This window comes from Jaculus jaculus, chromosome 9 (assembly GCF_020740685.1).
Source record: "Jaculus jaculus isolate mJacJac1 chromosome 9, mJacJac1.mat.Y.cur, whole genome shotgun sequence".
NCBI lineage: Eukaryota > Metazoa > Chordata > Mammalia > Rodentia > Dipodidae > Jaculus > Jaculus jaculus.
This window is the reverse complement of record NC_059110.1, coordinates 75,716,910-75,978,890: the sequence shown is the minus strand read 5'-3', so window position 1 is coordinate 75,978,890 and position 261,981 is coordinate 75,716,910. Positions and strand designations below refer to the sequence as shown.

The window sequence follows — 261,981 nt, the reverse complement described above, 5'->3', positions numbered from 1 at the left end:
GGGGACAGATCTGGAATTTCCAGCTAAAAATGTACAGAGTGCTTGAGCTCTGCCTGGGGTGCCTGGAGCATGCTTGCTTTTGCTGGTGGTGGTTGCTTTTCTCTCTGCGTGTGGATCTGGTAAAGGGGTCCAGATTCTTTTGCCATTATGGAATTAAACTTTCTAAGGGAAAGACTACAGAAAACTTTATTGGAATGGGACTACTGGCATAAGGGCTGGCTGCATTCTGCTGCCTATGCCCAGAGAGTTTGATCAAGGTTAAATTTGTAATAGACTGATGTCATTGGCTGAAGATATGAAACTGAGAAATTTAAGATTTAAAATTGGAAAAACTCAAACAAGTTAAGGTTACAGGCACTGAGATTGGTTGCTGAAGTTGCTATTGGCAAACACATTATTTGGAAGGAAGATGGCCCAACTACTTTATATTGAAACAATGCAAAGAATGCCTGAGGTGATTCCACCCAGGAAAGACTGAAAGGTGGAAATATAACCTTTTTAGTAAGGAAGGGCTCCTTCCTTACAAAAGAGTTTGTATTTTATTTCACTCCTGAATTAAGAATATGGCTCTGGGGCTGGAGAGATGGCTTAGCAGTTAAGCGCTTGCCTATGAAGCTTAAGGACCCCGGTTCGAGGCGTGGTTCCCCAGGACCCACGTTAGCCAGATGCACAAGGGGGTGCACGTGTCTGGAGTTCGTTTGCAGTGGCTGGAGGCCCTGGCATGCCCATTCTCTCTCTATATATATCTGCCTCTTTCTCTCTCTGTCTGTCGCTCTCAAATAAATAAGTAAAAATAAACAAAAAAATTTTAAAAAAAGAATATGGCTCTGTCCTGCATACCTAGTATTGATTTTGAAAGCATGAAAAATGCAGAGTGGGTCATAAAGTGAACACAGTTCCAGGACCACCCGTGATGACCCTGATGAAAAGACTGGCAAAACCAATGGAAGATGGACAGTGGTTTGCATGGAGACCTAAAGATGTATTGGATCCATCAGGACTATGCAAGGGCTACCATGGAATGCTGTTGGCCTGAGATGGAAGTTTTCCATGGATATTCAGCCCAACTGGATGGGTGGAATTGGAAAATCCAGAAACTGTCAGTCACTGGTTATGATATCAAATTTGAACTATGAAAGTTTGATTGATGGTTATTGAGTTTGCAATGCTCTAGTCTCTCCCTGTTCCACCTTATAGCAGTTGAAAATGTTTACTCTTCCTCCAGACACAAAATGGCCTGGATACCCATGACCTTGCAGTGCCTGACACTACCTACATAAGACCCTTATAATAGAAGTAAAAGTTAATGACATCAAAATAAAAGACAGACTGATGGAGAGGAGGAAGGGGCATGATGGAGAGTGGAGTTGCAAAAGGGAAAGTGGGGAGAGGAGGGAATTACCATGGTTTGTCATCTATATTATGGAAATTGTCAATAAAAGCAAACTTAAAAAAAAGAAAATGTTTACTCCCTGTCTTGAAAGTATATAACTTGTCTTGATTTTATAGGACTCACAGCAAAGAGACTATCTTAAACTTCAAAGGAGACCTTGGATTTTAAAACTATCTTAAGTTGGTAAAGACTATAAAAGCTTTTAAATTTGGACTGAACACAATATACAATGTGAGATGGTTATGAATCTATTAGGGGCCAGGAGCAGAATGTGGTAGTTTGAATGGATGTCCCCCAATAGATTCAGGGGTTTTATTCAAGCTTGTAACTTGGTGTCACTGTAGGTGGATCCTAGGTCCAGCCCTAAGGTGTTTGGGAGCAGATTTGAAATTTCCAGCTAAAGATGTACAGAACACTTGAGTTCTGCCTGGGGCGCCTGGAGAGTGCTTGCTTGTGCTGCTGGTGGCTGCTTTTCTCTCTCTATCTGCATGGATCTGGTAAAGAGGCCCAGCTTCTTTTGCCATTATGGAGCTTTCTCTGGATCTGTAAACTTCAAATACATTCCCTTCCTCCCATAACCTATGCCTGGTTTGGAAGTACATCCCAGCAACTGAAGCTAACTACAACAGGTAGCTTGGTCACATCCATGATGGGAATGGTGCTATCATGGACAGATGCATAGTGTCAACGCACATCTGTTCCCAAAGATAAGAAGCACTGGGAACAGAGGTCTTCTGCTGGTGTCCACCAGGGATCCCAAGTGAAGCATTTGAAGGCAGCCTCTCCCGGCTGTGCCCACTAAGCAAAGTGCCTATGCTGCCATCTGAGGATCTTGGAATATGGCAGCATGGCACTGTGGAGTGGTGTCCATCTCAGTGTTGTCAGTGTCCAGAGCTGGAAGCCCGGCCAGGCCTTGAGATGCAACTGTCATCACAGAAACTGTGGAAGGGTTGCTAGGGGGAAGAGGCTAGAGGAGCAGTGGGAAAGATGTGAGGAGGACGGGAATCTGTTTTCACTGGGATGGGAGATTCCTGACTGTAGACGGGGTGGGGGAGATTGAAGAGCAAAAGGTCAGGTTGAGGGAGGGTGGGGAGGTGGGAAAGGGAAGGAGGTACAAACATGGACCAATGGATAGAGATTCCATTGCCAGATGAAGTCACTCCCAAATGTGGACTGGCCATCAGGGAGGGAGAGGAACAGAGGGGAAAATGAAAGAAGAGGAAAGGAGGAATGTGGGTGTGTTTGGGGTGAGGGAAAGTAGAGAGCCAGACAACATGGGAGATCCAGGAGGGGGAGCTGAGATGGACAATGTGGAAGTGGAGAAGGACAGAAAGGGAGCAGCAGAGAGGACAGGCTGGGCAGACCAATGGGCTGCCACCAACAATCCTTTCTTCTTCAAGGACTTTTGTTTAGTCCTTCTCATCTTAGTACTGCTGCTTTGATATTGGTTGTTGACCAAGATGACCAGATATTCCTTGAGGTCAAAGCAGGGAAGCTTGGGAGGTACTGGCAGCTCCTCTCGACCCCACAACAGGGGCAGCGGAGGTGGGGATGGCAGCCATGTTGCTTGAAGGCTAGTGTTTTTGCTGGCTCTTTGAGGAGCATCTCTGGGTCCAGCACACCTTGTTTGTGCTCTCCCTGACACTTTCCACCTTTGAACACCTTCCAGGAGTGAGGAACTGCATATCCTGGCTGTTGAATTGGCTGAGGCACTGCCCTGCTCTCCGCCTCATGGACTGCAGGACAGGGTGGAGCTAGGTCAGGGGAGGAGCACCAGAATGCCAAGGAGTCTGAACAATACCAACAGGGCTGTGCCCAGCACACCCTCTAGTAGAAACAAGTTTGGCCTTGGCCATCAGGGGCCTACATAGCTAAGGTCCCAAGGCCAGATGAGTCCCTTTTCTTCCCATCTGGAACCCTTGCCTCCTGTACCTGGCACAACAACTCCTCCTCCTTCTCTTCCTCCTTCATCTCCATACTCTTTCTTATCTACCTTCTTCTTTTCTTCTACCCCTACTTCCTCCTTCTCCATTTCTTTCTCCCTTTTTAATATCCTCTGTGGTCCTTGTCTCTGTGTCCTTTTTTATTTCTTTTTTTTAAAGCAAGCCCAACAGACTGACCTTTTTATGTGTGTGTGTGAGAGAGAGATTGAGAGAGAATTGGTACACCAGGGCCTCCAGGCACTGCAATCGAACTCACGTGCGCCCCCTTGTGCACATGTGCAACCTTGTGCACAAGTGTCACTGTGCATCTGGCTCATGTGAGACCGGGAGAGTTGAATCTGAGTCCTGAGGCTTCACAGGCAGAGAATGGGCAGTGTCCCACTGTCATGGTCTCCTCAGCCTGTTGTCCCAGGCACACTGGCAGGGTAGGTGGGAAAGCATGATTTCTCCAGGAAGGAGGGGTGCTCACTGTTGTTGAGGGCCAGGACATGCCAGAGTTGTCAGTGGTTATGACAGACTTTGTGAGAATAGGTTCTCCTTCCTGGGGGCACTGTAGAGGCCAGTCTGTGGAAGTGCAGGAAATTCAGGTTGGCAGGAGCTGCTGGATGATATGGGCCAGGTAGGGCAGGCTGGCAAGCCAGGGGACTTGGAGAGGAATGATCCAGAAAGGGTTGGTGGTAAGGTGGATGACCACACTGCCTCAGAAAGCCGTCCACATTGAATAATTTGTACAGTAAGGATCCACGCCAGAAAGTGTCTAACTAGAGAGAGCACAGAGAAACAGTGGGGTTTATGACATGCTACTGGAACTTAAGACTGGTCCTTGTGAGGTGCTGCTGGGACTTCTAACAGGGTGAGCCAGGAGGGGGAGGGGTGAGGCAGGAAGTGAGTGATGAGCACACAGACAGTGGGGGTGGGGTAAAGAGGTGAGTCCCCTTGAACAAGGGAGAAGTGTGTTGGATTTCAAAGCTCCTGGACTTTATGATGCTCTTGTGGTGTTGCCACAAGATGGACCATTTTTTAACGGGTGGAGATCAAGGTCATATCAATAGAGCTCCTGATCTCTGTCAGGGCACAGCATGCTAAAAGCCCAGGGTACTAGCAACTCAGATCCAAGACCACCAGGGGTCTCTCCAGAGTCTCTGTGTAGTCAGGAATGGAGCCACCTTTCAGAACCCTAAGGGCACTGGCTACCCTGTAGTTTCTGGTGTCCAAGAGAAGGCATGAGACCCTGAGATGCTGGATGCTGCAACATCTCCTCCAGGCAGGCTGGTTCTCTTCACTTCCTTTTTTTTTTTATTCGAGGTAGGGTCTCACTCTAGCTCAGGCTGACCTGGAATTCACTATGTAGTCTCACAGTGGCCTTGAACTCATGGCGATCCTCCTACCTCTGCCTCTCGAGTGTTTGGATTAAAGTCGTGCACCACCATGCCCAGGTCACTCTTCCTTTATTTAATTTTTTTTTTTTTTTGAGAGAGAGAGAAAGAATGGGCATGCTAGGGCCTTCAGCCACTGTGAGTGAACATGTGCCCCACATGTGCAATGTTGCACATTTGCAGCACTGTGCATCTGGCTTATGTAGGTCCTGGAGATCTGGACATGAGTTCTTGGGCTTCATGGGCAAGTGCCTTAACTGCTAAGCCATCTCCCCAGCCCCTCTGTTCACTTCTGTTTAGACATTTGTTAAAAGCATATTGTAGCTCAGTTGGTAGAATGCTGAGACTACATAGTGAATTCCACATCAGCTTGGGCTACAGTGAAGCCCTACCTTGAAAAAACAAAAAAGGAAAGATATTAAGAAGCTATAAAATTCATCCAAGAAGATTGTCTCAGTCTTTTGGCTAAGATCAAATATTAGAAAAAATTAATCTGAGTAGAAGTAATAGAAAATTAATCTGAGTAATTTACCTGAAATAAAGCACAAGACAAAAGGAAGCAAGACCCAAAGATTTCTACATTAAACATACATTGACAGTTATTATAAATTGCCATGGGAAAAATATTAGCAGTGGATATTGAAAACATAATGGTGATAAATATCACAGAAATTAAGAAAGATGAACATGGTCCAGAGTCGTGGGCAGCAAAGGTCAGGCGTAGACACCCCACAGCAGAGTGCAGGGCTGCCAGGAAGAGGGAGGCCAAAGCCTCTGCACAGTGCAGAACTCTGCAAAAAAAAGAACTGGCAAGAAGCCCCTTCTTCACAGCCACGCTGTTTGTGGGAAGGCTGCAGGTGGTGTTTGTAAAATGTCACAGAAGGGCTGGAGAGATGGCTTAGCGGTTAAGCGCTTGCCTGTGAAGCCTAAGGACCCTGGTTCGAGGCTCAACTCCCCAGGACCCACGTTAGCCAGATGCATAAGGGGGCGCACGCATCTGGAGTTCGTCTGCAGTGGCTGGAGGCCCTGGCGTGCCCATTCTCTCTCTCTCTCTACCTGCCTCTTTCTCTGTCTGTCACTCTCAAATAAATAAATAAAAATAACAAACAAAAAAATTAAATAGGTAAATCAATAAAATGTTACATAATACGGCTGGGAGCTTAGATGGTTTATCTCTTACACTGACATCACAGTGTCAGGGCACAATGTCAAAATACCCCTATGTCTGAGCTTCTGGAGTTGGACTATGGAGAAGGTTGTGTGGAAGGAAGTAGTCTTGGAGGAAGTACTAAAATATAATAATAATAAGTGAGATGTGAGAAGTATAAAAAGCATTATCTTAATAATAGTGTCATTGAACAAAATTACATTACGTACATTATGAAATCATTGATAAAAAGTGAACAAAGGGACTGGAGAGATGGCTGAGTGGTTAAGGCACTTGCCTGCAAAGCCAAAGGACCCAGGTTCAGTTCCCCAGTACCCACGTGAGCCAGATGCACAATGTTAATCTGATTAATCTGAGTAATTTACCTGAAATAAAGCACAAGACAAAAGCCAGATGTACATGCATCTGGAGTTCGTTTTCAGTGGCTAGAGGCCTTGGAACACCCATTCTCTTTTTTTCTGCTTGAAAATTTTTTTAAAAAGTGAACAAAGGGCTGGAGAGATGGCTTTATGGTTAAGGCACTTGCCATGTTCAATTCTCCAGGTCCCATGTGAGCCAGACACACAATATGACAAAAGTATGCAAGGTCACACATGCACACAAAATGGTACACACATCTGGAGTTTGATTACATTGGCTGGAGGCCCTGGAGCACCAATTCTCTCTCTCTCTCTTTTCAATATAAAAAAAAATTTGTAAGCCGGGCATGGTGGTGCTTGCCTTTAATCCTAGCACTCAGGATGCAGAGGTAGGAGGATCGCCGTGAGTTCGAGACTACCCTGAGACTCATAGTGAATTCCAGGTCAGCCTGGGCAAGAGTGAGACCCTACCTCGAAAAACCAAAAAAAAAAAAAAATTGTGAAAGTGAACAAAGATCTCTTGCACTTTCTCTGCATGCAGTTCAATGGGAGAAAGAGAAATCACCAGTGAAGATACTCAACAGTGCACACTGCAAGCCTTATATTTGAACAGCCTGACCAAATGAGCCAATGGGTGCAATATGGGCATGTCTGTCATGGTGGAAACCAGCTGCCCTATAGTTGGACAGGAGGCCCGCTCCATGAGAAGGAATACATCCCTGATACTGAAAACAGGGGTAGTCATGAGCCCTAAGAGTGTAATGTCCACTGCTTTCTGGCTAAATGTATATACTGTGCTTATCAAACTGCCCAGTAAGCACTTAATGTTTATACCCTTATATTAATGCTATTCTCACTTTTGGTAGAGAATCTTCTCTTTTCAGATGGCAGTTGCCTTGGGATGACTCAGAAGGCATCATGGTGCTAGAAAGAAGTGACAGGAGTGCTCAGTACTGCAATATCTCTATCACACCTTCCAAGGCTCAGGGTTTATTGCAGATGAGGTGGCAGAAAGAATGTAAGAGCCAAAGGAAGGGTAGGACTCCTTACAATGTGCTCCACCCAGCCACAATATGGCCTAGATATCCATGACCTCACACTACCTATACAAGACCATCATAATAGGAGGAAAAGATCATGATATCAAAATACAAGAGAGGCTGATTAAGATAGGGAGGGAATATGATGGAGAATGGAGTTTCAAAGGGGAAAATGGCAGGAGGGAGGGTATTACCATGGGATAATTTTTATAATCATGGAAGTTGTTAATAAAAATATGAAAAAAAAAAAGGATGTAGAGATAACTCAGCTGTTAAGGAGTTTGCCTGAAAAGCCTAAAAAGTAAAAAAAGAAAAGGAAAAAAAAAAGAGCCAGGCATGGTGGCACATGCCTTTAATCCCAATATTAGGGAGGCAGAGGTAGGATCACCATGAGTTCAAGGCACCCTGAGACTGTATAGGGAATTCCAGGTCTTCCTGGGAAAAAGTGAGATCCTACCTTGAAAAATAAAATGCATTTGTATTTTTTGAAATATTTTATTTATTTGCAAGCAGAAAGAGATAGAGAAAAGAGACACAGATAGAAAAAAAAAAAAAAAAAAAAAAGGTGCACCAGGGTCTCCAGCCACTACAAATGAACTCCAGATACATGCACCATTTTGTGCATGTGGCTTTACATGGGTACTGGGGAATTGAACCAGGGTTGTTAGGCTTCATAGGCAAGTGCCTTAACCGGTGAGGTATCTTTCCAGACTTGTTTGTTTGTTTGTTTGAGGTAGAGTCTTGCTCTAGCCCAGGCTGACCTGGAATTCACTCTGTAGTCTCAGGCAAACCTCCTACCTCTGTCTCCCAAGTGCTGGGATTAAAGGCATGTGCCACTATGCCCGGCTCTTTTTTCTCTTCTTTTCTTTTTTTTTCAAGGTAGGATCTCATTCTAGCTCAGGCTGACCTAGAATTCATTATGTAGCCTCAGAGTGGCCTCGAACTCACAGCAATCCTCCTACCTGTGCCTCCTGAGTGAGTGCTGGGATTAAAGGCATGCACCACCACACCTGGCTTTTTTTTTTTTTTTTAATAAATTAGGTGTTTGTAGAACATGGGAACATGGTCTGAACAAAAACTAATATTTAAGAAGGTGAAATTCCCCTGTTAGCTTTTTAAAACACTTATTTGCATAACTTGTACATTTCTACTTCTCATGAGCCACCAAAAAAAAATAAATTTTCCTATACACTTGATCTTGATACTCTACAAAGCTATTTTCAGTGAACAAGAAAAACTTCCCCTCTGAGTACATGAAAAATAACTATTAGAGTGGTAGCATGTAGCTCTGAGTAGATCATGTGCTTAGCATGAACAAAGTCCTGGGTTCAATCCTCAGCACAAAAAAAGGACAAATAAATAAATAAAATTAATCCTGCATCTCTCATTATTGTTTAGAAGAATATTCAAACAACATTTCCATAAACTGAATCACTATTATATTATTTGTCTAACCTAATAATAATTACACTGTTCTTTACAATGTGAGATATGCAAAAAAAACTAAAAGAAAATATAGATTTTAAAATATATATTTGATATTTATTTATTTGAGAGAAAGAAAGAGGGAGAGAGAGAATGGGCATACTAGGTCATCCAGCCACTGCAAACCAGCTCCAGATGTATGCACCCCCTTGTGCATCTGGCTTACGTGGGTCCTGGAGAATAGAACTGGGATCCTTTGGCTTTGCAGGGAAATGCCTTAACCACTAAGCCATCTCTCCACCCAAAAATATAGATTTTTAAGAGCTTAACTTTGGCCACATTAGAGAGCAACTTGGTAACATCTTAGCAAAACTGAACTTGCAAATGCCTTATGACCCCAAAACTCCACTTCAAAACACATACCTTTCAAGAGAAGTCATCAAACATCTGGTGCCAGGTCTCTATTACACTTAAAAAATTATTGAGGAAAGGGGAAATTGTGGGGAGGGAGGGTATTATTATAGGATTTTTTTTAAATCGTGGAAGTTGTTAATAAAACAAAATTTGAAAAGAAGCTGGGTGTGGTGGTGCACACCTTTAATCCCAGCACTTGGGAGGCACAGTTAGGAGGATCACCGTGAGTTCAAGGCCACCCTGAGACTACATAGTGAATTCCAGGTCAGCCTGGGCTAGAATGAAACCCTACCTCATTCTAAAAAAAAAAAAAAAAAAAACTAGCCTGGGCATGGTGGCACACACCTTTAATCCCAGCACTGGGGAGGCAAGGCCGCTCTAAGACTACACAGTGAATTTCCAGGTCAGCCTGGGAAAAAGCGAGACCCTACCTCAAAAAAACAAAAAAACTAAAAACAAACAAACAGTATTCTTTTAAACTTCAGCAAAGGGCTGGACAGATGGCTTAAGTGGTTAAGGTGCTTGCCTGTGAAACCTAAGAACTCAGGTTTGATTCCCCAGTACCCACATAAACCAGATGCACAAGGTGGCACATGCATCTGGATTTCGTTTGCAGTGGATGGAGGCCCTGGTGCATGTATTCTCTCTCTCTCTCAGCCTCTTTCTCTCTCTAAAATAAATAAAGAAAGAAAATATTTTAAAAGTTCAGCAAAATGGTAGATTAGGGCTGGAGAGATGGCTTAGTGGTTAAGGCACTTGACTGCAAAGCAGAAAGATCCACGCTGGACTCTCCAGGCCCCACGTAAGCCAGATACACAAGATGATGCAAGCACTAAGGTTGCACATACCCCACTAGGTGGTGCAAGCATCTGGAGTTTGATTGCAGTGGCTGGAGGCCTTGGCGCACCAATTCTCTCTCCCTCTCTCTCTTTCATACAAAAATAAATGAATTTTAAAAAGGTAAAAAATATATATATATTGAGGAGGTCCTTTTGTGGTTTCTAAGCATGATGACTGACTGGGTTTCCATATCATTCTGTGAGTTGTGTCTCCCTCAAATTTTGTTATGTTGTCAATTCATCACTCATTTGACATGAAGAGAAAAAAATCTATTAATAGTTTCCTCATTAGGAATCAAAGCTGAGAAAGTTCCAAAAATTTACTTTATTTAAAATAAAATAAGTTAATTCATTACATGTTGACATAAGTAATGTGTTGTTTTTTAAAAAGAAGAAAACTATTTTCCCAAACAAAAGAGAGGGGGGGGCCGGGCGTGGTGGCGCACGCCTTTAATCCTAGCACTCGGGAGGCAGAGGTAGGAGGATCACCGAGAGTTCGAGGCCACCCTGAGACTACATAGTGAATTCCAGGTCAGCCTGAGCCAGAGTGAGACCCTAACTCGAAAAACCAAAAAAAAAAAAAAAGAGGGGGGGGGAAATAATGTTACTGTATATTTTCCAAACCTCTTTCATTGTGGCCTAGTAGGAACACCAGATTCCACATCTTCTACAGTGAGTCTGTTACAATAGCGTGTCGTGGTGGCACACGCCTTTAATCCTAGCACTCCGGAGGCAGAGGTAGAAGGATAGCTGGGAGCTTGAGGCCACCCTGAGACTCCATAATGAACTCCAGGTCAGCCTGGGCCAGAGTGAGACCCTACCTTGTAAAACCAAAACAAGAAACGGAAGACTGCACCTGTATTAAGATGTCCTTTGTGGCTGGAGAGCTGGTTCAGCGGTTAAGAGCACTTCCTGCGCAAGCATAGCGCCTGAAGAGGCCTGACAGACCATTTGAGTTCTATCTCCAGCACCCACACAAACAGCTGTGGTGATCATGTGAGCCTGTAGTCATAGTCCCATGGGGGATCCGAAACCTGGGAGCCCCACACTGAGGGGTCGGGGTGCTACAGCAAGCTCCACGAAGAAGAAGAAGGGCAGAAGAGCAATGGGGCGGGAGGGACACCCAAGACTGCATTCAGGCCACTGCACCCTGCTGCAGGTAAATGAGTGGGGCCCTCCAAGGGCACACCTATGTGCATACACCACCCTGTACATTCAGGCACACACTCACACACACACTGGGGAAAGAAGATGTCCTTTGAAGACTGTCATGAGAAAGTAAACCCATGCATCTCTGCATCAGCAGGGCACTCTCAGATTCACAGGCGCCTCATTCCCCACTTAGTTGATGTTGGTACATGGTAGGTGCTCTATACATTCTTGTGGGAGAAGGGAGGGGAGAAAGGCAGTAAAAAGGTATAAATATTGCTCTGTAGTTTGCTATTTTAATTTAACTATGTAGGCCTTAAGTTCAGAAAACGGAGAATGACAAACTCCATACAATGCTTGCATAATTAATTACAGAGTTTATGTTGCTTTTGTTTGGGGGTATTTTGTTGCTGTTACTGTTGCAATGGGTTATAAACACTGCCACCTAGAGGTGTAGTGAGATGTCAGCACGTAGGCAAAATGGCCTCTACTAAAAGAAAATAACATTTATGTTTGGGCTCGAGAGATAGCTTAGCTGTTAAGGCGCTTGCTTGCGAAGCCTAAGAACCCATGTTTGACTCTCCACGTCCCATCCATGTAAGCCAGATGCAGGGTCGCACGTGCACACAAGATGGTGCACACATCTGGAGTTTAATTGGAGTGGTTGGAGGCCCTGGCATGCCAGTTGTCTCATAAAAAAAAAAAAAAAATTAAATTTGTGTTTGAGTATTTTACTAATTGGGACTAAAAATTGAGCCATTTGCTAAAAAGTGACCAATAAAGACCTCTTAACACTGTGATAAGCATATATATTGGAGAATTTTAAGATAACTTGTTAACATGTCTCAGATTAAAAAGCAAAACCAATGACTAAGACAAGTTAATACATTATTTTCTTCATTTAAAGATATTTGTTTCTTCTTAGTTTTGTTTGTTTTTTATCTGCATTGTTGAGGTTTTTCCTATTTATTTAAATATTTTATTTATTTATTGGAGAGAGAGAGCTAGAATGGGCACCCAGGACCTCCAGCCACTGCAAATGAACTCCAGACTCATGCACCACCATATTCATCTGGCTTACATGGGATCTGGAGAATCTAACCTCGACCCTTAGGCTTCACAGGCAAGCACCTTAATCACTAAACCACCTCTCCAGCCCCTTATTTGTTTAAATTCCAGGTAGAAAAATAGCAGAGCACAGTAAATATTTAGCATTTACTGATGATGACAGAAAAACATTCATTGTCCTTTTTGCTTCAACATTATTGTTGGTTCATTTTTGTATCCTCAATGCCTAGGATGGGAGCCCAAGAAATATTATAGAAAGAGAGGAGGGGAAAAGGCGAGATTACTCATAACCCCTTTGAGAAAGGCGTTCAGCGGAATGAGGGCAGAGGAGACGGGATATAAGAGTATAGCACTTAACTGCGAAGCCTAAGGATCCAGTTCGATCCCCCAGTACCCACATGAGCCAGATGCACAAGGTGGCACATGTGTCTGGGGTTTGTTTGCAGTGGCTAGAAGCCCTGGTATTCCCAGCTTCAATGCTCTTTTTTTGTTTGTTTGTTTGTTTTTGTTTTTGGAAGTAGGGTCTCACTCTAGCCCAGGTTGACCTGAAACTCATTATGTAGTCTCAGGGTGGCCTTGAACTCATGGCAATCCTCCTACCTCTGCCTCCTGAGTACTGGGATTAAAAGTGTGTGCCACCATGCATGGCTTCAATGCTCTTTTTAAAAAAATATTTTAGGGGGCTGGAGAGATAGCTTAGCAGCTCAGGCAGTTGCCTGAGAAGCCAAAGGACCTAGGTTCGGTTCCCCAGGACCCAGTAAGCCAAATGCACAAAGTGGTGCATGCCTATGGACTCTGTTTACATTGGCTGAAGGCCCTGATGTGCCCATTCTCTCTCTCTCTCTCTCCCTCTCTCTCTCTCTCTCTCTCTCTCTGCCTGTTTCTCTCTCGCTTCCTCTGTCAAATAAATACAATTAAAGTTTTAAAACTGTTTTTTAAAAAAAGAGTATAGGGCTGGAGAGATGGCTTAGCAGTTAAGCGCTTGCCTGTGAAGCCTAAGGACCCTGGTTCGAGGCTCGGTTACCCAGGTCCCACCTTAGCCAGATGCACAAGGGGGCGCACGCGTCTGGAGTTCGTTTGCAGAGGCTGGAAGCCCTGGCACGCCCATTCTCTCTCTCTCCCTCTATCTGTCTTTCTCTCTGTGTCTGTTGCTCTCAAATAAATAAATAAATAAAAATTTTAAAAAAAGAGTATAAATTACCATGGGATTTTTTTTATAATCATGGAAAATGTTAATAAAAATTTAAAAATTAAAAAAAATAAAAAAAATTTTAAAAATTAAAAAAAGAGTATAACCCAATGGGAATATGACCAATTTACAATATAGTCCTATGTTAAAGTTCTCAAATAAAAATTTTAGTCAGGCACGGTGGCACACACCTTTAATCCCAGCACTTGGGAGGCAGAGGTAGGAGAACTGCAGTGAGTTCAAGGCCACCCTGAGACTACATAATGAATTCCAGAGCCAAACCCTACCTCAAAGAAAACCAAAAGACAATTTTAAAAGAGGGATGGAAACTGGGTGTGGTGGTGCACACCACACACCTTTAATTTCAACACTCAGGAGACAGAGGTAGGAGGATTACTGTGAGTTTGAGGCCACCCTGAGACTACATAGTGAATTACAATTCCAGGTCAGCCTGGGCTACAGTGAGACCCTACCTCAAAAAATAAATAAATAAATAAATAAATAAATAGAGGTCTGGAGAGATGGCTCAGCAGTTAAGGCACTTGCCTGAAAAGCCTAAGGACCCAGATTCCATTCCCCAGTACCCAGGTAAAGCTAGATACCCAAGGTGGCGCATATGTCTGCAGTGGCTGGAGGCCCTGGCATACCTACTCCCTCTTTCTCTATCTGCTTTTTTCTCTCTAATACATAAATAAATAATTTTTTTTCAATATTTTTAAATTTTTTTGTTGTTTATTTATTTGAGAGTGACAGAGAGAGAAAGAGGCAGAGAGAGAGAATGGGCGCACCAGGGCCTCCAGCCACTGCAAATGAACTCCAGATGCCTGCGCCCCCTTGTGCATCTGGCTAACGTGGGTCCTGGGGAATAGAGCCTCGAACCGGGGTCCTTAGGCTTCACAGGCAAGCGCCTAACCGCTAAGCCATCTCTCCAGCCCAAAATAAAATTTTAACATGATACTATATATAAAGTCACAGATGAACCTCAACCCAGATGTAAATAACCACATTATGTACCTTGAGCTGGGGTCTTAGAAAAACAAGAACAAACCAAACTGAAAAGTGGTAAACAGGGCTGGAGAGATGGCTTAGCAGTTAAGGTGCTTGCCTGCTAAGCCCAAGGACCCAGGTTTTATTCCCCAATACCCAAGTAAAGCCAGATACATAAGGTGGTGTTTGTGGTGGCTACAGGCCCTGGTGCAGCTATTCTCTTTCTTTCTATCTGTCTATTTCTTTCTTTCTTTCTCTCTCTCTCAAATAAATAAATAAAATATAAATATATGTTATAAAAATATTAAAAAATAGGGGCTGGAAAGATGGCTTAGCAGTTAAGGTATTTGCCTGCAAAGCCTAAGGATCCCAGTTTGATTCTCCAGGACCCACATAAGCCAGATGCACAAGAGGATGCATGCATCTGGAATTCATTTGCAGTGGCTGGAGGCTCTGACAAGCCCACTCTCTCTCTCTCTCCTCTCTCTCTCTCTCACTCTCTCTGCCTCTTTCTCTCTCTCAAGTAAATAACTAAATAAAATTTATATATATATTAAACATTCAAAAAGTGGCAAACAATGCTGAGAGGTGGCTCAGCAGTTAAGGTACTAAGCCTGACAAGCCTGGGTTCAAATTCCCAGTACCCATGTAAAGCCAAATGCACAAAGTGGCACTCATGAGGCGGAAGTAGGAAAATCACCATGAGTACCAGGACAGCCTGAGACTACAGAATGAGTTGTAAGTCAGCCTTGGCTAGAGTGGAACCCTACCTCGAAAATAAAAAAGAAAGATAGAAGAAAAGAAAGAAAATAAAAGATGCCAAAAATACACACTGGAGAAAGGACAGACTCTGCACTAAATGATGCAGGGGAAACTGGAATGTCTGCATGTTCTTACCTTGCACAAAAACCAACCCCAAACAGATCAAAGACCTTAACATAATACCAGAAACTGAAACTGCTAGAGGAAAAAGTAGGGAGAGTATTTCAAGATATAAGCCACCTGGCTGGAGGCAGTGTCACTGGGTGGATCTTAAGGTGTGGTGGTGGGTTTCAGATTTCAATCTAAAGATATGCAAAGTGTGCCTAGCTAGAGTTCTTTAAGTGTGCTGTGCTGTGTGGCTTTTGGCTTGTACTTCTCTCTCTGCTTGGTCCTGTGAAGGCAGGCCAGTTTCTTCTGCCATTTATGGAATTTCCCCTGGATCTGTAGGCTTCAATAAATATAACTTCCTCCATAATGTGCCTGGTCTGGAAGTTCATCTCAGTGAACTTGAATCTGTCTGCTACATGTGGGTTCTGAGGAAATCAGACCTAGAACCTTAATCTTAAAAGGCAAGTGCCTTATACACTAAACCATCTCTTTAGCCCATAATATTTATTTTTAAAACCCTCTGGATTACAAGTTTTTGTAATAAATATTTATGTCATACTATGTATTATTTCTTCACCTCAGACAGGGTTACTTAGCAACTAGGTTGACGTGACTGCCAGCCTGGTTTCTTTTTTAACACGTACACCCTGACACTGGGATATGGCCATCTAAATCTCTGTGGGGATAATCCTTTTTTTTCCTCTGTGACCACCCCCACCTAATGCCTGGAGATCTCATTAGTCAAAAGATCACTGAGTGTGCCCTGTAATAATATGATATTTGGGGAGATATATGTATATGGCCCTTCTATTGATGATGGAGTTCACCTCCATCATTTTTTAATGGATTTTGAGAAATGATTTCATTCTACTATTTTTTTTTTAATGATTTTTCGAGGTAGGGTCTCACTGTAGCTCAGGCTGACCTGGAATTCACTCTGTAGTCTCAGGGTGGCCTACAACTCATGGAGATCCTCCTACCTCTGCCTTCTGAGTGCTTGGATTAAAGGCATGCACCACCACACCCAGCTCATTCTACCATCTTTTAAATAATAATCTAGTTCTGAATTTTGAACAATATAATACACCAAACAAACAAAAAATACACTGTTAGAGAAAATTATGACAAAACCACATATGTGGACTGACTGATTTGACAATTACTTAAATGGGTCTGTATTTGGAGTTTTATGTTGGGGACACATTGATTTATAATAATTCCTTTGCTTTTGGGTCAGGTTAATAATAATACTAGTAATGATAATAGAAGCTGGCACTTACATAATTTTCTACATGCCAAACATTGCTCTCTTCTCTCTCTATAAAACCTTCTCTCTCTCTCTTGTGGCTCTCTTACTCTAGGTATACCCACCCTCTCTCTCTCCCCTCTTCCCTCTTTATTCTCTCTCTCTTGTTATAATTAAGCCTCAAACTCAAAAACCCATGTTTGTCTTGGTGCCTCTATCCTGACCCCAAAATCTAAAGTTTCATAATAAAATAAGACTGTTACTACCAACATCAGGGTAGAGATCATGTGAGAAGAGCAAAAGAAATGACCATTATTCAAGAATCTTCCAACAAATGAAAAATAATGAAGCACCATCTGATTTGTTCTAAAGAAAGGTCATGTAATCTGCCCTGTAAAGGGGTTGAAGGAATGGATGGATGATGGTGGCCTTGCTTTAAGGGCTTATCAAAAGTTGAGTAAAGTAGTTTACATACAAAATATGTCCATATCTAATAATATAAAAAAAAAGAAGAAGAAATTGAGTAAAGTGGGTTGGGGAAATGGTTTAGCAGTTAAGACACTTGCCTACAAAGCCTAGGGACCCAGGTTAGATTCCTCAGTACCCATGTAAAGCCAGATGCACAAGATGGAGTATGTGTCTGGAGTTCATTTGCACTGGCTAGATACCCCCATGGGGCCAGGAGGATGAACCATGGGTTGCACTGGAGACGCAGTGGAGATGCTGGGACCACAAGATGGCTGCTAAGTAGAGCTGCCGGCCCCACACGAAGTTTTCCAGGACTGAGAGTAGCCTAGCTGGAGGGGTGTAATTGGAACTCCAGAGTTTTGTTGCTGGTAAGAATTATCAGACTTGACACTGGCTAGAGTTGTTGGACTTGGAGATAAGATGTTTGATGTTTGTCCCGGTTGTTTAAAATGCTGTATAGGTTGGATATTTCTTTGCTATACCCAATGACATCTTTGCAATGTGAAAGTTTATTCTGTGCCATTATGGGTTTTTTTGGGGTATTTGTTTTGTTTTGTTTTGTCTGATTTTTTTGTATTATGGCTCAGTTAAAAGACCTTGGACTATGAGGATGTTTGAACATCACTGAGATTGATAAAACCTATAGGGATAGGGACTTTTAAAGTGAAGTTAATGAATTGTATTTTATATCATGTATGGTTATCAGTTTATGGGGGTCAGGGGTGGAATATGGTGGTTTGATTCAGGTGACCCCATAAACTTAGGTGTTCTGAATGCTGAGTTCCCAGCTAATGGAGATTTAGGAATTAAAGCCTCCTGGAGGCAGTGTATTATTGGGGGCAGACTTTTGAGTGTTATAGCAAGTTTCTCTTTGCCAGTGTTTGGCACACTCTCCTGTTTCTGTTGTCCATTTGATGTTGCTCTGGAGGTGATGTTCACACTCTGTTCATGCCATTGTTTTCCCCTGCCATCATGGAGCTTCCCCTTGAGTCTGTGAGCCGAAGTAAACCTTTTTTTCCCCCACAAATAAAAATGTATGATGAGGGCTAGAGAGATGGCTTAGCAGTTAAGGCACTTGTCAGTGAAACCTAAGAACTCTTGTTTGAATCTTCTGGTCCCATGTAGCTAGACACAGTGACACAAGCGTGCAATGTCGCACATGTGCCACAAGGAGGTGCACACATCTGGAGTTTGCAGCAGGTGAAGGCCCTTGCACACTCATTCTCTCTCTCTCTGCCTCTCTCTCTCTCAAAAATAAAAAAATTAAAAATTAAAAAATATATGATGAGCAGGGCTGGGGACATGGCTTAATGGTAAACTTTGCCTGTAAAGCCTAAGGACCAAGGTTCAAAAACCCAATACCCACATAAGACAGATGCACAAGTGGTGCAAACATTTGGAGTTCATTTGTAGTGACTACAGGCCCTTGTGCACCCAAGCTATTGGTCTCTGTCTCTCAAATCAATAAATATCATATATATTATATATTTTATATATATATATATATATATATATATATATATATATATATATATATATATATATATATACCGAACTGGGCATGGTGGCACATGCCTTTAATCCCAGAAATCGGAGGCAGAGGTAGGAGGATCACTGAGAGTTCAAGGCCACCCTGAAAGTACATAGTGAATTCCAGGTTAGCCTGTACCAGAGTAAAACCCTACCTCGAAAAAAAAAAGTATATATATATGATGGAACCATAGTCACAGCACAGTCCAAATTGCCACCAGCTGGGGACCAAGCATTCAGAACACATGAGTTTATGAGGGACACCTGATTCAAACCACCACAAAAATCTTTTACATTCAGGTGAGTACTATTTTATACCTATTTCTATGTCTTCCCTGCCCCAGGGAAAAAAATCTCTGAATTATGGAGTGTAAGAAGCACTACAGCCCTGTGTGGAATGAAAATGCTAACTTCTGAAGGAAACCACTGGAGAGGGGCTTACAGACTCAGCCAAGCACTGGCCACTTGATACAGCAGCATCTTCTCCCAACCTCATCTTCCTGTACCAGGTCTCCCTTGCACTGTGGTTTCCTGGGGCTGGCCATTCATTAGGGCAGTGCCCCCTCCTTAAGAAATTGTCCTGTGAATATATATTGCGGGGGGGAGAGAAAACTCAGCAGTTCTGTTAGGGGCATAATGATAGGGGCATTTTATATTCTATATTATAAAAGCACATTTGTATTCCATTTTTATTTATTTATTTATTTTTGGTTTTTCAAGGTAGGGTCTCACTCTGGTCCAGGCTGACCTGGAATTAACTCTGTAGTCTCAGGGTGGCCTTGAACTCATGGCGATCCTCCTACCTCTGCCTCCCGAGTGCTGGGATTAAAGGTGTGCGCCACCACGCCCGGCTTGTATTCCATTTTTAAAACTTTTTATTGACAACTTCCATAAATATAGACAATATAACATTATCATAAACCCTTCCTGCCATGCCCCCCATGTAGCCTCACTGGGTAGCTGTAAAGCTTGCAGGGTTCACTGCAAATTAAGACCATTGATGACTTCTCTTCCCCACCAGGCTACCTAGCTCTTTCCAGCATCTTGACAGCTAGTCAACAGGGAGGATGCTTCTAGCTCAGTTGCAGCTTGATTTCTCAGTAGCCCACAGCCCAAGCATGTACTGTCTTCAGCAACAGGGTCTTACCATCTAGTTCTGGTGAGCAATCAAAAGCCTTGGCAATAACCTGTAATATTTGGGGGGCATTAGGGACCTCCCTGGTAAATAACTCACTGGCACTATATTCCATTCCACCCCTGGCATTGAAATTCTTCTAATAACATTCAGTGGCTTCTGGGCACAACATTATTTACCTTGACAGGACACTTCTGCCCAAACTCTTAAAAAAAAAAAGCATATATATTATTAGCTAGCAAAGAAGCAGTTTTCCATATGGTTTATTCATAATGCCTTAAATTTTGATGAGCCCTCCTCCCACACTCTCCTTTCCTACATCCCCTCCCCTGGTCTCACTTACACCATGTCACCCCAGTATTCTGTCCTCTGCTCACATATCTACCATACACTTCCCCTAAGTTCTCCCCTTTCCTCCCTCCACTGTGGCCTCTTTCTAGCTTCCTAGACTCTACAGAGTTTTATTCCAACTCACATACAAATCTAAATCTAGAATCCACATATGAAAGAGAACATGCAGCATTGGACTCTTTGAGCCTGGGTTAACTCACTTATTATGATACTTTCATTATTTAATTTTTCTTTTCAGCTGAATAAATCTCCATTGTGTAAATATACCACATCTACATTATACTGTACTCTCTCTCTCTCTCTCCTCTCTCTGTCATTGCAAATAAATAAATAAATAAATAATATTTTTAAAAGATTCAATTCCTGGGCTGGGTGTAGTGGCTCTCCTTTAGAATCCCAGCACTCAGGAGATTGAGGCAGGTGGATGGCCATGAGTTCAAGGATATCCTGGGCTGCATAGTGAGTTCAGAACAGCCTGGGCTGCAGAGTGAGACCCTGTCTTCCTTGGCTCCTCAAAAAAAAAAAAGGTGCAATTCCTGTTCTTTCACCTACATGCCAGGTAATATGGGCCACATACATTATTTTTTTCTCAGAACATCCTTTTATTTTTCTTTTTGGTCTTTTGAGGTAGGGTCTCACTCTAGCTCAGGCTGACCTGGAATTCACTAGGTAGTCTCAGGGTGGCCTCGAACTCACAATGATCCTCCTGCCTCTGCCTCCCAAGTGCTGGGATTAAAGGTGGGCACCACCGTGCCCAGCTCAGCACATCTTTTTTTAAAAATTTATTTTATTTGAGAGTGAGAGACAGAGAGAGAGAGAGAATGGACATGTCAAGGCCTTCAGCTGCTGCAAAGGAACTCCAGATGCATGTGCCACCTTGTGGATCTGGTTTACATGGGTCCTAGGGAATTGAACACAGGTCCTTTGTCTTTGTAGGCAAGCACCTTAACCACTAAGCAATCTCTCCAGCCCTTCTTAGAACATCTTAATAGGGCCAGAGAGTTTTCCCTTGAGCAGGTGTCTGTGGCAGTGGTGCTTCCGTGCTGGGGACTCCACATCATGAGCACACTGTGTCAGCAGAAACATGTCATTAGCAGTACTTGATTTAGCAATAGTATGTGATTCCTGAGACAAATGACCAGTAAAAATCCTGGAAGTCATACAATTAGAACAATATCCATTGACAGGATCTTATGCATTCTAATGAGTACTTTACATGATAAGGGGGCGGGCAGGGAATCTCAGAATGAAGGAAGGTAAGAAGCAAAACTGCCCAGCTGAATAGAATATGTGACCATGTTTAAGACTCAGCATATAAGAGGTGCTTCTTTCGGGGAGGGAAGCATTTGATAAGCACCTTCAGTGGGCATTTAAATCCAGAGCCTTGCACAAGCTAGGCAAGTGCTCTACTATTGCACCATAATACCCCAGCCCTGCCTGGACTTTTCAGGCACTAGTTTGTTAAAACACACACACACAAAAACCCCTACATATCCCTGCCTGCTCTCTCTTGTGTGCCCTGCATCAATGTACACTATGTATTCATTCAGCAAATTCTAAGTGCCTGGTATATGCCAGTCACCAGGGATATCATATGTAAAAGACAAAGTCCTGGGACGAGGCATGGTGGCAATACAGCACTGTGGAGGTAGAAGATCAGGAGTTCAAGGTCAGTTGGTTTGAGGCCAACCTGGCCTATTAAGAGTCTGCCTCAAAAAAGAAAGAAAGAAAGAAAGAAAGAAAGAAAGAAAGAAAGAAAGAAAGAAAGAAAGAAAGAAAGAAAGAAAAAGAAAAAATACATGGTCCTTTTTCTGAGTACTTCTCATTAGCAGGTGAAGGGTAGGAAGTAGAAAAAGTAACAGGGACTTGCTCTATAGTGGGGTCTTTGCCCTGAAAGAGGACTGCAAGGAGAGCACAGTCCAAGCTCATTGCTCAAGGACAGGCAGGGTAACAAAGGAGAGAGGTCAGAAGGGTAGGGTAGACAGAGGGACCCCAGACTAGGAAGGATTAAGGAGCCTATTGGTATACATGTATAAAGTACAAGGAACAAGAGAATTAGATGAGGCTAGAGACATTAATTAAGCAGAAGGCATGGCTTTGGGGACCATACAAAGGATTTTGGTCCTGTATGAGAAATATTTAAGCTACAGTGTGGAAAAATGAAAACATTTTTTAAGAAATTGTATTAGCTCCCAAATAATAGCATGGTTGCTAAGCAGACTGGTTATGTAGATGAAGAGACAGTATATGGGTTTTGAGAGTGACAGAGCCTTTCTCTGGCCTATTTTGGGGGCACACTCCGGAATTTATAGAAGAGTGACTCCTGGAATTCTCCTATCCAAGAGTGAGAAAACTGTTTCTAGGAGTGGAGGCTGAGAAAAGGGACAACTTACTCCTGGTATGCTCAGGAGTAGGATGGCTGCCCCCAGCAGCAGCCTGAGAAAAAAAAGAAGCTGAAGGTTATAATTTAGTTTAAGCCATTAGTAAAGCCAGTGTATCTGCTGTCCTCACTGCTCTGATATTATTGAGGCTATAGTTTCCTCTGCATATAGGTACTCAGTGGCATTTTTTCTTTTTTTTTCTTTTTTTTTTGGTTTTTCAAGGTAGGGTCTCACTCTGGTCCAGGCTGACCTGGAATTAACTCTGTCATCTCAGGGTGACCTTGAACTCATGGCAATCCTCCTACCTCTGCCTCCCAAGTGCTGGGATTAAAGGCGTGCACCACCACGCCCGGCTCTCAGTGGCATTTTTTATTGAACGGCCAAAACCTAATAATATGTGGGCCAGTAGTGTTGAGCCTTGAGAGGCCAGGGCGTGAGGCCTAGTGGAACTTCCTGAGTCTAGCTAAAGTTTGGTGATCTGCCTCTGGCCAGCTAGGACTCAGCAAGACACCTAATGGCTTCTGGCCTGCTACTTCTGCATAGGAGTTGGAATTCCCGCACACGCGCTTGGGACCAATCATCTCAAAGGTTGCGGTTTACTATTGGCCCTTACCTCTCCTCTCATCCTAGAATCCCCACCTTCATTCTCAACATTATATAGGCAACTGCCTGTAACAATAAAGCGAGTTCCTACTTCGACAAGACTCTCGACTCAGTGTGATTTTTCTCCGGTGACTAGGAGAGGTTCTGAGTCATCTGACGTTCACCCTTCTTCCTCAACCCCTTGGAAGGAACAAGTGGGCCTGGTCCTTCCTCAGCACTACCTGCCAGGGGAGCCCTGCATCTAGCACCTAACGTGGGGCTCTGGGAACCCGGCAGACTAGTGCCCCATGTGAGGCATTCTTGTTGAGGAGGTCACTTGGTGTACTTGTGTGGGTGAGTGTACCCTCATAAGTTATGAGGCAGTCTTCATATTTAATGTGCTAAACTTTGTTTCTATAACCTGTACTTGCTTGTCACCATCTCTTCATTCTCTTTCTCTTCTCTTTCACTTCTGGTTCGCAGGCAAGCTGCATCTGCGGCTTTTGTATTTCTGAATGGGTAATATGTACCTAGTGGATACGCTGTGTGGTTTTTGACCTTTAGGCTTGTGTGCTTCTCTCTCGGCAGGCCAGCTTTTTCTGCCATTATGGAACTTCCCCTGGATCTGTAAGCTTCAATAAATATCCCTTCCTCCATAAATGTACCTGGTCTGGAAGTTTATCTCAGTGAGCTTGAAGCTGTCTGATACAGAACTTGGTACTGAGAAGTGGATTGAGATAAACCTGACCATGTGGATGTTGATCTTTTGGAACCTTTGTTTTGGAAGAATAGGCATGGACTTGGTGCTTACAACTGAAGGTGTCTTCTGGAGTGGTAAGCCAAATTTTATGGACTATTCTAATGAGAGACTAAAAATTCTTAGTACAAACATCCTTGAACTTTGAGGCTTGGCTTATGAGCTTTCTAAGAGAAAGGAAAGACTGAAGAGGACTGTTGGAACTGGGCTACTGGCATAAGGGCTGGCTGTGTTCTGCTGCCCAGGCCCAGAGAGTTTAACCAAGGTTAAATTTATAATGGACTAATGTGTGTATGTAGGAAAGAATTTTCAGGCTAAACCTAAATGCTATGACTAAAGTTAGAGATTTTTCAACTGTTTACAGACTCTTAAGGATACTCTAAAAGTTTTATATAGGGACAGTCATAATCTAAATTCATCTTACATTAGACACAGGTGATGCCTATGCTAGGTGGGTCACAAAGTTATAAGTACAGATATAATTGGAGGTGTAACCAGGTTAAACATAGACAAGAGTCTATCACCTTGTGTTTTACAAATGGGTAAATTTGCCATGTAAAAACAAACAACTTCAGAATAGGATAAAAAATGTCAGGATGCTTATCTCTCTGCTCTGTAATTTCATTTTTCTCTTGCTTTCCAACATATACTACTTAAATTCATGGAAATCTGGACTCTGAAAAAATGGATAAAACCCCCTTCATCTAAGACCCCATACAAATTTAAGCCATGTGTCCCCCAGACTCTGACTAGAGACAAAATGGCCAATTGTCTCTGGCAAAGAAAAAAAAGTACAACATATAACTGTGGTTCTCTTTAGTTCTTCTCTTTTAAACACCTACAGTCACATCTGTTAGATAAAATTTCTCACTAGACAAAATGTTAAATACTTCAACTGAGTCAAGGTATTTGACCAGGTTACAAACTCCTTACATAAGATAAGCATCAGATTTACCTAATGTGTATATCAGGGGAAGGGCCACTTCATTAAAACATTTAATTGGATTAAATCTAATGTTTACCTGATGCAAAGGTTTTAATCAATGGAGAAACTGAGTCTTATACTAAGACCTCACTCATTAACAGGTCACTAATGCTAACTTGTTATGATTTAAGGGTTATAAAACTGGCTTTAAGACTCTCTCAGTAAAGTAAATTAGGTTCCTCTTTTCATCAAAGTTTTAACTATTCTTAAGATAAAGGCTCACATAGAAGTGGTTATTTTCCAAAGGTGAAGTACTCATACCTAAAAACATTGTAACTTTCCTCATCTGTTACCTACAGTTCTATCTGGGTAAGATGGAGGGACCCATTCACTGGGGCCTGGAGAGGACCAGACTCGCTCCTCACAGCAGGGAGAGGGTTTGGATGTGTCTTTCCTCAAGATAAAAAAAAAAGGGTGGCTCACGCCTTTAATCCCAGCACTTGGGAGGCAGAGGTAGGAGGATCACCATGAGTTTGAGGCCACCCTGAGACTACATAGTGAATTCCAGGTCAGCCTGAGCTAGAGTGAGACTCTACCTTGAAAAACCAAAAAAAAAAAAAAACATTAAAAAAAGACCCATTTGGGTACCAGTGAGAGACCTAAAATATTTGTCCCAACAAGAGGACACTGACTTCTCCAGGGAGTGTCCCACCCGTGAGGACTGTTCCTAAAATGGTCTTCACCCTGCTCTGGCTTTGCCTCCGATCTGGGCCTCCCTGACTGCTTGCAGCACAGTTGCCCATATGACCTTAAAAAATTGTTCAGCCACCTTCCCCATCCCCGTCCAGCTTTTCCCAATGTTTCCTCTGGAACTCACATTTGGGCCCCACAGTCCCCTAATAATTCCAGTATAGATGTGGGGTACATTCATCACTTCTTATGTACTTTTAACATAACTGAGCCCAGTGCTCAATGCTGCTCGCCTTCTGGAATCGTTTATGTTTGTGGAGGCAGGATGGCCTATGACTTTCTGCCCACCAATTAGATGGGCCTTTGTGCCCCACCCACCTTAATCCCAGATGTAGATATCATTCCTAGAAATGAGGCCCTCCCTATGCCCTCTTTTGATTATATCAGAGGGAGACCTATCTCCAACAACAGCTAGATTTCCCAGCTGAGGTAGTCCTACAAAACAGGAGGGGACTAGACCTACTAGTGGCCGAAAAGGGAGGCATATGCTTGTTTTTACAGGAAAAATGCTGCTTTTACACCAATAAATTGGGAATCGTCCAGGACAAGATTAAGAGGCTCCAGGAAGACTTGAAGAGGAGGTGGCAGGACCTCCAGGACAACCTGCTGTGGATGGGCTTACATAACTTATTACCCTACCTTCTCCCTCTACTTGGGCCTTTCCTTCTCCTCACTGTTGGGCCTTATGTAATTAACAAAATTACACAATTCATTCACCAGTGGCTAGAGGCAATAAAACTCCATCAGGTTGAGATACATTACCACAGGCTGGCAACTCAGGAATTAAGTTCCTCAGATGACCCACTGCCACCTCCTCTGCCCTCCATGTGACCAATGACAGGCAAGTTCTCAGACTGACTGAGACAACCTTAGACAGTCCATGGAGTGGGTTCTCAGCGAGCTAAACACATGGTACCCAGTGATGGGTAATATCCCCAGAGGGGGACAACCTAAGACAGCAGCCATGGAGACTAATGCTCTAACAAAAACAAAAGGGGGAGATGTTGGGCCTTGAGAGGCCCAGGTGTGAGGCCTAGTGGAACTTCCTGAGCCTAGCTAAAGCTTGGTGATCTGCCTCTGGCCAGCTATGACTCAGCAAGACGCCTAATGGCTTCTGGCCTACTACTTCCGTGTAGGAGTTGGAATTCCTGCGCGCATGCACTTGGGACCAATCATCTCAAAGGTTGAAGTTTACTATTGGCCCTTACCTCTCCCCCTCATCCTAGAATCCCCACGTTCATTCTCAACATTATATAGGCAACTGCCTGTAACAATAAAGCAAGTTCCTGCTTCGACAAGACTCCCGACTCAGTGTGGTTTTTCTCTGGTGACTAGGAGAGGTTCTGAGTTGTCTGGTGTTCACCCTCTTCCTCAACCCCTTGGGAGGAACCAGCAGGCCTGGTCCTTACTCAGCACTTACCCACTGGGGGAGCTGGCAAAGTAGTACATTGTATAAACAAAGTGTAAAAAACTTTGACTTTGGATAATCCTTAAACATTTGTTAAAGGAAGGGATTTAGGGCTGTGACCTGCAGGACTCTCTTGATCCTGAACACATATACACTCTGATCACAAGACCATCACACTAAGCCTACCTGTTGCCTTCAATAGATCTATGAGCATTTAGTTACTGACCTTGTTGTCTTCAGTGCTATGGTCAGCACTTCTTATGCATGCGTGTTTGCTCTGAGTAAAAAGTCCAACTAAGCCAGGTGTGGTAGTGCACACCTTTAATTCTGGTACTTTGGAGGCAGACAAGGGAGGATCGCTGTGAGTTTGAGGCCACCCTGAGTCTACATAATAAATTTCAGGTCAGCCTGGACTAGAGTGAAACCATATCTTGAAAAACCAAAAAAAAAAGAAAGAAAGAAAGAAAGCAAAGAAAAGAATAAAAAGAAAGAAAGAAAATAAAAGAAAAAGACCAACTATGCCATTGAGGAAACTGGGCAGAAAACATAGCTTAAGTTCAGTCAGCATCTCTAAACATTGCTTGTCAATATTGGTCATCTGCACTGTTCTGGCCAAACATACACCAAAGCAGAGGAAACCTGGTCACATTGCTTTAGGCAGGTGGATTACATAGCTGTAAGATTAATTTTATTTTACCTTGAAAGAGGGAGGGAGGGGGAGAGAGAGAGAATGGGCAAGCCAGGGCCTTCACCTGCTGTGAAGGAACTCCAGACATGTGCGCCCCTTGTGGTGAATGTGCGACATAGCATGCTTTTGTCACTGCATCTGACTATGTGGCACCTGCAGATTGGAACATGAGTTCTTAAGCTTCCTAGGCAAGTGCCTCAACCACTAAGCCATCTCTGCAGCCCAAGATAAACTTTAGGGCAAGTTACAAGTAAGGATTTTAGCATCTTACAGCAATAATCTAAGAAAAGATATTTATCATCAGGCATGGTGGTGGCCCATGCGCTCAGGCGGCCAAGGTAGGAGGATTGCTGTGAGTTTGATGCCACCCTGAGACTACATAGTGAATTCCATGTCAGCTTGGGCTACAGTGAGACCTTACCACAAAACACGGAAAAACTGGGATGACTCAAAAGGCACCATAGTGCTGAGAAGAAGTGAGAGAGGAGTGCTCAGCACTGAAACATCTCTATCACACCTTCCAAGGCTGAGGATCCATTGCAGAAGAGATAGTGGAAAGAATGTAAGAGCCAAAGGAAGGATAGGACTCCATAATGCACTCTTCCAGACACAAAATGGCCTGGATATTCATGACCTTGCAGTGCCTGGCACTACCTACACAAGATCATCATAATAGGAGGAAAAGATTATGACATCAAAATATAAGAGAAACTGATTGAGAGGGGGAAGGGATATGATGGCGAGGAGAGTTGTGAAGGGAAAAATGGGAAGGGAGAGAATGGTCATGGTTTGTTATCTATAATTATGGAAGTTGTCAATAATAAAATAAAATTTTAATTAAAGTCCTCCCACCTCTGCCTCCCAATTGCTTGGATTAAAGGTGTGTGCCACCATGCCCAGTTTCAAGGACTTTAATTTGATTCCAGTGATAATCACTTCTGTAATACCTTAAAGGAATAATACAATAAGTGGTTATATCATAATGACAGTGAAATTCTAATTGAGTATGTATATTGTCCAATTTTTCCCATCAGAATACTATATCTTTTAAGCTACTTATCCTGAAAAGCATGTTGAACGTGCCATAGTTGGTAGGAATTTTGAACAAGTTGATTAACAAAAGTATGAGTCTGGGGCTGGAGAGATGGCTTAGCGGTTAAGCGCTTGCCTGTGAAGCTAAGGACCCCGGTTCAAGGCTCGGTTCCCCAGGTCCCACATTAGCCAGATGCACAAGGGGGCACACGTGTCTGGAGTTCGTTTGCAGAGGCTGGAAGCCCTGGCGTGCCCATTCTCTCTCTCTCCCTCTCTCTGTCTTTCTCTCTGTGTCTGTCGCTCTCAAATAAATAAATAAAAATTTAAAAAAAAAAAGTATGAGTCTGGATTTTTTGGAAATATATATTCTTAAATAAAGAAAACAAATAAATTTTGTGCTTTTTAAATTTTTTATTTGCCAGTTTAAAATTAAAATATTATTTTCTTTTTAAAATTTTTTTTATTCATTTAAAAGAGAGAGAAAGGGCAGATGGAGAGAGAATGGGCACACCAGGGCCTCCAGCCATTACAAATGAACTCCAGACTCATGAGCTACCTTGTAAATCTGGCATTATGTGGGTACTGGGAAACTAAACTTAGGTCCTTAGGCTTTATAAGCAAGTACTTCAACCACTGAGCATCTCTCCAGCCCATTATTGTTTTCTTAATAACACTTAAGTAATCTTAAAAGCAGAGCAGGATAACATACATTTTGGCATTCTTGTTATACAACATTTTTCATGCTGGGCATGGTGGTGCATGTCTTTAATCCCAGCACTCAGAAGGCAGAGGTAGGAGGATCACTATGAGTTCAAGGCCACCATGAGACTACATAGTGAATTTCAGGTTAGCCTGGGCTAAAGCAAGACACTACTTTGAAAAACCAAAACCAAACCAAAACAAACAAACAAAAACAAGCAAGTGAAAAATTTTAAAAAAAAATTTCAATGGTTAATTTGTATACCTCTATAGGCAAATATACTACTTACCCAAGGAAAGCAGAAAGCAGAAATTTAATATCTCTTTTGACTGAGAAACATATCTTTTAAAAAATATGTTAACACACTTTATCACCTTTATCTTTAGCCTTTAGAAGGAATCTGGACTAACAATAGTATTTATCTACATGACCTGTAAATCAATTTGATATTATATAAAAATTATAAGCACATGTAGCTTATATATACAAATATCTTTATTATACCCAAATTGGCCCACTCAGATTCTGAATGTCATGTATCTTCTAAAATCTCCACCATGAAAAAGATATTTAAAGGCTGGAGAGATGGCTCAACAGGAAAGGTGCTTGCCTGCAAAGCCTAAGGACCCAGGTTCAATTCCCCAGTACTTACATAATGCCAGATGCACAAGGTGGTGCATGTGTCTGGAATTTATTTGCAGTGTCTAGAGGCCCTGGCATGCCTTCTGTCTCTCTCTCCCTCTTTCTCTTTTGCTCTCATAAATAAATAAAAATATCTTTAAAAGATATTTAACATAAAAATCCCCAACAATGGGCTGGTGAAATGGCTTAGCAGTTAAGGCATTTGCCTGCAAAGCCTAAGGACCTCAGCTAAATTTCCCAGGACTCATGAAAGCCAGATGCACAAGGGGCGCAGGTGTCTGGAGTTCATTTACAGTGGCTGGAGTCCCTTATATGTCCATTCTCTCTTTCTATCTACCTCTTTCTCTCTCTTGATCTTAAATAAATAAATAAATAATGTGAAAAAAAATCCCCAACAAGCTTGTAAAATAAAACCTTTACATTGATTACCTATACATCATTCCTGAAAAAGAAAGCCGTCGTAATCAATCTAATTAAAAACCTTGCTGGTGCTGGGCGTGGTGGTGGACCCCTTTAATCCCAGCACTTGGGAGGCAAAGGTAGGATCGCCAAGAGTTCAAGGCCACCCTGAGAATGCATAGTGAATTCCAGGTCAGCCTGGGCCAGAGTGAGACCCTATCTTGAAAAACCAAAAAAAAAAAAAAGAAAGAAAGAAAAGAGCTGGAGAGATGGCTTAGCAGTTAAGGTGCTTGCCTGCAAAGCCAAAGGACCCAGGTTCGATTCCCCAGGACCCACGTAAGCCAGATGCACAAGGTTGTGCACACATCTGGAGTTTGTTGGCAATGGCTGGAGACCCTGGCGCACTCATTCTCTCCCTCTCTCTCCCTCTTTCTCTCTCAAATAAATAAATTAATTAATTTAAATATTTAAAAAAGCAAAGCAAAAAAAAAAAAAAAACCCAGCAAAACAAAGCCCCAAGCTAATGAGCTCATTATAAATTTTCCTTTCTAACAAAATTTTGAATTTATACTTCCTTCATCTACAAGCCAGATATTATGCTTAATCATTGCTGCTAACAATTTCTCCAGTGTGGTCTCTGTCATTTGAGTCCCTGTTTTTTGTCTTTATTTTTTATTTCTTTAAATTTATTTTTATTTATTTATTTGAGAGCAACAGACAGAGAAAGAGGCAGAGAAAGAGAGATTGAAAATGGGCACATCAGGGCCTACAGCCACTGCAAACGAACTTCAGATGCATGCACCACCTTATGCATCTGGTTTACGTGGGTACTGGGGAATTGAGCTTCAAACTGGGGTCCTTAGGCTTCACAGTGCTTAACTGCTTAGCCATCTCTCCAGCCCCCATTTTTATTTTTAATATATATTTTATTTATGTATTTATTTGAGAGAGAGAGAAAGAGGTAGAGCAAGAGCAAGAGAAAAAAGAGACAGAGGGAGAGAATAGGTGCGCCAGGGCCTCCAGCCACTGCAAAGGAACTCCAGATGCATGTGCTACCTTGTGCATCTGGCTTATGTGGGTCCTGGAAAGTCGAACCAGAATGCTTTGGCTTTGCTGGAGAGTTGAACCAAGAGCCTTTGGCTTTGCAGGCAACTGCCTTAAGTGCTAAGGTCTCTCTCCAGCCCCTTTATTTTTAGCTTTTTGAGATAGGATCTCGCTCTAGCCCAGGCTGACTGGGAATTCACTATGTATCCTCAGGATGGCCTCACATTCACAGTGATACTCCTACCTCAGCTGCCCAAGCTCTGGGATTAAAGGCATGAACCGCCATGCCTGGCTCCCAGAATGTTTTAAAATACTTTTACATAATTGAATATATAGTGTCTAGTTTCTTGTGCTTGATTCTGTCTCATCATTACCCTGGTTTTCTTCAAGGCTACTTACCACCCAAGGTTGCAATTCCTTCCAGGTATAAGGCTATCATGCTTGCCATCTATTTCTACAGTGTAACTTCACTGTTTCCCTTTCTCCATTGTATTTTTTTCTTTGTATTTTGCCACATTGTGGCTTTTTACATTATTTATTTATTTATTTATTTATTTTTATTAACAACTTCCATGATTGTAAACAATATCCTATGGTAATGCTCTCCCTCCCCCCCCCCCCACTTTCCCCTTTGAAACTCCTCTCCCCATCATATCCTCTCCCCCTCTCAATCAGTCTCCTTTTTAAAAATTATTTATTTATCTATTGATTTGAGAGTAACAGACAGAGAGAAAAAGAGGCAGATAGAGAGATTGGGAGAATGGGCGTGCCAGGGCCTCCAGACACTGCAAATGAACTCCAGACACATGTGCCCCCTTGTACATCAGGCTAACATGGGTCCTGGGGAATTGAGCCTCAAACCTTGGTCCTTAGGTTTCCTAGGCAAGGGCTTAACCACTAACCCATCTCTCCAAGTCTCTTTCATTTTGTTGTCATGATCTTTGCCTCCTATTATGATGGTCTTGTATAGGTAGAGTCATGCACTGTGAGGTCATGGATATCCAGCCATTTTCTGTCAGGAGGAGCACATTGTAAGGAGTCCTACTCTTCCTTTGGCTCTAACATTCTTTCCGCCACCTCTTTTGCAATGGACCCTGAGCCTTGGAAGGTGTGATAGAGATATTGCAGTGCTGGGCACTCCTGTCACTTCTTCTCAGCACCATGATGCCTTCTGAGTCATCCCAAGGTCACTGCCATCTGAAAAGAGAAGGTTCTCTACCAAAAGTGAGAGTAACATTAATATATGGATATGAGCATTAAGAGAAGTGCCTACTGGGAAGTTTGATGAGCATAATATATACATTTAGCAAGACAGCAGTAGGCGTTACACCCCTAGGGCTCATGACTACCCCTGTTTTAGGTTTTCAGTATCAGGAATGTATTCCCTCCCATGGAGTAGGTCTTCAGTCCAATTAGAGGGGAGTTGGTTTCCACCATGACAAATGTGTCAATATTGCACCTGTTGGCTCATTTGGCCTGGATGACAAAATATAAGGCTTACAGGGTCCACTGTTGAGTATCTTCACTGGTGATTTCTCTCTCTCCCATTGAATTGCATGCAGAATAGCTTCTTCCAGCTTTCTGTCATCTGGTCTACATGAAGGAGTTATCAGCTCAGATCCAGATGGCTCTGTGGTATAGGTTAAAATCAGGTATGGTGATACCACCAGCCTTATTCTTGTTGCTCAGTATTGTTTTAGATATTTGAGATGTTTTTATGCTTCCAAATGAATTTTTGGATTGTTTTTTCTATTTTCATAAATAATACCATTAGAATTTTGATGGAGATTGCATTAAATGTATAGATTGCCTTGGTATGATTGCCATTTTCACAATATTGATTCTTCCAATCCAAGAAGAAGGGATGTTTTTCCATTTCCTAGTGTCTTCTGCAATTTCTCACTTGAAGGTTTTTAACTTTGCATTGTAGAGATCCTTCACTTCCTTGGTTAGGTTTATTCAAAGCTACTTTTTTAATGCAATTGAATGGGAGTGATTCTCTGATTTTATCCTCTATATGTTTGTTGTTAGCATATAGGAAGGCTACTGATTTCTGTGTCTTTATTTGTATCCTGCTACATGGCTCTAGGTTTTGATTAGCTCTAACAGTTTGATGGTAGAGTCTTTAGGGTCCTTTATGTATAGAATCATGTCATCTGCAAATAATGATAGCTTGATCTCTTCCTTTCCAATTTGTATCCCTTTTATGTGTGTCTCTTGCCTTATTGCTATGGCTAAGACTTCCAAAACTATATTAAATAAAAGTGGGGACAGGGCTGGAGAGATGGCTTAGCGGTTAAGCGCCTGCCTGTGAAGCCTAAGGACCCCGGTTCGAGGCTCGGTTCCCCAGGTCCCATGTTAGCCAGATGCACAAGGGGGTACACGCATCTGGAGTTCGTTTGCAGAGGCTGGAAGCCCTGGCGCGCCCATTCTCTCTCTCTCCCTCTATCTGTCTTTCTCTCTGTGTCTGTCGCTCTCAAATAAATAAATAAATAATTTAAAAAAAAAAGGTGTGGGCAACCACACCCGGATTAAAAAAGTGGGGACAGTGGACACCCTTGTCTTGTTCCTGATTTTAGTGGAAAAGCTTCCAGTTTTTCCACATTTAGTAATATGTTGGCTGTAGGCTTGTCATAAATAGCCTTTATTATATTGAGATATGTTCCTTCTATTCCCAGTCCTTGTAGGACTTTAATCATGAAGGGATGCTGGATTTTGTCAAATGCTTTCTCTGCGTCTAATAAGATGATCATGTAATTTTTGTCCTTCAGTCCATTTATATAATGTATTGCATTATCGATTTGCATATGTTGAACCGCCCCTCCATCTCTGGGATAAAGCCTACTTGGTCAGGATGAGTGATCTTTCTGATATATTCTTGTATTCTGTTTGCCAATATTTTGTTGAGAATTTTTGCATCTGTGCTCATGAGGGAGATTTTTATGTAATTTTCTTTTTTTGTTTTATCTTTGCCTGGTTTTGGTATCAAGGTGATGCCAGCTTTGTAGAAGGAGTTTGGTAATATTTCTTCTTTTTCTATTTTATGGAAAAGTTTAAGAATCAAAGGTGTTAGTTCTTCCCTGAAGGTCTGAAAAAACTCACCTGTGAATCTTTCTGGGTCTGGACTTATTTTAGTTGGGAGATTTTTGATAACTGCTTGGACCTCCATACTTGTTATAGGTCTATTTAAGTGATTGATCTCATCTTGATTTAATTTAGGTAGGTCATATAAATCAAGGAAATCATTCATCTATTTCTGATTTTCAAACTTAGTGGAACATATGTTTTTATAGTATGTCCCTGTGATTTTTGAATTTATCTGGTATCTGTTGTGATGTTGCCTTTTTCATCTCTAATTTTATTAATTTGTGTCTCTTCTTTCTTTTGGTCAGATTTGCTAAGGGTTAATCAATCTCATATTTCCTTTCAAAGAACCAACTCTTTGTTTCATTAATTCTTTGGATTGTTTTTTGGTTTCTATTTAATTAATTTCTGCCCTAATCTTTATTATTTCTTCCCATCTACTGATTTTTTGTTCGCCTTGTTCTTCTTTTTCCAAGGCTTTAAGGTGAAGCATTAGATCATTTACTTGTGACCTTTCTAATTTCTTAATATAGGCACTTGAGGCTATAAATTTCCCTCTTAGGACTGCCTTCATTGTGTACCAAATGCTTTGGTCTGTTGTGTTCTCATTATCATTTGACTCTATAATTTTTTTGATTTCCTTCTTGATTTCCTCACTGACCCATTCATCATTTAGTAGTGTATTATTTAGTTCCTATGATTTTGTGTATGCTCTATAGCTTTTTCACTATTGATTTGTACTTTGATTTCATTATGGCCAGACAGAATGCAAGGAATTATTTCAATTTTCCTCTATTTGTTAAGATTTGCTGTGTCCTAATATATGCTCTATTTTAGAAAATGTTCCATGTGCTGCTGAAAAGATTGTCCTGTATATATCTGTTAGGTCCATTTCTTCTATGACCTCATTTAATCCAGATGCCTGTTTATTTTTTCCCGGGATGACCTGTCAATTGATGAGAGTGGGGTGTTGAAGTCACTCACTACCACTGTGTTTGGTGTTATCTGTGACCTTAGTTCTAATAGCATTTGTTTGATGAATTTGGGGGCTCCTGTGTTAGGTGCATATATGTTTAGGATTGTAATTGCCTTGTGTTGGAGTGTGCCTTTAATCAATATAAAGTGACTTTCTTTATCTTTCCTAACTAATGTTGGACTGAAATCTACCTTGTCAGATATTAGGATACCAACCCCTGCTTGTTTTCTAGGTCCATTTGCTTAAAACACCATTTTCCAACCTTTCACACTAAGATAGTGTGGTGGTTTGAATAGAATAGATGGCCCCCAATATATTCAGTTGTTTGTTTGTAGTTTGCATCTGCAGCCATCTGGCTAGAGGAAATGTCACTGGGTGGATCTTAAGTTGAGGTGGTGGGTTTCAGATTTCAATATAAAGATATGCAAAGTGTGCCTAGCTGGAGTTCCTGAAGTGTGCTGTGTGGCTTTTGACCTTTAGGTTTGTACTTCTCTCTCTCTGCTTGGATCTGTGAAGGCAGGCCAGCTTCTTCTGCCCTTATGGAACTTCCCCTGTATCTGTAGGCTTCAATAAATGTTCCTTCCTCCATAACTGTGTCTCATATGGAAGTTCGTCTCAGTGAACTTGAATCTGACTGCTACAGATAGTGTTCATACTTTGTAGAAAGGTGAGTTTTTTGGAGGCACCAAATTGAAGGATCCTGCTTTTTAACACAGTCTGCAAATTTATGTCTTTTGGTTGGGGCATTGAGGCCATTGATATTTAGAGATATTATTGAAGGGTGTGAATTTATTTTTCCCATTTTACTTGTGACCTTCTGGTTTACCTTTGCTCCCTTGTATTAACTAGTATTTGAGTATGGTTTGTTTTGTCCAGGTTCCTTATTATGAGCTTTTCTTTCTCTTCAGCATAGAGGATCCTTTCAAATATTTTCTGTAGAGCTGGTTTTGTCTTCAAATATTCTTTTAGCATGCTTTTGTCATGGAATGTCCTTATTTCTCCATCTATTTGAATGGATAGCTTTGCAGGATAAAGTAACCTTGGTTGACAGTTGTTATCTTTCAGAATTTGGATTACATCACTCCAAGCCCTACTGGCTTTTCAAGTTTGTGTTGAGTAATCTGCTGTGATCCTGATGGGCTTGCCTTTGTAGGTAACTTGATTTTTCTCTCTAACTGCTTTCAATATATTTTCTTTGGTTTGTATATTTGGTACTTTATAAAATGGCAAGGACAGGTTCTGTCCAGGTTTTGTCTGTTTCTTCTTCTAAAGGATTCCTGTATCTGCATTAGCATCTCTTTCCCAATTTGTGGGAAATTTTTTCTATGATTTTGTTGAAAATGCCTACCCTGCCTTTGAAATGAAATTCTTCTCCTTCTACTATACCCTGAATTCTTATGTTTGACCTTTTCTTTTGAGGCTAAAATTTTTCTTTTTTTTTAATTTTTATTAACATTTTCCATGATTATAAAAAAATATCCCATGGTAATTCCCTCCCTCCCCCCTCCACATTCCCCTTTGAAATTCCATTCTCCATCATATTACCTCCCCATCTCAATCATTCTACTTACATATATACAATACCAACCTATTAAGTACCCTCCTCCCTTCCTCTCTCTTCCCTTTATATCTCCTTTTTAACTTACTGGCCTCTGCTACTAAGTATTTTCATTCTCACGCAGAAGCCCAATCATCTGTAGCTAGGATCCACATATGAGAGAGAACATGTGGCGCTTGGCTTTCTGGGCCTGGGTTACTTCACTTAGTATAATCCTTTCCAGATCCATCCATTTCCCTGCAAATTTCATAACTTCATTTTTCTTGACTACTGAGTAGAACTCCATTGTATAAATGTGCCACATCTTCATTATCCACCCATCAGTTGAGGGACATCTAGGCTGGTTCCATTTCCCAGTTATTATAAATTGAGCAGCAATAAACATGGTTGAGCACGTACTTCTAAGGAAATGAGATGATTCCTTCAGATATATGGCTAGGAGTGCTATAGCTGGGTCATACAGTAGATCAATCTTTAGCTGTTTTAGGAACCTCCACACTGATTTCCACAATGGCTGGACCAGATTGCATTCCCACCAGCAGTGTAGAAGGGTTCCTCTTTTTCCACATTCCCGCCAACATTTATGATCATTTGTTTTCATGATGGTAGCCAATCTGACAGGAGTGAGATAGAATCTCAATGTAGTTTTAATCTGCATCTCCCTGATGACTAGTGACGTAGAACATTTTTTTAGATGCTTATATGCCATTCGTATTTCTTCCTTTGAGAACTCTCTATTTAGCTCCATAGCCCATTTTTTGATTGGCTTGTTTGATTCCTTATTAGTTAACTTTTTGAGTTCTTTGTATATCCTAGATATTAATCCTCTATCAGATATATAGCTGGCAAAGATTTTTTCCCATTCTGTAGGTTGCCTCTTTGCTTTTTTCACTGTGTCCTTTGCAGTGCAAAATCTTTGTAATTCCATGAGGTCCCAGTGATTAATCTGTGGTTTTATTGCCTAAGCAATTGGGTTTGTATTCAGAAAGTCTTTGCCAAGACCAATATGTTGAAGGGTTTCCCCAACTTTTTCCACAAGCAGTTTCAGAGTTTCAGGTCTGATGTTAAGGTCTTTAATCCATTTGGACTTAATTCTTGTGCATGGACAGAGAGAAGAATCTATTTTCATCCTTCTACAGATATATATCCAGTTTTCCATTCACCATTTGCTGAAAAGGCTGTCTTTTCTCCAATGAGTATTTTTGGTATTTTTTTTTTATATCAGGTGGCTATAGCTACCTGGACTTACATCTGGGTCCTCTATTCTGTTCCAGTGATCTACATGCCTGTTTTTGTGCCAGTACCACGCTGTTTTTGTTACTATGGCTCTGTAGTACAGGTTAAAATCAGGTATGGTGATACCACAAGCCTTATTTTTGTTGCTCAGTATTCTGCAATTTCTCACTTGAGAGTTTAAAGTTCTCATTGTAGAGATTCTTTACTTCCTTGGTTAGGTTTATTCCAAGGTACTTTATTTATTTATTTTTGATGCAATTGTGAATGGGAGTGATTCTCTGATTTCATCCTCTGTGTGTTTGTTGTTAGCATATATGAAGGCTAATGATTTTTTGTGTATATATTTTGTATCCTGCTACATGGCTGTAGGTTTTGATCAGCTCTAACAGTTTGCTAGTAGAGTCTTTAGGATCCTTTATGTATAGAATCATGTCATCTGCAAATAATGATAACTTGATCTCTTCCTTTCCAATTTGTATCCCTTTGATGTGTGTCTCTTGCCTTATTGCTATGGCTAAGACTTCCAGAAATATATTAAATAAAAGTGGGGACAGTGGACACCCTTGTCGTGTTCCTGATTTTAGTGGAAAAGCTTCCAGTTTTTCCACATTTAGTAATATGTTGGCTGTAAGCTTGTCATAAATAGCTTTTATTATATTGAGATATGTTCCTTCTATTCCCAGTCTCTGTAGGACTTTTATCATGAAGGGATGTTGGATTTTGTCAAATGCTTTCTCTGCGTCTAATGAGATGATCATGTGATTTTTGTCCTTCAACCCATTTATATAATGTATTACATTTATAGATTTGCATATATTGAACCATCCCTGCTCCTCTGGGATAAAGCCTACTTGGTCAGGGTGAATGATCTTTTTGATATACTGTTGTATTCTGTTCGCCAATATTTTGTTGAGAATTTTTGCATCTACGTTCATGAGGGAGATTGGTCTGTAATTTTCTTTTTTTATTCTATCTTTTCCTCGTTTTTGTATCAGGGTGATGCTGGCCTCATAGAAGGAGTTTGGTAGAATTCCTTTTTTTTATATTTCCTGGAAAAGCTTAAGAAGCAATGGTGTTAGCACTTCCTTAAAGTTCTGGTAAAATTCAGCAGTGAATGCATCTGGGCCTGGGCTTTTTTTAGTTGGGAGTTTATTGATAACTGTTCAGGTCTCCATGCTTGTTATAGGTCTATTTAAGTGATTAATCTCATTTTGATTTAATTTAGGTAGGTCGTATAAATCAAGGAAATCATCCATTTCTTTCAGATTTTCATACTTTGTGGAGTATATGCTTTTATAGTAAGTCCCTAAGATTTTTTGAATTTCTCTGGAATCTGTTGTGATGTTACCTTGTTCATCTCTGATTTTATTAATTTGTGTCTCTTCTCTCTTTCTTTTGGTCAGATTTGCTAAGGGTTTATCAATCTCATATTTCCTTTCAAAGAACCAACTCTTTGTTTCATTAATTCTTTGGATTTTTTTGTTGTTGTTTCTAGTTCATTAATTTCTGCCCTAATTTTTATTATTTATTCCCATCTACTGATTTTTGGTTTGCCTTGTTCTTCTTTTTCCAAGGCTTTAAGGTGAAGCATTAGGTCATTTTCTTGCAAACTTTCTAATTTCTTAATATAGGCACTTAAGGCTATAAATTTACCTCTTAGAACTGCCTTCATTGTGTCCCAGAGATTTTGATATGTTGTGTTCTCATTATCGTTTGACTCTATAATTTTTTTGATTTCCTTCTTGATTTCTTCATTGACCCATTCATCATTTAGTAGTGTATTTAGTTTCCATGATTTTGTGTATGCTCTATAGCCTTTCTTGCTACTGATTTGTAGTTTAATTCCATTGTCGTCAGATAGTTGCAAGGAATTATTTCAAATTTCCTGAATTTGTTAAGATTTTCTTTGTGTCCTAATATATGGTCTATTTTAGAGAATGTTCCATGTGCTGCTGAAAAGAATGTGCATTCTGCAGCCTTGTCACGCCCGCCTCGCCAGCAAGGAGGACGCCACAATCAGGATTCTTCTGAACACACTTTATTGGGGACTGCCAAACTGCTAGATGCGAAGACGCGAAGACCCAGAACCACGAAAGGCAACTGTTTATATAGGGTTTTAGGCCGCTTACCCACAAATGATTGGTCAACTGCGGATATGTGGCCACCAGTGATTGGTTACTTTCTGGATGCCTCATTAGCATCGGCCCACGACGGGTTGGAGCATGCGCACTGTGCTTGATTTACACCAGCTGTGACCAATAAGAGGCCAGAAACCGGCGCCAGCTTGTAATAGCGTCTGCACGGCTCCTAACATCTCCCCCTTTTTTATTATTTAGACACCAAGGGACCAAATCACCGATCTAGCCTTTCCCACTTCTGGCAACAGGCGATCAAGGTTATAAGGCCTTGGAAAACTCACAACTCACCTTATCCTGTGCAATGAGTTATTCCTCAGGGATGTGCAAAGGCTGAGTGTGAAATAAAACTAGAAGTCTTATGCCTAACCTGGTGCAATGAGAACAAGCTCTCAGGGTGCAAAGGCCACAAGACAGCTTAACAGGGGAGAGAAATGTACAGGTCAAGCAATTGTAAAATTATGCACAGGCACATCATGCAAGTACCAACGAGGCCCAGAGTAAGCACCAATCACTGGTTTCAGCTCCCTATTGTTTCAGAGTTATCAATCAAGCGTTAGGTGAATGTCCTATTTCCAGTGCAGCAAATGCTTGCACTAGCATAGCAATGTCTCTGAGTCTTTGACTTCGCATTTTACAGAAACACCAAAAACACCCGATTGCAGCAGCAATCATAAACAGCATCATTGAACCCATTCCAGCCCATTCCTTCAAATAAAGGGTAGCTTTCTATATCCAGTCCAATAATCCTGTAACCAAAAACAAGTCCACTCATGTTGAATTCACATGGGTCAGCAGTCCAGTTAGTAAGCAAATAATGTGATAACTGGCGTGACAGATTATACACAATCCATTTTCCATTCACATTCCAATTGTGCCAATTACCATAAAGTATCAACTTGTTCTTACACTAAATTAATTCTTTGATTAACAATCATTAACCCTCCTCTTAATTGTGCATTAATAGAAGTTTGAACATCCAAAGTATTAGCTACATTAGCTGATAAATTATTCAAAGTCGCAGCAGTTTGTATAGTAATAGCAGCCACAATGGCTGTAGTAATCCCAAAATTTCTTTTGGTTCTAAACAAAGTCATAGAACTAGGAGAACAGCATATAGTAATAGCAGCCACAATGGCTGTAGTAATTAGGTGAATGTCCTATTTCCAGCAGGTTGAACAGGGGTAATATCATCAGCACAGCAATCACGATCTTCATCCTTTTTTGGACTCTCTTTGACCACTCGCGTCAGTCTGGCAGGAACCCAAATGGGATTGTCTTGATCCTGTGGAAAAACACAAACAGCTCCCCTGGATCTTATTAAAACAAGATCCGGGCCCTTCCATTGATTAGATATAACATCTTTCCATTTTATTTTTTCTGAAACTGGTGATGGTGGCAGACAATGCCTGTCTGCTGCTGACCTACCCATCACGTCCAAATTTAAAAAATTAAATGTGTCTAGCCTGAGTGGTGCAGGCATCTTGATAGATAGATTTCCAATCAAGATATTGTCCCATTGTTAAGCAGGCTTTCACTGTATTATACCAATCTGCAGGAGTCATTGCATGAGCAGTGAGCCTCTCTACCTGAGCCTGAGTAAAGGAGGCATTAGTCCCATACGTCCTAACTGACTCTGCAAGATCTTTTAACTGTTTATGTCCTATGGGCTCATGATATCGGCCCTGAGCTGGATCGTCAAACACTGGAAATATTTGTTGAATTTTTCTTATTTCTTTTGGCTTGCAGAAAGAAGTTCCCTCCATGTATCTCAGTACTTCCCTATTTGTTAAAGGTGGGGCAGAAGGCACAACAGGCGGGTCAGGGCGATATCTCTCGGCCTGATGCCTGTCAGCTTCCTCCTCTAACAGAGCCTCATTATACAAGTCCAACTCCCCTTCGCTATCTGAAGATTCAAAAGATCTTACAGAAGCAGTCTCAGAACTTGATGAGCTTGCCACATGTAAATGTTTGAATTCACTTAATAAAGGATACAAATCATTACCTTCCAAATCTTTAACCTTAGTTTCCCTTTTATCATTACCCTTCATTACATTTTGTTCCTTCCTTTTATTACCTTCTAAATCTTTAACCTTAGTTTTCTTTTTATCATTACCCTTCATTACATTTTGTTCCTTCCTTTTATTACCTTCTAAATCTTTAACCTTAGTTTTCTTTTTACCATTAACCTTAGTTTTCTTTTTACCATTAACCTTCATTACATTTTGTTCCTTCCTTTTATTACCTTCTAAATCTTTAACCTTAGTTTCCTTCATTACATTTTGTTCCTTCCTTTTATTACCTTCTAAATCTTTAACCTTAGTTTCCTTTTTATCATTAACCTTCATTACATTTTGTTCCTTCCTTTTATTCTGTTTTCCTTTTTGTTCCCTTTTTTCTGTTTCTGACATACTGTCCTGATGTTCCGCTAAAGTCCTCTGGCCCTCTTTCACTTTAATGAGCACACAGGGCAAGAAGAAAATCATAACAATAGCATCAACCTCCCAGGGCAGCATACCTCTCAGAAAAAAGTCCGGATCCATCCGTCCCGTGTGTCAGTTCTGAATCCTCCTTAAAACAGGGGTCTTCGCTGGTGCAAGATGTTCTTCAATTCCCGGGGTTTCGGCACCACTTGTCACGCCCGCCTCGCCAGCAAGGAGGACGCCACAATCAGGATTCTTCTGAACACACTTTATTGGGGACTGCCAAACTGCTAGATGCGAAGACGCGAAGACCCAGAACCACAAAAGGCAACTGTTTATATAGGGTTTTAGGCCGCTTACCCACAAATGATTGGTCAACTGCGGATATGTGGCCACCAGTGATTGGTTACTTTCTGGATGCCTCATTAGCATCGGCCCACGACGGGTTGGAGCATGCGCACTGTGCTTGATTTACACCAGCTGTGACCAATAAGAGGCCAGAAACCGGCGCCAGCTTGTAATAGCGTCTGCACGGCTCCTAACACAGCCTTTAGATGAAATGTCCTGTAGATATATGTTAGGTCCATTCCTTCTATGACCTCATTTAGTCCAGATGCCTGTCTGTTTATTTTTTCCCGGGATGACCTGTCAATTGATGAGAGTGGGGTGTTAAAGTCACCCACCACCACTGTGTTTGGTATTATCTGTGACCTTAGTTCTAATAGTGTTTGTTTGATGAATTTGGGAGCCCCCATGTTAGGTGCATATATGTTTAGGATTGTAATGGCCTCCTGTTGGAGTGTGCCCTTAGTCAATATAAAGTGACCTTCCTTATCTTTCTTGACAAACATTGAACTGAAGTCTACCTTGTCAGATATTAGGATAGCAACCTCTGCTTGTTTTCTAGGCCCATTTGCTTGAAACAGTGTCTTCCAACCTTTCACCCTAAGATAATGTCTATCCTTTGTAGAAAGGTGAGTTTCTTGGAGACAACAAATTGTAGGATCCTGCTTTTTAACCCAATCTGCAAACCTATGTCTTTTGGTTGGGGCATTGAGGCCATTGACATTAAGAGATATTATTGAAAGGTGTATATTTATGTTTGCCTTTTTTTTTTTTTTTTTTGTGGTTCTGGTTCTACCTTTGCTTTCTTATATTAACAAGTATTTGAGTATTGCTTGTTTTTTCCAGGTTCCTTTTATGTGTGCTTTTCTTTCTCTTCAGCATGGAGGATCCTTTCAAGTATTTTCTGTAGAGCTGGTTTTATCTTCAAATACTCCTTTAACCTGCATTTGTCATGGAATGTCCTTATTTCTCCATCTATTTGAATGGATAGCTTTGCAGGATAAAATAACCTTGGTTGACAGTTGTTATCTTTTAGAACTTGGAATACAATCACTCCAAGCCCTTCTGGCTTTAAAAGTTTGTGTTGAATAATCTGCTGTAATCCTGATGGGCTTGCCTTTGTAGGTAACTTGATTTTTCTCTCTGTTTTCAATATTTTTTCTTTGGTTTGTGTGTTTGGTAGTTTGATTATAATATGATGAGGAGAGGTTCTTTCCAGGCTTTGTCTGGCTGGGGTTCTAAAGGCTTCCTATATCTGCACTGGCACCTCTTTCCCAATTTGGGGGAAGTTTCTTTCTTTCTATGATTTTGTTGAAGACACCTACTATGCCTTTTGAGTGGAATTCTTTTCCTTCTACTATGCCCTGAATTCTTATATTTGATCTTTTCATAGTGTCCCAAATATCTTGAAATTCCCACTCATACTTTTCTATAAGTTTGTCTTTCTCTTTGTTGGACTTATTAGATCTGCCACCTGGTCTTCTAGCTTAGATATTCTGTCCTCTCCTTCATCCATTCTACTGGTGAGATTTTCTACAGAGTTTTTTAGTTCATTAACTGTGTTCTTCATTGTTAGTAATTCTGACTGGTTTTTCTTTATTATTTCTATTTCCTTATTTATGTCTTGTATTGCCTTTATTTCATGAAATTGGTGTCCTGCATCTTCTTTGATTTCCTCTTGATTCCTTTGATTTGTTCTTTGCCTTCTTTGAACATGTTTACAATCATTCTTTTGAAATTTTTCTCAGGCATTTCCTCTAACTCGTTCTCACTGGGGTCATTTCTGATGCATTAATACTTTTAGGTGGATTTATATTGTCTTGCTTTTTAGTGTTTCTTGTGTTATAAAGTATATATTTTTACATCTTGGATTAAGTTAATGCTTGGATTTTCTAGCTAGGTGTGTATTCTTAGCTGTATCAATTGATTTGATGTTATATATCTTCAGGGTAGGAGCTTAAGGTGCTAGGTGTGACTCTTAAGACTCTCAGAATATCTACAAAAGTGACCCTCAATGTTGCATTTGCCTTCAAATATTCAAGTAAGCTGCATGGAATAAAATACAGGCAAATTCTAAAATTTAACTAAACAATGTACACATTTTATGAAAAACAGCACAGAATACAGAATATTTATGCAAGAGTGGATATTATGACAACCAGATCCTCTAATAAAGTCACAGTCCCTTAGAGTGTGTGTTGCCCCACGCCCTTAATCCTGTCACCTAGGAGGTTAAGATTTCTGGTCTGATGAGGCTTCCAAGTCAGCTTGTGACCAAGTGAGACCCTTCCCTAATGAATTACAAGAGGAAACAAAGCCACTATAAATCAGGAAGCAACAAATAACAAGCCCAAAATATAGCTTATTTAAGAATGGCAAATCCGACCATCCATCAGATTTGACACATTATTTATCCTGTAATAGAAGGTGCAATTAGCACTTCCAATTCAAGCATATACCAGGCTTATTTGGCGGGTACTGACTTGGTGTAATTCCAGTTACCTTTTGGGATGATTTTGGTTTCAGTTATGCTACACTTCTGCTTGGGTCCCTCTTTGGTGTGCTGTGGATTCAAGTAGGCTGGCTGGGTCACTGAATCACTGCTCTGGTGCTATCTGGTGATTGCGCTGGTGGTGAGGGAGGGAAGGCTGTGGATAGTGACTCTGTTCTCCTGCTGGTCCACAGATCCTCTACCTTTTGATCTTTTCCTCTGTTGGTCGCATCGGTCCTCCATGTTTCTTGAGTTTGCAAGGGGCTCTGGTGTGAGTGGAAAATCCCCTCACCTGGCTTTTCCTGCAGCTCAAGCCAAGCCTTGCAGCTGTGGCCCTGCGGACCTGGTGCTACCATGGACCTGGTGCCACTGCTGCTGGATATGCTTCTGTCGGCTTCTGTGGGCACTAGATGCTCTGGATTTCTCTTACGTCTCTGCTATAGTTGATAATTTCTTATACACCTCACTTTTTAGTAGAAGAGTGTATTTTGCTGCTTTGTTTTTTCTTGTTTTTGTTTTGTTTTGGCTTTTTCTCCCTTAGGCTGCTTTGGCGTGGTTAATACACCACTGTCTTAACCAGAAGCCTCTTCATTTTATTTTTGTTCTTCTCATAGATCTTCTCTGCAGGTCCCTCTGCTCTTACCTGCACATCAGGTCCCAGGAGGCCCTGCAAGAAGGTGTTATACTTTAAGTAAATATACTAGACATGTTGGCTAATTTGAAAGTGGGGGAATTAGGTGGCTCTGTCTCTGAAGGACAGACATCTGGAGCCTTAGCCCACTTTGTTTCCATTCTCAGGCTTGCAAAAGCTCATTAATTATTAACTGTTAGATTAGTATAGATTATCATAGGGGTACTTTCTCACAACACTATTCACTATGTTATTTTGAGACAAAGCAGATGTTTACAGAGGAAGAAGTTGACCAGCAGGGCATTGTGACCAGAAGCTGCAAGGACAAATTCCTCAACAACCTGAGAGAAAGGGGCACTGCAATCCCACATTTGCAGCCTCATGTGAATATTGGCTTTGCCATAACAAAAAAATTCTTTTTTAAAGATTTATTTATTTATTTATTTCAGAGAGAGAGATTATTTATTTATTTATTTATTTATTTATTTATTTATTTATTTCAGAGAGAGAGAGAGAATGGGCACACCAGGACCTCTAGCCACTGCAAATGAACTCCAGATACATGCACCACCTTGTGTATCTGGCTCACATGGCTACTGGGGAATCGAAACTTAATGGCTAAGCCATCTCTCCAGCCCACCATAAAACACATAATATACATGTGTATACATAATATACACACAAGACTTTTTTTTTTTTTAAGTTTTTTAAGGTAGGGTCTCACTCTAACTCAGGGTGACCTGGAATTCACTATGTAGTCTCAGGGTGGCCTCAACCTCATGGTGATCCTCCTACTTCTGCCTCCAGAGTGCTGGGATTAAAGGTATGTGCCACCATGCCCAGCCTAAAAGCTTTTTTTATTGACAACGTCCATAAGTATAGACAATAAGCCATGATCATTCCCTCTCCTCTCCTTTCTCCTTCACAAATCCACTCTCCATCATATCCCCCTTCAATTACTCTTTTTATTCTGATGTCATCTTTTTTTCCTCCTATTATGAGGGTCCTGTGTAGGTAGCACCAGGCATTGTGAGATCAGGGATGGATATTCAGACCATTTTGTGTCTGGAATGTTACATTGTAATCAGTCGTACCCTTCCTTTGGCTCTTTTATTCTTTTCACCACTTCTTCAATAAACCCTGAGACTGGAGGGGCATGATAGAGATGTTTCAGTGCTTGACACTCCTCTGCCACTTCTCAGCACTATGGTGCCTTTTGAGTTATCCCAGAGTCACTGCCATCTGAGAAGAGAAGATTCTCTAATGCAAAAGTGAGAGTAGCATTAATATATGAGTATGAACATTAGGATAAATGCTTACTGGGAAGTTTGGTGAGCATAATATATGCATTTAGCCAGACATTAGCAGGTGTTTCATCGCTAGGGCTCATGACCTCCCCCATCATAGGTTTTCAGTACCAGGCATGCATTCCCTCCCATGAAGTGGGCCTCCAGTCAAATTAGAGAGCTGGTTTCCCCCATAGCAGACATGCCACTGCTAGACTGGACAAACTTCAGGCTTACAGTGTCCACTGTTGTTTATCTCCACTGAGACTTTTCATTCCCATCAGGCTGCATGTAACATAACTTTTTCTAGCTTTCTGTCAGCTGATCTAGAGAGAGGCTATCTTTTCTCCAGTGAATATTTTTGGCATTTTTGTTGAAGATCAGATGGCTGTAGTTGGCTAGACTTACATCTGGGTCCTCTATTATGTTACATTGTCTGCATGTCTGCTTTTTTTTTTTTTTTTTTTAGTTTTAATTTTTTATTGACAATGTCCATCATTGTGAACAATATCCCATGGTAATTCCCTCCTTCCCCCTACTTTCTCCTTTGAAACTTCACTTTCCATCATATCCCCCCCAATTTATTAGTCTTTCTTTTATTTTGATGTCATGATCTTTTCTTCCTATTATGCTGGTCTTGTGTACGTAGTGTCAAGCACTGAGGTCATGGATATCCAGACTATTTTGTGCCAGGAGGAGCACATTGGAAGGAGTCCTACTCCACCTTAGGCTCTTACATTCTTTCTGCTACCTCTTCTGCAATGGACCCTGAGCCTTGGAAGGTGAGATAGAGATGTTTCAGTGCTGAACACTCCTCTGTTACTTCTCAACACCATGGTGCCTTCTGAGTCATCCCAAGGTCCCTGCCATCTGAAAAGAGAAGCTTCTCTAGCCAAAAATGAGAGTGGCATTAATATATGGGTATGAACATTAAGAGTAGTGCTTACTGGGAAGTTTGGTGAGCATAATATATACATTTAGCCAGGCAGCAGCAGATGTTCCACCCCTACGGCTCATGACCTGTTGTAGGTTTTCAGTATCAGGGATGTGGTTCCCTCCCATAAAGCAGGCCACCAGTCAAATTAGAGAGCAATTGGTCCCCCATAACAGACATGCTACTATTGCACCCATTGGCTCATTTGGCCTGGCTTGCCAAAATTAAAGCTTACATTGTTCACTATTGAGTATTTTCACTGGTGATATCTCTTTCTTCCATTGAACTGCATGCAGAGTAGCTTCTTCCAGCTTTCTCTTAGCTGTTCTACATGGAGGAGGTTTTCATCTCAGCTCCAGCAGGATTTCTCAGTGACCTTGCAGCCCAAGTATGTGGAGTCTTCAGCAACGGGGTCTTGCCATCTATTCCTGGTGGGAAAACAAGGGCCTCGGCAATGACCTGTAATGCTTTGGGGGCATCAGGGACCTCCCTGGACAATGACTCACTGGAAGGTATCCCATCCCTGACACTGAAAATTTTCTAGTAACAATCTATGGCTCCTGAGTATTCCATTGTCCAAAAAAGTAGATTTCCATATGACTTATTTATGTCCTCTTATATGTTTATTAGCCTTCCCTCCACCTTTCCTTTATTCAATCTCTTCCCCTGACCACACTTAGGCCTTTTCACCCCCATTACTCCTTTGTTCTACTTAGATATATACAATACCATCCTATTAAGTCCCCTCCTACCTCCCTTTCTATTCCCTTTATATCTCCTTTCTAGCTTACTGGCCTCTGATACTGAGTTTTATTCCTACTCACATAAAAGTCCAATTATTTGTAGCTAGGAGCCACATATGAGAGAGAACATGTGACACTTGTCTTTCTGTGCCTGGGTTACCTCACTAAGTATGATACTGTCCAGCTGTATCCATTTTCTGGAAAATTTCATACCTTCATCTGTCTTTACTGCTAAGTAGAACTCCATTGTATAAATGTGCCACATCTTCATTATCCACTCATCAGTTGAGGGATATCCAGGCTTGTTCCATTTCCTAGCTATTGTGAATAGAGTGGCAATAAACATGGTTGAGCAAGTATCTCTAAGGTAGTGAGATGAGTCCTTAGGATATATGCCTAGGAGTGCTATAGCTGGGTCATATGGTAGATCTATTTTTATCTGTCTCAGAAACCTCCACACTGGTTTCCACAATGGCTGGACAAGATTGCATTCCCACTAACAGTGTAAAAGGGTTCCTCTTTTTCCACATCCTCACCAGCATTTATGGTCATTTATTTCATGATGGTAACCAATCTGACAAGAGTGAGATGGATGCTCAACATAGTTTTAATCTGCAATTCCCTAATGACTAGGCATGTAGAGCATATTTTTAAATGTTTATATGCTATCTGTCAAATGCTTTTTCTGCATCTAATGAGATCATTATGTGATTTTTGTCCTTCAGTCCATTTATATAATGTATTAAATTTATCGATTTGCATATGTTGAACTATCCCTGCATTTCTGGGATAAAGCCTACTTGGTTGGGGTGAATGATCTTTCTGATATTCTTGTATCTTTCTTGTATTCTGTTTGCCAATATTATGTTGAGAGGTTTTGTATCTATATTCATGAGGGAGACTGGTCTGTAATTTTCTTTCTCTTTTTTTTTTATTTTCTCTTTTTTTTGGTTCTATCTTTGTCTGGTTTTGGTATCAGGGGGGTTCTGGCTTCATAGGAAGAGTTTGATAGCATTCCTTCCTTTGCTATTTTATGAAAAAGTTTAACAAACATTGGTTTTAGTTCTTCCATTAAAGTCTGGTAAAATTCACCAGTGAATCCATCTGGGCCTGGACTTTTTTTAGTTGGGAAATTTCTGATAACCACTTGGATCTCCATACTTATTATAGGTCTATTTAAGTGGTTAATCTCATCTTGATTTAATTTAGGTAGACCATATAAATCAAGGAAATCATCCATTTCTTTCATATTTTCAAACTTAATGGAGCAAATGTTCTTCTACTATGTCATTATGATATTTTCAATTTCTCTAGTATGTGTTGTGATAGTGCCTTTTTCATCTCTAATTTTATTAATTTGTGTCTCTTCTCTGTTTCTTTTGGTCAGATTTGCTAAGGGTTTATCAATCTCGTTTTTCCTTTCAAAGAACCAACTCTTTGTTTCATTGGTTCTTTGGATTTTTTTGGGGGGGGGTTCTATTTCATTAATTTCTGCCATAATCTTTATTATTTCTTCCCATCTACTAATTTTTGGTTAGCCTTAATCTGATTTTTTCCAGGCTTTAAGGTGAAGCATTAAGTTGTTTATTTGCAACTTTTCTAATTTCTTTTTTTTTTCTAATTTCTTAATATAGGAACTTAAAGCTACAAATTTCCCTTAGGACTGCCTTCATTGTGTCCCAAAGGTTTTGGTATGTTGTGTTCTCATTATCATTTGATTCTATGAATTTTTTGATTTCCTTCTTGATTTCTTCATTGACCCATTCATCATTTAGTAGTGTATTGTTTAGTTTCCATGATTTTGTGTATGCTCTATATCTTTTCTTGCTATCGATTTGTAGTTTGATCCCATTGTAATCAGATAGAGTGCAAAGAATTATTTCAATTTTCCTGTATTTGTTAAAATTTGCTTTGTGTCCTAATATATGGTCTATTTTAGAGAATGCTCCATGTGCTGCAGAAAACAATGTGTATTGTGCAGCATTTGGATGAAATATCCAATATACATACATTTGTTCTATGACCTCATTTAATCCAGATGCATCTCTGTTTATATTTTGCTGGGATGACCTGTCAATTGATGAGAGTAGGATGTTGCAGTCACCCACTACAACTGTGTTTGGTGTTAATTGTGAACTTAGTTCTAATAGCATTTGTTTGATGAAGTTGGGGGCCCCCATGTTAGGTGCATGTATGTTTATGATTGTAATGTCCTCTGTTGGAGTGTCCCTTTAACTAATATAAAGTGACCTTCCTTATCTTTCCTAACTAAAATTGGGGACAGTGGACACTCTTGTCTTGTTCCTGATTTTAGTTGAAAAGCTTCCAGTTTTTCCCCATTTAGTAATATGTTGGCTGTAGGCTTGTCATAAATAGCCTTTATTGTATTGAGATATGTTCCTTCTATTCCCAGTCTCTGTAGGACTTTTATCATGAAGGGATATTGGATTTTGTCAAACACTTTGTCTGTGTCTAATGAGGTGATCATGTGATTTTTGTCCTTCAATCCATTTATATAATGTATTACATTTATAGATTTGTGTATATTGAACCATCCTTGCATCTCTGGGATAAAGCCTACTTGGTCAGGGTGAATGATCTTTCTGATATATTCTTGTATTCTGTTTGCCAATATTTTGTTGAGAATTTTTGCATCTATGTTCATGAGGGAGATTAGTCTGTAATTTTCTTTTTTTTGTTCTATCTTTGAACATATTTTTAATTATTCTTTTGAAATCATTCTCAGGAATTTCCTCTAACTCATTCTCACTGAAGGTCATTTCTGCTGGATTAATACTTTTTGGTGGATTTTCTAGTTAGCTGCAGTATTATTAGATGTATCAACCAATGATGTTATATATCTTCAGGGTATGAGCTTAAGGTGCTAGGTGTGGCTCTTAAGACTTTCAGAGTACCAACAAATGTGACCCTAGGTGTTGCGTTTGCTTGCCATGAGAGTATTCAAGTAGGCTGAGTGGAACAAAATATAGGAAAATTCTAAAATTTAACTAAACAATATACACATTCAATGAAAAAGAGCACAGATTATTGTTTTTTTTAAGATTTTTCTTCTTTTTTTTAAATTTTTATTTATTTATTTATTTATTTATTTATTTATTTATTTATTTATTTGAGAGTGACAGACACAGAGAGAAAGGCAGATAGAGGGGGAGAGAGAGAATGGGCACGCCAGGGCTTCCAGCCACTGCAAACGAACTCCAGACGCGTGCGCCCCCTTGTGCATCTGGCTAACGTGGGACCTGGGGAACCGAGCCTTGAACCGGGGTCCTTAGGCTTCACAGGCAAGTGCTTAACCGCTAAGCCATCTCTCCAGCCCAAGATTATTTTTCTTAAAACAAAACAAAAGTGGTTTGTTTTATTTACAATACTCAATGCATCTTAAAAAGTACATATTTTTCATTCCCTAAGCCTTTTGGGAAGTAATTCCAGTTTGTGCAATGAGTTTACAGGAAAATCCCAAGATATCCATTAGGCATCTTAAAAACTAAGTCCTAAATTTTGAAAGGTATTTCACACTATATTAAGAGAGGACTGTTTAATTACAAAAAAACTAAATTCTGCAGTTAAATATTATCCTCTGGCATCTTTAGCTCAAATGCAAACTGGATTAGTCTATGAAAGAATACCATTAGATTGAGATAAATTATTCCAACCTCCCTTCCCCAATAAAATGCATGCACAAATTAAACATGGTAAATTACACTGATCACATTTTACTTCAGTGCTTTCTTTTGGACTCTCTCAACTGTTGCTTTTCCCAATTCAGGGTATAGACAGGTAGGATCCCAGCCTGGAGAAATCTGAAACCTCCTCCCTGCTCCAGAATAGAAAAGATCCAGTTAGCATGTGAGGCAGGCTTCTGAGCTATTTCTCCATAAGGTCCAAGACTGGCAAGGTCCAAAGGAGTCAGTTGCTTCCCTGCTAGCAGTCTAGGGATCATTAACCCATGCCACTAAACCACAGGCTTCCTTTCCTGTTCCCTGAACCAAGACTAAATTGTAGTGGATTCCAAGCTGATTACAGAAACCATTCCTCTGTTCAGATACCAGAAACTGCTGTAATGTCACATAAGATCTTATGAACAGGGAAAGAGCAATGAATACTTTAATTGTGCAAAAGAGCTTACACACCTCATGCATGTTAAAGAGAATGGGGTTAATTTTCATATAGCTGCCACCTCTTTAAAAACACAAAATGCAAAATGCATGTCCTAGCTCCTGCTGAGTCAGGGAAAGGATAAAGGTTATCTCCATTCCAGATCCACCCCAATTTAGCAATGTGCTTCTCTTCTCCTTAGAGGATGGAGAGCACAGATTATTTATGCAAGAGTAGATATTATGGGTCTGGAGAGATGGCTTAGCACAGAGTATTTATGGAAGAGTAGGTATTATGACAACCAGATCCTCTAACAAAGTCACAGTACCTAAGGATGTGTGTTGCCCCATAGCCTTAATCCTGTCAACAAAGCCACCATAAATCAGGAAGCAACAAATGACAAAGCTCAAAATATAGCTTATTTAAGATTGGCAAATCTGACCATCCATCAGATTTGACATATAATTTACCCTGACATGGAAGATACAATTAGCACTTCTGATTCAAGCTTATATACCCCAGCTGCCATTGGAATTTTATTGGGGATTGCATTAAATGTGTAGATTGCTTTTGGTAAGATTGGCATTTTCACAATATTGATTCTTCCAAGCCAAGAACATGGGATAGTTTTCCATCTCCTAATGTCTTCTGCAATTTCTCGCATGAGTGTTTTAAACTTCTCATTGTAGAGATTCTTCACTTCTTTGGTTAGGTTTATTCCAAAGTACTTTATTTATTTATTTATTTATTTATTTATTTATTTATTTTTGTAGCAATTGTGAATGGGAGTGGTTCCCTGATTTCATCCTCCACATTTGTTGTTTGTATATAGAAAGGCTATTGATTTCTGTGTGTTTATTTTGTATCATGCTATGTTGCTAAAATTTATCAGCTCTAACAGTTTGCTGGTAGAGTCTTTAGGGTCCCTTTTGTATAGAATCATATCACCTGCAAATAAGAATAATTTGATCTGTTCCTTTCCAATTTGCATCCCTTTTACATGTGTCTCTTGTGTTATTGCAATATCTAAGACTTCTAACACTATATTCAATAAAAGTGGATGTCCCTGTGTGGTGGTTTGATTCAGGTGTCCCCCATAAACTTAGGTGTTCTGAATGCTAGGTTCCCAGCTGATGGATATTTGGGAATTAATGCCTCCTGGAGGGAGTGTATTGTTGGGGGTGGGCTTATGGGCTTTATAGCCAGTTTCTCCATCCCAGTGTTTGGCACACCCTTCTGTTGCTGTGGTCCATCTTATGTTGGCCAGGGGGTGATGTCCACCCTCTGCTCATGCCATCGTTTTCCCCTGCCATCATGAAGCTTCCCCTCGAGCCTGTAAGCTAAAATAAATCTCTTTTTCCCAGAAGCTACTCTTGGTTGGGTGATTTCTACCAGCAATGTGAACCGGACTGCAACACCCTGCCTTTTCCTGATTTTAGTGGAAAAGCTTCAAGTTTTTCCCCATTTACTATTATTTGGCTGTAGATTTTTCATAAATAACCTTTATTATGTTGGGAGTTTTTTGTTTTTGTTTTTGTTTTTTTCCCTGAGATAGGTCTCACTCTAGTTCATGTTGACCTGGAACTCACTCAGTAATCCCAGGCTGACCTTGAACTCACAAAGATCCTCCTACCTTTGCCTTCTGAATGCTGGGATTAAAGGCATGTGCCACCACACCTGGCTTATTTCCAGTTTTTTTAGGACTTTTACCATGAAGTGATGTTAAATGTTGTTGAATGTCTTTTCTATGTCTATTGAGATGATCGTGTGATTTTTTTTTTTTAAATCAGGAAGCTAAAAACTTTATTTAGCTTGTAAAAAACCCATGTTGCAAAAGCATGCTCGGAGCAGAATGGGAAAACAGGATACTTCCATGCACAGGAGTCAGCAAGGATCACTTCTAGAAATGATGGTGATCCCCTGGGCCAAGATCCAGGCAGACCAGCAGGCCTGATGACCTTGAAAGCATGATGGTTACCACCACCCATGGTGCCTGTCTGATGATGCTGCATCCTTGGCAGTCTGGGCATCCTCACTCTGGAGGCTGCTGACCCACAGGTCGTCCATGGTTATAGTGCTACACATAGTAGTTGCACATGGTGGCATAGGCCAGCCAGGCCAGGTAGGGGTAGAGCGGGAGGGCCATGGGGTATGGCTCCTACATAATCTGGAAAGAGTTGGGTGGAGCTCACAGAGGAGGCTGTGGTTTCCTTGGGCCTCAATGCTGGCCCTGCACTGGACATAGCCACCTATCTTCTTTGGTACCTGGCAGATGCATTAGGCCTTGGCAGACTTCTTGCTCATCAGTGGAGCAGCAAATGCCACAACCATGGCCTGGCATAAGGTGAGCCCACTGGCTGCTCCTTGCCAGCTCTACTGCTACCTGTTCTTCTTCCAAGGCCTTATTGTGAAGCATTAAGCTGTTTACTTGTGACCTTTCTAATTTCTTAATATAGGCACCTAAAGCTATAAATTTCTCTCAGGAATGCCTCACTGTGTCTCAATATTTTGGTATGTTGTATTCTCATTATCATTTGATTTTATAGATTTTTTTATTTCCTTCTTGTTTTCTTCATTGACCCATTCTTCATGGTTTTATGTATACTCTGTAGTTTTTCTTGCTGTTGATTTGGAGTTTAATCCCACTATGATTAGATAAAGTACAAGGAATTATTTCATTTTTCCTGTACTTGATAAGATTTGCTTTGTGTCCTAATACATGGTCTATTTTAAAGAATGTTCCATGTGCTGCTGAAAAGAATGTGTATTCTGCAGCATTTGGATGGAATGTTCTATATATCTGTTAGGTCCATTTGTTGTATGAGTTCTTTTAGTCCAGATGCTTCTTTGTTTATTTTTTGCTGGGATAACCTATCAAATGATGAGAGTGGAGTATTGAAGTCACCCACTACAAGTGTGCTTGGTGTTATCTGTGACTGTAAATCTAATACTGTTTATTTGATGAAATTGGGAGCTCTCATGTTAGGTGCATATATGTTTAGAATTGTAATGTTGTCCTGTTGTAATATTCCTTTAATCAATATAAAGTGACGTGCTTTATCTCCCTAACTAATGTTGGTTTGAAGACTACCCTGTAAGATATTAGGATAGTGACACCTGCTTGTTTATAGTGTCCATATTTTATGGAAATGTGAGTTTCTTGGAGGCAATACACAGAAAAATCCCGCTTTTTAACCCAGTCTGCAAGTTTGTGTCTTTTGGCTGGGGCATTAAGGCTATTGATATTGAGAGTAATTATTGAAAGGTGTGCATTTATTCTTGCCATTCTTTTTTTGTGGTTTTTTTTTTTTCAAGGTAGGGTCCCACTCTAGCCCAGGCTGACCAGAATTCAGTATGTAGTCTCAGGGTGGCCTCAAACTCATAGTGATCCTCCTACCTCTGACTCCTGAGTGCTGGGATTACAGGCATGAGCCCCCATGCCCAGCTGTTCTTACCATTCTTCTTGTTTGTAGTTCTTACTATTTTCCCTTTGCTCTCTTGTATTATTTGAGTATGGTTTATTTTTTTTTTCCTGTTTTCTTATGTGTGTGCTTTTCTGTCTCTTCAGCATGATGGATCCCTACAAGTATTTTCTGTAGAACTGGTTTAGTGTTCATATATTCCTATAGCCTGTTTTTGTTGTGGAATGTCCTTATTTCTTTGTCTATTTGGATGGATAGCTTTGCTGGATAAAGTAATCTTGGTTGACAGTTGTTATCTTGCAGGACTTGGAATATGTCATTCCAAGCCTTCCTGGCTTTTAAAGTTTGTGTTGAGTAATCTGCTGTTATCCTGATGAGCTTGCCTTTATAAGTGACTTGATGTTCCTTTCTAGCTGCTTTCAATATATTTTCTTTGGTTTGTATATTAGTAGTTTAATTATAATATGATAGTGAGAGGTTCTTTCTTGATTTTGTCTGTTTGATATTCTAAGGGCTTCCTGTATCTGTATTGGCATCACTTTTCCTATTTGGGGAAAATACCTACTATGCCTTTGGAGTGAAATTCTTCTCCTTCTACGATACCCTGAATTCTTGTGCTTGATCTCTTCATACTGCCCCAAATGTCTTGAAATACCCATTCATGCCTTCCTAATAGTTTGTCTCTCTTTGTTGGACTGTATTAGATCTACCATCTGGTCTTTTAGTTACTCTAGAAGTTATTCGAGATATTCTGTATTCTGTCCTGTCCTTGATCCATTCTACTGGTGAGACTTTCTATAGACTTTTCTATTTGACTTACTAAATTTTACATTTCTAGTATTTCTGATTGGTAGTTTTTCATTATTTCTATTTCCTTATTCATGTCTTGTATTGATCTCCTTATTTCATTAAGTTGGTTCCTTGTGCTCTCTTGGGATTTCTTCAAGGGTTTGTTTTCTTCTTTGGTTCCTTTGTTTCTTATATTGTAATGTAGCGATATTTGCATCTTGAGTTGATCTGATTCTTGGGTTTTCTAATTATCTGCAGTATTCTTAGCCATTAAGTCCAAGTTTATATATCTTGAGGTTAGGAGCTTAAGGTGCCAGTTGTGGCTCTTATATTAGACCCAGAGTAACAGCAGAAGTGATGCTAGGTGTTGAGTTTTCCTCCCATGCAAGTATTCTAGTAGGATGGGTGGAGCAAATTACTAGTGAATTTTAAAACTCAACTGAGCAATATACACCTTCAATCAAAACCAGCACAGAATATTTATGCAAGTGTGGGAATTAAAACAAACATTCTCCTGTTGCTACTGTCCATCTGATATTGGCCATGAGGTGATGTCCACCCTCTGCTCATGCCATTTATTACACCTGCCATCAGGGAGCTTCCCCTCGAGTTTGTAAGCCAAAATAAGCCCTTTTTACCACAAGCTGCTCTTGGTCAGGTGTTTTCTGCCAGCGATGCAAACTTGACTGTGACAGAAAAATTGTTACCAAAATGTTGGGAATATTGCTGCTAGAAACCTGACTGTATGGCTTGTGGCTTTTTTGGAGCTGATTTTTCATGAGGAATGTAGGATTTGAGTCCTTGGCCTAAAAGATACCTTGCAGTGCTGTAAGTAAAGCTTGATGAACCATTGCATCAAGTCAGAGTTGACAGATCTGAATCCAGTAAGAACTAAGAACTGTGAAGTTTGGCTTATGAGGGTGAGAAAGAGCTTTGCCTGGACTGGGCCGGATGCAGTTTGTGTGAGAGTCTTGCTGTTATTCCCCATCCTGAGTAGTTGTGCAGGGTTTCATTGCATAGAAATAACTGGTGTGAGCACAGGGACAAGAAGAAAGAAAGAAAGAAAGAAAGAAAGAGAGAGAGAGAGAGAGAGAGAGAGAGAAAGAAAGAAGGAAGGAAAGAGAGAGAGAGAGAGAGAGAAAGAAAGAAAGAAAGAAAGAAAGAAAGAAAGAAAGAAAGAAAGAGGGAGGGAGGGAGGGAGGGAGGGAGGGAGGGAAGGAAAGAAAGAAAGAAAGAAAGAAAGAAAGAAAGAAAGAAAGAAAGAAAGAAAGAAAACAGGTAATCTAATAAAGCTAAAGTCCATAAGGATTTGTGTTGCCCCAAAACCTTAATCATGTCCACTGGGAGGCTGATATTTCTTGTCTGAAATGAATTTTAGATCAGCCTGTGGCCAAGTGAGACCCACCCCCAATAATGACAGAAGAAAAAGACAAAGTCCTAGCCAGGCATGGTGGTGCATGCCTTTAATCCCAGCACTGGGGAGGCAGAGGTAGGTGGATCACCATGAGTTCAAGGCCACCCTGAGACTACATAATAAATTTCAGGTCAGCCTGAGCTAGCATGAAACTCTACCTCAAAAAAACAAAAAAAAAAAACAAACAAACAAACAAAAAAAAAGACAAAGTCCCTATAAATCAAGAAACATCAAAGGCAACAATAATCAACACCAAAATAAATACAGCTTATTTGAGAATGGTAAAGGTGACCAAGAATATACCAAATAATCTAATACATAACCTGCCCTGACATAGAAGTTGAGATTAGCACTTCCAATGCAGGCCTATGTACCTGGCTTTGAGTAAGTAAGCTCTTTTTGGATGTCTTCTAATCCTACCTATGCTGAATGCCCACCTCAGGCTCTCTCTGTTGCACTGTGAACTCAGTTAGGCTGTTGGGTTGCTGGATCTGGTGTTCTGATTGTCTGTACTAGATGCCATGCAGCCAGCAGGGGCAGGTGGATGAATTCTTTTGTGTTTGCAGCACAGATGGCTGGAGGAAGGGAGGCTGTGCAGGATGCCTGGAGTTGTATAGGAGCTTCCCGGCTGGTCCAGGTTGTGTTCTCCTTCAGCAGCTGCTCAGTTACTTCCTGCTGTCTTATCCTGCAGCTTTTTTTTTTTTTTTTTTTTTTTAGTTTTTCAAGATAGTGTCTCACTAGCCCAGGCTGACCTGCTACCTCTGCCTCCCAAGTGCTGGGATTACAGATGTGCACCACCACACCTGGCTTCCTTCAGTTCTTGACTTTGTGATGAGGCTGATATGAGTGGAAAATCCCTTCCCCTGGCTTCTCCTCCTGCTGCTCTGCACCAGGCTAGGTGGGTGGGCATGCATACTGGGGCCACTGGGGCCATGGCATGATTCTGGCTTGTTGCTTGCTTGCTAGAAGCTCTGGATCTCTTCTCTTTCTCTGCTGTGGCTGATAATACACCTTCTTATACACCTTCACTTTTCAGTAGAAGAATGTATTTGCTGTTTTGCTGCTTATTTCCCTCCCTAGGCTGCTTTGACATGGCAACTATGCTGCCATCTTACCTAGAAGTCCCTTGTGTTTCATCCTCCAAATTTACTAGCTAATCAGTCTTCCCCTTACTCAAATCTGATGCTGTAAAGGCTGCATCCATCCAGCCTCTCCCTCTTTTCTCTTGATGTGACCCTCAGTGAGTGTGTGTGTGTCTCTAGCTCTTACCTTGTGCTGCTCTGACACAGGTGAGTTTGTCCTCTACCCCTATGTGGGAGAACTAAACTTTTCTGCTTGCCTCTGTTTGGTAGTTTGGAGTAACTTCTCACTTTGATTACATACATCTGGTCTCTGAATCTACCATGTGGGTGTGCTCACCAAGTCTAGACTTGCCACCTGTGTAGTTACTTGAAACTCAGGGTACTCATTTCTCCTAAGAATTTTTTGGTCTCTGCTTTGATACTTTCCTTGTTCAGGAAAGCACATGCCATGCCATGCCATGCCATGCCATGTGTATCCTTTCTAAGTGTCTGTACCCACACATCTAAGTTCTATCCTCCATGTACTTGCAGCTCTGCTCCAGTCTTTTTCTAAAAAGACCTCAATTTCTCTTAAATGAACCTTGTAAACTGTACAGTGTTTCCACATGAGAGTGTATTTCCTATTTCCCATATGCTTAGCCTCCCTTCATAGACCCCAATCTCCCTTAAATAAACCCCACAATTTGTGATTTCCCCCTAAATAAACTTAATAATTTATAATCTTTCCTTCTTAAGGCATCTGTATTAATTTTTTATTAAAGGTAGGACGGGGGCTAGAGAGATGGCTTAGAGGTTAAGGTACTTGCAACTGAAGCCTAAGGACCCATGTTCTACTCTCCAGATCCCATGTAAGCCAGATGCACAAAAGTGAGGCAAGCACAAGGTCACATATGCCCACTAGGTGGTACAAACGTCTGGAGTTCGTTTGCAGTGGCTGAGGCCCTGGCGTGCCAATTCATTCTCTTGCTCTCTAAAACTAAAAAACAAACAAACAAAAAAAATTGATTAAAAAAGAGAGAGGCCAGGCTTGGTGGTACACACCTTTAATACCAGCACTCAGGAGGCAGAGGTAGGAGGATCACTCTGAGTTCGAGGCCACCCTGAGACTACATAGTGAATTCCAGGTCAGCCTGAGCTAGAGTGAGACCCTACCTCAGAAAGAGAGACAGACATTGAGAGAGAGAGGAGAAAAAAAGGTAGGACAGAACCCAAAACTTGGGGTTTCTTCTGGGACACCTCCTCCTGAACCCCAAAACCTGCATCACCACAACTCAGAAGGTAGCTGTGAGTTTGTAACCAGCCTGGAATAAGAGAGTGAGTTCCAGGTGAGACTGGACTAGAGTGAGACACTACCTTGAAAAAAAGAGAAATCTATGACACTGCTGAATGATTCCCACCCCAGGAGGTGAAACTTCCTAAGCAACTATGAATCCAAGTAGACAAGAATTAAAGGACAGAGAACAGGAGATCCTGCACACCAACCTGCTAGGAGCTGGACAGCCAGCGCCACCTCCTGGCATTGCCAACTACCCACAAACACCACCTCCCCCCGCCCCCACCTCCCTAGAGAGGCCAAGCTGGCAACTTCCCAGCTTCCTAGAGAGACTGAGTAGGGTCTTCAGAGCCTCCTATAGAGAACAAGAGGGGATCTTCCCAGTTTCCTAGAGAGACTCACCAGGGTTTTCCCAGCAACCTATAGAGCAACCAATATATATAGAGAACAAGAGGGGATCCTCCCAGCTTCCTAGAAATACTCAGCAGGGTCATCTCAGCCTCCTATACAGGCCAAGCGTGGCTCCCCCCCCCCCAGCTCCCTAGAGACCCAGACCGCTAGTCCCAACTTCCCATAGAGGCCAAGCGGGGTTCCTCACAGCTTCCCAGACTCAGTAGGGTCATCCCAGGTTCCTATGAAGGCAAAGCGGGGGTCCTCATAGCTTCCCAGAGAGACTCAGCAGCGTCGTCCCAACCTCCTATGGAGAACAAGTGGGGGTCGTCCCCGCTTCCTAGAGAGACACGGCGGGGTCATCCCATCTTCCTATAGAGGCCAAGCGGGGGTCCTCCCAGCTTCCTAGAAGGGCTGTTGGGGTCGTGCCACCTTCTCAGTGAGACTGAGCATCGTCCCTCCAGCTTCCTAGAGGCAACAGTGAGGCGCACCTCGGCCGGAACCTGAGTTCCTACATTTTGGTCCAGGAGCTACGTCGCTAGGTTTCGGCTGTTTCCTAGCCTGTGTCCTGGGCTGGAAGACAAGGACTAGAACGCACGCCAAGGGCATTTGGAGTTGAACGAGCCTGTGTCCTGCTAGCCCGGTTGCGAGCACACCTGCTGCTGGAAACGCTGGTCTTTCCAGCTTCACAGCGCTGAGTAGTCTAGATTGTTTGCGTCCTCTCACATCTCTTCATAGCACACCACTGCACCACTGCCAGGTTGCAACACGTGTGTGTGTGTGTGTGTGTGTGTGTGTGTTTTGTTCTCCACCACACTGAGGCTTCCATCGGCAGAGGTCATCGAATCATCCCTGTCATTGGCTTTTACTGAAACTCCAGCTGTGGTCCCTATTCAGTGCTTCACCGAAGGAGGTTGTCTTGTGACACCTTCGTCCCAAGGGTGAAATTAGGTACTTTTTCTTAAGGCTAAAGTTCACTTTTGGTAGTGTATAAAGGACAACAGGCGTCCGTAAATAGGTTTCAGATCCCTATTATTTTATGTATATTCTCTGGGTAGGTTACCTGATTCCCAAAGATAATTAATTTTGCAGCCCAAGAATCTGCTCAACACTCAGAGTCACTAGAATACTTGCAAAAACTGAACTGTAGACAACATAACAACCTTTAAATCTCAGTCGTGAATTTTTATTTATTTATTTATTTATTTTTTGAGGCAGGGTCTCACTGTGTGGCCAAGGCTGTTCTGGAACTCTCTTTGTAATCCCAGGCTGATCCTCCTACCTATGGCTCCCAAGTGCCAGGATTAGTCGTTCACCACCACACCTGGCCATAAATGATAATTTTAAAAAGACTGGACCACCCAGATGACCAGAAATACATGACATTAATAAGATGTATGTACACACACACAATAGGTAACATTCATACTGCTATGAAAGATGAAGGATATCAATGAAGTAGACAAAGGATAAAATATGAATATGAATATGAATAGTATATGGAAACCAGAAGCTAACAGAACTGCCTGGTGGAGTTCTTGGGGAAGGGTGAAGTTTACAAGGTAGTGATGAAACTGGTATAGTCATATTAGGACCATAATAAAATATAATGCACTTTGGAATAATAAACAGAAATATAGCAATGTATCACAGGAAAAGTGTAGATATATTTACTGACCTAATGTGTTAGGGAAGGGGGAAATGAAGGATTTCTCTATTAGACCTTTGAGATTATGAAGCCTTTTTTGTTTGTTTCAAGGCAGGGTCTCATGCTAGCTCAGGCTGACCTGGAATTATGTAGTCTCAGGGTGGCCTCGAATTCACAGCGATTCTCTCCTGCCTCTGCCTCCCGAGTTCTAGGATTAGAAGCATGCACCATCATGCCAGAGGAAGCCTTTTCTTTTTTCCTTTCTTGAGTCTTAAAACAATTCATGGCCATTCTATATATATAATTTTTTTTTTTTTAATTTCCGTGGTAGGGTCTCACTCTAGCCCAGGCTGACCTGGAATTCACTGTGTAGTATCAGGGTGTCCTCAAACTCATGGCGAGCCTCCTACCTCTGCCTCCCAAGTGCTAGGATTAAAGGCGTGCACCAACATGCCTTTACAGAATTCTACTTGCAAAAAATTATTACTACTCACAAATTATGATTGTATATTGACTCCCAAAATTAGGGTAAAGAGGAAGAAAGACAAACAAGGAAAACAGTCTTCCTGAGATAACTGGATGATAGGTGGAAAAGAATAAAGAACGAATTTAGATGTATGATACACAAAAAATGGTAATTTTGCCAGGCTTGGTGGCACACACCTGTAATCCAACCACTTGGGAGGCAGAAGTAGAAGGATCACTGTGAGTTCAAAGCTAACATGAGACTACATAGTGAATTCCAGGTCAGCCTGGGCTAAAGCGGGACCCTACCTTGAAAAAACAAAAATAAATAAATAAAATTAAAGGAAGTTTCATTTACCACAATTTCTTCTGGGCAAGATGCACATGCACACTCACGAACACACACAGTGTGGGGAAGAGGGAGACTGATTCTTCTAAGAAGAGTATGAGACATCCTCCCTATAAAGAACATGTTCAGGGGCTGGAAAGATAGCTTAGCAGTTAAGCCACTTACCTGCAGAGCCTAACAACCTGGTGACATAGGTTCAACTCTCCAGTACCCACGTAATGCCAGGTGCACAAAGTGGTGCATGCATCTGCAGTCCCTTTGCAGCAATTAGAGGCCTTGGCCTTTCTCTCCCTCCTTCCCTCCCTCTCTGTGCTTGCAAATAAATAAAATATATATGTTCAGGCACAACAAAGCTCATCCCTAGTGTTCAAAGGAATGGATTGTTAATTAAAGGGTCATTGCTGAGCAGTGATGGGTTTAAAAAGGTAACAGAAGTAGGTGGAAGTTACCTGGAAAAGTAACTTTAACCTAAGCTGAAGTGAGAGCAGAGACGGGTAAGACAAATTCTACAGCAGCATGATTGGTTCCACTAAGAAGGCTCGGCTGAGAACAAAGTCTAATAGGATGTACAACAGGAAGTCCTTAGTACTCGTTTTGCATAAGTAGGTTCTTTGTGGGGAGGTGAAAAAGGTACTGACCTTTAAATTAATTAATTTATTTGCAGGCAGAGAGATAGGAGACAGAATGGATATGCTAGGGCCTCAGCTGATGTAAATTAACTCCAGAGGATGTGCTACTTTGTGCAACTAGCTTTATGTGAGTGGGGAATTTTTTTTTGCAAGCAAGAGCCTTTAACTGCTGAACCATCTTCCCAGCTCCTGAATTCTTTTTGTTTTTAGTTTTTGTTTGTTTACTTGTTTCGAGGTAGGGTCTCACTCTAGCTCAGGCTGACATGGAATTCACTCTGTAGTCTCAGGGTGCCCTTGAACTCATGGCAATTCTCCTACCTCTGCCTCCAGAGTGTTGGGATTAAAGGCATGCACCACAACACCCCACCTCTGAATTCTTTTTCTAAACAGAGTTTTTACTTTGCTTTTTATTTCTTATTGAAATTATTTGGGCTGGAGAAATGGCTCAGCTGTGAAAGTGCTTGCCTGGAAAGCCTAATAACCAAAGTCCAAGTCCCCAGTACCCACATAAAGCCAGATGCACAAAGTGGCACACACATCTGGAGTTAGTATGCAGTAGCAAGAGGCCCTGGTGCACCCATTCCCTCTCATTCTCATTTTCTCTCTCTCAATTTTTTTGCAAATAAATGAATAAAATATCTTTAAAAGAAATTATTCAATGATATTTTATATGGATTTGATTAGCTGGTGGATCAGGACTGGTGAGGGGTGAATAGGGCCTAAAATATTCAAACACAAAAATTAGAAGTTAAAGAGACAGATGACATCCAGGTTTCATGTAAGAAAGATGGCCTGGACATAGTTCACACTGAGCTTCAGCAACAGCAACAGTGGAATGACTATACTTGTAGTCACCCTAAAGGAAGAGGTAAGTCAAGGAACTTCTGCTAAGAGTTTTGACACTTGGCAGCAAGGGTTACCAGACAACTGTAGGAACCGTGTGATCAACTATTTGTTCAGTCCTTTTCTCAAGCCAAGGGGATAAGCCTGAGGAGACACTTACATTAAGGTACAGAATACTTTATGGAATGTGGCTATGATCAGTTGTATTTCCAAAGATGTGACTTACATTCACTATATTCAAATCTGTGCAGTAATTGGTATTTTTTTTAAAAAAAAGGGATTCAGTGGATTTATTTTATTTATTTTTATTTTTTGGTTTTTTGAGGTAGGGTCTCACTCTAGCCCAGGCTGACCTGGATTTCACTATATAGTCTCAGGGTGGCCTCGAACTCACAGCGATCCTCCTACCTCTGCCTCCCGAGTGCTGGGATCAAAGCCATGCACCACCATGCCCAACTGATTCAATGGATTTAAATAGGCAGCATCAATCCATCCTGTCCCAAGCACAACCTACTTAACAGTGGTGTGCTGGAATCCTGGATGCAACAGTACAATCAGTGATCAAGAGTACTTAACAGTTCCCAAGCCCTCCTCGTCATTTAAACTGAAATAAGAATACCCACATTGCTGATGGTTGTGCAACCCTGTAAATAACTAAAAACCACTCCACTGAACATTAACCAATAGGGGTGAATTTTATATGTAAAATGTACCCCAATAAAGCCATTATTTTTTGTTTGAGGTAGGATCTTGCTCTAGCCCAGGCTAACCTGGAACTCACTAGGTAGTCTCAGGCTGGCCTCAAACTCATGGCGATCCTCCTACCTCTACTTTCCAAGTGCTGGGATTTAACGTGTGCACCACTATACCCAGCAAAGCTACTTTTTTTTTTATTTTGTTTGTTTATTTATTTATTTGAGAGCAACAGACAGAGCGAGAAAGAGGCAGAGAGGGGGAGAGAGAGAGAGAGAATGGGCATACCAGGGCCTCCGGCCACTGCAAACAAACTCCAGACGCATGCGCCTCCTCATGCATCTGGCTAACGTGGGTCCTGGGGAATCGAGCCTTGAACCGAGATCCTTAGGCTTCACAGGCAAGCGCTTAACTGCTAAGCCATCTCTCCAGCCCCAAAGCTACTTTTTTGAGGGAGATACCAGGCTGGGGAGATTGCTTAATGGCTAGGGCGTTTGCCTGCAAAGCCTAAGGACCCAGGTTTGATTCCCCAGTACCCATGTAAGCCAGATGCACAAGGTGGCACATGCATTTGAAGTTCATTTGTAGTGGCTGCAGGCCCTGGCATACCCATTTTCTCTCTTTCAAATAAACACATAAAAAGGGAGGTACCCATATCATAAAATACTGTCAGGTGCTGTGTTTTGTACATAGTAAATAATAAAACTAGTGATTAGAAACCAGGTATGGGACTGGAGAGATGGCTTAGCGGTTAAGCGCTTGCCTGTGAAGCCTAAGGACCCCGGTTCGAGGCTCGGTTCCCCAGGTCCCACGTTAGCCAGATGCACAAGGGGGCGCACGCGTCTGGAGTTCGTTTGCAGAGGCTGGAAGCCCTGGCGCGCCCATTCTCTCTCTCTCCCTCTCTCTGTCTTTCTCTCTGTCTGTCGCTCTCAAATAAATATATAAAAAAAAAAATTTAAAAAAAAAAAAGAAACCAGGTATGGTGGGAATGCCTGTAATCCCACCTACCTGAAGCCTGGGCAGGATCACAAATGTAAAGCCTTCCTGGGATACATACCAAGTTCAGAATCAGCCTGGATAATTCAGCAAGATTATGCTTCAAAATAAAATAAAAAAGGGTTGGGATATAGCTTAGTGGTAGAGTGCTTGCCTATTGTGGTGGTTTGATTCAGGTGTACCCCATAAACTTAGGTTTTCTGAATGCTAGGTTCCCAGCTGATGGAGATTTGGGAATTAATGCCTCCTGAAGGGAGTGTATTGTTGGGGGCAGGCTTATGAGTACTATAGCCAGTTTCCCCTTGCCAGTGTTTGGTCCACCTTATGTTGGCTAGGGGGTGATGTCCACCCTCTATTCATGCCATCATGTTCCCTGCCATCATGGAGCTTCTCCCTCAAGCCTGTAAACCAAAATAAACCTTTTTTCCCACAAGCTGCTCATAGCTGGGCGATTTCTACCAGCAATGCAAACCTGACTGCAACACCTACCATACACAAAAGACCCTCCCTGGCAAAAAAAAAAAGTGTGTGAGTGTGTGTGTGTGTGTGTGTGTATGATTAATATTAGTGTTGATATTAAAGAGAACCATGAAGATAATGTAAAATTGTATTTTTTTTAAAGAATCAAAAATACTGGGCTGGTTAAGAGTTCAGAGATCATTTAGTTTAACTTGCCTCTGTTTGCAAATGAGAAAGCAAGAGACCAACAAGCAAGTGCTTTACTCCAGGTCTAGCTCTCAGACCAGACAACAGGCTGGGTTATCTTCTGGGTTGTCATTAATGCAATTACTGCTCCTAGAAACCATCTCCAACACAGAAACATGAAAAATACAGGCCGTGTTTCCTTACAGAAGTAACACATAGAACAGAGGCATGTAGAGATGGTGAAGAATTCCAAGGCCATCAGGCAAGCCAAGAGAAGGATGTCACATTCTGGTCCATTGGCCATGGCCCCAGCAATGGGGTCTTGGTCATGAGAGCCTAAGTGCTTTGGCAAGGTCAGGCCCCAGGTAGTCAGGTTAACCCCCTCATCACTATATCCAGGAGCCTGGCAGAGGGAAACCACACAATCCTGTTTGCTACTTCCTGACACAGGGCCTGTCAGTAGTAGTGAGACCCCCAAGCACATGTAGTAGATTCTCCTGAGCAATGAGCAGCCCTGAAGCGAGGATGGCTGCTAGTCAGGTGTGCCCGTAGTCTGGTCTCAATTGTTTATCTTCTGGCTTTGCCTCACCAGTCCCTCTGGGTTCTCAGGCCTTTACTTACAATCCAGTAAATTGCCTGTCAGTTTCTTCCTTCTTGGTACTCTCTTCAGATAAAAGGAAGCCTAGCAGGTGTGAAAACCAAAAACCCAAGCTTCCTGCTGTTTCCTTAATGTTGTCATGTTCAAGGGAATTTGACAGGATAGCAGTGGACAGGAGAATGAGGTGCACCCTCTAGATCGTAACTTTCTAACATTTCAAGGGACAATGTTCAAAATGAGTCAATTTTGTCCCGACTTCACAAACAGCAACAATTTAGGCTAGATGGCAAATGCATATCACTAATGCTATGTAACTCAGTGGGGGGGGGGGCGGAGGCAAGGAAAGGGACAGGAGAATTAAGGCTTGAGACAACTTATGATTTGTCAGTCATTGAAACTTCTCAATGAATAGCTCATAAAAGTGCCTCATCCCAGGCTGAAGAAATGGCTTAGAAGTTAAGGTGCTTGCCTGCAAAGCCAAAGAGCCCAGGTTCAATGCCCCAGGACCCATATAAACCAGACGCACAAGATGGCACATCCCAGGTTCAATACCCTAGGACCCATATAAGCCAAATGCACAAGGTGGCTTATGTGTCTGGAGTTCGTTTGCAGTGACTAGAGGTCCTGGTGCACTCATTCTCATTCTCTCTCAAATAAATATTTTTTTAAGTGCCTCATCCCTTTCAACAACTGAAACTCAGTGAAAAGACAAGAGTTCTGTCCATTCATTTGATCTGAGAATTTAGTACACATTTTGAGAAAATGACTTCAGCTTTCTATAAAACCTCTCCTATTCTGTCAATCATTCAAGATAGTGAACACTTTGATGTCGGAGAAGGTGAGAGCTCCGACTAAAGGTCTTCTGACATTCTTGACATTCATAAGGCTTTTCTCCAGTGTGAATTCTCTGGTGTATGATAAGTTGGGAGTGCTGGCCGAATGTTTTCTCACACTCATTACATTCATAAGGTTTCTCTCCAATATGAATTTTCTGGTGGAGAAGCAGCTCAGAACTATCCCAAAAGGTTCTTGCACACTCATTACACTGATGGGGCTTCTCTCCAGTATGGATTCTCTGGTGGACAATAAGGTGAGAAGTCCGCCTGAAAGCCTTCCCACACTCAAAACATTCATAGGGTTTCTCGCCAGTGTGAATTCGCTCATGTCTGAGAAGTTCTGAATTCCCCCTAAAGGCCTTCCCACATTCTTTACATACATACGGCTTCTCACCAGTATGAATTCTGATGTGTCTAATAATCTCTGAGTTCTGGCCAAAAGTTTTCCCACATTCATTACATTCATAGGGTTTGTCCCCTGTATGAATTCTTTGGTGTCGGATAAGTTCAGAACTCTGACCAAAGCCTTTCCCACACTCGTTACACAGATAAGGCTTTTCTCCAGTGTGAATCTTCTGGTGTCTGATAAGGCCTGAGCTATGCTTGAAGGCCTTGCCACACTCGTTGCATTCATGGTATCTTTCTTCAGTATGAATTCTTTGATGCTGAATAAGCTGAGAGCTAACCCTAAAGTTCTTCCCACATTCATTACATTCATATGGCTTCTCCCCAGTGTGAATTCTCTGGTGTAGAATAAGGGCTGAATTCTGGCTGAAGGCTTTACCACATTCTTCGCATTTATAGGGTCTCTCTCCAGTATGAATTCTGTGGTGATGAATAAGATGGGAACTCTGAATGAAAGCTTTCCCACATTCATTACAAGCAAAGGGTTTCTCTCCAGCATGGATTCTCAGATGTCTTCGAAGACTGGAGTTAGTTCCAAATGTCTTTCCACATTCTTTGCATTCAAAGGGTTTTTCTCCACTATGAACTCTCATATGCTGGATGAGATGTGAGTTCTGATTAAAGGCTTTTCCACATTCTTTACATGTATGAGGCTTTTCGCCCACAGAAATCCTCTGTGCTTTAAATTCTAAACTCTCTATGAAGTTCTGACTAGAAGGGGCACATGGACTAACCCTCTGTGTTGCAGCAGCTCTCTGATGTATCAGCACACTTGGGCTGGGACTGCAGCCTCTCTCTCTTTCACTATTATCCTGGGCTTTCTCACCTGATGGCGACTTCTTCAAGATAATCAACCCTGATGCAAAGTCCCTTTCCCGAGGAGACATCTGCTCTAGAACCTCTTCTGAGGACTCTCCTGAATGTGCCTCTGTCATGTCTTCATCACATGCTGCTTCAAGCCCATGACCTTGGTAAACCATCTCTGAAAATTTTTCTAATGTTGGCCCATGTGGCTCAGACTCTTCAGAAATTTCCTCCTTGGAAATCACCTCCTTTTCCTCAGTCCCCATCTCACAATCTGAAATGAGAGAGGGTAAGTACATAAAGTTTGCTGTATCCTGACTAAATGAAGCCAACACTAGAGGAACACAGAGCTTTGACAAGTGCTGGTAGCATTCAAAGGCGGTTCTGACATCTGGTGCAATGCAGGATGCTGCTGAAGACTGTGGTGGACATGCTAAGATCAGGTACTGACCTAAAAATGAAAAATGGTCAGAGACTGAGAGGTAAAGACAGAAATGTAGATGGTAAAAACATGCAGGTAAAAGTAGCATAACATTTAGTTGGGGTAGAACCTGAAGTGGATGAAGAAAACACTTAGAGAAGTTGATGATCATATTAATAAAAAGGCATGTGGAAGAATGAGAAAAGGGAAAAAAAATAACAGGGATGACTTTTAAGTTCATAGATGAATTAACCATATGAGTAGCAAGAGGATATTTAGACAGGTCCATGTTACACACTAGTTCTATCGCATAAGGACTATTTACAGGACCTACCCATTCCAAAGAGATTAGCTATAATTAGCACACAAGTGACTACCCTTACCTCCCTAAATTTGGATGGTCTACCTTTAATGAATTATTTATCAATACCATTTACTAACTCTTTTTTTCTACTGATTTAAAATACCACCTACTGCCAGGCATTGTGGCACATGCATTAATAACAGCACTCAGAAGGCAAAAGTAGGAGGATCACTGTTGAGTTTGAGGTCAGCCTGAGACTACAAAGTGAATTCCAGGTCAACTTGGGCTAGATCCTACCTCAAAAAACCTAAAAAATAGGACTGGAGATGGCGGCTTAGTGGTCAAGGTGTTTGCCTGCAAAGTCAAAGGACCCTGGTTCGATTCCCCAGGACCCACATAAGCCAGATGCACAAAAGGACATGTGCATCTGGAGTTCATTTGCAGTGGCTGGAGGCCATGGTGCACCCATTCTCTCTCTCTCTTTCTCTGTCTCCAAATAAATAAATAAATATAATAAATAAAATAACACCCAGACCTATACCACAGTCTAACTATCCATATTTAAGGTCTGGATTATATTTAGCTCCACTACTTCTTTTCTTTTCCAGTATCAAACTCTATATGATGAAGCTCTATTGAAACTTTAATAAACGTAGAGTCAGAAGTGGTGGCGCACACCTATAGTCCCAGCACTCTGGAGACTGGAGCATGACCACAAGATGAAGGCCACCCTAATCTACACAGTGAATGTCTCAGAAAATTATTTAAGAGCGAAGCAGAGAGAAAACAGGTGGGCCAGGGCTTCCAGCCACTGCAAACTCCAAACACATGCACCACCTTGTGCATCTGGCTTACATGGATACTTGGGGAAGTAAATAAACCTGGGTCCTCAGGCTTCACAGGCAAGCACTTTAACCACTAAGCCATTTCTCCATCCCCTCAAAAAAATATTTTAAATGTTTTATCAAGGCCACCCTGAGACCATATAGTGACTTCCAGGCCAGCCTGGGTTTGAGCGAGACCCTACCTCAAAAAAAAGGTACATTATAGAATGTTATCTCTCAATTTTCTTTTGTGTATGTGTGCGTGTGTGTGTGTGTGTGTCTACTCTCCAAATATTCTTCCATCTTAGTAAAATTTAATAAAACTTCAAACTTATCCTGATGTTGCTGATGTTGGTCCATCATTTGTCTTTTCATTTCATTTAATGTTCATCTTACATTCTTTTTTCTTTTTGCGGTTTTCTTGAGGTACAGTCTCATTCTAGCTGAGGCTAACCTGGAATTCACTATGTGGTCTCAGGGTGGCCTTGAACTCACAGTGATCCTCCTACCTCTGCTTCCCAAGTGCCGGGATTAAAGGAATGTGCCACCACACTCAGCGTGGCAAAAGTTTTTGTCAACCATATCTTTTTCTTATCACAGAACTGAATAACGTATTTATTTAGAATGCCAATGAGCACAAAGAAATATATTCTTCACCTTTCTTTGCATCTGCCATGGGACCAATCTCTGGCCAATGAGATACTGAGATACAAAGAAAAGCACATGGAGGGCTGGAGAGATGGCTTAGCCTGAGAAGCCTAATGACCCAGGTTCAAATTACCAGGTCCCACATAAGCCAGACAGACATAGTGGCGCATGCATCTAGAGTTTGTTTACAGTGGCTAGAGGCCCTGGCACACCCACTCTGTGTCTCTCTATCTCCCACCCCAATGTCTCTAATAAATAAATAAAAATCTTTTTTAAGAAAACAAAGTACATGGAACTGCTAGGAAATCAGCTTTAAAGGTGAAGGAGTGTATTTCTTGTTTCTGGGACATCATGTTGATAGTTGAAGCATCCCATAGCTATGCCATCATCCCCCAAATCTGAGGGTCAGAGCTAGATTACTCCTGGAGTTGCCATACCAATCCCAGGATGCCTGCCTCTGGATCTCTTCTTTTAATTAATTTTTTTTTTTTTTTTTTGTGGGGAGGAGGGCAGTTTCAAGGTAGTCACTTAGTCCAGGCTGACTTGGAATTCAGTATGCAGTCTCAGGGTGGCCTCGAACTCATGGCAATCCTCCTACCTCTGCCTCCCAAGTACTAGGCACCTTAGGACCTTTTTTTTTTTTTAACTTTTTGGCTTATTTTTATTTATTTGAGAACGACAGACAGAGAGGGGGGAGAGAGAGAGAGAGAGAGAGAGGGAGAGAATGGGCATGCCAGGGCCTCCAGCCACTGCAAACAAACTCCAGGCGCAGCCCCTTGTGCATCTGGCTAACATGGGTCCTGGGGAATCGAGACTTGAACTGGGGTCCTTAGGCTTGACAGGCAAGTGCTTAACCACTAAGCGATCTCTCTAGCCCTGTTAGGATCTTTTTCTTTTGTTATGAGCAGATGTGTGCCCACAGGCATGTTATATGCACAACAGAGGTCCTCCTCTATTGCTCTTTCACATTGGTTCCTTGAGATGGAGTCTCTCACTGAACCTGAAGTGGCTATTTTCAGTCAGACTGGCTCACCAGTGAGCCCCAGAAATTCTGTCTTCACCCCTCCACCAACATACGCACACATAGGACTGTAGCTACAGGTATACATGACCACACCAGACTTGTTTTATGTGGGTGCTGGGTATCAAACTCAGGCCCAAATCATTGCATCTTTTTTTTCTTTCAAACAAGACAATGCTTTATTTAGATGACCCAAAATAACATTTCATAGAAAAGGACTGTTAACATTATAAAGCCAAATGTAGCTGTAAAATTTCAAACAAGAAAAGCAACGTTTTATTTACATAACCAAAAATTGCATTTCATGGAGTGGGAACTGTTATCAGCAATCTCTTTCACCATCAATATCAATTTCCTCTAAAATACTCTGACCACTTTCCAAACACAAGCTAAAAACTTTTTACCACCCCACCCCTGAAACTAAATTTGCCCTATGAATGAAAACAGTTTTCAAGAACATTTGTTTAATGTTAACATAGTAAACATGGTTCTTGCTAACAACCAACTACAATTATCTACCAAAACAGCGTGCCCTACATATACTTTCATAAATGTTTCACTATGGGCACAGCTACAGCTGTTCTTTGCCTAGTATCACAGATGGCCTATGGAGCATTATATAAGAACATATCCAGGCACTCTGGAAATAATTAGTATTTTAACTTATATTTACTCTTCACTTTGGAGGCAGAGTGTCACTATGGAGCCTAGACTGACCTAGAACTCATGATCCTCCCTGGTGCTGGGATTACAAAGCATAATTCACCACATCCAGCTCAGGAATTAACTCATAACAGAAATAACTACAAAACATAAAAAACTCAAACTGAGCCTGTCTGCCTGTTGGAGGCTCCAGGGAGTGCTCGTTGGTACACCCTGAAGAGAAGGCCCATCATCTCATTGGTCCACCTGGAACCTGGAACCCAAAGCACAAAGACAAAGCAGCTACTCTTGTAGCACCAGAACTTTAGTACATTGCCCTGAGGTTCTTGGTGCTGTAGTGTGCCTCAGAAGCAGCCACATATGCTGACTCTGGGAAGAAGTCATCATGATATTCTGCTAAAAACCTTAGAAAGAGATCCAAATGCTTCAGTAAAGCCTTCAAATTCTTCTCAGGTAAGGGCATCTTTCCAAGGATTTCTGGAAGTTTTACAAACAATCGCAACAAATGTTGTGCCCCATAAATATACGAGGGAGCAGGGGGCTGGTCTCCTGGGGGATAATCATCGGGCACAAGCTTCCAAGAAAGGACCTCATTTATTTCGTTAGTTCTTCTCCCTTCAAAGCCAGCAAACACAGCACTCCCTTCCTTACTTGGAGTAAGAGGAATGGGGGAAGATGATCTGCTGTGCACAGGTGTCTTCTTTTCCAAGTGCAGGAAGAGTCTGGGCATGCCAGTGGACGTGTCCTGCTGTCGGCGCTTGGGCTGGGGTGATGTGCTGCTCTCAGACCACCTGTCACAGTTGCTGTGACGTGAGGAACGCCGCAGGGACTGCAATGCTTCCGGTTCAGCTTTGCGCCTCTTGGGAGTGACTGGTTCCCCAGTAGTAGGCTGACTCTCCACGGACTGAGGTGTGGATGGATTCAACAATGGTGGGCTGGGAGGCAGCTCCTCCTGACTCCTACTAGTGTTGGTGGCACTTTCCTTAATTGGAAGAAAAAATCTGGATGAAGTCACCTTTTTATACTGAGCTTGCTCATGTGGGTAAAGCAAAACCAGTGGGAGAGTATAGTCAAAGGTTATTCTTAATCCATCCACCATCTCCTTACAAAGATCAACATTCTTTTCAGCTGGGATATAATGCACATTCATGTGGGTGTGGACCAAACTGTGATGGTGACGAGGCCTCTCATTAGCTGAAAAGGCTGCATTGATAGCAAAATGCTTCACATAGGACTCTAAAATAGTAATGATGTTGGTCTGTCGCGGAAGTTTCACTAACCGTTTCCTCCTGTTAATGTAGTAGCAATCATCCTCAAGCTGCTTCTTGAGAATGTCAGGGATGTCAATTGTGATGGTTCTTTCTTCCATTTTCCTTTCTGCTTGTGGTTCCAGTTCTTGCTCTCACTTCAGTCTTTTCTTCAGTGTCACTGTCTTTACTTACTTCACCGCTGTCACGACAGGAACTGCTTATTGGGTTTCCATCATTCTCGTTATTTCTTCAACAGAATGGCTTTGTAAGCCAGTCAATTCCAAGCAACCTGCAGCACTTTTTCTTTCATTCCGGCTTCCTAGGTGAGCTACTGCTTTTCTTGCCAATTTACGCTCTAACCTGCGACTTTCATCCACATCACAAAGCACTTCAGCTTCCCATCTATCCCGGCTTCTGTCAGGACCATTAAAATGGATTAGACATTCTGGGATCTTTCTGCTTCTTTCATCTTTACCCACAGCAACAATGACATCTTGGCACTGCACAACACTCACTTGGTAGAGTCAGGTTCGAAGCACTCATTATGGTTTTTAAAATATCACTATCATATTCAGGCATGAGGGCACATGTCTGTAATCCTAGCACTCTGGAAGCATGAAGATCCTGAGTTCAAGCCTAGCCTGGCTACACTGTGAGACCCTGTCTCAAAAAAAAATTGTAGATGTTATATATTATAATATACAAGTTATATGAGGCCAAATCTATTTCTAATTAATACAACTATCCTAGCAATTTCCCAAACTCACAGTGATCCTCCTACCTCTGCATTTCAGTGCTGGAATTAAAGGTGTGCAACACTGTGCCTGCCTAGAACTCCTCTTAAGTCATCTATTCTACCCAGATGCACTGTCTATATTCTAATCTATCACTTCTTGTCTCTTCAGGCCTAAAACTAGTGACCAACCACTGCTGCCAGTCCCAGGTTCCTCAACGCCCTACCCATATTTATATCACTTGTAATTACCTTCTCTGCAACTAAACCTTCCTTGACTTGTCCTAATTTGAATAGATTGTGCTTCCTGTTCATACCCTGATAATAAAGGAGTGGGTGGAGAAAGAGAAATATGCTCAGAGAAGGTGGTCAGTGAAGAACCAGAAGACAGTGGCATAGAAGTCACCAAGACAATGGCAAAATTTAAAAGTATCAAACGCAGCCAAAAGCAGTGGCAGTTACTCTGAAATCTGAGGCAGGAGGGTTGTAAATTGGAGGGCAGATGAGGCATCTTTTTTATTTTCGAGGTAGGAGTCTCACTCTAGCCCAGGCTGACCTGGAATTCACTATGTAATCTCAGGGTGGCCTTGAACTCAGAGCAATCCTCCTACCTCTGCCTCCACAGTGCTGGGATTAAAGGCATACACCACCATGCCTGGCTCTAATAAAGCATCTTAACAAGACCCCATTTCAAAATAAAATCTGAAAAAGACTAGGGTATATATCTCAGTGGTACACACTTTCCCAGCACACACAGGGCCCTGGTTCAGTCTTCAGTGCCTCAAGAAAAATAAATTTACACAGGGCTTGAGAGATGTCTTAGTGGTTAAGGTGCTTGCCTGCAAAGCCTAACCAGGTTCGATTCTCCAGGTCCCAAGTAAGCCAGATGGACAAGGTAGCACATGCATCTGGAGTTCGTTTGCAGTGGCTAGAAGCCCTGGAGCACCCACATTCTCATTCTCTCTCTCTCTCTGCCTCTAATAAATAAATAAATAAAAATCTAAAAAATAAATCTAAACATTGGAGATATCCAGTACATTAAGACCTAGAGCTGGGTATGGTGGCACATGCCTTTAATCCCAGCACTTGGGAGGCAGAGGTAGGAGGATCACCTTGAGTTTGAGGCCACCCTGAGACTACATAGTGAATTCCAGGTAAAGCTGGGCTAGAGTGAAACCCTACCTTGAAAACAAAAAAACAAAAAAAAAGGCTAGAAACTGAGACAATGACGTGGCTTCCAGGAAGCAAAAGCAAGGTGACAGTGACTGAAAAATGAATTTTCTGAGCTGGGTACGGTGATGCATGCCTTTAATTCCAGCACTTGGGAGGGCTAAAGTAGGAGGATTGCTGTGAATTTGGGCCACCCTGAGACTACATAGTGAATTCCAGGACAGCCTCGGCTAAACAAGACCCTACGTAGGAGGGGGGTAATTTTTCTGTAATGTGAGGCTGTTGCAAGATCAAGAACTTTCTCTGACGGCAAAGATTTGAACATGTTTATATTAGAAGGGGTAGTACCAGTAGAAAGAGTGTTTAAGATGGAAGAAAATGTGAGATTAGTGAAGAATAAAGATCCTAAAAGGCTGGAAAGACTCTGGCCAAATACTGAGAAAAATAAAGTGGTGATGTTCAAGGTGACCTCTGCATTGCCCATTTTTCCGCTCAGCCTTCTATCAACCGCAAGATGTTGGCTTCAACCACCATCCTACCCTGGGTCCTCTCAGCCTCATCCAGCAGCCTGAATATCACACTCTGCAGAGCAGCCAAATTGCCTGACATCTGGAAGAACTGGTCGACTACTAGAATCCTGAAGTTCTTAATTCCATCTACCTCAAAGTGAGCTGGAATCCCCCAGAATCTTCTCTTATTTTCCCTGCAGTACGAGGGAAAACACCCAAAACTTAGGTTTCTTTTTTTTTTTTTTTGCCAAAAATCTTTGAAAACTATAGATCATTACCTGTACAATTATAAGACCTGCTACACTATACAGAATGTAGCTATATTCTTCATCCATGGTACCATTTGAGTTGGGAAGCAGTGTTTTAAATAAATTTCTTCTCTACCCTATAATGCCAGCACTTAGGAGGCTGAAGCAGAAGGACTGCAAGTTCAAGACCAGCCTGGGCAACATAACAACACACAAACTCAAAAAATTAGTAATGACTAAGTAAGTAAATTTCTCTTTAATACCTAGCCAAGAACAAGTTCCACAAGCTGGTGTTTCAGTCTCTACCTAATTCTAATCCCCTCTCTCACCTTTTTCATCTTTATGTCTCCTATCTCACAGTTGTAGTTTTTTAGGGTCTCACTCTAGCCCAGGCTGACCTGGAATTCACTATGTAGTTTCAGGGTGGCCTCGAACTCATGGTGATCCTCCTACCTCTGCCTCCACAGTGCTAGGATTAAAGGCATGTGCCACCACACCCAGCTGTATTTTTTGTTGCATAGTTTGTTTTTGGAAATTCTGGGGACTGAACCTGGAGCTCCATCACTAAACTATACATCCAGCTCTGTTCTATTTTATTTTCAGATAGGCTCTTAATAAGTTTCCAAGGCTGGCCTGAAACTCACAATATTCCTGCTTCAGCCTCCAGAGTGGTGGGGTGACAGGAATTCCTGACTTTGCCTGGCTCATCTAGTTCTTTACAAAGTCAGCATTTGTAAAACAGATACCTATACCTTACCATATGGAAAATCGCTTGTAGTAAAACAAGATATAATAAAAGTTACATAGGGCACCAAGCATGGTAACCCATACCTGTAATCCCAAAACTCAGGTGGCTGAGGGAGGATCACAAGTTTGAGGCTAACCTGAGCTCCACAGTATACACAATACCCTGTCTCAAAACAAAATGGGGTGCTAGCAAGATGGCTCAGAAGGTGCTTGCAGAGCCTTTCCTCAGTACCCACCTAAAGCCAGATGCACAAAATGGCACATGCACCTAAAGTTCTTTACAGAGCTGGGCATGCTGGTGCATGAATTTAATCCTAGTACTTGGGAGGTAGAGGTAGGAGGATTGCCAGTTCGAGGTCACCCTTGACACTACATAGTGAATTCCAGGTAAGCCTGAACTAGAGTGAAACTCTACCTCAAAAACCAGAAAAAAACAAAACAACAACAACAAAAAAACCCTTCAAATTCAGTTCTCCAGAACTAAATATGACCCCCCCACACACACTCACACACACTATTTTTTTTACTTTGAATTTTGCTAGTGAACTGAAGTGTTAATAGCTATCTTCTCATAGAGAAATCAACACCAATTTCCATTTGACTGATTTTCCCAGAGGCAAAAATATATATTAAAACTCATCCTCAAATAGAAACACTCAATTTCTTATCTTTCTATTTCTCCTTTCTGAACTGAAGTGTTAATAGCTATCTTCTCATAGAGAAATCAACACCAATTTCCATTTGACTGATTTTCCCAGAGGCAAAAATATATATTAAAACTCATCCTCAAATAGAAACACTCAATTTCTTATCTTTCTATTTCTCCTTTCTTTACATTTCTAAATCTGCCAAGGAGGCCTTTAAGATGAAGGTACCACCTGAGGAGTAGAAGCTGACCACTAGTGGTACTCAGGTTGAGGCAGATCTCTACCCGGTCTCCATGGTCTAGAATAAAGCCTGCAAATCTGTAGTCCCCAGTTTGTTTTTTTCAATGCATTCTAGGAGCAAATGCAAAAAAAGGGTCTCAGTTACAAAGTACTGATGCACAGACCAGGTGCTTATCAATAAACAGTGAGAAAACTTGAAAAACACCACATATTTTAAGCCAGCTTCAGCTGGATTGTTAGTAAAACAGTAACTTTAACAGATGACATATGCTTTCTCTTAACTTCTGACAAGTCAAGTGACCAAATACTTAACCTGTAGTGCAAAGACCTCTCCAGTCTTCCCTAATGTCCACAGAAAGTAGGTTCTCTTGAGCCTCAACACTATTTCTCTCCTTGGTCTTTGAACCATGGTTTCTATGCTATTTCCTGTTTATGGTTCCCCAAGGCCTCCATAATGAAAACTTCCTCAGGTGGTTCAGAATACTCCCCTTCCCCACCTTTTCCCTCCCATTCTCCAGCAACAGCAAGAAGTTTCAGGCATGCTCAGTATCCTGCGGTCCAAACATTTTCGATTATTTTTTTTCGGTTTTTCAAGATAGGGTCTCACTCTAGCCCAGATTGACCTGAAATTAACTCTAGTCTCAGGGTGGCCTCCAACTCACAGCGATCCTCTTACCTCTGCCTCCCAAATGCTGGGATTAAAGGCATGCACCACCACACCCGGCCACTTTCTATGCCTTAAAGCTTCTGTGTCTTTGAGAACAAATTATTCTTACTTCCTGAAATACTACTGCCCACCTGTGCAGTTAACAAACATCTTCAAGACTCAGCCAAAGTGTGTACAATCTCCTCCATTTCTTTCCTGATGTGCAAGTCCTAAAGCAGACAGATATTACTTAATCACGCATGCAGCAGTTACTCCACTGTCTTGTTAGTTTACATTCATGTGTATTTTCTTCTCTAGACCATGAGTAAAATGTTCTATTCGTCTTGGTATACTCAGCACATTTCAGGAACCTAGAAAATATTTAAGTGAATTTATGTGTTGTCTACATAACAGATTTGCAATTCTTTATTGATTTGGTGTTTTGAGGTAGGGTCTCACTCTAGGCTAGGCTGACCTGGAAGTCACTATGTAGTCTCAGGCTGGCCTTGAACTCACAGTGATCCTCGTCCGCCTTCTGAGCGCTGAGATTAAAGGTATGCGCCACCACACTTGGCCAGATTTGCAATACTCTTAAGGTTAACTGGAGACGTAATTCATCTTTTTACCTTAATAAGAGCCTAGGAGAGTGTCTAACACATAGCTGGTGTCTATTTGTAAAAATAAGTTTTCTCTCAAAGGTACTCCATTCTCCATTTAAGACACTGTTAACCTCCCTCTCTGTCCTCCCTCTGGTACACACAACCAAGAAGACTTATTCTTTCTCCTTTCCATAACTAACCCTCACAGAGCCCAACATGCCATGGAGGTAGGTTTTAATTTTTGCCCGACATTTCATCTGAGAGGTATACTTAAGGATGGATTATCCTTTTCCTCTTTTTTCTTTTTTAAGGCATAACTCCCACGTCGGACCTTGCTTCTTCCAATTCCCAGAGCTAACAGGCACCGAACCAGAACAGGAAGAGTGCCCAGGCTCCACCTCGCAGTGTGCATGGGCGTCACTGGAGGCCCCGGGGTTGCCACAAACCCAAGGTCACAGAACACACTCGCGTCAGGACCAGGCCTAACCACAGGATCCGCTTGGCTCGGGGACCAGGTAGCAAGGAGCCCACCGCCCTCCTCCCCGAGCCCCGACCCAATGCGACCTCACCGCTGGCGGATACGGCCCACGCTCACGCCGCTTGGGCCCCGGGAGTTGCACCGCGAATCCCACCGAACCGCGACTGTAGTCTCGGTGTCACGAGCGACGGGCACCGACCACTTCCGGTGCCCGCGGGACACTCCGGCCAATCAGCGCGCGCCGCACTCGCTGGAGGAACAGGTGGTGGGCGGGCCTTGCCCATGCCTCTCACAGCTTTCCTTTCCACCCGCTCGCGCCGTCGTCGTACCTTCACCTCGCCAGCTCCTACCCAGTCAGCTCCCTAGAATGTTGGAGATGCCCAGCGTTCCCCACTTCAGCTCCTGGGTCACAGAGATCCAGGTCCTCCGAGTTTCCTAGACCGGCTCCAGGGATGCACTTCCGCCCCCTAGCCGCCGCTCTGCGCGCCGCTGTCGTTCCTCCCTGAGTTTCCGTGAGCTGGAAAGCGAGAGTCCGCCTCGTTTTCCCCACAGAACCGGTTTTACGCCGGCCGCCTGCACCCTTCCTATCCCACTTCCCTTATGTGAAACTGGTATAGCAACAAGCCTATCATCTTCTGGGAGCGAAGGGAGGCCTGTTTTGAGGACAGGAAAGGCTTCTAGGGAGTAATATGTTGGCAGAAATCTGAAGGGTGGGCTGGAGAGATGGCTCAATGGTTAAAGCTCTTGCTTGCAAAGCATGATGGCCTGGGTTCGATTCCCCAGTACCCGTGTAAAGCCAAGTGGACAAAGTGGCGCATACGGGCCTCCCTCCCCCATCTCGTAATTAAAAAAAAAAAAAAAAACGAAATCTGGGAGTTGAGTGTATTGTACCTACATTGTTCAGGCGATGGGAATTGCATTGTTGGCTGGCTTTCATCTCTCTAGGGCAAGCTTGGACTGGTTTAACCTTAGAACTTTTATACTTGTTTCTTCAAATGTTTTGTTTTTATTTTACTTTATTTTTTTAATATTTTATTTATCTATGAGAGAGAGAGAGTGGGCATGCCAGGACCTCAAGCCACTGCAAATGAACTCCAAACATATGTGCCACCTTGTGCATCTGGTTTTGCGTGGGTACTAGGGAATCGAACCCGGGTCCTTAGGCTTTGTAGGCAAGTGCCTTAACCACTTACCCATCTCGCCAACCCATTAACTTTAGTTTTTGATATTGGAGCTTGAACCTAAGGCCTATCACATGCTAGGCAAGTGCCCTTGCACTGAGCCACATACTCAGCGTCTTCTTTGTGGGCCTCTGGTTGTTCAGTTCATTCAAACATCCCTACTGCAAAAACTTTCAGCCTGATTAATGTGGCCTCAAACTTCACCTCCCCACCCAAATATCAACTGCCTGGTCCTATTTGGATCTAGTGCTCATTCTTAGACCAATCAGGGGGAAAGGGATACTTGATCAGCCAAGCCAGTGTCACCACTCTGCCCCAGTAGTGACTAGAGGGCTTCAGTGTTTGCCTCACTATAATCCTCTGAAAGGAACATTGGGTTATGTACTCAGTACACAACCCAACAGAAAGGAAAACTTTCCCTTGGGTTCAGCATTGGGATGAGGCACTATAGAATCCAGAGTCCTTCATGTTAGCCATCCTCACACCAATAGCCTTCACCCCCTTGCCCTACTATCTGCAGCTGCCTAGAAATTTAATTTTGATTCACTTAGAGCTGGGTATACTGGCTAAGCCTAATCCCAGTATCAGGGATGCTGAGGCAAGAGGATTGCCTCAAGGCTGAAGACAGCCTTGGATACACAGTGAGACTTTCGAAAACAAACAGCCAGGCATGGTGACATACGCCTTTGAATCCCTGCACTCAGGAGGCAGAGGCCAGAGGAGTGCAACTTGCTGTGAATTTGAGGCCAGCCTGAGACTACAGAGTGAATTCCAGGCCAGCCTGGGCTAGAGAGCAAGGCCCTACCTCAAAAAAAGCAGGAGGGTGCTGGAGAGATGGCTTAATGGTTAGGGCGTTTGCCTGCAAAGCCAAAGGATCCTGGTTTGACTCTCAGGACCCACATAAGCCAAATGCACAAGGGGGCACATGCATCTGGAGTTTGTTTGCAGTGGCCCTGGTGCACCCATTCTCTCTCTCTCTCTCTCTCTCTCTCTCTCTTTCTCTCTCTCTCTCTATCTCTATCTCTCTCTCTCTCTCTCCCCCTCCCCCTCTCCCTCTCCCTCTTCCTCTCTCTCAAATAAATATATTTCTTTAAAAAGCAGGGGGGAGGCTGAAAAGATAGCTCTGCAATTAAGGCACTTGCCTGCAAAGCCTAATAACCCAGGTTCATTTCCCCAGTACCCATGTAAAGCCAGATGCACAAGCAGTGCATGCGTCTGAAGTTCCATTTGCAGCAGCTTGGAGGTCCTGGTGTGCCCATTCTCTCCTTGTTCTCTCTACTTGCAATTAAATAAACACAAAGCCTATCTCTAGGCATGGTAGTTCACACCTGTAATTTCAAGTGTGAGGCAGGAGGATCACAACCAGAAGTTCAAAGTAAGCCTGTGTTACAGGTGGAGGCAAGCCTCGGTACATAGTGAGACTCTGTCTTAAAACTATATGTGGGCCAGACATGGTGGCACATACCTTTAATCCCAGCACTCAGGAGGCTAAGGTAGGAAGATTGGATCACTGTGAGTTTGAGGTCAGCCTGAGACTACAGAGGAGTTCTAGGTCAGCCTGGGCTAGAGTGAGACCCTACCTCAAAAAATACATATATGCATATAAACATATACATATCTCCAAGGTCACTGAGCAATCTTACTGGAGTTGAGCTGAAAACCTCCTCCAAGTATACAAGGTGATAGAAAGCTGGAAAAAGCCACACTACATGCAGTTCAATGGGAGAGAGAGAAATCACCAGTGAAGATACTCAACAGTGGACACTGCAAGCCTTATATTTGGCCAGCCAGGCCAAATGAGCCAACAGGTGCAATAGTGATATGTCTTTTATGGGGGAAACCAACTGCTCTCTAATTTGACTGGCAGCCAATAAAAATAAATAAATTAGCCGGGTGTGGAGGTGCACACCTTTAATTCCAGCACAGGCAGAGGTAGGAGGATCGCCGTGAGTTTGAGGCCAGCCTGAGATTACATAGTGAGTTCCGGGTCAGCCTGAGCTAGAGTGAGACCCTACCTCCAAAAACCAAAAAATAAAAAAATAAAAAATAAATTAATTAAGGTCTGGAGAAATGGCTTAGCGGTTAAGCGCTTACCTGTGAAGCCTAAGGACCCCAGTCAAGGTTCAATTCCCCAGGACCCACGTAAAACAGATGCACAGGTGGTGCATGCAGCTGGAGTTCGTTTGCAGTGGCTGGAGGCCCTGGCGCACTCTCTCTCTCTCTCTCTCTCTCTCTCTCTCTCTCTGTCTCTGTCTCTGTCTCTGTCTCTTTCTCTCTGTTGCTCTCAAATAAATAAATAAAAATAAACAAAAAATAAGTTAACTAATTAATTTAAAAAAAATATCTAGGGCTGGAGAAATGGCTTAGTGGTTAAGGCATTTGCTTATGGACCCAGTTTGAGTCCCCATGACCCATGTAAACCAGATGCACAAGGTGGCGCATGTCTGGAGTTTGTTTGCAGTGGCTGAAGGCCTTGGCATGCCCATTCTCTTTCTGTCTCTTTCTCTCCCCCACTCTCTTAAATAAATAAATAAATATTTTTAAAACTATGTATGGGATAAACTGGATATGGTCCTGGTCCTTGTGAGGATGAGGCAGGAGGATTTCAAGTTTGGGGCCAGCCTGGTTTACAGTGTGAGACCCTTGTCCCACACCAAAACAAACAAAAAAGCCAGGTGTGATGGCTCATGTCTGTAATTCATGAAAGACAGAGTGTTATATAGTGAATTCCTCCGAATTGAAAATTTCCCTCATGAAGGGAAGAGGGAAACTTAAGAGGTCAGTAAGGGGCTGGAGGGATGGGTCAGTGGTTAAAGGTGCTTGATTGCAAAACCTGGTGGTCCAGGTTCAGTTCCCCAGTACCCATGTAAAGCCATATGCACACAGTGGCACATGCATTTAGAATTTGTTTACAGCGGCAGGAGGCCCTGGAGTACCCATACTCTTCTTGCTGTCTGCCTCTTTCTCTCTCACAAATAAGTAAAAATATATATATATTTTTTTAAAAAGAGGCCAGGGGAAAAAAAGAGAGAGAGAGGCCAGGGGGCTAGAGAGATGGCTTAGCAGTTAAAGTGCTTGCCCACAAAGCCAAAGGACCTCGGTTGGATTCCCCAGGACCCATGTATACCAGATGTACAAGGTGGTGCATGTGCCCACCTTTTTTTTTCTTTGCAGTGGCTGGAGGCCCTGGTGTGCCCATTCTCTCTCTCTCTCTCTCTCTCTCTCTCTCTTCCTCTGCCTCGTCTTGTCTCTCAAATTAATAAATAAGTAAAAAGAGGCCAGGTGTGGTGATACCCACCTTTAATCCCATCACTCAAGAGGGAGACAGAGGTAAGAGGATCACCATGAGTTCAAGCCCACCCTGAGACTGCATAGTGAATTCCAGGTCAGCCTGGGCAAGAGTGAAACTCTACCTCAAAAAAACAAAAAAAAAAAAAAAACAAAAAGGAGGTCAGTAAATCTGGGACAGTTGAAATTTAAAAGGTCACAGACCACTTGGCAAGCTTATAAGGGGCAACTCTAACCAGTTTTGTATAGTAACACTGAATTGTGTATCATTTCTCTCCTGAGAGAAAGAGGGAGGCCCTGGAGACTCAAGAGGTCACATTTGGCAACTTAAAAGGTTGCCAAGACCCCTTCCTAAAGTTACATAAAGTGTAAACTACTACACCTGCTTGGGGGAGACTCTATGAGCAGGTGAACTGCCTGCAAATCCTGTGGGTGTGTTCCATAGATGCAGAGTTGTCACCTATGCTAGGATGGGCTTTTCCATCCAGCGCCTTTTAAGTCACACATGCTTCTGTAAGCAAGACACCCACCCTGCTCTGTAAGTAACCTCAATAAACTCATTGGTTCACCAAGACCAGTTTTAGTGCAATCCTGCACCAACACCTGTCATCTGTGCCCTATCTAGGGGTGTTCATGTCACCCCAGGGAAATTTTTTTGTTACTAAGGATTGGGTTGTTTTCTCCACCAAATAAAGAATTATGAGGGAATTTGAGGGGGAAAAAAAAAGAATTATGAGGGATGAGGCATGGTGGCCAGAGAAATTGGGGTAATAGTGAGTTGGGGCATGATTAAGCCTTCATGATCAAGGTGTGGTCTGGCTGCTCATTGTCGCAGTTCCTATTCTTCAGGGTGGTTGGAAGTAGTCCTTATTGCCTCAGGGGACAAGCCAGTTCCCAGGAGGTGATTGCTCCTCTGGAGGGTGATCTTGTGATAGGAACATCTGTCTGGTAATCTGCTGTTCCTGGCTATAAAGTGACAGCGAGTTTTAGACAATGACTAGAAACCTTTTGAGGATTTGGAACAGGACATTGTAAAAGCTGACAGGAAGATGCCTCAAGTACTCTTTCCTCTGTGCCTTCATCCTTGAAGGAGGCTGAGATAAAGCAGACACGCCTTGAGTGATTAGCATGCCTATGTGCAGAGTTAAGCAGACAGCTGATCCAAAGTAAAGAAGGCAGCTACAAAATGAAGACAGAGTTGCCAGGCATTTTTTTTCCCCTCGATGTAGGGTCTCACTCTAGCCCAGGCTGACCTGGAATTCAATATGTAGTCTCAGGGTGGTCTCAAACTCACAGCAATCCTTTTACCCTTGGCCTCCTGAGTCCTGGGATTAAAGGCATGTGCCACCATGTCCAGCATGTTTTTTAAACATTTTTTAAAAAATTGTTTTTTGTTTGTTTGTTTGAGGTAGGGTCTCACTCAAGCCCAAGATGACTTGAAATTCACTGTGTAGTCTCAGGTTGGCCTTAAACTTGCGGTGATCCTCCTACTTATGTAATGCTGGGATTAAAGCATGTGGCACTATTCCCAGCTAAAACATTTATTTAAAATATTTATTTGTGCTCGGCATGGTGGTGCATGCCTTTAATCTCAGCATTCCAGAGGTAGAGGTAGGAGGAACCATGAGTTCGAGGTCACCCTGGACTACACAGTGAATTTCAGGTCAGTCTGGGCTAGAGCGAGACCCTACCTCGAAAAAAACAAACAAAAATTTGTTTATTTATTTGAGAGAGAGAGAATAGGTACACCAGGGCCTCTAGCCACTCACTGCAAATGAACTCCAGATGCATGCACCACCACCTGCATCTGGCTTACGTAGGTTCTGGGGAGAGAGAGGGAGGCAGAGAGAGAATGAGTGCATCAGGGCCTCTAGCCACCACAAGCTCATTCCAGACACATGTGCCACCTTGTACATCTGGCTTTTCATGGGTAGTGGGGAATCAAACCTGGGTCCTCTGGCTTTGCATGCTACAAAGCCATCTCTCCAGGCCTGGTCTTAACATTTTATTTTTATTTATTTGCAAGCAGAGAGAAACAGAAAGAGAATGGACATGCCAGGGCCTCCAGCTGCTGCAAATAAACTCCAGAAGCATTGGTCAGTTTTTAACTGTCATCCTTTTGTTTGTTTTCAAGGTAGGGTCTCACTCTAGCCAGGCTAACCTGGAATTCACTATGTAGTCTCAGGTTAGCTTTGAACTCACAGTGATCCTCCTACCTTGGCCTCCCTAGTGCTGGAATTAAAGGCATGCACCACCCAGCCCAGCCCAAACTGTCATCTTTGAACAAGCAATATTAGCATCTCTTGGAAATTTGTTAGAATGCAACTTTCCAGGCCCCACCTACAGAATGCCTGAATCAGAAACTCTAAGGTTAAAGCCCAGCAATCTTTGTGCTAATCTTTTGTGCTTTCACGGTTCTCATGCACGGTAAAGTTTGGGAATCACTGGCCTACTTCACTTCCTAAGTCCTTGTATGTGGCTTAACTTTTTAAAAATATTTTTATTTATTTGAGAGAGAGAGACAAAGAGAAACAGTGTGTGTGGGTGGGTGGGTGCAACAGGGTCTCCTGTTATTGTAAGATACATATGTCACTTTCTGCATCTGGCTTTATGTGGGTCCTGAGAGATTGAACCTGGGCCTTTGCAAGCAAGTGCCTTTAACTGCTGAGCCGTCTCCCAAGCCCTTCATCTTTTTGTTTTCTATGTACTTGTCCTGTGAATTCAGAAGCATGGTCAGAGTTTCCACTTACAAGTGTATTTTTTTTAAGATCAAAACTGATTACTCGTACCTATAAAAATTCCATGAAAGTTCTGAGTCAGGTAGTGTCAGTAGTGACAGGGAGAAACAGGCTTCGATAACTACCAGCAGTGTGAGGACTTTCCCTCCCTGTAAGGGTCCTCCATGCAGGAAACACTGGATCCTTGACTATGTCACAGAAAAGAACTTCAGGGTCAGTCAGAATAAAACAGAGAGAGTGAATTTATAAAGTATTTAGACAGACAGTCACATAGGAAAAGGAAAACATACACTCTCAAAACATGGGTGTAAGTTTTCCAGAGAGAGTTGTGTTTAGGTGTCAAGATCCAATGGCTTTTCAAGTTATATTACTCAAGAGATATAATTTACAATAAGGCTTAAAGGTTAAGCAAATATTCATATGTCCTCCATAAACTTATGTGTTCTGAATGCTATGTCCCCAGCTGGTGACAATTTTAAATGGAGCCTCTTGGAGGCAGTGTATTGTTTGGGGCTTGTGCATATTATGGCCAGCTTCCTCTTGCCAATGTTTGGCACACTGTCCTGTTGCTACTGTCTACTTCATGTTGGCAAGGGGGTAATGTCCACCCTCTACTCATGCCATCATTTCCCCCTGCCATCATATAATTTCCCCTTGAGTCTGAAAGCCAAAATAAACTCTTTCCTCCCATAAGCTGCTCTTGGTTGTGTGTTTTCTGCCAGCAATGTAAAGCTGACTGCAACAATATATAGAATTTTTTATGTTTTTAATTCACTATGCAGTCTTAGGCTGGCCTCGAACTCCCAGCAATCCTCCTACCTCCACTTCCTGAGTTCTGGAATTAAAAGTATGTACCACCATGTCCAGAGATAACTAGTATGTTTTTTGTTTTGTTTTGTTTTCATTTTTGTTTTTTAAGGTAGGGTCTCACTCTAGCTCAGGCTGACCTGGAATTTACTGGAATTCGAGGGTGGCCACAAATTCATGGTGATCTTCCTACCTCTGCCTCCCAAGTGCTGGGATTAAAGGTGTGTATCACCACACCTGGCTGATAACTAGTATGTATATATATTTTTTCTGTTGTTGTTGTTTTTCCTGAGAACTAGTATATTTTTTAAAGATACTTTAAAAAAGAATTAAAAAAAAAAAAGAAAGAAAGTAAAAGATGAACTGCTCTGGTTCATCCATTCCCCCTCTCTGTGGAAAGCATGGGAAGGAGAGATATAAGCATTAGCTGCACTCCTCACCTAAACTATATTTTTATTCATTTATTTGAGAGCAGAGAAAGAGGGAGAGACAGAAAGAGAATACCAGGGCTTTTTGATACTGCAAACTGTGGGTACTGAGGAATCAAACCCAGGCCAAAATATTTATTTATTTATTTATTTATTTATTTATTTGAGAGAGAAAGAATGTGTGCTCCAGGGCCTCCAGTTGCTGCAAATGAACTCCAGACACCTGTGCCACTTTGTACATCTGGCTTACAAGAGTCCTGGGGACTCAAACGTGAGTCCTTTGGCTTTGCATGCAAGTGCCTTAACTGCTAAGTCATCTCTCCAACATCATTTAAACTATTTTTTAAGAGTAGATCTGGGGGCTAGAGATCTCTTTCTCCTTAGAAATAAATAAATAAAATATTAAAAAAGGGAATAGCTCTGTAGCCTAGGCTGGTCTGGAATTACTGTTCCTCCCACTTTAGCCTCCTGAGTACAGGGATTATAGTTCAGACCACTAAATCTGGCTCCTTTCTTATAATTTACAATCATAGCATTTCTCAAATTAGTTTATAACTCTGTTTTGGTCTTAATGCTATTCATGGTTATATTTCCAGCTATCTGTGGAACATACTTCAAGAGCTGCTGGATTGTTAGTCCCTCTCAGACTTAACTAGTACTTGTAAACCACTGAAAGAATTCTAGAGGAAATGACCACAAGGTGTGCACCATCTTGTGAATCCTTGGCCTTTTGCAATCCCTTCTCCCACAGGCACATAGCTCTGTACTGGGGATGATCTAACAACAGAAGGGCCTCTGGCTTGGATAGCTTCCTGTCAGCTGCTGCCTTCATCCCTCCTCCCAGCACTCACTCCTTACTTATCACATACCACCCTCCACACCTCTGCCTTCCTTCTCTCACGTAGGCTTACTTCACAGAATATCCTCCACTCCCAGAGTCATTCTGTGTGACATATGAATGCATCCTGCTTAATGTGCCATAAACCATTTCCTAAACACAGATAGCACTCAGGGAAGGATGGGCAGCTGTCCTTAAGCCCCTGAACTATCATGTGTCTCCAAAAGCCTTAAGGAGGAATTGGCAGGGCTGGGTCCTGCTCAATAGAGACACTCAAATCTCATTTATAGGTGAAGCCCTGCTGGTGCTCGGTGCCCCCTCCCCCCACCGCCCCACATCTGTTGCTATGAGGATGCAAAGGAGTAAAGCAGAAGGAAAGCTTCTTCCACAGAGCTAACAATTGTACCAAGCAAGCCAGAGAGACAGATTCTGAGCCTCACCTGGAAAAGTCATGTTTTCCCTATGCTTGGATGGCAAGTCCTTGGGGTCTTATAGGGGTCATATGTCTCCTAGGTGACCATCACCTCCTTCCCATGGAGTAAAATCCAGAAACTTCAAGCTTCCAACAACTACTTCATGGTTAGGTGACATGATAGGGAAAGCAGAAAAGGCTGCTCTGGTACAGATATGGTCAATGCTGGGTTTAGAGGTGAGCTGGGTATGAAAGGATGAGCTACACTACAACTAGAATATACAAGGAAGCAATAGATCTGAGGTCAGTACCAAAGAAAGAAGCACCCCACCTATGAGGATCTGGACTCTTCACAGTCCAGCAAAATAAGCAGCACACTTGCAAGATACTGGGCCAGGTCAGCATGCTCTGGGGGGCTGGTCCTGTATCTGCTTTGGAGCCCACAATGTTTCAGACCACTACTACTCATTGGTCTAAACTAGTAATGAGTGTTTCTTGTTTGTTTGTTTTGCCATCCCAACACCAAGACAACCCTATATGAATGTTTCTTGTTCTAGACCCAGCTAACCTGGAATTCACTGTGTAATCTCAGGCTGGCCTGGAATTCACAATGATCCCCCTACCTCTGTCTCCTGAATGCTGGGATTAAAGGTGTGCACCACAATTTTGGTCCATTTAAATTTAAAAACTAAAGAGCAGTACTGGGTGTGGTGGCTGATGCTTGTTAACACCAGAACTCAGGAGGCTAAAAATAGGAGGATCACCATGACTTCATGGCCAGCCTGAGGCTACAGAGTGAGAGAAATCCAAAGATGGCTAAATAGTTAAAGGCACTTGCTTGCAAAGCCTGATGGCCTAGTTCTGATTCCTTGGTACCTATGTATGGTGGTTTGATTCACGTGTCCCCCATAAACTTAGCTGTTCCAAATGCTAGGTTCTCAGCTGATGGAAATTTGGGAATTAATACCTACTGGAGGGAGTGTATTGTTGGGAGAGGGCTTATGGGTTTTATACAGTTTTCCCATGCCAGTGTTTGGCACAGTCTCCTGTTGCTATTGTCCACTTGATGTTGGCCAGGGTGTGATGTCCACTCTCTGTTCATGCCATCGTTTTCCCCTGCCATCGTGGAGCTTCCCCTTGAGCCTGTAAGCCAAAATAAACCTCTTTATCCCACAAGCTGCTCTTGGTTGGATGATTTCTACCAGCGCTGTGAACCTGACTGCAACACTATATAAAGCCAGATGCAAAGTGACACACATATCCTAGAAAACAAATTCTGAAGTTGGTTTGCAAGCAGGAGGCCCTGGTACACCCATTCTTTCTATCTCTATTTCTCTCTCTCCTAATAAATAAATTAAAAACATGGAATATATATTTTAAGGGCTACAGAGATGGCAGTCAGTGGTTAAGTCACTTGTCTGCAAAGCCTAACAACCTGGGTTCAATTCCCCAGTACCCATGTTAAGGCAGATGCACAAAAATGGCACAGGTATCTGGAGTTTTTCTTCAGTGGCTGGAAGTCTTGGCATGTCCATTCATTCTCACACACATACTCTCTCTCTCTCCATGCAATAATAAAATATTTTTTAATATATATATGTTAAGAAAACCCATCCCAGTGTCTCCCACATCACAGGGACATAGAAGCTCCCAATGAGACTAGAGAAGCTTAAGACTTCAGAGGGGCTCCTACATGAGTTTAGACCCTTGCCTGAGATTCCAGCTAGTGACTCCCTCCTGTGCTGCATGCACTTAGGTCCCAGCTACATGTGGCCTAAGGACGTGCTGTAGTACATAGAGGGCAGAAGGATAACAGAAGGAGCAGGAGCTCCATTGATGTAACACTGGGGCAGTCATCATCCATGCTGGGGTGACTTTGGTGATGTGACAGTTGGGGGGCGCCCATATACCTGTAAATAAGCCCAATAAACTTACCGATTCACTAATCTAGACTTGAGTGGAATCATTACATTGGTCGGGTGTTGGCGGTTTATCAGGGGAAAGTAGATATTTGCTCACATCTTCCCAGAAAAACTTCTCACAACATGGGGTCTCACTAAGATGTCCAGGCTGATCTTGAGCTCACTCTTTAGCCCAAGTTAGCCTTGAATTTTCGAGCCTTAGCCTCCCAAGTAGCTGGAATTACAGGCTTGAGCCAACTGTAATGTTGCTCAGGGTGGTCTTGAGTTTCAGAGCTCATGCAAACCTCCTGTTTTAGCCTCCAGAGTTCTAAGACTACAGATGTGCACTATGATGCTTGGGTAAGTGCTCAATTGTGCAATGCAGTGCACATATCAGCCTCTCTCAGAGAACAAAGAACTCTTTCGCTCCTTTAGTCTTTGCTCAGAACAATGCACAGCAATCAGATGTTCTGTGTTGTGTGACTGGCCATCTGCATGAAAATAATCTAACACATGGATTCTTCTTCATATCCTAAGGTCTAGAATATCCACTTTGTTGGGGAGAACACCCAGAAGAGTTTTGCCCAATGCCAGGCATCTGCTTCAAAGGGGAAAGTATTCTGATTTATCTGGATAAATCAACAGAGCTGATGTTTGATGAAAACTCCACCACCAGGCCCAGTGTGGTGGCACACGCCTTTAATCCCAGCACTTGGGAGGCAGAGGTAGCAGGATCACCATGAGTTTTAGGCCAGCCTGAGACTACATAGTGAATTCAAGATCAGCTTGAGCTAGAGTGAGAATCTACCTCAAAAAAGAAAAAGGGGAGGAGGGACTGGAGATATGACATGGTGGTTAAGGCACTGCACCCACATAAACCATATGCACAAGGTGGCACATGCATCTAGAGTTCCTTTCCAGTGTCTACAGGCCCTAGTGTGCTCACTCTCTCCCCCTCCCTCAAATAAATTTTTTAAAAATTGGAAAAAAACTCCACTGCATCATATGCTTAAAGAAACAGGTCTTTTATTCTTTGGCAGCAACATTGAAAAAAAGATGGCACAATAGAGCTGGGGATGTGGCTCAGTGGTAGAGCTCTTGGCAGAGCGTTAAAAGGCCCTGGATCAGTCATCACAAAAAGGGGACACATAGTTTTAAGGGAAGAAAAACTTCCAATACAGTTAGAGAACCACGATTTCAGAATTTCTAGAGGCAAACCTGGTGATCCCACTGTACTGCTTGGAGGTGAGAACTTGATGGTGAAAAGTCCTGGTAAACTATGGAGAAGCCAATGGAGCCCAGGCCAATCCAACTTCCCAGGAGTTTAAGTGACCCAGACAAGGCATAGACACCTGGGCAAAAGCAGGGCTCTGACAAGAAGAAGGAAGGCCAGTGACATAGCCTTTGAAAGACTGAGAACCAGCACTGCCACACACGAGACCTGCTGGTGCAGAACAGTGGGTCAGCAGTGTATTAGCCATCTTAAGACCTGGTTTCTGGTCCTCCCTCTACCATTATTACTACATTTACTGAGTTGCTTAACGTGTTACCTGAAAATGGGTGCAATGGGGTTGCCACATCAGCCCATGATATGACTGATGTGAAAATCACCAAGTATAAAGCTGTCACACAAGAAATAAATAAGTATGTCTGAAGACATCACCTAGTTAACGGTGATTTCATCAATAGGAATGAAGATCAAGTGCAGTGATGCTATCCTATGGCTCATAAACCTACGAGGTATTCATTTAGCTTTAAGACTATGTTCATTATCCCCCCTAAATTATAGCATCACATATCATGACCATTGTTGAACTCTGCTCATGAAGTTTGTTATATCTTCTGCTTTAGAGAGAGATTTTCACATGCACTTGTATGTGCATGTGGGTGTTGTGGAAACTGAGTCCAAGGCCTTGCACATACTAAGCACATACTGCACCACTGAGCTACGCTCTTAGCACTTTACATGCATTTTACAGTGCTACCATTATCACCATTATTTAATAAAAACGTAATGTTATAAATTAAAAATATTTTGTGGGGCTGGAGAGATGTCTTAGAGGTGTAGGTGCTTGCCTGTGAAGCCAAAGGATCCAGGTTCAATTCTCCAGGTCCCACATAAGCCAGATGTACAAGGTGGTACATGCATCTGCAGTTCAATTGCAGTGGCTAGAAGCCTGACATACTCATTCTCTTTCTCAATCTCTGTCTCTAATAAATCAATAAAAATAAATATTTTTTAAAATGTATTTTATGCACATGATTGTGATGCATTCTTTTCTTTTCAATTTTTTCACTTTTTTATTATTGTATTTTTTCTTCTTTTCAAATTTTATTTATTTATTTAAGAGCGACAGACAGAGCAAGAAAGAGGCAGAGAGGGAGAGAGAGAATAATCATGCCAGGGCCTCCGGCCATTGCAAATGAACTCCAGACGAGTGCACCCCTTGTGCATCTGGCTAACGTGGGTCCTGGAGAATCAAGCCTCCAACCAGGGTCCTTAGGCTTCACAGGCAAGTGCTTAACCTCAAAGCCATCTCTCCAGCCCTCAAATTTTTTTTTCAATTTTTATTAACATTTTCCATAATTATAAAAAGTATCCCATGGTAATACACTCCCTCCCCCCACTTTCCCCTTTGAAATTCCATTCTCCATCATATCTCCTCCCCATCTCAATCAGTCTCTTTTATTTTGATGTCATGGTCCTTTCCTCCTCTTATGATGGTCTTGTGTAGGTAGTGTCAGGCACGGTAAGGTCATGGATATTCAGGCCATTTTATGTCTGGAGGGAGCACGTTGAAAGGAGTCCTACCCTTCCTTTGGCTCTTACATTCTTTCTGCCACCTCTTCCGCATTAGACCCTAAGCCTTGGAAGGTGTGATTGAGATGTTACTCAGTACTCCAGTCACTTCTTTCCAGCACTATGATACCTTCTGAGTCATCCCAAAGTCACTGCCATCTGAAAAGAGAAGATTCTCTACCCAAAGTGAGAGTAGCATTAATATAAGGGTATAAATATTAAGAGAAGTGCTTACTGGGAAGTTTGATAAGCATAGTATATACATTTATCCAGACATCTGCAGATGTTACACACCTAGGGCTCATGACTACCCATGTTTTAAGTTTTCAGTGTCAGGGATGTGTTTCCCCCAATGGAGCGAGCCTCCAGTCCAATTGGAGGGCAGTTGGTTTCTACCATGACAGATCTGCCACTATGGCATCCGTTGGCTCATTTGGGCTAGCTGGCTAATTATAAGGCTTGCAGTGTCCACTGTTGAGTATCTTCACTGGTGGTATCTCTTTCTCCCATTGAACTACATGTAGAATGGCTTCTTCCAGCTTTCTGTCAGCTGGTCTACATGGAGGAGGTTATCAGCCCGGTTCCAGCCGGATTTCTCAGTGGCCTTGCAGCCCAAGTATGTGGAGTCTTCAGCAATAGGGTCTTACCATCTATTCCTGGTGGAAAACCAAGGGCCTCAGCAATGGCCTATAATGTTTTGGGCACATCAGGGACCTTCCTGGCCAATAACTTACTGGAGGTATCCCATTCCTGGCACTGAAAATTTTCTAACAACGATCTATGGCTCCTGAGTGTTCCATTGTCCGAAACCATAGGATTCCATATGATTTATTTGCATCCTCTTAGATTTTGATTATCCCTCCCTCCACCTTTCCTTTGCTCAGTCTCTTCCCCTGAACTCACTTTGGGCCTTTTCACCCCTGTTAATCTATTCTTCTACTTACATATATACAATACCAACCTATTAAGTACCCTTCTCCCTTCCTTTCTCTTCCCTTTATATCTCCTTTTTAACTTACTGGCCTCTGCTACTGAGTTTTTTCCTTCTCACACAGAAGCCCAACCATCTGTAGCTAGGATCCATATATGAGGGAGACTATGCAGTGCTTGGCTTTCTGGGCCTGGGTTACCTCACTTAGTATAATCCTTTCCAGATCCATCCATTTTCCTGAAAATTTCATAACTTCATTTTTCTTTACCACTGAGTAGAACTCCATTGTATAAATGTGCCACATCTTCATTATCCACTCCTCAGTTGAGGGACATCTAGGTGGGTCCATTTCCCAGCTATTACGAAACAAGCAGCAATAAACATGGTTGAGCATGTACTTCTAAGGAAATGAGATGAGTCCTTAGGATATATGCCTAGGAGTGCTATAGCTGGGTCATATGGTAGATCAATTTTTAGCTGTCTTAGGAACCTCCACACTGATTTCCACAATGGCTGGACCAAATTGCATTCCCACCAACAGTGTATAAGGGTTCCTCTTTTTCCACATCCCTGCCAGCATTTATGATCATTTGTTTTCATGATGGTAGCTAATCTGACAGGAGTGAGATGGAATCTCAATGTAGTTTTAATCTGCATTTCCCTGATGACTAGGGATATAGAACATATTTTTAGATGCTTATACGCCATCTGTATTTCTTCTTTTGAGAACTATTTAGCTCCATAGCCCTTTTTTTTTTTAAATTTTTTGTTCATTTTTTATTTATTTATTTGAGAGCGACAGACATAGACAGAAAGACAGATAGAGGGAGAGAGAGAGAGAATGGGCGCGCCAGGGCTTCCAGCCACTGCAAACGAACTCCAGACACGTGTGCCCCCTTGTGCATCTGGCTAACGTGGGACCTGGGGAACCGAGCCTTGAACCGGGGTCCTTAGGCTTCACAGGCAAGCGCTTAACCGCTAAGCCATCTCTCCAGCCCCATAGCCCATTTTTTAATTGGCTTGTTTGACTTCTTATTAGTTAACTTTTTGAGTTCTTTGTATATCCTAGATATTAATCCTCTATCAGATATATAGCTGGCAAAGATTTTTCCTATTCTGTAGGTTGCCTCTTTGCTTTATTCACAGTGTCCTTTGCAGTATAAAATCTTCGTAACTTCATGAGGTTAATCTGTGGTTGTATTGCCTGAGCAATTGGGGTTATATTCAGAAAGTCTTTGCCAAGACCAATATGTTGAAGGGTTTCCCCTACTTTTTCCTCTAGCAGTTTCAGAGTTTCAGGACTGATGTTAAGGTCTTTAGTCCATTTGGACTTAATTCTTGTGCATGGAGAGAGAGAAGACTCTATTTTCATCCTTCTACACATATATATCCAGTTTTCCCAACACCATTTGCTGCAGAGGCTGTCTTTTCTCCAATGAGTATTTTTGGCATTTTTATCAAATATCAGGTAGCTATAGCTACCTGGACTTATATCTGGGTCCTCTATTCTGTTCCATTGATCTACATATCTGCTTTTGTGCCAGTACCACACTGTTTTTGTTACTATGCCTCTGTAGTATAGGTTAAAAATCAGGTATTGTGAGACCTCCCGGCTTTTTTTTTTTTTTTTTTTTTTTTTTTTTTTTGGTTTTTCGAGGTAGGGTCTCACTCTAGCCTAGGCTGATCTGGAATTCACTATGGAGTCTCAGGGTGGCCTCAAACTCATGACAATCTTCCTACCTCTGCCTCCCAAGTGCTGGGATTAAAGGCGTGCACCACCATACCAACTTCCCAACTAATTTTTGTTGCTCAGTATTATTTTAGATATTTGAGGATTTTGTGATTCCAAATGAATTTTTGGATTGTTTTTTCTATTTCCGTGAAGAATGGCTTTGTGGAATTTTGATGGGGATTACATTAAATGTGCAGATTGCTTTTGGTAAGATTGCCATTTTCACAATATTGATTCTTCCAATTCAGGAACAAGGAATGTTTTTCCATTTCCTAGTGTCTTCTGCAATTTGTCACTTATAGTTTTCACTATAGAGATCCATTACTTCTTTGGTTAGGCTTATTCCAAGGTACTTTATTTTCTTTGATGCAATTATGGATGGGAGTGATTCTCTGATTTCATCCTCTGTATGTTTGTTGTTAGTATATAAGGATGCTACTGATTTTTGTATATTTATTTTGTATCCTGCTACATGGCTGTAGGTTTTTATCAGCTCTAACAGTTTGCTGGTAGAGTCTTTAGGGTCCTTTATATATAGAATCATGACATCTGCAAGTAATGATAACTTGATTTCTTCCTTTCCAATTTGCATCCCTTTTATGTATGTCTCTTGCCTTATTGCTATGGCTAAGACTTCCAGAACTATATTAAATAAAAGTGGGGACAGTGGACACCCTTGTCTTGTTCCTGATTTTAGTGGAAAAGCTTCCAGTTTTTCCCCATTTAGTAATATGGTGGCTGTAGGCTTGTCATAAACAGCCTTTGTTATATTGAGATATGTTCCTTCTATTCCCAGTTTCTGTAGGACTTTTATCATGAAGGAATATTGGATTTTGTCAAACGCTTTCTCTGTGTCTTCAAATTTTTTTATTAACTACTTCCATGATTATAAAAACATTCCATGGTAATATCCTCCTTCCCTCCACTTTCACCTTTGGAACTCCATTCTCCATCATATCCCCTCCCCATCTCAATCAGTCTTTCTTTTATTTTGATGTCATGATCTTTTCCTCCTCTCATGATGGTCTTGTGTAGGTAGTGTCAGGCACTGTGAAGTCATGGATATCCAGACCATTTTGTGTCTGGGGGGAGCACGTTGTAAAGAGACTTACTCTTCTTTTGGCTCTTACATCCATTCCGCCACCTCTTTTGCAATAGACCCTAAGCCTTGGAAGGTGTGATAGAGATATTGCAGTACTGAGCATTCCTGTCACTTCTGTCCAGCACCATGATGCCTTCTAGGTCATCCCAAGGTCACTGCCATATGAAAAGAGAAGATTCTGTACCAAAAGTGAGGGTAGCATTACTATAAGGGTATGAACATTAAGAGAAGATGCTTTTTATTATTTTTAAAAGATATTTGTTTATTTAAGAAACAGAGGAAAAGGGAGAGGTATGGGTGTGCCAGGGTCTCCTGCCACTGTAAACAAATTCCAGATGCATGTGCCACTTTGTGCATCTGGCTTTATGTGGGTACTGTGGAATTGAACCTAGCTGTCATGCTTTGCAAACAAGCACCTTTAACCACTGAACCATCACTCCAGCCCCCCCCCCTTTTTTTTTTTAAGATTTGGCTTATTTATTTGACAAAGAGAAAGAGGGAAAAAGAGAGAATGGGCATGCTAGGGGCCCTAGCCACTGAAAACAAACTCCAGATGCATGCGCCACCTTGTACATCTGACTAACATAGGTCCTGGGGAATTGAACCTGGGTCCTTTGGCTTTGCAGACAAACACCTTAATGGCCAATCCATCCCTCCAGCCCTCCAGCCCCAATTTATAAAATTTTATTTACTTATTTGAGAGAGAAAGATGGGGGGGGGTGCACCAGACCCTTCAGCCACTGCAGATGAACTCCAGATGCATGCCCCATCTTTTGCATCTGGCTTATGTGAGTTATGGGGAATCAAACCAGGGTTTTGGCTTTGCAGGCAAGTGCCTTAACTGCTAAGCCATCTCTCCAGCCCCAGCCCAAAAGTTTTAAAACTTTTTATTAACAACTTCCACACATATAGACAATATATGATAATCCTAATTCCCTCTCACCAGCCTCCCTTTTCCTTTTCAAGTGCCCCCTCTACTGAACCCGTTTTTCTTTTCAATTAGTTCTATTTTGATGTCATTTTCCCCCTCCTATTATGCAGATGTTATGCGGGTTGTGTTGCCACTGTGAGATCATGAATACCTCAGCCACTTTGTAGCTAAAAGAGTGTATTTTCAAAGCACTCCTCTTCTTTTCTCTCTTACATTCTTTCCTCTTCTACAATGGTCCCTTGAGCTTCAGAGAGTGTGATAGAGACACCCCACTGTCACTAGAATGGGTAAATTTTGCTGGGCATGGTGGCACACCCCTTTAATCCCAGCACTTGGGAGGCAGAGGTAGGAGAATCACTGTGAGTTTGAGGCCACCATGAGACTACATAGTGAATTCTAGGTCAGCCCTGGCTACAGTGAGACCCTACCTCAAAACACCAAAAAAAATAAATGAAACAAAAAAAAAAAATGGGTAAGTTTTTTTTTTTTTTTTTCTGAGATAGGGTCTTATTCTAGTTCAGGTTGACCTGGAACTCACTCTGTAGTCCCAGGTTGGCCTACATCTCACAGCAATCCCCCTACCTCTATCTCCTAATGCTGGAATTAAGGGCATGTGCCACAAGCACCAGCTCCATTATGATTTTTTTTTTTTTTTTTTTGAGGCAAGCCCAACAGATTGGCCTGGGGGGGAAATGCCATTGCACAAAAATAACTAGTATCTAATATGTAGCCATATGCAGATTTCATCAAATAACTTATTTAGAGGTGATTTTTCTCAAGGCCTGGGTAGGGTAATGCATGCCCATAATCTCAACACTCGGAAAGCACAGGCAGGACTGCAGCAAGATTGTGGCCAGTCTGGTGATAGAGTGAGTTCCAGGACAGCCAGTGAAACCCTGTCTGCAAAACCAAAACAGAATAGTCAGGACCCACAAAAATCTGTCCCTTACATTGTGATGTCACTTAATCTATTTTTGTCTCTAGCAGTCTACCTCCTTTTTTCTTCTTCTTTTTTTGTTATTGTTGTTGTTGTTTTGGTTTTTTGTTTTTCCAAGATAGGGTCTCACTCTTGCTCAGGCTGACTTGGAATTCATTATGTAATCTCAGGTGGCCTCGAACTCATGGTGATCCTCCTCCCTCTGCCTCCCGAGTGCTGGGATTAAAGGCATGCACCACCATGCCTGGCTTAGAATGGGTAAATTTTAAAAAACAAAGTTTGGGGCTGATGAGATGGCTTAGCAGTTAAGGTCCTTGCCTGTGAAGCCTAAGGACCCAGGTTCAATTCCCTAGAACCCACTTAAGCCAGGTGCATGTGGTGGCACATGCATCTGGAGTTCATTTGCACTGGCTGGAGGCATTGGGGCACCCATTCTCTCTCTCTCTCAAATAAATAAATAGTTAAAAAATTAAAATAAATAAAAACAAGGTTTGGGGCTGGGAAGGTTGCTCAATGGTTAAAGGCTCTTGCATGCAGTCTGGCAGCCCAGGTTTAGTTCTTCAGAGCCCACGTAAGTCCAGATGCTCATAGTAGTATGCATCAGAAGTTCATCTGCAGTGGCAAGAGGCCTTGGTGCAGCCACACACAGTCTCCCTCTCTCTCTCTCAAATAAATAAATATTTTAAAAACAAATAAATAAAAATAAAATTTGAGGGCTGGGCATATAGGTCAGTGGTAGAGTGCTTGCCTTGCATGCACAAAGCCCTGGGTTCAATCCCCAGCATGGAAAACTAAAATAAAAGCCAGTCATGGTGACTCACACTTGTTTGTAGCACTTGGAAGAGTGAGCCAGGAGGATCAGTGCAAGTCTGATTTAGGCTTCAGAGACCCTGTTTCAAAAGCAAAACACAGCCGGGTGTGACAGTGCACTCCTTTAACCCCAGCATCATAGGAAGGCAGAAGCAGGAGGATCACTGTGAGTTCGAGGCCACCCTGAGATTACATAATGAATTCTAGGTCAGCCTGGGCTAAAGTGATACTCTGCCTCAAAAAAGGGGGCTGGCGAACGTGGTGGAGCACACCTTTAACCCCAACACTTGGGAAGCAAGAGGTAGGAGGATCACTATGAGTTCTAGACCACCCTGAGACTACATATTGAATTCCAGATCAGCCTAGACTGGAGTGAAACCCAACCTCAAAAAAAAAAAAAAAAAGGCTGGAGAGATGGCTTAGCGATTAAGCGCTTGCCTGTGAAGCCTAAAGACCTAGGTTCAAGGCTCGATTCCCCAGGACCCATGTTAGCCCGATGCACAAGGGGGTGCACGTGTCTGGAGTTTGTTTGCAGTGGCTGGAGGCCCTGGTGCACCCATTCTCTCTCTCTCTCTCTCTCTCTGCCTCTTTCTCTGTCTGTCACTCTCAAATAAATAAATAAAAATAAACAAAAAAATAAAAGCAGGGTGTGGTGGACCACGCCTTTAATCCCAGCACTCCATGTGAGTAATTCTCTTTCACCTACTGACACTGATGTTACCTTTTCCCTCTGGAGCTGCACTGCCCAATAGAACTTTGTGCTTGACGGAAGTGGTCTGTATGTCTAATACACTGGCCACTAGCAACAACTGTCTGCTGGGCACTCAAACTGTAACTGGTGTGCCTAAGGCTCTAAAGATTTAACATTTGTTATTTTTCACCTTCCTTCCTTCTTTCTCTCCCTATCTCCTTCCTTCCTCCTTTCCCCTCTTTTCCTCTGCTGGTACCAAACCAAGATCCCCTTCAACAAAGACAAGTGCTTCACTATTTTTAAAAAGTTTGTTTTTTGTTTTTTTTTAAACTGGGCATGGTGGCACATGCCTTTAGTCCTAGCACTTGGGAGGCAGAGGTAGGAGGATTGCCGTGAGTTCGAGGCCACCCTCGATACATAGTGAATTCCAGGTCAGCCTGGAGCAGACTGAGACCTTACCTCAAAAAAACAAACAAAACAAAAGCAAAAAACAAACAAACAAAACCCAGGCTTATTTTGGCCATTTTGGTCACAGGGCCATTAGTGCAGTGGCCCTTTTGCTACTAGCATCCAGGAATAATTGGGGAGATCATGTGAAAAGATAGGGAGACAAATAGTCAAACTGGTTTTTATAACAGATGACCCACTGGCTTGTAACTCACTAATTAGTGATTCTAAAACCCATGATGCCTCTTTTAGATTTCCTTCATTTTTACCTGTTGCCCTTTTTCGTTCCACTATCCTATTCAAAATAGTCATTTTTTTAAAATAGTTTTTCAAGGTAGTCTCAGGCTGGCCTCAAACTCACAATGATCCTCCTACCTCTTCCTCTCTGAGTGCTGGGATTAAAGGTATGCACCACCACACCTGGCAGTGATCATGGTTCTTTAGATTCCTCTTGGAACCTAACAGTGCAATTTAAAATGCCAACACAACACCAAGGAGACTCAGAAGTGGATGTAGAAGAGGAAATCATTTGCCGATCACTGTCAGTGTGAATAGTGAGAATCATTAAGTTTCCTTACACATTTTCAGATTACATCTTACCCCTTGCTTGGGTGTGATGGCTCCTGTCTATAATCTCAGCACTAGGGAGGTAGAAGCAGAGGGGTCAGGAGCTAGAGTCCAGCCTCAGCTAGCTATTGAGTGTGAGGCTGAAATGCACCTTGCCTAGCATGCACAAGGCTCTGGTGTTGGAGAGAAAAACCATGGTGGATTGGTAGTGTTGTTTGTTTTTGAAAAAGGATTTCATATAACCCAGGTTAACCCAAATTCAATATGTAGCTGAGGTTGGCCTTCAATTCTGGATCCTCCTGCCTTCACCACCAAAGTACTTGAACTACCAGTATAAATCACCATACCTAGCTGAAAAACTTGGTTTAATTTGAGGGAATTGGCTTTATTTCACATCTTGTGTATGTGAAATGAGTTATATGCAATATGCTTTAAAATTACCCAACCCTTACCAGATATGGTGATGCACGCCTTTAATCCCAGCACTAGGGAGGCAGAGGTAGGAGGATTCCTGTGAGTGTGAAGCCAGCCTGGGACTACCTAGTGAGTTCCAGGACAGTTTGGGATAGAGTCATGGAAAGGACCTTCTGCATTCTTTCAAGAGTTTTAAAGGTTGTTGGCTGGTTTTCACTCCAAAATCCAAGAGTGCCTATCTCTTAGGCTCACCACAAAATTTAGCAATGTAGCTTAGAGTTTCCCTGTTTCTCATTCGTAGTTGAACCTAGAAAATACCCAGAGAGTTTTAAAACATGGTGTCGGGGGCTGGAGAGATGGCTTAGTGGTTAAGCGCTTGCCTGTGAAGCCTAAGGGCCCCGGTTTGAGGCTTGGTTCCCCAGGTCCCACGTTAGCCAGATGCACAAGGGGGCACACGCGTCTGGAGTTCGTTTGCAGAGGCTGGAAGCCCTGGCGCGCCCATTCTCTCTCTCTCCCTCTATCTGTCTTTCTCTCTGTGTCTGTCGTTCTCAAATAAAAAATTAAAAATTAAAAAAAAACAAACATGATGTCGGAGGGAATTACCATGGGATATTTTTTTATAATCATGGAAAATGTTAATAAAAATTTAAAAATTAAAAAAAAGACATGGTGTCAAGCTGGGTGTGGTGATACACACCTGTAAACCCACCACTCAGGAGGCTGAAGCAGGAGGATTACTGTGATTTTGAGGACAGCCTGGATTACACAGGAACAAAATAAGTTCACACCTCACCTGAGCTACACAGTAACATGCTATCTTAAAAAAAAATAAAAAGTGTCTCTGCATATTAGTCTTCTAGGGCTTCCACAGCAAAGCAAAGCACCACAGACTGATAAATGAAATAATAGAAGACTCGTGTGCTCACAGTTCTGGAGGTGGAAGATGAGTGTTATTCGTCCTGAGGCCTTTCTCCTTTGGCTATTTATGTCCTCACTGGCCTTTTCTCTTCATATATACATTCCTGGTGTCTTTCACTTTTGTTTTGGTTTTCAAGGTAGGTTCTCGCTGTAGCCCAGGCTGGAATTCACTCTCAGTCTCCGTCTCAGGCTGGCCTCAAACTCAAAGCGCTCTGCTTCCCAAGTGCTGGGACTAATGGTGTGCGCCACCACACCTGGCTGCCTTTTACTTTTTGTTGTTGTTTTTACAGGTAGAGTCTCACTCTATCCCAGACTGACCTAGAATTCACTATGTAGTCTCAAGGTGGCCTAGGACTCACAGTGATCTTCCTACCTCTGCCTCCCAAGTGTTGGGATTAAAAGGCATGTGTCACTACACCCAGTGTGTCTCTGCCTTTTAAAAAATAACGACACATGTCATATTGGATTGGGACACTTATAGTTTCATTTAACCTTAATTACCTTCTTATAGGCTCAATCTCCAAATACAGAAGATTTAGGGCTTCAGCATATAGGTTTGGGGGAAGGAACACAATTGAGTTCATAACACGACAGTACAACACCTCACTCCAAATCAATTAAATGAAGGTTTCTGAGCAGTTTTGGTGAGTACCATTAATTATAAAGGAGCTCTACAAGCTGGGCATGATGGTGTGTACCTGTATCACAGCTGCTTTTTAGAGCCCAGGGGTTTGGTGGCAGCTTAGTTTATGCATCATAATGAGACTTCACTTTGAAAAGGAGGGGAAAAAGGAGAGAGGATGAGAGGAGGGGAGAGTTCCAGTTTCTTTCCTGTTAAATGGGAACGAAATTGTTGCGTAGGGGTTTTGTAAGAACTACTTGAGCTGCTCCATTGCAGACACTTAGCAGCTGCTGGGCATTAGGATGTGTGTAAAGACAAGTGACCATTGAAGAAGGTATCACTGCCAAGTAAGCAGGCAATTTCCTGGAGGTAGCAGGAAAGGGTTGAAAGAAAAAGGTAGAAAGAAGGAAGAAAGGAAGGAAGGAGGGAGAAATGTTGGGGTGGAAGGAAGGGTGGGTGTTTGTGTGAGAAAGATTATCTGAAGTGGAATTAAGCAAGGAAACTTTACATACCTATGGTCCTTCCCTGGGCCAGGATGAAGAGACAGTTTCCTTACTGAACATGAGGGGGCGCCAGGAGCCTACAAACAAGAATCCAACCATGTAGCTGGAAAAGAAGATGAAAAGGAACAAGCTGTGTCTTAGAATACTTGTCAAACAACGGAGCTATCTTGCATAGAGAAACTGCCATTAGTCAGGTGCTTAATATTTCAGGAGCCCATAAAACCCAATATACCAGCATACTTATAGCCCCAGCTCCTCCATATTGCTGAGCCCAAGAATTCAAAACCAGCCTCAGCAACTTCTCAAATGATAATTTCTTTTTATTAATTTTTAAAATATTTTTTCTCAATTTTATTAACGTTTTCCATGATTATAAAAAGTATCCCATGGCAATACCCTCCCTCCCACCCCTTTTCCCCTTTGAAATTCCATCCTCCATCATAGCCCCTCCCCATCTCAATCAGTCTCTCTTTTATTTTGATGTCATGATCTTTCCCTTCTCTTATGATGGTTTTGTGTAGGTAGTGTCAGGCACGGTGAGGTCATGGATATCCAGGCCATTTTATGTCTGGAGGGAGCACGTTGAAAGCTTTTACATTCTTTCTGCCACCTCTTCCGCATTAGACCCTAAGCCTTGGAAGGTGTGAATGAGATGTTACTCAGTACTCCAGTCACTTCTTTCCAGCACTATGATACCTTCTGAGTCATCCCAAAGCCCCTGCCATCTGAAAAGAGAAGATTCTCTACCCAAAGTGAGAGTAGCATTAATATAAGGGTATAAATATTAAGAGAAGTGCTTACTGGGAAGTTTGATAAGCATAGTATATACATTTATCCAGACATCAGCAGATGTAACACCCCCTAAGGCTCATGACTACCCCTGTTTTAAGTTTTCAGTGTCAGGGATGTGTTTCCCCCCATGGAGCAGGCCTCCAGTCCAGTTGGAGGGCTGTTGGTTTCCACCATGACAGATCTGCCATTATGGCACTCGTTGGCTCATTTGGGCTAGCTGGCTAATTATAAGGCTTGCAGTGTCCACTGTTGAGTATCTTCACTGGTGGTATCTCTTTCTCCCATTGAACTGCATATAGAATGGCTTCTTCCAGTTTTCTGTCAGCTGGTCTACATGGAGGAGATTATCAGCTCAGTTCCAGCAGGATTTCTCAGTGGCCTTGCAGCCCAAGTATATGGAGTCTTCAGCAATAGGGTCTTACCATCTATTCCTGGTGGGAAACCAAGGGCCTCGGCGATGGCCTATAATGTCAATGATAATTTCAATGTACAGAATAATCCATTTCCTCTAGAACTTTGTGGTTCTAGGAAATAAACCCAGGACCTTGCACATATTTGGCAAGTGCTCAACCACTAAGCTACAATCTCAGCCCTGGATATTTTCAAAGCATTTCTGTTAGCCAGGCGTGGTGGTGCCACTTTTTTTATTTGTTTGTTTGTTTTTGGTTTTTGTTGTTTTTTCGAGGTAGGGTCTCATTCTAGCCCAGGCTGATCTGGAATTCACTATGTAGTCTCAGGGTGGCCTCGAACTCATAGTGATCTTCCTACTTCTGCCTCTGCCTCCTGAGTTCTGGGATTAAAGGCGTGAAGCACCACCCTATCCTGGCCCTCTCCAAGACTTTTGTAGAAAAAAGTTTATATGAAAAGAATGAAAGGGCTGGAAAGGTCACTTAGTAGTTAAGGTGCTTGCCTATAAAGGCTAAGGACCCAGATTCAACTCCCCAGAACCCATGTGGGCCAAATGCACATGGTGGTGCATGCATCTGGAATTTGTTTGCAGTGGCTAGAGACCCTGGTATGCCCATTCTTTCTCTCTCTTTCTCTAATACAAATTTTAAAAAAAAAAATTTTTTTTTAAAAAAGGCTGCACTCCATGGGAGGGAATACATCCCTGATACTGAAAACCTAAAACAGAGGTAGTCATAAGCCCTACGGGTGTAACGTCTGCTGCTGTCTGGCTAAATGTATATACTATGCTCATTAAACTACCCAGTAAGTGCTTCTCTTGATGTTCATACCCATATATTAGTGCTACTCTCACTTTTGGTAGGGAACCTTCTCTTTTCAGATGGCAGTGACCTTGGGATGACTCAGAAGGCATCATGGTGCCGGGAAGAAGTCACAGGAGTGTTCAGCACTGCAATATCTCTATCACACCTTCCAAGGCTCAGGGTCCATTGTGGAAGAGATGACAGAAAGAATGTAAGAGCCAAAGGAAGGGGAGGACTCCTTACAATGTGCTCCCTCCAGACAGAAAATGGCCTGAATATCCATGACCGCACAGTGCCTGACACCACCTACATAAGACCATCATAAGATGATGAAAAGATCATGACATCAAAATAAAAGAGAGACTGATTGAGATGGGAAGGGGATATGATGGAGAATGGAGTTTCAAAGGGGAAAGTGGGAGGAGGGAGGGTATTACCATGGGATATTGTTTATAATCATGAAAGTTGTTAATAAAAAAAAGTAAATAAAAATTTTTTAAAGGCTGGAGGGATGGCTTAGTGGTTAAGGCGTTTGCCTGCAAAGCCAAAGGACTCAGGTGCAATTCCCCAGGACCCACATTAGCCAGATGCACAAAGTGAGGCATGTGTTTGGAATTCGTTTGCAGTGGCTGGAAGCCTTGGTGTGCCCATTCTCTCTCCCTCTTTCTCTCTGTTAAATAAATAATAAATTAATTTTTTTTAAAAAAGAATGAAGCCAGGCATGGTGATGCATGCCTTTAATCCTAGCACATGGTAGGCAGGAGGATTGCTGTAAGTTTGAGGCCATCCTGAGACTACATAGTAAATTCCAGGTCAGCCTAGGTTAGAGTAAGACCCTACCTTGAAAAGCAAAAAAAAAAAAGAAAAAGAATGAAAGATCAAACAGAGAAGATGTGACAAGTAGAAAGACAATTCAAATATGAAGGAGAAAATATTAGTATTGTGAATTTTTGTTTTTGAAACAGTCTCACCATGTGGCTCAGGCTGGTCTCAACTTCAAGACTGTCTTGTCTCAGCCTCCTGAGTGCTAGGATTACAGAAGTTTTACCAATTACCTGTAAATTTTTTTTTTTTTTAAATTTGAGAGAAAGAGAGAGACAGAGACAGATAGACAGAGGGAAACAGAGGTAAAGAGTGAGGATAGGACTGGAGAGATGGCTTAGCGGTTAAGCGCTTGCCTGTTGAAGCCTAAGGACCCCGGTTCAAGGCTCGATTCCCCAGGACCCATGTTAGCCAGATGCACAAGGGGGCACACGCGTCTGGAGTTCGTCTGCAGTGGTTGGAGGCCCTGGCGTGCCCATTCTCTCCCTCCCTCCCTCTCTCTCTCTCTCTCTCTCTCTCTCTCTCTCTCTCTCTCTGTCACTTTCAAATAAGTAAATAAACATAAAAAAGAACAACGACAAAAAAGAGTGAGGATGGGAGCGCCAGGGCCTGGCATGCTCACTCACCCCCTCTCTCCTTGCAAATAAATAAATACATTTTTTTAAGTTAAAAAAATTGTTTGTTTTCGTTTTTGTTTTTGTTTTTCAAGGTAGGTCTCACTCTAGCTCAGGTTTTCTCCCTAGTGAATCCTCTGGTGTTGAACAATGTTCAAGCTTTCCCCAGAAAGTTTCCACATTTATTCCATCCTTATGGCCTTTCCACTGTGGTTTTCTGACACTGAACAAACTGAGCTTGACATCTAAAGAGTATTTTATATATTTTACATTCATAAGGTTTCTTTATACTATAAACAACATTATCTAATGAATTTTAAATTCCCATTACAAATGTATGTTCTTTTTTGTTTTTTTTCCAAGTCAGTCCCACGCTAACCTGGGCTGATCTGGAACTCACCCTAGTTCCAGGCTGGCCTCAAGCTCTCGAGCTTCAGTGACCCTCTTATTTCAGTCTCCTGAGTGCTGGGATTAAAGGAATGTGCCACCACACCTGGCTTACTTTTTTTTTTTTTTTTTGAAAGGAGGATTTATTTCGACTCATGGTTTAAGGGTACAGTCCTTCATGGTTGGTGAGGCATGACATTAGGAATGATTCTCAGCTGTAGTGGAAAAGAAAGCTATTGGTTCACATTTCCAACACACAATAGCACAGACTAAACATTCTGATCCCCAAAAAAGAAGAATGGGGTATAGCAGGGAAAGTTCTGACCAAACCAAGACCAAAACCCAAGAAGGACAAATACCAAACCCTGCATGACTGGCATCCAGGATTCATAGTGGAATCCTCTGGGAATTCCATTGTGGAACCAGTTTGGGTAGCTCCACTCTTCCAGCACCAATTATGGCTTTTCTCCTGGACTGACTCCACTCAGTACCTACAGCTTTCCTCAGTAAATGCTCCACCTTTCATGCATCTACATCATCCTGGGGTCTCCATTGCAATTTAAGCTTTACTATCATAGCTTCCTGCTCAGGAGCTCCATGCAGGGATTCTGACTGTACTACACATTGCCTAGCCTCAGAAGCTTTCTGAAACATTGGTGCAAGCCTTCATGACTCCATAACTCTCATTTTTTTTTTTTTTTAAGGCCAGCCTGAGCCAGGCAGGTGCCGCAAGCAAGCCTTTTTTTTTTTTTTTTTAATTTATTTATTTGAGAGCGACAGACACAGAGAGAAAGACAGATAGAGGAAGAGAGAGAGAATGGGCGTGCCAGGGCTTCCAGCCTCTGCAAATGAACTCCAAACGCGTGCGCCCCCTTGTGCATCTGGCTAACGTGGGACCTGGGGAAGCAAGCCTCGAACCGGGGTCCTTAGGCTTCACAGGCAAGCGCTTAACCACTAAGCCATCTCTCCAGCCCTAACTCTCATTTTTATATGCCTACAAACCAGCACCATATGGACAGTCTGCTACCAGCTTGACCCTTGGACCATGGGTGCTGCAGCTTCTGTGTGCCTTTAAGGCTGAGTCTGGAAAGACACTTCTCTAAAGCAGCCCTGTGGAGCAGGATGCCCTGGATGCACTTTTTTCAAATGAAAGGATTTTGTTGCTTTTGTTTTAAGACAGATTCTCTAAATATAGCCTAGGCTCGCCTTCAATTCATAGTGATTCTCCTGTGTTGACCTCCCAAATGCTGGGATCAGGGCTGGAGAGATGGCTTTGTGGTTAAAGGTGCTTGCCTGCAGAGCCTAATGGCCCAGATTCAATTCCCCAGTACCCATGTAAAGCCAGATGCACAAAGTGGCAATACATCTGGAGTTCATTTACAGTGGCAAGACATCCTGACATGCCCATTACCTCCTCCCCACCCCCAACACACACCTCTCTTTCTTTCTGCTTATAAATAAAATATTTTTTTAAATATCGGGAACATAGGTATGTAATGCAACAACCATGCTTGGCTGTTTGTCTTCACTGCTCTGCCCCCAGAAGCTAGAACCATCCTATCTAGGTATATACACGTGTAGACTGAAGGTTTATGATTTGTCACAGGGCTGTGAGGGAGGTACTGGAGAAGACACAAATAGGTGAGAGATGGTGTCCTTGTCTAGGAGGAGTTACACACCAGTCAAGACAGGAGCATTGATGTTGAATGGGCAGTGTGATCAAGGGCTAAGCTGAAAACACTGGTCAGTGTGGGCAGAGCACTGGGGAGCTGGAGAATACCTGCTGGATGAACCCACCATGCAGGCTGCTGGCAGTAGCTAACACCAGACAGAAGAGTCAGAATGGCAATGAGGCTGAAGCTGCAGTGACTGAAAAGTCACTGAATGGTGGAAAGGTGGGTTTGACAAGGTGAGTTACCTGTGAGCATGTTGCTATAATTCATATTTCCCTGGCTCATTTCCCACTGGCCAATGTTGACCTACAAATCCAGGCAGGGTCATCCCCAGTGATGTGTCTGAAGCCCCAAAGGATGTCATACATGTATCAATGGGCAAGTCTGATTGGCTGCAGGCTGACATCAGCTGTTTTCCTATACTTCTTTCTGATTAAGATGTCTGTCACAGGGTACCAATTTGTTGAGACTCCTGGAAATAGAAAATATGAACTATGGGGTTGGAGAGATGGTTGAGCAGTTAAGGCATTGCTTGCAAAGCCTAAGGACCAGGTTCGATTCCCCAGGACCTACATAAAGCCAAATGCACAAAGTGGTGCATGTATCTGGAGTTCCTTTGCAGTGGCTAGAGGCCCTGGCATGCTCATTCTATTTCTATCTGCCTCTTTCTCTCTCTCAAATAAATAAATTAAATTGAATTAAAAGAATCACCTTCTCTAATCCAGAAGAAAGTCTGGGATGGGCCCTATTTGTGAACTTCAAAACAAGTAAAACCCTGTTACTTAAAAACAAGATAATATGAGTCAGGCGTGGTGGCGCACACCTTTAATCCCAGCACTTGGGAGGCAGAGGTAGGAGGATCACCATGAATTCAAGGCCATCCTGAGACTGCATAGTGAATTCCAGGTCAGGCTGAGCTACAGTGAAACCCTACCTCAAAAAACCAAAAAAAAAGAAAAAAGATAATATGAACTATGATGTGTTCAATACTCTCGAACTTTTAAAGCCATAAAGAAGCTATTATTGGGCTGGAGAGATGGCTTGGCAGTTAAGTGCTTGCTTGTGAAACCTAAGGGCCCTGGTTCAAGGCTCCATTCCCCAGGATCCACATAAGCCAGATGCACAAGGTGGCGTATGCACCTGGAATTCATTTGCAGTGGCTGGAGGCCCTGGCGCACCCGTTATCTCTCTTTCTCTACCTGCCTCTTTCACTTTCTGTGTGTCGCTCTCAAATAAATAAATAAAAATAAATTTTAAAAATGTTTTAAAGAAGCTATTATTATAGAGTTATAAAATAGTAAAAGCCAGGCGTGGTGGTGCCAGCACTCGGGAAGCAGAGGTAGGAGGGAGGATCACTGTGAGTTCAAGGTCACCCTGAGACTACAGAGTGAGTTCCAGAGTGAGCTACAGAATGAGACCCTACCACAAAAACCAAAAAATATCCCAGCACTTGGGAGGCAGAGGTAGGAGGATTGCCATGAGTTTGAGGGTATCCTGAAACTACATAGTTAATTCCAGGTCAGCCCTGGGGCAGAGTGAGACTCTACCTCAGAAAAATAAAAATAAAATGTTTAATGTAGTAATTCAGGGGCTGGAGAGATGGCTCAGTGATTAAGGTGCTTGCCTGCAATGCCTAATTACTCAGGTTTGATTCCCCAGCGCCCACATAAAGCCAGATGTGCAAAGTGATACATGCATCTGGAGTTCATTTGCAGTGGCTGGAGGCCTTACATATCCATTCTCCTCCCCCCTCTCTTTGCACATAAATCTTAAAAATAAAACAGAAAATAGTAATATGAGATGGAAAGAGATGGCTCAATGATTAAGGCACTTGCCTGCAAAGTCTAACGACCCTGGTTTGATTCCCTAGTACCCATATAAAGCCAGATGCACAAAGTGGCCTATGCATCTTGAATTCCTTTGCTGTGGCTGGAAGCCCTAGTGCACCCATTCTCTCTGTCTCTCTTCTATTTCTTCTTGCAAATAACTAACTAACTAAATAAATAAATATTTTAAAAAATAAGCTGGGTGTGGTGGTTCACGGCTTTAATCCTAGCACTAAGGAGGTAGCAGTAAGAGGATCACTGTGAGTTTGAGACCACCTCGAGACTACATAATGAATTCCAGGTCAGCCTGGACTAGAGTGAAACTTTACCTCAAAAAAAAAAAAAAAAAAAGAACAAGTAAATAAATAAGTCAGGTATGGTGGCACATACCTTTAGCCTACCACTTGGGAGGTAGGAGGATTCCCAGGAGCTCAAGGCCAGCCTGAGACTACATAGTGAATTCCAGGTCAGCCTGGGCTAGAGCAAAACCCTACCTCAAAAAATAAATAAATAGGGCTGGAGAGATGGCTTAGCGGTTAAGCGCTTGCCTGTGAAGCCTAAGGACCCCGGTTCAAGGCTCGGTTCCCCAGGTCCCACGTTAGCCAGATGCACAAGGGGGCGCACGCGTCTGGAGTTCGTTTGCAGAGGCTGGAAGCCCTGGCGCGCCCATTCTCTCTCTCTTCCTCTCTCTGTCCTTCTCTCTGTGTCTGTCGCTCTCAAATAAATAAATAAAAATTTAAAAATAAATAAATAAATAAATAAAATAGTAAGTCTGGGTGGGAGAGATAGCTCAGTGGTTAAAGGCACTTGCTTCCAAAGCCTGACAGCCAGGGTTTGATTCCCTAGTACCCACAAAAAGCCAGTTGCACAAAGTGGTGCATGTGTTTGGAGTTTGTTTGGAGTGGCAAGAGGACCTGGCACTCCCATACTCACTCTCTCTGTGTCTGCCTCTATTCTTTGTCTTTCTCTCGAATAAATAAAGTAAAAAATAAAAATAGTAATGCTATGGCTGGGGCACATCTCAGTGGCACTGTTTATCATAAGTGAGGCCTTGAGTTCAAGCTCTAGCTACCCCTTCCTTGCAAAAAAACTAATGCCACAAGAGTCATTAAAAATCAATGAGAGCCCGGTGTGGTGGCACACACCTTTAATCCCAACACTCTGGAGGCAGAGGTAGGAGGATCGCCATGAGTTCAAGGTCAGCCTGGATTAGAGTGAGACCCTACCTCAAAACAACAACAAAATCAGTGAGTTCAAGCTGTTAGTTAGCAACTGTCCTCAAGGAGGCACAGGAAGCTGGAGTTCTTTAGAGAATGTTGAATGTCCAAATGGAGACCTAACTCAGGAGACTTTTGGCTTCCTCTGCTCTGACATGCCCCACAGTTTGCTTACAAATATCTGCAGTCATGTTGGACTTTGCTTACTTAGCACGGAGGTAGTTCTGTTTAATTTCTGAAGCACATTTGAAATGCTGGCTCAAGGACACTCTTGTCTGCCAGTAGGAGGGTAAATTGAACCAGTCCACTGTTTGGAAAAGAGCCCTGACAGTCTCTCAGGAGCCTTAACTATGGCCATACCCATTCACTTAATAAAGAAAACAGCCAAAACCAAAACACCTTTGTAATCAACCCTTGTGATCACCTCCCCAGTGATGCATTTTCAATACTGGAAATTTAGTCCTCTGTCATCCACCAGTCTGTACCAGCAAAATTGGAGGCTTTTTCCCTGAATTCTAACCAACCAAAACATCTGTTGAGTACTTTTTTCCATGTCGTAGTTGACAAATGGCATCACATTGGTGCTTTGATGTACCTTTTTTCAAAATCATGTATCAGGGAAAGCATTTTTCCATGTCCTTCTCCGGAACCTGTATTCCCATGAACACTATTAAATAAAACTTGTACATGCACACTCTCACTATATTGCAATATGACTTTTATGATTTTCACACTTCTAGGAAATGTCTTGGGCTCTATCTTTCCCCATCTTATCTATGCTTCCTTGAAGGGCTTCCTGAGCTGAGGCTGCATGGGTGAGAATGTCATCACAGGATCAGGCTAGGGCAGCCATCTTGTAAGCAGGAACTGTAATCCAAGGTTTGATTTCTGAACTGGAACAATTCAACTATTTGTTTTTCTTTTTATTTATTTATTTATTTGAGAGCGACAGACAGAGAGAGAAAGAGGCAGAGAGAGAGAAAGAGAATGGGCACGCCAGGGCCTCCAGTCACTGCAAACGAACTCCAGACGCATGCACCCCTTGTGCATCTGGTTAACGTGGGTCCTGGGGAATCGAGCCTCGAACCAGGGCCCTTAGGCTTCACAGGTAAGCATTTAACCACTAAGCCATCTCTCCAGCCCTATTTGTTTTTTGGGTTTTTTTTAAAAATATTTTTTGGCTTATTTTTATTTATTTATTTGAGAGTGACAGAGAGAGAGAAAGAGGCAAATAGATAGAGAATGGGCACGCCAGGGCTTCCAGCCACTGCAAACGAACTCCAGACGCGTGCGCCCCCTTGTGCATCTGGCTAATGTGGGTCTTGGGGAATCGAGCCTCAAACCGGAGTCCTTAGACTTCACAGGCAAGCGCTTAACCACTAAGCCATCTCTCCAGCCCTATTTGTTGTTTTTAAAGTTTTTTCCATTTAGACATTTAGGTAGGTAGGGAATATTTTATCAAGACAGAGGGTGAAGAGAGAGACTGGGGAGATGGCTCAGTGGGTAAGATCATTTGCTGCACAAGCATGAGGTCCTGAGGCATCCACATAAAATGTCAAACATGGGCTGGGGAGATGGCCCAGTGGTTAAAGGCACTTGCTTGCAAAGCCTGCCAGCTTAGGTCCAATTCCCCACTACCCACGTGCAAATCCAGATGAACAAAGTAGTGCATGCATCTGTGGTTTATCCCCAGTGGCTAGAGGCCCTGGCAGCCCATACTCTCTCTTTCAAGTAAATAAAAGAAAATATTAAAACAAAAGTCAAACATTGCCAGGCACACCTGTAACCCCAGTGCTGAGGAGGCCAAAGATAAGAGGATCCCTGAAGCTCCCTGATCAGCCTGTCTAACCAAAAATCCAGGAGCTCCAAGCTTTCTGTCTCTGGGAAATAAGGTGCATACATCTGCATATTAACATATGCGCGCGCGCGCACACACACACACACACACACACACACACACACACAAAGAGAGATGGAGGGAAGAAGGGGAAAAGAAGGGAAGGGGACTTTATTAAAGGGGTTTCATGGGAGTCTGGTACCTCTGTGAGCCTGAGGAGAGCCAGAACTAAAGCTGGCACTGTAGACTGAGCATAGGACTTCATTTGAGCCTTGGCCTTGGCCTTTGGTTATCAAAGACTGAGAACCAATACAATGTGGATATGAAAAGTGCTACCTGAGCTTGGTGTTTCAACTTTTACCACCATCCATTCTCAGTGCTTTCACTTGTGTTTTTTAACAAAAAATTAAATATTTTAATTAATTATTTATTTATTACAGAGACAGACCGGGGGTGGGGGGGAGAGAATAGGTGCACCAGGGCCTCTAACCATTGCAAATGAACTCTAGATACATGCACCATCATGTGCATCTGGCTTACATGGGTTATGGGGAGTTGAAACTAGGTCCTTAGGCTTTGCAGGCAAGTGCTGTAACTGCTAAGCCATCTCTTCAGCCCAAAAATTTAAATATTTTTATTGATCCAGGCATGGTGGCACACACCTGTAATCCCAGCACTCTTGAGACAGAGCTAGGAGGATCACTGTGAGCTTGAGGCCATCATGAAGCTACATAGTGAATTCCAGGTCAGCCTGGGCTAGAGTGAGACAAAAAGAAAAAAAGAAAGAGAGAGAGAGAAAAAAAAAAGAAAGAAAAGTTAGTTGTAAAATCCATAAGAAATATTCCTATACTCCAGGCTTTGCAAGCAAGCACCTTAATCTATAGCTCCGTTAACATTTTACTAAATTGTTTTTTATTTATTTATTTCTTTTAAGTTATTTATTTATTTATTTATTTATTTATTTATTTATTTGAGAGCGACAGACAGAGAGAGAAAGACAGAGGGAGAGAGAGAGAATGGGCGCGCCAGGGCTTCTAGCCTCTGCAAACGAACTCCAGACGCGTGCACCCCCGTGTGCATCTGGCTAACGTGGGACCTGGGGAACTGAGCCTCGAACCGGGGTCCTTAGGCTTCACAGGCAAGCACTTAACCGCTAAGCCATCTCTCCAGCCCCTAAATTGTTTTTTAATATTCGCTTCCACTTATTATTTTATGTGGCTTGTATGTTTTAAATTTATTTAACTAGTTATGGGAAACTTCAAATATATCTCAAGGGCTGGAGAGATGGCTTAGCGGTTAAGCGCTTGCCTGTGAAGCCTAAGGACCCGGGTTCGAGGCTCGGTTCCCCAGGTCCCACGTTAGCCAGATGCACAAGGGGGCGCACGCGTCTGGAGTTCGTTTGCAGAGGCTGGAAGCCCTGGCGCGCCCATTCTCTCTCTCTCCCTCTATCTGTCTTTCTCTCTGTGTCTGTCGCTCTCAAATAAATAAATATATATATATATATATATATATATATATATATATATATATATATATATATCTCAAGACAGAGCTGGGCATGATGGCACACGCCTTTAATCCCAGCACTTGGAAAGCAGAGGTAGGAAGATCACTGTGACTTCGAGGCCACCCTGAGACTAGATAGTGAATTCCAAGTCAGCCTGGACTAGAGTAAAACCCTACCTTGAAAAGCCAAACACACACACACACACACATATGTGTGTGTGTATGTATGTGTATGTATGTATGTATGTATATATCTCAAGGCAGAGAGTAATATAATGAATGCCTAAGTACTCATCACCCACACTTAACCATAGAAAGCAATCTTATGTCATCTAGTACCCTTCCTTAACCATACTTAAGGATGAAATTACTTTCTGCTTGGTTTCAGATAAAGAAAGCTTTTATATTTAATAGGTTTTTAGAGATATGACTCACATACTATAAACCAAAATCCAGTGATTTTGGAGAATTATGCATTCATTTCCCCCCCAAAAAATCTTTGCACCCATTATCAGTCCCTGTCCATATCCTGCTCACTCTTTCTGTCTGAAGAATTTTTCTAGTAATATGATGGAGAATGGAATTTCAAAGGGGAAAGTGTCGGGGGGGGGGAGGGAATTACCATGGGATTTTTTTTATAATCATGGAAAATGTTAATAAAAATGAAAAAATTTTTTAAAAAAAGAATTTTTCTATATAAAACTGTTGTGGTGGTTTGATTCAGGTGTCCCCCATAAACTTAGGCGATGGAGATTTGGGAATTAATGCCTCCTAGAGGGAGTGTATTGTTGGGAGTGGGCTTATGGGTGTTATAGCCAGTTTCCCCAACAGTGTTCTGTACACTCTCCTGTTGCTGTTGTCCACCTTATGTTGGCCAGGGGGTGATGTCCACCCTCTGCTCATGCCATCATTTTTCCCTGCCATTGCGGAGCTTCCCCTAGAGCCTGTAAGCCAAAATAAACCTCTTTTTGCCACTAGCTGCTCTTAGTTGGGTCATTTCTTGTTGCTGGTTAGACTTATCGGGATTTGTCATTGACTAGAGTTGTTGGACTTGGAGCTACAAAGTTTGATGTTTGCCCTGGTTGTTTTAAATCTTGTATTGGTCGAATATTTCTTTGCTATGCCCAATGCCATTTTTTGCAGTGTGAATGTTTATTCTGTGCCATTATGGGGATTTTTGGAGATTTTTTTGGTATTATGGCCCAGTTAAAAGACCATGGATTATGGAAATGTCTGAACATCATTAGGATTGTAAAAACTATGGAAATTTTTAAAGTTGGATGGATACATTTCATTTTAAATAATGTATGGTTATCAGTTTATGGGGGCCAGGAATGGAATGTGGTGGTTCAATTCAGGTGTTCCCCATCAACTTAGGTGTTCTGAATGCTAGGTTCCCAGCTGATGGAGATTTGGGAATTAATGCCTTCTGGAAGGAGTGTATTGTTGGGAGTGGGCTTATGGGTGTTATAGCCAGTTTCCCCAAGACAGTGTTTGGCACACTCTCCTGTTGCTATCGTCCACCTTATGTTGGCTAGGGTGTGATGTCCACCCTTTGCTCATGCCATTGTTTTCCCCTGCCATCATGGAGCTTCCCCTCAAGCCTATAAACCAAAATAAACCTCTTTTTCCCACAAGCTGCTCTTAGTTGGGTTATTTCTACCAACAATGCCAACCTGACTACAACAACTGTGATGCACATATGTTGGAACCTTTTTTGTTCTGTTTGTGTTTTAGTGGCCTGTACCTGAAAAGACACTCAAGCTGGGGTTTCTTTTAAAAAAAAAAAAATTATTTTTATTTATTTATTTAACAGAGAAAGGGGGCGGGGAGAGAGAGAGAGAGAGAGAATGGGGCACCAATGCAGGGATTCCAGCCACTGCAAACAAACTCCAGACACTTGCACCCCTTGTGCATCTGGCTAACATGGGTCCTGGGAAATTGAACCTACCTGGGTCCTTTGGCTTTGCAGGCAAGCATCTTAACTGCTAATCCATCCCTCCAGCCCCCAAGCTGGGGTTTCTAAGTGATGTATACCAACCTCAAACTCACTCAATGGCCCAGATTGGCCTTGAACTCACAGTAATGCTTCTATCTCGGCCTTCTAAGTGCTGGGATCAAGTGGACACCACCATTCCCACTTTAGAATTGCTTCTTCTTTTTCTTTTTCGTTCTTTTTTTTTTTTTTTTTAGGTTGGGTCTTGCTCTAGCCAAGGCTAATCTGGAATTCACTGTAGTCTCAGGGTGGCCTCAAACTCATGCAATCCTCCAATCTCTGCTACCCAAGGGATTAAAGGCATGTGCCATCACACCTGGCTTTTTTTAAAAATTTTTTTAAATTTATTTTTATATTGACAACTTCCATACTTGTAGACAATAACCCATGCTAATTCCCTCCCTCCCCCAACTTTCTCCTTTGCAACTCCACTCTCCTTTCCCCTTTCCCCTCTCAATCAGTCTCTCTTTTATTTTGATGTCATCATCTTGTTTTGGTTTTTGAGACAGCATCTCACTCTTAAACCAAGTTGGCCTGGGACTCCCTGTATAACCTAGACTAGACTCAAATTCATGGCACTTCTCCTGCCTCAGCCTCCCAAGTGCTGGGATTATAGGCATGAGCCACCACAGCCAGCTTGGAATTGCCTCTGTGGGTCACTTTTTCTTTCTTTCTTTCTTTTTGTAAAATATATTTTATTTATTTATTTGAGAGAGAAAAAGAGGCAGAGAGAGAGAGAATGGGCATGCCAGGGCCTCCAGGTACTACAAACAAACTCCAGATGCATGCACCCCCTTGTGCTTCTGATTTACATGGGTCCTGGAGAATCAAACTGGGATCCTTCGGCTTTGCAGGCAAACTCCTTAACTGCTAAACCATCTCTACAGCCCCCTGGGTCCTTTTTCAATGGTTAAGTTTAATACCACAGCTCAAAAGCATTCATCCTCAAAATCCCAGGCCAATGGGTTATCTTCTTCTCACATAGACTTGGCAGCTCCACTCTGCAATGTTGCTTTTAGGGGTAAAAAGTAATCTTTACTTTAGGCTGGGCGTGGTGGCACATACCTTTTAATCCCAGCACTCAGGAGGCAGAGGTAGGAGGATGGCCATGAGTTTGAGGCCACTCTGAGACTCCATAGTGAATTCCAGGTCAGCCTAAGCTAGAGTGAGACCCTACCCCAGGTGGGGGGGGGGGAGTAATCTTCACTCAATCTCTGTGGTTACTGCTCCGAACTTGCTTTCATCTGCAGGGCATGCTGTGTGTGGTGAGGGTGCAGAGTACAAACTAACTCAAGCACGCATGGGTTAGCTTTATGAGCTGCTATTTTTCCTTCTCTTTCCCCTTGCACAACACACAGAAAGCAAGGATGTACCCCACTGTATTAAGTTCCTCTGACTCTCCAATCTTTACCAGAAAAATCTCATTATTTGTTTGTCAGAACAGAAATAAAATAAATGCCCTTAAAAGGACATAAGCAACAGCCTAAGCAGATGTTTTCCTAGGCAGCCTCCTCCCCATCCCGTCCTGCTAACGTTGGAGACCTGTGCCTGGGAAGACACCCAAGATGGGTGTCTGTAGTTCATCTCCTCTTTGAAAAAAAAACAAAACCCGGCTGGGAAAGGCCCTTTGCTCTGGAAGCCTTGGCCTGGTGCAGATGTAAGCACTGAGCAAAGAAGGGCAGCCACAACTTAGTACCTTAGACTAGGCAGAAGTTCTAAATCAGAAATTATTGGCAATGGAGAGCGAAAACTAGGTAGAGGACTTGCTGTATGCAGCTTTAGAGTTCAGCAGAAGGAAACTGAGTATCCTATTTCTTTTCCCTGTGTTGTTGTGGCACGCATTCCACCTCACTACTTAGATCATCTCCTCCCTCTGCACGTGAACCCCTCAAGCTTGTTCACAAGAATCAAATTCACATCACACTGTGGAATTTAAAAGTCTATGAACCTTGCAGGGTGTGGTAGTGTACACCTGCCCTTGGAACACCACAACAGGAAGATAAAACTTTCAGGCCAATTTGGGCTATGACTCTGTCTCAAAAGAAACAAATCACCCAAAACAACAACAAAATCTATGAACCAAACACCTTGGGTGTAGTTTGAAATGCTTCAAGTCTTGAGTTAGCCTTTGTGTTTTAGCGGGATAAGAAACAAAATGGAGCGGGTTGGAAAGATGGCTCAGCTGTTAAGGCACTTCCCTGCAAAGCCCCCTAATGAACCATATTCAACTCCCTGGTACCCATGTAAGCCAGCTGCACAAGATGGTGCATGCATCTGGAGTTTGTTTGCAGTGACTGGATGCCCTGGCATGCCCATTCTCTCTCTCTTAAATAAAAATAAAATATTAAGGCTGGGCATGGTGTCACATGCCTTTAATCCCAGCACTTGGGAGGCAGAGTTCAAGACCACCCTGAAACTATATAGTGAATTCCAGGTCAGCCTGGGCTAGATCAAGACCCTACCTCAAAAAACCAAAAACAAAATAATAATAAAAGTAAAATATTTTTTAAAAGACAAGGTGCTGAGGAAATTGCTCAGCAGTCAAACATGTTTGGTTATAAAGCCTGCCAGCCGGAGTTTGATTCCTCAGGCACCCACATAAGCCAGATGCAAAAAGCAGTGTCTGTGCATGGAGTTCATTTGCAGTAGCAAGAGGCCTTGGCACAACCATTCTCTCTCTCTCTCTCTAAAAAAAAATATATATATATATATGTGTGTGTGTGTGTGTGTGTGTGTGTGTGTGTGTGTGTGTTTTCGAGGTAGGGTCTCACTCTAGCCCAGGCAAACCTGGAATTCATTATGTAGTCTCAGGGTGGCTTCAAACTCCTGGTGATCCTCCTACTTCTGCCTCCTGAGTGCTGGGGTTAACGGCATGCATTACCATACCCAGCTCAATGTTCCTTTTGATTTCATAATTACTAGTGGGTAAAAGAACAAAGCTGATAGACATATGGTAGGGTTTTGATTACTTAGCAGTGGGAGCCGTGTAGGGTGAATTAGTGTGAGGGCTAGTATTAACTTTGAAAAAGATAGAGATAACAAAGGTATCGGGGAGAGGGAAGTTAAGGTAATGTTAGTTTTCACAGATTTTAGTGGTTGTTGGGATTATGGAAGATTGTACTTATGGAGAACAAAGAAGAAGGGATAGGAAGGAGAGGATTGGAAAAGAGGTTGGAAAGAGGGAAAGTAAATAAGTTGTGAGTGGGAAGAGTAGTAGATTCTAATAGTAGGTTGGGTAGAGAAAACTATAGAACAATCCTAAAATCTAACTCAGCAATATGCAAACAAAAACAAAACTAGCATTGCATATTTATGCACATGTGGGGATTAAAATAGACAAATAACAGAACCAAAATCCTAAACCAGGCAGGTGTGATGCCTCATGCCCTTCATCCTGTTGATTGGGAGGCTGAGATTCCTAGGCTGCAATGGGTAGCAGGTCAGTGTGGGCCACAGTGAGATCCTGAGGAGTGGGGGGGAGGGGAAGAGAGGGAGGGAAGAAGCAAAGAAGGAAGGAAGGAAGGAAGCAAGGGAGCAAGAGAGTGAGTGTCGGGCGTGATGGTGCACACCTTTAAACCCAGCACTTGGGAAACAGAGGTAGGAGGATCACCATGAGTTCAAGGCCACCCTGAGACTCCATAGTGAATTCCAGGCCAGCCTGAGCTGGAGTGAGACCCTACTTTGAAAAATTTTTTAAAAGAAAATACTTGAAGGGATCCTTTGGACTAAAGAGAAAGAAAAGCACATATATGAGACCATAGGAAAGAATAAACCATGTTAAAATAATCGTTAATACAAGAGAGTAACAGAAAAACAGCAAGTGCTACAAAATCAAGAAGAATTGCAGGAATAAATATAGACCTTTCAATAATAACTCTTAACATCAGTGGTTTCAATGCCCCAACCAAAAGACACAGACTTGCAGACTGGATTAAAAGATAGAATTTTTCTGGTTGTTGCCTCGAAGAAACTCAACTCTCCATAAAAGACAGATACTATGTTAGGGTGAAAGGATGGGAAATGGTATTTCAAGCAAATGGGCTTAAGAAACAAGCAGGTGTTGCTATTCTAACATCAAACCAACATTAGTTAAAGGTCACTCTATACTGATTAAGGGAACAATCCAACAATAGGATATAACAATTCTACACATATATGCACCAAACATAGGCATACCCAATTTCATTAAACACTACTGGATGTCAAGTCTCAGATAATCCCAAACACAAGTAGTGGGTGACTTCAACACCCCACTGTCACCAACTAACTGGTTATCTCTGCAAAAAATAAACAGAAACATCTATATTAAATGACATTATAGAACAAATAGACCTAACAGATATCTACAGAACATTTCATTCAAATGTTGCAGAATACACATGCTTTTCAGTAGCACATGGAACATTCTCTCACATAGACTATACATTAGGACACAAAGCATATCTTAACAAATATAGGAAAACTGAAATTCCTTGTATGCTATCTGATCACAACAGGATTAAACCATAAATCAATAGCAAAAAAATAAAAGATATAGTCTTGTATAGCGACATACAAACTCATGGAAATTAAACAATACCCTACTGAATAATGAATGGGTCATTGAAGAAATCAGGAAGGCAACCAAAAATTCCTATAATAAAATTATAAAAAACACAACATGGGCTGGAGAGATGGCTTAACAGTTAAGGCATTTGCCTACAAAGCCAAAGGATCCTGGTTTGATTCTCTAGGACCCATATAAGCCAGATGCACAAGGGGATGCATGTGTCTGGAATTTGTTTGCAGTGGCTGGAGGCCCTGGTGCACCCATTCTCTCCCTCTCCCTCTCTCTCTCTTTCTCTCAAATAAATAAGTAAAATATATTTAAAAAAACAACAACATATCAAATGAATAGAATACAATGAGGGCAGTCCTAAGAGGGAAATTTATATGTTTAAGTGCCTATATTAAGAAGTTAGGGGTCTGGAGAGGTGGCTTAGTGGTTAAGGTACTTGCCTGTGAAGCCTAAAGACCCAGGTTTGATTTCCCAGTACCCACATAAAGCCAGATGCACAAGATGGCACATGGATCTGGAGTTTGTTTGCAGTGGTTGGAGGTCTTGGCACACCCATTCTGTCTCTTTGTAATAAATGAACTATTTTTAAAAAAAACTGGGCATGGTGGAATACGCCTTTAATCCCAGCACTTGGGAGGCAGAGGTAGGAGGATCACCATGAGTTTGAGGCCAGCCTGAGACTACATAGTGAATTCCAGGTCAACCTGGACTAGAATGAGACCCTACCTCGAAACACAAAAAGAAAAAAAGAAAGAAAAGAAAAATAAATTAAGCAGGGCTGGACAGATTTCTCAGTGGTTAAGACACTTGCCTGCAAAGCCGAAGGACCCAGATTCAATTCCCCAGGACCCATGTAAGCCAGATGCACAAGGTGGTACATGTGTCTGGACTTCGTCTGCAGTGGCTGGAGACCCAAATGCTCCCATTCTCTTTCTCGCTCTCAAATAAATAAATTAATTAATTAAAAAAAAAAAGAAATTAGAACACTCAGGAAGCAGAGGTAGGAGGACCTGGGTTTACTTCCTCAGTACCCACATAAAGCCAGATGCACAAAGCGACACATGTCTTTGGAGTTCGTTTGCAGTGGCTAGAAGCCCTGGCATGCCCATTCCCTCTCTATCTGTCTCTTTCTCTCCCTCTCTCTCTCTGTCACTTTCAAATAAATAAAAATGAACAAAAAATATTTTTAAAAAATTAAAAAAAAAATAAGGCAGCTGGGCATGGTGGTGCACGTCTTTAGTCCCAGCACTCAGGAGGCAGAGATAGGAGGATTGCCATGAGTTCAAGGCCACCCTGAGACTACAGAGTGAATTCCAGATTCTAGGTCAGCAGCTCTGAGCTAGAGTGGGACCCTACCTCCTAAAACCAAAAAAAAAAAAAAAAGGCTGGAGAGGTGGTTAAGACACTGGCCTGCAAAGCCAAAGAACCCAGGTTCAATTCAACAGAACCCACGTAAGCCAGATGCACTAGGTGGTACATGCATCTGGAGTTTGTTTGAGTGGCTGGAGGCTCTGGTGTGCCTATTCTCTCTCTGCCTCTTTCTATCTCTGTATCCCTCTCTGAAATAAATAAAAATAAAATATAAAAAAGTTTAAAATAAATAAATATAAATAAAATAAAAGAAGGCGGGCAGGTTGGGGATTTAGCCAGTGGGTTTTCATGTTGAGCCAGGTTATGCCAGCAACTCAGGACACTAAGGCAGGGGGATTGTCAGAAGTATGAAACCAAATTAGGCTATAACACGATCCTGCTCTCCTCCAAAACACAAACCACCAAAACCTTGCAGAGAAGCAGGGTGTGGTGGCACACGCCTTTAATCCCAGAGGAGGCAGAGGTAGGAGAATTGCCGTGAGTTCAAGGCCACCCTGAGACTACATAGTGAATTCAAGGTCAGCCTGGCCTAGAGCAACACCCTAACTAGAAAAAAAAAAAAAAAAAACTTGCAGAGGAATGAAGTGACAGCCCAGGTGTTCCACTGCCCAGTCTCAGTCCCCTTCCACTAGATGAAAACTGCCCTGTTAACCTGAGCATTTGCCTATTTATGACTTAACAACTGCTTATCTTAAGGCCTAGCTGAGGCTCTTGAGTTCTGAGTGTGAGGCTTGGTAGGTTTCAGACCCAGGCTACTTCCTCTAGCTGCAGGTAGACAGCCAGCCAGCTCTGGCCATCTTAGGCAAGTCACAGCCTAAGTTCCTCATTTAAACCTCTCCTCTGGCACCATTCACACCCACCCTGATATAATAGTCTCACAGACCTCAAGATGGCTTGTCTCCTCACAGACCGAAATGTGAAAGAGACTATGTTGTCCTGAACTCCTCCCGGGTAGCTGTATGACCAAGTAATGAGAGAATATCAAGCACCATCTATGGGCTTGTTTGCTAGAAAGTTTACCTCATGGGGGCAATCTCTTTGAAGTGGGATGTTAAACTGTGGGGTTTGGCTGGGGTTTCTCTCTCGAGGTGAGTTGGAAATTAGATCTTGGACTACTGGCAATCAGACAGGTGTGAGGGTAAAAACCCAGGCCTTTGTGACTGCCCTCAGGGAAGGCTTGGGAGCAGAGTTCTGAAGCCAGGTGGAAACAGAAAGCAAAAGATAAGGAGGATTCAGGTGGCTTAGGCTGACCTCCTCTGACACCTGAGGCCAAGTGTTCCTGAGAGGGAGGGAATGAAGGACTGCCACTGGGGCAGAAGGCAAAGGCAGAAAACAGCAAAATTCATCTGGGATGACTTTTATACAGACCTGGGATAAGCCACTGAAGTCAGCAAGAGTTCATCATCTTCAATGTTTCATGAGTGAAGGGACTCCAAGAGCATGCGTCAAGGCCAGCCCAGTCCCTCCCCAAACCTCTCAGGAATTCCTTGTCCACCTCCCTACCCACTCCCAACAAGACAACACTGCTGAAAGGCCTCAAAACCAGAACTCCAGCAGTTGTCTAGGATTTCGTACTTTCTGGTTAGTAGACACAGAAGCAGTGGAAATAAAAAATCAGGAAATGGGATCAAAAAATAGTCCTGCTGGGCGTGCTGGCACATGTCTTCAGTCCCAGCATTTGAGAGGTTGAGAGGAGGATCACTGTGAGTTCGAGGCCACTCTGAGACTACATAGTGAATTCCAGGTCAGCCTGGGCTAGAGCGAGACCCTACCTCACAATAATCATCATCATCCCCCTTCCTGCCACTCTTCCCACCCTTGCCCAGGCTCATGAGGGACCCTGAGGAGTCTGCAGCTGCTTGGCAGCCAGCTGAGGACAATTGTAGGCCCCTGAACCCTCATGCCCACTCTAAGAAGTGCTATGTCCCTAGATACCTCACTCCTTAGGAGCGTACAGTTCTCTAAAACCCCCGCAGCTGAGCTTACAACATGCTCCCCCCAGACACAAAATGGCCTGGATTTCCATGACCTCACAGTGCCTGACACTACCTACACAAGACCATCATAAGAGGAGGAAAAGATCATGACATCAAAATAAAAGAGAGACTGATTGAGAAGGGGAGGGGATATGATGGAGAATGGAGTTTCAATGGGGAAAGTGGGGGGAGGGAGGATATTACCATGGGATACTTCTTTTTTTTTTTTTTTTTTGTTTTTTGAGGTAGGGTCTCACTCTAGCCCAGGCTGACCTGGAATTCACTATGGAGTCTCACGGCGATCCTCCTACCTCTGCCTCCCGAGTGCTGGGATTAAAGGCATGTGCCACCACACCCGGCTGGGATACTTCTTATAATGAAGGAAGTTGTTAATAAAAATTTGAAAAAAAAAGAATGGCAAATCTGGCCATCCATCATATTTAACATATAATTTACCCTGACATGGAAAGTGCAATTCGCACTTTCAATGCAAGCTTATATACAAAGCTTTTTTTGGAGGGTACTGACCTGTTGTAATCCCAGTTACCTTTTGGAATAGCTTTGGTCTCAGCTATGCTGGGCTGTGGGCTCAGGTAGGCTGGCTGGGTCGGTGGGTCACTGCTCTGAGGCCTGTGCCGGGTGCTGTGTAGGTGAGCTCCCTTCTCCAGGTCTCTGTTTGCTGCTGCTTGCGCTAGAGGTGGAGGGGAGGGGAGGCTGTGGATGGTGGCTGAAGTTCTCCCAGTGGTCCTCACAATCCTCTTCCTCACAAGCCCCTCTGCTGGTCTCTGCCATCCTCCTTTCACATTTCTTGAGTTTGCAAGGAGACTGGTGTGAGTGGAGAATCCCCTCACCTGGCTTTTCCTGCTGCTCAGGCCAAGCTTGGCAGCTGCAGCTACACAGTCCTGATGCTGCTGCTTTTGGAGCCGCTTCTGCTTGCTTCGGTGGGCTCTAGACGCTCTGAATCTCTCCTACTTCTCTGCTGTAGTTGAAAATTTATTATACACTTTCATTTTTTAGTAGAAGAGTATATTTTGCTGTTTTTTTTCTTTCTTTCTTTTTCTCCCCTAGGCTGCTTTGCCATGGTACCTATATCACCATTTTAACCAGAAGTCCATTCAGTTTTAGATAGCCTCTAAATATGGAGAATGGGGATTCTGTTTTAAATACCCTTTATATATGGGGAATTGGGGCTGGAGAGATGGCTCAAGGGGTTAAAGCACTTTCCTACAAAGCCTGATGACCCAGGCTTGACTCCCTAGTACCCATATAAAGTCAGATGCACAAAGTGATGCATGCATCTGAAGTTTGTTTGCAATGGCTGAAGGCCCTGGCATGCCATTTCTCTGTCTGTCTCTCTTTTCTCTCTCTCTCTGGTTGCAATAGATAAAATTTTTAAAAAAATGGAGAATGGGGCTGGAGAGTTGGTTCAGAAGTTAAGGCACTTGCCTGTGAAGCCTAAGGACCCATGTCCGACTCCACAGAACCCACGTGAGCCAGACACACAAGGTAATGTATGTGCACAAGGTTATGCATGCACACAAAGTGACATACACATCTGGAGTTTGTTTTCAGTGGCTAAAGACCCTGGTGTGCCAATTCTCTCTCTTTCTCTTGCTCTTTCTCATAAAAACTAAAAATAAAGCAGTGCATGATGGTGTAGGCCTTAATCCCAGCACTTGGGAGGCAGAGGCAGGAAGGATCGATGTGAGTTCAAGGTCACCCAAGACTACATAGTGAATTCCAGGTCAGCCTGGGCTAGAGTGATACCCTACCTTGAAAATCCAAAATAAATAGAATCATCCCTAGCATATAATATGCACAAAATATGTTGGGTAAATAATATATTTTTAACATTTTGTTTATTTGAGAGAGAGGGAGAAAGAGAGAGAACTGGTGCACTAGAGCCTCTAGCCTCTGCAAAAATGAACTCCAGATGCATACGCCCCCTTGTGCATCTGGCTCACATGGGTAATGGGAAATCAAACCTGGGTCTTTATGATTTGCAGGGAAGTGCCTTAACCACTAAGCAATCTCTCCAGCCCAAATCGTATCTTTTTAATTCCAATTCTCTGTATTAGAAACATAATTGCATGTATCACCTTGTGCATCTGGCTTTAAGTGGGTACTGGGGAATCAAATCTGGGTCCTTAGGCTTTGCCTGCAAGCGCCTTAACCACTAAGCTATCTTTCTAGCCCTGTAATGCTTTTCTTTTGTTAATGCTCTTTTTTTTAAATTTTATTTATTTATTTATTTGAGAGCGACAGACACAGAGAGAAAGAAAGATAGAGGGAGAGAGAGGGAATGGGCGCGCCAGGGCTTCCAGCCTCTGCAAACGAACTCCAGATGTGTGCGCCCCCTTGTGCATCTGGCTAACTTGGGACCTGGGGAACTGAGCCTCGAACCAGGGTCCTTAGGCTTCACAGGCAAGTGCTTAACCACTAAGCCATCTCTCCAGCCCTGTTAATGCTTTTTTTTAAAGTATATTTTATTAATTTATTTGAGAGAGAGAAAGAGGCAGAGAGAGAGAGAGAGAGAATGGGCATGCCAGGGCCTCCAGCCACTGCAAACAAACTCCAGATGAATGCTCCTCCTTGTGCATCTGGCTTACATGGGTCCTGGAGAATGGAACAGGAATCTTTCAGCTTTGCAGGGAAATGCCTTAAGTGCTAAACCATCTCTCCAGCCCCCTGTAATGCTTTTCTTGTATACACAGTTTTGTTTTTATTCTGTGTTTTCTTTTCTGAATTTTTTCTTAGTGTAATTTTTTGACACTTACTATGCTATTGTTTTTTTTTTCCTTTTCAATTTTTTTTTATTAACAACTTCCATGATTATAAAAATATCCCATGGTAATACTCTCCCTCCCCCCCACTTTTCCCTTTGAAACTCCATTCTCCATCATATCCTCTCCCCATTTGTCAGTCTCTCTTTTGTTTTGATGTCATTATCTTTTCCTTCTATTATGATAGTCTTGTGTAAGTAGTGTCAGGCACTGTGAGGTCATAGATATCCAGGCCATTTTGTGTCTGGGGGGGGCTTGTTATAAGAAGTCCTACCCTTCCTTTGGCTTTTACATTTTTTCTGCCACCTCTTCCACATTAGACCCTGAGCCTTGGAAGGTGTGATAGAGATATTGCAGTACTGAGCACTCCAGTCACTTCTTTCTAGCACCATGATGCCTTCTGAGTTATCCCAAGGTCACTGCCATCTGAAAAGAGAAGATTCTCTACCAAAAGTGAGAGTAGCATTAATATAAGGGTATGAACATTAAGAGAAGTGCTTACTGGGCCATTTGATAAGCATAGTATATACATTTAGCCAATGTGTTTTCTTTTTAAAAAATTTTGGGAGCCGGGTGTGGTGGCGCACGCCTTTAATCCCAGCACTTGGGAGGCAGAGGTAGGAGGATTGCCATGAGTTCGAGGCCACCCTGAGATGACAGAGTTAATTCCAGGTCAGCCTGGACCAGAGTGAGACCCTACCTCGAAAAAAAAAAAAAAAAATTGGGGGGGGCAGGGCATGGTGGTACATGCCTTTAATCCCAGCACTCAGGAGGCAGAGGTCAGAGGATCGCCATGAGTTCAACGCCACCCTGAGACTACAGAGTTAATTCCAGGTCAGCCTGGACCAGAGTGAGACCCTACCTCGAAAAAAAAAAATTGGGGGGGGGCTGGAAAGATTGCTCAGTGGTTAAAGGCACTTGCTTACAAAATCTGCCAGCCTGGGTTCCATTCCCCAGTTAGTTTCCATTCCCCAGTACCCATGTAAAGCCAGATGCACAAAGTGTCACATAAGTCTGGAGTTGTTTGCAGTGGTAAGAAGCCCTGGTATGCCCATTTTCAGTCTCTCTCTCTATCTCAAAAAAATAAATACAAATAATTAAATAAAGCTTTTTTGAGGGGGGAGAGATTGCTTAGTGGTTAAGGCATTGCCTGCAAAGTCTAAGGACCCAGGTTCAATTCCCCGGTACTCACGTAAGATAGATGCACATGGTAGTGCATGCATCTGGAGTCTGATTGCAGTGGCTAGAAGCCATGGTATGCCCATTCTCTCTCTCTCTTTCATTAATATATATGTATGTATTGGTTTTTTTGAGGTAGGGTCTCACTCTAGCCCAGGCTGACCTGATCACTCTACAATTTCAGGGTGGCCTCGAACTCATGACAATCCTCCTACCTCTGCCTCCCAATATTAAGGGCGTGTGCCACCATACCCAGCCAAAAATTTTTTTTAAATATTTATTTAGCCAGGCGTGGAGGTGCAGGTCTTTAATCCCAGCGCTTGGGAGGCAGAGGGATAGGAAGATCGCAATGAGTTTGAGGTCACCCAGAGACTACATTGTGAATTCCAGGTCAGCCTGGGCTAGAGCAAGACCCTACCTAAAAAAAAAAAAAAAAAAAAAAAAAAAACAGGTGATGGAGAGATGGCTTAGTAGTTAAGGCACATACCTGCAAAGCCTAAGGACCCAGGTTTGATTCTCCAGGTCCCACATAAGCCAGATGCACATAATGGTGCTGGAGTGTGTTTGCAGTGGCTAGAAGCCCTGGTGTGCCCATCTTCACTCACTCACTCTCTCCCCCTATCTCTCTCTTGCTGTAATAAATAAATAAAAATAAAATCTTTAAAAAACAAACAACAACAAAAAAAAAAAGCTGGACGTGATGATGCATGCCTTTAATCCCAGCACTCGGGAGGCAGAGGTAGGAGAATTGCCATGAGTTCGAGGCCACCCTGAAACTCCGTAGTGAATTCCAGGTCAGCCTGGGCTATCATGAGCCCCTACCTTGAAAAACCAAAAGAAAAAGTTTTGAAGTTGGGTGTGGTGGCACACACCTTTAATCTCAGCACTTGGGAGTCAGGGAAAGGAGGATCGCCATGAGTTCGAGGCCACCCTAAGACTACATAGTGAATTCTAGGTCAGCCTGAGCTAGAGTGAGACCCTACCTCGAAAGTAAAAAAATGAGACAGGGTGTCTTGTAACTGAGGATGACTGGTGTTTTCTTTGTTTGAAATTGTACAAATACAGGAAAGTAGAAGAAAGAAAATTGAAGTAATCTTTCTCTGCAAAGTGGCCACTACTCTCTACCGAAAATGGAACTTAAAATGTTTGTTCATCAATCACGGGGTATAAGAGGGCCTAAACCTACCATACTGTCTATCAAAAAAGTAAGTGTTATCTCAATTTTCCGGGTGCTAACTTACTCTCCGTTGGAGAATCTGCTTCTCTTTTCCAGATAGATGCAGATCCTTAGAAGAGAGCTGCCCCAACATACCTCAAAAGGGGCCCAACTGAAACTAAGGACAACTGGCGAAATAAGCAAGGGTGATGTTTTCCTGCGAACTGGATACCAGCACAAAGGGGAAGGAGATCAATGCAGAGAAAAATCAACTCCTACCAAATCAGACAGCCAGAGCCTCAGAGGCCCCCAACACCTCAGCACTGAAGCAGACCAAAAATGAACCCAACATGGCTCAGGGAAATTTTGCGGAAGAGGGGGCGGAAAGAATGTCAGAGTTACATGTTGGGTCATGATTTGCAGAGACATTTATCATACTAATAACTGGGGGCTAACTCCACAATGCAAGACCCATTTTCATTAACAAGGAGGGTCTAATGGGAGGGGGTAGATCACAGATGAGCCTAAATAATGGTACCAAACTGCCTGTATTTACTGAAAAGAAAACTAATAAATTAAATTAATAAATAAATAAATAAAAATAAAATGTTTGTTCGGTTAGCATTTATTATTTATTTGTTTATTTTAAGACAAGGTCTCAGGTAGGCCAGGATTGCCTCAAACTCCTTATGTAGTTGAGGTTGGTCTTGAATTTTTTTTTTTTTTTTTTTTTGGTTTTTCGAGGTAGGGTCTCACTCTGGTCCAGGCTAACCTGAAATTAACTCTGTAGTCTCAGGGTGAACTCATGAACTCATGGCGATCCTCCTACCTTTGCCTCCCGAGTGCTGGGATTAAAGGCGTGTGCCACCACGCCCGGCGGTCTTGAATTCTTGATCTGCCTGCTTCTGCCTTTCAAGTGCTGAGATCACAGGCATGCACACCAATCCAAAACCTCTTCTAGCAAGAAGGAGGCCTAAATTGACTAAGACTGATTGATCAACTCTCCTCGGAAGCTCCCTGTGATTCAATGAATGTCCCTCCTCTTCCACTTCTCTGGTGCTAGAGTATCCAGTGAGGGGAAGAATTGGTAATGGAGGGAGTCAGGTCTTTCCTCCTGGAAAGTAAAAATGAAAGGCTAGCTCTAGAGGAAGAACTCCCCCAAGGTCTCTGTTTCCTTCCTCCTCTTTGGGTCCTACAATCTGGTCTCATCCTGTTCCAGCGTCTGCCTGGCTTCTTGTCTACTCTGCAAGTGCAGAGAACCCCAGGACCCTGCACAGCCATGATCTCTCTGGGCTCACTGACAGTGCAAGCAGAAGTGTCCTTCGGGGAGCCTTTTCTCCCCCTGGCGGACAATGGTAGAACAACGGGGCTCGGGCAGTTTTATCCAGTGGAGGATGCGGTCTCTGAGAAGGGTTGAGCTGAAGAACTTTGGCATACTTTGGACTGACCTTCTTTTGCAGCCTGGCCCTTCATTCCCGAGGTTTTATTTCTAATTTTTTGTTTATTTATTTCTTTATATGAGAGAGACAGAGAGTGAAAGAGGTAGAGAGAGAGAATATGGGCGCGCCCAACCTCCAGATGCGTGCGCCCCCTTGTGCATCTGCCTCACGTGGGTCCTGGGGAGTGGAGCCTCGAACCAGGGTCCTTAGGCTTCACAGGCAAGCGCTTAACCACTAAGCCATCTCTCCAGCCCCCGAGGGTTTATTTCTAGTTCAGAACAAGGAGAGCGTTAGAGCATCTGGAGTACCTAATATGCTGTAAGCCCTTTACATGTTTATTATTTCATTTAATCTCCACACAGCACCATTGAGTTATTAGAGCTATTGAGAGAGGAGAAAATAGAGGCCCGAACACAGAAATTTACCTGGAGTAGCATAGCTAGCTAATTAGTGAGGAGGCTTGATCCCCAACCAATGAGTTCCAAAGATTCTGAGTGCAATGTAACCTCGTGGGAAGAGGGCGCTGGACTTGGGAAGAGAAGAATTGCTTCTCTCCACTGTGCGAGCTCTGCAACTACCCAGAACTGTGGAGTTATCAGAACAAAGCACCGTTAATGGATGTTAGAGGAGGCCGTTGTAACTACCACCCAGAGGTATGCCCTCACTCCAGCTTGCTGGCATGAGAATTTTCCAGGACAGGCCTCATGTCTGAGGTAACCAAACTAGAATCCAGCTATAGCCTAGGAGCTATTAGAATTTATGGCAAGACTTGTCCACCTCTCTGAACACATTCCTTCTCCAGGGAGGAAGTGAAGAGGGCGAACAAGAAGGGGAAGGAACTGAACTTCAGGTGGAAATCTCTGTTGATGAGGCTATTAGAAATACTACAAATTGGGCACTAGAATTCACTATGTAGTCTCAGGATGGCATTGAACTCATGGAGATCTTCCTACCTCTGCCTTCCAAGTGCTGGGATTAAACGTGTGCCCCACCACACCCAGCTAAATAATAATTTTAAAGAGGAAAAGAACATGAGCCAAGCACTGTGTCACATGCCTTTAATCTTAGCACTTGGAAGGCAGAGGTAGGAGGATCACCATAAGTTCGAGGCCACCCTGAGACTACATACTGAATTCTAGGTCAGTCTGGGCTAGAGTGAGACCCTACCTTGAAAAACCAAAATAAATAAATAAATAGAAAATAAAAGAACAATTTCAGACTAAACCAAATTAATATAGAAAAGAGTGAAAAATGTGAGGGGGACGGGAGAAATGGTTTAGTGGTTAAGGAGCTTGCCTGTAAAGCCCAAGAACTTAGGTTCGATTCCTCAATACCCACATAAGCCAGATGTGGCACATGCATCTGGAGTTCTTTTTTATTATTATTATTTATTTGAAAGAGAAAAAGGCAGATATAGAGAGAGAATGGGCATGCAGCTGTTGCAAACAAGCTCCGGCCATTTCTCCAGTCCCGCATCTACAGTTCTTTTGCAGTGGCTGGAGGCCCTGGCCCACACATTCTCTCTATCTAGCTGCCTCTCTCTCTCTAATAAATAAATAAATAAAAGAAAAAGTGTGGGCTGGAGAGATGGCTTAGTTGCTAAGTGCTTCTCTGTGAAGCCTAAGGACCCCAGTTCGAGGCTCGATTCCCCAGGTCCCACATAAGCCAGATGCACAAGGGGCTCATACATCTGGAGTTTGTTTGCAGTGGCTGGTGGCCCTGGCATGCCCATTCTATCTGCCTCTTTCTCTATCTGTCACTCTCAAACAAATAAATAAAAATAAACAACAACAACAAAAAAGAAAAACTGTGATGGGGCTGAAAAGGATAGAGATCCCCCAATGTATTTTTAAAACCTCAGGTGACAGAACAGAAAATCTAAATGTGTAATTTACCAAAGAAAGAAGCCTTCAACGAGAGAAATGAAGAAAAGCAAACTGAATTTCCAAGAAAACCAAGGGTAAAGATTGTAGCAATGCCAAAATCAAGTGAGCCAGAAAATGAGCAGGTTGTTTGGGTGATTTCTCACAATCCCAAAGAAGGCTCATAAAACAGCCCCTCTGACTTATTCAGAAGGCCTGGGGAAAAAGGTCAGAAACTACAGGCAGGCTTGTCATAAACTTGAGAAGGCATAGTTTAGGACAAGGCAAGGCAGAGCCTAGAAAAAAAAGGTGCTATCCAATGTCCTAGTGAGATGGAGTCTGGGTTAGAGTTCTAACTTTACCACTTAAAAGCGATGCATATGGATAGCTCACTCAAATTAAACCTATCTTCCCATCTGGAAATGGAAACAGAAGACCTAGTCTACAAGGTTAAGGACTAAATGGAATGCATGCAGAATGTTGATACATGGGCCACAAGAGATTAATGGGCACTTCTTTGAATAAAATCTAAACAATGGCTGGGCACGGTTCAGCCATTTTTTTAATCCCAGTACTTGGGAGGCAGAGGTAGGAGGATCACCATGGGTTCAAAGACAGCCTGGGACTACAGAATCACTTCCAGGGTCTCTAGCCACTGCAAAGGAACTCCAGAAGCATGTGCCACTTTGTGCATCTGGCTAAAGTGGGTACTGGGGAATTGAACCTGACTCCTTAGGCCTTATGGGCAAGCATCTCAACTGCTAAGCCGTCTCTCCAGCTCCCCATAAGGCACTTTTTAAGGAAAAATAACTGTATCTTTTTGTTTTGAGATAGGGTCTTGCCAAGACTGACCTGAAATACACTATCTAGTCTCAGGGTAGCCTCGAACTCAGAGATTCTCCTACCTCAGCCTCCCCAGTGCTGGAATTAAATGTGTGACACCCGCCTGGATTTCTAACTGTATATTATTAGAGAGAGAGAGGGGGGAGGAGGGAGGGAGAGAATGGGCACAACAGGGCCTTCTGCCACTGCAAAGAACTCCAGATGCATGGGTCCCTTTGTACATCTGGCTTTACATGAGTTATGTGGGTACTGGGGAATTGGACCCAGGCCATCAAGCTTTACAAGTAAGCTCTTTCCCATTTTCATCGATTCCCACTTTCACCGATTCCCACAGCACTCAGCTCACTCTGACTTAGATGACTTTGTGTTCAATTTTTTCTTGCTCACACTTAAAATCTCCCAGCCAGATTATAAACTGCTTCCAAATTACCTACTACATTTAAAATCTTAGACCATGCCCAACAGGTCCCTGAAGATCTGACAGTGAAGGCAGCGAACATTAAGAGTGCAGAAACCAACCTCAAACCTAAACTTACTCTGACCACAGCCCCATATGGCTTCTGGCCTGCCTGTTTGCACATGGTCTCACTGACCTTAGGAGGTTGTGGAGAAGCAACTCAAATTTCTGAAAACACACAGACTCCGGGACTTGGCCTGCTGAGGGCAGAGCTCAATACAAACCCTTTATCCTAGGGCCGGAGAGATGGAGAGATTGCAGGCTCTTGCCAAAGGTCCCAGTTCGATTCCCCAGGATCCACATAAGTCAGATGTACAAGGTGGCACATGCATCTGGAGTTCGTTTGCAGTGGCTGGGTGCCCTGGCACACCAATTCTCTCTCTCAAATAAATATTAATTAAAAAAAAAAAAAGCCAAGGGCTTGTTGCTCCAAACAGTATCTTTCATGAAAGTGTTTTTTTTTTTTTTTTTTTGGTTTTTCGAGGTAGGGTTTCACTCTAGCTCAGGCTGACCTGGAATTCACTCCGTATTCTCAGGGTGGCCTCGAACTCATGGCGATTCTCCTACCTCTGCCTCCCGAGTGCTGGGATTAAAGGTGTTCGCCACCATGCCCGGCAAAAGTGTATTTTTTAAAATATCTTATTTGAAAGAGAGAAAAGGGACATGCCAGGTCCTTCAAACAAACTTGAGATGCATGTGCCACCTTATGCATCTGGTTTACATGAGTACTGGGTAATGGAACCTGGGTCCTTAGGCTTTGCATGCAAGCAGCTTAACCACTAAGCCACCTCTCCAGCCCCTTGTTTGTTCTTTTTAGGTAGGGTCTCACTCTAGCCTAGGCCAACCTGGAATTCACTCTGTAATCTCAGGGTGGCCTCAAACTCATGGCAATCCTCCTACCTCTGCCTCCCAAGTGCTGGGATTAAAGGTGTGTTCCACTATGCCCAACTTTTTTTTTTTTTTGAGGTAGGATTTCACTCTATCTTAGGCTGATCTGGAATTCACTATGTAGTCTCAGGGTGACCTCAAACTCACAGTGATCCTACCACTGCCTCCCAAATGCTGGGATTAAAGGCATGCACCACCACACCTAGTTTTTTTTTTTTTTTTTTTTTTTTTTAGGCAGGGTTCACTCTAGCCCAGGCTGGCCTTGAACTAGTGATCCTCCAACCTTAGCCTCTCTAGTGCTACTTACAGGAGTGTATCACCATATACCCCACTAGAAAAGTCTTTAAGTGCTGTCTGGAATACCAAAGCAGCCCGGTGAAGGGCAGGCCACACAAGAAGGGGGAATTAGGGAAGTAAGCCTGAGTAACACTTTCTCTCCCAGAAAAATGCACTACTTGAGACTTCTCACACAAGTAAGGTGATTCAGCAAAGCAGAACCCCCAACTCTGCACCTATTAGTAGACTCTGACTTTCCTTTGTCCAGGACACTAAGAGAACACCACCACTGGGCAGAGATGGAGACACTGGGTGAGCAAACACCAAAAACAGGTTTTCAGTGCAGGGAAGCACTCCTCTGTGATCAGAGTGGAGCTGGCATGGGAGTGTATAAGAGCGGAAATGAGAAGAGTCGTCACACACTTAGTAAAATGATGCACTTTACTCATACAACCTGCACCTCTATTAAAAACCCACACCAAACCACCAGCCACAAGCTCCCTGTTTCTATCCTTTATTAAGAGGTCCCATACCCTCATGGGACTCCAGCCAAGCCAGACAGGCTCCCCCAAATACAGCAGGAGGCCTGAAAGGGAGGGGAATGACTCATGATCCCAACATACCTCCCTAGAAACAGAAACCCACCACAAAGACAAGACAGACAAGAGCCAGGAAGAGAACCCATGTCACTCTTGGTTCTCTCCCCTTTGCACCCACAAAGTCAAACACTGGCTATGCAGCTCCCAGCCCCCCCAACCCATAGCAGCATTTGTGGGCCCCTCTGCAAGGGTGGCCCCGAGGCGGCTTCCATCACTCTTCCTTCACTTTGGTTTGCTCCTGGCAACTTCATGCCCTCTTCCTTCTCGGCCTCCAGCTCAGTCACCCCACGCCTTCTCTTCTACCACCTGCTCAGACCCTCTCTCTTCCCTGGCTTCCCTACCCCAGAGCTTCTGGGGCGGCAGCAGCTCTGGCATGCTCCTCCTTCCCAGCAAGGGCCCTGCCAGGCCCTGTCTGCCCAGGATGTGGGACTCACACGGCTGCACCACTCTCCTTGAGGTCGGGGGCTGAGCGCTGCCGTCTCATTCGCGGGGGAGTAGTGTACGGAGGGTAGCGAGGCCCTGGGGGCCGTTGGGCTGGGTATGGTTGAGGCTGCTGGGGATAGTAGTTGTGTTTTTTGGGCTGGAAGTGCTGGGATTCTGACTGTGTGGAACTCCCTCCACGGGATCGGCCCCCTCCATCCAGGGAATTTCTTCGGGGACGGTGGGACCTGCGGGGACTTGGAGGCCTGCGGGCAGGGGTGGCTGGAGGAGGAGTGACCTCCTCAGGAGGTTGCAGTGGAACTGGTGCCTCCCCACTCCCCATTCCTGGCCAGGACTCCCGGTGCTGGGGGTTGCTCTTGAAGGGGAAGCGCAGCTTGCAGTCGTGGGGGGGCACAAAGCGGGCTGGGGGTCTGCGCAGTCCCCCACCCCGGCCCCCAGAGCCCTGCAGTCCCTGCAGCCGCAGCTGCTCCTGCTTAAGCCAACGAAGACGGCCTCGACGGAAGGCAGGATCCTCCTCCATCAGCCGCGACACCCGCTCCCAGCTGGACAGAGGTGGTGAGGGGGGCCGGGCAGAGGGTGAGCAGTCATTGGGCACTGATTCTACTGCCTCTGACCCTTCAGGTGAGGCCCACGTGACCATACCAGCTTCTTCATGCTTCTCCTCATGATCCTGGGAAGAGGGGGCAAAAGAAGAGATCTGAGGAGAGCCTAATCATGAGGACCTATGGATTCTGGAGGAAGGGAAGGGAAAGCTACAAGGACCTACAGTGTCCGGAAGTCAGATGGTCCAGAGTAAGACTTGAGATAAGAAAGGTAGCTTAGTGATGGAGACATGCCAGGCCATCTAAGCTCAATCCTGGCTCTACTCCCTACTTGCTGTGTGGCTTATAACCTCTCTGCCTCAGCTTCCTCTTTTTATAATAATCATAGTTACACCCTGGGTTGCTGTAAGAACTATTTCAGGAGAACAGAGCAGGTGAGGTAAGGAGGCCAGGACAGAGGTTGCCAGTGTATGCACAGGAAGGTATTCACTGGGCAGTCATTTCAGTGAAAGCTTGAAGGAAGAAGCTGAGGCTACCCCAAGGACCACCATCTAGGCAAAGGCACTAGTCGGTGCAAAGGCCTTGAGATTAGAGTATGGCCAGTAAGATCTAAGAAGGGTGGGAATGAAGAGAAGAGGGAAGAGGAGCAGAAACCACATGGGAGAGAAAGCCTTTAATACCCTTAAGCCTTGACAACTGCCTGTGATGCCCCTTAGAAGGTAAGCTGGAATAAAGCAGAACTTCTGCCTGTTGTTTTAAGTAACTCCAAAGATTGGTATATTATCTGGACACGTGGTGGGCAGTCCAATGTGCATCTATTGAATGAAGACAACACTAGTGTCCAGTGTCCACCACAGAGTGATAATCTGCACAGAAAGTGGCTATATATACACATGTATGAACAAGCTTCAAGCTGTGACTTTAATCATCATATACTCTGAATCACTTCTCAAATGTCAGTGTACTTCAGAAACACCTTGGGAGATAAGAAGACACAGAGCTCCAAAGATACTTTGGTAGGATGAGGGATGGAACCCAAGAACCTGTTTTTTGTTTGTTTTTGAGACAAGTTCTGATGTAGTCTAGGCTGGCCTTGAACTAGCCATGCCACTGAAGGTTGCCCTGAATTCCTGATCCTCTGGCCTGTACTTTCCCAAGTCCTGGGCTAAATACAGGAATGTGCCACCACACCTGCCCCGGAAGCTGTAATTTTAGTAAGAATCTTGGAGGTAGGCAAGCATACCAATTCATAAACTCAACTGAAAAAAAATTATCAAGCTTCAATACACCCTTTATAAAAACAGAGGAAAAAAACAACAAGGGAAGAAGGCTGGGTAGGAGATGCAACATTCTAAAAGGCAAGAATTGAGAGGAGAGGAGAGAGGGAGAAGGCTGGTGGGCTGCCCTACCTGGGTTAGGGGGATGACCCTCTCCATGCGGAGCATGCGGTCCCGCAGGGCCTGCAGCTCCCGGTCCTTGCTACTGTTCTGCAACTTCACCTCCTGTAGAATCCCTGTCAGCTTGTCGATGTGAGCACGGAGGTCCTCTACCTCTGCTCCACGGGCTCCTTCCTCCCCACCGCCACCACCACTTCCTTCCTCTTCGCCTACAGTGTCCCAGACATCCCGGGCCACAGCCCTCCAGGCATCTCCAGGCCCTTCAGGCTTGCCATAGGTGCGACACAGCTCCCGCATCTTGAGGGCAGCCAGGGCCTCAATTTCAGCCCGCCCATGGCGGAAGTCGGCCAGGGCCACCTCATAGCATATCTCCTTGACTGCTTGCATCTTCAGGTCAGCCATGGTGGCCCAGTGGGGGTCTTTGCCCTGTAGCCGCCTCCGCTGTGGGATCTGATAAACTCTGCGAGGGGCTCTGCGCTTGCCACTGCTGGGCAGGCCACAGCGCTTGACAATAGTCTGGACTGTGGTTGGGGGTAGCTGCTCCCGCAAGGAGGAAATCAGTCGCCAGCTCTCTTCACAGGAGCGTTTGTCAGAGTCATCTCCACTGTCAGAGTCTGCATACTGGGCCCAGAGACAAAAGACAGGAAAAAGGCTAAGAACACCTCAGAGACCAGAGTGGCTCTTGCCTCAAAAGCACAGGAAACACCCCATTAACATAACTAAGACCAAGTCCTGTTCAACTTCTTAGGTGGACTGCTTAACCCCTGCTAGTTCATTCTTTGTTTTGTTGTTGAAAAAGGCTCTCTCTCACTCTAGCCCAGGCTGACCTTGAACTCATGGTGATCCTCCCGTCTTAGCCTCCCAAGTACTTGGATTAAAGACACACACCACCATACCTGGCAACCTCTGCTAGTCTAGACAGCAGAGATAATGACAATATACTGTATATACCTCATAGATATGTCTGATATTTTGTGGATATATAGTCATGGTTTGCTTAACAACAAGGGTATATTCTGAGGTGATTTCATTGTAGAATGAACATTATAGACTATACTGACACAAACCAAGGCATATTATTAGATGATATAATCTTAGGGGACCACACTTACACTTATACATTGACATGCTTATACATCAACAGAACCATCATTACAGAGCAAATGATTGTGTATTACTGCTCAGGATAAGTTTAAAAACTTAAAAGTTGGGGGCTGGCAAGATGGTTTAGTGGTTAAGGTGCTTGACTGCAAAACCTAAGGACTCATGTTTGACTCTCCAGATTCCACATAAGCCAGATGCACAAGGTGGCACATGCATCTGGAGTTTATTTGCAGTGGCTGGAGGCCATGGCAGGTCTATTCTCTCTATCTGCCCCTCTCTCATTTGAAAGAGAGAGAAATGGCTTAGCAGTTAAGGCATTTGCCTGCAAAACCAAAGGATCCAGGTTCGATTTCCCAGGACCCACATAAGAAAGAACATGCATCTAGAGTTCATTTGCAGTGGCTGGAGGCATGGCACAACCATTATCTCTCTCTCTCTCAAATAAACTTTATATGTGTGTGTGTGTGTGTGTGTGTGTGTGTGTGTGTGTGTGTCTGTGTGTGTGTGTATTTTTTTTTCCTTAGCCAGGCGTGGTGGCACATACCTTTAATCCCAACACTCAAGTGGCAGAGGTAGGAGAACAGCCATGAGTTGGAGGCCAGCCTGAGACTACACAGTGAATCACAGGTCAGCCTGGGATACAGTGAAACCTCTACCTCACAAAACCAAAATAACAAGGGCTGGAGAGATGGCTTAGTGGTTAAGCACTTGCCTGTGAAGCCTAAGGACCCTGGTTATAGGCTCAATTCCCCAGGCCCACGTTAGCCAGATGTGAGTTCATTTACAGAGGCTGGAAGCTGTGGCACGCCCATTCTCTCTCTCTCTCTCTCTCTCCCTCTCTTTCTCTCTGTTGCTCTCAAATAAATAACATAAATAAATAAAAAACCAAAATAACATAAACAAAAAACCTTACTGTAACTTGTTTGGGCTGGAGAGATGGCTTAGTTGTTAAGGCACTTGCCTGCAAAGCCAAAGGACTCAGGTTGATTCCCCAGTGCCCATGTAAGCCAGATACACAACGTGGCACATGCAGCTGGAGTCCCTTGTAGCAGCTGGAGGCCCTGGCCCACCCATTCTCTCCCCACCTCCACAGCCTTTCTCTCTCTTAAATAAACAAATAAATAAAACAAACTGAAAAGTCCACTTCATGAGCCAGGTGTGGTGGCACATGCCTTTCATCCCAGCACTTGGGAGGCAGAGGCAGAAGGAAGGACTGCTGTGAGCTGGAGGCCAGCTTGAAACTACATAGTGAATTTTAGGTCCGCCTAGACTAGAGTGAGACCCTACCTTGAAAAACAAAACAAAACAAACAAACAAACAAAAAAAGTCCACTTAAGGAACAATGCTGTGAATGACAATGATAATATTTGGGTGTGGTAAAGATCATTAAGATGGCAAAAGTCCAGTTGGGGTCTGGAGACCTTGATCAACTAGAAAGAACTTGGTTCCCTGTTCTTAACAGATCCTTCCCCTGTTCATATTTCCGTCCTGACTTTTCCTCTGCCCCTCTTGCTTCCCCCTTGGGCTCAGCTAGGGCACTGAGAGCCAAACTAGGCTGAGATCTGCCACCCTGCTGTGCCCCCCAGTTGCCTTCACCAGCCGCTGCTGCTCCAGCAGAAGGTCAGCCTCTTCCTTTTCTTTCCGGTACTGATTCTCCAGATCCTGTAGCCTGAGATCAGACAGAGGGAAGAGGTGCTATGGGGGTCCAGCATCACCTCAGTGGCGGGGCTGACAGCAGGAAGATGCTAGGGCCCTGGGATTTGGAAGGACACATGGGAGACCCTCCCCCACCTCTTCTCCATCTCCAGCTTGATATCAATGCCTTGCTGCTCCAGTAGTTCCTTCTGAGCAAAATTCCAGTCAACAGGCTCTGAGGGCGGTCCTGGGGGTGGAGGGACCCCTCGTTCCCGCTCCAATCGTGCTTGCTCTGGGTGATTGAAGCGGAAAACATGGTTCTTGCCCATCACGATCCTGTTCCCTGGAGATGGTAAGAACAGAAAACAGACTCACTCACCTCTGGCAGCAAGCTCATCCCCATGCTCAAGGCACAGAAGATCATGCCCTTGATTTCTGGAGGTCCTGACAACCTGTGTTCCATCAACCCGAGGCTGGAAGCAGTCAGAGTCAACACACCTCTTGCTGGCCCCAGGAACAGATACTTCCTGCTATTAAAAGGAACTGTTTGGGAGGTGGAGGTGGGCTTGATATTCTCTTCACATTTCCCCAGAGCAGCGAGAGAAACTGACTTCACTCCTTCATATCATATGTCATCCTGTCTCTGATTTATTTCAGGGTCTTACTCTAGAGCTTCAAAAACCCTGCCCATGCTGGGTGTGGTGGCGCATACCTTTAATCCCAGCATTCGGGAGGCAGAGGTAAGAGGATCACCATGAGTTCAAGGCCACCCTGAGACTACACAGTGAATTACAGGTCACCCTGGGCTACAGCAAGACCCTACCTCGAAAAACATCATCAACAACAAAAAACACAAACAAACAAACAAACCCTGCCCAAGGACTTTCCACAAAGACCTCAGAGTAAGGCCAGACCCTTACTCTATAACATATCTTTTTAAAAATAATGGGACTGGGAATTAAACCCAGGGCCTTGCGCATGCTAGGCAAGCGCTCTACCTCTGAGCTATGTCCCCAGCCTCTGCGACACGTCTTCTACCTGACTTCAGCACCAGCGGCTCCATCACAAGTTTCCCATTGACATACGTCTCAGCTTCTTCACAAGGTTCCAATGTGACCACCACTGAGTGGAGGGAGAGAAGAATGGGAAAGATTAGACTCTGGGAAAGGTTGGCTATGATTAAATTCCCACCTTGTCTCTGCCCCAAAAGCATCATGCACCACCAGTCCCACCCCTAGTACCTGTGGGGGTGCTACAGCCCCTCTGGTAGCAGGCAGCACAGGAAAAGAAGAGCAGAAGGAGGGTTAGAGCTCTGACTACAACTCCCAGAAGCCTCTTCAGTGGCTTCCTCACCCACTAATATGCCCCTACAGCAGTTTAGAAACCCATAATGCTCTGAAGGCATCTTTCACCAAAGTCACTTACACAGAAGTCTTGTCACTTTTGCCTTTCATGTGTCCTATCTTCCCATTAACATTATTTACGGTTAGGCTCTGATGCCTCCAATAGGCTCATAGGCCACTTCTGTGTCTGATGTACCTGGTAAGTGGCTGCCATCTGACTAATCTCAAGCCACAGCCAACATAGGACAAGACAAAGTCACCCAACCCTGGCTGGGCATAGTGATGCACACCTGTATTCCCAGCACTCAGGAGACTGAGGCAGGAGGAATGCCACAAGTTGAGGTCAGCATGGCTACAAGGCAAGTTCAAGCTCAGTCAAGCTACATAGTAAAACTCTGCCTCAAAAAAAAACAACAAAAGCTGGGTGTGGTAGCACACGCCTTTAATCCCAGCATTCCGGAGGCAGAGGTAGGAGGATTGCCATGAGTTCTAGGCCACCCTGAGACTACATAGTGAATTCCAGGGCTAGAGTGAGACCTACCTTGGAATTAAAAAAAAAAAAAAAAAAAAAAAAATCAACCCAACCCAAATGTCTATCACTGTGCTCCACAGTACAAATTGCTGAGACTGCAGCTTACAAAGATGCACGAAACAGGACTCTGTTGTTACTGAAGGCTCCCCAAGTCTCAAAGACCCAAGCTCTATGACCACCTAACTAGGAACTCTAAGCCAAGTCTTCTAATTTCTAGAATTATCTATAGAGTAGTTAAAGGTTCAACTATTATTTACACAGTAAGCAACAAAGAAACAGGAAAATAAAATGCATTATAACTTAGAGAGAAAGAAACTACTGGTGTGGAGGGAGGACTAAGCAGTGAAGAACTTGGGGAGAGGTCAGGAAAGGTTTATATGAAAGTATAGTTTTCAGCTGATGCTTGAAGGGGACTCAGACTTCAATGGACAGAAATGATGGTGCTGAGGAAGACTGGAAGAGAAAGCTAAGGACATCACTGTATCTCTCTGGGAACAGTGAGAAAACGAAAACGAGAGGAGGGAAGTCAGTTTATCTTACATTTACTTCCTTATTTCCCACCATCAAAACACATCCACTGATTTCACAAACATAGTATTATGCCCCTACTATGTGCCAGGCACTATTTTATTAGGATGTTGGAACTTAAAAGAAAAAAATTTTTTTTAAAAAAGGGCTGGAGAGATGGCTTAGCAGTTAAGGCACTTGCCTGCAAAGCCAAAGGACCCAGGTTCAATTCCCCAGGACCCACATAAGCTAGATGCACAAGGTTGCACATGTGTCTGGAGTTCATTTGCAGTGGCTAGAGGCCCTGGCATGCCCATTCTCTCTTCCTCCCCCCTTCTCTCCTTCCCTCCCTCCTCTTCTCTTTTATAAAAAGATAAAAACCTAGAATCTCTGCTCATACAGAGCTCACCCTGGCCAGTAAGGCAGATAATAAACAGGATAATTTAAAGTCATTTAATTCTAAGCATTTCTGAAGCAGATATTCTAAAGTCCCCTCTAAAGGATAGGACCAGGGTAATGGAAAGAAAATGGAGCTGGAGAGATGGCTTAGCAGTTAAGGCACTTGTCTGCAAAGCCAAAGGACCTAGGTTTGATTCCCCAGGACGCATATAAGCCAGATGCACAAGGAGGTGCATGCAGGAGCTGGAGACCCTGGCACCCCCATTCTCTATCTGCCTCTCTCTCTCTGCTTCTTTCTTTCTCTCCAATAAATAAAAATAAAATATATTTTAAACAAGAAAGAAAATGGGGCCAGTTAAGGAGAGGACTGCCCCAGCCTAGTTAGGGCAGCCTCCTCCCTGTCTCTAAGTCCATAGGAATCCAGCACCCCAGGGCAGAATCCATACCACAGACCTTCTGGCCTATAAATCTGTCCTGGAATCCAGTCCTGCTGTTTTCCTGTGGTGTTATCTGGGACAAATTACCTAACCTGAGGGCCTCAGTTCCATCGGCTATGAGTTGGATGGGAACATCCATGCAAAGGGACTAGGTCAGTGGTGACAACTACTCCATGGCCATCACGCTATCTTTTTTGCCTGTCTCTAGTCAAGTCTCCAGTCTGCTATACAAACAAGGACGCAGATGGACTACACCTTTGGGACAAAAAAAACGCCATCTGCTTTTTACTGTGATTTGCTTAACAGCCCTGGGTGTGGCATGTTTGACATCTCCTCAAACATACTATGAGCTCCTGGATGATGGGCTTGCCCTACAAGCCTCATACAGCTTTGATATCTTCCTCCCCAGACACATGGCTTGAGAAAACCATAGAAAAGGAAATTGGCAGTAACTCACTAAACTGATTCAATAGATTTCATCCCAAAATGCAGGAAGCACTTGCTTACCACTGGGTAACTGAACCAGACCAAAATGACTGTGCTGAGCTGCTGACCCTGAGCACATGAAACCCTGTCTTAATCCTGGGCTGCAAGCCACACAGTAGTATTTTTTTGTCTCTTCTCTGCTTTTTTTTTTGGGGGGGGGGGGTATGTGTCACAGCTCATGTGTAGAGATCATAAGGTAACTCTGGGTGTTGGTCTTCTACCTTGTTTGAAGCAAGGTCTCTCATTCTCTTTGTTTCTCACCACTACATTCAATAGGTTAATGGGCTGGTAAGCTTCTGGGTAGTTCTACTGTCTCCAACTCCCTTCCTTTTTTTGGCTTTTCGAGGTAGAGTCTCCATCTATCCCAGGTTGACCTGAAATTTATTATGTTCTCAGGCTGGCCTTGAACTCACAGTGATCTTCCTACCTCTGCCTCCTTAGTGCTGGGATTAAAGGTATGCAACATCATGCTCAGTTAAACTTCTGGCTTTTTATGTGGAGTTTAGGAAGGATCAAACTCAGACACTCAGGCTTGAGCCATTTCCTCAGCTGACATTTCTTTAATTTTTTTATTTTTAAATAGTCTTTTGATATTTTGAGTTATTTAATAGAGAGAGAAAGAGGGAGAGAGAGAATGGGCATGCCAGGCCTCTAGCCACTGCAAATAAATAAACTCCAGACACATGTGCCACCATGTGCATCTGGCTTACATGGGTTGTGGGGAATCAAACCTGGTCCTCAAGTTTCACAGGCAAGCACCTAACCCCCAGCCATCTGCTAGCCCTCTTTTCTTTTTATTTATTTTAGGGTTAGTTTCTACTTGTAGCATATGATTCTGGTATTTATTTATTTATTTAAGAGGGATAGAATGGGCCTCCTGCCACTGCAAATGAACTCCCAAATGCAAGTGCTACTTTGTGCATATGGTTTAATGTGAATACTGGGGAATTGAACCTGGGACGTTGGGCTTTACAGGCAGTGCCTTAACCACTGACCCATCTTTCTAGCCCATTTTCTTTTCTTTTCATTTTTTTTAAGATGGTCTCCATAAGCTGCTGTATCTGGCACTAAATTCTTGGGCTCAAATGATCCTCCTGTCTCAGCCTCCCAAGAAGATGCAATACAAGCACCACCATAGCTATGTCTTACTTTAAAAATGTTTTGGCTCTAATCACTTAGGAACTTCCAGCTGTGGGTGAGGTTCTCCCTCAGCTGGGCTGGGCTCCAGCCCAGGCCCAGCCAGGCTGAACACAGGGAATACCTCCCTTGCCCTTACTCTCAGCATGGTTCTTTATCCCCTCCAGCTCCCCACATGGCAAGAGCTCCTTGAACTGTCTTTCCTCTCTTTTCTTCCCATGGTTTTTCCAAGCCCTTCACATGAAACCTCTAACCATGTGGATACCTCTGTACTTCCCTCAACAAATATAATAACTAAATAATGTTTTGGGATCTGGGGAGATGGTTCAGTGGTTAAGACACTTGCCTGCAATGTCAATGACTCAGGTTCAATTCCCAGTACCCACATAAAGCCAGATGCACCAAGTGGTGCACATCTGGAGTTTGTTTGCAGTAGCTAGAGACCCTGGCATGCACACACTCATTCATTCACTCTCTCTCCCCCTATACAAATAAATAAAAAAATATTTTTTTAAGGGGAGGGGGTATGATAGAGTTTCAAAGGGGTAAGTGTGGAGAGGGAGGGTATTACCATGGGGCACTTTTTATAATCATGGAAGTTGTTAATAAAAAATAAAAAATAAGGGCTGGAGAGATGGCTTAGCGGTTAAGCGCTTGCCTGTGAAACCTAAGGACCCCGGTTCGAGGCTCGATTCTCCAGGACCCCCATTAGACAGATGCACAAGGGGGTGCACACGTCTGGAGTTCATCTGCAGTGGCTGGAAGCCCTGGCGCGCCCATTCTCTCTCTCTCTCTCTCTCTCTGCCTCTTTCTCTGTCACTCTCAAATAAATAAATAAAAATGAACAACACAAAAAAATTTTTTAAATAAAAAAAATTTTTTTTGATTTTTTAAGGTAGGGTCTCAATCTAGCCCAGGCTGACCTGGAATTCACTATGGAGTCTCAGGGTGGCCTAGTACTCATGGCAATCCTCCTACCTCTGCCTCCTGAGTGCTGGGATTAAAGACATACACCACCACACCTGGCTAAAATAAATATTTTTTAAAATACTAAAAAGAAAAATAAATGAATAAATAAATAAATAAAAGATAACCTAAACAACAAAAATCCAAAAATATTTTAAAAAATGTTTTGGGAATCAGGTATAGACTGTCATCCCAGCACTTGGGAGGCTAAGGTGGGAGGATTCGAGTTGGAGGAAATCTGGATTATACAGACTCAAAAACAAAACAAAATAATAAAAATATGCTGAGGACAGGGTGAGGGCTCAGTGGTGGTGCACCTACTCAGCATGCATGTAGCCGAAGCCCTGGCATTGATCCCTAGCAGCACAAAACAAACAACCCCAACCTCACAAGCACTGATTTGATCTGTGAGACAGGGTACTATCATTGATACGTCAGAACTTATGATTCCTAAAAACTTCATGGTCATCTTAAGGGCTAAACTTTCCAAAAGCTTTGGAACCAAAGAAACACCTAGGTCCTTTAACTCTTAGAAACCTGTCATCATAGCTGTATCAATGCAAGTTTCCCACAGAGACAAATTCAGACATCCCACTGAAAAATACATATATTTTTTTGAGGTAGGGTCTCACTTTAGCCCAGGCTGATCTGGAATTCACTATGTAGTCTGAGGGTGGCCTCAAACTCACGACAATCCTCCTACCTCTGCCTCCCAAGTGCTGGTATTAAAGGCATGCACCAAAATGCCAAGCAGCATGAAAAACACAGTTTTTAAACACAATAAATATGATGTTATTTGAGGCTAAAAAAGTAAAGGAAGGTAGCTTTTCTTGTCACTAAAGCCCAATGCCACAGTGTCCTATTTCTGCCCTGGAACCTTCATTGCATTTTCACACTGAGATAGCCCCACTTCCCTGCTTACCCATGAGCTCAGGGCCACTGAGGGTGAGGATGCATCTCCCCTCTCTATGGTTGTACTCCTAAGTCTCAGACCCAGGCCTATGTGTGGCATGCATGGAACACAGGACCACTCTCCCTTGCCTAGACACTCCACACTCACCCTCCCCTAGACATTACCTTCTCCATCTGGCTGAGGAATGCTGCGGAAGACACAGTGCTGCTCCCGGATGAACTGTCCAGTCAGCTTGATGTCCACATCTACCTGGCCAACCCTGGGAAAGGAATGGCCAGATATTTGCTAAGCACCTCCTGAAGACCACCTTATCCAACTCGAGGAACTAAGTGTCATTATTCCCACTTCATAGACAAGAGAGCTAAGATTTGCCAGGCATAGTAACACACACCTTTAGTCCCAGCACTCAACAGACTGTGGTGGAAGGATCATCAAGAGTTTGAGACTTTTAAAGTTAGATGAATGTATTACATTTTACATCATGTAACACCATTGGAATTGATTAAAAAAAAACAAACTATGGGACTTTTAAAGAGTTTGAGAACAGTCTAGATAGACTACAGAGTGAGTTCTAACAAACGTGGGATAGATAGAGTGACTCTGCATAAAAAGACAGAAAGAAACGGAAGGAGGGAAGGGGAAGAGAGGAGAGGGGAGAGAGCCAGGCTTGGTGGCACATGCCACCAGCACTCGGGAGGAAGAGGTAGGAGAATCAATGAGAGTTTGAGGCCACCCTGAATTCCAGGTCAGCCTGGGCTAGAGTGAGACCCTACCTTGGGGAAAAAAAAAAAAAAAGCCAGGCATGGCCACACATGCCTATAACTCCAGTCCTGAGACAAGAGAATCATTGGGGCTTCTTGGTCAGCCTATCTTAACTGAAAAACGGGGAGTTCTAGGTTCAATGTCTCAAATAAGGTGGAAGAGCAACAGAGGACAACCTCTGTCCTCTGCACATGTGCAGACAGGCATGTGCATCTGCACACACACCCAAACACACAAAGATATCATATATGAGGAAAAGAAAATGGGAGGTGTGGTAATTTAGTCAGGTGCCCCCATAAACTTAGGTGTTCTGAATGCAAGGTCCCCAGTGATGGCAATTTGGAACTGTAAAGCCTCCTGGAGGTGATGTATTGTTGGGGGCAGGCTTATGGGTGTTATAGCTAGCTTACTCTTGCCAGTGTTTGGCACACTCTTCTGTTGCTACCATCCACCTCATGTTGGCAAGGGGGTGATGTCCACCCTCTGTTCATGCCATCATTTCCCCCTGCCATCATGAAGTTCCCCTCAAGTCTATAAGCCAAAATAAACTAATTTTTTTTTCCCACAAGCTACTCTTGGTAGGGTGTTTTCTGCCAGCAATGCAAACCTGACTGCAATGGGAGCATGGTAAGATATACTTATAATCCCTGCACTCAGGAGACTGAGACTGGAGGACTTTTAGTTTGATGTCAGCCAGGGCTACATATGCAGACCATGGCCCCCCCACCAAAAAAAACAAAAGCCAAAATGGGTATGGGGTTGGGTGTACCACACTGACAAAGTGCTTGCCTAGTATACACAAGGCCCTAGTTCCATCCCTACTGCCAGAAGAAAAAAGGAGGGGGGGGGAGGAGGAAGAAGTGGAATCAGCAGCAGCTGGGAGAGCAATCGGGGTTGTGGAGGCAATTATACAGAGGCCTCCAGTGACTGCCAACATGACAGCCCCTCAGTGCTAATGTCCCAAAAGAGAGGCCACCCTTAGGATGATGAGCACATATACCTGGTGACACCATCTTTGATGTGGTAGAGCAGACATTCAGACATCAGGGGGTCCTCATTCAGGTTTACCAGGTGGGGAGTCTGAGGGTGGAAAGGAGCGTAGTCAGGACTGAAGACTTATGAGAAGGGAGAGGAAGGGAGTAAAAGAATGTGAGCAGATATCCCTCCAGGTTCTGGCATTCCTTGCTGCTCATCCTTCTCTCCGAGTGTGGGGGGAGCTCTACACCCCCCTTTCTGCCATAAGGAGCATCTTTGGTTCTCATCTCACAATAAGCATCCTCTCCTAGCAGGACCACAAAAACCACCCTACCACCCACCCCCTCCCACATCAGTAAACCTTCCCAAGGTCTGTCCCTCTTTAGGTACCCCAACTTAGGCTTCTCAACTGGAAGCCTTTCACTGCCTTCTTCTCTATAGTCCTTCTGTCCCTAAGTCCCTCTCATCTTCCCTCAAAAATCTTCCTTACAACTCCTGGAGATTAAGGGAAAAACTGGGTGAGGGGCTAAGAACATCACACTTTTCATAATGCTTTAAATTTCTTATGAATGCAGATTACTTTTAGTAATTTAAAAATATAATGTGGGGGCAGGGGCTGGAGAGATGGCTTAGCAGTTAAGGTTTGCCTGTGAAGGCTTGCCTGTGAAGCCTAAGAAACTAGGTTTGATTCTCCAGTACCCACATAAGCCAGATGCACAAGAGGTAGCACATGTGTCTTGAGTTCATTTGCAGCAGCTAGAGGCCCTGGTGTGCCCATTCTCTATCTGCCTCTTCCTAAGTACTGAAGAAGAAGGAAGAAGAAGAAAGGAGGAGGAAGGAGGAAGAAGGAAGAAGAAGAGCTGGGTGTGGTGGCCCACACCTTTAATCCCAGCACTAGGGAGGCAGAGGTAGGAGGATCGCTGAGTTCAAGGCCACCCTGAGACTACATAGTGAATCCCAGGTCAGCTGAGCTAGAGTGAGACCCTACCTCAAAAAATCAACAAAAAAAAAAAAAAAGAAGAAGAAGAAGAAGAAGAATTGGACATGATGGTGCACACCCAGGACTTGGGTGGTAAAGGCAAGAGTATTACAAATTCTAGGCCAGCCTAGACTACATAGAGAGGTCCTATCTCAAAATAAATAAAAACAGGTATAGTAGTGCATGCCTTTAATCCCAGCACTCAGGAGGCAGAGGTAGAAGGATCCCTGTGAGTTCAAGGACAGCCTGAGACTACATAGTGAATTTCAGGTCAGCCTGGACTAGAGCGAGATCCTACCTCAAAAAACAAACAAACAAAAAAATGTGTTTGTTGCACCAGGGCCACTTTGTTTCCCTGGGCCTACTCAACTGAGGCCAGGGTCACTCTAAAAGCTGCCTGATGCTATCCTGGTCCACAGCATTCCTGACCAACTTACTTCAACTGCTTCTTGGCTTTCTGGCTAAGATCAACTGTAAAATCTACACCAAATACCTGACTAATCATTATGCTGCTTTGCACTGAAAGTAGCCTATTCCACTCCCCAAAAGAACCCTTTCTCTTGACACTGCTGCCCTCCCCAAGTATGTACCTCTGGGTAACACACAGGACCTGTTCCCACTCCACCTTCTCTTATCACTAGTTACCACCTCGAGAAGACTACTCCCTATGGCTGCTGCCTCAGCCGACACTTCTCTGTATCATCCTGCCTCAGGCCTGCATGACTTCCCACCTTCTCCTAGGATCCCAGATTCCTGTCCACACTATAATGTGGCCATAACATTGTTTTTCCATTAATGTCTCTCCAGATAGCACCCCATGCTGTCTGACTCGAATTCCGCTTTGCATTCTGGCCTCTCTAGGCTTCCTGTATATCGATCTCCAGTCCACCTGTGCAAGCCCCTTTCCAGGGTCTTTCCCCCAACTCTGCTCTTGCCCATTGGGTTATTAAGACCTATTCTAAGATCAGACTGTAGAGTGACTTAGAAATCACTACCTAGCTGATGAAGGAGTTGCCCACCCTGCCATGTTCCTATGCCTGAAAAAGCCCCTTCCTCATCCCATCCCCACCTGTCAAAAACATTTACTTCTTTCATGATGCTCTGCACCTGTCTCAAATGCCACTTCCTCCAAGAATTTTTCCTAAGCTTCCAACCAAAATCCTCTGCACTACAAAGGTTCACTCTGGCTTTCTACCTCACCTCAGTGAGGTGCTGGGCAGGTACAGATGAGTTGGACCCAGATGTGGCAGTCCTCTCAGAACCAACTTGGAAAGGCAAGACTTGGGGTTCTTCGCAGAAGTTTCTGACATTCTTATGCCCTTGAGTAGCTTGCTCATTCATTCATTCATTCATTCAGTTGTTCCTAGGGAGTTTAGTACTCCAGTATTCTGGAGGGAAGTCACATGCAAAGAGATACTAAATGCAGAACTAGGGGAGCTCAGGGCCATCAGAGAACTTCATGGGAAAGGCAGCATGGGATTGGTTTTGAAGGAAGAGGCAGGCGTGGACATACAGAAGGAAGAGGCCTGGGGAAAGGAATCTGGCCAAAAAGCATACGGTATAGACATTAAACAGAGAGGAGGGGAGGCCCCAGATTTCTTTGGGATCCATCCTGCACAGTGGTAGCCCAAGCTGTGTCCAGGATTATCTGTGCCTGTTCCTCCCTAGACGCTCCAAGCGTGCTGCTGCCACACTTCCCTCCAGAGACACTCAAGTCTCCTCCTTACACCACAGTGAGACCTGCCCTGGGACTGGAAGACACTGATGGGCTCTGGAAGCAGAAAGTGATCTATCCCTGGGGAGGGGAGACATGATTTGAGCCAGTGCTTTTCAATTTCTGCTCAGCCCTGGAACTCTTTGTTTAAATGAAATCTTACCTAGAAGCCTAGGGTGTCAAGCAGATAAGCAATGATCCAATTAGGCCTAGACGGCCGGTGGGGGACTCAGAGTCTGGTCCTGCCTCATCCTCTCTCCCTTAAGGACTTTGAGAAACCGACTGGAGAGATGGCTCAGTGCTTAAGGCACTTGCCTGCAAAGCCTAACGACCTGGGTTTGAGTCCCCAGTACCCACATAAAGCCAGATACACAAAGTGACACATGCATCTGGAGTTTGTCTGCAGCGACAAGAGGCCCTGGTGTGCCCATACTCTTTCTCTCAAATGATTAAAAAAAAAAAAAAAAAAGCTGGGCATGGTAGCACATGCTTTCAATCCCAGCACTTGGGAAGCAGAGATAGGAGAATGAGTTCAAGGCCACCCAGAGACTACATAATGAATTCTAGGTCAGCCTGAGCTAGAGTGAGACTCTACCTTGAAAGACCAAAAAAAAAAAAAAAAGAATATTTCAGAAAAAAAAGATAGAATAGAAAAAGGAAGCATAAGTTAATCAGTTCAAGGCCAGCATACTTAGCAATTCTGAGATATGGACTCAAAATAAAATTTACAAGGGCTTTAGAGTATAGCCTAGTAGTAGAGAACTTGCTTAGTTTTCATAGGGCCCTGCATCCAATCTCCAGCACTGAAAAAACAGACAAAAATAAAACCAGGTATGGTAGCTCACACCTATAATCTCAGCACTTGAGTTCCAGGTAATCCTGAGCTACAATGAGACTCTGCTTCAAAGTAATGATAATGATAATAATAATAAATAATGGTTATCATTAGACTTTAAATATCCACTTCTAGGAATCTCTTCTTACAGATAAAAAGGTTTTTTGGCAGCCAGGCGTGGTGGTGCACGCCTTTAATCCCAGCACTTGGGAGGCAGAGGTAGGAGGTTCACTGTGGGTTTGAGGACACCCTGATACTACAGAATGAATTCCAGGTCAGCATGAGCTAGAGTCAGACCCTACCTCAAAAAACCAAAACCAGGCTGGAGAGATGGCTTAGCGGTTAAGCGCTTGCCTGTGAAGCCTAAGGACCCCAGTTCGAGGCTCGGTTCCCCAGGTCCCACGTTAGCCAGATGCACAAGGGGGCGCACGCGTCTGGAGTTCATTTGCAGTGGCTGGAAGCCCTGGCGCGCCCATTCTATCTCTCTCCCTCTATCTGTCTTTCTCTCTGTCTGTCGCTCTCAAATAAAAAAAATAATAAAATAAATAAAATTAAATTAAAAAACCAAAACCAACCCCCCCCAAAAAAATTTTGGAAACAGGGTTTATGTAGCCCTGGATATTCTGTAACTTGCCTATACAGATCAAGCTGTAATCAAATACAATCCTCTTGCCTCAGTCTCTTGAGTGCTGGGGTTACAGGTGTGTGCCACTATGCCTGGCTTTTAAAAAAAAAAATTATTTATTTATTTAAGAGAGTGAGAGAATAGATAAATCAGGGCCTCTAGACACTCTCTAGAACTCTAGATTCATGTGCCACCTTGTGCATCTGGCTTCATATGGGTACTGGGGAATCAAACCTGAGTTCTTAGGCTTTAGGCAAGCACCTTAACTGCTGAGTCATCTCTCTAGCCCTTATGCCTAGCTTTTCTTTAAAAATATTTTTTCTGGCAAGGCATGGTGACACATGCCTTTAATCCCAGCACTCAGGAGGCAGAAGTAGGAAGATCACCATGAGTTCAAGGCCACCCCGAGACTACATAGTAAATTCCAGGTCAGCCTGGGCTAAAGCGAGACTCTACCTCAAAAAAAATTTTTTTTTTTTTTTTTTTTTCTGAGTGGGGCATGGGTGCTCATGCCTTTAATCCCAGCACTCTGGGAGGCAGAGTTAGGAGGACTGTTGTGGGTTCCAGGTCAGCCTGAGACTACATAGTGAATTCCTGGTCAGCTGGGCTAGAGTGTGATCCTACCTTGAAAAACAAACAAACAAAACAAAATATATATATATATATATATATATATATATCAATTTATTTATTCATTTGCAAGCAGAGACAGAAGACAGGGAGGGAGGGAATGGGCATCCCACCACTGCTAATAAACTCTAGACATATGCAATATTTTGTGCATCTGGCTTTAGGTAGGTACTGGGGATTTGAATCTGGGCTATCAGGCTTTACAAGCAAGTACCTTTAACCACTGAGCCATCTCTCCAGCCCCTATGCCTGGCTTTTAATAACACCTATTTATAGCATTAATTATAGTACCCACTATGGCATAGTTTGTGATATTAAAGAATGTGGAAAATCTAAATGCCCATCAGTAGAAAGCTAGCTAAGTAAATTATTCTGTGTCTATACAATAGAATATTCTGGGTCCATGAAAACAGCAAAATAGCTTTTAAAATAATATGGTATGCAACACTGTAGTTATGAGTGAAGCTGTGTGTATATACACATGTGTTATTATATATACAACACACACCTGAGCATGCACGGACTAGTTCCAGGGAAACATACTGGGAAGTGATAATGGAGGTTGCTCCTGGAGGGGGTAAGGGTAGAAATGAAGGGGACTTATGCTTTGCTGTGTTCATGTTCTAGTACTACTGAATGCTCACCCTGGTACATATCATTTTTTACCAGAACAATAAAAACAAAACAGAACTCTTCTCTTTAGTCTCTGGGCTTTAACAGGTAGCAAGCATCCTTTGCAGTGACAAGACCTCCTCCAAGGAACAAATGCCCATCTCATCATTTTGCCACTTTTGTCTCTCTCTCTCTTTTTTTTTTTTTTTTTGCTTTTCAAGGTAGGGTCTCACTCTAGTCTAGTCTCAGGCTGGCCTGGAACTTACAGCCTATCTCTGCCTCCTGAGTGCTGGGAATAAAGGTGTGTACTACTACACCTGCATTTTCTTAATTTCTGCCACACTGACTAGAAGTACTTGGGTACCAAGGTGCCTGAAAGCCATGCTGAGAGCTATCTGCAGCCCTTCCTCCCAAGATGTGATTGGGTCCCAAGAGGGGTTTCCTTAGAAGGATCCCAAAGCCTGCACCGGCCTTCCATCCCTAATTATCCTCTCATAACTCTTCCCTTGCTGTGACTTGAGCCAGAAAGGCAAAGCCCTCTCTTCCTTTTAGAACAAGGGTTCAATGATCCTTGCTTGATCAAATTTCTAGATGGACCTGACTTTACAACATAAAGCCAGCCTCCTTCCAGTTGCCCACCACCTCTTTGTGACAGCAGGCAATGACTGACTGGTCAGAGCAGTATTTGACTTAGAGACTGATCCTAGCAGTCTGCTTTGCACCATGAGCCAGACAGGCTGAGCTGGTTCCCTGGTGGAACTGGAAGTTCCTGCTCTGTTCACACTGGCCCCATCATCCTTCTATCACTATGCACCAGTCAGCTGTCCTGGCTCTCCCACTGCTTTTTGTTGTTTTTTTTTCAGGGCTAGGGATTTAACCCAGGGCCTCACACAGACTAGACAAGCACTCTGCAACTGAACTACATACATCTCCAGCCTTTAGTTTTTTCAAACGTGATCTCCCTATATAGCTCAAAGAGGCTTTAAACTCACTGTGTAGCCCCAGCTGACCTTGAGCTTGAGATTCTCCTGTCTCTGCCCCTTCCTCCCCTGGGGGCTGGGGTTACATGTAGGCTGTGTCAGCACACCTGGCAGCTGTGCTGACTTTTATGGCCAATGTCCATTCTAAATGATCACTCTCATTCCAATGGGTTTTCAATTTTTTAAATATTTCATTTATTTATTTAAGATAGAGAAAAAGAGAGAGAGAGAGAGGGAGGGAGAGAGAGGGAGAGAAAGAGAAGGGGTGCGCCAGGGCCTCTAGCCACTGCAAATGAACTCCAGATAAATGAGTCACCATGTGCATCTGGCTTACATGGGACCTGGAGAATAGAACCGGGGTCCTTAGGCTTTGTAGGCATACGCCTCAACCGTTAAGCCATCTCTCCAGCTCTTCAGTATTTTTTTAAATTTTAATTTAATTGATTTATTTGAGAGACATAGAAAAAGAGGCAGACAGTAAGTTAAAAAGGAGATATAAAGGGAAGGGAAAGGGGGCTGCAGAGATGGCTTAGCGGTTAAGTGCTTCCTGTCAAGCCTAAGGACCCCGGTTCGAGGCTCAATTCCCAGGACCCACATTAGCCAGATGCACAAGGGGGCACACATGTCTGGAGTTCGTTTGCAGTGGCTGGAAGCCCTGGCGCACCCCTTCTCTTTCCCTCTATCAGCCTCTTTCTCTGTGACTCTCAAATAAATAAATAAAAATGAACAAAAAAAAAAAAAAGGAAGAAAAAGGAAGGGAGGAGGGTACTTAATAGGTTGGTATTGTATATATGTAAGTAGAAGAACAGATTAACGGGGGTGAAAAGGTCCAAAGTGAGGTCAGGGGAAGAGATTGAGTAAAGGAAAGGTGCAGGGAGGGCTAATCAAAATCTAAGAGAATGCAAATAAATCATATGGAATCCTCCGGTTTCGGACAATGGAACACTCAGGAGCCATAGATCGTTGTTAGAAAATTTTCAGTGCCAGGGATGGAATACCTCCAGTGAGTTGTTGGCCAGGGAGGGCCCTGATGCCCCCAGAACATTATAGGCCTTGCCGAGGCCCTTGATTACAACGTGCTCCCTCCAGACATAAAATGACCTGGATATCCATGACTTCATAGTGCCTGACTCTACCTACACAAGACCATCATAAGAGGAGGAAAAGACCATGATATCAAAATAAAAGAGAGACTGGAGCCGGGCGTGGTGGCGCACGCCTTTAATCCCAGCACTCGGGAGGCAGAGGTAGGAGGATTGCCATGAGTTCAAGGTCACCCTGAGATGACAGAGTTAATTCCAGGTCAGCCTGGACCAGAGTGAGACCCTACCTCGAAAAACCAAAAAAAAAAAAAAAAAAAAAAAAAGAGAGACTGATTGAGATGGGGAGGAGATATGATGGAGAATGGAATTTCAAAGGGAAAATGTGGGGGGAGAGGTATTATCATCAGATACTTTTTATAATTATGGGAAATGTTAATAGAAATTGAGAAAAATAAAATAAATTTTAAAAAGAGAGACAGAGAGAGGGAGGGGGAGAGAGAGAGAATGGGCCTCCAGCCACTGCAAACGAATTTCAGATGCATGCGCCCCCTTGTGCAACTGGCTTACGTGGGTCCTAGGGAATCAAACTGGGGTCCTTTGGCTTCGTAGGCAAATGCCTTAACCACTAAGCCATCTCTCTAGCCCTCAGTATTTAAGTATCACTTCTGTGCCCAACTTCCTTCCTCTTCACAAAGCTTTACTGAGTAACTACTACCTAAAAGACATGTCAGGCATCAACATGTTTCATACAACCTAACATGTATCCCACATTTGTTTAGCCTCATACTGTCCCTGCTCCTCTCTACCCCAAGTCTTGTCCATCTTTCAGGATCCATTTTGACAACCACTTTTCTCAGGAATCCAACTGTTGTATTTCTTTCTTTCTTTTTTTTTTTTTTTTTGAGGTAGGGTCTCACTCTAGCTCAGGCTGATATGGAATTCACTATGTAGTCTCAGGGTAGCTTTGAACTCATGGCAATCCCTCTACCCCTGACTCCCAAGTGCTGAGATTAAAGGGGTGTGCCACCACACCTGGCTCCAGCTGTTGTACTTCTAGGCCACACTGATGATTCCATCTTTAAGCAGCTCTGCTGCACTGATACCGCTGTCCAGTTATGCTCACTCCTTCTCTGCCCCCTTCCCAATCATCTTCCCTAGCTAGCCTTTTAAAACATGAATGATGGGGCTAGACAGATTGCTTAGCAGTTAAGGTTCTTGCCTGCAAAGCCTAAGGACTTATGTTCTACTCTCCAGATCTTATGTTAGCCAGATGCACAAAGGTGAGACAAGCGTGAGGTTACACATGCCCACTATGTGGCACAAGTGTCTAGAGTTTGATTGCAGTGGCTGAGGCCCTGGTTTGCCAATTCTCTCTCCCTCTCTAAAATATAATTTTTTTAAAATGATTGATGGAGCTAGAGAAAGGGCTTAGCAGTTAAGGTGCTTGCCTTAACTAAAGCCAGGTTCAATTCCCCAGGACCCACATAAGCCAGATGTACACGGTGGCATATGTGTCTGGAGTTCATTTGCAGTGGCTGGAGGACCTGACACACCCATTCTCTATCTCTATCTGTCTTTCCCCCCACCCTTTCTTCCCCTCTTTCAACTAAATAAATAATTTTTTTTAAAAAAATGAATGCAATTTTCAGCTTTTTTTCATTTTTTAAAATTGAATTTTTTGTTTGTTTTTAGAGGTAGGGTCTCACTCCAGCCCAGGCTGACCTGGAATTCACTATGCAGCCTCATGGTGGCCTCACACTATTGGCAATCCTCCTACCTCTGCCTCCTGAGTGCCAGGATTAAAGGTGTGCACCACCATGCCTGACTCAGCTATTTTTTTCAGTAGGTAACTCAGGGTACAAAATTAAATGATACTAAATAAAGTGTATACAGTATCTAACTTAAGCCTCTGCTTTAACCAATTTCTATTTTCCCAATTCCTCTTGTTCCCGAGGTAACGACTCCTAGTGTGAGTACTGAGACAAATTCCAGCATGTACTCACATATACATGTATGTAAAGACCTAGGTTCTAAGCAGTTTTTGTAATCCCCTAGGAGAAAGAACCCTGTCATCTTTGGGTAGGCCCTAGAGTAGACACAGGCACTTAATGAGCACTGGACTCTGTACCTCACTGATAGGTGGAGAAGGCAGGGATGGACACACAGCACAGACAGAATGGTGGCAAAGATGGGAACAGAAGTGATGAAGGGACTAATCAGAGGTTCAAAGTGAAAGAGCATGGTTATAGCTCCCACCCTACATTCCCACCCAACCCTCTTCTCCAATCTGAGAGCTCGCTAGGCTTCTTCACCCAGCATACATACCTTCTTTGGAGAGAAGACGCCAACAGTTCCCCCGTCCTCACGGACGGCCACCCCCATCTCAGCCAGCAATGCTTCTCTGTGGTCAAAGGAAAGGCAAATGTCAATCTTATCACTGCCAGCCATGACCTCCCCCACAAAGCCACCAGCTGCCCATCTGAGCCCCTCCCACCTCTCCATCCGCAGGGCTTCAGTCTTCCTCAGCTTCTCCTCCCAGGTCTCATTCAGCTCAGCTATAATCTTCTCTGTCTCCTGGGGGCACAAAGAAGAGCAGAGATCAAGGAACTCCTGGTAGTTAGTCTACTACTTCAGTCTTGGCTTTGGAGATGTAGCCCACAGACCTCCACTCCTTGACAAGCTCAGTTTCCCACCTGTAGTCTCTCCATGGCTTCCTCAGGCCCAATCTGGGGCTCAGTATCTGGGGAGTATGAGGGCTCCAGTTCCCCATTGTGTGCAGGGGGAGCTGAGGGTGAAGCTGAAGCAGGGGGAGATGTCACAGCTGGCAGGGCACCTCCAGGACTACCTTCTTCCACCTTCAAACCTAGGAGGGAGAAAGGTAAAAGAAGGCTAAAAGGATACTGACTGGAAACTTAAAGGGAGGCCAGGAGCTTTATGGAGGATTCTAGAAGACAGCTGGGTAACATCCCACAAGGCAGCAAGAAGCCTTCCTAAGTAGCCTTGATATGAACACTCTTTTTCTGCCTAAATTCCAAGAATGGAGAGCTCTTTACTGCATGAAACTAAGCAGCAAGCTGTTTTTGTTTGTTTGTTGTTGTTTTTACTGTAGTTATGGACAGGGTAGGTAGTCAAATTTATTTCAAAACAAAAGCTTTGTTGGGCTGCAACAAATGCAGAAGAAAAGGAATACTTAAGGGAACACATAAATTACCAGGATGCAAAAACAGTGAGGCATGCCTCAAATAAGCCTTTAAAACATCATAAACTGAACTATAACATATCCATGCAATAGTATTTTTTTTTTCAGTGCTACTAATGGAAAAGTTAAAGCCTGTGCAAGAAATTTACAATATGGCTATTTTGTTGTTCCTGCCTTTTGACCCTAATGCAGATTTTCTGACAGGATCTCTGTTTAAAAAACCTAAATGCTGATCTGGAGAGATGGCTTAGAAGTTAAGGCATTTGCCTGCAAAGCCAAAGGACCCAGGTTCAATTCCCCAAGACCCATGTAAGCCTGATGCACAAGGGGCACATGCATCTAGAGTTCGTTTGCAGTGGCTACAGGCCCTGGCAAGTGCCCATTCTCTCTCTCTCTCTCTGTCTCTCTTCTCTCTTCTCTCTCTCTCTCTGCTTGCAAATAAATAACTTTTAAAAATCTAAATATTTTCACAAGATTTTAAACATAACTGGGAAGCTGAATTTAGAGAAAATAACATAAAAATGCAGTGCCTGTGACAGCCAACATTATGTAACTGGGCTGTATAAGGTTGTTTATAAGGCTAGGGTTAGAAAGATAGGCAGAATTTTTTTTTTAAGTTACCCCCTCTATTGATGCTGATTTGATTTTCCACTGTTAATGACCCTCTATCAGAAAGCTCCTAGCTTGGGCTGGAGAGAATGCTTAATAGTTAAGCCTGCAAAGCCTAAGGACCCAGGTTCAATTCCCCAGAACTCATATAAGCCAGATGCACATGGTGGTGCATGCATCTGGAGTTCATTTGCAGTGGCTAGAAGCCCTGGCACACCCATTCATCCAACCCTCCTCTTAAATAAATAAATAATATGTCTTTAAAAAAAAAAAAAAAAAAGCAGCCGAGCATGGTGGTGCACTCCTTTAATCCCAGCACTCAGGAGGCAGAGGTAAGAGAATTGCCATGAGTTTGAGGACATCCTGAGACTACATAGTCAATCCCAGGTCAGCCTGAGCTACAGTTAAGACCCTTACCAAAAAAAAAAAAAAAAAAAAAAAAAATGTTCTTAGCTTTGTTGAGCTAAAAATCTGTTCCCACATCATGTATGCCCAGTTCCTAGTTCAGCCTCTGGGACATTACAACTGTTTTTCCCTTGGCAAGACATATCTAACTTATCCTCCCTTTGTTCACTCCTCTGTGCCTTTGAGCACCCTATCTTCAATAGGATGGACCTTAAGACTGAGCACAGGGTCTGAACTTGACCCAGTTAACATAAATTGTACATCTTCTCACATGGATACTACTGCCTCTTATCAGTGAGCTTGAGCACAACTTTTTTTTTTAAATTTTTATTTATTTATTTGAGAATGAGAGACAGAGAAAGAGGCAGATAGAGAGAGACACAGAATGAGCGTGCCAGGGCTTCCAGCCACTGCAAACTAACTCCAGACACGTGTGCCCCCTTGTGCATCTGGCTAATGTGGGTCCTGGGGAATCGAGCCTCGAACCGGGGTCCTTAGGTTTGACAGGCAAGCACTTAACCGCTAAGCCATCTCTCCAGCCCTTGAGCACAACATTTGAGGAATCATTCCATTGTTGACTACTGAGCTGACAGTCAGCTAAAAGCTTAATAATGTTCGTCGTCATGGTGATGCATACTTATAACCCTAGTACTTCAGAAGCTAAGGCAAGATAGTGTGAACTCAGGCCTATCTTAAAAAAGTCAGGTGTGGGGCTGGAGAGATGGCTTAGCGGTTAAGTGCTTGCCTGTCAAACCTAAGGACCCCGGTTCGAGGCTCGGTTCCCCAGGTCCCACGTTAACCAGATGCACAAGGGGGCGCACGCGTCTGGAGTTCATTTGCAGAGGCTGGAAGCCCTGGCGCGCCCATTCTCTCTCTCTCCCTCTATCTGTCTTTCTCTCTGTGTCTGTTGCTCTCAAATAAATTAAAAAAAAAAAAAAAAAGTCAGGTGTGGTAGCACATGCCTTTAATCCCAACACTAAGGAGGCAGAAATAGAAGGATCTCTATGAGTCTGAGGCGACTGAGACTATATAGTGAACTCTAGGTCAGTCTTGTCTAGTGTGAGACCCTACCTCAAAAAAAAAAAAAAAAGAAGAAGAAGAAAGGAAGAGGAAGAAGAAGAAGAAAAGTGGAGCTGGAGAGATGGCTCAGTGCTTAAAGGCACTTGCTTGCAAAGCCTGATGTCCTGGGTTCAATTCTCTAGTACTCAGTAAAGACAGATATACAAAGTGGCACTTGCATCTGCTCATCTGTTCATTTGCTAGAGGCCCTGGTATGGCCATTAAATAAAAATATTTTTAAAAAGTGGGGGGCAGAGAAATGGCTTAGTAGATATAGCACCTTCAGGGGCTAGATGCTTGCTTGCAAAACCAAAGACCTAGGTTCGATTCCCCAGGACGAACTTACTGTCTTACTGTAGCTCAGGCTGACCTGATTGACTATGTAGTCTCAGGATGGTCTCAAACTCATGGCAATTCTCTTACCTCTGCCTCCTGAGTGCTGGGATTAAAGGAGTGCACCACCATGCTCGGCTGCTTTTTTTTTTTTAAAGACATATTATTTATTTATTTAAGAGGAGGGTTGGATGAATGGGTGTGCCAGGGCTTCTAGCCACTGCAAATGAACTTACGTGGGTAAGCCAGATGCACAAGGTGGTGCATGTGTCTGGAGTTCATTTACAGAGGCTAAAGGCCGTGGTATACCCATTCATTCATTCATTCTCTCTCTGCCACTTTCCCCCTCCCTCCCTCTCTCTCTCTCTCTCTCTCTCTCTCTCTCTCTCTCTCTCTCATAGTATAGCACCTGCCTTTATGCAAGTATGAGGACCAGAATGCAGATCCCAACACCTACAGGGCAGACCTGTAATTCCAGTACTCAGGAGGTAGAGACAAGAGATCCCAGGAGCAAGCTGACAAGGTGGTGCACACCTTTAATCCCAGCACTCAGGGAGGCACAGGTAGGAGGATCACTGTGAGTTTGAGGCCACCCTGAGACTACATTATTAATTCCAGGTCAGCCTGGACCAGAGTGAGACCCTACCTCAAATAAAAAACAAACAAACTCAAAACAAGCACAGGTGGAGGGGTAATAGAGCAGAATACAGGACATTCTGCTCAGGCCACCATAGGCCAGCACACTCTGCTATAGGCAAATGTATGGGGTGTCCTAAGGGCACTCATGTGCCTATACCACAATACACATGAGTAAAAAGAAGAGAGCAGGGCTGGAGAGATGGCTTAGCAGTTAAGCGCTTGCCTGTGAAGCCTAAGGACCCCGGTTCAAGGCTCGATTCCCCAGGACCCACGTTAGCCAGATGCACAAGGGGGAGCACATGTCTTGAGTTCATTTGCAGTGGCTGGAGACCCTGGCACACCCATTCTCTTTCTCTCTCTCTGTCACTCTCAAATAAATAAAATAAACAAAAAAAAATTTTTTAAAAGAATTAAAAAAAAAGACAGCAGAGCCAGGCATGCCTTTAATCCCAGCACTTGGGAGACAGAGACAGGACATGTCTGGAGTTTGTCTGCACTGGCTGGAGGCCCTGGCATATCCATCCTCTCCTCTCCTCTCCTCTCCCCTCCCCTCCCCTCCTCTCCCCTCCCTCCCCCTCCCCTCCCCTCCCCTCCCCTCCCCTCTTCTCTCTCTCTCTCTCTCCCTCCCTCCCTCCCTCCCTCTCTCTCTGTCAAATAAATAAATATATTTAAAAACAAACAAACAAACAGAGAGTGAGTGAGTGAGTGAGTGAGTGAGTTAGGCATGGGTTAGGCATGGTAGTTCATGCCTATAATCCCAACACTTGTAAGGCTGAGGTTCAGCCTGGGCCATATAGTGAAGTTAAGGCTAGCCTAAACTACATATAGGGAGAGAGGCAGGCCTATTATTTTATAAGAACTTCTACAGGCAGGTGTTGCAGCAGCCTCTTAACAATTTGTTGTGTGAACCATAGACAATGTAGGACTTGCCATTTATTCCTGCACTTGTCATTTTAATTAGCTTTGGAAACCTATCAAAGTCTTAATGGATCCTGATGCTCCCTGAGAGACTAAGTCTATCCCATCCCTGTAACATCTGAAAATACAGTGCCCTCTCATATGTGTGTCAGTGTCACTGAACACAAGAAGGGTTTCCCAATGAGTGATCCTTCTCATACCCTAGGACTGGGCAGAGGCAGGGAAGGAGAGATGAGGTGACCCAAGGAGTTCCCCCTCCCCTTTACTCCTACCTCCCAGAGCAGAGGCTGAGAGGCCTTGAGCCATCAACAGCTCCCGTAGCCGGGCCACCTCCTCCTGCAGCTCTCGGATCAGCCTGGCATTGGGGTCCTCATTGATGATGGCATTACAGCGGATTTGCTTGGTACGGTCTGCATATCTGAACAAGGAGGAAAGATCAGAACTGGGGAGGACAAGCCCAGGGGACCCTAGCTTTCTGACCATTTTTCGTTCCCCCTCCCAGCTCTCAAATCATTGGGGCAAGACTGGGGATTCACCTGCCTATAACTAAGTAACCAGCCTCTGGGCTCCTGACACTTTTGGTATGTTGCCCTTCCTTGCCAGAGATGATGCCCCACCTGAGTGTGCTAAGAGTCTCCTCGTAATTGATGTCAGCAGGACTCAGTGCTGCAATCATTGCTGTGCGTGAGTTCCCACCTAGGAATGGGAAGGATGGAAAAGCTTTAGGTGAATTAGGGGTCTAAGAAAAGTAACACTGGGCTGGGCATGGTGGTGCGTGTCATGAATCCCAGAGACAGAGGCAGAAGGACCACAGTAAGTTTTAGGCCAGCCTGAGACTACATAGTGAATTCCAGGTCAGCCTGGGTTAGAGTGAGACCCTACCTTGAAAAACAAAACAAAAAAATAGACTGAGCTGGGTGTGGTGGTGCACACTTTTTAATGCCAGCACTTGGGAGGAAGAGGTAGGAGGATCGCTGTGATTTCAAGGCCAGCCTGGGACTACAGAGTGAGTTCCAGGTCAGTCTGTGCTAGAGTGAGACCCTAAAAAACAAAATTTAATTAAGTCAGACTGGGTTATCAGATCAGAAGGCTCCAATACCCAGGCAAAGGTCTAAGAGGTGGCTATCTGAGCTAAGATAAAGTTGTAGAGCCCATAATGATGAGTGGTTGTGGGGAAGGATATCTGGAGGAAGGGTGAGGTGAAACAGACATCAGGTGCTAGGTCCATGAGAAGAGGAGGAAGTCAGAAGTGGTATGGGGGCAGGCCCCCTGGCTTGGCAGGGTGTGGCCTGATGAGCACAGGAAACTTCACAGGCTATTCCCTAGGTTAGAGGGGGAAACAGTGGGACAACACTAACTAGACTTTAGACTCTAGGGGTGGCTGGGGCATTTGTGAGATGTGTAGTTGAGGGTTAGAGGGATGGTGGCAGGTCAGCAAGGACAGGGGAAGAGTCCCTCACCCAAATTCTCCTTGAGCAACCACGTGAGCACAGAGTCTCTGTAAGGTATAAAATCTGACTTCCGCTTCTTTGATTGCTGGGATGGAAGGAGGAAAGCAGTCAGGGTGGGCCACTCCTTGTGTCTTCTCTTCTGAACCCTTTCTCTTCCCATCCCTCAGGGCTTACCAAATCTGCAAGTGCTGAGATCACCTTCCCTAAAGTAGTCAGGGATTTATTGATGTTAGCACCTTCCTGGGAAAGGATGAAGAAGGTGGGAATGAGATCTTCCTCTAATAATCAGATCCACAGCCACTCTCTGCTTTGCCAGGAGTCCCAGGTGATGATCAGTGACCTCCCACATAGCCCCCAACGAAGCACCCATCCACCTCTCCATAACACTCTCACCTTCAGACGCATGCCCCGGGCCCCTGAGGAATCAGCCCGCTCACTCCCAGCAAGGTCCACCAAACTGATCTTACTGACCTGGGGTCAGAGGAAAGAGGTAGGAGGTAACTGGAATGGGTGGAGGATGGGGAGGCAAATTAGGGGAGCAGCCAGCAGAAATATGGGTAGTTAGGAAGAGCTAAAGAAAGATGAGTCCTTAGGATCCTAAGGACTCATCTCATATCCTTAGAAGTACGTGCTCAACCATGTTTATTGCTGCTCAATTTATAATAGCTGGGAAATGGAACCAGCCTAGATGTCCCTCAACTGATGAGTGGATAATGAAGATATGGCACATTTATACGATGGAGTTCTACTCAGCAGTAAAGAAAAATGAAGTTATGAAATTTGCAGAAAAATGGATGGATCTGGAAAGGATTATACTAAGCGAGGTAACCCAGGCCCAGAAAGCCAAGCGCCACATGTTCTCCCTCATATGTGGATCCTAGCTACAGATGATTGGGCTTCTGCATGAGAAGGAAAAAACTCAGTAGCAGAGGCCAGTAAGTTAAAAAGGAGATATAAAGGGAAGAGAAAGGAAGGGAGGAGGATACTTAATAGGTTAGTATTGTATATATGTAAGTACAATGATTGAGATGGGGAGGTAACATGATGGAGAATGGAATTTCAAAGGGGAAAGTGCGGGGGGGGGGGAGAGGGAGGGTATTACCATGGGATATTTTTTATAATCATGGAAAATGTTAATAAAAATTGTGTTAATAAAAATTTTTTAAAAATTAAAAAAGAAAGAAACTTTATTTTGTAAACTAATACCATCTATACTAAGAAAAGCCTGAACAGCATTAAAAAAAAAAAAAAAAATAAGCATTCTGGAAGGCTGCTAAATATCCTTGGGGGGTGATGAAACAGAAACGGATTATTTTTCCAGAACTAAAAGTTTACTTTTCCATTTAAAAAAAAAAAAATTGTGAGGAAAATAAAAAAAAAAAAAAGCCAAGAGGGGTCAAAGAAAAACAACAAGAGGAAACAGAAGATAAAGATAATAATGAAAAGTGATTACTCATTCATTTGTTCATTCATTCACTTACAAATACTTGTAAGTCCATTGTGTGCCAGGACACAGAACACAGTAGGACCTGAGCCCTGCTCTGAGAAGACTAGTTAGGACAAATATGCAGACGAATGTAATGCACAGATCTGCCAGGAAGGTAGAGGAGGCTGTGGAAGCCCGGAGGTATAACCCAGCACAGGTAGGGAAGACGGGCCCAAGCCCCTTCTATCATTGTTCCCACTTGGGAGCCTTCCCTACCTTCTCTGAATCCAGCCCACTGAGCTGGTCATGGGAGCGCTGCGTGAAAACAATGGTGAAGACTGCATGGGAGCGGCTGCTGGTCTCATTCATATTGGTGGCAGCCACGGTCCTGGGGTTGAAGAGGGCAGTCACAGATTCCTACCCTTCAACTCCCTCCGCCCCCCAATCCAGGATCCCTTCCCTTCCATTCTGTCAGCCTGTCTCACCGAGCCTTATTCCCACAATCCATGAGATCAGCAATGTCTGCGAAGGAGGTCACAGCCAATTTAGACAGGTCCTGCACATAGGGGCCCAGGATGGGGTGCTCTCGGACCCGCAGAGAGCCCCGACTCTTGGGGTTCAAGAGATCTCGTACCCGCTCACAATAGATCTCCATATAGCTCACCTGAGTGGGAAAGGAAATAGGAAGCCAGCAGTGACAATGACAATGAACTTGACCCAGAACACAGGTAGATGCTGCTCATGTATATTATACATGATGCTGAGATTGGATATGCTGGCTCACTGATCCTCCCACCAACCCAAAGAGGTACGTCTGATCATTAGCATCCCACAGACAGACATACTCAGGAGCTACAAGCCAAACACACTGTCCATCATCACAAGTTAGCCCCTAGCAGGACCAGATTAGATCCCATGCTGACACCAGAGGCAGCTCTCAGACTTAATCACTCTGCTTTCCTGCCTCCTTGCCTTGCCCAAGGACACAGGGTCCTCTCTTTGCCTGCACCAAGACCAGGACTTACCTCCACAGAATAGGAAAGCTGAGTGTTCTGGTTCTCATTAACACGAGAGAAGAGGTCCTCGCAGAGCTGGAGGAGCACAGAGAAGCACAGAGAAACTCCTGTCTAGGGCACGTTTATGGCCCCCAGCCCAGGCCAGGTCCTATCTCTGAGGTGACCCCATATAGTCCTTTCCATGGCCCTAAGGGGAGGGACAGTCCCATTTTATAGATGATAAAATAACGTCTGAAAGATTCACACTTGCCCAGGATCATAAGACTCCAAAACAAAAACTAGGCATCCTGCTCCCTTATCTGTGTGCAAGGTCATTATGCTGCATAGTCAGAGAGAATTATGAACAACTCAGCTATCCACAACTCCAGTACAGAAGCTCATAAAGGAATTGCACTAAAAATAATTATGAAACAAAATCAAACAGTAGTAAATGGTAAAACTATGGCCTAGGGCTAGGGAAATGGCTCATTGGGTAAAGTGTTTGCCACATAAGCATGAGGAGTCTCCATGATGACACTGACCTCTGGCCTGCCTACACACACACACACACACACACACACACACACCCATACAAACAAACAAACAAACAAAAAAACTAAATAAACAAAAGACATAGCCTCTACCAAGGCTCACTGTCTCTGGTAGGAGCAAAGTCTCCCTTACCTAAAAGACCCCAGGTGTTGGGTGGTAGCCAACCCTTCTATACCATGACATTCCCAATCACTAATAGGCTCAGGTAGCCAGGTCTCCTTGGAGTTCTGTCCTCCTTCCCGTGTCAACTAAAAAAGCTTCTACTCTTGGGCTGGAGAGATGGCTTAGCGGTTAAGCGCTTGCCTGTGAAGCCTAAGGACCCCGGTTCAAGGCTCGGTTCCCCAGGTCCCACGTTAGCCAGATGCACAAGGGAGCACACGCGTCTGGAATTCGTTTGCAGTGGCTGGAAGCCCTGGCGTGCCCATTATTTCTCTCTCTCTCTCTCTCTGTCTCTCTCTCCTCCTCCTCTCTGTCACTCTCAAATAAATAAATAAACAAAAAAAATTTTTTTTTAAAATTTAAAAAAAAAAAAAAGCTTCTACTCTGGCTATCCAGCCAGATGTCCAGCAGGTACCTGAGGCACAATGCCTTGTTGCCCTGGCTCCTGCCGTCCCATCATGGTGTAGGACTTGCCAGCTCCTGTCTGCCCATAGGCAAAGATGCACACGTTGTAGCCTTCAAAGGCATGGAGCAGCATCTCCTCCCCAATGTCTCGATATACCTGCTGCTGAGATGCAAACTGTGGGTCTTCCGCCTAGGTGAAATGGGGGCAGAGAGAAACAATAGGAGCCTTGTATGACTTTGTTCTTTGTATCTATGGCCTAAGAGTCTTGTGTTCCCCTACTCCATCCCCAACATCCTAATCATCCCTAAGGACTCTACCCAGGCCAGTACAGGCCCTAATTATTTCAAAGGAGTCTACCTTTCCCCTCTGGGTCCCAACTGTAACCTAAGGGAACTATTCACCTCACCCAGAGGTACTTGTCCTCCCAGTCCAGTCCTAACCAATCCACTGGGAGGTTTTTCCCAGCAATATCCCACCAATCCCATCCTACATGGCTTAGCTCTTCCTCCAGCCCAACAAACTCACTGAAGTATGTGACCAATAGGAGTAGTCGAAGGTGAAGCTTTTGGGGGCATCTTTGCTCTGTTTGGGATTAATGATGGCTGCAGAGGCAGGAAAGGGCAAAGACAAAGCCAAGGTCAGGTTCTCTCAATCTCTGCCCATTCTCCCACAAGCCTCTGGGATCCACTCATCCCACTCCCATCTCTATCTTCTCTCCCCTTTAATACTCATCCCTCTCCTTTAATACTCCCCACCCCCTCAGAGCCACAAAGCTAATTTTGGCTTCAGAAGGCCCGCCCCTACAGAGCTGCCTCCCTGGATTGGGCAATGGAGGGCTGTTGGCCAACATTCCCCCTCCCAGGGACAGGAACATGGAAAGGCCAGTCTGCTCCACCCCCTCCCTTACAACTAGCACCTGCTCTGTGCCCAGCATAGCCCTCCTCCTGGTTTGGCCCAGCAGGCCAGGCCTTCCCCACTCGCCTCTGGGACTCACTCACAGGTGGTGTTGCCCTGCATGCTGACCACGCACTTGGCATCCTGGCTGGTCTCACGGGCATTGAAGGGCCGAACCCTCACTGCCACTTTCACTGAGGCACTAGCCATAGCTTCAGAAACTCCTGCCCTCCTCAGCTGAAGGACAAAAAGGGGGGGGGGGGGAATAGTCAGGGTCAGTGAGAGGACTCAGACATTGCCTCTCCCAAATTCTTGAGACTATCTCTCCACTCCTCATCCCAGCTAGCTACCCAGCCCCTCAAGGAACAGTTTCCACTCCCCTAGTTTTCTACTCAAATGTCATTGTCCAGAGGGGCTCCCAAAAGTATTCTTTCCTCCCTCCCCAGCCCAATCCCAGCTAGCAGAGAACTGGGCCGTTACCTGGTGTCCTGACCCCAGACCAGGGAGGCTGTATCAGTTCTGGCTGCCACCAGCCCTCGTAGGGAAAACCCCATCCTACACTTGGGGCCAGGCCAGGCCAGCAATGGCTGTGGAGGAAACCCTGGTTGTAGGGGGAAAGTGGTTAGGTGGCACCTGTGGCTCCAGGTCTGCCTATGGTTCTGTGCTTCAGAGGACAAGGGGTGGGGGGATGTTATCAAAGGTAAGACTTGCTGCCCCTATGCAATAGCTGAATGCAATGTGAATCCAAGGGCAAGGACAGTGATATTTTTATTCCTAGTCACTCACAAGTGTACTGAACGTTCAGACAGAAAAGAGAGTGAGAGATACTGGACAGAGGACAATTCAGAGAGAGAGGAACACATGGGCAGACACACTGAGGGCAATGGGAAGGGGGAGAGGAGAGACACCAAGTTACAGACAATGAGAAATAAGACAAAAGACAAGATTGAGGTCATGCTATGAAAGAAAGAATGGGAGGAGAAAAGGAAGGAGATACAAAGCATATCAAACCCAGAGATGTTAAAAGACAGGGAGAAGGGCTCTGGGCCTAGGAGAGAGATGGAGAGCGAGAGAAATCCCAATCTAATCTATAATTTATCTATCCTAACCTAATCTATAATTTCTCTCCAGGTTAAGCAAGGGAGATGTAGATACCCATTCCTACCTGGAGCCCACAACCTCCATATATGAGACAGGGGGCTACAGATGGGCAAAACCCAAGGGCTGGAGGTACAACCTGGGACTGTGATCTACATGGCCTGACTTGTGGGGCCCAAACCCCTTGCCCAGCCCTCACTACTTCCTTTTCAGGATTCAGGACAATGGGCAGGGGAGGGTGGAGTCATCCTGTACCCATAATATCAGCCCTCAGAGCTCTACAACTATCGGAGATCCACAATACCTGTGTCTTGAGGAGGGGAACTAGGGGACCTTACTGAAAGGAGAGAAAAGGGTGAGGAAGAAGGTTGGTCCCAGCCCCAGCCTGGGGCCAATGCTGTGGCGTCCACTGCCCTGGGGAAGGTGCCAGGCTGGAGTCTAGGAATGTGGGTGATCCGGGTGTCCACACCCTGGGAGGAGAGTCTGAGCAGCCCACACCCACGGACAGCAGGACTAGGGTTAGAGAAAAAGTTTAGGGATACCGACTTTCCACCTATAGTCCCAAAGGACCTCCAACTCTGTCATGCTCACCTCACCAGCCTTCCTAGGCAGAACATGGGAGGGGTGAAGGGACGGGTTTATCCCACCACAGGAAGGGAGTAGCCGAAATCACATAGGTTGACTCAGAAAGAATAATCCTGAGCACCCCCCCCCCAGACCCTGACCAGGGGAGGGAAGGACACTGGTGGGGGCACGCAATGTGACACCGCTGCTACTAAAACAGGGAATAGGGTGGCACGGCTAGGGGACAGAGGGATCAAAAAACGGGTAGGTGCAGTGTCTGCCAGTGCAGCTTTAAGGGCGCACAGGGCGCACGGAGAAGTCCACAGGTAGCGTAGGGCCGACCGGCCGGAGAGTGGGCCTCGGGTCACCTGCACCTTGCCCACCAGCAGTTCTCCAACAGGCCCCTGCCTGGCCTCTCTGAACAGCCAGTCCTGCCAATCGACGACTGCCCGGGGCCTGGCACCTTTCCGCGCCTCCGCAGGATAAATAGCACTTGATCCGGGCTCTAGCGCCTGGCCAGCCCCGGGCCCAGTCGCGCACCCGGGACCCCCGGATCCCCGCCTCCAGTGGAGCGCATTCCTCCGCGGGCGTCCCCTCCCTTCCCCCACTGGCTCTCACCTCCTCGCGGCAGCTCGGCTGAGTGCAGGGAGACAAAACTTTCCGAGAAGCGTGAGAATGGACCGGGGTTGATCCGGGGCCGGCTCGGGGCTGCCCCCGCCCCTCGCCGGGTCCCCGGGCGGCGGACTCGCGCCCCGGGGGCGGCAGCAGTAGCGGCGCCAGCGGCCGGCGCCCGCCCGGGCAGCGCGAGCTGGGGCGGGAGCGAGGGGCGGGGGAACCGGCGCGCGCTCGCGCGCACGGGCGCGCGTACGGGCACGCGCTCGCTCGCCCGTTCCGGGAAAGAGCCAGAAGCCACCTCAGGCTACTCTCGTTAAAGGGGCAATGCGAAAAGTCCGTGGGGCCCACCGGGCACAGCCGTGGGAACTGAGCTGCGGACATAGAAGGGCGATCAGAACGCCGGGAGCTTGGGAAAGTTCAGCGTGTCTGACGAGCCGGGAAAAGCGGGAACTAACCCTGGAGGTGGGGGGACACGACCCTCGGACCGGCACAAGTCGCAGCCGCCCGAGGCGCGCTCGGGAGGGGGCGGGACCTCCTGTTAGGTCACGCCCAGGAGGCTGTCAATCCTGGCCCCGTCCTGAGGAGAGAGAGGGCGCGGCGGCGGCGGCGGCGGCGGCTCGCGGGGCGGCCCGGGTCACCGCGTATTGGCTCCTTCCCGCCCTGCCCTTAGTTCCAGAAGTCACCACGCAGCTGCCTCAGGTGATGGGACCAAGGGCGAGCGACCGCGGCGGCCAGTCCTCGCACACCGTCCCGCCGGGCCCTCGAGTTCGTTAGGCTCCTTGGCCTCAGCTCTCATCACCCAACCTCAGGCCCAGGGACCCTGCCCCCAACTCACCCTGCCACCTCCCACCCCATTGTGCCCTCCTTCCGCCTGTTCACCCAGGTCTGTCCACGACCCCATCCCACCTGCCAGGGTTCTCAGCCCTCCCTCGGTCTGGGCCGGTCCCTACTACCAGGCGACAGGCCCTTCCGCCCAGGCTTGACCCTTCAAGCGTCTATGTACTCGTCTGTATAGGTTGCCACCACGGCCAAGGCTCCTCCTAAGTTAACTGTTGATCTGTCTGGTTGCTCCTCCTTGATCTTAGATGTGGTCACCCACATAGGACCAACGATCTGAGCTCAATGTCCCTTAGCCCCCACTTGCTGCCTGAGTTCTGTTGAACTCTTTCTAGCTCAGGTCAGCTGTCTGCTCTTTCCGCCTGACTCTATCCCCATCTACCACCTCAAAATATTTTTCTCTTTTCAATTTTTTTTTTTTTTTTAATTTTAGAGAAAGAGACAGAATTGGCGCGCCAGGGCCCCAGCCACTGCAATCTGACGTCGGAGGCTTACGCCATCTAGTGGGCATGTGCCACCGTGCAACTTGCCTCACTGTGCATCTGGCTAACATGTGATTTGGAGAGTAGAACATGGGTCCTTAGGCTTCACAAGCAAGCGCCTTATCTGCTAAGCCGCCTCTCCAGCCCCACTGTTATTTTTTTTTTTTTTATGAGGTTGGGGGTCTTACTGTAGTCCAGGCTGACCTGGAACTTACTTTGTAGTCTCAAACTGGCCTCAAACTCATTGTGATCCTCCTACCTCAGCCTCCCCAGTGCCACCACACCAGGCCCATTTTTCAAAGTATTTTATTTATTTATTTGAGAGAGAATGGGTGTTCCAGGGCCTCTAGCCACTGCAAACACACTCCAGATATATGTACCACCTTGTGCATCTGGCTTACATGGGTACTGGGAAATCAAACTTGGGTCCTTAGGCTTCTCAGGCAAGCAAGCACCTTAACTACTAAGCCATCTTTCCAGCCCTGCCAGGCCCCTTTTGAAAAATTATTTTACTTGTTTATTTGCAAGGGAGAGAGAATGAATGGGCACACCAGGGCTTCCTGCCACTACAAACATTCTCCCGAAACTTGCATCAATTTGTGCATCTGCCTTTACATGGCTACTGGAGAATTGAACCTGGGTCTTCAGGATTTGCAGAGCCATCTTCTCAGTCCCCATTTTGGGGGTGGAGGGGATTCAAGGTAGGATCTCACTCTAGCCCAGACTGAACTGTTATTCATTAGGTAGTCTTATGGTGGACTCTCATTCACAGTGATTCTCCTCCTTTTGCCTCCCAAGTGCTGGTATTGAAGGCATTTAGCCCTTTTTTAATTCTTTATTTATTTGAAACAGGAAGAAGGAAGGAGAAAGAGATTGAGAGAGAGAATGGGCACGCCAAGGCCTCTAGGCACTGCAAACAAATTCCAGATGCATGTGCTACCTTGTGCATCTGACTTATGTGGGACATGGGGCTTCAAACCTGGGTCCTTAGGCTTCACAGGCAAGCATCTTGAGCACTGTGGTGGTTTCATACAGGCATCCCCCATAAATATAGGTGTTATGAATGCTACCTAGCATTCAGCTGATGGAGATTTAGGATTAATGCCTCCTGGAGGTGGTATGTTGTTGGGGGTGGGCTTATGGATGTTACAGCCAGTTTCCCCATGCCAGTGTTTGGCACACTCTCCTGTTGCTATTGTCTACCTTATGTTGGCCAGGGGTGTGATGTCCACCCTCTGCTCATGCCATCGTTTCCCCCTGCCATCATGGAGTTTCCCCCTCGAGTCTGTAAGCCAAAATATACCCCTTTTTTTTCCCCCAAAAGCTGCTCTTGGTTGGGTGATTTCTGCCAGCAATGCAAACCTGACTGCAACAGTACAGTTGGTACCAAGAGTGGTGTTGCTGTTTTAGACACTTGACTGTGTGGCTTTAGCCTTTTGGAGCTGCTTTTTCAAGAGAAATGTGGAAAGATTTGAAACCTTGGCCTAAGACAGGCCTTGCAGTGCTGTAAGTACAGCTTGATGGATTATTCTGGTCAGAGTTGAAAGACCTGAATGCAGTAAGAACTATGGACTGTGAGGTTTGGCTTATGCGGATGAAAAAGAGCTTTGTCTGGACTGGGCTAGAAGCTGTTTGTGTGAGAGGCTTGCTTTTATACCCATGTCCTGAGATTTGTGCAGGGTTGCATTGAAGAAATGGACTGGTATGAGCAGAGGGAAATGACACAGAAATGAAATCTTTGGGCTGAAACTTCTACCTATTCAGCTACAATTACATGAGATTAAAACCTTTGAGATTGGGGCAACAGGAAGAATGTAGACTCTGTTGAAGGGGCCTGAGTGTTCAAGGAGTGTCCAGTTCTTCAAAGTCTGCTTTATTACCCCTTGGAATAACAAATTAGCACCCTACCTGGATTTGTGGAGTGTAAGAAATGCAAGAAAGAGAGGGTCATTGAGTTTGCAATGTGGTCTTTTGTTTTGGAAACAGCCATGGGCAGTGTGAAACAGGTTTGCTGGATGCCTGCACAGAGATCCAATGGAGCTGTTAAGAATGAATAGTGAAGACCCTAGTTGAGATGCTGGGACTATGAGACAGCTGCTGGCCCCGGATGAAGTTTTCCAGGACTGTGAATAGCCTAGCTGGAGGAACTGAATTGGAACTCCAGAGACTTGTTGCTAGTTTGAACTATTGGACTTGGAGCCAGGTATTATGGTGGTGCACGCCTTTAATCCCAGCACTTGGGAGGCAGAGGTAGGAGGATTGCTGTGAGTTCGAGGCCTCCCTGAGACTTAGAGAATTAGTGAATTCCAGGTCAGCCTGGGCTAGAGACTTAGAGATTTGCCACTGGCTAGAGTTGTTGGACTTGGAGCTACAGAATTTGGTGTTCACCCAGGTTGTTTTTAAATCTTGTATTGGTTGAATATTTCTTTGTTATGCCCAATGCCATCTTTTGCAGTATGAGTGTTTATTCTGTGCCATTATGGGTTTTTGAGGTTTTTTTTTTTTTTAAGTATTGTGGCTCAGTTAAAAGATCTTAGGGATGTATGTACATCATTAGGATTGATTTAAAATATGGGACTTTAAAAGTTGGATGAATGCATTGCATTTTATATCATATATGGTTATCAGTTTATGGGGACCAGGGGCAGAATGTGGTGGTTTGATTCAGGTGTCCCCCATAAACTTAGGTGTTCTGAAGGCTAGTTTCCCAGCTGATGGAGATTTGGGAATTAATGCCTCCTGGAGGTGGTGTATTGTTGGTGGTGAGATTATAAGTGTTATAGCCAGTTTCCCCATGCCAGTGTTTGGCACACTCTCCTGTTGTCCACCTTATGTTGGCAAGGGGGTGATGCCCACCCTCTGCTCATGCCATCATTTTCCCTGCCATCATGGAGCTTCCCTCGAGTCTGTAAGCCAAAACATACCCTTTTTTCCCCAAAAAGCTGCTCTTGGTTGGGTGATTTCTGCCAGCAATGCGAACCTGACTGCAACAACCACTAAGCCATCTCTTCAGCCTCCCCTTTTTTAACCTTCTTGGCCTATATCTAGCATCTAATTATCCTTGGTTTTTCATTTTTGGGTTTTTTTTTTTTGTGTGTGTGTATGGTCACAGGAATGGGATATCATGCCCAATTAATCTTTAGATACTGGGTTTTTTTTTTTTTAAACCTCTAATATGTTCCACCTGGCTTTTTTTTTTTTTTTCCTGTTCTTTCTGCAGGCCTAAATACACTGCTAAGTTACCTAGGTTTGTTTTGTTTTGTTTCTGTTTTTGTTTTTGCCTGTCTATGATACGTAGGGCCTTTTATAGACTAGGCTAGCAGCTCTACCCTGAGCTACATCACCAGCCCTTATCTAGTGTTGTGTTGGGTTTTGTTTGAGACAAGGTCTTGTTACTTTAACCCTGGCTATCCTCAAACTCATGATCCTCCTGCTTGAGCTTCCAGAGTGCTAGATTATAAGCATGTGCTACCACACCTGGCTTTTATCTAATATTCTACTTATTTTCAAAACATTGTTCTTTTTTGTTGTTGTTGCTTTTTGAGGTAGGGTCTCACTGTAGCTCAGGCTGACCTGGAATTCACTATGTAGTCTCAGGGTGGCCTTGAACTCATGGCAATCCTCCTATCTCTGTTTCCCGAGTGCTGGGATTAAAGGCATGTACCACCATGCCCAGCTACTTATTTTTTAAAATATGTTTATTGTAAAAGAGCAAATGAACATGGGCATCCCAGGGCTTCTTGTTTCTTCAAACAAACTCCAGACACATGCGCCACTTTGTGCATCTGGCTTTCCATGAGTAGTGGGGAAACAAACCCAGGTAGGGAGACTTTGCAAGCACTCACCTTTAATTGCTGAGCTATATCTCTCTAGTCCTATTTAGTTTTTTTTTTTTATTGCCTTTCCTGTGTGTTACAACTAGCTCTCAGGTCATCTTTGATAGACTTCAGTAATGGCTAAGGTTTTCTTTAGCTTTTTTAAAAAGCAAACTAGAGTTTATTAAGAAAAAGTTCTGGGCTGGAGTGATGGCTGAACAGTTAAGGCATTTGCCTTCAAAGTCAAAGGACCCAGGTTTGATTCCCCAGTACCCACAGAAAGCCAGATGCACAGGTGGCACATGTGTCTGGGGTTTGTTTACCCTGGCATGCCCTTTCTCTGTCTATCTGTCCCTCCTTCTCTCAAATAAATAAAAAGAAAATATAAAAAATGAAAAAGTTCCAACATGCATTTAAGTAGGGAGAAAGAGAAGAGCTTAGGAAAAGAACAAAATCAAGAACATTGCTGTGCAATTACCTCCCTTTCTTCCTCTTACCTGTGGACATTCTCAGGTGCCCGCTCATTCCCTGGCAGTGATCACTCTGTCCACATTTTTACTAGCCATATCAGATTCACTTATTAACGCTCTTGAACTGTCCCCAACCACTAGTTCTATTCCAACTACTCCCAAATGCCTCTGTCCCACCCAGTCTCCACCTGTCATCCTTTCTCCCTCCAGCAGCCCATATTACAATAAAGTCACTGAACTGATGCCTGTAATTTTAACTTACTCTCTATTTTTGCCTTCAGCAATCTGACTTTCTCCTTTACCTTTTATAGCATTCCCTTTTCTTTTTTTTTTTTTTTCTCAATTTTTATTAACATTTTCCATGATTACTAAAAAATATCCCACGGTAATACCCTCCCTCTCCCCCCCCCCACTTTCCCCTTTGAAATTCCATTCTCCATCATATCCCCTCCCCATCTCAATTAGCATTCCCTTTTCTATGCTTATCATCTTGAGGTTTTTGTTTGTTTGTTTTCATTTTTGTTTTCTTGAGAGAGGGTCTTACTCTAGCCCAGGCTGACCTGGAATTCACTATGGAGTCTCAGGGTGGCCTCAAACTCATGGCGATCCTCCTACCTCTGCCTCCTGAGTGCTGGGATTAAAGGTGTGCACCACCATACCCAGCTATCTTGAGTTTTTTAATTTATCTATTTGCAAGCAGACAGAGTCAGAAGAGAGACAAGGAGAGAAAGACTGGCTGTGCCAGGACCTCCAGCCACTGCAAATGAACCACTTGGTGCATCTGGTTTCCTGAGAGTACTGGGGAATCAAATCAGTTTCATTAGGCTTTGCAGTTAGCTTATTAACCACTGACCATGTCCCTCCAGCCCCCATCTTAAGTTTTATTTGTTCAGTTAATAGTCCAGCACTATTTACTCAATTATTAAGCCTTTTTTCCTGGATCTTCACATTCTCATTTCAATCTCTAGATCTGCTGGCCTCATCCCTGCAGCCATTGCATGAGGGAGTGATTCATTATCCATTTTCCTCCCAGCACCAAGGAGGAGATTCAAGCTACCTACCCAGCCAAGTCCAGTAATGCAGGTACAGGAAGATGGAGATAACCTCATCCCCTTTGCCAAGTGAGTCTTCCCTACTGGGTGTGAAAAGTAGAAACTGGGTAGGGGGAAGATTGCATACCTGGGTTCTTCCTTAAGAGGAATAAAAAATAAAGCAGCTGGAGAGATGACTAGGTAGGTAAGTGTACTTCCTGCACAAGTATGAAGGACTGAGGAGGCCTAAGACCATATAAGTTCAGATCTCCAGAATCCATGGGCCACACACACCTGTAACCTAGTCCCTTAGGGAGCAGAGACCTGGGAATCACCAAAGCTTAATGGCAAACTCCAGGATCAGTAAGAGACTCCACCTCAAACAAGAACAAATGGCCATACAGGTGACCACACCCAACCACAGGCGAGCACATGGAGCCCTGCAAGGGTACATACATGACTGCATAACCTTCTTCCCCCAATACATATACAAGGTCAAAAAGAGAAAGGAAGGAAGGAGAGAGGGAGGGAAGAAGGGAGGCAGGGAGGGAGGGAGGGAGGGAGAGAAAGAAAGAAAGAAAGAAAGAAAGAAAGAAAGAAAGAAAGAAAGAAAGAAGGAAGGAAGGAAGGAAGGAAGGAAGGAAGGAAGGAAGGAAGGAAGGAAGGAAGGAAGGAAGGAAGGAAAGAAAGAAAGAAAGAAAGAAAGGAAGGCAGGCGTATGCCTTTAATCCCAGCACTTGGGAGGCAGAGGTAGGAGGATTGCCATGAGTTAGTTTGAGGCCACCCTGACACTACATAATGAATTCCAGGTCAGCCTGGGGTACAGTGAGACCCTACCTTGAGAAAAAAATAAAGAAAGAGAGAGAATGAGAAACTCAGTACCTGGATTCACGGGTTTGATTTTTACTCAAGAAAGTTTTTGAGCACTATGCTGTTCTAACGCACTATATCAAACACTAGGGACTCAATAATTAGCCAGAAGGGGTTTTTGCTCTTATAGAGCTAGTAGTGGGATATAGAATGTATAAATGTGTCATTTCAGCTAGTTACAAAAACCATGAAAAATAAAAAAAAAAAAAAACAGGCATAATTAGGAAACTTGTTACTTTGTAAGCTAGTTAACAAATAAAAGTAAGAAAGCCAGGGTGGTGACTTTAATCCTAGCACTCGGGAGACAGAGTAGGAAGACTGACGTGAGTTTGAGGCCACCCTGAAACTACATGGTGAATTTGAGGTCAGCCTGGGCTAGAGTGAGACCCTACTTTGAAAAACCAAAATAAATAAATAAGATATAAATAAAAGCAAGGGATGGAGAGATGGCTTGGCAGTTAAGGCGTTTGCCTACAAAGTCAAAAGACCCTGATTCGATTTCCTAGGACCCACATAAGCCAGATGCACAAGGAGGCTTATGCTTCTGCAGTTCATTTGCAGTGGATGGAGGCCCTAGCGCACTCATTCTCTCTCTTACTTTCTCTCTCTCTCTCTCTCTCTGCTTCTTTCTTTCTCTCGCTCTCAAATAAATAAATAAAAAATTAAGCCAGGCATAGTGGAAGATGGCTTTAAACCCAGCACTTAGGAGGCAAAGGTAGGATTGTCATAAGTTTAAGGCCACCCTGAGACTACATCATGAATTCCAGGTCAGGCTGGGCTAGAGTAATACCCTGTCTCAAAAAAGCAATAAATAAATAAATATGAATTAAAAATATAATCCCAGCACTTGGGAAGCAGAGGTAGGAGGATCACCATGAGCTCAAGGCCATCCTGAGACTACAGATTAGGTTCCAGGCCAGCCTGGGTAAGAGAGCGCTTCTACCTCAAAAAAAATAAATACATCAATAAAAACAAAGTAGCTGGACCTGGTGGAGCATGCCTCTCATCCCAGCACTCAGGAGGCAGAGGTAAGGTCTTTTTAAAAAAACTATTCAATATTTGATTTATTCATTTATTTTGAGAGAGAGAGAGAGAAAGAGGCAGATATAGAGAGGGTATGGACACACCAGGGCCTCTAGCCATTGCAAATTAACTCCAGACACATAGGCCACCTTGTATATCTGGTTTATGCGGGTACTGGGGAGTTGAACCCAGGTCCTTAGGCTTTGCAAGGAAATGCCTTAACTTCTAAGCCATCTCTCCAGCCTGGTCTTGCTATGTGAGTTCTAGGCCAGCCTAGGACTATAGAGTACATTGCAGGTTAGCCTGAGTTAGAGTGAGATCCTACCTTGAAAAAACAAAACAAAACAAAATAGCCAGGTGTAGTGGTGTACACCTTTAATCCCAGCACTGGGGAGACAGAGGTAGGAGGGTAACTATGAGTTTAAGGCCACCCTGTGACTACACAGTAAATTCCAGGTCAGCCTGGGATGGATCAAGACCCTTCCTTAAAAACCATAAATAAATAATAAATAGGGTTGGTGAGATGGCTCAGCATTTAAGGGTACTTATCACTTAAACATAAGAGCCTTTCAGGCAAGAGTATGACAGGTTCCACTCCCAGAACCCACATAAAAAGCTGGGCTAGCAGGGCGTGGTGGTACACGCCTTTAATCCCAGCACTTGGGAGGCAAAGGTAGGAGGATCACCATGAGTTTGAGGCCACCCTGAGACTATATAGTGAGTTCCAGGTCAGCCTGAGCTAGAGCGAGACTCTGCCTCAAAAAACAAACAACCAAAATAATAAGTAAATAAATAAATCTGTGCTAGTGTGGTGGCACATGCCTTTAATCGCTCTATTTTAGGCTGATCTGGAATTCACAATTTACTCATAGTGATCCTCCTACCTCTGCCTCCCCAGTGCTGTATCCATAGTCTTTTTTTTTTTTTCTTTGTTTTTCAAGGTAGGCTTTCACTCTAGCTCAGGCTGACCTAGAATTTACTATGTAATCTCAGGATGGCCTTGAACTCACAGTGATCTTCCTACCTCTGCCTCCCAAGTGCTAGGATTAAAGGCGTGCACCACCACACCTGGCTTCCATAGTCTATTTTTAATTGGGTTGTTTGATTTCTTAGTATTTAGTTTTTTTGAGTTCCTGGTATATCCTTGATATTAGTCTTCTGTCAGATGTATAGCTGGCAAAGATTTTCTCCCATTTCTGTAGATTGCCTCTTTGCTCTATTCAGTGTCCTTTGCTGTACAAAAATTTTGTAATTTCATGAGGTCCTAGTAGCTGATCAGTGGTTTTATTTCCTGAGCAGGTGGGGTTATATTCAGGAAGTCATTGCCTATGCCAATATGTTTAAGGGTTTCCTGTACCTTTTCCTTAAGCAGTTTCAGAGTTTTGGGTCTGATAGTGAGTTCTTAATTATTATTTATTTATTTATTTTTGATTTTTTGAGGTAGTATCTCACTCTAGCTCAGGCTGACCTGGAATTCACTCTGTATTCTCAGGGTGGCATTGAACTCACAGCAATTCTCTTACCTCTGCCTCCCGAGTGCTGGGATTAAAGGCATGCACCATCATACCTGGCTGGACTTGTGCATGGGGAGAGATAAGGGTCTATTTTTATCCTTCTACATATAAATATCCAGTTTTCCTAGAACCATTTGTTGAAGAGCCTGTCTTTTCTTCAATGAGTATTTTAAAAAATATTTTATTAATTAATTTATTTATTTTGAGAGAGACAAAAAATGAGAGAGGTTATTGTCTACAATTATGGAAGTTGTCAATAAAAAGAAATAAATTCTCAAGTGTCTAACATATGGTCTTTTTTAGAGGATATTCCATGTGCTACTAAAAAGAATGTGTATTCTGCAGCATTTGGATTAAATGTTCTGTAGATATCTGTTAGGTCCATTTGTTGTATGACTTTATTTATTTTTTTTGGTTTTTCAGGGTGGGGTCTTACTCTAGCTCAGGCTGATCTGGAATTTACTATGTAATCTCAGGGTGTCCTCAAACTCATGGTGATCCTCCTACCTCCACCTCCCGAGTGCTGGGATTAAAGGCATATGCTACCACGCCCATCTATCTATAACTTCATTTAATCCAGATGATTCTCTGGATGACCTGTCAGTTGATGGGAGTGGAATGTTGAAGTTATCCACTACAATGATGTTTTGTGTTATCTGTGATCTTTTGTTTTGTTTTGTTTTTTTATTTATTTATTTGAAAGTGACAGAGAAAGAGGCAGACAGAGAGAGGGAGAATGGGCACACCAGGGCTTCCAGCCACTGGAAATGAACTCCAGATGTGTGCTCCCCTTGTGCATCTGGCTAATGTGGGTCCTGGGGATCGAGCCTCAAACCAGGTTCTTAGGCTTCACAGGCAAGCACTTAACTGCTAAGCCATCTCTCCAGCCCATTATCTGTGAACTTAATTCTAATAGTGTTTGTTTCATGAAATTGGGAGCACTCATATTAGGTGCATATACACTTAAAATTGTAATGTCCTCCTGTTGCAGTATTCCTTTAGTCAATACAAAGTGACTTTATCTTTCCTAATTAATGTTGGTTTGAAGTCTGCCCTGTCAGATGTTAGGACAGTGACACCTACTTGTTTTCTAGGCCCATTTGCTTGAAATACTGTTTTCCATCCTTGCACCTAAAGATAGTGTCCATCTTTTATGGAAAGGTGAGTTTTTGGAGACAACAAATAGAAGGATTTTGTTTTTAACCCAGTCTGCAAACCTGTGTCTTTTGATTGGGGTATTGAGCCCATTGATATTGAGTTATTATTTAAAAAGGAGTTGTGGTTTAATTCAGGTGCCCCCCATAAACTTAGGTGTTCTGAATGCTAGGTTCCCAGCTGATGGAGATTTGAGAATTAATGTCTCCTGGAGGGAGTGTATTGTTGGAGGTGGGCTTATGGGTATTATAGCCAGTTTCCCCATGCCAGTGTTCAGCACACTCTCCTGTTGGTTGCTATGGTCCACCTTATGTTAGCCAGGGGGTGATGTCTACCCTCTGCTCATACCATCATTTTCCCCTGCCATTTTGGAGCTTCCCCTTGAGCCTATAAGCCAAAATAAATCTCTTTTTCCCAGAAGCTGCTCTTAGATGGGTGATTTCTACCAGCAATACAAACCAGACTGCAACAGTGGCTAGGTTATTATTGAAAGGTGTGTATTTATTCTTGCCATTCTTCTTGTTTTGTAGTTCTTCCAGTTTTTCCTTTATTCTCTTGTATATTGTTATTTGAATGTGGCTTATTTTAAAGTAATCTTGGTTGACAGTTGTTATCTTTCAGAACTTGGAATACATCATTCCATCCCTTTCTGGCTTTTAAAGATTGTGTTAAGTAATCTGCTTTTATCATAGTGGGCTTGCCTTTATATGTGACTTGATTTTTCTAACTGCTTTCAATATATTTTCTTTGGTGTGTGTGTGATTTTGAGAGAGAGAAAGAGGCAGAAAGGGCGGGGAGGGGAGGTGGGTGATGGGCACTCCAGGGCCTTTCAGCTTCTATGAATGAACTTCAGACTCATGCACCCCCTTGTGTGAATGTGCAGTATTGCATGCCTGCATCACTTTTGCGTCTAGTTATAGGAAATTTGAACAAGCATTCTTAGACTTCGCAGGCAAGTGCCTTAAATGCAAAACCATCTCTCCATCCCTGGTTTGTGTATTTTGTAGTTTACTTATAATATGATGGTGAGAGGTTCTTTTCTGATTTTGTCTGGTGTTCTTAATGCTTCCTGTATCTGTATTGGCATCACTTTCCCTATTTGGGGGAAATTTTCTTCTATGATTTTGTTGAAAATACCTGCTATGCTTTTGGAGTGAAATTCATCTCCTTGTAACTATGCCCTGAATCCTTATGTTTGATCTTTTTGTAGTATCCCAAATGTCTTGAAATTCCCATTCATGCCTTCCTATGAGTTTGTCTTTTCCTTTGTTGGACTGTATTAGATCTATCTCCAGATCTTCTAATTTAGATGTTCTGTTCTCTCCTTCATCCAGTCTACTCATGAGACGTGAGACTTTCTACAGAGATTTTTATTTCACTTACTCTGTTTTTCATTTTTAGTATTTCTGATTGATATTTTTTCATTATTTTTATTTCCTTATTCATGTCTTATATTGACCTCCTTATTTCATTTCATTAAGTTGGTTTCCTGTGTTCTCTTGAGATTCCTTGAGGAGTTTGTTTTCTTCTTTTATTCCTTTTATTTCTTCTTTGATAATTTTCTCTTTTCTTTTCTTTTTTTTTTTTTTGGTTTGGTTTGGGTTTTTTTTGTGGTAGGGTCTCACTCTGGCCCAGGGTGACCTGAAATGCAGTATGTAGTCATATAGTCTCAGGGTGGCCTCGAACAGTATGTAGTCTCAGGATGGCCTTGAACTCATGATGATCCTCCTACATCTGCCTCCCAATTGCTGGGATTAAAGGCATGGCTTTTTTTTTATTTTTATTTTTTTTTATTTTTTTGAGGTAGGGTCTCACTCTAGCCCAGGCTGACCTGGAATTCACCATGGAGTCTCAGGATGGCCTCGAACTCATGACGATCCTCCTACGTCTGCCTCCCAATTGCTGGGATTAAAGGCATGCGCCACCATGCCCAGCTTCTTTGATTTTTTTGAGCATAGATATAATCATTTTTTTTGAAATCTTTGTCAGGCATTTCATCTAAAACAGTCTCACTGGAGGTAATTTCTGATAGATTTATAATTTTTGGTGGGATTGTATTGTCTTGATATTTTGTGTTTCTTCTATTATAATGTAGAGATTTTTGCATCTTGAGATAATTTGATGCTTGGGTTTTCAAATTATCTGCAGTGTTCTTAGCCATGTAAATCCGACTTTATATTAATCTTCAAGTTTGTCTAAGGTGCCAGGCGTAGCTCTTATACTCCAAGAGAAATAGCAGAAATGGCCTTAGGTGTTCAGTTTGTCTGCTATTCACATATTCTAGTAGACTGGGTGGAAAAAGTTACTGGAAAATTCTAAAATTCGACTGAGCAATATACATATTCAGTCAAAACCAGCACAGAGTATTTATTCAAGAGTTGGGATTAAAATGAACAGATAATCTAATAAAGCCAACGTCCCTAAGGGTGTGTGTTGCCCCACATCCTTAATCTTGTCAACTGGAAGGTTGAAATTTCTGGTGTGAAATGGGTTCTAGGTCAGCCTGGGGCCAAGTGAGACCCTGCCCCCAATAATGACAAAGGAAAAAGACGAAGGCCCTGTAAATCAGGAAATGTCAAAGGCAACAATAGTCAACACCAAAATACAGCTTTTTTGAGAACAGTAAAGCCGATCAAGATTATATCATTCAAATCTAACACATAACCTGTCCTGACATGGAAAAGAGAGATTAGCACTTCCAGTGCAGGCCTACATACCTGCCTTTGTGAAAGTAGGCCCTGTTACCTTTTGGGATGCCTTCCAATCTCACCAGTGCTGACTGCCCACCTCAATCCCTCTCTTTTGTGCTGTGGACTATTAGACTGCTTGGATTGCTGGATCTGGTGTTCTGACAAGCTGTGTTGGATACTCTGTGGCTAGGGGCTGAATAAGTTCTCCAGTGCTTTGTGGCACTGGCAGATGGGGGATGGGAGGCTGTGCAGGATGCCTGGAGTTGTATCAGAGATTCTCAGCTGGTCTTGTTTGTGATCTCCTTCTGAAGCTGTTCAGCTGGTCCCTACTGTCTTCCCCTTCAGGGTTCTAATATGAGTGGAAAATCCCTTCACATGGTTTCTGCTCCTGTGGCTGTAGGTGGGTGTGAATGCAAATCAGGGCTGGATCACCAGGGCCTCAGTGAGATTCTGGTGGGTTTCTTCCTTTCTAGAAGATCTGAGTCTCTCCTCTGCTGTGGTTGACAATAACTTAAACACCTTCACTTTTCAGTAGGAGAGTATATTTTGCTGTTTTTCTGCTTGTTTACCTCCCTAGGCTGCTTCGGCATGGCTGCCATCTTACCTAGAAGTCTCCCCTCAATTTATTTATTTATTTATTTTTAATTTTAATTTTTATTTATTTGAGAGCGACAGACACAGAGAGAAAGACAGATAGAGGGAGAGAGAAAGAATGGGCGCGCCAGGGCTTCCAGTGTCTGCAAATGAACTCCAGACACGTGCGCCCCCTTGTGCATCTGGCTAACATGGGACCTGGGGAACCGAGCCTCGAACCGGGAGTCCTTAGGCTTCACAGGCAAGCGCTTAACCGCTAAGCCATCTCTCCAGCCCTCAATTTATTTTTAACTACATTTCACATCTCAAATACTATTATCCAAGTTTTTTTTTTTTTGTTTTTTTTTTCCTGAGGTAGGGTCTGTCTCTAGCCCAGGCTGACCTGAAATTCACTATGTACTCTTAGGGTGACCTCAAACTCACAGCAGTCCTCCTACCTCTGCTTCCTGAGTACTGGGTTAAATGTGTGTCCCACCACACCTAGCATACAAGCTTCCATTTTTTTAATAGTTTACTTATTTTTTTAAAATTTTTATTTATTTATTTGAGAGTGACAGACACAGAGAGAAAGACAAGATAGAGGGAGAGAGAGAGAATGGGCGCGCCAGGGCTTCCAGCCTCTGCAAACGAACTCCAGATGCGTTCGCCCCCTTGTGCATCTGGCTAACATGGGACCTGGGGAACCGAGCCTCGAACCGGGGTCCTTAGGCTTTACAGGCAAGCGCTTAACCGCCAAGCCATCTCTCCAGCCCTAGTTTACTTATTTGAGAGAGAAAGGCAAGTTAAGAATGGGCATGCCAGGGCCTTTGGCCACTGCAAATGAACTCTAGACACATGTGCCACCTTGTGCATATGGCTGTATGTGGATACTGTGGAATTGAACCTGGATCCTTTAGCTTTATAGACAAGCACCTTAACTGCTAAGCCATCTCTCTATCCCTACAAGATTCCATTAAATTATTTTTTTCAAGGTAGTGTCTCACTCTAGTTCAGGCTGACCTGGAATTCACTGTGTAGTCTCAGGGTGGCCTTGAATTTATGGTGATTCTCCTACCTCTATTCCCCAAGTGCTGGGATTAAAGGCTTATACCACCATGGCCAGCTGAAAATATTTTTATTAGGCTGGGCATGGTGGCCCAAGACCCTATGTCAAAAAAACAAAACAAAAAAAAAAAGCATTATTGCCGGGCATGGGTGCACACCTTTAGTCCTAGCACTTGGGAGGTAGAGGTAGGAGGATTGCTATGAGTTGGAGAATAGCCTGGTACTACAGAATGAGTTCCAGATCATCCTGAGTTAGAGTAAGATCCTACCTTGAAGAAAAAAGAATACTTATTTATTTGCAAGCAGAGATAGAAGAGAGACAGAGAGAATGAACATCCCAGGGTCTCCAGCTGCTGCAAATGAACTCCAGATGTATGTGCCACTTTGTGCATCTGGGTTTATTTGGGTACTGGGGAATAGAATAGTAGTCATTAGGCTTTGTAGGCAAATGCCTTAACCAGTGAGCCATCTGTCCAACCTCAAGATTCCATTTTTTTTTCAATTTTTTTTATTAACAACTTCCATGATTATAAAAAATATCTCATGGTAATACCCTCCCTCCCCCACTTTCCCCTTTGAAACTCAGTTCGCCATCATATCCCCTCCCCATCTTAATCAGTCTCTCTTTTATTTTGATGTCATGATTTTTTTCCTCCTAGTCTAGGTCTTGTGTAGGAAGTGTCAGGCACTATGAGGTCATGGATATCCAGGCCATTTTGTGTCTGGGGGGAGCACGTTATAAGGAGTCCTACTCTTCCTTTGGCTCTTACATTCTTTCTGCCACCTCTTCCACAATAGACCCTGAGCCTTGGAAGGTGCGGTACTGAACACTTCGGTCACTTCTTTCCAGTACCATGATACCTTCTGAGTCATCCCAAGGTCACTGCCATCTGAAAAGAGAAGATTGTCTACCAAAACTGAGAGTAGCATTAATATAAGGGTATGAACATTAAGAGAAGTACATACTGGGCAGTTTGATAAACATACTATATACATTTAGCCAGATAGCAGCAGACATTACACCCCTAGGGCTCATGACTATCCCTATTTTAAGTTTTCAGTATCAGGGATGTATTCCCTCCCATAGAGTGGGCCTCCAGTCCAATTAGAGGGCAGTTGGTTTCCACCGTGTCAGACATGCCACTGTTACACCCATTGGCTCATTTGGCCTGGCTGGCCAGATATAAGGCTTGTTGAGTATCTTCATGGTGATTTCTCTTTCTCCCATTGAACTGCATGCAGAATGGCTTCTTCCAGCTTTTTGTCAGCTGGTCTACATGGAGGAGGTTATCAGCTCAGTTCCAGCAGGATTTTTCAGTGACCTTGCAGCCCAAGGATGTGGAATCTTCAGCAATAGGGTCTTACCATCTATTTCTGGTGGGCAACCAAGGACCTCAGCAATGGCCTATTATGTTTTGGGGCATCAGGGACCTCTCTGGCTAACAACTCACTGGAAGGTATCCCATTCCTGGCACTGAAATTTTTCTAGCAACAATCTATGGCTCCTGAATGTTCCATTGTCCAATTAAGTAGGATTCCATATGATTTATTTATATCCTCTTAGATTTTGATTAGCCCTCCCTCCACCTTTCCTTTACTCAATCTCTTCCCCTGACCTCACTTTGGGCTTTTCACCCCCATTAATATATTCTTCTACTTACATATATAAAATACCATCCTATTAAGTACCCCCCTCCCTTCCTTTCTCTAACCCTTTATATCTCTTTTCTAGATTACTGGCCTTAGCTACTGAGTTTTCTTTCTACTTACACAGAAGTCCTGTTATTTGTAGCTAGAATCCACATATGAGAGAGAGCATGCGGCACTTGGCTTTCTGGGCCTGGGTTACCTCACTTAGTATAATCCTTTCCAGATCCATCCATTTCCCTGCAAATTTCGTAACTTCATTTTTCTTTACCGCTGAATAGAACTCCATTGTATAAATGTGCCATATCTTCATTATCCACTCATCAGTCGAGAGACATCTAGGCTGGTTCCATTTCCCAGCTATTGTGAATTGAGCGGCAATAAACATGGTTGAGCAAGTATCTCTAAGGTAATGAGATGAGGTAGGGTCTCACCCTGGCCCAGGCTAACCTGGAATTCACTATGTAGTCTCAGGGTGGCCTTGAACTGTCAGTGATCCTCCTACCTCTGCCTCCTGAGTGCTATGATTACGGTCATGTACCACCACACCCAGCAAGATTCCATTTTTTATTTTTATTTATTAATTTGCAAGCAGAGGTAGGGGAATGGTTGCATCTAGGCTTCTTGCTGCTACAAACTCCAGATGCATAAGTCACTTTGTGCATCTGGCTTTACATGGGTACCGGGGAATCAAACCTGGGTCTTTTGGCTTTCTAGTCAAGTGCCTTAACCACTAAGCCATCTCTCCAGCTCCACATGATCACATTTTAAAAGTTTATTCTTGGGCTGAAGAGATGGCTTTGCAGTCAAGGCACTTTCCTGTGAAGCCTAAGGATTCATGTTCAATTCTTCAGGTCCCACATAAGCCAGATGCATAGTGACACAAGTGTACAAAGTTGCACATAGGCACAAGGGAATGCACATGTCTGGAGTTCAATAGCAGTGGCTGGAGGCTCTGGTGTGCCAATTCTCTCTCTCTCTCTCACACACACACGTTTTTAAAAAGGCAGTCTGTTGGGCTTGCCTAAAAATAAAAGATTATTCTTATTGCTCTGTGCAAAAGAAAATGGGGGATGGGTGTGTGGGGTTGGACAGAATGGAGCAGAAGAGAAAGAAATAACTTCTAACCAGTAGTCTAAGAAAGAGAAGATGATCTGGAATATGGTAGTGAGATGGTAATGGTGAAGGGTGGTCAACTGTGGAAATTTTCAGATGAACAACTCACAGGATTTGCTGATGGGTTGGATATGGCAGGTGAAGGAATATGAGGCATGGCAGACTTTTTGGCTATAGCACCTGGGTATCTGGGGTATCTTCCAGTAAGATGGGAAGGCTGAGGAGATACTGTTTGGTGCCCAAGGAGGAAGCAGGGCTGTAAATAGAGACTTGGGAGTATTATTAGTAAGTATTTAAAGTCATGGAGCTGGGTAAGACTACTTAAAACATATAGAAATGGAGAACATAAAAGACCCCTGGTAGCCAGGTGTGGTGGTGCATGCCTTTGATCCCAGCACTCAGGAGGCAGAGGTAGGAGAATCGCTGTGAGTTTGAGACCACCCTGAGACTACAGAATGAATTCCAGGTCAGCTTGGGCCAGAGCAAGACCCTACTTTGAAAAAACAAGAACAAAACAAACAAACAAACAAAATACCCCTGGTGGTTGTACTTCTTGAAGCCCAGGAGGCTAATTATCATTTAGTCTAAGAAATTTGGAAATTTTGAATTTTGTGGAATACAATTCTCAAACAGCTCTGTATACCCCCCCCCCCCAATCCATGAGTCCTTCTGAGATAAGGAAGACAAGTAGTAGTAAACAGAAATTCTCTCTCTGGATCCTTGCCCTGACTTTTAAATGATCCTTGTCAAGTTACCTGAGTAGCCAGGGCTTCTCTTTTATATTTTTTTTTAAGGTTTTTTATTTGAGAGAGAAAGTGTGTGTGTGTGTGTGTGTGTGTGTACATGCCAGGCCTCTTATCACTGCATATGAACTCCAGATGCATGAGCCATTTTGTGTATTTGGCTTTATGTAGCAAGTGCCTTTATCTGCTGAGCCGTCTCCCCAGCCTCCCTTCCTCTTTAATAAACCCTACTTACTAAATATTATGTCCTCTGGCTAGGAGATACAGAAGCTTTAAATTCAGTAGTACTGAGGATCCAATAATAGTTCATCTCCACCCTCACCCGAGCTCTAGTCTCCACTCAAACCAGATGCCTCATCTTCCTCTGTTAAAGTGTATAGAAGGCTGAGGATGTAGCCTAGTAGAGAGTTTGTCTAGAATGCACAAAGCCCTGGATTCAATCTCTAGCACTACATGAAAACTGGGCATGGTGGTGCATGCCTGTAATCCTAGCATTTGGAAGATGGAAGCAAGAAGATCAGAAGTTCATGGTTATTCTCAGATACATAGTGAGTTTGAGGTCACCCTAGGTTATATGACAGCCTGTCTCAAAAGAAAAATGGTTTAGCCAGGCATGGTGGTACATGTCTTTAATCCCAGCACTCAGGATGCAGAAGTACGAGGATTGCTGTGAGTTTGAGGCTATCCTAAGACCACATAATGAATTCTAAGTCAGCCTGGGCTTGAATGAGACCCTACCTCAATGCCCCCCCTCCCTTTAAAAAGGAAAGAAAAGTGGAAGACTATACTTTCAGGGATCATTTCTATAGTTCCTTACTAGAGAAGTTTCTCTGTGTAAAGTTAAAAAAAAAAGAAAAAGAAAAAAGAAATATAGTAGACTAGAGGGCATGATCTGAGGGAACATGGGCATCTGCATGGTCCCATGTAAAAACAGGCTCTTGAATCCAGGGATGAAGGGAAGAGCCAGTCAAGAGCCCACCTCTCCCCACCTCAGGTCTTCCAGGGTGGTCAGCCGATATCCACTGTGCAGCCTGCCTTCCCAGAGCCACAGTCCAGTCCCTCAATATTATGGAGACAACTTCTGGGAGAATCTTAGCCAAAGGCCTAGGTAAGTACAGGAGTAAACAACTGGAAGTGGGAAGTGAAGGCTATAACTATCATAAATCCTTATAGCAATAAATCATAATATGGAGGTAACTTCCCACTGGCTGATAAACTCTGTAACTCCATCAGGTAGCTGGGAGGGTTCATCTGAGAAATAATATTTATTGTCCCCTCTGACCAATAGCCCCATTTTTGTGCTTCCCAGCCCCAAATGGATGGAGGAACAGTACATTCCACCAATACTGGTATGACACTCTCCCCTTCAACATTTCCCAGTTAAAATTGTACCCATGGCCTTACATTACCCTTTTCCTCTGGTATTTCCCAAGTAGTGTGATGACCAGGCCCTCTTTTGTGATTCAAGCACCATGTGTCCATGGTGGGCTTTCCCAAACCCCATTCCAAGCTCCTCTGAGAGAAAAAGTTCTATTTTCTAGCTCATTTTCCTTATTCTTTGGCACAGAAGGGTACTGGTTGCTCCAAGCCTGGCCTGTACCCTGTTGAGGGGCTCCCACCCCCTGAGAGGCTTTGGAGAAGAAAGAGAAGGAAGTTGGAAAGAATGCAGCAGGGTCCTGGGAATGTCCCAGCCCGAGTAAGAGCTGTCACTTATCACCTGGAGGACCTGAGGAGGCGCCAGAGAAACATGGATGAGTAAGGAAGATGGCATCTGGCCTCTGGATGCCAAGCAGAATTTGGGGGCAGGGTGGTTTGAACAAAGGAAGATTGAGAGCTTTGAGACAATTGGTTGGGTATGATGTAATTGAAACAATTTCTATAATGTGAAGGGAAGGGAGGATAAAGGATAAATTACGAAGCTGGAAGGAACAGAAAGTAGATTACTGAGGATAGGAAAGTACATCATGGAAGTAGGAGGAATTAGGGGCCATGTCTGAGTCCCTGGACTGAAAATACTTCAGTCTGTGAGGAGTAGAAAATTGGTGGATGACTTGAAGGTCAAATGGCAGCACTCTTGAGTCTCAGCATGCACTTCTACCATCCCATCTCCTATAATGATTGACCGCTGCTCTCACAACTCAAAACCTACAACCTCACGGTGAATATTAGCAATCCATCTGAGGAGGACTCTCAGTGGGATGGGGGCAGGGAGGAGGGAAATGATGGTACCAACACATGATGTGTCCATACAGAGTTTGTACTTAAAAAACAAATAGAGGGCTGGGCATGGTGGCACACACCTTTAATCCCAGCACACGGGAAGTAGAGGTAGAAGGATTACTGTGAGTTCAAAGCCAGCCTGAGACTACATAGTGAATTCCAAGTCAGCCTGAGTTAGAGTGAGACCCTACCTCAGAAAATAATAATAATAATAATAATAATAATAGGCCACCCTGAGATTACATAGTGAATTCCAGGTCAGCCTGGGCAAGAGTGATACCTTACCTTGAAATAACAAAGTAAGTAAATAAATAAATAGCAGCTGGAGAGATGGATTAGCAGTTAAGGTGCTTGCCTGCAAGCCAAAGGACCCAGGTTCGATTCCCCAGGACCCACGTAAGCCAGATGCACAAGGCAGCACATGCACCTGGAGTTTGTTTGCAGTGGCTAGAAGTCCTGGTGTGTCCATTCTCTCTCTCTTTCTGCCTTCCTCTCCCTCTCTGTCAAATGAATAAATAAAAATGTGCCAGGTGTGGTAGTGCATGCCTTTAATCCCAGCACTTGGGAGGCAGAGGTAGGAGGATTGCTGAAAGTTCAAGGCCACCCTGAAGCTACATAGTGCATTCAGGTCAGCCTGGGCTAGAGCAAGACCCTACTTCAAAAAACCAAATAAATAAACAAATAAATAGGGGCTGGAGAGATGGCTTAGTGGTTAAGGCACTTGTCTGCAAAGCTAGGTTTGATTCCCCAGGACCCATATAAGCCAGATGCACAAGGTGGCACATGTGTCTGGAATTTGTTTGCAGTGGCTGGAGACCCTGGTATGCCCATTCCTTCTCTCCTTGTCTCTCCTTGACCCTTTCCCTCTTTTTTTCTCAAAGAAATAACAAATTTTAAAAAATACTAAAAATAACAAGTACTTCAGTGAAGAATGGAGAGAGAGGAGGCATATCTTGGAGGCACCTCTCTCCTAAGCCAAATATCTCCACAGACTGAAGAAGGCCCAGTGGGGTAGCTCTGGGGCTGCATCTGAGCCCCCAGTGCTTGAGGAAGAGGGCTGTGGATTCCCCAGCACTACTGAATATGCTGACCTGGAAAAGGAAAGAACAACTTGTCCACAGGAAGAGAACCATTTTGTCACTCCTGCCAGAGCCCAGGTATGACTGGGTGTTGGAAGGTGGTGTCCACCCATTGGTCTTGGAAGGGGGATAGCAGTTAGGTTGCAACCCGATGCACACCTGTTCTCGCAGCATTAGGGAGGTGGATGCAGGAGGTTGAGGAGTTCAAGCTTAGATACACTGTGAGCTTAGGCTACTGGAGATCCTATCTTTTAAAAAGAAAAAAATAAGAGGGGCTAGGGATTTAGGTTAGTGGAAGAGCACTTGTCTAACAAGCTTAAGACCCTAGGTTCTATTCTCAGCCCCAGAAGGGAAAAAAAAAAGTAGGGAAAGTTGGATAGCTAGATGTGAGAACAAAAATAATGTAAGCCTGGTGTGGTGGTGCACAACTTGAATCCTAGCCTTCAGAAGACCGAGGTAAGGATCGCCATGAGTTTGAGGACACGGGCTACAGGGAGAGTCTCAGGACAGCCTGGGCTAGAGTGAAACCCTGCCTTGAAAAGTGAACAAAATAAAATAAAAATCTGCTGGGGTGTGGTGGCCCATGCCTTTAGTCCCAGCATTTGGGATACCAAGGTAGGAGGATGGCCAGCCTGACTGCATAGTGAATTCTAGGTCATGCTGGGCTAGAGTGAAACCTTAACTCGAAAACCCACAAGTTAAAAAAAAAAAAAATCTGGTTAAAGTAGGGGAGAACCTAGAGTTTGGAGGGGTACCTAGCTTGGTAATTAATCTGGAGAGAGATCTATTTTTGCATTTTATTTATTTATTAGAGAGAGAGAGTAGGCTTGTCAGAGCCTCTAGCCACTGCAAAGGAACTCCAGGCATGTATCACCTTGTGCATCTAGCTTATGTGGGTTCTGGGGAGTCCGTAGGCTATACAGGCAAACATCTTAACCGCTAAGCCATCTCTCCAGTTCTATTTTTGCATTAAAAAAATTCATCTACAGCTGCTTTGGTCTCCCTGGAGTCCCCTGGGAACTTGTACCTATGGGCGGCTGAGCTCCCGGGCCTACAGCACCGTTACAGCTAGGAGGAACCCCACCTACAATCCCTGGAGGATGGAACTGGAGTCCGAGGAGTAGTAGGAAACCATCTGTGCCCAGGATGCTGGCGCTGCCTCAGGGCCCAAGAACAGTTTGTCTCGCCGCGAAAATCGCCCCAGTGCAGGCTGGCATGGAGGCATGTACCTCCCTTTCCATCCTCTCGTGTTCCCATCCCACAGCCTGAGCATTCGCAGTCCTCTTGGGTTCCAATCCAACTGTAAAACTCCCCAAGCCAGGGTTGTCCCTAGATGGTGTTCTGACCTTGTGTTCTCTCTGTTCTATTATTAAAGAGCAAGCGAATGAGGACCCCGAGTGGCCTTGTTCTCTGTGGGGCAGTGATGGAGGGGATAGTGGGCAGAAAAGGGCTCCTTTAGTAACAGTGAAATCGGTCTGGGTCCCCACATTGAACGAGTCTCACTCCGGGCTAGAAGAGTTCTGCTCCGTCTGGCGCTCCTGGGCGGACCCTAGGGCTCAGGCCCAGCCACCACCCAGGCCCCATCCTCCTGTTCCTGGAGTAACGGCAGCCACCAAACTTCCACCTCCGGAACCCGAGACCTAGTCTTTCAGCGCTGTGGCCCCTTAAGGCCCTTCCCAGCAGGCCGCCGGCTGGCCTGGCTTGGCTTGGGGCCCGGAAGCAGAGCTCCTGCACACACAGCCCCACCCCGAACCCCAAGAGCGGTCACCTTAGGCTCCTTTTCCCGACCCCCGGCCCCTTAATTTGGAAGCCCCGCCCCGTGCGCAGTGACGTAGAACGCCGCTGTCAGCCGGCGCTAGGGGGGGTCGGTGGGGTAGAATGGCCGCTGCCGCCGTCACCCGCGGGTCCCCGGGAGGTAAGAGCCAGGGCCTCTCGCCCGCCTCTCCGCCCCCGCGCCAGGGGGCGCAGCTCCACTTGGTCTGGGTGTGGAGCGCCTCGCCGGGGACCACCGTCCTTTCTCCTGGTTTGCCCCCACCTCTCTTCCGTCCTACTTCCTCGCGCCAGGGGGCGCCGCTAGGTGCAGGGCCCCATCCCGGACCTGCGGGTACCGGGGGCTGCCCCCCAGACCCTGCACCGGGCTCGCGCACTGTCTCTTGCCGGCGGATGTTCCCGAAGTCGCTCGGCTACTTCTGTAGAACATACCTGCTTGCGAGCGGGACCCTCCCACCTCGGAGGTTTTCCCGGGACCCCCTTGCCTATGGAGGGTCCGCCCCTAGCGCCAGGGGTGTCCGCCTTCTGCGCCACACCGGAGTCCATAGCCCAGGTCCTGCTCCTGCCCCGCACCCTGGCACGCTGCCTAGCTGGGACTGCGCACCTGCGCCCTGGGGTGGAGTCCTTACCCCACTCTTAGCTTCACTGCCTACGACGGAGCCTGGATGGGCCTCCACCCCCTCTCCAATCCCGGACACCTGGTGGAGCCCGCGCCCAGAGCCGCCTCCGACTTCCCATCTGTTCTCCAGGAGTGCTGAGGCTCTGGCTAAACCCACAGCGGTAGATGGGGTAGGGTAGGCCTGAGGCTTTGGGGGATAGGGATGCTGGGGCCAAAGAGGGCTGTTAGCCTCAAGGCAGAGGACTGGTTGTTCCATGGATGGGAAACTGGGCTCTGCGTGTCTACCCCTGATTTCTACCAGATCCAGACCAACCTGAAGGAGGCGAGGGAAGGTTATCAGATCTGCCCTTCCCCTTGGAAAAAATCAAATAGAAAAAGAACTCAGGGTGTGTCTTCTAGGGCCCAGTTCTCTACCTGCACTTAGATCTCCTGCCTTCTCCCACCTTCCAGGTTCTCTTGCCAAGCCATCTTCCAAAGACTGGATGTCCTTATTCCCAGACCCCAGGACCTGGCCCACCCTTTAGCCAGGCCTAGTTCTCCAGTACCAGACATACCCTGAGTTATTTCTCTATTTGATTTTTCCAAGTGGAAGGGCAAGTCTGATCATCGACCTCATCTACTCTCCCTCCTGATTGGTCAGGGCCTAGTGGAATCTGGGTACACACTCAGGACCCAGCTTCCCACCCTTGAGAAGGCCTAGCCTTGCCAGCCTTATCCCCTCCCCCACTTGCCTGGTTTCTCCTGATTCCTCTGTTCTGTGATGTTTCTCCCAACTCATGTTGGTACCTGGCACCACGTCTGGGTTCTCATTCATTCTCCTCCATTCCCTAGATCCACTGTCACATCCTAGTCCAGCATCTTACTCTTTCTCGTTTCCCCAGAGATCAGGACCCACCTCATGTTCCCCCTGCCATGACCTTGTTATCTCCTTTCCCAGCACAGACTCCCCCTCTCCCCGGCCCCTCAGGCCAGGGGTGACCTTGCCCCCTGAAGTCTTCACCATGAATACCAAGGACACCACTGAGGTTGCTGGTGAGTTCACAAACCAGGTACCCAGCTTGAGTTTGGCCTTATGTTCTGTGGGGTGGCCTCTGATTCTTGGGTCCTCTCCTCTCTGGGCCTAGTTGCATTTTTCTTTCAGTGTTCTAGTTGTCTTTGGCCCTCTCCCCTGGGCTACTTCTCACTAAGTCCTCCCTTCTGGTTCCCTGTAGAGAACAGCCACCATCTGAAAATCTTCCTCCCCAAGAAGCTGCTAGAATGTCTTCCTCGCTGCCCACTGCTGCCTCCAGAGCGGCTCCGGTGGAACACAAATGAGGTTTTCTAGGGAGCATGGGGGAATAGGACCCAGAAAGATCTAGTGGGCTGGAGGAGGGTGAGTGGGGACTTTCCATGTCTGTGGCCCGCCAGTATAGAGTATGTCTGGGCTCTTTGGAGATCATAGGAGAGGTACAAAGACCTGAATTTTAGGAGCCCGCTTCTCTTTGGTAGAATCAACAACTCAGGTTAAAACAACAGCCTAATAAGTAATTTTTCCATTATTGTTACCATGCTAAGCACTTGGCCTGTGTTATCTCATATTATTGCTCCATGTTACTGATGAGGAAACATATTGAGATTTTAAAATATTTTATTTATTTATTTATTTATTTTAACTTTGTTTAGAATTTTGTTACTGTTCACCATGAAATAAATAGTTTTATCCAGGGTTTTATATATAATAACCTTAGGAGATAAATTAATGAGTGAATTTTAAAGTTTTCTTTCCAGTGCATCTTTTTCAGTCAGTTCATCTCATAACTGCCAACAAAAAACTTTCATTGTTCTTACCATGACACTTTTTTTTTGTTTTTCTTTTCACAATTTTTATTAACATTTTCCATGATTATAAAAAATATCTCATGGTAATACCCTCCCTCCCCCCACCCACACTTTCCCCTTTGAAATTCCATTCTTCATCATATTACCTCCCCATCTCAATCATTGTACTTACATATATATAATACCAACCTATTAAGTATCCTCCTCCCTTCCTTCCTCTTCCCTTTATATTTCCTTTTTAACTTACTGGCCTCTACAACTAAGAAAATATTTTACTTATTTATTGAGATACAGAGAGAGAGAATGGGCATGCCAGGGCCTCTAGCCACTGCAAAGGAGAACTCCAGACACATGCACCACCTGTACATCTGACTTACATAGGTACCAGGGAATCTAACTTAGGTCCTTACTTTTCATAGGCAAGTGCCTTATCAGATAAGCCATCTCTCTAGCCCCTGCTACTGATTTTTGTTGTTTTGTTTTGTTTTCCAGGCAGGGTCTCACTCTAGGCCCAGACTGGCCTGGAATTCACTATGACTATGGAGTCTTGGACTGGTCTTGAACTCCTCCTACCTTAGCATCCCAAGTGCTGGGATTAAAGGCATGCACCACCATGCCCATCTTTGCTTCATTTGTGTTGTTGTTTGCTTGTTTATTGAGATAGAGTCTCTTGTAGCCCAGGTTAGCCTCAAACTCCTATTCCTCCTGCCTCCATTTCCTGAGTGCAGGGATCATAAGTGTGTGCCACCGTGCCTGATCTGAGGCTGGCCTTGAACTCAAGATCCTCCTCCTTCAGCCTCCCTAGTGTTGAGTGATGGGATTACAGGTGTTTGACAACACTATAACTGACTCAGAGTTTCTGCTTCCAGCCACCACTGATCTTGACTCCTTCTGGAAGGCACAGTCCTTGTGTTATACACCTTCTTTATTCTGTATACTTAGTGTTTCATATGTTGTAGATGGTTGAGAATTATTCATTTGATACTAGAACTGCCAATAAAGGTGGGTGTACTGGCTCACAGCTGTAATTCTAGTACTCAGGAGGCAGAGGCAGGAGGATTCAAATTTCAAGTCCAGCCTGGTCTACACAGCAAATTGCAGACCAGCTAAGGTTACATAGTGAGATCTTGTCTGAAGTGGAAAAACAAAAAACAAAAAACTGTGGGTAAAAAGAGATATGCATGATTGTTTGAAGCGCTATAGAACCTTCAGGATGGTTCCCAGAAGCAGCAGGGCTTTGTGAGGCATCTGGGAAACCCATGGAATTAGGATGTCTGCATTTCCAGACATGGGGAGGTATGAACATGGTGTATCAGGCATGTAGGGCACTAATATGAAGGATGTGACTGACTGCTCAAGGCATGTTCAGGAGGAATCAATGCAGCCATCTGGTGGGAAGGGGTAGGTTGGATATGAGAACAATAGTTTGGTCCCTTGTTAGAAGAACCTTTAACTTGGAATCAAACTAAAGAACCTGGAATTCTTGGCAGTGTTAAATCATTGATTTTTTTTCTTTTCTTTTTTTTTTTTGAAGTAGGGTCTCAGTGTAGCCCAGGCTGACCTGGAATTCACTATGTAGTCTCAGGGTGGCCTCGAACTCATGGCAATCCCTCCTATCTGCTGGGATTAAAGGCATGTGCTACCACACATGGCTCCACATCATTGACTTTTTTTTTGCCCCCCAAAGAGGGCCACATAAATTGAGACTTGGAAAGTATAAAATACACAATATGGGAAAGAATGAATTTGAACCTGGCTCCAAGGTATATAGGCTCCACTTGGGAGAGAGAAGAAGTTAGGGTCCCCCTCCCCCTCCCAGGTACTTGAACCTAGGGCCTTGGACATGCTAGATAAGCACATCTACCACTGAGTTTCATCACCAGTGCAATGTTAACTTTTGTCTAAGGTAGAACTTGGGGTTCTTCCCCAACCCCCTCAGGTAGGGTCTCACTCTAGCCAAGGCTGATGTGGAACTCACTCTGTAGCTACAGGCTGACCTCAAACTCACTATGATCCTCCTACCTCAGACTCCTGAGTGCTGTGCATCACCATGCCCAGGAAGTCTAGGATTCTTTTATTTTATTTTTTTAATTTTTCGAGGTAGCGTCTCACTCTAGCCCAGGCTGACCTGGAATTCACTGTGGAGTCTCAGGGTGGCCTAGAACTCACGGCAGTCCTCCTACCTCTGCCTCCCTAGTGCTGGGATTAAAGGCATGCACCACCACACCCGGCTTAAGTCTGGGATTCTTAAGAGGACAGTATGGCTCTGATGGGTCCACATATCTGGAAATGTCTTACTCTGTTTGCCACAACTCAGCAGAGTGAGATCCTGAGGCAATGAGCAAGAGGCTAGGTAGAAACCCCCTCCCCCTCCCACGCAGTTGACACCCATCTGAGTGTTTCTTCTCCTACAGGAAATTGCATCCTATCTAATCACCTTTGAGAAGCATGATGAGTGGCTGTCCTGTGCCCCAAAGACAAGGTAAAAATGTTTTCCAAGGTGAAGAATGGCAGGAAACCTGTGTTGTGTTCGAAGAACTCAAGGCCAGTCCTTCCCTTCCCAGGCCTCAAAATGGCTCCATTATTCTGTATAATCGAAAGAAGGTGAAATACCGGAAGGATGGCTACCTTTGGAAGAAGCGGAAGGATGGGAAGACCACCCGAGAGGACCACATGAAGCTCAAGGTTCAGGGTATGGAGGTAAGAGCATCAGGCATCCAGTCATCTGCCCTCGTTCCCCCTCCTCTACCCTTAGCTGCGCTCCAGCTCCACTTGACTTGAGGACATTGACTGCTCCTCACTGTCAGTTTGAATTAGCTGAATGACTGCTGAGCTTACCCTCCACTTCCCATTGTACACCCTCACCCAGCTCTCCTGGCTTCAGGACATCAATGCCCAGTCCTTTCACTTGCCTTGAATTTCCTTCAGGGGTCCAACCAAGTATTGATGTTCTAAGCATATGTTTCTCATCTCAAATCATTGTTCTTCCTGTCAGATACATTTTTGATCTGCCCTTGGATTTCTGGATAATCCCATATCTCCAATGGGGCTCTTGTTATGAGGTCTCAGCTCCACTGTTTCCTTCTCTTTTCCCCTCACCTATGCCAGGCGTGCTGGAATTTGAAAGGTGTGGAAGGGAAGTGGGTGGGAGTAGGAAGAGGGTTGAAGAGGAACTGGTGGAAAGATTGGGATTCCTGCAAAGGGAGAGAATGGAGGAAGAGTTGGGGAGCAGACTAGCCCTCCCCCCACCCCAGCTTGTCTCCTGGCAGTGTCTCTATGGCTGCTACGTTCACTCTTCCATCGTCCCCACATTCCACCGGCGCTGCTACTGGCTGCTCCAGGTAAGGACAGAAGAACTTAGGGAGCCAGGCTTTTCCTGGCTGAGGGGCATGGGATCTGAAAGGATGAAGTGAAGATAAATAGGTTTTAAGTGGAAAAAAAGGGGATTGCAGATGGAGAGAACTAGAAATTGGGGGTCATTTGGGGGACTGTTCAGAAAAAAAGGGGAGGCTAGGATGCTGAACCCCTAGTCTCCAGACCCCGTGACTCTGTGTGTGCTTTTATGCTCTCAGAACCCTGACATCGTTCTTGTGCACTACCTGAACGTCCCAGCCCTGGAGGATTGTGGAAAGGGCTGCAGCCCCATCTTTTGTTCCATCAGCAGCGACCGGCGAGAGTGGCTGAAGTGGTCCCGTGAGGAGCTGCTAGGACAGCTGAAGCCCATGTGTAAGGAGTAGGGAGAGGATAGAGCTCTGAGAGAATGGGAATGGGGCCTCCAAAAGGCACTGAGGTTCTCTGCACAAAAGCCAGGATGGTGCTGTTCTGTGCCAGTGGGATGGTGGTGGGGTACTAGCATTCCTGTACAATCTAAGATGTGGAATGTGAAGAAGGGAACAGAGGACAGCTGTCAGTACACATATGAGCAATCTGAGGCTGCTGGCCTCTTTTCAGTGTATCAGGAGTTTGGAAGAGCTGTCAAGGTACTTTGGAAGTTCCATAGCACTTCTCCAAATCTCCTCTAGTTCACGGCATCAAGTGGAGCTGTGGGAATGGGACAGAGGAATTCTCTGTGGAACAGCTGGTGCAACAGATCTTAGACACCCACCCAACTAAGCCTGCACCCCGAACTCATGCCTGTCTCTGTAGCGGGGGCCTCGGTGAGTGAATCCTGAGCTCTCTTCCCACATAGCCCCATTGCTTTATATCTGTTTTGATGGGATTTGCATACTGACTTGCAAGTCTTTTGCATGTTCAGGAATATGGGACAAGATGAGCAGAGGGACAAGATGTTTCCTGGCAACAACACTGGCCCCTTCTCTTCTATTAACTTTTACCCCAGCAACTTAGACTCTACAGCCCTGGCAGCCCAGAGTCTTTCCTTTTATTTTATTTTATTTCTCTCTCTCTTTTTTTTTTTTTTTTTGAAGTAGGGTTTCATTCTAGCCCAGGCTGACCTGGAACTGGTAGTACCAGGGTGGCCTCACACTTACAGCGATCCTCTTACCTCTGCATCCCATGTGCGGGGATTAAAGGTGTGCACCACCATGTCTGGCCAGATTTTTTTGTGCCTGCTACCTTTAGCAAATCTTGCCCCATCCCAGTTAGCTTTGCTCCTGTTTGGCACCCCCTTCGTTTTACTTTTTGGCCCTTGCTATGCCTTTACCTACTGCTTGCAGCTACTCGCCCTTGCCTGGAATACTCCCTTATGCTGTTCAACCAGTCCTGCTTTATTTTTATCTTATTTTTCTTTTTAATTTTTTGTTTATTTTTATTTATTTATTTGAGAGTGACAGAGAGGGGGGAGGGGAGAGGGAGAGAATGGGCGTGCCAGGGCTTCAAGCCACTGCAAAGAACTCCAGATGCGTGCGCCCCCTTGTACATCTGGCTAACGTGGGACCTGGGGAATCAAGTCTCGAAACAGGGTCCTTAGGCTTCCCAGGCAAGCGTTTAACCACTAAGCCATATCTCTTGCCCAAGTCCTGTTTTATTTTAAGAAGAAAAGGAGGGTGAGGGGAATTCATTCTGATGCCTTCCAGTGGTCACAATCAGTATTGTATCACTGGTTTACAAGAAAGTTTCTAGGGGCATCCAGGAATAAGAAGGCTGAAGAATTGTCTTATCCTTTTTCTCCTCACCAACTTTCTCCACTCCAGGTTCCGGAAGCCTAACCCACAAGTGCAGTAGCACAAAACACCGTATCATCTCTCCCAAAGTGGAGCCCCGAGCCTTAACCTTGACTTCTGTCCCCCATTCGCAGCCTCCCGAACCTCCTCCACTGATAGCTCCACTTCCCCCAGAGCTCCCTAAGGCACATACCTCCCCATCTTCTTCATCCTCCTCGTCGTCATCAGGCTTTGCAGAACCCCTAGAAATCAGGCCTAGCCCTCCCACTTCTCGAGGGGGTGCATCAAGGGGAGGTACTGCCATACTCCTCCTGACAGGAGTAGAGCAGCGTGCTGGGGGCTTGACCCCAACCAGGCACTTGACTCCCCAGGCTGACCGTAGACCACCTGTGAGCTTGGCTGTGGTTGTAGGCTCTGAGCCCTCTGCCCCACTGGCTCCTCCCAGCCCTGCCTTCGACCCTGATCGCTTTCTTAACAGTCCCCAAAGGGGCCAGACATATGGAGGAGGCCAAGGGGTAAGCCCAGACTTCCCTGAGGCAGAAGGTGCCCACACTCCCTGTCCTGCCCTCGAGCCTGCTGCTGCCCTGGAGCCCCAGGCAGCTGCTCGTGGTATCCCTCCACAGCCAGGAGCAGGTGGGAGAAGGGGAAACTGCTTCTTTATTGAAGATGATGATGGGGAGGTCAAGGACCAGGGAACTGCCCCCACTGTACCCTCGCCTCCTCCTTCGTCCCCTTCATCCCCTGCCCGCTTGCAGCCATCTGGCAGGGTAGCAAGAGGAGATGCCTTGTTTGGAGGCACTAGTGGGGCCAGTGAGCTGGAGCCCTTCAGTCTTTCATCATTCCCAGACCTTATGGGAGAACTCATCAGTGATGAAGCTCCAAGCATCCCTGCTCCAACCTCCCAGCTCTCTCCTGCTCTTAACAGTATCACAGACTTCTCTCCAGAATGGTCCTACCCAGAGGTGAGTCTCAGCTTTTTCTCCTCTCATTTGTTTTCTGAATTTTCAAAATAAATTTTATTAACTCTTACCCAATGGTCTGTAACCTTGTTTCCCTAAGTTTTCATGACTTTGATTTTTGGACTGGGAGTCAAACCAGCTTGCTAGGCATGACCTCTACCAGTGACTCCTTCAAGACCTCAGTTTTCTTCTTCTTTTTTGAGGTAGGGTCTCACCTTTAGTTCAAGCTGACCTGCTGACCTGAAACTGTAGCTCCAGGCTGACCTTGAACTCAGTGATTCTTCTACCTCTGCCACCACACCCAGCTTTTCTTTCTTCCTTTCCTTTCCTTTCCTTTCTTTTTTGAGGTAGGGTTTCACTCTGGCACAAGCTGACCTGGAATTCACTATGTAGTCAGTCTCAGGGTAGCCTCAAACTCATGGCAGTCCTCCTATATCTGCCTTCCAAGTGCAAGGATTAAAGGCATGTGCCACCATGCCTGGCTCTGTCCTATTTATTTATTTATTTATTTATTTATTGGGGTCATGGATATCCAGGCCATTTTGTGTCTGGAGGAGTTAATCTCTACTTTTATGTAAACTATAGCTTCTCTTCTTTTTCTATAATCTTCCAAAACTAGCCCCTTCTCCCTTGTCTCCCTCTTTGTATATTAGTGTGGTTTTGAGAGTCCTCCAGGGACCAGGGACCTTATTCTGTTGTTGTTTTTTTTTTTTTTGTTTTTTTGTTTTTTATTTTTGAGGCAGGGAGGGTCTCTCACTCTAGCTCAGGCTGACCTGGAATTCACTATGTAGTCTCAGGGTGGCCTCGAACTCACAGCAATCCTCCTACCTCTGCTCCTGAGTGCTGGGATTACAAGGGTCTCTAGCCACTGTAAAGAAACTCCAGACGTGAATGGAATGTCAAAGGGGAAAGTGTGGGGGGGAGGGAGGGTATTACCATGGGATTTTTTTTTTTATAATCATGGAAAATATTAATAAAAATTTTAAAAAAATAGGAAAAAAAACTCCAAACGCATGTGCCATCTAGTGTATCTGGCTTTACGTGGGTACTGGGGAAATGAACTGAGTCCTTAAGCTTTTCAGGCAAGCACCTTAACTGCTGAGCCAGCTCTCCAGACCCTTAATCTCTACTTTTTTTTTTTCTCAATTTTTATTAACATTTTCCATGATTATAAAAAATATCCCATGGTAATATCCTCCCTCCCCCCCAACTTTCCCTGTTGAAACTCCATTCTCCATCATATCCCCTCTCCATCTCAATCAGTCTCTTTTATTTTGATGTCATGATCTTTTCCTCCTCTTATGATGGTCTTGTGTAGGTAGTGTCAGGCACTGTGAGGTCATGGATATCCAGGCCATTTTGTGTCTGGAGGAGTTAATCTCTACTTTTATGTAAACTATAGCTTCTCTTCTTTTTCTATAATCTTCCAAAACTAGCCCCTTCTCCCTTGTCTCCCTCTTTGTATATTAGTGTGGTTTTGAGAGTCCTCCAGGGACCAGGGACCTTATTCTGTTGTGTTTTTTTTTTTGTTTTTTTGTTTTTTATTTTTGAGGTAGGGAGGGTCTCTCACTCTAGCTCAGGCTGACCTGGAATTCACTATGTAGTCTCAGGGTGGCCTCGAACTCACAGCAATCCTCCTACCTCTGCTCCTGAGTGCTGGGATTAAAGACATGCGTCATTGTGCCCTGCTCTTGGTGACTGTTTTAAGGGGGAAAACACTGGGGTTGTTCACCTTAAGGAAGAAAATGCATAGTAGAGATGTGACTGCAGACTCTGGGCAACTGGAAGACTGTGGTCAGCAGTGGATAAGTTCTGCTTTACTTTGTCTATAGGGAAAGGAGGAACTGTTATGAAGTAGTCCAACTTCCCAGCTTCCTCCTGATGACTATTATCTGACACCCTTGAGGAGGTCCTGAATTCCTCACTTTTGGTAGATTTAGAATATTCTGATAAAAGGCTGTGCATATAGCTCACTGGTAGAAATCTTGCCTAGCATGCACAAGACCCTAGGTTTGATCATTAACATTGTATGTGTGTTATGAGTGGGGGGAGGCTTTTACTGGATATGTTGGTACACACCTGTAATCCCAGTACTTTGGAGATACGGGTAAAAGAGAATCAAGAGTTAAAGGCTGTCCTCAACTACATAGGGAGTTTGAAACCAGCATATGAAGTACATCATAAGTCCCTATCATTAAAACAAACAAACAAAAGAATGTTCTATTAGAAAAATAACCACTTGGCAGAAAGGTTAGAAGGAAAGAGGTTGGCTGACCTAATTAGGTCCTGTCCATCCTTGAATCCCCCAAACTCTAGCACAGAGCTTGCCATATGGTAGTATTTGATAAGGATCTAAGTAAATGAATGAGTGAATGAAAATCCAGCTTTAGCTACTTGCTTTCTGACTTCTGTCTGCAGGGTGGGGTCAAGGTGCTTATCACAGGCCCTTGGACGGAGGCTGCAGAGCATTACTCCTGTGTCTTTGATCACATCGCAGTACCTGCCTCACTTGTCCAGCCCGGTGTCTTACGCTGCTACTGTCCTGGTATGAGGCTTGCAAGTGGGAGGGAAAGGGAATGGCGTGTGGACAGTTAAGATGGGTGAGAATCTCCAGGCTTTCAGGTAGCAATGGAAACAAGTGGGCCATTCTCCGAGCACAAAGATCTCTTCTAGTTCTGAGCTGGGGTGCCAAGCTCCCCCAGTAGGCAGAAGAGCCTGGCCATTGGTCCAAAAATATCTGTTAGCTAACCAGTGATCTTAGAGAATTCTGTACCTTCCTTGTGTTCTTCGTTTCCCTCCTCTAAGTTCAGGCATCTGATCCCAGCAGGATCTTTAATGTCTGTCCAGTCTCTTTAGCTTATTTGAACCAGGGTCTTCTACTCCAGACAGGGTTGGGCATGGTCAAGGTGGTATAGCCACAGACCAGGGTCTGCTACTTCAATACATGGAGAGTGAGTAGGGAGTGATAATGGTTTCTTTTGACCAGTCCTAGAATTGAAGGACATTAGCTTCTAGACCTGTGCTTATAGTAACCATTAGCCACATGTGCCTATTTAATTAAAGTTAAAACTTAAAAAACTTAAAAAAAAAAAAAAAAGCTGGGTGTGGTGGCGCAGGCCTTTAATCCCTCCCTCCCCCAAAATACAAAAATACTTAAAATCCATCTCCTCAGGCATACTTACCATATTTCAAATGTTCAACAGCTACACATACTAGTGCTTCCTTAGTGGACAGTGCAAACACAGAATATTTTTATCGCTGTAGAAAGTTCTGGAAAGCGCTGGTCTAAACAGATTTCCCGGCAGTCTTGCCACAACCTTTGCTCTTAACCTAGTAGTCATCCACCAAAGTGAGAAGTTGACAGCTTTGCTATTATGAATATATTCTTTCCCAATGTCAGCAGCTTCCTTTAATCATATATGAAAGTGGATGAGACCAGAGAAGCTAAGGACTGGGACAAAAAGTCTCAGGTCTTGAGGTCAAGGCATGGGGTATTTATCAACAGTGTGGTAGACAATTGAGACACAGCTTTGACTGAACACTGCTAATGAGCAGTGAGCTCCCCTTTCTTCCATCTCAGTAACAGGGTCATGACCTTTGGACTCTTGTCTAAGGGACCAAAGGCATTAACCACTATCACACTGTTCATATGTTTTAGGTGTCTTTTTTGTTATGTAGTCTCAGGGTGGCCTTAGACTCATGGAGATCCTCCTACCTCTGCCTCCTGAGTGCTGAGATTAAAGGCATGCGCCACCACTCCTGGCAAAGGGTCTTTTGAACTTCAGTTTCCACATTTTGTTGCTAAATAACAAACATCCTTAACTTCAGGATATAGATTGAACAATTCTCTGGTATTCAATTCTTGAATAAATGGTCTCCCTACCTGGTTAGTGCACAGGACACACACTGAAGTAGGAGCCTCTTGGTCTACAGCAGGGGCAAAGGGAAGAGAAAAGTGAAATAATTATCATTGGTGCTACCACAACTAACTAGCCCTTTTTCCTAACCCTGCTCTCCCCAGCCCACGAAGTGGGGCTGGTGTCTTTGCAGGTAGCAGGACGGGAGGGACCTCTCTCTGCTTCTGTTCTTTTTGAGTATCGAGCCCGCAGATTCCTGTCTCTGCCGAGTACACAGCTTGACTGGTTGTCACTGGATGGTAAGACTGAGCCCTCTGTGTCCAGACTTTAAGCCTCACAATCTTTGAGCATGACCAGCTACTTAGATTTCTCACGGACACCATCTGAACCTACTTTACCACTAGGTTTACATTGCTTTTTTTTTTTTTTTTTTTTTTTTTGCTTTTCAAGATAGGGTCTCACTCTAGCCCAGGCTGACCTGGAATTCACTATGTAGTCTCAGGGTGGCCTCGAACTCATGGCAATCCTCCTACCTCTGCCTCCCAAGTGCTGGGATTAAAGGCATGCGCCACCATGCCCGGCTCATTGCTCTTCTTTTTTTTTTTTTCCTTGAGGGTTTTTTTTTTTCGGAGACAGGGTCTTACTGTACAGCCCTGACTGACCTGGAACTTGCTATGTTGACCAAGCTGGTCTTGAACTTGTAAGTAGCAATTGATCCTTCTTGCCTGTCTGACAAGTGCTGGAATTAAGGCATGTGCTACCATGGAAATTACTCATGTCCCTCTCTCTCTCTTTTTGAGTATATTCTTATGTTATTTATTTATTTGAGAGAGGAAGATAGAGAGAGAATAGGTGCACCAGGGCCTCTAGCCACTGCAAACAAAACGCCAGATGTCTGGGCGTGGTGGCGCATGCCTTTGATCCCAGAGCTTGGGAGGCTGAGGTAGGAGGATCCAAATGAATTCCAATCAGCCTGGGCTAGAGTGAGACCCTACCTCAAACAACAAACAACAAACAAAAAACAAACAAACAAACAAACAAAAAAGCCAGGTGCTTGCGCCACCTGATGCATCTGGCTTACATGGGTACTAGGAATCAAACCTGGATCCTTAGGCTTTGCAGGCAAGTGCCTTAACTGCTAAGCCCTCTTTTGTTCATTTCTTAATGTGGCAGTAAACTGCTCTCTTCCTTGTGAATATTGGAGTAATGCTTTATCCCAGTTCTTATCTTGTCCTTTCCATCCCAAATGATGGGATCTAGATGAGGAAAGATAGGGTCTGGAGCAATATATAGATGTTGTACATGAGTGTATACAAACACATTTTAAAATTTTTGCTTTTTTTTTTTTTGACAGAGTCTAATGTAGTACAGGCTGGCTTCAAATTTTCTATGTAGCCAATGATCCAATGACACAGAACTCTTGATCCTTCTGCCTCCACCTCCAAAGTGCTGGGATTATACATGTGTGGCACCTCACCCTCAGCTCAAAATTTCTAAATTTTTTTGTTTGTTTCTTGAGGTAGGATTTCACTCTAGCCCAGGCTGACCTGGAATTCACTGGGTAGTCTCAGAGTGGCCTCATACTCACAGTGATCCTCCTACCTCAGCCTCCCAAGTGCTGGGATTAAAGGTGTGAGCCACCATACCTGGCTCTCAAAATTTCTGTTGTTAAAGGTTAGCCACAAGTGGTGGTATACAACTGTAATTCCAGCAACTCTGGAGACTGAAGCGAGAGGATATCAAGTTTGAGGCCTCAGGGCTGGAGAGATGGCTCAGTCATTAAGGTACTTGCCTGTTAAGTTTAATGACTTGGGTTTGATTCCCCATTACCCATGTAAAGCCAGATGCACAAAGTGGTGCATGCATCTGGAATTATTTGCAGTGGCTGGAGGCCTTTGTGTGCCCATTCTGTCTGTTTGTTTCCTCTGCTTGCAAATAAATAAATAAAAATAATATAATAAGTTAAATTTTATGCCAGGCATGGTGACACATGTCTTTAATCCCAGCACTTGGGAGGCAGAGGTAGGAGGATTACTGTGATTTCTGAGGCCACCATGAGACTATACAGTAAATTCCAGATCACTGGGCTAGAGGGAGACCCCACCTCAAAAAACAAAACAAAGCTAGGCGTGGTGGCGCACACCTTTAATCTCAGCACTCGGGAGGCAGAGGTAGGAGGATCGCCGAGAGTTCAAAGCCACCCTGAGAATACATAGTGAATTCCAGGTCAGCCTGAACTAGAGTGAGACCCTAACAGAAAACAAAAAAAAAAAAAAAGTTTGAATCCTCTCTGAACAGCTTAATAAGGCTATCTTACAGAAAAAAAATATTAGTTACTATTTCTTTTGTTTTCCCTCTGATGATAAAAAGTACATATTCATTATAGAAAAGTTGTAAATTCTAGAAAAGTACAAAGCAGAGAAATGGAAATCTGTATCATCACTGATCTAGATCTAGATCTATATGAGTCTGGCCCAGCTTATACTTCTTTCACTGGTTTCCTCTCCTGGGCTCTGAGAACTTTCCAGTTTCCTTGACCACTTTCCTGGAATTGGCTTTTCTCTCTTCCTCTTGGCAGCTGTGATTGCCTCTTTGTTCGTCTCAGTTGTGCTGCCATCCCTGGTAGCTTAGTCTCCTGCTGCCATAACTCCTTACCACACAGTCTGTCTTCAGTCTTGCCTCACTCTTGGAGCTGTTCTTGTCACAATGCCCAAGTATGTGTGTAGGGTTTCTGTGACTTGAGCCTGCCTACCTTAGGACCTTGCCAAGCTCTGAGTCTTGCCCTTCGTCCTGCTTTGTGACTGTTAGTCACCTTGGCTTTATGCCCCTTCCTAATCTTTGTTATCATCTCTCCTCTAGGTCTCCTCCTTCCCTGTTCCAAGTTCCTCTTGAGTCATGCCTGTCCTTACCTTTCCTTTTACTTATTTATTTTTTGTTTGTTTGTTTGGTTGGTTTTGTTTTTCAGGTAGGCTCTCACTCTAGCTCAAGCTGATCTGGAATTCACTATGTAGTCTCAGGGTGGCTTTGAACTCATGGCAATCCTCCTACCTCCACCTCGAGTGCTAGGATTAAAGGCGTGCGCCACTACTTCCTGCTTGCCTTTCGTATTTTGTTTGGTTGGCATTCCCTGGCTCTTTTTCTTACCACCCTTCTGCTCTCCTGTCTGTCCTGAGTTTCTGCTCATCATTCCCTTTCCCTCTCCCAAATATCACCTTGTTATCCTCATGTCCTTCCAGCCTGCTGGTATTGTGATACATCCCCAGCTTTCTGCATTTCTCTGTGCCTATTTTCCCTTGGCTCTGGTCCCCTCCTTGTTCTTATTTGATCTCAGGTGACAGATATAGTTCATGTTGTGTGTATGTATATGCATGTGAATTCATGTGGGGGGTGGAATGGACATAGCTATCTCTGTCACCCTCCCTCCCCCACCATCCTCTTTGTGGACAGCTGCGGGGGGAGGGGGTAGGAGGAAGGGGTGGTGCTTTCCAAATCACCTTTCCCAAGCTCTTTTAGGCAGTGGTTAACCCTGAGAAGGGACCCTGTAGTCCTTCAGCCTAGCATGGGAGACAAAGGTAGTATCTGGGGCAAAACCGAGGGGACATTCTGCCTAGGAAAAGTCTTTGAGGGAGGGTGTGCTATACATGACTTAGGGCAGTTGAGGCCTGGATGGCCAGTGGGGGATTCCTGCTGCCTCTGCCATGAGGGAAACCACCTTAGTTCTGAATTTTTATTCTATGGGTGGGATTAAGAGCTCTAGTTTAACTGCTGAGTCCTGGTTGGCTTTATTTAGGTGATTAGGTAAGGAAAAGGCTATTGTTTAAGAAAACTGTGACCCTGTGTTTTCATACCCTAGATCTTGGGCAGGTCTACTGGTGGTACTCCCAAATCCTGTCCACTTAGCCTCCCATCCCCATTCCCCCCAGACAACCAGTTTCGGATGTCGATCCTGGAGCGGCTGGAGCAGATGGAGAAGCGGATGGCAGAGATTGCAGCAGCTGGGCAGACACCTTGCCAGGGTCCTGAGGCTCCTCCACTTCAGGTAGTTCTATGAAGAGGGCTTTGATGTATGGAGGGAAATAGTCTGCGTAAAGTGCTTCTAATGTAAAACTCTCATTCACCTATCCCTAGCCTTGTCAGTAAGTCTTTTTCCCTGACGTCACCCTACTCCCTCCCCTACCCTGTGGCTGGAGTGGCTATTCTGGGCCTCCTTTTGGCATGATAGACTTCAGACTATTTCTGGTTGGAAGAAGGGTGGAGGTGAAGAGAAGATGGGGGAGGGTTCAGGAGTGTTGGAACTTATAACACTACGAGTTTCAAGTCTGATGGAAAATAGCTGTGGAAAAGAATACAGAAAATTCTGGTTCCTGAGGGAGAAGCCATTTGTGGACAGCCAGAGTTAGTGTGGAAGCACAACATGGGCAAGGGTATATAAGGTCCTCTCCATCCAGGTTGGAGGAAGTGGGCTGAGAGGGTAGGGGAGAGTGAGGCCATATAGGAACTCAAACCAAGAGAACCAATGGGCCATCAATGGTGGTAGGGTGTGGAGAGGGTGGGGACAGAACTACAAGTTGGGAGGACAACCTGGGGGACCAGATGCCTAGGTCTCTGTATATGGGTGTATGTACTGCAGGATGAAGGCCAGGGCCCTGGGTTCGAGGCACGGGTGGTGGTGTTGGTAGAGAGCATGATCCCACGGTCCACCTGGAGGGTTCCTGAACGTCTAACTCATGGAAGCCCCTTCCGAGGCATGAGCCTTCTGCATCTGGCTGCTGCCCAGGGCTACGCCCGCCTCATCGAGACCCTAAGCCAGTGGCGGTGAGCAGGGGCAGCAGGGAATGGGATGGGTAACCAGTGGGACTGATGTGTCAGGGAATAAGGACCCAGACCCCTGTCAAAAGGGAGCAGAAGTCACTATGGGAAGGCATGGGCTGGGGAAGGGCTGGAATTTGGGGGGGAATCACAATGTTCTGATTTAATATAGTGTTCTTGGCTAACTAAATTGACTAGTCTCTTGAGTGCTTCCTCCCATTGGCTTGTGCTTCTAGTAAACTCACTCCTCTGTCCCTTTATGTCTGATGTTCCTGTTTTGCCTCATTTTCCCCGACTGGATTTTGCTGTCCTTCTAAACCCTCCAGGAGTGTGGAGACTGGAAGCTTGGACTTAGAGCAAGAGGTTGACCCGCTCAACGTAGATCATTTCTCTTGCACCCCTCTGGTGAGGATATTGGGTTTCCAAGAGCAATGGGAACACTATTTCAAAAGCAAAATCCTTTGAGGGATGCAGGAAAAGAACAGGGCAGGCCAGGGTCTGAGGACCTGGCCACTTGGAAAAGGCTAAGCCTCACCTCCACCTTCCTCCCCTTAGATGTGGGCTTGCGCCCTGGGACATCTGGAAGCTGCTGTGCTCCTTTTCCGTTGGAACCGACAGGCACTGAGCATTCCTGACTCTCTGGGCCGTCTACCACTGTCCGTGGCTCATTCACGGGGTCATGTGCGCCTTGCTCGCTGCCTTGAAGAACTGCAGAGGCAGGAGGCTTCAGCTGAGCCCCCACTTGCTCTTTCACCACCTTCCTCTAGCTCAGACACTGGTGAGAGCTGAGCCTGACCTTTTTTGAGAGGGATGTGGTTAAGAGGATGGGTCAGAGCAAAGCCAAAGGCAGGAGACACTGGGAGAGGAGGCCGGGATGGGGAACTAACAGGACCAGGAACAGGCAAGGAGATTTCCATGAAGGACCTGCCATTGTCTTGAGGTGGCCTGTACTTCCGTGCTGCCCTCACCCAATTCCATCCCCTCACAGGTCTGAGCAATGTCTCCTCACCCTCAGAGCTGTCGGATGGCACTTTCTCTATCACATCAGCATACTCAAGTGCCCCGGATGGTAGTCCTCCCCCTGCTTCTTTGCTGGCTTCTGAAATTACTATGGAGATGGTGGTCCCAGGCCAGCTCTCTTCTGGTGCCTCAGAGGGCCCCCTACTCTTTATGGACTGTGAGGCCACTAACTTCAAAGGATCCCTATCCTCCCCCATTGGTCTCCCACTAGCCCAGGATGATGGATCTGCTTCAGAAGATACGGACAGCCCCCCTGCTGTGGATGTCATCCCGGTACTGCTTATTAAGTTGATGGGACTTAGAGGCTAAACGGAACAGGGCTGGACTGTTCCTGCCTCTGCATGGACAGCATCCATCTAGATAGGCCTCAAGTAGAAATCAGAGTCAGGGGACCTCAGGAGAGTGGGGGGTGGGGCAGGCTATTCCATGAAGCAGAATTAAGAGTCTGACTTCAATTTGGGAAGGCCATTTACCATGTGGGGACAGGGAAAGTACCCCTTTGTTTGGTTCCTTTCTGACCTTGGGTTGAAGAGGTTAAGAATTCTAGTGAAAGCCGGACATGGTGGCCCATGCCTTTAATCCCAGCACTCAGGAGGCAGAGGTAGGAGGATTGCTCTGAGTTTGAAGCCACCCCGAGACTAGACTAGAATTCTAGTGACTATCTTCACTTATATTTGGACAGTAGTAAGGTTACCTACCTATCAATCCATAAAGAAAAAAGATTTTGGAAAAAAAAAATTATTTATTCAGAGGCAGAGAGAGAGAGAGGATGGGCATGCCAGGGCCTCTAGCCACTGCAAATGAACACCAGATGCATATGCTGCTGTGTGCATTTGGCTTTATGTGGGTACTGGGGAATTGAACCCATGTAATTAGGCTTTGCAGGCAAGCATCTTAATCGCTCTGCCATCTCTCCAGCCCAAGAGAAAAGGTTTTTGAGGAACCAAGGTGATGGAGGGTAGCTTGAAAGTGTGAGAGCAGAGTTGATAAGATGAAAATATTTGGCAGTGATCTGGTAGCTTGAAAGTGTGAGAGCAGAGTTGATAAGATGAAAGTATTTGGCAGTGATCTGATATGGGAAGGAGGTTTACACATGGTAAAAACTAAGGAAGTCTTTGAATGAATGAATGATTGGATATAGGTGTAGCTAAGTGCTACAACTTAGGGACATACACACATACACAGAAACCTTAAGAAAACTCCACAAGGTAAGTGGTATGGAGTGTGGCCAGCAGGAAGTGCTACAGACCTTAGGGTGACAGCAAAGAAATGGGTGGAGGCATCCACCAGAGTGCATGATATAGCCAGTAAGCCCTAGACTGGTTCTTGGAGAGCTGGAGCAGATACAGTAATGGGCATGGCCCAGCCTGTGAGAAGGATGTGCTGGTTGGCTGGTATGAGACAGGTCCAAATAGGATAGTAGGTAATTAGTCTCAAAGGGTGGCATGGCCTCCATTTGATCAGCTTCTATATCCCGGTATGAAGCATGTCCTTCCTATCCTATGTCCTTTTTAACCTATCAGCAGAGGGCTACTATAAGGAATAAGAAATGACCGTGGAATTGAGCTAAGTTAGCAGGAAAGCAGTCCTTCAGGCATGTGTCTGGTGGTCTTAGAGGGAAGTAGACAGGGATGGGTTTAAGGTTACAGCTTTGGCAGGGAAGGAATGTCTGGCAGTTTACTGGGTTTATGCAGCATCTCCCCTCATTCAGGTGGACATGATCTCACTGGCAAAGCAAATCATTGAAGCCACACCTGAGCGGATTAAACAAGAGGACTTCTCAGGATTGCCTGAAACTGGAGCCTTACTGCGGGAACGGCCAGGAGCTGTAGGGCTTAGTGAAACCATGTCTTGGCTGGCCAGCTACCTGGAGAATGTGGACCATTTCCCCAGCTCAGTCCCTCCCAGGTGATCAGCTCAGAACAAAGCCTTCAGATTCTTCAGATGGGAGGAAGCAGGTTTCCTCACAGCTACAGCTCCATTCTGGCTGTGGGCCTTGAGGAATTTAAGAAAGGACCTTGACTGGCTGATGAACCCTGAAACCAGTCTCCAGATTCTTTGGTTGGTGGGGGAGGGGATGTCAGTCTTCCTCATCAGGCATCTCTAGGTGAAGTAAGAGAAACTTAAGATGCCCATATTATACCTTCTCCTCTATGTATCCCCCATAGTGAACTGCCCTTTGAGCGAAGTCGCCTGGCTGTCCCTCCAGCACCTTCCTGGGCAGAGTTTCTGTCTGCATCTACCAGTGGCAAGATGGAAAGTGACTTTGCCTTGCTGACACTCTCAGATCATGAGCAACGGGAACTGTATGAGGCAGCAAGAGTCATCCAGACAGCCTTCCGCAAGTACAAGGTCAGAGGGCCTGGGGTCTCAGCAAATTACACAATCTTGGGTCAGGGGAGACTGGGCTCTCAGGGCTTTTGTAGGACAAACACTCATCCAGAGAGCACTCATCCAGACATGCCTCCGCAGGGGACCTTAGGAGAGGAAGGGGCAAGTCCAGTGTCCTACTAGGTAGCCAATGAGCCCTCCTCTTGCATTAGGGCCGGCGGTTGAAGGAACAGCAGGAGGTGGCCGCTGCTGTGATCCAGCGCTGTTACAGGAAGTACAAGCAGGTTAGACCTTTCTCTCAAAACCATATACCAACCCACATCCATCGGTACCAGACCAGTCCCCCATACTGCCAGAACCCTAACTCCCCTTCTCTCTCCACAAGCTAACCTGGATTGCACTTAAGGTATTGGGCATGAAATGGGTGTGAGTTGTCCATGATGATTCAGCCTTCTATGAGTGTGTGGTTGAGACAGAGATCTGCATCAGCCTAACTTGGGGTTGACCCTCAGGGGTTGGGGATATCTGCCCTTCCACGTCAGCTGTGGTCCCTTCTCTTCCCTGTAGTTTGCACTCTATAAGAAAATGACCCAGGCTGCTATCCTGATCCAAAGCAAGTTCCGAAGCTATTACGAACAGAAACGATTTCAGCAGAGCCGCAGAGCGGCTGTGCTTATCCAGCAGCACTACCGCTCCTACCGTCGCCGGCCTGGCCCTCCCCACAGGCCCTCCGGCCCTCTGCCTGTCCGCAACAAGTAGGGCTCCAACCCTGTCTTCTGCCTGCCAGCACTGTCCATGCCCATGCCCTATTCCTCGTCTTCCTGTCTGATTTTAAGGGGCTGAGGAAAGGGATGGTTTGGGTTCTATGAAGTCCCCTTAAATCTTTCTTCCACCAGAGGCTCCTTTCTCACTAAGAAACAGGATCAGGCAGCCCGGAAGATAATGAGGTTCCTGCGGCGCTGCCGACACAGGTAGTGGTCTGTCCCTTCCCTCGCTGGATTTCTGCCCTGCCACCTTCATTGACCTGTCACTCTCTTGACTCCATCCCTGCCTCCTTAGGATGAGGGAACTGAAGCAGAACCAAGAGCTGGAAGGACTTCCGCAGCCAGGACTAGCCACCTGACCTGGCCACGCTCGGGATGCCTCCGGCAGTCTTAACAGGGAGAGGGCTTTCAGGTGCAGGGGGAGCCCCCTGTCGGCAGCTTTCCCCACTTCATCTTTTGGGAGCCCCTCCAGTCCTCCCGTACCTACTCTCTTGACCCCTGCTCTTACACCTCTCTGGTCCCTGGCTCCAGAAGACCCTTGCCCCACCTACCTGCATATCAGCTGTGACCTACGGAGCCCTGCCTGCCCCTTCTCCACAGCTCCCTGCCTGCACCCGACTTGACCTTCCTGACTTGCCTTATTTATTTGTTCGACGCGTCTCTGAATGTATCCGCCTCGGTCCCCACCGCTGCCTTCGCTGCGTACCCTCGTGTTTCGGGGTGACCGTGCCCCACCCCGACTCCGCATGTTTGCGTCTGATTCCTCCTTCCCTCCCTGTCCTTCTCGTCACCCCGACTCTGGCCACCACCTGGGGGTAAAGAGGGGGTGTACCTAGGACCGCGTGGCGGCGGCGTCCTGCCCCCGGTAGGGGGCTTGTACATACTGTAACATACAGAGTATAGTGAAGAATCTATTTAAGGCGCCGCGAGCACTGCGCGGCCGGGGCCTCCTGCCGGCCCCACGAGCACTTTCTACTTGTGCATGGGCTTGGTTTATACGAATTGCCATTAAACATCTCTGCACCAGCTTGCCTCCGGTCTCTATCTGCGAGGGGGAGCGGGGCCTGCCAGCGCCACAGCCTTGGCTAGGCTCGGACAGGCGGCAGGGTGGGGTTTTCCACCGCCGACGTGTTTCCTGCCTTAAAGGCATTTCGCCCTTCCCTTTAAGACGCACCGCCCCCCTCTCAGTCATTCCCAAGATGGCGGACCTACTGGGCTCCATCCTGAGCTCCATGGAGAAGCCACCCAGCCTCGGCGACCAGGAAAGTCGGCGCAAGGCCCGAGGTGAGGATCCCAAATTTACAACCGCGTTAATATCTGCCGGTTCTTGGGACCGCACTCTTCCCTCTTTGGGCGATGCTCCACCTCCCGCCTTAAAAGACCCCTTCCTGGCCGCTTTGGAGACCCTCGGAGTCTCTGAAAGGGCTGCCGGCCGCCCGCGGACCTTAGCAGACGATGATTGGCTGCCGGAGTCTGATCTCCAGCGCCCTCCACTCGCCTAGCTTTCAGCAGTCTTTCTTTGCGATTGGCCAACCGGCCCCTCTGTCCGCTGTTGGCGAGCTCTGATTAGTAGAATGCCCCGCTCGTTCCTTCTTCCTATTGGGGAATGCTGTATTTCAAGACACGCCCCTCCACAGTCTTTTCTCGGCTATTGGCTAGCTCAACATAAAGCTCTACCTCCTAAATGTACCTTCCTCCTGACCCAGCTCTCCCTTACTTCTTCCCATTGGTTTGCTGGTGTCTTTATGCCCTGCCTCATTGACTTAACATAGTTCCTCGTACCTTCCTCCAACAGCTCTTTTCCCAGCTGTAGCCTTCACCTTCCTGTGTTACCCAGGCTGAACTGATATTCACTGGAGGGATGAGAATGCCCCGCCGGCCCTGTGCTGAGCAGTTTCCCTGAAATCTGTCTGGAGTTCGTAGCCAGGCAGGGCGCGGTTTGGCGGGTTCCTGGAGGCAAAGCTTAGCATTGGTGCTCACGCTTTAGCGATTGAAGAACCTAAACAGGATAACAGCCTTTGAAGGAACCGGCTCCCCATCCGCCCAAAAAAACATAGCAAACGGTGTTCAAGGGCTGAGGAATATCTATTGTTGTTTATTGCCTGCTAGGGGCCAAGGGTTCCCTCAAGGAAGCTATACCTCGGGTCTGAGGTGGTCGTCGATGGAATGAGACACAGATGTTTAGTGAACAATTTAGTAACTGCTTTGAAAGAAAAAGTGCATATATGAGCTGTTCACTGGGGTTCTAAACTTGTTTGCCAAAACGAGAGCTATGAAGAATAGGTAATTCAGTGGAAGAAAGTGTTATAGGCAGAGGTAAGACAAACAGCATAATGGGAGGAGGGAAATGGAATTATTTAACGTTCAGATGACTGAATAGGTGGAGGAGCACTCACATCAGCTGACAGACCAGCTTCAGTTCACTTTAGTCACTTGCCTGAGATCACAGTAAAAGTAGCACAATTTCAAATTCATTTTGTAACTTTTTTTTTTTTTTTCCCGAGGTAGGGTTTCACTCTAGCGCAGGCTGACCTGGAATTCACTATGTAGTCTCAGGGTGGCCTCAAACTCACGGCGATCCTCCTACCTCTGACTCCCAAGTGCTGGGGTTAAAGGCGTGTGCCACCACGCCCAGCTCTCATTTGTAACTTAAAATATATATATTATTTTTTATATTTTTGAGAAAGAGGTACACACACGCACACAGAGAATTGGCATATCAGGGCCTCCAGTTGCTGTTAAGGAACTCCAGACGCATGTGCCATCTTGCGCATCTGGTTTAAGTGTGTCCTTTGGCTTTGCAGGCAAGCACTTTAACCGCTAAGACATTCCTCTAGCCCTCCTATGTAACTTTTGAGTCTCCTTAACCATATTCTTATCAACTCTCTAGGTGCAGAGTAAACTGGAAAATCATGTAGGACACAGTGAATAGCCAAGATGGGATATACTGACGGGGAGGTCAGATAAATGAGAACTTCTAGCTTCTGGGCCCCAAAGTATTACTGGACAGGATATTATAGGGTCATTGTCCTCCTGAAGCTCATACTCTGGTGGGAGAGAAAACAAAATTACAGTATGCTTTCAGCACACGTGAGTGTCTAATCAAATGCACTTGGAGCTCAGAGAAATAAGTAAGTCTGGCTCATGATAAAAACCAGTGTTCACAAGAGGAGGAAAAGCATTCCTCGCAGAAGGAACAATATGCCAAAGGTATGGTGTGACTGTGAAGATGAGAGAGGTTCAGTGCAGCTGTTGGATTCCAGACTTGGTAGAAGAAATAGGCCTAAGGTTTTGAAATGGCAGAAAAGGGACTATTTCAGGTTCAGGAACAGGAGGAGACGAGCATGTACCTAAGTCACAAGAGGCAGTAAACACATCATGGGGAATACCAGCAGTAGAAAGGGCCCTTGTTAAGTACTGCTTTAGGGCTCTGGTAGAGCCCTGTGCAAGGCCCTTGGTTCAGTCCTCTATACCACTAGTCAGTCTGAGTGAGGCATGGAACTTCCAAAACTTAGGAAGCCAAAACAGGAGCCAAAATTCAAGGCCAGTCTAGACTAGTGAGTTCCAGACAAACGTGTATTACAGACTGAGACAAAACAAAAAAATGTACTGCCCTTGGGCTTGGGGATGTAGCTCAGTGGCAAAGCTCATGTTTGGCATGTGCAAGAGCCCTAGCACCATGTACCACACACACACCCACACAGACTCCACCAGGGGCAGAAGGGATCTGGTATACAGGCAGGATCCTGAGGAATGGGAGTAATCTTGGACACCTACAGTCCTAAAGGAAAAGGATGAGAAGAGTATCAGGTGAGCTATTTCAGGTACATTCTGTCCTTAGAAGTGGTGGTGGGGGGAGGTGGGTGTTAAAAAATATAGGAAGTTAAATTATTTTCCTCTCCTTGTAGACAATTAATACCATGAGCTGAGAAAACCTGAGGTCAGGGGCTTAGCCTTGTGTTCTTCCTTACCACTTAAGGTGCTTCGTGGGTTTCCTCCTCAGGGTGTGTGTATATGTATGGGCATATTCTTATGTATGAGTGCAGGTGCATGTGTCAGCACACATGCGGAAATCAGAGAACACTTTCAGGAGTCATTCCTCACCTTTGATCTCATTTGAGGCAGTGTCTTTCATTGTTGTGTGTTGACCAGCAAGATGGTCTGTCAGATTCCTGGAAATTATTCTTTTTTTGGTTTTTCGAGGTAGAATCTCACTCTAGCCCAGGCTGACCTGGAATTCACTATGTAGTCGCAGGATGGCCTCTAACTCACAGCCATCTCCTACCTCTGCCTCCCCAGTGCTGGGATTAAAGATGTGCACCTCCATGCCCAGCAGATTCCTGGAAATTCTGTCTCTGCCTCCCATATTGCTACCATAGCTTCTGGCTTTTTTTTTTTTTTTTTTTTTTTCCGAGGTAGGGTCTTGCTCTAGTCCAGGCTGACCTGGAATTCACTATTAGTCTCAGGGTGGCCTCGAACTCACAGCGATCCACCTACCTCTGCCTCCCAAGTGCTGGGATAAAGGCATGCGCCACATGCCCAGCAGCTTCTGGCTTTAATGGGGCCTGGGAATCTGAGTTTAGGTATTCAGACTTGAGTAGCAAGTGCAGTATCCACTGAGTCATCTCCCTAGCCTTATATTTTGTTTTATTTTGTTTTGTTTTTTTGCATGTGTGTATGTGTGGTGTGTGTGTGTGCATTTTCATGTGTGTGACTGTACATATGTGCAGGTGCAGGAGGCCAGAGGCTGACATTGGTGTTTACCTCAGTCTTTAGTCTTTCCTCACCTTACTTTTTTTTTGGGGGGGGGGGTCTTGAATTCACTATATAGTCTCTGGGTGGTCTCCAAATGCTGAGATTAAAGGCATGTGCCACCACACCCAGTTCCACCTTACTTCTTGAAATAGAATCTCTTACCGAACATAGAGTTCACTTGATTTGGCTAGACTAACTGGCCAGCAATCTCTCAGGAATCTTCCTATCTTTACTGCCCCAGCACTGCTAATGTAGGCATGCACCTCTGCACCTGGCTTTTACGTGTATGGTGGGGATCCAAACTTGGGTCCTCATGCTTGTACACCAAATACTAACCCATGGAGCCATCTCTCAAGCCCTATAGTTCTTTGCATGGTATGGCCATTAAGTAAATATTAATTGGCTTTCCTATGGGGTGGGTAAGTGTTGTCACATATGATTCTAGTCTTTGTAGATCCCACTACACTGAAGACAAAACTATGTTTTAGGGCTTGAGAAATGGCTTAGCGGTTAAGGTACTTGCCTGCAAATCCTAATGACCTGGGTTCAATTCCCTAGTACCCACATAAAGCCAGACACAAAAAGTGCATGTGTCTGAGTTCGTTTGAGCAGCTAGAGACCCTGATGCTCCATTTTCTCACTCCCTTTCTTTTTATCTGTATTTTTCTGCTTGTAAATAAAATATATTTTTTTAAGCTGGATATGTGTGAAAAAAAAAAAAAAAAGAAAAAAGAAAAAAGAAAAAAGAAAAAAGCCAGGTGTAGTGGGACACGCCTTTAATCCCAGCACTCAGGAGGCAGAGGTAGGAGGATCGCCATGAGTGTAAGGCCACCTGAGACTATAATTCCAGGTCAGCCTGGACCAGAGTGAAACTCTACCTTAAAAAAAAAAAAAAGGTGGCTATGTAGGCTGGAGGGATGGCTTAGCTGTTAAGGTGTTTGCCTGCAAAGCCAAAGAACCCAGGTTCAATTCCCTAGGACCTACGTTAGCCAGATGCACAAGGGGGTGCGTGTGTCTGGAGTTCATTTGCAGTGTCTGGAGGCCCTGGAACACCTATTCTCTTTCTCCTTTTCTCTCCCTCTTTATCTGTCAAATAAATAAATAAATTGAATTAAATATTTAAAAAAAAAGAAGCTGGATATGTTGGCCAGGCATGGTGTGCATGCCTTTAATCCCAGCACCCAGGAGGCAGAGGTAAGAGGATTGCCATGAGTTCAAGGCCACCCTGAGACTGCATAGTGAATTTCAGGTCAGCATGAGCTGGAGTGAGACCCTACCTTGAAAAACAAAAACAAACAAGCAAACAAAGAAAACACCTATGTTTTAATCATCTTGGTACTCCAGGGCCTATCACAGTGTCAGGTTAAGTAACTCAGCACCAGTAAATACTTGGCGAATCAACAATAAATTCTACCATCCAAGCCCAACACTTACCAGTGGACACTAGCCATCCTTTGAAGCTTGACAAATTCTCTCTGTGCAAACTTCCAGTCCTGGCCTCATGCTGCCATTTTGTGCCCCCAGAGCAGGCTGCACGCCTGAAGAAACTGCAAGAACAAGACAAGCAGCAGAAAGTGGAGTTTCGTAAAAGGGTGAGAACAACTGGATAGATCAAAGATAGCTTCTGGAAAGACTTGCAGTAAGAGTTGGAAGGTTGAGGACTCAGTTGTATTAAAAATGTCGGGCTGGAGAGATGGCTTGGCGGTTAAGCGCTTGCCTGTGAAGCCTAAGGACCCCGGTTCGAGGCTCGGTTCCCCAGGTCCCATGTTAGCCAGATGCACAAGGGGTGCACACATCTGGAATTCGCCATTCCCTCTCTCTCCTATCTGTCTTTCTCTCTGTGTCTGTCACTCTCAAATAAATAAATAAAAAATTTAAAAAATATATTTAAAAAAATGTCTTTTAGAAGCCAGTGGCATGGAAGCTGGGCAAGGCATGGGGAGGTATAAAAAGACTATTGACCCAGTTTGGGGGGGGATATTGGGTTGGAACTACTATCTTGTACCTTCTTCCCTTTGTTTCTCCCAAGATGGAGAAAGAGGTGTCTGATTTCATTCAAGACAGTGCACAGATCAAGAAAAAGTTCCAGCCTATGAACAAAATAGAGAGAAGCATACTGTGAGTATCTGTAAGGTAGAGGAGGCAAGAAATGGACAGCTGGGGCCATAAAGGAATCAGTGGAGACCCTTAAGAGGAGGGCACTAGGCCCCTATGGCTCAAGACATGTTTTCTCTTCTGTCCTCCCTCCCAGACATGATGTGGTGGAAGTGGCTGGTTTAACATCCTTCTCTTTTGGGGAAGATGATGACTGTCGCTATGTTATGATCTTCAAAAAGGTAAAAAGCCTGAATTCCTCATTAACACCTCTTAGCCTGTCCACCAGATCTTGGAGGAAGGAATGAGATTAAACATGTATGCGAACCCCTAACTCCATCATATACTTCCTCCTCAGGAGTTTGCACCCTCAGATGAGGAGCTGGACTCCTACCGTCATGGAGAGGAGTGGGACCCCCAGAAGGCTGAGGAGAAGCGAAAGCTAAAGGTGAGCTATGCCTGGAGATCCCTGGAGTCCATCAACATCACCTGAGAGGTCAGGGTCAGGGCTCTGAACACCAGTGGCCCACCTGTTTTCCTAGGAGCTGGCCCAGAGGCAGGAGGAGGAGGCAGCCCAGAAGGGACCTGTGGTGGTGAGCCCTGCCAGTGACTACAAAGACAAGTATAGCCACCTCATTGGCAAGGGAGCAGCCAAGGATGCAGCTCACATGCTACAAGCCAACAAGACCTATGGCTGTGGTAAGCCATAGTGGGGGCTGGGAGAGACCTGAGGAGAAGAGCATAGGATGGGAGGAGGGGAGCAGAGGCTGAAGCCCTGTCCACCCTCCCCCCCACCCCGCCCCCAGTGCCTGTGGCCAACAAGCGGGACACACGCTCCATTGAAGAGGCCATGAATGAGATCCGAGCCAAGAAACGTCTGCGGCAGAGCGGGGAAGAGTTGCCAACTACCTCTTAGGCATTCCACCCAGCTCCCTTTAACCTCCAGCAGGGCAGGGGCAGGAGGCTGCTGCTATCAGGACCCATCCTGAGCCCTATCTCTGAACCTTCAGGTCCTACCAGCTGTCATTCAGGCTGGGGGAGGAGGGGGACAGGTATTTGTCACCGTTGGAGCTTGGGTGTTGGATATGGGCTGTGTGTGTGTGTGTGTGTGTGTGTGTGTGTGTGTGTGTGTGTGTGAGAGAGAGAGAGAGAGAGAGAGAGAGAGAGAGAGAGAGGTGGGGGGAGAACAGGTGGGTATTTAATCTGTTAATCTGTATTATTCTGTTTTCCTTGGAACTGTCTTCCCCATGGATGAGGCTGGAGTTACTTTACATTCAATAAACACTGTTTGACCTTATGAATGTCTTGGAGGCAGTGACAAGATGAAAAGATAATTTCAGGTTGAATAATATAAAAGCACCTAGCTTAAAATTGTTGTTTGTATAAGCTAAAGATTATCAGTTATTGGCACTATCATTAGGAGTTACAAGGTTCTCTTTAAAAAAAAAAAAAAAAATTAGGGCTGGGGAGATGGCTTAGTAGTTAAGGCACTTGCCTGCAAAGCCAAAGGACCTAGGACCCACATAAGGCAGATTCTCAAGGTGGCACATGCGTCTGGCGTTCATTTGCAATGGCTGGAGGCCCTGGTACACCTATTCTCTATCTTTCTTTCTTTCTGTCTCTCAAATAAAAAAAGATATGTAAAAGAGGTGTTTTTTTTTTGTTGTCGTCGTTTAAATTAGGCTGGGGATATGGTTCAGTAGAAGCTATGCAAGCACTGAAGCTCTGGGTTCAATTCCCAGCACCACAGAAAAAGAAAGAAAGAGAAGAAAGAAAGAAAGAAAGAAAGAAAGAAAGAAAGAAAGAAAGAAAGAAAGAAAGAAAATAAATTATGTGTGGATGTATATGATGGGAGGTGCATGCACTACAATTTGTATGTAGAAGGACATACCTTGGGGTATTTGAAATCCTCTCCTTATGCTTTTCTGTTTGTTTGTTTTTTCAAGGTAGGGTCTCACTCTAGCCCAGGCTGACCTAGAATTCACTTTGTATTTTCAGGGTGGCTTCAAACTCATGGCAATCCTCTTACCTCTGCCTCCCAAGTGCTGGTATTAAGGACATGCACCACCACACCTGGCTTTAATGAGATTTTTTTTTTTTTTTTTTTTTTTTGAGGTAGGATGTCACTCAGGTCCAGGCTGACCTGGAATTAACTATGTAGTCTCAGGGTAGCCTTGATCATGGTGATCCTCCTACCTCTGCCTTCCAAGTGCTGGGATTAAAGGCATGCGTTACCATGCCCAGCTTTATGAGAAATTTTAAAATTATTATTTATTTAGAGACAGAAGGGAGAGTGAGAATGGACATGCAAACTCCTCACAGCAAATGAAGTTCAGACACGTGCTACTTTGTGCATATGATCCTATGTGGGTCCTAGAGAAATGAACCCTGGTCATTAGGCTTTCAGGCAAGCACCTTAACCACTAAGCCATCTCTCCAACCCCATGCCTGCTTTTTGTTGTTGTTATTTTTTTTAAATTTTATTTATTTATTTGAGAGAGAAAGAACGGGTGCTCCAGGGCCTCCAGCTACTGCAAACAAACTCCAGACGCGTGCACCCCCCTGTGTATCTGGCTTAAGTGGGTCCTGGGGAATCAAACCTGGGTCCTTTGGCTTTGCAGGCAAACATCTTAAACACTAAGCCATCCCCCTAGCCCTTGTTAATTTTTTAAAATATATTTAAAAAATTTTTTTCAAGTGGCGAGAGACAGAGAGATGCACATACACAATGGGGTAGGGGCATGTCAGGACCTTTAGCCACTGCAAATGAACTCCAGATGCATGTGCCACTTTGTGCATCTGGCTTAATGTAGGTATTGGGGAATCAAACCTGGGTTGTCAGACTGCAGAAAGGTGTCTTAACCACTGAACCATCTCTCCACACTCCCCTTTTTAAAATTTTTAAATTTATTTTTTTATATATTTTTTTTTCAAATTTTTATTAACTTCCATGATTACAAAAAATAACCCATGGTAATACCCTCCCTCCTCCCCACTTTCCCCTTTGAAACTCCATTCTCCATCATATCCTTTCCCCAGCTCAGTCATTCTCTCTTTTATTTTGATGTCATGGTCTTTTCCTCCTCTTATGATGGTCTTGTGTAGGTAGTGTCAGGCACTATGAGGTCATGGGTATCCAGGCCATTTTATGGCTGAAGGGAGCACGTCTTACATTCTTACTGCCACCTCTTCCGCATTAGACCCTGAGCCTTGGAAGTTGTCATAGAGATATTACAGGACTGAGCACTCCGGTCACTTCTTTCTAGCACCATGATACCTTCTGAGTCATCCCAAGGTCACTGCTATCTGAAAATAGAAGATTCTCTACCAAAAGTGAGAGTAGCATTAATATATGGGTATGAACATTAAGAGAAGTGCTTACTGGGCAGTTTGATGAGCATAGTATATACATTTAGCCAGACATCAGCAGATGTTACACCACTAGGGCTCATGACTACCCGTTTTAAGTTTTCAGTATCAAGGATGTGTTTCCTCCCATGGAGCGGGCCTCCAGTCCAATTGGAGGGCAGTTGGTTTCCACCATGATAGACATGCCACTATTGTACCTGTTGGCTCATTTGGCCTAGCTGGCTAAATATAAGGCTTGCAGTGTCCAGTGTTGATTATCTTCACTGGTGATTTCTCTTTCTCCTACTGAACTGCATGTAGAATGGCTTCTTCTAGCTTTCTGTCAGTTCAGACTCCATTATTATTATTATTATTATTATCATTTGGTTTTTCAAGGTAGGGTCTCACTCTAGCCCAGAATGAATTCACTGTGTAGTCTCAGGTTGGCCTTGAACTCAGTGATCCTCCTACTTCTGCCTCCAGAGTGCTGGGATTAAAGGTGTGCACCACCACGCCTGGCTAACTTTAAAAAATTATCATTTTGTTTTAATTATTAGATACAGAGGGAGAGAAAGAATGGGCACTCCAGGGCCTCTAGCCACTGCAAATGAACTCCAGATGCATGTGCCCCTTGTGCATCTGGCTTCCATGGGTCCTGGGGAATTAATCCAGAGCCCTTTGGCTTTACAGTCAAACACCTCAATGGCTAAACCATCTCTCCAGCCCCTGGCCAACTATTTTTTCCCCAATTTTTATTTACATCTTCCATGACTATAAAAATATCCCATGGTAATGCCCTCCCTCCCCCTGCTTTCCCCTTTGAAATTCCATTCTCCATCATATATCCCCCCTCTCAATCAGTCTCTCTTTTATTTTGATATCTTGATCTTTTCCTCTTCTTATGACGGTCTTGTGTAGGTAGTGTCAGGCACTGTGAGGTCATGGATATCTAGGCCATTTTGTGCTGGAGGGAGCATGTTGTAAGGAGTCCTACCCTTCCTTTGGCTCTTACATTCTTTCCGCCACCTCTTCTGCATTAGACCCTGAGCCTTGGAAGGTGTGATCGAGATATTACTCAGTACTCCAGTCACTTCTTTACAGCACCATGATACCTTCTGAGTCCTGGCTAACTTTTTGTTGTTTTGCTTTTTTCAGGTAGTTTCACTCTAGCCCAGGCTGACCTGGAATTCACTCTGTAGTCTCAGGCTGGCCTTGAACTCCTAGCAGTCCTCCTACCTCTGCCTCCCATGTGCTGGGGTTAAAGGTATGCACCACTGTACCAGGTTTAATTTTTTTTTGTGTGTGAATTATTGAGCTTATGTAGGGAAAAGTAATAATTGATGAGGTTTATTTAGGGGAAATTGATAACTAGAAAAAAGCTGAAGTAGTCCACACACATGTGGCAGATCGGAAATAGAAGCCCTTTCAAATAATAGACCAGAGGATTAAGAAATGTGAAGGAGCTGGGCATGGTGGCACACGCCCTTAATCCCAGCACTTGGGAGGCAGAGGTAAGAGGATTGCATGAGTTCAAGGCCACCCTGAGACTATGTAGTGAATTTCAGGTCAGCCTGGACTGGAGACCCTACCTTGAAAAACCAAAAAAAAAAAAAAAAAAATCATGAAGGACTGGCATCAAACATGAATCTTACATATAATCAAAATGAGAGGTATCTCCAAAACATGACGTATAGAAGGCAATAAGAAAAATACCCAACTCAAAGTAAGTATCCACCCCCCTTAGGAGGGACATATTCACATGAGTGCTCAGGCCAGGTAATAGGACAAAAGGAAGAGAGAGGGGATTTTTTAACTTGTACCTCTTTCCTCACTATAAAATGGAGATAATAAGCCAAGTGTGGTGGTGCATGTCTTTAGTCCACACAGCACCTGGGAGGCAGAGGTAGGAGAATCACTGAGTTTGAGGCCAGCTTGAGACTACTATGTAGTGTATTCCAGATCAGCCTGGGCTAGAGTGAGACCCTACCTGGAAAACAAAAAAATGGCAATATAATGGTAACTGTCTGACAGGACTGTTTTAAAACTTACATAGGTCAAGAACATGTCAAGTATCAAGATACGTTCTAGGTTCTCAGAAGCTCCATAGAAATGGTAGCTATTCTTGTCATTCATCCTCACAAAGCACTCAGTCTGGCTACAGCTTTTATTCCATAGTGCACTGGCAGTCCTGCCCCCAACACCCCACCCCCTCCAGTGCTGGTGATATCAGGTCCTTTAGTCCCATTTCATCCACTCTTGTCTGCTCAAGTTGGTTCATCAATACCTCTCACATAGATCTGCTTTCCCCAGCTTCATTCCAAACTGTGAACTTGTTTTTCATTCTCCCACCTTTCCTTATTTTTTTATTTGCAAGGGGAAGAGAGAGAGAAAAAACGGACACTCCCAAGGTCTGCCAATGCTAACAAACTCCAGACGCATGCACTACCTTGTGCATCTGGGTTTATGTGGGTATAGGGGAACTGAACCTGGGTCTTTTGGCTTTGCAGGCAAGTGCCTTAACCGCTAAGTTATCTCTCCAACTCTCACTCACCTTTTTTTTTTATTTTAAGGTTTTTTAGATTTATTTTTATTTATTTATTAGAGCAGAGAGAAAGAGGGAGAATGGGCATGCCAGGGCCTCTAGCCACTGCAAACAATGTGCCAACATGTGCATCTGGCTTAGGTGGGGCCTGGAGAATCAAAGCTGGGTCCTTAGGCTTCATAAGCAAGTGCCTTAACCACTAAGCCATGGCTCCAGTCCCTCACCTTTTTAAAATTTTTGTTTATTTTTATTTATTTATTCAAGAGCAACAGAGAGAGAGAAAGAGGCAGGCAGGTGGATAGAGAGAATGGGCAAACCAGGGCCTCCAGCCACTGCAAATGAACCCCAGATGCATATGCCCCTTTGTGCATCTGGCTTACGTGGGTCTTGGGGAATCGAGCCTCGAACCAGGGTCCTTAGGCTTCATAGGCAAGTGCTTAAGTGCCAAGCCATCTCTCTAGCCCCCTCACTCACCTTTTTAAAAATTATTTTTTATTTATTTGAGAGAGAATGGATGCACAAGGTCCTCTTTGGGCTGCAAACAAACTCCAAACACATGCTTTCTTTTGCACACCTGTTTTTACATGGTTAGTAGGGGAATTTAACTCAGGCTGGCAGGCTCTGCAATCATCCCTAAGCCCCGACCCCGATTTCTCTGAGTTCCTCGCTTCCTCCTTGTCACAGCAGGTTATATGACTCTTCCAGACATTTCCTTCCCTTCACCTGTCTACCTCCTGTCCTTCCCAGACTAGAACCAAGCATCTCTTCCTTCCCAACCTTTCACAAAGCAGCACTGCATTATCATGTTTGGCACCCATGTTTATTTCAGGGAGAAGGGCTTGAAGGCCTGTATCTGTCCTGTGAGGTCTGGTCTTTCAGCTTTTTACTTGGCCTTTGGGTTACGGAACTTTCGTCCAGCAAAGACAGCTTTGTCTCCAAGAGCCTCCTCAATCCTAGAATGCAGACAAAGTTAAGAGCTGTTGCCTTCTAACCCTGCAGCACCCTTAGTCCCCATTGCCCTGGCCATTGTATTCTCTACCTCATGAGTTGGTTGTATTTTGCCAGGCGCTCTGAGCGGCAAGGGGCACCAGTCTTGATCTACAATGGGAAGAAGGAATTGGAGGGCTGGTTGAGGCTGGAGAGTTTGTGCCTGACCCCAAGGGAGCAGCCTGTGGGGGGTATTTAACTCAGAGGTGGGAGGCCAGGGACACCAAGGAAACTTGGTAAGATACTGCACTGAGAGAAGCACCAAGTACCTGTCCTGTGCAGAGCCCCACGACGAGGTCAGCAATGAATGTATCCTCAGTTTCCCCAGAGCGGTGGCTCACCATTACTCCCCAGCCATTAGATTGTGCCAGTTTGCAGCTGTGTGCATAAGACATTTGATGAGACCTTATGGGGCCTCAGTAGGAAATCCAGGGGATGGGCAGAGCTTTTCCTTTGTGCATTGGACACTTGGCAGGAAAAACTGTGACTAAATTCTTTGGAAAGTATGAGGAGAGATTTCTGATCTTGAATTAAGGACTCCTGGGGTGGTGGAAAGAACTGCAGAATCTAGGAGACAGGGTGCAGGACATGGCAGGGCTGCAATGGCAAAGCTCTTGGGTTCAGGCCAAGGGTTAGTCAAAACCTTGAAGTCAAGAGGGTTTGGTCAAGTCCCTGGGGAACAACTGGAGTGGGTGAGCTGGGGATGGAAGCAGCTGTGGGATGCCCATGTCGGGAGGCACTCACGCCTGGATGGACTCAGTCACTGAGCCAATCTGGTTGACCTTCAGAAGTAAGCAGTTGCAGGCTTTCTTCTCAACAGCCTGGGCAATCCTTTTGGGATTGGTGACCGTGAGGTCATCCCCCACAATCTGGATGTCCACTCCCGAGAGAAATGAGGCCCATGTACCCCAATCATCCTGGTCAAAGGGGTCCTCAATGGAGACCACTGGTGGGGGTTGGGAATACAGTCAAAGTTAGAGATACAAGGGGCTAAATGGAAGGGTGACAGCAAAGTTTGGATGAGGGCTGCATTTGCGCTAATATTAGAAAGGACCTGAGCCATGGCAAAGCCAGGCGCTAAAATCTGTGTCCAGCAGCTTCAGGGGGTTTGGGCAAGAACACAAGCACCTGGGAGTCTCACCTGGATAGTTCTTGATAAAGTTCTTGTACAGCTCTCCAAGCTTCTCCCCAGTGATATGTCTGGCAGGATCGTCAGGTGACTTGAAGTCAAGATCATACTTCCCATTGCGATAAAATTCAGATGCTGCCACATCCATGCCAATTACCACCTTGTCTGGGTAACCAGCTGCCTGGATAGCTGTCTTCAGCAGTTCCAGGGCTGGGAGAGGAAGAAGAGAGGATCTGAGACTCCAGTGTCCCTTATCTCCCTCTGCAACCTCTCCCCTCCCACTGACCTCATGGGGACTTGGGGTCTGAGCCCCAGGGTGCTCAGCACTGACCCTCATTGTTCTCCAGGATGTTGGGTGCAAAGCCACCCTCGTCCCCCACATTGGTGGCGTCCTTCCCATACTTGGCCTTGATGACCCCTTTGAGGTGGTGGTAGACCTCAGCACCAATGCGCATGGCTTCCTTGAAAGAGCTAGCTCCCACTGGGAGAATCATGAACTCCTGCATGGCCAGCTTGTTTCCAGCATGGGAGCCCCCATTGATCACATTGAAGGCCTGAGAGAGGAGATGGTGCTCAGAGCTGAGCTGAGTAGTATGAGGGATAAAGGGGTGAGAGGGAGCACAGGCTGGAAGTAGTTTAGGATGTCCAATTTTACTCCCAAGAACCTTTTCCTCATTTCTGTAAATTGAGAACAACACTTCCCTGTAGAACTTTTTGCTAAAAACCAGAGAAACAATATGAAAACTTTTAGCATATGTCTGGTATATAATAGCTAACACTGTATGACATTATCCCAAATATATAAGCTATCTTGTTTCACTTTAAAACACCTCTATTAACTGGGTACTGTTATTAATCCTGTTTTACAGTTGAGGAAACAGGCATTAGAGGTTAAATAACTTGCTTAAGATCGCAGAACTAGAAAATAAGCAGAGCCAGCATTTAGACCCAAGAGATATCTCTAGAGTCCATGCTCTTACACAGTCTCCCTGGTAAGTAATAAGAAACGGTAACACTGAGATTAAACTCAAAGGGTTTCTGTTAACAGGGCAGTGGTTTAATAAGGACTCAGAGGATACAAAGAAATACCCAGATCCTTGCCATGAAGAAGCTCTTAATTCTGATTGTGGAGGGAATGGGATGCAGGATTTGAATGAGGGAGTTACAGAACCTGGGATTGGAAGGTGAAGGAAATGAGGGGCGTGGCAGGGGAAGGAAGTAGAGAGTTTAAGGAAAGTTTAGGTTGTGGGAAAGAGGGAGGGCCTGGAACTCAATAGGAGAGATTTAATTTCAGAAAACTGCTTCTTTAGAGCTGGAGCTGAATGCAAGCTAGATTTTTAAATACTCCTGGGACAGTTATCACAGGGATCAGGGAAGGACAGCCATACTCACAGGCACTGGGAGGATGAGGTCAGGATTCCCTGCAAGGTCTGCAATATGTCTGTAGAGGGGGACTCCCTTCTCAGCTGCTCCTGCCTTACATACAGCCAAGGACACACCCAGGATGGCATTGGCCCCAAACTTGGCTGGAAGGAGGCAAGCAAGAGAAGGTAAAGCCAGGGTTGGTAGCTTACGCCTTTAATCCTGCACCCATGGAGGCTGCGATGGGACAGATGCCACGAGTTTGAGGCCAGCCTAGGCTATTGAGTGAGTCATAGATCACCGGAGCCAGATGAGACCCTGACTCAAAAAGAAAAACAGACATAGCTTCTCTTGTATGGTTTGGGGTTAACACCATGAACATCCCCTATGGTCACCCAGAATCCAGACCCCTGAAACCACTGAACATTATTTTGTTAACCATGGCAGTAGCTTGAGAATCTTTGGGATCTACAGCCCCCTCCCTGGGGTGATGTGTCAGTTTCACATCTGTGTCTACTGTTGGCCAGGCCTGGCAGAAGACAGGCATCAGGAAATGCCTGTGGAATGAATAAAAAGCCATCTAGCTATGGTGTGCCCCAAGATGTAGGACACAGAAATACCCCACCAGACCTAAGTGGTCTCTTTCCACCCCTCCTGCAACACCTCTCCTGTACCCATCTCTGTTTTTCACTCACATTTGTTCTCTGTCCCATCCAGCTCAATCATAAACTTGTCAACTTTTTCTTGATCCACAACACTTAGTTTCTGGAAAGGACAGAGGTCAGGTTTCTCAGGAGTATGAACAGGAGGAAGGATAAATGGAAATATTTGGTAAAAGGGGCTACCTCAGATGAGGCACAGGGTTTCAGGAGAAGGAAAGTAGCTCTTCCACTTGCCTTTTCTAGAAGAGCAGGACCTAGTGTCTTGTTGATGTGCTCCACAGCCTTCAGCACTCCTAGAGGCAGAGAAGAGATTCAGATTTCCCAGTGGATCAGATCTCTTCCCACAGACCCCAGCTCAAGGACTTTGGGTTTCAGTCCTCTGCCCTTGTCCTAAATCTACCAACAAAAGTTACTGCTGCATTGGGTTGGTCTTTGCTCACCTTTCCCCAGGTAGCGTGATTTGTCTCCATCTCTCAGTTCCAGAGCTTCATAGATACCCGTGGAAGCTCCACTGGGTACAGCTGCTCTAAATCGACCTGGACAGGAGGAATTGGAGATCACAGACAGTCCACCCACAAAGACCTTGGCTCTTCTCCCTGGGCTCACACACAGCAGACAGTACAGATACTTCTACAGACACTTCCATTTCCTGTAGCTCTGGAGCCAGGTGGGAAGAGGAAGACCTGGGGAAAAAGTCTGGGAAAAGGAACCTTGGATAAAGGACAGGATGTGACACAGAACTGGGGGTGGGGTGGGAGGACGACAAGCAGCTAGTAAGGTTAGGGTCTTCTGAAGCAAACCAATGCAATGGGCCTGTGTTACCTTTGGCTGTGTGCAGGTCCACTTCCACCGTGGGATTGCCCCTGGAGTCTAGGATTTCCCTAGCAAAGATTTTCTGCATGGCCATGGCTGTACTACAAGAGATATGAGTGAGCAAAGGGATTGGGGGCTGGGGGAGACAGTTGATCCCTTAAAGGAACTAGAAATCCCTTGCCCTTTAAGAGTCTTCCCTGCCCCAAGAAGGCAGGTGTTGGAGCTAAAAATACCTCATAAAAAGGTCACAGACCAAAGAGGCAGGCCAACCTCCTTCCCCCACTCAGGACGGCTCCAATTCTACCCACCCATCCAAAGAATTCAGGGATCACACAATTCCCCAAACCCCACCTCTCCAAAAGCTGCATTTATGATTTCTTCCATATTTCTGATACAGCAACTTATTTACTGTGAGTTCCTAGCCCTCAAATCCTCTGGTTCTCTTGTCCTGCTCCTAAATCTTAATGATCTCCAAACTCTGCCTAGTTCCAACTCTGTCTTCCTTACCAATATCCCATCTCTTCACAGCCTCCTTTCCTATATCCTGCCATACTTGCAATATTTACCCCAGTCTACCTATTCCATCTCCATCACTCTCTTTCCAGTACCTCCCGTCCCAGAAGAAAAGACTATCAGAAATCCCCCCCCCCCTTTTCCAAGCTAGCACCATCCACCCACTCTGGCTGAAGTTTCACCAGACCTGTGATGTCTTCTCTGGGCTTTGGATGTAGCTCTGAGTCTAGGTGGCAGCTAGGACAGTGGCAGCTCACCCCCTCTCGGTGTGGGTATTTATCCCCAGAGGCACCTGGTCCCTCAGCCAGCCCCGCCTCTCTAGCTCCATTCTCCCCCTCCCTCCTTGGCTGGCAACCAAATGCCCACTACAACCTAAAGCAGAAGGCTTTGGTTCTTAGCACCTGCCCCCTTCCCAAAGGTTAATGAATATTCACACAGTCTTTCTGCCCCCCCCCCAATAAAATCCCACTCTTTGAGAGGAGCGCGGGGGGGGGGGATCTTTAGGTCCTCAGGATTATAGTCCTCTTTTGCAAAAGGTTAAAGAGGAACTAGCGCCCTTTAGGAAAGGCCAGAGGTAACCTGAGCCCTGCAGGGCTGAGAAAGGGGCCTGAAAGAGGGGCTGCAAAACTGACATCCACATGTGCTCCTTCGCTCACCGCCCTCAGTTGGGGGAAGGGATCAGAGATGTTGAGCCAGCTCTGAGGTTTAAAGTCGACCCCCCGTCCCGGAAGCTTACAGGCTCTCACCTCTCAGGGTCCTCATAAGTCCATTCTCAACACCACTCATCCTACTTTCTCTTGGCAAGCTAGGGGGCAGGAGTTAGCGAGGAAGACGAATTTAGACCGGTCGAGAGCTGGCGCTGCGCCTGATTGATAGCGCTGGGACAGCACTTGTGGCTTAGAGTGGAGTCGGGTGGGTCAGGTGCTTCCTCCCCCACCAACTGTGGTCTATCAAGGAATAGCGTTGAATTGGAAGGGGAGGGGGGGATGAGTGGACAAGAGGAGGGGGTGGCCCTTTGTGAACGCCTGACACCAGTCTGTCTGGTCTCTAGGTTCGCAGCCTTGCAGGAAGTGGGACTCGGGAACCTCTCCACCTAGGCGGGTCTGGGGAATGAGTATGGCGGTATGCCTCGCGTTCTACGGAATCCTGGACCGGCAGACAGGAGAAAGTGTGGGCGCTCCGGCTCCTCACCTCGACTCGGGCTCCTCCCGCCGGCTCCGGAGTGGCCCGCGCCGGGTGACTCACCCCGGCGAGACGAGCGCTCCTCCCGGCGGGGTCAACCTCCCTACCTCCACCCTAGGGTCCCACCTGCCTTCGGGTCTCCCATCTTGTCCCTCCCCCTTCTTATCTCTGGCCGCTCCCTCCGGGACATTTCCACCGCGGGGTGGGGAGTGCGCAGGCCAGAGGTCAGGAGATGGCGGGTTCCGAGCGCCGCCACGTGCCCGAGCGCGGCCCCGCCCGAGACTCTGCCACGCGGCTGTCGAGGAACTCGGGCTCGGGGGCCGTCAGAAGCCGGGGACTCAGGGGGGACATCCGGGAACCAAGCCCAGCTCCTGAACGGCAGCGAGACCAAAGGCCCATGCCGGGCCAGGGGGCGCTGCGTGACCCCCGGCGCCCCTCCCCCCAGGGACCGGAAGCGGCCGAGCCCCTCTGCGGCCAGGGTCTGAGGTGGTTAGTTGACTCCTACCTGCCTGCCGGGTTTGCTAGACCCTTGGTCCTGCTGGGGAGCGAGCGAACTGGTCACACACAAGTAATTAGCTCAATGTTTTACCGGTAAGGAAGAAAACCCAAACGGGCCCACAGTAGAAGGGACTTTTCCCCTTCTAATAAAAGTTTCCAACTTTGAACTTTAGTATTCTTCCGCTTTGCAAAACGAGTCCCGCCCGTCTCACCCGGCAGGCGCCCCTGCTCCGTGACCTCTGTGGAGGACCCAGAGGCACAGATAGTGACCCGAACTGCTGGCCTGGAGCCGGGGCGGGGCCGAGACGTGGGGCGAGGTCCCAGCTGGGATGGGATCCAGCGAAGGAATAATCCCCGGAGTCGGGATGCACTTAAATGAGCCTTAAAAGTGCATCCCAGATAGTCGCTTGGGACAGGTCCCCTGGATGGACATCTCTAACACTGAAAATGACCGGAGTATTGTCAGGCTTCCCTTTGCTCCCTTATTGTTTTAAGTAAGTAAAGTTGAAGTGGAGGAGCAGTAGAGTACACGCTAGCGCCCCTGTCCCTTGAGGCTGGCGAGCACACGTTCCTAGCTCGCTGGCCATCCCAGCTAGGTCCAAATCGGTCCAGCTCGGCGCGCTCTCGCGCCGCCAGCCGCTGGCCCCAACCGCCCCACGCGCTGTCCCGCCCGGCCCGGCGCAGGCGCGGGCGCACGCGCCGGCGCCGCCCGCGGTTCCTTCCCTGCGGCGGAGGTGGGGGGAGTCCTTCGTTTTAACCCTGGGTTCCCCAAACCCACTTTAATCTCCTTAATTTGTATTTTACTAATTCTTCCTCTTTTTCTTATCGTCTTTGGCTTACCCCCTCTTTGCCAAAGTCTGGTTTGTACAGAGTGCGAACTAGGGAGATCCTCAACCGAATCCTCCCCCCTACCCCCCCCCCCACACACACAGCACCACCATCACCCTAGCCTTTTACATTGCTTTCCACCGAACTCGGCAAATTTTGCAATAGGGGGAGGGATTTTTAAAATTGCATCTGCAAAAGTTCGCTATCTGGGCAGGCGAAGAGGGGGAGGGAAAGAATGGTGAGCAGGCCCCGCCCCTATCGCCCTTTGCAAATAAAAATCTAGCGGGGGGAGGGGGGAGGAGCAGGAAGTGGCGGTGCGAGGGCTCCTGCACAGCTAGCAGACCCGCGGTCCGGACGGCAGCGCGTGCCCCGAGCTCTCGGCCTCCCCCCTCCCGCCAGCCTGAGCCCAGCCGCGGTCCCAGCAGCAGCCCCGAGAGCAGTCCCAGCAGCAGCGCCATGGCCGGGTGGAGCGCCTACATCGACAACCTCATGGCGGACGGGACCTGTCAGGACGCGGCCATCGTAGGCTACAAGGACTCGCCCTCCGTCTGGGCCGCCGTCCCCGGGAAAACCTTCGTTAGCATTACGGTACAGCGAGGCTCGTGCGATGCGGGGACACTGGCTGGGCTTGGACCCTCCGGGAAGGACTTGGGTGGGGGCGGGCGCGGTCTAAGGAGGGCAGCAAGAGCCTGGGACCAGATCCTTGCCCTGGAAGCGGCACGAATGGCGGCTGCATAGAACTAGGTCCCTTGATTGTACCCCCCAAAACCTTACAGCCCTCGCGGCGGCGCCCATCCCGCCTGCCGCCCCGATTTCTGCGACGGGGCGTTACATCCGGGCACAGGGCGGGGAGGGGCGCGCCGCCCGGTGCGGCGGCCCACTTCCGCCTCCTCCAGGGCGGGGCAGGCACGCGCTGCAATTTTGGCCAGCAATAGTGATTGATTAGGGACTTAGGAACCCTTAGGTCCCCTTTAGGCCACCAGCTCGCGCCCCCTCCACCATTGTTTCTCCTGCGGGGGTCAGCTCCAGGCGCGTGGCCTTGGTCTCTGGGCCGACCTTCGCGGGCTCCCGGCCCCTCCCAGCTCCGTTAGAGAGGGTGAGGTCGCCACACACCCCCAGTTCGGCACGTTGGACTCTACATTCCTGGGAGGCCAATCCCGGAAGTCCCCTCACCCTCCCTTCCCGCCATCTGGTGGGGCCTGGAGTAGGGGAACTTTGTGAGAAGTTCTGAGATGGTACAAGTGAAGGAATAAGGTTGCTACTGTCCCCACCACCACCTTCCCTGGCCACACTGCCCGGAAGTGGGGAGGGGGAGCGGAAGTTCGAATGGGGGGAAGGGGATTTCCGGGCGGGAGGGTACCGGATATATAGGGGTATGGGGTTTTAGGAGGACAAGGGAGAAAGGTTCACTAGGGTACTTCTACTAGAGGCAGAATGTAGTCTCCCACCACTTAAGAACTTTTCTAACTTAACTAGAAAGTCCCTAGGGGTCTGCCCTCATCTTACAGCCTAGGTACCTGGATGTAATCTCTAGGTTACTGCGAGACCCAGGAGTCCGGGCTCCTAACAACTCCTGCAGAACCTTTGACCAAATAAGGGCAAAGTTGCTTCTCCCTCACCAGCCCCCTCCCTTCTCCTCTCCGCTTCTGCTTTTCCTGAAGGAGAGGTCTGAGCATCCAGATGGCTCCCTTCTTTTAATTGACTTTTGGCCTCCAATATTTCCTTGGTTTTCTTTTCTCTATTAAACTCCAAGATATAAGTAGCAAAATCTGCTATTCATTCCACCTAGGTCCCATTTACTGGATTTGAGGACTTTTCTGCACTAACTTCTCACAGCACTAAGCAACTCAAATTTCACTGTGTACAAAACACACCTCACCTCCCCAGCTCCAGGATAAGTAGAAGGCAGTGTGGTTCTTGGAGAAAAGAAATCTTGGTGCACTAACTTTTTATGGATAATTGATTCTTCTAGCCAGCCGAAGTTGGTGTCCTGGTTGGCAAAGACCGGTCAAGTTTTTTCGTGAATGGGCTGACACTTGGGGGCCAGAAATGTTCTGTGATCAGGGACTCACTGCTGCAGGATGGAGAATTTACCATGGACCTACGTACCAAGAGTACTGGAGGAGCTCCCACCTTCAATGTCACTGTCACCATGACTGCCAAGAGTGAGTTTGAATCTGATCCCCTCCTCTTGCTTTGGGATCCCTAATGTACCTTTTTTCATTAATCTGTCTGTTGGGTTCTTTTTCTCTGGGGTTCTCTGCTAGATGCCGGATCTTAAATAAAAGTCCTTCCAGTTTTCAGTTCTTCAACTTGTGAAGAAACTGAATTGCATTACCACTTTCAATTTTAAAAAAAAAAAATTTGCTCATTATTTATTTATTTATTTGAGAGTGACAGAGAGAGAGAGAAAGAGACGGGGGGGGGGGGGTTGAGAATGAGAACCGGCGCGCCACAGCTTCCAGCCACTGCAAACGAACTCCAGATGCATGCGCCCTCTTGTGTATTTGGTTAACGTGGGTCCTGGGGAACCGAGCCTCGAACCGGGGTCCTTAGGCTTCACAGGGAAGCGCTTAACCGCTAAGCCATCTCTCCAGCTCTACTTTCAATTTTTCAAGTGAACTTTTTAAAAAACTTGCAAGCACAGAGAGCACATCATCATGGCCTCTTGCTTTGTAAACAAATTCCAGATGAACCATTTTGTGCATCTGGCCTTACATGAGAACTGGGGAATTCAACCTGGGCCACCAGGCTTTGGAAGGAAGTGTCTTTAACCACTAAGGCATTTCACCAGCCCTTAAGTGAACCTTCACATTTTTTAGTCAGCATGATTTTAAGTATCATTATGGCATTTTTAAACAATTTAGGTTGATTCTCCTCCCACCCTCATTTCCGTCTCTCTATGCCCCCTTATATTCTCTTAGCATTACCTCAAATCCCTTCCTGCTTTGAGCTTTTTCAGATTTTAAAACTTGGGAGGCAAACTAATCCACATCCATTTGTAGCAAAATTGAGCCTTTGACCCCTAAATTTTGTCTTCTCTCTAGTCTTTAAGCTTGAATTTTCCCTTTTGAAAAGACCTATTGTTTTAGGGTGACTGACAGCCTGCCTGTGTGTGTGGGGGGGTGGCCAGGAGGGATGAGGTTGGGTTACAGCCTCTAGGGCAGGACAGCTGCTTAACAGCTGGCTGGGGTGGAATTGTGACACCTGGGTCCTAGCTTCCTTTCTCTTTCCTCCAGCGCTAGTCCTGCTGATGGGCAAAGAAGGTGTCCATGGTGGTTTGATCAACAAGAAATGTTATGAAATGGCCTCTCACCTGCGACGTTCCCAGTACTGACCTCATCTGTCCCTTTACCCCCACCATTCCCTACAGCTTTTGCACCCCCTCCTTCCCATACACACACATACCATTTTTATTTTTGGGCCATTACCCATATCCCTTATTGCTGCCAAAACCACATGGATTGGGGGCCTGGGCTGGATGGACAGATACCTCCCCCTACCCATACCCTTCCTGTGTGTGTTTGGAAATTTTTTTTTTCTGGATTTTTTTTTTCTGAATAAAAAAAAAGATTCTACTAACAAGGTGCCTTGTGGTTTGCGCTTGAGTGTAAGGAATGGGGGACAGGCATTGTGACCTCCTTAATCCTTGGCTTAGGGTTGAAGCACCACAAAGCTTAGGTATTTGAGCTTCTTAATTCCATGTCCAGACTAAACCCTTCCTGTCTATACCTTTCCATTCCCATGTCCAAGACTTAATTTATGTGCCACTGGCCAGGTTGTCTAGCCCCTCCAGAGGTATTTCCAGGCCTAGCTGACTTGGTACTTAATAGAATACAGCCATCCAGACTAAGAATGGGCCAAGCCTGCGGGCAAGGCAGGGCCAGTTGAGTCATCCTCATGTGTAGGTGGGGCTCCCCCTCCCTGAGTCACAACAAATGCAGCTGGGACTGTCCCCAAGACTGCAAGTTAGTCTCTCAGTGTCCCCTTACCCTTTTGTGATGGGGAGTTTATGAAAATGAGTTTACCTTAGTCCACAAAAAAATTTATTAACCCAAGAAATGAAGTCTTTCTTCCTATGCCCTGTTCTACCACAACCCCCCTCCCACAACCCCCAACAATGAGGCTGGGGTGGGAAAGTCCCTTATCAAAAGAGTAGAGGAAAAGAACTTGTGCAAATAGGTGTGTATATGGGGGGGGGGGAGATCAAGTTAGAATGGCAGAGGGAGGAGAAGGTGGGGGTTCTGTGGAGGGCCCAGGAAAAACAAGGGGTGCTGGAGCTAGGGAGCCAAAGGAAGTAGGAAGAGTGGGACTGGAGCCCAAGAGTGGGGTCCATTCTGAGGTAGGGTGGTCCCTTGGTTCCTCTTCCTCATCACCCTCCTCTGGTCCCTGAGTTTCTTCCTCTTGTTCCTCATCGCCAGGACCCCGATGAACAGGTTGCTTGCAGATGGGGCAGGTCTTCCGCGTCTGAGTGAGCCAGGGGTCCACACAACGGCTGTGATATGCTGTGGGGAGGAATGCATGAAACATCTGGTTCCTGCTGGAGGTGGAGGCTTGGGCACTTGTAGCACAGGCCTTACCGTGAGCACAGGGAAGTACCCGTAGCTTGTCCCCGTCCTCATATTCATCCAGGCAGATGGCACAGACATCATACTGGTCTCCTGAAGAGTGGGGGAAGATCTTATCCTTTACTACTCTGTTGTGAACCAAGCCCACAAAGAATTTTGGGTGGCCTGAGAAAGAACTAAACTGTTGCAAAATTATTTTGCCTAGCTCTACCCAGCCAGTAAAAACTAAGGCAGGGTAAGGCCAGGGTCAGACATGGAAAAGAGGGCTGAGGGGACAAACAAAGCAGCAAAGGTAAGAAGGGAAGTGGGTTTTTTGGGGGGAGGGATGAAGGTGGAAAGAGGGAGTGGGAGGAGCGGAAGTGGGAGGGGCAGGCCCTCTGCTGTAGCCTTATAAGGTACTGGAGGCTCCAGGGCCTGATGACCCAACCCCTTACCTGTTTGAATACTCCTTCCATCTTTGGCTGTCCATATTCTCCCTTACACACAAAATTTATTCAACTTGTTCAGAACATACTTGCTTCCCAACTCCTTTTCTGGTCTACCCTACCTCCTCTCCTATCATATTTGTGGGTGAAGGAGAAACAAAGGTGGCATCTTGGGCTGACACAACACTGCCCTTTTATTCTCCCCAGCATGCTCACCCTTTTGATAGTCATGGGTAGGGATCTGTTTCAGTTGCTCTTTGGTGAGTCGATTCCGCTGGAGTCGTTTACGGTGCTGGATACAGCGAACTATCTGGGGGGTGGGAAGGAAAGTAAATGGACCAGACCTACCAGACGTGGGGAATAAAAGTGGAAAATCAAGCTGGGCATGGTGGCGTCTGCCTTTAATGCTAGCACTCGGGAGGCAGAGGTACGGAATTGCTGTGAGTTCGAGGCCACCCTAAGCTACAGTAAAATCTTACTTCTAAAACAAAAACATACCAAAAAGGTGGGAAATCATATCCTGTCATCTCACAGATCCAGTCTGTCCTTCTAAGTCCCAGTTCTTCAATTAGGTTCCCAGGGATACTTACCATTACTGCTCCCATGGCCAAAACCAGCAGTCCTACAATCCCAGTGAAAGGAATGAGGTAATAGCCCAAGGGGAAGCTATTATCTGGAACCAGAAGTACCCGAGCCCTGAGGAAAGGAAGACCAGTCTCAAGAAAGGCTAGACCAAGGCAAAGGCTTTGAAAAAACCTTATGGGTGGGAAGGCAGCAGGAGGGCCAAGGTACAGGTGAGGAAGGACTTAACATCAGTAGCATGGAAGAGTGGGAAGGAAGCACATCCTACCCCTTCTCGTAGACAAAGAGGGCACGCAGGTACTCGGCACTCCTCTCTCCAATAAACACAGATGGGATCCAGATCTGCTGCTGGATTTCCTCTGCAGAGATCAGGGTGTTGTATCAGGAACTTGACCTTCCATTCTTCAAATCCTTTGGGAATCCTGACATTTGAAATCTTTGTCCATCCACCCAAAGAACTTGGCTTTTCCCTAAACCTCTAGCCCTCCCACTAAGCTCTCCTGAAAACCCAGCTGACTGGGTCCTCCAACCTTACCACTATTCCACACCATGTTCAGAAGCTCATTGGAATTCACATTGTGTACCACAGCTGCAGCATATCCAGCCTTCTGAGCATTTAGGACCTAGAGAGGCAGGAGGATAAGACCCATCATATACCCTGCCTTCTCTCCTGGTGCCATTACTTAACCCCAGCTTCCCAGCTCCCATTCCATATCCAGCAACCTTGACGTCAAAGTTGCAGTCGAATCTTCGAAGCAGTGCAATAAAGACTGACCCGTTGACTGGGGGTGGTGGGGCAATGGGACTGCAAGCATTTTCTGGGTGAGCCTCCACAAGGAATCCCTGCAGGACAAGAGCAAACAACAATTGAATTTCTGCTTGTAACAGGGCCAAATAAGCATACAGCCCTATCTGCCATGCTGCAGATCCTCTACCCTCACTTATTCTTGGAGTTGGCGTTCTACCCAAGTCAGAAGGGTCCATCTTCCCTTAGCTTCCCCAGGATGCAATTATGGAAAACAACATCCCTTTATTTCTCTCCCTGTCCCTGGGGGGCTAACTTGTACCCAATATTCTAGGCCAATACAATTCTGATTTCAGGTTCCCGTTATGGTAATTTAATTCTCTAACCCATCCATGTCACTTTCAAGTTCTTTCACATTCAACTTGCTTCATGTTTCCAACTACCCATCTCAAATGGCCCAACTGAGTTCTTGCTATGTGGCAAGAACTTTGTGAAGCATTAGCAGAACTATTTATCTAGTTGAGCTCAACATCTTCATTTCTATTACTCCATTTTACAATAAACAAACTAAAGCTCAGTGGAAATTAGTTTGTTCAAGGCCAAACAATAACAGGTTCTAGAAAATCTACTGATAAGCAATACTGTCTGTATTGTCTACCTCAGGGGTGGACACTATCTTCTACCTCTTCTACATTAAACATGTTCATGCACTTAGTTTCCGGACCTCTATACTGTCTTCCACCTTCTGGATTCCTCAGTAGATATATATATTTACGGGTTTATTTATTTCTTTGTGTGGTGGTGCTAGAGACTTAATTTAGGGTCTCACATGCTAGCTACGCACTTTACCATGATATATACAACGCACACCCTCTGCCCAGTGCACCCAATTGTTAACTCTCCTACTTCCAACTTTAGCCAGATAATGGTTCTTAAACGCACCCCTGCACAGAAAAGAGGACATGGGAAAAACAATCACCTGGAGTCCCTCTTCACTCAGGGAAGCCCCAAACAGAGCTGGGAGGTCTGCAAAGTCCATGCTGGCATTGTGCTCTGAGGTCTGTGGAAAAAAAAATGTGTGTATGTATGTACATATATATATGTTATATCCATATTCTTCAGCGTGCAATTCCCTCCTCAGCTCCCTTCCCCCATGTGCCCCTCACACTCACCGCTCGAATAAGCCCTCGGATGGGAGCAGCTCCCCACAGCACAGTAACCACAACCACAGGAAGCGGGAAGGCCGCAGGGTGCATGACAGCAGGAGGGGTAAGGCTAAGGAGGTCGCGTCCTGACAGCAGAAGCCGAGTTCTCTGCCCTCCCTGCCCCTCCTTTAGGATCCCAGGGGTCCAATCACCCCCAGGTCCCACTTCTCAACTACATGGGGGACCTAGGGAAGGCACCCAGCTCGGAGACTGAGATAACAAGCCCGTTTAGTGGAGCTCAGAAGAAGACAATACCCTTTCCTGGTGCACAAATAAGTCGGAGGAAGGGAAAAGAGGCAAACTGAAAAAGTTATGGAAGGGTGGGGGGAAAATCTCAGAGAGGTGGGACTTCCGGCCAGGTGGGCAGTCTTCCTATTCCCTGGAAAAGGGTTTCCGGTAAAGAAAGGCCGCTTCCAGTATTGGACGCTCAAGACCAAGAGTTTCCGGTCCTAAAAGGTCAGTTAGGAGAAATGTGAGAACTGGGGGCAATGCCTGCGAAGATGCAGGGAGTACCTATGCCCGCCAGACGACCTAATCTTTTCCCCTCACCGCCTGGGATCTGGAGCCACCCTATTTACAAACCTCTCACCAGTGTGGCTGTCGCCGCCGTACTTTCAAAGTATCGCGAGAGCGCTCACCCTCACCAACCCCGCCCGCAGCTGAAATCTGTTTTTATCGCGAGAGACCTCCTTACTGTAGCTCGCCTGAACCACTTGCTCTCGCGATATTTTTTACCAAACTCGTAATTTTCCCGCGGTTCCAATTTGGTAAAAACCTACGCCTCCACTGTAGCTTTCTCCATCAGCCCCCACCGCCCTCCCCCCTTCCCCTCCCCCCCGCCCCGACACATCCCCTAAGCTCCGCCTTACTCCCGGCCGCCTTTGCGTTGCGCGCCTGCGCCAGCCCAGGCTTCCAGCTGGAGCTGGACCTGAGAGCTAAAGTGGTGTGCGCGCGCCTTCGCCCTGTTGCGTGCTCGGTGTCACCTTGGGCGCGAGCGGGGCTGTGCGCCCTCGGGACCCGAAGCCGAGGGCAACTGAGGGACGATGGCTGTGGCAGCGAGTCCCGGGGCCGGCGGGATGGAAGGGAAGCCCCGTACCTCCCCTAAGTCGGTCAAGTTCCTGTTTGGGGGCCTGGCAGGGTAAGCTCAGGCCCCAGGGATGGGAAAGGAGCGGAAGGGACGGGCGAAAGGAGCCAGGCCCTGTTCATCTCTGGGTGTGTTGCATTAAATAGAGCTGGCGCGGGGTCAGCGTGAGTCCCCAGAGTATTGCGACGCCCTTCATGGGCTGCCAGGATTTTTTCGCTCATTACAGGGGCCTTACTGGCCTATACGCAGGGGACATTGCACGACCCTTGCCATGCCACTTGGGTTTTCAAACTCACTGCTTGCTTTGCTGTGTCTGGCTGGATGGAGTTTCAGGTCATTAAATGGTTCATTAGAGGACTACTTGGGAATCCCTGATCGTGGACACTCACCCCCCCCCCCCATTTACTCTCGTTAGTCAAATTGCATGTGACCTGCATGGACTTTCATTGCATGGCTCCTACTAGACAGTAGTACTCTTCAGGCACATTGCTTTTTCTGCATGCATACTCATACACATGCCCACCTACCTCCTTGGCTACCTAGCAGGCCCTGACCTTTGTAATTTCTTGCTATTAGACTGCAGTAGATCTGGAACAACTGACCCCTGATTCCAGTATTGCCTTCCCCCAGGATGGGAGCTACAGTTTTTGTGCAGCCTCTGGACCTGGTGAAGAACCGGATGCAATTGAGTGGTGAAGGAGCCAAGACTCGAGAATACAAAACCAGCTTCCATGCCCTCACCAGCATCCTGAAGTCAGAAGGGGTGAAGGGCATTTACACCGGGTACTGGAGCCTCAGATTGGGAGGGAGATTGGGAGTTAGTAGATCCACACCTTGACCTAATGTGCTGATCCCCTGCTCTTCAGGCTGTCTGCAGGCCTACTGCGCCAGGCCACCTATACCACTACTCGTCTTGGCATCTATACTGTGCTCTTTGAGCGTTTGACTGGGGCTGATGGTACCCCCCCTGGTTTTCTGCTGAAGGCTGTGATTGGCATGACTGCAGGTGCAACTGGTGCGTTTGTGGGAACACCAGCTGAGGTGGCTCTTATCCGAATGACTGCTGATGGCCGGTAAGTTTGAGATCTGAGCTTACCTCCAGCCCCATTCATGGAATCTAGAATGAAAGGGCTAGCTTTAAAGAAAAGATCAATATCGCTGGGTGCACACCTTTAATCCCAGCAGTTAGAAGGCAGAGGTAGGAGGATGCCTATGAGTTAAGGCCAGCCTGAAACTATATAGTAAATTCTAGATCAGTCTAGGCTAGGGCAAGACCCTATTCTGAAAAACCAAAGGGGGGGAAAAAATCTATTCCAGATCTAGAGCAGGGCATTTACTTACTCAGGCCACTCTTTATTGTTGTGGACACTGAGTTATCCTGATATTGGCCTCTGCCCTTCTACCAGGCTTCCAGCAAATGAGCGTCGTGGCTATAAAAACGTGTTTAATGCTCTGATTCGAATTGCCCGGGAAGAGGGAGTCCCCACACTGTGGCGGGTGAGTGAAGGGTTTAGAGACTTAGGGGGCATAGGGCCAGGTATCTGGCATTTCTGACCCTCCCTCCACTCTCCCGTCTCCAGGGCTGCATCCCTACCATGGCTCGTGCTGTTGTTGTCAATGCTGCCCAACTTGCCTCCTACTCTCAATCTAAGCAATTCTTGCTAGACTCAGGTGAGACCCAAACTGGGTGCCCGGCTTCCAGGCTGGCCTGAGATACCTGAGAGCTTAGTGCCACCTTCTGATTCTCTCCCACCAGGCTACTTTTCTGACAATATCCTGTGCCACTTCTGTGCTAGCATGATCAGTGGCCTCGTCACTACCGCGGCCTCCATGCCAGTAGACATCGTCAAGACCCGGTGAGTGTTCAGGCCTGGGCCTGGAGAGGTGTGGGAGGGCAAGCTTTCTTCCTCTCATGCTCCTCTTTACTTTCTTTCAGGATCCAGAATATGAGAATGATTGATGGGAAGCCAGAGTACAAGAATGGGCTGGTGAGGAGGCAGAACTTGGGGGAGGGGCTTGGGCCAGAATGCCTGATAACCTGGGAGGGGTATGAGGGTAGCTAGGTGAAGGGGACAGTGTCCTAGCCCTAGCACCCTGCTCGCCTGTCTGTCTAGGATGTGCTGCTGAAAGTCGTCCGCTATGAGGGTTTCTTCAGCCTGTGGAAGGGCTTCACACCATACTATGCCCGCCTGGGCCCTCACACTGTCCTCACCTTCATCTTCTTGGAGCAGATGAACAAGGCCTACAAGCGTCTCTTCCTCAGTGGCTGAGGTGGTTTAGAGGTCCTGGAGCTGGTATGCCGGGACTCCTAGTGACCCACTGCTTCTACAGTTGCTGTGCCCGGGGGGCCCTGGACTCTGCTGCCCTAGGCTCCTCTATTTATTCCCCTCCATAGTGTGGTTTCCTTCTTTTTGGTAAAGAACTGATTGGTTCTCTACAGCCCTGCTCCAGCCTGCCCTGCTTGGCCTGATTTTCATGATCACTTTGTTCCTGGCTGTTCCTTGGGGGAGCTGGGAACTCCCTAAGGATTTCTAGTCTCCCCGCAAGTATTAGTTTCAGGGCACACAATGGGGAAACTAAGGTAGGCCTGAGGAGACAAGCGAGAGTAGAAGCTATCAAGATGATCAAAGTTGTCTACAGTGGGAGGATGTGGCCTTTCCTCCTTACTGAAGACTTAATAAATTGGATTGGTAACACCACTCCCACATCTGGATAGTCTTAAGGATCTGTAGGGGAAAGAGACTGCACAAAGAAACTGATGTCTCTGAAAAACAGAAACTGGAATTTTTAAGAAAAATTATTAAAGAAAAAGCATTTGCTGGTTTTATGAAAATGTGTAAGTCGGTCATGCTACAGCAGCTGACAGGGCAAAGAAACAAAAACTCCAGGCCCTGTGTATTGCTTGCAAGCCACCTGCCTAAGAATGCAGCAGACTCACAATCCCCAGGAAAAAGCCTCTGGAATTTCATGACTGCCTTTGCAGCATAAAGAGGTAGGGAACAAAGAGACTGAGTCAGAAGTTTGTAGGCTGGAGCCATGGGTTAGGGACTAGGAAGAGCTCGTGAGGATGCACACTGGATGGAATCAAACCTACTGAGTTGGCTAGGGAAAGTGATTCCTTTATTTTTTTGAGAAGTGTGGTTCCCAGGCCCAACAAAGAGCCTACAAGCTTCTTGGAATGCGAAGAGGGATGGAAAGGGCAAACCAGAAGTGCTGGGTGTTGCAAGGACTGTGTGCCAGGCCAGGGCGACAGGCAGGCAGCAGGTGGGAGCTGTCCTCTTGGCAGAGCCTTGTCAACCCAGGAGATGGAGCTCAGCATCCTGGTGCCCCTGCTGCTGCTTCCCTTACAGTAACTTCCATGCACACAACCTGGTTGTCTTGAGACACTTGAAGTCTGGACCTTGTTCTTAAGAAGTTGGAAGTCCAGCAGGAAGATGACGCAGCATTTGGAAATGTGTAGCAACAGGCTTTGCTCTGCACAGCTTAGGAGAGACTTGGTAGCAGTCAGGTTGGTTGGGAAGTGTGGGCAGGGGTTCCATGAGACATTTGCAATGGTTTAAGCACACATGGCCAAGTGCCCTGAAAGAGGAAGCTGGACTGTCAGGTGGAGTCATTGCAAAAAAATAAACTGGAAGCTGGGCAAGGTGTCACATGCCTTTAAACCCAGCACTTGGGAAACAGGTAGGAGGATCGCCATGAGTCTGAGGCCACCTTGAGGCCACATAGTGAATTGCAGGGCAGCTTGGGCTAGAGTAAGACCCTACCTCCAAAAAACCAAAAAAAAAAAAATTTTTTTTTTAAGTAATAAGCTGGGTGTGGTAGTGTACAACTTTAGTCCCAGCACTTGTGAAGAAGAGGTGGGAGGGTCACTGAGTTCAAGGCCAGTCTGAGACTGCAGTGAATTCCAGGTCAACCTGGGCTAGAGCAAGATCCTACCTCAGGGGGAAAAAAAAAAAAAAAAATCTCAGTTGCTAATCTCAAAGGTTCGTCTACCTGGAGTTCAAGGTAGGAGAGAATTCCTCAGATTTACAGAACCGTCTGGAAGAGGGGATCACCTGAACCAGAAAGTTGTCTCCTTCACTGCCATTATCTGGGTACCTAGCTGCATTGAACTGAGATGAGGCCGAAGAGAAAGCTTTTTAGTGGTTAGCGAAGGTCAGAATCAAAGTAAGTTATCCAAAGGAAAGGATCCTATTTCTCTCCTTGGCTTGAAAGCAGGAAATCCAAGATTGTTCATATCCATCAGGATGACATTTCCAGGCTACACCCTTACCTGGCCTCTCTGACCTGGACAATGACAACTGTATTTCTCAGACTATAGATGTGAGGCAGGTACCCCACCTGTACCTGCAACATCCTTTCTCCCCCTAGGGCTACAGGCAGGCCTCAAAATTGCCACTCAGTTTCAGGACACACTTTTTGTTCAAGAACTAATGCTTAAGTTGGCCACCTTCAAAAGTCCTTCTAAGGTAGAGGGAGTGGGCTACGTGCCTCACCTATCCACTTTCAGCTAAGATGAAGTTGGTTGGGCATTTGGGATCAGGGTGGGAGCAGTGGAGACCTTAAGAGTTTTTGTAACAGGTACCTCAACCATTCTCCAAAAGAAGCTACAGTTTGTTTTAAAGTTTTTTTATTATATAAATTGTATGCAGTGATAGAAAACTAGAAAATGCTAAGCAGAGAAAAAAAATGTATAATACCCAGAGGCAATCAGTGCTCACATCTTGCTTAATCACTTTGCAAGTTTTCTGTGTGTTAATAGACATGGTAGCCATAGAGTGTTCTATTTACTTTTTCTTAAACTTTCTCAAAGCAGTGGCAGTAGCCATGTGACCTGGCAGTGCTATAAGCACAGGGAGCTTGATTCTGTGATCATCCCATTACCCCTTCTGCTTTTGCGGGGAGGATTGTGAGCCTGGATGTAAAAGTGGGGTTTTAGATAAAGGAAAAGTGATTTAGACCTTCCTCTGACACCCATCCATCCCCAGCTAGAACCTGTAAACATTTCTCAAGATCCCCAAAACAAAACCTTTAGAGGCTATGGCTAGAGTACCTGATGCCCACTGTGCCCAGCAGGTCCTGACCACGACCCTGACTCAATGCCGAAGGCCGCCGTCCTGCTACCAGGGGTCCCACATGGCCATTAGGCCGTACCCACAGGAAAAGGCTGGAACGAAAAGTGGGGAGTGTCCCTTGAAGGAAGAGCAACCAGGCTCTGGGCACGGTTACTTGCCTTCCCCACTGCATGTCTAGATGTGTGGTTTGTGTGACTGTGGCCAGGCCCATAGACCAGCTGGAGTATAGAGTGTGTGGTTTCACATGCCAGACCCAGGTCAGCAGCTGAATGAGAACCACAGAGGCAAATATGAGCCAGAGCAGACCCAAGACATAGAAGCCCAGTGAAAGGTGGCAGCAAAAGTCAGGGTTGAGGAAAGGGTCACTTCTGGAGCTATCAAAATTTCCTTGAACTATTTCTAAGGTCTTTAGGAAGCTGTCAAACTCAGGGATGGTTGTTGTGATGGATCCTACGGTAGTAGGGAGTAAAGTGTGATTTGTAGTTAAGAATAGTTTTGAAATGGTCATGCTGAAGGTGGGCTCTGGGGTGGTGGTGGGCTCTGGGGTGGTGGTGGGCTCTGGAGTGGTAGTGGGCCCTGGAGTGGTAGTGAGTTCTGAGGTTGTAGTGGGCACTGGGGTGCTCGGGGTGGTGGTGGGCTCCGGGGTGGTGGTGGGCTCCGGGGTGGTGGTGGGCTCCGGGGTGGTGGTGGGCTCCGGGGTGGTGGTGGGCTCCGGGGTGGTCGGGAGGGTGGTGGGCTCCGGGGTGGTTGGGGTGGTGGTGGGCTCCGGGGTGGTCAGGAGGGTGGTGGGCTCCGGGGTGGTCGGGGTGGTGGTGGGCTCCGGGGTGGTTGGGAGGGTGGTGTGTTCAATAGTGAATTTTGGACTGTAAAGGAGTGTGGTGGGTTCCATGATCTCTGGGAACGTGGAGGAATTTGGGATTACTCTGTGTGGGGATGTGGATTGTTTCTTAGTGGGTTCTTGAGTTGAAGGCAAAATAGTAAGTGCTGAGTAGAGTGGGCCCCACTCAGTTGTATGGGCTTTAGTGTTAGTAGAGAACTTGACCACAGTTGTGGCATGTACCGTGTCACCCTTAGAGTCGTCGTCATAGTCATCATAGTCCATGTCATCTGCATCACCATGGGTGGGACAGCCCTTCCCTGGGTAGGTGTAGACGGGTATGTTGCCCAAATTGACACATCGCACACTGGCCACGTTTGGCGTCATGGCCTTGACATCTACACCCTCCTTCCATAAGTAGACATTGTTGGTATTGTCCTGGAGCCAGCGACGGAAATAGAGGATCTCACAGTCACAATACCAGGAGTTGCTATGGAGAAAAGCAAAAGGCAGGAGAAGGTCCCCAAAGAAGCCCTTTGGTATTGTACGTAGCCAGTTCCCTTGAAGGTAGAGGGTGTCAAGCTCCCCCAGCCCATCCAGGAGCCCAGGGGGCAGCTCACCCAAATTGTTTTTGGCCAGATTGAGCTTCCTCAGTTTGGTTGTGGATGCCAGAAGCCCAGGGGGCAGAGTCTTCATCTTATTATTTTGTAAGTAGAGCTCATGGAGTTGGCTCAGGCCATCTAGGGTAGCAGGAGACAGTGAAGTCAACTGGTTGGAGGAGGCATCCAGGGTAGTGAGCGCAGGCAGTGCCCGTCCTAGGGAGGGCAGGCTTTTCAACTTATTTTGGGATATATCCAAAGTCTCCAGCAATGGCAGTGTCTCGTGGGCCTGCAGGCTGGTCAGCTCACTCTGATCCAGGTACAGCTGAGTGAGACGAGGTAAATGTACCAGAGATGCTGTTGAGAAGGTAACCAGGTGGTTCTTGCCCAAGTGGAGGATGCCTGTATCTGCCGGCAGGTCTGCAGGCACTGCTGTCAGCTTCCGGTTATCACAGTTCACTTCCAGCTGGCTGGTTACTTTGGAGACATCACAGATGGGATGAGAGTGTAAGGGGCTTGGCAGCAGGAGCAGCAAGAGGAAGAGAGCCATGGGAAACCTGTGGGCAAAGGAGCTTGAGTGGGCAAAGGACGCTCCACGGGCCCCTGGCATCATTTTCCCAGCCTCCAGGTCCCTTCTCCAGCTCACTCCCAGGATCCCTTCCCGAAACAGCTTTCAGAACTCTCCACCTCCTTACTCCACTCTCTTAACCCTGCCCCAAAGCCTGAACTGTAGTTCCCAGTGTTTGGTTGTAATCCTCCCCTCAGCCCCATCCTCAGCTTACAGTCAGGCAGAAAGACCTCTGTAGACATGGAGCTTCTTCCAGGGTGTGACTTGCTCCTCTCTCCCAGCTTCAAGGAGGGCCTGGCCAGGAGCAGGAAGTGGGTAGAGATGGGGAGGAAATGCCAGTCTGATAAGGACTCCTGTGACCCAAGAAATTGTCTCCTTCCTAAACATAAACTTTTATCACCTTCCTCCACAACTTTCCTCCAACCACTAACATCCAGCTTCTAAAAACCTCTCCATATTCTACCCTCACTTCCCCATCTCAGACACTCCTAGAGATGCCTAATTTTAATTCTATGCTAGTTTTCCTCCCTCTGTTTTCTCACCTTACATGATCCCCTTGCCCTGACTTGCTTCATTGTCTTGGTTGTTGCCAAAGTTGCTCATGCCCTCTGTAATATATCCATTGGATCATTCACGACAGTCTTATTTTTGCAGTCTTTATACCCATTTTTCCCTTTGGGTTCATGACAGGAGACATTCATTTTACTTGTGTGGTTGGTCCTTCTCGGTCTTCTTCCTCTAGCCTTCCTGAGAAGTTAGCTTGCGTCCAGAGCCTGTTCTTAGGCCTTCTTCATTATGTGCCATAAGTCATATTCATCTTTCCCTTGCCTTCAACCACTACATATAACCCAAAGATACTCACATTTAGATCTGTAGCCCAGACCCTGTTCCTGAGGCTCAAACATGTTGGACGGCCTCTTGGACTTCTCTTCTTGGATATTCCACAAGCACAAAAATATATTTACCATTCACAAGCCTTAGGTAGGAAGATCATAAGTTCAAGGCCAGCCTAGGCTGTGTATTGAGACATGCTACATAGTAAAATCCTTCTCAATAAAACAAAACTGGGCCCGGTGTTTTGGCACATATCTTTAACACCAGCACTTGTGAGGCAGAGGTAGAAGGATCATCATGAGTCCCAGGCTAGTCTGGGACTACAGAATGAGTTCCAAGTCAGCCTGAAGTAGAATGAGACCATACCTCAAAAATAAAAAATGAAACTAATTGAGAAGGGGAGAGAATATGATGGAGAGTAGATTTATGAAAGGGGAAGAAGGAGGGGGAAGGAATTATCACAGTTTATTGTCTATATGTCAATAAAAAAGTTGAAAGAAATGTTTATTTTTTAAAAATGGAGGGCTGGAGAGATGGCTCAGCAGTTAGGTCGTTTGCCTGTGAAGCCTAAGTACCCAGGTTCAATCCCCCAGATCACAAATAAACCAGATGCACAAGGTGGCATATGCATCTGAAGTTCATTTGCAGTGGCTAGAGGCCCTGGCATGCACATTCTCTTTCTCTTTTTCTGTCTCAAATAAGTAAGTTTTTTTAAAAAATGAAGCTAAGCTGGGTGTGGAGGTGCATGCCTTTAATCCTAGCAGAGGTAGGAGGATTGTCATGAGTTCAAGGCCACCCTGAAGCTACATGGTTGATTCCAAGTCAGCCTGAGCTAGAGTGAGACCCTACCTTGAAAAAAAAAAAATGGGGGGTGCGGAAAGATGGCTCAGTGGTTAAGGCATTTGCCTGCAAAACCTAATGACCTGGGCTCACTTCCCCAGTACCTATGTAAAGCTAGATGCACAAAGTGGTACATGTATCGAGTTCCTTTGCAGCAATTAGAGGCCCTGATGCTTCCATACTCCTCACCATCTTGTCTCTCTCTGTATCTCTGCAAATAATTTTTTTTTTTAATTTTTTGAGGTAGGGTCTCAGTCTGGTTCAGGCTGACCTGGAATTAACTATGTAGTCTCAGGGTCGTCTCGAATTCACGGTGATCCTCCTACCTCTGCCTTCTGAGGACTGAGATTAAAGGTGTGTGCTACCATGCCCGGCTCTGCAAATAATTTTTTTTTTTTAAAGCAAACAAACAAAAAACATTGTTCAAAAGTGAGCTCATTGCCTTGTGGCTGGCCATTGTAGTGCACTTGAAGGCTGGGACAGGAGCTCATAAGTTCAAGGCCAGCCTGGGTTGTGAACTATGACTGTCTCAAAAAAAAAAAAAAAAAAAAAAAAAAAAAAAAAAAAAAGCAAACCCAAACTAGCTACTCTCTTGTATTGTTCAACATGATGAATGATGTCATCAGCACAAAGTCCTCGATAGTCATCCCTACCTTATTATCTACCTATCACCACGTGCAGGTTTGACTCTGTTCTTCATTAGAGCACTCTCCATCCACCACCACCACCCCCTTAGACCAAGGCACGATTTTAGATCTCCTGTTTCCCTGCAATAGGCTCCTAGTCAGTATCCCAAATTTCTGGTTTCCCTTCTCTCCATTTTCTGCCAGAGCAGTCTGTTTGATCTGCAAGTTTGCTGATCTCCTTCCACTGCTTGCACTTAACAATGGCTTTTTTGTTTGTTTTTCGAGGTAGGGTAGGGTTTCACTCTGGTCCAGGCTGATCTGGAATTCACTGTAGTCTCAGGGTAGCCTCAAACTCATGACAATCCTCCTACCTCTGCCTCCCAAGTGCTGGGATTAAAGGTATGCACCATGACACCTGGCTAACAGTGGTTTCTTATAACTCTCAGGAAGCAATCAAAAATCTCCCCATGGCCTTCAGAGTCCTGTAAGATCTGAACCTTGCTGTCCAGACCCATCTTTCAACACTACCCTCGGTTGACCATTGTTTCTCCTGTGCCCAAACTTCTCACTCTTACCTTTTGTTTCTTCTCTGGCAAGTTCCAGCTCAGAATTTATGCCCTGAAAGCATTTTCTAACTTTTTAAGCCTTGATTAGGTGTCTGTTGCAAAATGTCATCCATTACGACTCTTTGGCCATTGCCTCTTCTAATGGGGCCCCACCAGTGCTCCCCAGAAGGGATACTATGAAACCACATGGGCCTGTTCCTTTGCCCCGCTGGTGACTACACAAGAAATAAACACTGGAGCCAGGTGTGGCAAATTCATAGACTTGCCATTTATTGGGAAATGTGGAGTGATGGGGCAGTAGATCAGAAGTGGGTGGAAGGTTGTATAGAGAGAAGCCAAGATACTAAAGCCCTGAAGCAGTTATTATTTTTTCACTGCATTGTTGTCAGAGTTTTCAGTAGTAAACCACAGAAAATGTTCTGGCTAATTTAGGCCAAAAGGAATTTATTAAAAATAAATTGACAAACCAGGCAAAGATAGAACAAAGAAAGAAAATTACAGACCAATCTCCCTCATGAACATAGGTGCAAAAATTCTCAACAAAATATTGGCAAACAGAATATAAGAGTATATCAAAAAGCTCATTCACCCTGACTAAGTAGGCTTTATCCCAGAGATGCAGGGATGGTTCAACATACGCAAATCTATAAATGTAATACATTACATAAACGGGTTGAAGGACAAAAATCACATGATCATCTCATTAGACACAGAGAAAGCTTTTGACAAAATCCAACATCCCTTCATGATAAAAGTCCTACAGAGACTGGGAATACAAGGAACATATCTCAATATAATAAAAGCTATTTATGACAAGCCTACAGCCAGCATATTACTAAATGGGGAAAAACTGGAAGCTTTTCCACTAAAATCAGGAACAAGACAAAGGTGTCCACTGTCCCCACTTTTATTTAATATAGTTCTGGAAGTCTTAGCCATAGCAATAAGGCAAGAGACACACATAAAAGGGATACAAATTGGAAAGGAAGAAATCAAGTTGTCATTTGCAGATGACATGATTCTATACATAAAGGATCCTAAAAACTCTACTAGCAAACTGTTAGAGCTGATCAAAACCTACAGCCATGTAGCAGGATACAAAATAAG

The 261,981-nt window shown here is 44.8% G+C and overlaps 11 protein-coding genes, 1 non-coding gene and 1 pseudogene across 35 annotated transcripts; 7 read left to right on the top strand and 6 right to left on the bottom strand.

The window, feature by feature from the left end:
- Positions 1 to 10,104: 10,104 nt before the first annotated feature.
- LOC123463896 lies at positions 10,105 to 10,212 on the top strand. The gene has a single exon (XR_006639265.1). It is a non-coding gene; the product is annotated as a small nucleolar RNA U13 (small nucleolar RNA).
- Positions 10,213 to 69,009: 58,797 nt separating this feature from the next.
- Zfp3 (ZFP3 zinc finger protein) lies at positions 69,010 to 81,844 on the bottom strand. Its single transcript, XM_004666895.3, has 2 exons — positions 81,737 to 81,844; positions 69,010 to 70,771 (listed from the first exon to the last, which is right to left on the bottom strand). Exon 2 carries the CDS (start codon positions 70,761 to 70,763, stop codon positions 69,255 to 69,257), a length of 1,509 nt encoding a protein of 502 aa, XP_004666952.2. The 5' UTR covers positions 70,764 to 70,771; positions 81,737 to 81,844; the 3' UTR covers positions 69,010 to 69,254.
- LOC101611038 (male-specific lethal 3 homolog) lies at positions 73,880 to 81,849 on the bottom strand. Of its 3 annotated transcripts, XM_045158836.1 has the most exons (3): positions 81,737 to 81,827; positions 80,721 to 80,798; positions 73,880 to 76,042 (listed from the first exon to the last, which is right to left on the bottom strand). In XM_045158836.1, the coding sequence occupies exon 3, from the start codon at positions 75,745 to 75,747 to the stop codon at positions 74,683 to 74,685; it is 1,065 nt and encodes a 354-aa protein (XP_045014771.1). In that variant the 5' UTR covers positions 75,748 to 76,042; positions 80,721 to 80,798; positions 81,737 to 81,827; the 3' UTR covers positions 73,880 to 74,682. The 3 variants fall into 3 exon arrangements, with proteins under 3 accessions (XP_045014771.1, XP_045014769.1, XP_045014770.1); XM_045158834.1 differs by lacking the exon at positions 80,721 to 80,798 and having other exon boundaries at positions 81,737 to 81,849; XM_045158835.1 differs by lacking the exon at positions 80,721 to 80,798 and having other exon boundaries at positions 73,880 to 76,288.
- A 57,890-nt stretch (positions 81,850 to 139,739) lies between these two features.
- Positions 139,740 to 176,364, bottom strand: Kif1c (kinesin family member 1C). Of its 3 annotated transcripts, none has more exons than XM_045158485.1 (23): positions 176,231 to 176,364; positions 174,431 to 174,537; positions 174,055 to 174,187; positions 173,582 to 173,658; positions 173,066 to 173,245; positions 171,970 to 172,035; positions 171,430 to 171,608; positions 171,221 to 171,332; positions 169,912 to 169,989; positions 169,693 to 169,758; positions 169,528 to 169,603; positions 168,685 to 168,763; positions 168,340 to 168,485; positions 163,599 to 163,768; positions 163,400 to 163,479; positions 163,231 to 163,306; positions 153,513 to 153,592; positions 151,915 to 152,009; positions 146,069 to 146,152; positions 145,187 to 145,373; positions 144,986 to 145,064; positions 142,304 to 142,912; positions 139,740 to 141,022 (listed from the first exon to the last, which is right to left on the bottom strand). In XM_045158485.1, exons 3-23 carry the CDS (start codon positions 174,158 to 174,160, stop codon positions 140,342 to 140,344), a joined length of 3,306 nt encoding a protein of 1,101 aa, XP_045014420.1. In that variant the 5' UTR covers positions 174,161 to 174,187; positions 174,431 to 174,537; positions 176,231 to 176,364; the 3' UTR covers positions 139,740 to 140,341. The 3 variants fall into 3 exon arrangements, with proteins under 3 accessions (XP_045014420.1, XP_045014419.1, XP_045014421.1); XM_045158484.1 differs by having other exon boundaries at positions 174,431 to 174,551; positions 176,231 to 176,358; XM_045158486.1 differs by having other exon boundaries at positions 144,992 to 145,064; positions 174,431 to 174,551; positions 176,231 to 176,358.
- A 466-nt stretch (positions 176,365 to 176,830) lies between these two features.
- On the top strand, positions 176,831 to 199,948 carry Inca1 (inhibitor of CDK, cyclin A1 interacting protein 1). 4 transcript variants are annotated; one of them, XM_045159069.1, is made up of 7 exons: positions 176,831 to 176,926; positions 182,800 to 182,952; positions 196,253 to 196,366; positions 196,568 to 196,607; positions 196,826 to 197,013; positions 198,470 to 198,635; positions 199,547 to 199,948. In XM_045159069.1, the coding sequence occupies exons 2-7, from the start codon at positions 182,909 to 182,911 to the stop codon at positions 199,679 to 199,681; spliced, it is 687 nt and encodes a 228-aa protein (XP_045015004.1). In that variant the 5' UTR covers positions 176,831 to 176,926; positions 182,800 to 182,908; the 3' UTR covers positions 199,682 to 199,948. The 4 variants fall into 4 exon arrangements, with proteins under 4 accessions (XP_045015004.1, XP_004666927.2, XP_045015006.1 ...); XM_004666870.3 differs by having other exon boundaries at positions 176,835 to 176,926; positions 182,865 to 182,952; XM_045159071.1 differs by lacking the exon at positions 176,831 to 176,926 and adding an exon at positions 177,092 to 177,110 and having other exon boundaries at positions 182,865 to 182,952.
- LOC123463678 lies at positions 196,037 to 196,154 on the top strand (annotated as a pseudogene).
- A 454-nt stretch (positions 199,949 to 200,402) lies between the features above and the next one.
- Positions 200,403 to 222,653, top strand: Camta2 (calmodulin binding transcription activator 2). 7 transcript variants are annotated; one of them, XM_045158510.1, is made up of 23 exons: positions 200,403 to 200,472; positions 201,884 to 201,978; positions 202,158 to 202,261; positions 205,179 to 205,246; positions 205,329 to 205,464; positions 206,019 to 206,105; positions 206,337 to 206,490; positions 206,787 to 206,921; positions 207,918 to 208,849; positions 211,265 to 211,391; positions 212,868 to 213,002; positions 216,627 to 216,742; positions 217,334 to 217,518; positions 217,839 to 217,917; positions 218,068 to 218,290; positions 218,501 to 218,805; positions 220,244 to 220,440; positions 220,701 to 220,884; positions 221,076 to 221,147; positions 221,249 to 221,269; positions 221,431 to 221,618; positions 221,760 to 221,834; positions 221,923 to 222,653. In XM_045158510.1, the coding sequence occupies exons 2-23, from the start codon at positions 201,948 to 201,950 to the stop codon at positions 221,984 to 221,986; spliced, it is 3,618 nt and encodes a 1,205-aa protein (XP_045014445.1). In that variant the 5' UTR covers positions 200,403 to 200,472; positions 201,884 to 201,947; the 3' UTR covers positions 221,987 to 222,653. The 7 variants fall into 7 exon arrangements, with proteins under 7 accessions (XP_045014445.1, XP_045014441.1, XP_045014443.1 ...); XM_045158506.1 differs by lacking the exon at positions 200,403 to 200,472 and adding an exon at positions 200,694 to 201,116; XM_045158507.1 differs by lacking the exon at positions 200,403 to 200,472 and adding an exon at positions 200,696 to 201,116 and having other exon boundaries at positions 206,034 to 206,105.
- Positions 222,654 to 222,807: 154 nt separating this feature from the next.
- Spag7 (sperm associated antigen 7) lies at positions 222,808 to 229,962 on the top strand. The gene is made up of 7 exons (XM_045158773.1): positions 222,808 to 222,911; positions 227,907 to 227,974; positions 228,412 to 228,500; positions 228,634 to 228,718; positions 228,835 to 228,924; positions 229,019 to 229,175; positions 229,283 to 229,962. Exons 1-7 carry the CDS (start codon positions 222,827 to 222,829, stop codon positions 229,390 to 229,392), a joined length of 684 nt encoding a protein of 227 aa, XP_045014708.1. The 5' UTR covers positions 222,808 to 222,826; the 3' UTR covers positions 229,393 to 229,962.
- A 5,205-nt stretch (positions 229,963 to 235,167) lies between these two features.
- Positions 235,168 to 242,104, bottom strand: Eno3 (enolase 3). 9 transcript variants are annotated; one of them, XM_045157966.1, is made up of 13 exons: positions 241,024 to 241,113; positions 240,579 to 240,637; positions 239,329 to 239,415; positions 238,947 to 239,042; positions 238,741 to 238,799; positions 238,540 to 238,609; positions 237,875 to 238,008; positions 236,814 to 237,036; positions 236,495 to 236,692; positions 236,098 to 236,299; positions 235,623 to 235,731; positions 235,406 to 235,464; positions 235,168 to 235,319 (listed from the first exon to the last, which is right to left on the bottom strand). In XM_045157966.1, the coding sequence occupies exons 2-13, from the start codon at positions 240,616 to 240,618 to the stop codon at positions 235,250 to 235,252; spliced, it is 1,347 nt and encodes a 448-aa protein (XP_045013901.1). In that variant the 5' UTR covers positions 240,619 to 240,637; positions 241,024 to 241,113; the 3' UTR covers positions 235,168 to 235,249. The 9 variants fall into 9 exon arrangements, with proteins under 9 accessions (XP_045013901.1, XP_012806236.1, XP_045013903.1 ...); XM_012950782.2 differs by lacking the exons at positions 240,579 to 240,637; positions 241,024 to 241,113 and adding an exon at positions 241,520 to 242,104 and having other exon boundaries at positions 239,329 to 239,420; XM_045157968.1 differs by lacking the exons at positions 240,579 to 240,637; positions 241,024 to 241,113 and adding an exon at positions 241,520 to 242,104.
- Positions 242,105 to 242,674: 570 nt separating this feature from the next.
- On the top strand, positions 242,675 to 245,925 carry Pfn1 (profilin 1). Its single transcript, XM_004666905.2, has 3 exons — positions 242,675 to 242,928; positions 244,313 to 244,505; positions 245,580 to 245,925. The coding sequence occupies exons 1-3, from the start codon at positions 242,797 to 242,799 to the stop codon at positions 245,675 to 245,677; spliced, it is 423 nt and encodes a 140-aa protein (XP_004666962.1). The 5' UTR covers positions 242,675 to 242,796; the 3' UTR covers positions 245,678 to 245,925.
- A 438-nt stretch (positions 245,926 to 246,363) lies between these two features.
- Rnf167 (ring finger protein 167) lies at positions 246,364 to 250,573 on the bottom strand. 3 transcript variants are annotated; one of them, XM_004666871.2, is made up of 10 exons: positions 250,448 to 250,573; positions 249,833 to 250,314; positions 249,640 to 249,720; positions 248,639 to 248,758; positions 248,451 to 248,538; positions 248,184 to 248,274; positions 247,924 to 248,029; positions 247,550 to 247,643; positions 246,921 to 247,001; positions 246,364 to 246,845 (listed from the first exon to the last, which is right to left on the bottom strand). In XM_004666871.2, exons 2-10 carry the CDS (start codon positions 249,914 to 249,916, stop codon positions 246,547 to 246,549), a joined length of 1,044 nt encoding a protein of 347 aa, XP_004666928.2. In that variant the 5' UTR covers positions 249,917 to 250,314; positions 250,448 to 250,573; the 3' UTR covers positions 246,364 to 246,546. The 3 variants fall into 3 exon arrangements, with proteins under 3 accessions (XP_004666928.2, XP_045013907.1, XP_045013908.1); XM_045157972.1 differs by having other exon boundaries at positions 250,455 to 250,528; XM_045157973.1 differs by lacking the exons at positions 249,833 to 250,314; positions 250,448 to 250,573 and having other exon boundaries at positions 248,691 to 248,758; positions 249,640 to 249,711.
- Positions 250,574 to 250,768: 195 nt separating this feature from the next.
- Positions 250,769 to 253,782, top strand: Slc25a11 (solute carrier family 25 member 11). Its single transcript, XM_004666906.2, has 8 exons — positions 250,769 to 251,003; positions 251,580 to 251,732; positions 251,816 to 252,022; positions 252,356 to 252,446; positions 252,530 to 252,620; positions 252,706 to 252,805; positions 252,886 to 252,937; positions 253,064 to 253,782. Exons 1-8 carry the CDS (start codon positions 250,909 to 250,911, stop codon positions 253,217 to 253,219), a joined length of 945 nt encoding a protein of 314 aa, XP_004666963.1. The 5' UTR covers positions 250,769 to 250,908; the 3' UTR covers positions 253,220 to 253,782.
- Positions 253,783 to 255,860: 2,078 nt separating this feature from the next.
- On the bottom strand, positions 255,861 to 258,279 carry Gp1ba (glycoprotein Ib platelet subunit alpha). Its single transcript, XM_004666872.2, has 2 exons — positions 258,223 to 258,279; positions 255,861 to 257,997 (listed from the first exon to the last, which is right to left on the bottom strand). Exon 2 carries the CDS (start codon positions 257,988 to 257,990, stop codon positions 255,981 to 255,983), a length of 2,010 nt encoding a protein of 669 aa, XP_004666929.2. The 5' UTR covers positions 257,991 to 257,997; positions 258,223 to 258,279; the 3' UTR covers positions 255,861 to 255,980.
- Positions 258,280 to 261,981: the final 3,702 nt, after the last annotated feature.

Coding starts and splice junctions, on each gene's coding strand:
- Gp1ba (XM_004666872.2), bottom strand. CDS start 257,990: ATGGCTCTCTTCCTCTTGCTGCTCCTGCTGCCAAGCCCCTTACACTCT.
- Eno3 (XM_045157966.1), bottom strand. CDS start 240,618: ATGAGTGGTGTTGAGAATGGACTTATGAGGACCCTGAGAG. Junction 238,610..238,740: donor GTCCTGCTCTTCTAGAAAAG/GCAAGTGGAAGA, acceptor TGTCCTTTCCAG/AAACTAAGTGTTGTGGATCA. Junction 236,300..236,494: donor CTTTATCAAGAACTATCCAG/GTGAGACTCCCA, acceptor AACCCCCACCAG/TGGTCTCCATTGAGGACCCC.
- Inca1 (XM_045159069.1), top strand. CDS start 182,909: ATGCAGGTACAGGAAGATGGAGATAACCTCATCCCCTTTGCCAA. Junction 196,608..196,825: donor AGTACATTCCACCAATACTG/GTATGACACTCT, acceptor TCTTTGGCACAG/AAGGGTACTGGTTGCTCCAA. Junction 197,014..198,469: donor CGCCAGAGAAACATGGATGA/GTAAGGAAGATG, acceptor ATATCTCCACAG/ACTGAAGAAGGCCCAGTGGG.
- Rnf167 (XM_004666871.2), bottom strand. CDS start 249,916: ATGCACCCTGCGGCCTTCCCGCTTCCTGTGGTTGTGGTTACTGTGCTG. Junction 248,275..248,450: donor GAACATGGTGTGGAATAGTG/GTAAGGTTGGAG, acceptor TGATCTCTGCAG/AGGAAATCCAGCAGCAGATC. Junction 248,030..248,183: donor CTCTTTGTCTACGAGAAGGG/GTAGGATGTGCT, acceptor TCCTTTCCTCAG/GGCTCGGGTACTTCTGGTTC.
- Slc25a11 (XM_004666906.2), top strand. CDS start 250,909: ATGGCTGTGGCAGCGAGTCCCGGGGCCGGCGGGATGGAAGGGAAGCCC. Junction 251,004..251,579: donor CTGTTTGGGGGCCTGGCAGG/GTAAGCTCAGGC, acceptor GCCTTCCCCCAG/GATGGGAGCTACAGTTTTTG. Junction 252,806..252,885: donor GTAGACATCGTCAAGACCCG/GTGAGTGTTCAG, acceptor ACTTTCTTTCAG/GATCCAGAATATGAGAATGA.
- LOC101611038 (XM_045158834.1), bottom strand. CDS start 75,747: ATGGAAGAAAGAACCATCACAATTGACATCCCTGACATTCTCAAGAAG.
- Pfn1 (XM_004666905.2), top strand. CDS start 242,797: ATGGCCGGGTGGAGCGCCTACATCGACAACCTCATGGCGGACGGGACC. Junction 242,929..244,312: donor AAACCTTCGTTAGCATTACG/GTACAGCGAGGC, acceptor TGATTCTTCTAG/CCAGCCGAAGTTGGTGTCCT. Junction 244,506..245,579: donor TGTCACCATGACTGCCAAGA/GTGAGTTTGAAT, acceptor TCTTTCCTCCAG/CGCTAGTCCTGCTGATGGGC.
- Spag7 (XM_045158773.1), top strand. CDS start 222,827: ATGGCGGACCTACTGGGCTCCATCCTGAGCTCCATGGAGAAGCCACCC. Junction 228,925..229,018: donor AGGAGAAGCGAAAGCTAAAG/GTGAGCTATGCC, acceptor CTGTTTTCCTAG/GAGCTGGCCCAGAGGCAGGA. Junction 229,176..229,282: donor CAACAAGACCTATGGCTGTG/GTAAGCCATAGT, acceptor CCCCGCCCCCAG/TGCCTGTGGCCAACAAGCGG.
- Zfp3 (XM_004666895.3), bottom strand. CDS start 70,763: ATGGGGACTGAGGAAAAGGAGGTGATTTCCAAGGAGGAAATTTCTGAA.
- Camta2 (XM_045158506.1), top strand. Junction 211,392..212,867: donor CTTACGCTGCTACTGTCCTG/GTATGAGGCTTG, acceptor TGCTCTCCCCAG/CCCACGAAGTGGGGCTGGTG. Junction 217,918..218,067: donor ATTTCTCTTGCACCCCTCTG/GTGAGGATATTG, acceptor TCCTCCCCTTAG/ATGTGGGCTTGCGCCCTGGG.
- Kif1c (XM_045158485.1), bottom strand. CDS start 174,160: ATGGCTAGTGCCTCAGTGAAAGTGGCAGTGAGGGTTCGGCCCTTCAAT. Junction 145,374..146,068: donor GCCGCTGGTGCTGAAGTCAG/GTAGAAGACGTG, acceptor TACCATCTCCAG/GGAACAGGATCGTGATGGGC. Junction 141,023..142,303: donor GGGTCATCCCCCTAACCCAG/GTAGGGCAGCCC, acceptor CCCTCTTCCCAG/GATCATGAGGAGAAGCATGA.